At 42.6% G+C, this 288,358-nt stretch overlaps 4 protein-coding genes and 1 pseudogene across 7 annotated transcripts; all 5 read left to right on the forward strand.

Annotated features, from left to right (window-relative positions):
- Positions 1 to 49,148: 49,148 nt before the first annotated feature.
- On the forward strand, positions 49,149 to 171,737 carry MAP4K4 (mitogen-activated protein kinase kinase kinase kinase 4). 4 transcript variants are annotated; one of them, XM_069970972.1, is made up of 33 exons: positions 49,149 to 49,515; positions 50,714 to 50,779; positions 98,789 to 98,845; positions 121,822 to 121,947; positions 125,171 to 125,281; positions 128,948 to 129,038; positions 132,868 to 132,998; positions 134,598 to 134,652; positions 134,737 to 134,815; positions 139,473 to 139,648; positions 142,045 to 142,117; positions 142,847 to 143,057; positions 144,516 to 144,677; positions 145,983 to 146,069; positions 149,230 to 149,475; positions 149,881 to 150,042; positions 152,008 to 152,238; positions 152,827 to 152,933; positions 153,404 to 153,555; positions 154,298 to 154,389; positions 155,823 to 155,831; positions 157,191 to 157,366; positions 157,466 to 157,586; positions 158,364 to 158,546; positions 162,356 to 162,473; positions 163,515 to 163,685; positions 165,862 to 166,005; positions 166,887 to 167,021; positions 168,383 to 168,483; positions 168,986 to 169,135; positions 170,483 to 170,642; positions 170,810 to 170,949; positions 171,195 to 171,737. In XM_069970972.1, the coding sequence occupies exons 1-33, from the start codon at positions 49,459 to 49,461 to the stop codon at positions 171,276 to 171,278; spliced, it is 4,164 nt and encodes a 1,387-aa protein (XP_069827073.1). In that variant the 5' UTR covers positions 49,149 to 49,458; the 3' UTR covers positions 171,279 to 171,737. The 4 variants fall into 4 exon arrangements, with proteins under 4 accessions (XP_069827073.1, XP_069827074.1, XP_069827075.1 ...); XM_069970973.1 differs by lacking the exon at positions 158,364 to 158,546; XM_069970974.1 differs by lacking the exon at positions 152,008 to 152,238.
- On the forward strand, positions 54,265 to 54,431 carry LOC138794284 (U2 spliceosomal RNA; annotated as a pseudogene).
- Positions 171,738 to 183,182: 11,445 nt separating the features above from the next.
- Positions 183,183 to 204,185, forward strand: IL18R1 (interleukin 18 receptor 1). The gene is made up of 11 exons (XM_069972954.1): positions 183,183 to 183,231; positions 183,943 to 184,135; positions 188,021 to 188,189; positions 188,481 to 188,628; positions 189,293 to 189,352; positions 193,812 to 193,877; positions 197,112 to 197,271; positions 198,310 to 198,434; positions 199,891 to 200,052; positions 201,776 to 201,931; positions 203,665 to 204,185. The coding sequence occupies exons 1-11, from the start codon at positions 183,183 to 183,185 to the stop codon at positions 204,030 to 204,032; spliced, it is 1,656 nt and encodes a 551-aa protein (XP_069829055.1). The 3' UTR covers positions 204,033 to 204,185.
- A 10,892-nt stretch (positions 204,186 to 215,077) lies between these two features.
- On the forward strand, positions 215,078 to 230,893 carry IL18RAP (interleukin 18 receptor accessory protein). The gene is made up of 10 exons (XM_069972423.1): positions 215,078 to 215,218; positions 217,672 to 217,912; positions 218,732 to 218,897; positions 219,746 to 219,923; positions 221,294 to 221,362; positions 222,263 to 222,383; positions 223,449 to 223,606; positions 227,918 to 228,061; positions 229,164 to 229,352; positions 230,436 to 230,893. The coding sequence occupies exons 1-10, from the start codon at positions 215,140 to 215,142 to the stop codon at positions 230,771 to 230,773; spliced, it is 1,683 nt and encodes a 560-aa protein (XP_069828524.1). The 5' UTR covers positions 215,078 to 215,139; the 3' UTR covers positions 230,774 to 230,893.
- A 6,359-nt stretch (positions 230,894 to 237,252) lies between these two features.
- Positions 237,253 to 267,929, forward strand: SLC9A4 (solute carrier family 9 member A4). The gene is made up of 12 exons (XM_069970976.1): positions 237,253 to 237,805; positions 239,083 to 239,546; positions 253,142 to 253,401; positions 255,142 to 255,359; positions 257,628 to 257,830; positions 257,906 to 257,992; positions 260,495 to 260,565; positions 260,949 to 261,107; positions 261,342 to 261,441; positions 263,392 to 263,511; positions 264,281 to 264,365; positions 265,285 to 267,929. The coding sequence occupies exons 1-12, from the start codon at positions 237,607 to 237,609 to the stop codon at positions 265,563 to 265,565; spliced, it is 2,247 nt and encodes a 748-aa protein (XP_069827077.1). The 5' UTR covers positions 237,253 to 237,606; the 3' UTR covers positions 265,566 to 267,929.
- Positions 267,930 to 288,358: the final 20,429 nt, after the last annotated feature.

The following is a 288,358-nucleotide window of genomic DNA, read 5'->3' on the forward strand; positions in this document are numbered from 1 at the left end:
GTGCGGCCTCTATTTAATGAATAGTGTCCGCACAAAACTGACATGTCAGTTTTCGACCAATCGCAAGGAATCCGGGCCGGATTGTATACAGAGACCCCTTCATGGACTTGGTTATACATTATTAGGATGTTCCTCATCACTCATAGCACTTTTACTTTTTTATGATATATGAATTGTTTCACACTTTCATTGTGTCCTTACTTAAATAACTTATTTATTTATTCATCTATTTATCTATTTATTGTGTCCACCTGCAGCAGCCCCCTTGTGTATGTTTGTTGTTTTTAATATTCTATTCAGCCCTGTTTCATTGCTTATTGATTATCATAAACTACTACTATCATGTTGTATTTTTAACAATAAAATTTATATGTGTTGTAATATATTAGAGGTTCAGTTGTTTCTGTATCATTGCTATTTATCAAGACCGGTGTACTTAAATAAAGCCTCACCCCCACCAGTCCTAAATAATGCTTAAATAATCCCGTCTTGCAGAGCCCCCGCCTGCCAATAAGGTGAGTGGGGTGTACCCCACATGTTCTTGCATAAACCAGCAGGTTTTTCCATGGCGTGCACCAGGGGTGCAGTTGATAAATTTGCCCCATAGGCTCTGTGGTTGCCAAGATCACTCCTTTGCTAGTACATAAAACCAAAAATCTGCAAATTGGGTATTTTTGTAATAGTAATAAACGGAAGAATCAAGATAAAATGTAAGTTTAATGACACAATGAAATGTAATTGTAACAACTTGAGTCGTGGACCCATTGAACTGCTGCTAGGGATGGTGTAAGCCACACCAGGGAGCGGAGTCTAAACGGCCGCTGCTCCTAACCAGAGCCAACCACAGGGTAAGAATCGCCCAGGATCCCCCTGACTTGGCTTGCTAGCGGTGAAGGGTGAGGTCCAGCTGGTTACACATAGGCAGGACAGCAGGCAGAAACACAGAAGGAATCTCAGGCAGGACTCATGGACAGGAACCTGGAGACATTGGCAGGAGTCACAGACAGTAGTTACAGGCAGGAATCACGGGTAGGAAGCATTTATAAGTGAGGTGATGGTGCAAGGAGCCAATTAGGGATGTACTGCCCATTTAAGACCACAAAAGCCGGCGCATATGCGCCCTAGGAGGCAGGGACATGCGCGCCAGCCATGGTGAGCAGCCCCTGCATGTGGTCTCCTCTGTTCAGCAGGTATACGGCCCAGGGAGAGTGGGCTCGGCAGGGGCATGGGTCACCACTGGAGACGATAAAATAATGTAATAAAGAAGACCCCCCACACATTCTATTTCAATTTAACCTCACAAATAATTATTTTAGATTTGCAATATATTTTATATAAATTTATATTTTTATATAAATATAAATAGCTTCATTACAAAGTACAATTGCTTCAGCAAAAACAAACTAAATTTGAAAAATTAAAAAAATAAAAAATAAAACTGAAAAATTATAAAATGATTTTTTTTTTAAATTATAGCCATTAGAAAACGAAGAGGAAAAACCAAAGACCCCAAAGGGGTTAGTCAGATTTTTACCTTTGCTCAGTATTTTGGTCAGCAATTTTCAACGAAAACCAGGAATGGATTGAAAACACAGAAACTGAGCAAATCTTTCAATTATAATTTTGAAGACTTGAGATTTTTTAATAGAAGTAAATTGCAAATCTCTGGCACTTTCTGGCACCAGTTCATTTGAAAGAAAACATTTTTTTTGCTGAACTTCCCCTTTAAGGCAACTTTTCTTCCTGCATGCTATAAGCATATTCCTGTACCTACTGTGAAATCCATGTTATCCTTATAAAACTGGAGGCACACAGGGGTGTAGGCTATTAATTACAGTTTTTATGATCTCCAGGAAACACCATTGGCTTTAGCTTACAGAGTATAGAGGTCATTGCCATGATCATGTAGTTTTGTTTAGGGTCTAGCGTTTGCATTCCGGCATGTTATTCCTAACTGTTGTGAAGAACTTGAAAAATGCAGAGTGAGCAACTAAAAAAATGTAGGGTGCTAATGTTAAACAAAGAACAGATGGATAGACAGACAGAAAAGAACTATATTCAAGCTATTCTCTTTATTTTGGGCATATTCCCATGAACTTTTCACATTAATGAATGATGTCACATGCTCTCCTCGGATGCAGAAATCCCTTAGGTGCATTTACAATATATTAGGGGGTTTTAAATTAGAAACACATTTAATTCTGGTTAGCAAAGTTGAAACAAGGTGAAATCTTCTTTCATTGAATTAACCTTTACAAAATAGAAGACTATGCTGCATGTGCTCTATTGGTCTTTGCTTTATAGCTCGGTGGAGTCATTCATTTCTGGTTCCTACATATGTCTGTGTTTACCTTCAATATAGGGTGTTTGCAACATTCACCCCTTCCTGCAAAATGACATTATATACATTATTACTACTGACTGATTTGCACAAAAGAAGTTGACTCCCCTTTCCCCATGCTCATGAACCCTGGCATTAAGACCACTGGGGTTGACTGGCAGCCTTGGGCCTAACAAAGGTCCCAGGCCTGTGCAGTATTACTGCCTAGTTGGTCTGCCCTAAAATCTCTAAAAAACGCCAAAATGCCAGCGGGCAGATGTTAGCTGGAGGTCAACAGAAGTTATTTATCAAACTGGTGTAAAGTAGAATTGTCCTAGTTGCCCCTAGCAACCAATCAGATTCCGTCTTTCATTTTCCAAAGAATCTGTGAGGAATGAAAGGTGGAATCTGATTGGCTGCTAGAGGCAACTAAGACAGTTCTACTTTACACCAGTTTGAAATCTTCCCTGTGGTGTTTTTTTTTTTTTGTTTGGCATTTTTCTTTTCTCTTTGGTATTTTTGCGTCTCTGTGGCAGTTTTTCTAAAGTGTAGCATGCTGAGGGTATGTTTTTTTTAGTTTTGTTGCAAACTGTGGCATTTTTCTCCCATAGACTTCAATGGGAATGTGCTGGTTATATGGTGTTTTTTTCCTTTTGTTTTTCTTTGCTTTTTTGTCTACTTTTGGTCCAGCAATTATGTCATGTTGCTGGAGAAGAAGTAAGTTCAGCTATCTTTGCACACACAAAAACGACTAAGGCTGGGTTCACACTGCTTTTTGCAGTCTGTTTAACATATCCGTTTTTAAATGGTTACTTTTAATGTATACTTAATACTTTACTTACATTAAAGGGGTAGTGCGGCGGTAAAAAATTATTCACAGAATAACACACATTACAAAGTTATACAACTTTGTAATGTGTGTTATGTCTGTGAATGGCCCCCTTCCCCGTGTCCCACCACCCCCACTCGTGTACCCGGAAGTGTAGTGCATTATACATACCTGATCCGTGCCCAGTTATGCACAGTGCACAGTTATGCTCAGCCAATCGCAGCTGAGCAGCTGATGACGCGGCCGGCACTCTGGAAGATCGGAGGTGTTCGGGCCGGCCGAAGATGACGTTTGGCACAAGATGGCGGACGCGTGTCGGCACGGATCAGGTATGTACAAAACACTACACTTCCGGGTACACGGGTGGGGGTGGTGGGACATGGGGAAGGGGGCCATTCACAGACATAACATATATTACAAAGTTGTATAACTTTGTAATGTGTGTTATTCTGTGAATAATTTTTTACCGCCGCACTACCCCTTTAAGCTTCAGCTTAAGGGAATTCCGGCCGGAGTGCATACACATAGTATACGCTTCGACCAGGATCGCTAGTGGCTACGCAAAAAACAGTTTTCTGCAGCCGCTATTCATTAAATAGAGGCCACACAGACATGTCAGTTCACACAATGGAGTGTGCGGCTTCGGCCACACGATCCATTGTGTGCAGCTGGGAATTTGGTTCCGTCAGGCCAATCATAGCAATCAGGGAAGTGGCACCATGGTCACTTTTACACAAAACACTAACGGCGATTGGTGCTGTCTTGGACCGATGACCCAGTAAGCTGTATTCATCTGCAGTTGGCTGGTCTGAACTGATCAGCCAATTACAGCGATTGTCGGCACGGGTGTGTGTGTGTGTGTGTAAATCCCCCCCCCGTGGCGACGATCAGTGATGGCCTGCTATCACTTACGGCAGCCATCTTTACCTGATCGCATTTAGTGACATGCTTTACAGCAAGACTCATGGTCATAGACAGCAATGTCCCTCCTGAGCTCACTGAGTCCCCTGTCACTTAACGATCGGGACCCCCGCAGTGTGACTGCTGGGGCCCCGATCGTTAAAACGGACCATCGGAGGTCTCTCACCTGCCTCCGTGCGGTCCGATTGGCGATCAGCTCACTGAGCCTGCATAGGCAGGCTCAATGAGCAGATCGCCGATAACACTGATCAATGCTATGCCTATAGCATAGCAATGATCAGTGTGAATAATGAAAGTGATTTATGTACAAGTCCTCCAAAGGGACTTAAAATGTATTTTAAAAAAAATTTAATCACTAACACACTACCCCAAAACCCTTCCCCCAATAAAAGTTTAAATCACCCCCCTTTCCCATTATATAAATAAAACATATAAAAATAAATAAATAAATAAGCATATAATATACCGTAGCGTGCGTTATTGTCCAATCTATTAAAATATAACAATCGTCATTGCGAACGGCGTAGATGAAAAGAGGGAAAAAAGTGCGCAGATTAACAATTTTGTTACATTATATATATATATACAAAAAATTTATAAAAAGTGATCAAAACGTACGATCTTCACAAATATGGTACTAATAAAAACTGGAGATCATGGCGGAAAAAATGACGCCCCATACAGCCCCATAGGTGAAAAAATAAAACTGTTATAAGCGTCACAATAGGCCCATTTTATTAATAATTAATTGCCAAAAAAGAGGATTTAATTAAAAAATATATATATAACATTGGAGAATCTGTGTAAACCTGCATATGGTTTGGGGGGTAGGGAAAAACGAGAGCGCTAAGATCAAAATTTGCGCTGTCCACTGGGTTATTTTGGGCCTGGTCCTCAAAGGGTTAAAATTCAGTTAGATTTACCAACCAAATCTGCTGAAAGTTTGTTTCAGGTAGCACAGTAATTTCTACAAGATCTAGACATTATTTTGCATTCTCTTTATGGTTCTGTAAGACCTATTTTTTAGAGAACCATTTTGTGCAATGATGGCAACTTTCCAATCACAGAGTAGATCTCTCAATTTCTAGACCACTTCAGAGTATCCTTAGTAACAAGCTTTTTTGTGTGAAATGAACTTGGCAAAAACATTAGCTGCAGGGTTTTCACGTATGAGCTTTCAGGGCTTCTGTAATGTGGTCAAATCAGCTACTATTGAGTTTTCCCCTTTCACATGGAGTTAGATCTTGAAAGCATAAAGTTTTGATTTTAAGCCTTTTTTCTGTGTTTCCCTATTAAAATAACTACAGAGGGAGCCTGGCTACTGGGGATGCTGCCTACAGGGGTAGCCTGGCTACTGGGGATGCTGCCTACAGGGGTAGCCTGGCTACTGGGGATGCTGCCTACAGGGGTAGCCTGGCTACTGGGGATGCTGCCTACAGGGGTAGCCTGGCTACTGGGGATGCTGCCTACAGGGAGAGCCTGGCTACTGGGGATGCTGGCTACAGGGGATGTTGCCTACAGGGGTAGCCTGGCTACTGGGGATGCTGCCTACAGGGGGAGCCTGGCTACTGGGGATGCTGGCTACAGGGGGAGCCTGGCTACTGGGGATGCTGCCTACAGGGAGAGCCTGGCTACTGGGGATGCTGCCTACAGGGGGAGCCTGGCTACTGGGGATGCTGCCTACAGGGAGAGCCTGGCTACTGGGGATGCTGGCTACAGAGGATGTTGCCTACAGGGGTAGCCTGGCTACTGGGGATGCTGCCTACAGGGAGAGCCTGGCTACTGGGGATGCTGGCTACAGTGGTAGCCTGGCTACTGGGGATGCTGCCTACAGGGGGAGCCTGGCTACTGGGGATGCTGGCTACAGGGGGAGCCTGGCTACTGGGGATGCTGCCTACAGGGAGAGCCTGGCTACTGGGGATGCTGCCTACAGGGGGAGCCTGGCTACTGGGGATGCTGCCTACAGGGAGAGCCTGGCTACTGGGGATGCTGCCTACAGGGAGAGCCTGGCTACTGGGGATGCTGCCTACAGGGGGAGCCTGGCTACTGGGGATGCTGGCTACAGGGGGAGCCTGGATACTGGGGATGCTGCCTACAGGGGGAGCCTGGCTACTGGGGGTGCTGCCTACAGGGGTAGCCTGGCTACTGGGGATGCTGCCTACAGGGGGAGCCTGGCTACTGGGGATGCTGCCTACAGGGAGAGCCTGGCTACTGGGGATGCTGCCTACAGGGGGAGCCTCGCTACTGGGGATGCTGCCTACAGAGAGAGCCTGGCTACTGGGGATGCTGCCTACAGGGAGAGCCTCGCTACTGGGGATGCTGCCTACAGGGGGAGCCTGGCTACTGGGGATGCTGCCTACAGGGGGAGCCTGGCTACTGGGGATGCTGCCTACAGGGAGAGCCTGGCTACTGGGGATGCTGCCTACAGGGGGAGCCTGGCTACTGGGGATGCTGCCTACAGGGAGAGCCTGGCTACTGGGGATGCTACCTACAGGGAGAGCCTGGCTACTGGGGATGCTGACTACAGGGAGAGCCTCGCTACTGGGGATGCTGCCTACAGGGAGAGCCTGGCTACTGGGGATGCTGCCTACAGGGGGAGCCTGGCTACTGGGGATGCTGCCTACAGGGAGAGCCTGGCTACTGGGGATGCTGCCTACAAGGGGAGCCTGGCTACTGGGGATGCTGCCTACAGGGAGAGCCTGGCTACTGGGGATGCTGCCTACAGGGAGAGCCTGGCTACTGGGGATGCTGCCTACAGGGGGAGCCTGGCTACTGGGGATGCTGGCTATAGGGGGAGCCTGGCTACTGGGGATGCTGCCTACAGGGGGAGCCTGGCTATTGGGGATGCTGCCTACAGGGGGAGCCTGGCTACTGGGGATGCTGCCTACAGGGAAAGCTTGGCTACTGGGGATGCTGCCTACAATGGAAGCCTGGCTACTGGGGATGCTGCCTACAGGGAGAGCCTGGCTACTGGGGATGCTGCCTACAGGGGGAGCCTCGCTACTGGGAATGCTGCCTACAGGGAGAGCCTGGGTACTGGGGATGCTGCCTAAAGGGGGAGCCTGGCTACTGGGGATGCTGCCTACAGGCAGAGCCTGGCTACTGGGGATGCTGCCTACAGGGGGAGCCTGGCTACTGGGGATGCTGCCTACAGGGAGAGCCTGGCTACTAGGGATGCTGCCTACAGGGGGAGCCTCGCTACTGGGGATGCTGCCTACAGGGAGAGCCTGGCTACTGGGGATGCTGCCTACAGGGAGAGCCTCGCTACTGGGGATGCTGCCTACAGGGGGAGCCTGGCTACTGGGGATGCTGCCTACAGGGGGAGCCTGGCTACTGGGGATGCTGCCTACAGGGAGAGCCTGGCTACTGGGGATGCTGCCTACAGGGGGAGCCTGGCTACTGGGGATGCTGCCTACAGGGGGAGCCTCGCTACTGGGGATGCTGCCTACAGGGAGAGCCTGGCTACTGGGGATGCTGCCTACAGGGAGAGCCTCGCTACTGGGGATGCTGCCTACAGGGGGAGCCTGGCTACTGGGGATGCTGCCTACAGGGGGAGCCTGGCTACTGGGGATGCTGCCTACAGGGAGAGCCTGGCTACTGGGGATGCTGCCTACAGGGGGAGCCTGGCTACTGGGGATGCTGCCTACAGGGGGAGCCTGGCTACTGAGGATGCTGCCTACAGGGGGAGCCTGGCTACTGGGGATGCTGCCTACAGGGAGAGCCTGGCTACTGGGGATGCTGCCTACAGGGAGAGCCTGGCTACTGGGGATGCTGCCTACAGGGGGAGCCTGGCTACTGGGGATGCTGCCTACAGGGAGAGCCTGGCTACTGGGGATGCTGCCTACAGGGGCAGCCTGGCTACTGGGGATGCTGCCTACAGGGGGAGCCTGGCTACTGGGGATGCTGCCTACAGGGGGAGCCTGGCTACTGGGGATGCTGGCTACAGGGGGAGCCTGGCTACTGGGGATGCTGCCTACAGGGGGAGCCTGGCTATTGGGGATGCTGCCTACAGGGGGAGCCTGGCTACTGGGGATGCTGCCTACAGGGGGAGCCTGGCTATTGGGGATGCTGCCTACAGGGGGAGCCTGGCTACTGGGGATGCTGCCTACAGGGGAAGCTTGGCTACTGGGGATGCTGCCTACAGGGGAAGCCTGGCTACTGGGGATGCTGCCTACAGGGAGAGCCTGGCTACTGGGGATGCTGCCTACAGGGGGAGCCTGGCTACTGGGGATGCTGCCTACAGGGAGAGCCTGGCTACTGGGGATGCTGCCTACAGGGAGAGCCTGGCTACTGGGGATGCTGCCTACAGGGAGAGCCTCGCTACTGGGGATGCTGCCTACAGGGAGAGCCTGGCTACTGGGGATGCTGGCTACAGGGGGAGCCTGGCTACTGGGGATGCTGCCTACAGGGAGAGCCTGGCTACTGGGGATGCTGCCTACAGGGGGAGCCTGGCTACTGGGGATGCTGCCTACAGGGGGAGCCTGGCTACTGGGGATGCTGCCTACAGGGGGAGCCTGGCTACTGGGGATGCTGCCTACAGGGAGAGCCTGGCTACTGGGGATGCTGCCTACAGGGAGAGCCTGGCTACTGGGGATGCTGCCTACAGGGAGAGCCTGGCTACTGGGGATGCTGCCTACAGGGGGAGCCTGGCTACTGGGGATGCTGCCTACAGGGAGAGCCTGGCTACTGGGGAGGCTGCCTACAGGGGGAGCCTGGCTACTGGGGATGCTGCCTACAGAGGGAGCCTGGCTACTGGGGATGCTGCCTACAGGGAGAGCCTGGCTACTGGAGATGCTGCCTACAGGGGGAGCCTGGCTACTGGGGATGCTGCCTACAGGGGGAGCCTGGCTACTGGGGATGCTGCCTACAGGGAGAGCCTGGCTACTGGGGATGCTGCCTACAGGGGGAGCCTGGCTACTGGGGATGCTGCCTACAGGGAGAGCCTGGCTACTGGGGATGCTGCCTACAGGGGGAGCCTGGCTACTGGGGATGCTGCCTACAGGGGGAGCCTGGCTACTGGGGATGCTGCCTACAGGGGGAGCCTGGCTATTGGGGATGCTGCCTACAGGGGGAGCCTGGCTACTGGGGATGCTGCCTACAGGGGAAGCTTGGCTACTGGGGATGCTGCCTACAGGGGAAGCCTGGCTACTGGGGATGCTGCCTACAGGGAGAGCCTGGCTACTGGGGATGCTGCCTACAGGGGGAGCCTCGCTACTGGGGATGCTGCCTACAGGGAGAGCCTGGGTACTGGGGATGCTGCCTAAAGGGGGAGCCTGGCTACTGGGGATGCTGCCTACAGGCAGAGCCTGGCTACTGGGGATGCTGCCTACAGGGGTAGCCTGGCTACTGGGGGTGCTGCCTACAGGGGTAGCCTGGCTACTGGGGATGCTGCCTACAGGGGGAGCCTGGCTACTGGGGATGCTGCCTACAGGGGGAGCTTGGCTACTGGGGATGCTGCCTACAGGGGAAGCCTGGCTACTGGGGATGCTGCCTACAGGGAGAGCCTGGCTACTGGGGATGCTGCCTACAGGGGGAGCCTCGCTACTGGGGATGCTGCCTACAGGGAGAGCCTGGCTACTGGGGATGCTGCCTACAGGGAGAGCCTCGCTACTGGGGATGTTGCCTACAGGGGGAGCCTGGCTACTGGGGATGCTGCCTACAGGGAGAGCCTGGCTACTGGGGATGCTGCCTAAAGGGGGAGCCTGGCTACTGGGGATGCTGCCTACAGGGGTAGCCTGGCTACTGGGGATGCTGCCTACAGGGAGAGCCTGGCTACTGGGGATGCTGCCTACAGGGGAAGCCTGGCTACTGGGCATGCTGCCTACAGGGAGAGCCTGGCTACTGGGGATGCTGCCTACAGGGGGAGCCTCGCTACTGGGGATGCTGCCTACAGGGAGAGCCTGGCTACTGGGGATGCTGCCTAAAGGGGGAGCCTGGCTACTGGGGATGCTGCCTACAGGGGGAGCCTGGCTACTGGGGATGCTGCCTACAGGGGGAGCCTGGCTACTGGGGGTGCTGCCTACAGGGGTAGCCTGGCTACTGGGGATGCTGCCTACAGGGGGAGCCTGGCTACTGGGGATGCTGCCTACAGGGGGAGCTTGGCTACTGGGGATGCTGCCTACAGGGGAAGCCTGGCTACTGGGGATGCTGCCTACAGGGGAAGCCTGGCTACTAGGGATGCTGCCTACAGGGGGAGCCTGGCTACTGGGGATGCTGCCTACAGGGGGAGCCTGGCTACTGGGGATGCTGCTTATAGGGGGAGCCTGGCTACTGGAGATGCTGGCTACAGGGAGAGCCTGGCTACTGGGGATGCTGCCTACAGGGAGAGCCTGGCTACTGGGGATGCTGCCTACAGGGAGAGCCTCGCTACTGGGGATGCTGCCTACAGGGAGAGCCTGGCTACTGGGGATGCTGCCTACAGGGGGAGCCTGGCTACTGGGGATGCTGCCTACAGGGAGAGCCTGGCTACTGGGGATGCTGCCTACAGGGGGAGCCTGGCTACTGGGGATGCTGCCTACAGGGGGAGCCTGGCTACTGGGTATGCTGCCTACAGGGGGAGCCTGGCTACTGGGGATGCTGCCTACAGGGAGAGCCTGGCTACTGGGGATGCTGCCTACAGGGAGAGCCTGGCTACTGGGGATGCTGCCTACAGGGGGAGCCTGGCTACTGGGGATGCTGCCTACAGGGAGAGCCTGGCTACTGGGGATGCTGCCTACAGGGAGAGCCTGGCTACTGGGGATGCTGCCTACAGGGGGAGCCTGGCTACTGGGGATGCTGCCTACAGGGGGAGCCTGGCTACTGGGGATGCTGCCTACAGGGGGAGCCTGGCTATTGGGGATGCTGCCTACAGGGGGAGCCTGGCTACTGGGGATGCTGCCTACAGGGGAAGCTTGGCTACTGGGGATGCTGCCTACAGGGGAAGCCTGGCTACTGGGGATGCTGCCTACAGGGAGAGCCTGGCTACTGGGGATGCTGCCTACAGGGGGAGCCTCGCTACTGGGGATGCTGCCTACAGGGAGAGCCTGGGTACTGGGGATGCTGCCTAAAGGGGGAGCCTGGCTACTGGGGATGCTGCCTACAGGCAGAGCCTGGCTACTGGGGATGCTGCCTACAGGGGGAGCCTGGCTACTGGGGATGCTGCCTACAGGGGAAGCCTGGCTACTGGGGATGCTGGCTACAGGGGAAGCCTGGCTACTGGCAATGCTGCCTACGGTTTACTACCCACATGGGTTCCCGGTTACTAAACATACTACCTGCAGGGGGCACTTGGCCACTGGGGAAACTGCCTACAAGGGTAACCTGACTGTTGAATTGTAATAATGGTGTATTTCTTAAAACTGTACTGTGTTTGCCCTAGTACCCGCAGAAGTGCGTATAGTACAAGCCGTTTAGTTGTTATTTCATTTGTTTCACTATTCTGAAGACACCAGGAATTATGTTTCTGGATGCTATACTGCATAAGGTGCCATTATGGTGCCCTGTATCGCTAGTGAGATGCAGTTGCTACATACTGTAAGGAGCATTGTAAAGGCCCCAGCAAATTTAGCAACAGGACTCAATGTCAAAGTTCATTACAGACTCTTATAGAGAAAGAGTTCTGTGAGTGGAGGAAGACAATATCATCGTCTACAGTCGATGGTCACCTTTGGTAAAAAAAACAAACAAAAAAAAAAAAACATTAGCAACCAATAAGTCACCAGAGACAGGGAGTTTGAACACAAATTTATTGACAGATACTTTTGAACAGGTTAGCGTAACACTCTAAAGACCCTATTACACGGGCCAATTAACTGCCCAAGCATGCTGATATTTCCTCATGTAACAGGGCCAGCAATCAGCTGACAAACGCTCGCTCATTCACTTCTGACATGTTAAAAAATAATCTGCCCTAGCGTTATTCAGCCATTGGCCGAACACCTCTTATTATACTAGCGATTGTTTGTGCAGCCTTTGCCACCTTGAGCCATGTAATAGGCCCTGTAGAATCACCAATCTAGGAGATTAACAGCACGGCTCGACTTTAAACCAGTTGTGCGGGGACAAGAAGATACCTGAAACCCTCTGCTCCCCGGCAACCATTTTCTGTAATGTGGTGACATTGGGCAACCATTGAACATTGCATGTGGAAATGGTTTGGCCTGCATGCAATGACCTCTATGCGTCTCAGAAGGCCTACTTCAAGATGTGGAATCACAGGAAGTGGGTACCAGGAAGCTGATGGACTCAACTGTCTTTTGCCCCCCAGAAAAACCCTTTAAGGGTGCGTTCACACCTACAGGATCCGCAGCAGATCTGCAGCAGATCCGCAGCAGAAAATACGCTGCGGATCCGGTAAGTGTGAACGTACCCTAAAGCGGTATCACTGTTAATTATTGTGGGATTTAACTGTGCAAAGAGGGACCACACCCTAAGAGTACAGGAATTGTATGTATGCTGCTTGCAGAAGCCTACTCAAAGTAATTCTGGAAATGGGTAGTGACCTTGACAGTGACCCTCAATGACACTAATGGAGGCGCTGGGGCATTGTAACATACAATGCTGGTTTAATCACCAAGGCAGGGTATGCTGGGGCACCCTCCCTGAGACCCATAGCAACACAGAAGGTACAGATAAGAGTTCAAGTGTGGTTACCCACTAAATGTTAGAGGAACGGTCAAGGAACGGTCAAGCTTACTCTTATCTAACACTTAAAGTGATAGTATCTGCAGAGAGTGAGCTGCCTTACTGTGTGAACCAAGAATAAAGTGATTTGTTTGCACCAACAAGCATTGTTACTTTACAGTAGGATGTGACCCCTTCCATACACTGGCAAATCACATGGCAAACCCCTTTTTCAGTCTTTCTCTGTTTCATGACTATGTTTTAACACTGAGAAATTTCTGTAATGTTCATGATAGAGATGAAAATATGATACGCCATGCCATATTATGTTTGAATGCTTTTTCACAAATAATTTTCTGTCCTTATGAAGCATTACTGAAATGTGATACTAATCAGTCACCACTACTAATCGTCTGTTACCAGAAGAGGAGGAAAACTTACTTTCATGTGGTGCTCAGTAGCTGGAGAGATAATAATGAATGGCTGCCGTTTACATTGAGTTTATGTTAAATTTATGGCTCAACTTTTTCCAAGAATTGTTGAAAGTCTTGATAATTCATTAGAAGACGCATCACATCAATAACTGGTTTGTGTAAATTGGCTTTCAGCAAAACAGATGTGAAATCAAATTATTTTACTAAACAGGTTAGGCCCCTTATACACATCCATAATTTTCTGCCTACGCGTACTGTCTGCAATTGTGAATCTGCACATGCCCTTTCTGTCCACAGTTTTGTGTTGGAGAGGGCCATGCTTGGAAGAAGTGGAAAAAGTTAAAAAGTGAGAAGTTAAATGAGAGAATCAACTGCAAAGCCCAAAAGTGAAGATGAGCTGCAGAAAAAATACTCATACTTATACACACAGCAACTAATGTTAATCAAGGACATAATGGCTATTGAGCCCTAAAGAGGTGGTGTCATTAAGAAAACTGGGTCTAAACTGAGATATTATGTGAAATAAAACATATTTCAAATGTACAGGCATTTCTGAAACTGTACTATTTGAGAGATCTAGACTTACTAATCCTCCCTGTGCCTGGATTGTTTTCATTACCTATTGCCCTTGGTTACTGGATACATATTGTTCCAGTAGCCCAGAAAAAGGCACGTCATACATACTGTTCCAGAAGCCCAGAAAAAGGCACGTCATACATACTGTTCCAGAAGCACAGAAAAAGGCACGTCATACATACTGTTCCAGAAGCACAGAAAAAGGCACGTCATACATACTCCACAGGGCCAAGCATGTGCAGTATAGTGGCAATCTCCAGGAAGTACTGGTAGTTGGTCTCCACCAACTAAAGTGTTAAAAACACTATAGTACAAATCTTTTCCATTATAATTTCTCTCTGTCAGTTTCCCTTATTGCTTTGGCTAAAAATACTGACCAAAATACTCTGGCACAGATTTATCAAACTGTGTAAAACAGAAACTGGTGGAAAGAGCCCACAGCGACCAATCACAGCTCAGCATTTTGACAGAAGAGACAGCTGAGCTGTGACTGGTTGCCTTGGGCAGTTTTCCCAAGTTTTTATTTTACGGTTTGGTAAATTTTGGCCTATGTGTGAACATAGGCTTAGGGTAGCTGCACACGTATCAGATTGCAGCAGATTTCACACTGCGAGTTGCGCAGCGAAATCCGCTGCAATTCATTTTCTATGGCTTTACATACCATCTCAGCAGATTTTTCATTCCAGTGGTGGGTTTAGTCGGAAAGGACTTTAAATACTGGCAGTGGAATGAAAAATCTGCTGCGATGGTATGTAAAGCCAGAGAAAATTACAGTACCGGGAATTACAACGGATTTTGGTTCCACTTCTGGCTTTGGCTTAATATACTGGCCAAAATTAGCTCCAGGCTAAGGACCCAGTGTATGTTTTAGATCTTCACTAATTCTTTCTCATTACATTTTTGTAAACTTTACAAATTACTTCTACTTACTATACCTGTCAATTAGCCCTTTTTTTCCCAAACAGTGGCTTTCCTGTTGATCAGTGAGTTCCTGTACGACATTCATTGAGCATAAAATTTACCCAAACTGTCATTAAGTGGACAGCACTATGAATTAAATCCATCTCTTTGTGCTATTTGACAGACAACATGATAATTGTTCACCCAGTTCATACATGGCAATTTTCTAAAAGCAGAGTGGAACTTTTTTTTCCTAAACGTAGAACTGTATTTATGTAATTATATAGTTAAACAGCAAGTTAACCTTTAGCGAGTTTAATGGCCATTTAACAAAGGCGATGTAAACTTCCATTAGTGGTTGATAGGTTGCAGTTAAAATTCATTGATTTATATAGACACTTGGTTGAAAGGAATTCTTTAAGAAAAGAGAATCCTTTACATAATATTCTACTTTAAAAGAGAGTTACTGTATCTAACAAGGAATATCCGGATATTTACCCAAACTGTCTAATATTTTACAGTCTTTTATACAGTCCAGGGAAAATGCTCATTCATCAGCTGATCTGATTATGTATGTGGCATAAAAAACTTGTTGGTTAGCAGCACATCTCAGAGGCAAACTGAGGGATGAATGATTGCATAAATGATCATTCGTACCCAAAGCATCACCTTTATGAAGGGTCTTTTAACCACTTTCAACATATGGATCTGCTGGCACATCCATTTTAACACCCCCCGGTCCCGCATATGGACATGCTGTCACGTCTATGGATGAAATGGACACAGAAGCTGTACCCATGCCAAGTGCAGCGAGTCCCAGCTGTCAATCATAGCCAGTAATTGAGATCAGCCCGTGCAGCGGGGTGAACGCTTTTCTATCCTGGTCCCCTCTGCCTCTCTTCCACTGAACCTGATCAGTTACTACAGGGGGAGAGAGGCAGCAGGGACCGCACTGAGAAGCATGTACTTTTTATGCGAGCAAGCTGCCGGGGGTCATGGGGGGGTAGTACATAGCACTACAGGCTTCTGTCAGGGCAGGGGACGAGCTGGAAGGGCTGTTCACTACACTGCACAAGACTTCTAATGGGATCGGGTGGCCCGGGGTATTTGGGGGGCTGTGGGGGATGATTACACTACAGGCTTCTGTCATGGCAGGGGAGGAGGAGGGGGGCAAGCTGGGGGGGGGGGGGCAGGTAGCTGAATTTTGTGCAGAAAGCATAGGAATGGCCCTGTTATTTTTTACATGTAACGTCTACAAATATTGCTCCCCCTGCTGGACCCTACAGGTATAGACGGGGAGTCGTGACGTCACTTTTTTTTAGAGAAACTAACGCCTGCCTGATCTTATAAATTGAGGGAAATAGCACTATATGTGCATTTCCCATAATCAGTGTATACTAGGATTTTTTTTTAACTTTGCTTATGAAATAACCAAAAAAGAACAAATACTGATTTCACGTAGCAAAATAATCTTTATTAAATACACATTTAAAACAATTCATATATATTTATAAAAAAGAGAGATGACCAAACATTAAAAAAGAGAACGGCGGCTGTCCTGGAGGTGTTTCTATTATAACCACATCACATGTGCTGGGATCCCTTGACCTACAACTTGCATCACAAACCAGGGGGATAAATTCTGAAATCTCATACAGTAGGGTATTATGTTACTTGTATTACAAAATAAAGTGCTAGTGCATTTAATTCATAAACAGACCTACAGCTAGTTAGTTAGTCTCTTATGAAATAACATATTAAAAAAATTGATTTTGGTCCGAGTTGTCCTTTAATTGAGTGGCCAGGCCAAATAACCGATCACTGTGTCTTACATACCTTATTATTGGCCGCACATCTTCTGGTTAGACAGAGAAATGTGAGGCTGATAACAATAATTTTAACGACCACTAAAAAGATAAAATCAGTCGACAAATGGCATTTACTCGCTTGTGTAGGGGCCCATGTGAAAGGGCGCTCAGATTGTGTAGATTAAGGTTTCATTTACACAGAAAGATTATCTGACAGATTATCTGCCAAAGATTTGAAGCCAAAGCCAGGAATGGATTTGAAAAGAGGAAAAATCTCAGGCTTTTCTTTATGACCTGATCTCTGTTTATAGTCTGTTCCTGGCTTTGGCTTCAAATCTTTGGCAGATAATCTTTCTGTGTAAATGGACCCTAAGATCAGAGAATCTACGAATACACTACATTTATTAATGACTATTAATGCCCCATTAATACATTTTTGTGTGCTTATTAACACCGAGGGGGAGATTTATCAAACTGGTGTAAAGTAGAATTGTCTTAGTTGCCCCTAGCAACCAGTCAGAGTCCCCCTTTCATTTTTCAAAGAATCTGTAAGGGATGAAAAGTGGAATCTGATTGGTTGCTACGGGCAAATCTACTTTATTCCAGTTTGATAAATCTGCCCCTTAGCCTTTTAGCACTAAAATCTTTAAACAGGTCACAGAGGTTACAGAGCATGCTTTCAAATCAAGCATGCTTGTCCAAAAAATAGGGTCTGGAAATATTCATTATGTCTATGTCCATGGGGCTTGCCATAAGGCATGTCACTACATGCTATTAAAAGCAGCTCAGGCAAGATGGCTGCCCCCATAAAAAAAGTAAATAAAAAATACATAATCATAACATAGAAGCAGATTTAAAAAACTCTGTAGAAAGATTAGAAACATTCTGTATAGCTAGCCATTTGTCATATCAAAGTAAAATTGGCTGGTATTATATCTCAAACATTCTACTTAAAAAAAAGTTCTACTTGAAGATTATTCCTTTGATAAAAATACGGTTTGAAATGAATTCTTCTTGTTATGCACCTGTGGCCCTTACATAATAATTTTGTTCTTTTAGCCTGACATTATCAAAAATCCAATTTTAAAGAAAAGCTAAAAGAGTTGATGAAGCTGCCCCATTTATGTTTCTTTTTATGGCTGTACTGTTCATAAGAGGAGTAATACATGTAACGCCTGGAGTCGTGGATCCACTGAACTGTCACTAGCGATGGTGGTAACCGCACCAGGGAGCGGAGTCTAAGTGGCCGCTGGTTCTCACCAAGCCGGACTTGCTGCGGCAGGCGACCCCCAGGTCGCTACCCCTGGCTTGGTTGCTAGTGACAGCAGGCGAGGCGTGGCAGGAGCAGTAGGCAGATGGTAATGCAGGCAGAGGTCTGAAGGCGTAACCGCAGGTGGCAGGCAGCACTCAGGAACAATGGGTAAGCAGCGGACAGGGACTAGGGACCGGGACTGAGGACAGGGACTAGGAACAAGGACTGAGGTCAGGAACAACCGGGAGCTGGGCCAAACGCTATGGGAAGCATGTAGAGGCTCCAACACCTGGGAGGGGGCAGGGCTGGAACTTATAGGGGAGTGATTGACAGTAAAACCAATTAGGAGCGCACTGCCCCTTTAAATCTGAGACAGCCGGCGCGCGCGCGCCCTAGGGGGCGGGGACGCGTGCGCCGGCTGGCACAGTGACGGGCAGGAAAGAGGCAAGGTGAGGCGCCCCCCTGGGCCGAAGTAGCCGCAGCGCCGGGTCCCTGCATGTGGACACCGGCTACTGCGGAACTGGTTGAGGAGTCACGGCGGCAGTCCGGAGCACGGGACGCCGCCGTGGCCCTAACAATACATTTGCTTTCTCAGCTGTCAGCCAGTCAGCAATTTGTGAACCTGAGCCTTCTCGTCAATAGCTTGTTGTTTAGATGAATAAAAATTGAATAAAAATGGCCATTTTAATAGTAAAACCCCAATATTAGTGAAGTTTAAGTACTGATTGGCTGTCTAGTAACACCTCTCTACAGTACAGTGTGATACTACGTGTTCTGCACTGCTCTTAAAGGGAACCAATCAGCACAATTTGGCAGACATGGTTCCCAGAATCAGAGTGTACAGCTACTTTTTTCCATCTGCTTTTCCTTGTGTAGTGTAGTTTCCATGCGGCGGCCATTTCTGCGGTGACGTTGTGTCTTCAGGTGGTGTGGCTCATTGGGGCTGCTGGACAACTGGGCAGCTCCCTTCTGTCGTGCTGTTGTTGTTGCAGTTGTGGTCACCTATTTTTAGACAGATAGATAGACAGATAGATACTGTGTTAACGGTGCAAGGCAGAGACAGATCGAGCCAGTGGTGGGCAAGACAGAGGCGGGTTTCTGGCAGTTGGCTGTGAGGTGCAATGCATGCTGGAAGATGAAGTTTCCGGCTGGATGCCATGATGTTAAACGGGAATCATTTGTAAAAGTTTAAATCTGGGGCTAGGAGCAGACAATGTCAACAATTGGTGGGGGATCGTTAAGTGCACCTATATGCTCTTTGTGCTTTTTATTGGATTGTTGGAGTTCCCCTTTAAGGTGGGTTCAGCTGACAGTATAACAGGGGCGGGGAACCTTTTCCATGTCGAGGGCCGGTCGGGCCTTAATAAAATCATTCGAGGGCCGCACTCAATGTTATACCGTGCGCGGCAGTTAGTAGCGGGGGTTTGCAGCACCCGAACAAGGCAAAGTATTGTTCCCCTAATGCCCCTGCTATTGTAGTTAACCCTCTGTGATGCCCCTTGTACCTGATTTGAATCCTTAGTGATGCCCCTGGTAGCCTAGTTAACCCCCCAGCCATGTCCCTGGTGGCCTAGTTAACCCCCCCAGTCATGTCCCTGGTAGCCTAGTTAACTCCTCAGTCATGTCCCTGGTAGCCTAGTTAACTCCTCAGTCATGTCCCTGGTGGCCTAGTTAACCCCTCAGTCATGTCCCTGGTAGCCTAGTTAACTCCTCAGTCATGTCCCTGATAGCCTAGTTAACTCCTCAGTCATGTCCCTGGTAGCCTAGTTAACCCCTCAGTCATGTCCCTGGTAGCCTAGTTAACTCCTCAGTCATGTCCCTGGTGGCCTAGTTAACTCCTCAGTCATGTCCCTGGTGGCCTAGTTAACTCCTCAGTCATGTCCCTGGTAGCCTAGTTAACTCCTCAGTCATGTCCCTGGTGGCCTAGTTAACTCCTCAGTCATGTCCCTGGTAGCCTAGTTAACTCCTCAGTCATGTCCCTGGTGGCCTAGTTAACTCCTCAGTCATGTCCCTGGTGGCCTAGTTAACTCCTCAGTCATGTCCCTGGTGGCCTAGTTAACCCCCCAGTCATGTCCCTGGTGGCCTAGTTAACCTCCCAGTCATGTCCCTTGTGGCCTAGTTAACCCCCCAGTCATGTCCCTGGTAGCCTAGTTAACCCCCCCCCCAGTCATGTCCCTGGTAGCCTAGTTAACCCCCCCCCCCCAGTCATGTCCCTGGTGGCCTAGTTAACCCCCAGTGTCTGCCCCAAATGAAAAAAATAAACATCCCACTCACCTTTCCTCCGCTCCCACGCTGTCCAGGCCCTCTTCTCCCTCCTCTCTTCTGTGCCGGTCTTCCCCTGCAGGCGGTGCGCGATGAAATGACGTCATCTCGCGCGGCCCGCAGGAGTCAGAAGACGTGCGCCGCTCTGCGCCGCGCTGGTGAGGCAGGAGCCGGCATACAACACATCTTCCTGTGTCTGTGCCAGCTCCTGCCTCACCAGCGCGGCGCACATCACAGGAGGGCAGGAGTCAGAAGATGTGCACTGCTGTGAGGGGAAGGAGCCGGCACTCACAGCATCCTCCTGGCAGCTGTCACAGACACAGGAGGATGGCGTGTGTGTCGGCTCCTTCTCCTCCAGAGCGGCGCATGTCACAGGGGAGCCGCGGGCCACATCCGGAGGTGTCAGGGGCCGGATGCGGCCCGCGGGCCGGAGGTTCCCCACCCCTGCAGTATAAGAAGCATGGAGGACTCCTAACTGTCCACGTCAGATGATGTTGATAGAGAAAAGGGTCCGGTGTGAAGAATTTTCAATTCTATATTGTTCTATAAGCTGGTGCCAGAGCTCTTTCCCTCTTCCTCCCAATAAGGAATACATGAACGTCCCTCTGAGCTGAACATTCATCTGTATGGGGATGCAGGAGAGAAACAATCATTTGGCCAACAGTTATGGCAAGTGTGTGGGCACCTTTAGGGTACAAACACACACGGCTTATACGCTGCGTATTTACTGCTGTGATATCTGCTGTGTGTGTTTGTACCCTTAAGGCTGTTTGTACACAACTGATTATTGTTGGCTGGATCTGCTGACACTATAATATGTATAGGGACCTCCTGACTGTCCCTCATTTTGGCCAACAAGACTTGCATGTTGGATTTTAGCATGAGTATCCTATTTTCTGAATGAAATTCTTTCATTGGTGAAACGATGCAAATTTGCCTTAGCTGAGCATGCAGGCTTGTGGGGAGATCAGGAGAGACTGGCTAATCTGATGTTTGGTGTAAAGCTATTTTATGCACCCTAGGCATTGTAAATAGCTTCAATACTGTTACTGCTGTTATATAGATGTTAAGCAAGTTGGGGCCAATAGCTATAAAATATAATAATATATCTTTGTAATATGGTAATTGCATATGTTATAGTCATGTTTCACTGCTGGGTGTATTTGCAATAATTGGTGTGAATAATTTAATGGATTTAGTCTGTAGTCCTTAGTAGAAGCTATAGGTCAGATTTGCCCATGGCAACCAATCACAGCTCAGCTTCATTTTACCAGAGCAATTTAAAGCGAATGTACCATCAGGTACATTCGATTTAGGTATTGCCAATGTATAGAACTGCGCCAACCTGGGGAAAACAATGCCGCTGTCCTTTTTATTGAATTGCAGCCCAGTTCCCGTATACGGCACCATTCTATTTACGGACACCAGACAGGGGGTGAAGCCCTGGAGGCGTTCTAGCCTGCCTCCAGTGCTTTACCACCGGCCCGGTGCCTGTAAATAGAATGGCGACGTAGACGCTGTGAGCCCTGGCAATTGCCCGGGTAAACCCCATGCTGACGTCAACCTAGCCCACAATGATAAATATAATTATTGAGATCTATCTATATTATTGAGCCCATCTAACAAAAAAAATGATGGTGTCCTCTATACTCTATGCACTATTTGGGATAACCTGTGATGCATAGCTCCAGGTTTCATCTGTAATGGTACTCGTACCCACCTCTGTCTTCCATTTCCTTTTAAGTGTATAAGGAAGGTTTATAAGAAATGCCTTCAGGAAGGCAAAAGACTGTGCAAGTTTTAAGGGTATACCTTTAGTAAAGGTGTGAAAATTAAAAACATTTACTCAGGGACACTTTGAAAATTAATGAAGGGTTAAAAGGTGTTAACAAAATGCAACAGCTCACTGCAATGGCAAGATACAGACCCACTACAGACATGAAAATAAAAGCAGCCCCCCCCCCCCCCCAACTGCCAAAAACTTCCACAAAAATAATGAGGCTCTTGGTTACCATTTGAAAAATGTGTAAACTACCCCACCACATTACGGTGTCCTCATAAACAGGACAGTCCTACACTGTACTATGGCCTCTCCATGGCATGAATTATACCTATGCTCTGGGCATGCAAGATCTGTCTTATACCGGCACAAGTAATTACACCACCTGGGTGGGACAGGTGGAGTGCACGACCGAGTAGAGGCAGCCACTCCCCCATCTGGAACACAGAAAAAAAAAAGAACACCATTCACACTAGGCAGGAGCATGTTGCTATGGCTGAAGTTGCAAACACACAAAAAAATGCAACAGCTCATCGCAATGGCAAGATACAGGTGTTACCTGAGGTGTTACCTCATAGAAGTTGTAATATCTCCTGGATCACTTCAACCCCTTAAAGACTGGACCAATTTCGTTTTTTGCGCTTTCATTTTTTTCCTCCTTGTGCTTAAAAGGCCATAGCAGTTGCATTTTTCCACCTAGAAACCCACATGAACCCTTATTTTTGCGCCACTAATTGTACTTTGCAATGGCAGGCTGAATTTTTGCATAAAATACACTGCGAAACCCCCCAAAAATTTATTGTGTGGTGAAATTGAAAAACAAAAACCCCCCCCAAAAAACCCCACACATCTTATTTGATTGGGGGGGGGGGGGGGGGGGGTCGTTTTTATGCCGTTTGCCCTGGGTTACAACTTGTTATGCATGTTCCTCAAGTTGTTACGATTACAACGATATGTAACTCTCATAACTTATTTTATTTGATGGCTTTTAAATAATGAAAACCTTTTTAAAAAAATATACAGTATGTTCCTTAAAATCGCTCTATTCCTATGCTTATAGCGCTTTAATCCTTTGGTCTATGGGGCTGTGTAAGATGTCACTTTTTGCGCCATGATGTGTGGTTTCTATTGGTACCTTGATTGCGCATATGCGACTTTTGATCGCTTATTACAATTTTTCTGGATTTCATGCAACCAAAAATGCGCAATTTTGCACTTTGGAATTTTTTGGCACTTACACCGTTTACCGTGCAAGATCAGGAATTAAATAAATTAATACTTTGGGCGATTATGCACACGGCGATACCAAACACATTTATTTATTTCTACTTATTAAATGGGAAAAGGGGGGTGATTCTAACTTTTATTAGGGGAGGGGATTATTTATTAATAATAAAACATTTTCTTTTTTTTTTTACACTTATACTAGAAGCCCCCGTGGGGGACTTCTAGAATCACTACACTAATCTCTCATTGAGATCTATGCAGTATAGTTATAGTTAGTGAGATCAGTGATCTATTGCTTTCGGATGCTGCAGAGCCGAGTGCCGAGCCAGGATCAGCGCCATTACGGTGCAGACCCCAGCCCAGTTCAGATGCGGGGATTGCTCCTCCATGACCACGACACGGGGGGCGATCCCCCCCACTAGACCACCAGGTACCAGAGAAACAGCTTTTTAAATGCAGCTGTCAACTTTGACAGCTGCATTTAAAAAGCTAATTAGCGGGCACGGCGATTGGACCGTGCCCGCTAATAGCCGCGTTCCCAGGCTGCATATAGCACCCGGGATCGCGGTGGTTCAATGCGGGTCGCTGCGTGGCCCCCCCCCCCTCCGAACTCCCTTAACGACCTCATGGCGTATATTTACGTCCATGGTCGTTAGGGGTTAATATTCTATATTTTGAAGCCCTCAAGCTCACCAAAGCCCGCACTGGTTATCCCAAATAGGAGGACACAATGTAAATCCCATTAATTGCTTATTCTTAAGCCTACTGTTTAGGATAATACTCTATGGGGGACATGTATCCACGGGCGTACATTTTTTTTCTGGGCGGAAAGTGCCGATTTGCGCATGATTTTATTTGCAAATGCCCGATTTGCGAATAAAATATTCGCAAATCGGCACTTTCCGCCGGCTACGCCGGGGGGCGGGGAGGGGGTGTGAAGGGGGTGGAACGGAGGGCCGAGACTTTGAGTCTGCGCGATTCACCATTCATTCCGCCAAAAGATACTTCGAAAACCTACTCCAGTCCTCAGCTGGCGTAGGTTTTTGCCCGTGCGCACCGGAGCGCACGGAATTTATGTAGAGGCAGTCCGCCTCTACATAAATCCCTGTAGCGCCAGAGATGCGGGCACATTTTTAAGTCCGGCGTAAAAAACGTAGGACTTAATAAATGTCCCCCTAAGACTTTCCAGAGCTTCCCAAAGGTACAAAGACTGTAAGCTATACATAACTCACCCGCTCGCTGCTTCTGCGTGGAATAGCGGCGGCAGCGAGCGGGGCATGAGGAGCAAACGAGCGCTGACATATCTGGTTTGCTCCTCTTAGTTGGCCCGTGGAATAGGGCCTTAATTCTAGGGTTTTGTTACTACCAGATAAGGTCAAGGAATATACTATTAATTTTGTGGAATACGCAGAGAAGTAGCTATATAAGTGCATTATGAGAGATATGTCATACGTTTTGACAAATATGTCATAATTTTTTATGTAACATAAAAATAATTTTTATGCAACCTATTACTCCCAAAGGGTGGGTTCACACTCCGGAATTCTTGCGGATAATGTCCGCGGAATTCCGCAGTATGTCCGTGCGCCCGCGACATGTCACTTCTTTCGGCGGATAGCGGAATACGCCGGCCCATAGAATGGTGTCTATGGAGCAGGCGGAAAGGTGTGCGGCCGTGCGTGCGGACATACTGCGGAATTCCGCTGACATTATCCGCGAGAATTCCATAGTATGAACCCACTCAAAGGAAGCATACACAATGTGGTGGTCTTGGCATACATAGTTAATAATAAGGTTGAAAGAAGACAAGAGTCCATCAGGTTCCACCTAGAGAAACCCTACTTTGTAGATCCAGGGGAAGGCAAAAACCCCTATGAGACAGATGACAATTGCCCCATCACAGGGAGAAAATTCCCTCCAGACTCCAATGGCGAACAGAATAATCCCTGGATTCACGTATCACCAGAAATCTAATGCCCATAACTTGTAATCTTATATTTTTCAAGAAAAGCATCCAGGCCTCCCTTGAACTTATTTAAAGGGGTTATCCAGCGCTACAAAAGCATGGCCACTTTCCCCCTACTGTTGTCTCCAGATTGGGTGTGGTTTTCAAACTCAGTTCCATTGAAGTAAATGGAGCTTAATTGCAAACCGCACCTAAACTGGAGATAACAGCAGGTGGAAAAGTGGCCATGTTTTTGTAGTGCTGGATAACCCCTTAAATGAATTAGCCATGATAACAGCATGTGGCAGAGAGTTCAATAGTTTTACCGCTCGTACAGTAAAGAATCCACATCTGTGCTGACGTAGAGGATGCCCCATGTCATGGCTTGCATCAGACTAACAAGTGGTGACACATTAGGTGTCTCCAATTTACCCACCCTAGCACTAATATGAATACAGTAGTACCTTGGTTTAAGAGTAACTTGGTTTAAGAGCATTTTGGATTGAAAGCGTTGCTTTAGTTTAAGAGCTTCCTGTACTGGGTAGGAGCACGAGTGGGGGAGGGGAATGTTCAGCATAGCGGGGTCTACAGCACTGTACAGTGGCCCAGGAAGTCTCCCTCACCTTCCAAATCATGGCAGATCCACTTCAGGCAGGGGCTTGCATCGGGGGACAGGACTGTGGAGGTTATCTCTCCATAGCTGTAACCCATCTCTCCCCGGACAGAGAGTGCTGCTATACTGTGCCCACATCTGCTCTGCTCATTCCTTCCTGCTCCCTGCAGTCTTTGTTAGTCCTGATTGGTCCATGCTGAACACTGCCCCTTCCCCATAGCTGCCATGTGACCACACAGACCTCTGATAGCAGCCCTGCTTCTCTATTCTAGCCTATTGTACTACGCTACTGCATTATAGGGATCTGCAGATCCATTCTGTATTTACAAACTGCTGCTGTGTTATCAGGTCTATGCCCTTTATATACATTATACTTTACATGCTGATTGCTATACTGTACAATATCACATATTCAGCTGTTTCTTATTGTTTGTTTCATCTGTTCTACATGTTATTCAGAATAAAAAAAATCACAAACAAGGTGGCTCAAAGGGAACTTGGCTACTCCCCTTAAAACAACAAATGGGAAATCATGTTATCCTCTAGATATCCTAGCTAATAAATGTCCTGCCTTTTTCACCTTTTCGAAATATTTTTTATTTTTTTTAAAGGTTTGTGTTTTCAATAACTTCTTCGAGAGACATTGTTGAGTATTGGATAATCTGTACTTCCCAGACTCAGAAGGAGGAGGGGGGTATACGCCCCCCTCTGCTTCTCTAACATTGCCTGTAAGTGCTTTTGTAAGAGCACAGGAGGAATTTTTAACCCATGATATCCCTTAAATCTGCATCCCCCTCAGAAATGCCTTAATTGCATTTCAGGCTATTGCAGGGGATGTAGATCCTCTATTATTATCAAAATATTCCTGTACTAAGCTATGGGTCGGCTGGAGCTCTAAGAAGAGTTTTAGCCGATATGGATTAAAGGGGTAGTGCGGCGCTAATCATTTATTCACAAAATAACACACATTACAAAGTTATACAACTTTGTAATGTATGTTATATATGTGAATGGCCCCCTTCCCCGTGTTCCCCCCACCCACGCTAGACCCGGAAGTGTTGGTGCATTATACTTACCGCATTCGTGTCGACCCCCATCTGCCATCTTGGGACAATGACGTCGTCTTCGTGAGGCCGATCTTGGCTGAGCAGCTGGTGACGCGGCATAGGGGGGGCGGCATGAAGGATGGATGGAGCGGTTCGGCCGGCCTCCCGAAGACGACATCATTGTCCCAAGATGGCGGACGGGGGTCGACACGAATGCGGTAAGTATAATGCACCAACACTTACGGGTCTAGCGTGGGTGGGGGAACACGGGGAAGGGGGCCATTCACATACATAACATACATTACAAAGTTGTATAACTTTGTAATGTGTGTTATTTTGTGAATAAATGATTAGCGCCACACTACCCCTTTAAACGTATAGTCTGATGGGTCCCAGTGAACCAGTGAAGCTAGGAAGAACACAACCAGCGGGGGCGAATGACCAGACAAACAGGCAACGTCAGATTTCTCTCTGACCTATTCACACTTCATACTGTGCTGCCAGGGAGGCAACAACTGGCATCATGCCTTCTCCTGATTCCGCTTCTCTGGTGCTCTTGAGGTTGAACCTTCAGGTGTTGCTAACTGGCTCTGTGGTGTCCCAACACATGTGTTACTTGTATGTTACACCCCTTGCAAAAGTCTGTACTCCAAGTAACTGTGGCAGTGAAGTAGTACCTAAGTTTTGCCACAAGATGTCGCTATTGTATATAACTGTTATTGTTATAATCGGTTATTGTATGTTGTAATCTGTACACCATAAAGGACCTTCTCTTCTTCTCTACCTATCTCTAAGCTCCTTTCTTTCTGTGCTTTCTCTACCACTCACAGGGAACATGACACCTCCTATAGAAAGTTGTCACATGGGGAGAGGAGGCATACACCCAATTTTAGTCAGTCTTAGTCTGGCCGCAGTACAGAGAGGACGCAAGACAAGTTGGTCCCTGTTGTGGTCCAGCTGGGCCCTGGCTTTGCCAGGTCCCCACTCCAGAACTAGTTCCCAGTCTTATGGTGCGTTTACACAGACAGATTTATCTGACAGATCTTTGAAGCCAAAACCAGGAACAGATATAAACAGGGATCAGGTCTTAAAGGAAAAACTGGGATCTATCCTCTTTTCAAATCCATTCCTGGCTTTGGCTTCCAAAATCTGTCAGATAAATCTTTCTGTGTAAACGCACCCTTAGGGCCCTTTTACACGGAAAGATTATCTGACAGATTATCTGCCAAAGATTTGAAGCCAAAACCAGGACTGGATTTGAAAAGAGGAGAAATCTCAGGCTTTCCTTTATTACCTGATCTCTGTTTATAGTCCATTCCTGGCTTTGGCTTCAAATCTTTGGCAGATAATCTGTCAGATAATCTTTCTGTGTAAAAGGGCCCTTAGTCAGGTTCCTGTATAGAGCAGACACACATGGGAGACTCAGACACAAGTTCTTGAAAGCAGCACTTCCAAACACTATGCCGTGTTAAACTAATCCAGGGAGAGGACAAGTCAGAGAAAACCCGAACCCAAGCTGAGAACAAGTCAAAAGGTGCAGGACGGTATGCTATAGCAGAGGAACTGATCTGGATAGAGCAAAGTTGCTAGAAGCCTACGTACTCTATCTCGCAGCGCAGATGTAACCAGTTGAGATGAGCGAATATGATTGAATCGAGTAGGTATTCGATCGAATATTGCGGTATTCGAAAGATTCGAATACAATCGAGTAGTGTGTCGAATAAGCAAAACATAAGTGTGTGTCGAATAAGCAAACATTTGAAAGCCCTCCCATCGCACTTGGCGCTTTTTTTAATCAAATCACCATGCAGGGAGGCCGTGAGAGAACCCTGGGACTATGCACGCAGCGCGAAAACGGCATCTACCCTCATTGGCTGGCTGAACCACATAACCTCGAATATTTAAGACTTGACTTCCGCCTCTCGACCCCAGATGCGCTTTCAACCTAGTCAGGGAGAGTTGTTCGAGCAGGGAGAGATAGGTTTTAATAGCGTTTTGGTTAGGCAGGCTTACTACTGAACCCAAAAGTCCATTTCAGGGCTAAGATCCAGCAAAAAAGTAATCTCTGGAGTCTGCATCCAAAGCACTTCTCAGTGCTAAGAAATAGATGATATAACAGCAGCAGCAGCAGCAGCTGTATTCATTCCAGTACACTGTTTGTATAAGTGACTTATAGTGTCCCTGGTTTAGCCCACTAAGGGCACATTCACCTTATACCTATTGTGCCAGAACCCAGTAAAAAGCATGTGATACCTATTGTGCCAGTTGCCCTGTAAAAGGCAAGTGATACCTATTGTGCCAGTGGCCCAGTAAAAGGCAAGTGATACCTATTGTGCCAGTGGCCCAGTAAAAGGCAAGTGATACCTATTGTGCCAGTGGCCCAGTAAAAGGCAAGTGATACCTATTGTGTCAGTAGCCCAGTAAAAGGCACGTGATACATATTGTTCAAGTAGCCCACAAAAAGGCACGTCATACATACTGTTCCAGTAACGTTCGTACAGCATGATGCGTTATACGCACGAATAACATGACGCTCTACAGACGCGCATTGGAAGAATCATGTATGTAACGCTGCGCAAGAAATACGAACGAAATGTGTGAACAGTGCCGTAAAGCATTTGCAAATATTTTTCCTTCGCAACTGCGGAGAGTGGCATTATACTGCGATTTAGGGGTGTTGGGTGCACCCAGGCATGCTCCCCCTAATGTCCCAGTGTCATTCCGGTGGTGTTCACATCATTTAGGGAGGTTACATGGGGGATTTGGTGACCTCCAAGTGGTCGAATTTTGATTTCCAAGTGCAAAGAATTTTTTCCCCATAGACTATAATGGTATTGAATATTTGTTCGAATAGTCGAATCTCGGTGCCTATTTGAATCGAATTCTCAAAAGTCGAATATTTCACTAATCGCTCATCTCTAGTAACCAGGAAATCTTGGCCACTCTGCTCAACCCAGGTAAAGAAGTCTGGGGCTTGTGTCACCCTTAAAGGATGGGTTACCCGACACTGGTGGGCAAAAGGTGGTACACGACAGTTAAAGGGGTAGTGCGGCGCTAAGAAATTATTCACAAAATAACACACATTACAAAGTTATACAAGTTTGTAATGTATGTTATGTATGTGAATGGCCCCCTTCCCGTGTTCACCTCCGTGACACCTCCAAATCACTGGCTGAGATGGGACAATGCAGCGGCCAGTGATTGGATGAGTGGCCTGTCACTGCAGAGGTGGGTTTGGAAGTGTTGGAGGCGGAACAAAGCAGAAGTATATACGACGGAATACCCCATTAAAGCAAGGGCTAAACGGACATCACATGCTGCATGATCATTGAACTGTGTAATAGGATTAGTAAGTGAGCACCAATCTAGCAGTGAGTGATTGACATGGAAATAATAAAGTTTATACTTACCTATTCTCCCACGGTGTCCTGCAGCCTTTTGCCTGTGTTTCCTACTCATCGCTGTCACTTCCAACCCTGTCTCTTCAGTGACAGGCTGCTCAGCCAATCACTGGCTGAGACGGGATAGCCCTGCAGCCAGTGATTGGCTGAACAGTCTGTCATTGAAGAGACAGGGCCAGCAGTGAGCAGGAAACACAGGCAAAGGCTACAGGACCACAAGGAAGAATAGGTATGTATAATCTTTATTATTTTTACACTGTCATCAGTTGTCGGCTACGCACCACTACATGTAGCGTTGCACGGACGGTGGTCGATAATTTTTAAGCAGACTTAAATGACAACAATCAGTTTCCTCGGCTGATCTCTGTCTTTATTACATGGAGCGATAATCTGCTCAATCGGCCTGATTCGGCAGATTATCGCTCTAAGTAATAGTGCCCTTAAAGTAATTGCAAAGGCTCATTAAACAAGCAGAACAATATTTTTACGCTGTTTAGCTTTTTTACCCTTTTAACCCACATTGAAGCCTAGTAACGGGCTAGTGCGGGCTTTATATAATAAAAATAACTGAATGTGGGTGACATTAAAAAGAAAAAAGGGCTAAGTGTAGAAGTTAACATGCCCTCTTAAACAAGTCGAATGTTAACTTCCTATCTGCGTGTACCTAGAGTATAAATCTGAATCACAAAGAGATGAAGCAGCATGAACACTGGGATGATTCTAGGATGTGAAATTATACACTTCACCTCTAAGTGTCAATTAACATTTGCTCTCTTAAAAGCTTTGCATACCTACCAAATGGTTTATCTTCATTCTTTTCTTGACATCTGCAATTTGTTTTCCTGAAGGTAATTGTTAGGCTAGTTAAATTTTAGTTTTCATTGCAGTTGGAATAATTTTACACTACTGTCTTTCTCACTACTATCTTTTATTTAACTCTGTCCTTCCTTACTAACAGAATGCATTAGCTATTTCACTAAATTGTTCCAAAGTGAAGTACTAGACTACACTATTTTCCATCCTATTATTTTTTAGTTAATTTTTTAAAATCAATAGGTTGTCCTTACTACCAATAATATTTTTGGTTGTAAAGAACTGTATTTATTTAACTGAGCATTACATTAATAAAATACTTTAAATATAAATTTACATTAGATGTCAGGACAGGGAGGTAGGGACAAGACAGTGGGCCCCGATACTGAACCCACCCTCTGTCCCTACCTACTTGCCTTAAATGGCCCTAGGCAGCAGCGGACAACCACAAAAACGTTCCCTGTACTAGATACGTGCACACAGAACAAGACAGACAAACACAATAAAGGTAAGTCAGGGAGCCAAGTCAGAACCAAACAGGCAACGCAGTACAAAATCAGGAAACAATCGGATAGTCAAAGGTCAGGCGGGAGGTCAGATAACAAGTCGAGCAAGCAGAGGAATTAGGAACGGGGATCGCAGGAATAGACAGGGGGAGCTGGGGTCAGGGTATGAACCTTAATAGCCAGCAAAGAAGGACTGGCTCAGCTTTCTTTTATGAGGATCAAGAGCCCGGTCCAGATCCCCATTTAACCGTCACTCTGATCCTCAAGGTTCCGGACAGGCAGAGGAATATGTCAATCAAAAGACTTGCTCAGCTGTGACAATCAAGTCTAGCAGAGCTCAGTGTAACTCCTGCATTGCCAGGAACTGAGAAGCAAGTGGGTGTGTCACACAAAAGTAAAAACAGGCCCAGTTCACACCAGGCTACTGCACATTCCTGACATTAGATGTCTATCTGCATTTTGGAAACAGTAAAACAAGCAGGCCCGGACTGGTAATCTGGCAAACCGGGCAAATGCCCGCTGGGCTGGCCGGATTACCAGTCCGGGGGCCGCCCAGACTGCAAAGAAAAAAAAAAAAAGACATTATAAATAAACAGCCCCGCCGCGGCCCTCTGCCGCTGTGCTGCTTAATCAGTAGCAGAGGGCCGCTGCCAGGCTGAAGACTGCGTGGTGGGCCGGGAGGGGGGAAAAAAACAAACATCTCACCTGTCACCCGTTCCTGCCGCTCCTCCCCCGGCAGCGCGCGTCTTCTCGCTCATCTTCCGGCGCAGGCAGCATAGTACAGGAGACTCTGCCTGGGACGTCGCAGCCTCTATCAGACATCAGCGTGTGACGTCAGCGTGTGCGTCTTAAAGACACACGCACACGCTGACGTCTGATAGGGGCTGCGACGTCCGGCCCAGGCAGAGTCTCCTGTACTATGCTGCCTGCGCCGGAAGATGAGCGAGAAGATGCGCGCTGCCGGGGGAGGAGCGGCAGGAACGGGTGACAGGTAAGATGATGTTATTTTTTTTTCGGGGGTAGGGCACTATGGATGGGTCACTGCTGGTGGGGCACTGTGGGTGGTGGCAAAATACGGGGCACAGAGGAGGCATAGCATAACAAGGGGACACAGAGGACATAGAAAAGTATTTGGGACAAAGAAGGGGCATGGAAAAAGCTATATATGGGCACAGAGGGGATATTTAAAAACCATAAGGGGCATATAAAACTAAGGGCCACACAGAAGTACTTTATACATTGTAGGGGGCAAGAGGGGGCATAGAACACTATGGGGCACAAAGGGGGCATTTAAAAACTATATGGGGCATAGAGGGGGCATACGAACATGGGGGCACAGTGGGGATATATATACACTATATGGGGGCACAGTGGGGATATATATATATACTATATGGGGGCACAGTGGGGATATATATATATACTATATGGGGGCACAGTGGGGATATATATACACTATATGGGAGCACAGTGGGGATATATATATACTATATGGGGGCACAGTGGGGATATATATACACTATATGGGGGCACAGTGGGGATATATATATACACTATATGGGGGCACAGTGGGGATATATATATATACTATATGGGGGCACAGTGGGGATATATATATATACTATATGGGGGCACAGTGAGGATATATATATACTATATGGGGGCACAGTGGGGATATATATACTATATGGGGGCACAGTGGGGATATATATACACTATATGGGGGCACAGAGGGGATATATATATATACTATATGGGGGCACAGTGAGGATATATATATACTATATGGGGGCACAGTGGGGATATATATACTATATGGGGGCACAGTGGGGATATATATACACTATATGGGGGCACAGTGGGGATATATATATACACTATATGGGGGCACAGTGGGGATATATATATACACTATATGGGGGCACAGTGGGGATATATATATACTATATGGGGGCACAGTGGGGATATATATATATATATACTATATGGGGGCACAGTGGGGATATATATATATACACTATATGGGGGCACAGTGGGGAGATATATATATACACTATATGGGGGCACAGTGGGGAGATAGATATATATATATATATATATACTATATGGGGGCGCAGTGGGGATATATATACCCTATATGAGGTCACAAAGGGGGCTATGTATACTATATGGGGGTGCAGAGAGGGCTATTATATGGGCACAGAGTGGGCACTATTACAGTGTGTGGCAATTCATGGGGACTGTGTATAGAAGTGAGGATGGTGCTAATGCCAGGAGCCTAAATTCTTTGTCTGGCAGATTCTGTGGAGATGAATTGTGCTCGGGAGAATAGTCATGATGGCCGGGCCTGATGGGAAAGAAAAAAGAAAGTGAGCGACTCTGATCACAGAAGACGCCACCTGTGAGTCCAGTGTAATCACTTATGTAGGGGCAAGAGTGGGGGGATACTTAGGTTATGGGGGGCTCAGGCACATCCTTGCACAGGGATCCTCTGCTGTCTGTGTCCACCCCTGCTGACAGCTAATATTGCATCTTCTGAGGATAGTCCTGCTGCTCACACACTATATAATAGTACTAATAGTATGTGACATAGTAATAATAACAGCAAGTGTTTACTGTGCGAGGGATAATATATTTGGGAGTCTGATAGGGGAACAGCACAATGACAGGAGAGCGGACAGAGCCTCTGTAACTGTTCTGTATTCTACCTGTGACTGCGTTTGATAACTGCTGTATACTCTTCTATAGTCTGCAGGGTGTAATACTCTGCAACATCTGTGTACACCTGGTAGCTGATATCACTGCTATATTCTATTATGTAGTCTTGAGGGTGTAATACTCTGCTGCATCTGTGTACACCTGGTATGTAATATCACTGCTGTATTCTATTCTGTAGTCTTGAGGGTGTAATAGTCTGCTGCATCTGTGTACACCTTGTATCTGGTGACTATATGGTCAGTGTATGGCGGTATTATTAATTATATTGGTAGTGTACACTTATTTTTCTTCTGTGATAATTCTGGGCTTCACACATGTAAGAAAGTAATGTGACTAAGTAGAGCTAAAAATTCTTCTGTTGGAAATAGTTGGCAAAATGGGTGTGTGTGTGTGGGGGGGGGGCAACGATATATATGGGGGCTGGTGGGGGTTTTGTGCCCGGGCTGCTTTTCAGCCCCAGTCCGGCTCTGAAAACAAGCTTGCTATAGCATTTCAGCACTGACGCAAAAAAAATAAAATCTGTGCCAGCAAATCAGTTGCACTAAACACCACTGGTGCCCAAGGGGCCCCACTGACTTTAATGGGATGAATAAGGTTTCGATCGTGGTGTCTGGAGCTCTACTGGATAACAATTGATGTTATTTTGTCTGCTATATGTGAAGTAAGACCCTGATAAAGCCTTTCAACACAAGTGTGAACCTGGCCTTAGCCCACTTTGTACCTCCAAAGTAGCCACTGGGAGAGATAGAGGAGACCAGGGAGAAGGGAATTCTTGTTCCCGATGATGAGAACCTGTAAAAATCTTAACTTACAAAACAGTGAATATTTTTAAAAATTATCGCTATAGGCGGTTCACCTTCTGCTAAGACAATGACGCTAAGTGCACAGCATGTCAACACAAGAGTGGCTTTAGGACAACTCTGTCCTTTGCCCAACCAGAGCCCTGACTTGAATCCATTCGAATATCTTTGGAGAGACATGAGAATGTCTATCCACCAACTGTCCCCATCCAACTGGACAGAGCTTGAGAGGATCTGCAGAGATGCATAGAAAATCCCTAAATCTACAGGTGTCATCATACCCAAGAAGACTGGACCTCTCTGCCAATGGTGCTTTAACTAATATCAACTCTAACTAATGTCAATGCAATATTTTATTTCTAACATTCTATTCTCACCAGTGGCGGATTAAATGTACCTTGGGCCCCGGGCTGTCCACCCAACCTGGGCCCCCCCCCCCCCCCAGTCAATTCGCCCATATTATAATCTGCTACTGCGCCCCCCCCCCCCCACACTGTCCCCAATAAACACTGCCTGCCTCCCCTCCCTGCTGGCCCCAATAAACATAATGTTTGGTCCCTTGCTGCTACCCCCAGTAAGCATTGCCCACCCCACCTCCACTGCCCCCAATAAACATATTGCCACCTCACCTGGTCCCCTGATGTTGCCCCCCCCCCCCAAGGTCACAGCAGCACAGAGGATGTCAGGAGAGGAGGGTGCTGATCTTATAGGAGAGGTCACAGTAGCACAGAGGATGTCAGGAGAGGAGGGTGCTGATCTTATAGGAGAGGTCCGAGCAGCACAGAGGATGTCAGGAGAGGAGGGTGCTGATCTATAGGGGAGGTCCCAGCAGCACAGAGGATGTCAGGAGAGGAGGGTGCTAATCCTATAGGAGATAGTCCCCCTTTATAGATGGTCTCCCTCTTTCCCCCTTTATAGATGGTCCCCCTTTCTCCCCTTATAGATGGTCCTCCTTTCCCCCTTTATAGATGGTCCTCCTTTCCCCCTTTATACATGGTCCCCCTCTCCCCCCCTTATAGATGGTCCCCCTCTTTCCCCCCCTTATAGATGGTCCCCCTCTTTCCCCCTTTATAGATGGCCCCCCTCTTTCCCCCCCTTATAAATGGTCCCTCTCTCCCCCCCCCCTTTATAGATGGTCCCCCTTTCCCCCCTTATAGATGGTCCCTCTCTCCCCCCTCCCTTTATAGATGGTCCCCCTCTTTCCCCCCTTATAGATGGCCCCCCTCTTCCCTCTCCCCCTTATAGCTGGTCCTCCTTTCCCCCCTTATAGATGGTCCCCCTCTTTCCCCCCTTATAGCTGGTCCTCCTTTCCCCCCTTATAGCTGGTCCCCCTCTTTCCCCCCTTATAGCTGGTCCTCCTTTTCCCCCTTATAGCTGGTCCCCCTCTTTCCCCTCTTATAGATGGTCCCCCTCTTTCCCCCCTTATAGATGGTCCCTCTCTCCCCCCTCCCTTTATAGCTGGTCCCCCTCTTTCCACTCTTATAGATGGTCCCCCTCTTCCCCCCCCCCCCCTTATAGATGGTCCCCCTCTCCCCCCCCCCTTATAGCTGGTCCCCCTTTCCCCCCCCCCCTCCCTTATAGCTGGTCCCCCTTTCCCCCCCTTATAGCTGGTCACCCTCTTCTCCCCTTTATAGATGCCCCCCCAGTCAGTAAATAACACAAAAATAACAAAATACAACTCACCTACCCTGCGTTCCCCGGTCGATCCTCCCTCCGTCTGCAGCCTCTGGCTGAGCGCGGCTGCCGGGGGTGTCCGGTCCTCTCCCCGGCAGCGCGCGCATCACACAGCTCCTAGTGCCGCCTGGGCCCTGACTTCCGGTACGTGCGCTCCCAGTACCGGAAGTCAGGGCCCCAGGCGGCACTAGGAGCTGTGTGATGCGCGCGCTGCCGGGGAGAGGACCGGACACCCCCGGCAGCCGCGCATCAGCCGGAGGCAGCCGGAGACTCTTGTGACAGCAAGCGAAACAATGCTTGCGGTCACAAGAGCCTGCAGTGGCGGGGGTAAGGGGGCCTCCCAGGCGGCATTATAATGTGGGCGGCAAGGCATGGGCCCCCCCGGAGCCTCGGGCCCCGGGCGGCCGCCCAAACCGCCTACATTATAATCCGCCATTGATTCTCACATTCCCATTAGGGTTATTAAGTGCAGAATGATGGGGGGGGGGGGGGATATATTTATTTTTATCTGAGTATAAGACTGCAACATAACAAAATGTGAAAAAATTGAAAGGGACTGAAGACTTTCCAAATGCATAGTGTAAAATGTCATTTTTCGTCTGTAAAAATTCTAAAACTAGGAAATTCTTTAACTTGTAAAAGTGGTCATAGAATTGCTGATAATTCAGCCGCTTAGTCGTGACTGCTGCATAGCAATTAGAACAGCTGGCTGGTAATTTACCATATAGGTCAATGGAATGTTTGAAACGAAAGATTGTAAAGCTTTTCTTATGGAAAACAAGATCATGACACAATATTTTTAAATAAATTTTCCCATCTTATACCTTCATGGAATATTATAGCGTATGTCTACATAAATGATTGGTGTGGTTCCCGCTGGGAGAACAGAATGGCTATAGGGGATAAAAATACATTTGCATGCAGTAGATTGTTGCAGAAAATTCTTTCATACTGTTCACATTGTTTACTTAAAATTGGTTTTCCAGTCTAATAAAAGTCCAATCTTGGCACTCACCATAATGCTTCATAATTTTTATTGTCGAAAAAAGTCCATTACAAAATACAGCGGCAACAGGAATTTTCGGCTTTAAGCCTTCCTCAACTTTTTTCCAGTCTGAGGGTGGGTTCACACTGAGAAATTCTAGTGGATAAATTCTGTGGAATTCCGTCGCCTGTACGCGCGCACGGCCGCGTGCCTTTCCGCCGGCTACATAGACACCATTCTATTGGCTGGCTAATTCCGCATTCTGCCGAAAGAATTGAGGCCTTATTCCAATACCCATGGTGTGCAATGGAATGGATTATCCGAAATTCCAACATTGTGTATCATTTGTCAGTACAGTACAACAAAGATTTAACCTGTTTCGGAGTTCCCAGCATCAAAATGAAACCCAATGCCAGGAGTTTGAATAATCCATTCTGTTGCAAACTGTCCATATATACAGACTGTGCATGGAACGTGGGAACAGGGCCTACAAGTTCCCTTAGGCACAAATGTCAAATTGCATATCTTTGGGTTGAAAAACATCACACAAATGCGAAAAATTGCCAGCAGTTTGGGCTGCTTTTTAATGTTTTTTTTCTGGCAGTTTTTCTGATTTTAGTGTAAATTAGTATAGGCCTTTTATTCATTATGTGTGTTTTTTTTCATTATAATTAATGTGATTTTTTTGGGGGGAAAACACAAGTATGCATATAGACATGAAATTTTTCTATCCTTTTTATTCCTGTACATAACTTTATGGGGGCAAAAACATCATTATTTCTTGAACAAAATGTCAATTGCATAGCCTGCTGCAATTTTGCAAAAGTAGCAGAAAACCACCAAAATACAATGAAATAATGGCAAACACAGAAATGTCATGTCGGTATTGGATTTCAAATCCCCCCACTGACTCTTAGCTAACATCTGACCGCGTCGACTTTGAGACAAGAAATACTTTGATCCAAGAGCCAAGAACTTTTAATGTATTTTTAATAGAAAAATATCTGGAGTTCCCCTCAGTATATTGCAACCAAAACCAGGAGTGGAGTGCCATTTTTGGCCAAGGAGACGACACCTGTCGACATAAGTTACTTAATACTGTAGAGTTCAGATCTGCACTGAGAGTAGAAGGAGTGGTACAGTAGAGAGGAGAATGTCGAGAAAGTCCCAACCCAAGTAGTACTGTGCTCTGCCGGAACTTCGGAGGTGGAAATAAAAGAATACTCGAGAGAGAATAATTGTGCCTGTGTTTTGACTCTTTGCTCTTTGCACTACCTATTGCACAGCAGTGTCAGGTGACCCGTCCTAGAGGGTGACACAAGCCCCAGACCTTGTTACCTGGGATGAGCAGAATGCTGAGGGTTCCCTGCTTACACCTGTGCTGCGAGATAAGAGTTCCTAGCTTCTAGCAACTTTGCTCTATCCGGATGAGTTCCTTACTTCTTTGTGGATACTGTCCTGCACTGTGTGTATCCTTGTCCACGGCATGGTTTAGGATGATCCCTGACTTGTCTTCTCTAGTGGAAGCTTAACACTGCATTGTGTGGAGTGAGGTTACTTGAGAGAAAACTGTAGAGACCGTCTTACCTCTACCGAGTCTAAAGGCAAAAGACCCTACACTTCCTCTACCCATGTGACTTCCTTCCTACAGAGCATAGTGTGCTGTGAGTGGGTGAGGAGAGCATATGCAGAAGTAAACAGAGAGATGATAGGTGAAGAGAAGAAAGAACTCTCATTGGTGTGCAGATCCATGTGGTACACAAACAATAACCATTTGAGTACTACAGTCATACAGGTACACATACTTGTAATAATGACATCTTGTGGCAAAACTCTGGTACTACTACATTACCACTTACTCTGAAAAGTACAGGCGTGTAACCAATAGCAACACCTATGATGGGACACCACAATATTATCTAAAATCTTTGTAGCTCATTAAAGGGGAACTCCAGGTAGAGGTAAAATATATATATATAAACCTGCTGCAGAAGCATATAGCATTACTTACCTGTCTATCCCAGTTTTGAAACTACCAAAAATCCATTTGTTTTGGGGGTTTTTTGTTCTGTATTGTGTGGCTGTACCTCCTCGTTAAGCAGTTGTACACTGTACTACAGGTTCCAGAATGCACTGCTTTCTCTCAGCTGTTCATCACAGTCCTCCACCCTGCCCATTCCCCACCAAAAATTGTTGCAGAACATCTAGGCTGTGTTCACACATTGCTGTTTCATAGTGTTACTGAATTAATTGCAGTACTTTATCATTTCATCTCTACCTGTAACGCAGATATTGGAATAAAGAACTTTTTGAATTTAATTTATTTTTTTTTCTTTTCATCTCCACGCACATATTATGATCGAGCATCTTTTATCTTTGAAGTTGAGCCCCACAATAAGGACTTTATCTGATATTATCTTACATGGGATATACTGTGTATGTCTCATTTTTTGTCCAAGTGGGATTGGCAGTGTCGGCTCTGATCCTCTGTGCCGTTTAGCATCATTTATTTGTGTTACTGCATCATTTTTGTGAATACGCTGCAGTACTGCAATGACGCTCCAACATGTGTAAACATAGCCTTAATTTCACTGCAGACTTTTGCACAATCAGTGAAGACACCATCAGCTGCTTCTGGCCGGTCAGAGATGGTGAATCACTCAGGGGATCCAGGGGATTGGGGATCCAGCCAAGCCTCCTGTGACATCACGCCCTGCCCCCTGTCTGCATTATCAGCCTGTGTCTAGCAAACACACACAATGTGAGACAGAGGGAGCAGTAGACAATGTGGATGGGCATTTTTCTTTACTTCCTGGATGTCAATCAGCTACCAATGTAGCAGAACCATATAGATATTGTAATACATTGTATATAGACACATCCATATAACTTTTAATGTATTTTTAGTAAAAAAAATATCTGGAGTTCCCCTCAGTATATTGCAACCAAAACCAGGAGTGGATTGAAAACGCAGAAAGGCTATATTCACACACTTATTTATTGTATGGCCATCATTTAATGGCAAATAACGGTTGTTATTTCAAAACAACAGCTGTTGTTTTAAAATAACGGCAATAATTTCCTATTAAATGATGTCCATACACTAAATAAGTGTGTGAATATAGCCTTTCTGCGTTTTCAATCCACTTCTGGTTTTGTTCACACACAGTACAATAATACCAAAATTTTGCCATAATTTTGAGTGAAAATAAAACAACATGTGAGCAGGTGGAAATATCAGCAGCAGTTTTTTTTTCCGCAAAACCAGGTAGTAGATAATGACAGTTGTATTGAATTACTGATGTTATTCTGTACCAGTGTTTCTCAAGAATGTCATCGGTTACAAACATTGTGATTCAGCCATAGGGTTTGTTTACATAGACAGATTAATCTGACAGATATGTGACAGATTTTTGGAGGCAAATCCATAACCGGACTATAAACAGGGAACAGGTCACTGAGGAAAGACTGAGATTTCTCCTCTTTTAAATCAATTCCTGGCTTTGGATTCAAACATCTGTCAGATAAAGCTCTCTGTGTAAATACACCAATAGGCTCTCCATAAAGTCTCTGTCAAAGGTTGGTTCCCTGATCTGATCCCCCATAATAATTTGACTGACCTGTAGGTCCCAATAATAATGCTCAAGTAATGTCAACAAATAATGCCCACCTTTAGCTAGATATAATGCCCTCTGTAGCCTGAATTAGTTCCCCCTGTAATCAATAATAATGACCCAATAATAATAATAATAATAATAATAATAATAATGACTACAATAATAATACCTCCTTTCCAAGTAACAATGCCCCCTGTAGCCATTAATAATGCCCCCTTTGGCCAGTAATAATGCCCAGCCTGTAGCCAGGTACAACGTCCCCTGTAGCTAGATGCAATGCTTTGTTCAGCCAGATTTGCCTTCTTTAAACAGAACTACCATATGCAGCCAGGTATGCCCCCTTGTGGCAATATAAGCCCCTGTAGTCAGACATGTCTCCAGTAGTCCGATATAACCTCTGTAGCTAGGCATGCTCCCTGCAGCCAGACATGACACACACAACCTGGTATGCCCATTGCAACCAGATATGCCCCTTTGTAGCCATGTATGCCCATAAAAACAGTAGCAGTTTTGCTGTGACTATGTAAACCATGAAAAAAGCCCAAGCGCACAGCATCATACGTCCCTATTAGGGATGGTCCGAACCTACCGAGGTTCGGGTTCGTATGAAGCCGAACGCTCGGCAGCAGATTCCCGCTGTCTGCCCGCTCCATGGAGCGGGCGGATACAGCAGGAGGAACGCCTGGAAAACTGGGATACAGCCTATGGCTATGGCTGTATCCCAGTTTTCCAGGCGGTCCTCCCGCTGGATCCGCCCGCTCCACAGAGCGGGCAGACAGCGGGAATCATTACCGAGGGTTCGGGTTCGTACGAACCCGAACCGAACTCGGTTCGGACCATCCCTAGTCCCTATGATGTTGTCAGTTTGGGTTATTAGGCAGGGTTCACACCACATTTTTGCAATCCGTTGTTTGCAAAAAATGGTTGAAAAACGGATGAAAAAAAAAAACAGATTCATTTATGTGCATCAGTTTTGATCCGTTTTTCTATTGACTTCCATTATAAAAAAAAAATGTTTTTTTAACAGACACAAAAATAAGGGTTGACTACCTTTTTGTGTACATTGAAAAAAACGGGTCCATTTTCATCCCTTTTTTTTTTTTATAATCGAAGTCAATGGAAAAACTGATCAAAACGAATGCACACAAATGCAACTTGTTTTTTCATCTTTTCAGATTTCAAAAACGTAGAGTGAACCCAGCCTTAGGGACGATTATCGTTCGCATAATCGTGAACGCTAAACAATCCAAACGACCGCTATTGCGAAAGACCTGAAATTGTTCACCCATGTACATGGAACGATAATAGTTTCTTTATGATCGTTCTTGCGGTTGTCTTGTCATGGCTATTGCGTTCGTCACTACTGATAAGACCGAATGACATCTTATTCAATGCGAACAATTTGCGAACGCGCAACTATAAAAAAAGGTCCAGGTCTTATTAAACGATCAATGATTTCTCGTTCGGTGGTTAATCGTTAACTGCTACTCAATCGAATGATTATCGTTTAGATTTGAACAATTTAACGATAATCTGAACGATAATCGTCCCGTGGAATAGGGCGCTTAGACCTGTGGTTGGGCCAAGATCTGCAGTCGTCTTCCTCAGAAATGTGGCCATGTTACACTTATTTGAAACTAGCCATTTTTTGGGGCTTTTTTTTCACGGCTTATATAGTTGCAGCAAAACCGCTACTGTTCTGATGTGGTTTTACAATGTATTTACCAAGTCTAGAGTTAAGCCTATTTAAGCAAGATATTGCTGCAGATTTGACATTTCCCAGATAACTAAGGATTGAACAATATATATCAAGTGAAGGCAGAATAAAACTTACATTTTATTCATTAGAGAACTTCCTTCCCTAGCAGATTCCTGTGTTTAGGTATATATGTTACTCCAGGCATTTTATATCCAATATGGCTTCCTACCAGTGAGTTTTATAGATGATCCTTGAGATTGCACTCAGTCCTTGCTCAGAGGCACATGTTAGATATAGTGTGTATTGTAAATGCCTAGGCATATTACACAAGACAAGAATCAGCCTATTGTCTCGGGCCCCACCCCTGGTGATAATGAATATGAGCACATCCGTTTTGTCATTTCATTGACCAGTCATTGCTTGGAAGAAATTGCACAGTAGATTGCATACATGGGGGTTCTGTTTTCCAGAATCAGCAGGGAAGGAGAGAAGAGATTTGCCTATTTCACACACTTGTGCGTTGGAAATGACACATCCTTCTTCCCCTCCTCCCTGTCATTGTGTTACTCCCTTTTAGAGCTGGAGGGCTGCAAAGAGAACCAGTCTAGCAAGTGCGTGGAGAAACAATTTAAAGTGTACCACACCAAAGCTGGGTCATTGTTTTTGTGATCAGAGTTCTGTGGAACCTAAGGGCTTGTGTTGCCATACAGGCTCTGTCAGGTGCTGCACATACAGAGATATAGGGTAAAATAACTTTGCATATACAGGATCTCATGGAAGAGTCAGAATCTGTCAAGAGAAATCACTGTATGGCTTCACATGAAATTGGAGGCATATACAGGTATGGTAAGGATGCTGTATTGTATAGATCAGGGATGGAGAACCTTTGGCCCTCCAGCTGTTGCAAAACTACATTTCCCATCATGCCTGGACACACTGTCCAGCCATGATGGGAGTTGTAGTTTTGCAACAGTGGAGAGACGAGCGTTCCCTATCCCTGGTATAGAGCCATAATACAGCTTGTGCCAATAAAGGGTTAATGAAAAATTTATGGCAAATCTACTGGATATGGACTGTGGATATTAGAAAAAAAATGTTTAGCTACTGACAGTTCCACTTTAAATTGTTCAGCTTCAGTCAGATGCTTTGAATATCGGTCCACAAGCTTCTCACAATAAGTTGCTGGAATTTTCACCCGTCACATACTTTTTCTGTCACTCATAACATTGCTATAAAAGAATTTACATACAGTGTCCATATAATGGTGCACACTGTAGTTTATATAAGAGCTCTTCAGCCTATTATGTGAGTGAATACCGTTACATCCAGTGACTCATAAATGACATCTTCTTTGATTCGAGTTGTTCTCCCTCCCTTTTCTTCTCTATCTCATTCACACTGCTTTGATGACTTCCTACAACTGCAACTCTCTGTCTCTGGTGAAATTTATTGAAAAGTTCTCACTACTCACAGTTCCCCTATCCCTATTGAAGGGGTTATCCAGCTAAAAAATGAAATGCTAACTAGTCTTACCAAGTCCCCCTGAGTATTTTGAGCCGTCACATGTCTTTCTAGCTGCTGCCATTACTAAAAGTTGATCTATATCCAAGATGGTGCTGGCCAGGAAACTACATTTCCCATCATGCATCTCCTTGATTGGTCCATTTGAGTACTCGCCCCCTTAGCTTTCTTTCCTGCCCACTGTTATTACTATTGCACAATAAACACAGGACTGTTTTTTTTCACTGTTTTTGCATCACATCACCTTCAATATGTATTCCATAATACTGATGATGTAGTACAGCTGACACCTGACACACGCATGTTGTAGCAGAGGTGATGTGTGCATAGTGTAGCTATGTGATGCATAACGGGCATTTGTGTACTGGGGGGTGTAGTGTAGGTTTAGATCTCTGTTTGCTGACTGTAAATGAAAACATTCTAGTTCCATCCAGACTCAAAGAACATTTGTAACACTTACAATATACAGAGCTGTCACACAAAGACAGATACATATGCCTGCATTCACTGACAGCAAGCAGAGATACAACTATTACTTTTCATATTTCAAAAACCTAGGCTCAGGGACACATGTAAGTCTATGGAAGCAGCACAGGTGCATGGAGATGATGCTGACAAAGTCTCCAAGTCAATAGCTAGCCCAGTCCGCAGAGAGGAGATCACATGTCCTGTGTCTACAAAGGGAGGGAGGAAGAGGGAGCAGCGCCCCAATGTAATGCATCCATGCAGTAATAATACCCCTTGTGCCCCCCTGTGCTACCAAACAGAAATTGTCCCCTTTGTGCCCCAATACAGTAATAATACCCCTTGTGACTACCTATAGTAACAATGCTCCCTGTGTCCCCATATAACAATGCCCCCTGTGCTCCATATAACAATTGTCCTCATGTGCCCCCTATATTGTTCTAATGCTCTTATCTAGCAATAAATCCCCTTGTACCCTCAAATAGCAACAATGCCCCCTGTACCTTCCCATATAGTAATAATGTCCCAGAGTACCCTCATATGAAGACAATGCCCCTGTACTTATAATGCTCATTGTGGGCAAAAATATGGGTCTTTCGCTCCAGATGCCCAGTGCCAGCAAAGCCCTTGGACTACAGGCATGCACAGTGGGGCGTGGGCAGTGTAAAGCACTATGGGGGAGATTTATGAAACTGATGTAAAGTAGAATTGTCTTAGTTGCCCTTAGCAACCAATCAGATTCCACCTTTCATTCCTCACAGATACTTTGAAAAATGAAAAATAGAATCTGATTGGTTACTAGGGGCAACTAAGACAATTCTACTTTACACCAGTTTCATAAATCTCCCCCTTATATTTTACAGTGCATCCTCGCTATTGTATTTTCAATTGGTTACTTTTAACAGACAGAAAAACATAGTCAACACTACTTTTGTGTCCGTTAAAAAGAACGCATCCGTTTAGATCTGTTTCTTTTTTATGATGGAGTCAATGGAAAAACGGAACCAACCGGATGACACACAATTGCATCCGTTTTTGCATCCATTTTTTCTTTAAAACGTATACATTAAACAGCCTTATATCGGCACCACTGGGAATAAGAAGAAATGTATTACCTAAGTTTTACTGATTGGATACTGAAACGTGTTTTTTTTTTTAAATAAACTTGATTAAAACAATAGGCCATATTCTGATGACCTGTGGTGTAGTTACCATAAAGGCAGACCAAGCTACTGCTATGGGGTATGTACACTAAGGGGGCCCACAGGCCCTTTTAACTGTAAGCATTTGTGATGAACGCCCACAGTTAAATGCTGCGGCGCTCTAACTGACAAAGAAAGAAGCCATCGGCTTTCTGCCCTGCCAGTCTCTCTTGTGGCTGGAGGCAGCATTGCGCTTCCAGCCACAAGAGGGCCCCACCGCACATACTCATCTGACCCGGCACAGTCCCCCTGCAGTCACTCGTGCGCTGGGGAGCTGGGAGAATGAAGGAACACAGGGGGACTGTTCCAGGTGAGTATGTGTGTGTATGTTTGTGGAAAGGGGGTAGTTTTTTGCTATGAGGGGCCATGAATCCTAGCTACACCCCTGCTGATGAAACATTCCCTTCAAGGCAGGGTTCACATGTAATGTATCCACAGCGGATTTCACGCTGCAAGTTCACAGCTAAATCAGCTGCGGATACCTTCCCATTTACTTCAATGGAGTGACATACTCGCAGCGGGATTGTCATCCCGTTGCGAGTATCTCAAAGTCAGCGCCCTTATACCCTCCCTGGGTACATACTTTACCAGGTCCCCGCTCTGGCTTGCTTCGGGGGCTCCTGGCGTCCCCAAATGAGTATTTTAACTTAAAAGTTATTAAAAATCCTGGAAAACATGGCTGTATCCATATTTTCCTGACAGCCCTAAGGCGCCATCCAACTTCTGCAGCAGCAGGGAATCAAATGCTGAGCATTTGCGTTGCTGAACCCGAACATTTTGAGATTTGCCCAATGCTAGTTCCCAAGCATGTACCAGACTTGTGAAGGACCACCATGTCTTGGCTGATTTCTATTGATGTCCCTTAATGTCATGCATTATTTTATGGAATGTGGAACAAATAATATAATCTGCTTGTAAAGATTTATTGGTAAAAAGGTTTGTGTCATGTACACAACAGACTTCCTAACTACAGTTTACTGACCTGGAATCTGTGGAGAGAGGTAGTATGAGTTTTAATGACTTATGGAAACTGATTGTATAACTGTTAGACTAGAATCAGACACATAGGGTAGATTTATCAACCTGGTGTAAAGTAGAATTGTCTTAGTTGCCCCTATCAACCAGTCAGATTCCACTTTTCATTTTTCAAAGACCCTGCGAGGAATGAAAGGTGGAATCTGATTGGTTGTTAGGGGCAACTAAGACAATTCTACTTTACACCAGTTTGATAAATCTCCCCTTAGGATATGTGCACACTGAGGAATTCAGACAGAACCTCTGTCATGGAATTCCCAGCTTGCGCCTGCTCGCAGACTGCAGCGGGTGCGCGCGTCTCCGCCTGTGTCATAGACTCCATTCTATGCACGGCCGGATTCCTTCCTCCATCCAAAGAATGAACTTGATCAATGTTTGGACCGAGGAAGGAATCCGCCCGTGCATAGAATAGAGTCTATGACACGGGTGGAGACGTGCGCGCCCGCCGCTATCCGCGAGCGGGCTCAAGCGACGGATTACGCGACTGACTTTTTGTCTAAATTACTCAGTGTGCACATACCCTTAGTGTTTGTCTAAAAACACCAAAAAAGCTGTATTTGTCACTTTTTTTTGGCATAAACACTGCGCCAGATGTTATCTGTCAATAAGGAATTATGAAATACCATGCTGATATGGCGTTTTTTCCCGGCCTTTAGTGGTGTGTTTTTTGTTGGCTGCATTACTGTATTTTTGTGGCAGTTTTTTCTCCCATAAACCCTCATAGGTTGAAAAAAACATGGCAAAATATGCCAGTGTATTTCTGGTATGTTGGTGTTTTTCTAGTGTTTTCCGCCTCGCATTCTTCAATAGAAAGGAAAAAAAGAAGGGTGAAAAAACACAATAAATAAGGCCTCTGGTAATACACACTAGAGGCCTGGTCACAACTGATGACTAGAGATGAGCACAACTGCTGGAGTGGCTGTATCCATGTTTTCCCAGATTTCCTAGGGTTGCATCCAACTTCCTCAGCCACCAGTATTCAAATGCAGTACGATCAGACTGGAGCGTGCTGGAGTTGCGCTCATCTCTGCTGATGTCCTGAACGGACAGCTGTCAGGTTGGATCATTAGACCTGCAGATGCTTTCCTATTGGGCTAGCGTGAACTCATCCTAAACGTTTTGACCACAAGGTTAGTCTGATGTGTTGGGGTAGTGGGTCCTAGAGTATGGGGACATACTTAGGTGTTACTCCTGTGCATTCTGTTAGGGTATATGCACATGGAGAAACCATGCTTCCCTCTCCGCCGGCTCCATAATATGCTCGGGCGGATTCTGCCCCCCCCACCACCAAAGAATTGTCATGTCAATTCTTTGGGCGGACGACGGAATCCGCCAGAGCATATAATGGAGCCTATGGAGCCAGCGGATTCCGCACAGAGTTTTAAGCAAGAATTACTCTGTGTGCATATATCCTAAGGGTATGTGCACACTACAGAATCCGGGCGGATTATCCGTCACGGATTCCGCAGCTCGCCCCCACTCACGGCCACACGCATCTCCACCTGTGCCATTGTATTCTATGCACAGGCAGATTCCGCTGTCCACGTGAAGAATAAACCATTCCATTCTCCGGGGTCGATGGCGGAATCTGCCTGACCATAGAATGGAGTCTATGGCACAGGTAGAGATGTGCGTGGGCGTGAGTAGGGGTGAGCTGCGAAATCCGTGGCGGGTGATCCCCCAGATTTATAGTGTGCACATACCCTTACTTCCCCCTGAAAGTAAATAAAAATACAACTGGGACAGTTGCCTTTCACCTTGTCAGTACCATGTGGGTAGATATGTAAGCACTGCATGGTATCTCTAGGACTCCATTGCTCCAATGTACAGAGATCCTGGCAGATTTGGTGCAGCAGCCATTTCTGTCCTATCCATTTGATGGACAAGAGCTTCAGTTGCGGAAATTTCCGCACCAAATCTGCTGCAGTGTGAACTCAGCCCTAAGCAATGACAGCATCACTGACAGTAAGAGCTGAGATCGTGCCACCAATATGTCGCTATTGTGTACGGCCAGATGGTAGTGAAGTTATAGAAAGTGGCCTGGCAGAGTGAGGACGGTGTGGGCACCCCATGGCACCGGTGGGTGGGCAGAGAAGATGTCGGGGTGCCGGGATTGGCGCTGCCGGCTCCAGTAGCTGTGCTGGCTGAGGATTTGCTCTTCCCCACCCCCTCCCTCTGTCTCCTCTTTGCATGTCTGTGTGTCCGAGGGGAGGAAGAAAGGAAGAAAAGAGGGAGGGGAGGGAAGGAAGAGAGACGAGCCCGGATCACTGTGCTGGGAGCTGCCACCTCAACATGGTGTAAGCTCGCCATCCTGCAGCCGGGGCACAAGAGCGACGCTCGCAGAGAGGGGGCACGCCGGAGAGCAGGGGCCGCTGCACCCCAATGACGAGTCGGAGCCCTGCGAGGAGAACGTGAGGGAGGAGGATCTCGCCCTGCTGTGTCTGGATCCAGGGCGGGGAGGAGGGCGCAGGCTCTGCTGCCGGGGAGAGCGCTCAATAAGCGGCGACCATGGCCAACGATTCGCCTGCCAAGAGTCTGGTGGACATAGACCTGTCCTCCCTGCGGGTGAGTGTGCGCCGCGCTACACAATGGAAAGGCGTGGAGCGGCCTCCCCGGCCCCGGGCTCGCCGTACTGCTGCTGGGCGGACGGATGGCCGGAGCCCCGGCCGCTACTGCAGACCCCGAGGATGGCGGCAGGGTGGGCCCGCTCCTGAGCACAGGGCCGAGGGGGCGCCTGCCTCTCCCTGCAGTGCCCGGGCTGCTGGGGGCACAGGCACACTGGCTTCCTTTGTCTGCATGTATTGGCATGTGCCTCAAGTGGCGAGAGCAAGAAATTAGGGCGCAACAGCTGCAGCCAGACCCCCATATGACTGCTGCAGCCAGACCCCCATGTGATTGCTGCAGCCAGACCCCCATGTATTATCTGCAGCCAGATCCCCATACCACAGCTGCAGCCTGCCCCCCAATGTCAAAGCTGCAGCCTGCCCCCCCCCATGTAATGTAACCTGCCCCCCCATGTCACAGCTGCAGCCTGCCCCCCCATGTAATGTTACCTGCCCCCCCCATGTCACAGCTGCAGCCTGCCCCCCATGTATCATCTGCAACCAGACCCCCATGTATCATCTGCAACCAGACCCCCATGTATCATCTGCAGCCTGACCCCCATGTAACTGCTGCAACCAGCCTGCCCCTCATGTCACAGCTGCAGCCTACCCCCCATGTAATGTAACCTACCCCCCATGTATCATCTGCAGCCTGGCCCCCATGTATCATCTGCAGCCTGGCCCCCATGTATCATCTGCAGCCTGGCCCCCATGTATCATCTGCAGCCTGGCCCCCATGTATCATCTGCAGCCTGGCCCCCATGTATCATCTGCAGCCTGGCCCCCATGTATCATCTGCAGCCTGGCCCCCATGTATCATCTGCAGCCTGGCCCCCATGTATCATCTGCAGCCTGGCCCCCATGTATCATCTGCAGCCTGGCCCCCATGTATCATCTGCAGCCTGGCCCCCATGTATCATCTGCAGCCTGGCCCCCATGTATCATCTGCAGCCTGGCCCCCATGTAAATGCTGCAGCCTACCCCCCATGTAACAGCTGCACGCAGCCTACCCCCCATGTAACAGCTGCACGCAGCCTACCCCCCATGTAACAGCTGCACGCAGCCTACCCCCCATGTAACAGCTGCACCCAGCCTGCCCCTCATGTCACAGCTGCAGCCTGCCCCCCATGTAATGCGGCCTGTGCTCTGCTTTCTTACAGGATCCAGCTGGGATCTTTGAGCTGGTGGAAGTGGTTGGAAATGGCACCTATGGACAAGTATACAAGGTGTGTATGGGAGGATGATGGGGGTGGTGTAGCTGGACATGGCAGGATGATGGGGGTGCTGTATCTATCTCTACTAGAACTATAAATGTGTACCTAACATGCATGCAGTGTAACAATCTCAGGTAGCACACGAGGTAAACATCATACTAGGAAGTATATATATTCTATGTATAGTACAGCCAGTGTGACTGTACCCAGGGCTGGGGCCTGTGCAGTTATCTCTAGCATTTAGATGCATGGCTTATATACAGCGGACACACATAACATCAGACTTTCCTTTCTGAACAATGTGCTCGGGGTTGGACCTGGTCCAGAAATGACGCCATGCCTCTCTCCAGATCTCCATTTTTTGGGGGTACATGGCATTTTGCCTCATGGACCTCCTTGTGTACTGCATGGCCATATCTGGCATGAGATACATTGGGTCACATTTATAAACTACTCGCCACACCACTAAATTGTTGCAAATGATGACATGTGGGATGACACGTAGGCGCGGTCTGTATAGGTGACAATGTATAGGCCGCATTCATTATATGGAATTGGCCAAGTTTAGTACAGGTATCACTAAGGCTAGGTTTATTGCATGGAATCGGTGGAATTGGCTGGGTTTATTGCATGGAATCGGTGGAATTGGCCGGGTTTATTGCATGGAATCGGTGGAATTGGCCGGGTTTATTGCATGGAATCGGTGCAATTGGCTGGGTTTATTGCATGGAATCGGTGGAATTGGCCGGGTTTATTGCATGGAATTGGTGGAATTGGCTGGGTTTATTGCATGGAATCGGCCAGGTTTGGCACAGATTTCTTTTCCTGTCCAGTATGTGGCTTTGTCAATATGACAACTTCTGAGCCATTATTTTCACAGCACGGCATTGTGTCTGCTTTTCCAGTCACACATTGCTTGTATGTTAAAAACAGACATAAGATGCTGTACAGGTTTTCCTAGAAGGAGCCTCACAAGTAACCTTACCACCATGTTGTTTTATGATGTCTGGCGTGTTCAGGGTAGATGGTAATAGAGGAGTGTTGTCCTTGGATGCTGCCTTTTCTCATGTGACCTTTCTATCCCTGTGTAGAATAGGAAGTCGGCCTCCATCATGTGTTGCCTCATGCAGGCAGCTTCAGGGGAGGTAGTAGACTACGGCGTCATTACAGTAAATGGATGCAGCATCTCTTGGGGTTGCATGACTGTGCAGTGAGTGGTTTTACAGATGTGACTAATCGTGATTGGACTAGGATGATAAGAAGTGATCTCACTGGATGCAGAGGGATAAGCTGAATACAGGCCTATCAGACTGTGCTTGTTATGTGACTTGCCAACAGGCACTAGGCCCTGGGTGAAAAATACCCCTCTTAGATTTTTAAAACTTTACTTTTATTATGTACTCATTAAAATATAAGAGACACCAGCAAATGCTTAAAAGCACAATCTTTTACACTGTATCCATGTCACTGTCTCCTGCCTGATAGTTAAACTCACCAATCAATAAGAGTGTAAGATAGGTTGCTGATAAAATAGTGATGTAAGCCCCTTGTACGTTTTTCATCACACCCGTGATGCCATCAGGAAGATTAGCTATTCATGGAGGTCACTTGTCGAGTGGGCGAGTAAGTGTCCACTGGCCAAACACCACAATGAATAGTTGTCCCTTATCCTGTGGATAGGTTATAACTTAGGGCCCTATTACACTAACAGATTATCTGACAGATTTCTGAAGCCAAAGCCAGGAATGGATTATAAACAGAGAAAAGGAAATAAAGAATGGACTATAAACAGAGAACGGGTAATAAATGAAAGACTGAGATTTCCCCTCCTTTCGAATCCATTCCTGGCTTTGGCTTAAAAAAAATCTGTCAGATAATCTTTTGGCGTAATAGGGCCCTTAGTCTTTGGATAACTCTTTTCTTTAAAGGGCCCTTTGCCAGTTTTCACACAGTTTACCCAATAAGATAGCTGTATTAGACCTTATGTGACTTTAGACGGTACATTTTTAATGATGTATACTCTTTTTTTTTTTTTTTTTTTCTGGGAGGTGTTATATGTACTGAGAAAAAAAATCATTCAGTGAAAATGGCAAAGCTTTAGTATTTTGTAAGGTGTGACATGTGAACAGGCAAAATGGTTAAAAATATCCTGCTCCGGCATACATTATAGTTTACAGGTCATCCTATTTAGCGACTGGAGTCTGTAGCTAGAAACGTGCAGCAGTGTTTTACTGTGAATAATTCAATGTTTTTTTCTTGGTCATCTCATTTACAGAATAAGAGGATGATGTTGATAAGCAGTATTATATATAAATTGCTAGCCTTAACGAATAGGAAGATTCCAGTTGCCTTTCGTTTTTAAGAGTACAAACACACATGGCAAATACGCTGCGTATTTACTGCTGCGATACGCAGCAGATACGCAGCAGATTAGATCTAAATAACTGAACACAGTATCAAATCTGCTGCGTATCTGCCGTGTGTGTTTGTACCCTAAAAGGGAACTATCAGCAGGTTAGACGAATCTAACCTGCTGATAGCTCTCTATAGCAGTGTGGATGCTTAGGAGGAAGATATGTGTCTTGCCTTCCTTCTTGATACTGGTCCTGTGCGGTTTGTTGGGGTAAACTCCGCTTTAGAGCACCCTTAGTAGTCCCCTCCATTATCATTAGAAGGGGCAGACCAGATACCACGGCAGTGCTTCGAATGGAGCTCTGGAGCGGGGTTTACTACGACTGACAGCGTGGGACCAGTGCTGAGGAGGAAGGTAAGACACATACTTTTTTCCTTGGCGCTATAGGGGCTATCAGCAGGTTAGATTTGTCTGACCTGCCATTTATGAAATTTGTAGATTGTAAAATCTAGAAATTGAGAGAGACTGGACAAGCAAAGTGACCAGAAACTGTAGCATGTACAAAGTTGGCCATAAGTGTCAAAAATAGAGATGAGCGAACCTGGAGCATGCTCGAGTCGATCTGAACCCCCAACTTTCGGAATTTGATTAGCGGTGGCTGCTGAACTTGGATAAAGCCCTAAGGCTATGTGGAAAACATGGATATAGTCATTGGCTGTATCCATGTTTTCCAGACAACCTTAGAGCTTTATCCAACTTCAGCAGCCCCAGCTAATCAAATACCGAAAGTTCGGGTTCGGATCGAGCATGCTCGAGGTTCGCTCATCTCTATTGACCAATTGATCCTTCCTTCCATTACCATCTATGGCATTACATCATTTGATAATGCCACTTCTATCAGTCGGTTGGGATGAGTACTAATGTGAATGAGACTTTTAGATTTAAATTGCGTGCGATTAACATAAATATGTTTGCCGCTTTGTTGTCTACATATTGAATCATAACCATTTTTTTGGCATGGTACCGTACATGCCCCAGATTTAATATTACAAATGCGCCAGACACCTGTTTTGTTACTCTTGCCGCATGTATTGTACGTTTACGTTAGACCCTTTTAAAATGTGTCTTATAAAGGGCATGTCTTATCGCTTCTCGGCCTTTTGGCTAAGATCAAGTGTAGTATTTGTTCTTATCAGTTTAATATCTGATACTTCTTCTATCTGGGGACCATATATTAAATGGATTTTTAGAACAGGGAGATGGAAAAAGAGCTTGGTGACTATTAATAGTTAAAGCGACTCTGTACCCACAATCTGCCCCCCCCCCAAACCGCTTGTACCTTCGGATAGCTGCTTTTAATCCAAGATCTGTTCTGCGGGTGATGCAGTTATTGTCATAAAAATTACTTTGAGGGCACACACACACGCACCGTATACGCAGCAGATTTGATGCTGTGTTCAGTTATTTAGATCTAATCTGCTGCATATCTGCTGTGTATCGCAGCAGAAAATAGGCTGCGTATACGGTGTGTGTTTGTACCCTTAGGGTACAAACACACACGGCTTATACGCTGCGTATTTACTGCTGCGATACGCAGCAGATACGCAGCAGATTAGATCTAAATAACTGAACACAGTATCAAATCTGCTGCGTATCTGCTGTGTGTGTTTGTACCCTTAAAGTGACTGTACCACCAGGCCCTGACTGAAGCACTGGAGGCGGGCCGACCCACCCCCGGTGGGAAGAAACTCCAGCCCCTCCATGACGTGACTCCATTAGAATCAATGGAACCCTATCATAGAGGGGCTAGGGTTTCCTCCCACTAAGGGTGGGTCGGCCCGCCTCCAGTGCTTCAGCATGGGCCTGGTGGTACAGTCACTTTAAAATTGCAGGTGTATCTGTGCCCTAACTTTGCACCACCCCTCCGTCCCTCCTCCCCACCCTCCTCATCATTAGGAATGCTCTAGGCAGATGGCCTCCTATTCCTCACCTGTGTTACCACAGCACATGGGCTGGATCGTTAAGACACCTGTGCAATGTAAATGTTCCAGTGGCATTTCTAATGATAAAGTGGGTGGGGAGGAGGGACGGAGGGGGGCATGGGGCTGCAACTTTAAAAGTAATTTTTTAAAACAATAACTGCATCACCTGCCAAACGGACTGCAGGACAGATCTTGGATTAAAAGCAGCTGTCCGAAGGTACAAGTGGTTTGGGGGGTCAGAGTTGCTTTAATCACCGGCGTGCTAACACCTGGCACCTCCTTAAGCCAGGGGCAGGAAGCAGTTAGCACTGCACTCAGTGTAGTGGTGTAACCAGGATTTATGAGCACGGAGCTAGCTGCTTCTGGTCCTGCTCTTGGTGTAATGTGGACGCTGATGATTGGCGGGGGTGTTGGATGCTAGCACTCTTAGGGTGCGTTTACACAGAAAGATTTATCTGACAGATTTTGGAAGCCAAAGCCAGGAATGGATTTGAAAAGAGGAGAAATCTCAGCTTTTCCTTTATGACCTGCTCCCTGTTTATAGTCTGTTCCTGGCTTTGGCTTCAAAGATCTGTCAGATAAATCTGTGTAAACGCACCATTACTATCAAGTATCAATAGGATATCCACTGGATAAGCTGTCAGTAGTTTTTTTTTTTTTTTCCTGGAAAACCTTTTTAGGGTGCCTTCACACATATCGACTCGCAGCAGAAAACTCCCTGCGAGTTTCTCCTACGAGCCGAGGTCCTGGAAGTCCTCTATCACTACATAAAAGCAGTGGTCTGAAAGACCGCTGCGTGTATGTAATGCAGCCGCCCCTTAACCCCTTCGGCTCCTGCACCGCTGTCTCCATACATTACCTGGCTCTGGCTGCACGGGTCCTGCTCTGCCGCAGACCTCGGGACCCCGTGCAGCCAGAGCCAGGTAATCTATAGAGACAGCGGTGCGGGAGCCGAAGGTTAAGGGAGGTTAAGGGGGCGTCTGCATTACATACACGCAGCGGTCTTTCAGACCACTGCTTGTATGTAGTGATAGGGGCCTTCCAGGACCTTGGCTCGTAGCAGAAACTCGCACAGAATTTTCTGCTGCGAGTCGGTGTGTGTGAAGGCACCCTAAAACTAGGCAGTCTTCAGATATGTAGCCTGATGTAATGTAATTTGCAGATTTGTTTTTCACCAATCTGTTATTCTGTATGTAGGTGTCAAGAACCCCCCTCCTGATAGTGTGTAAGCTCATGCATGCGAGCAGGGACCTCACTCCTCATGTATGGATAATTACATGTTTCTCTCTGTAATGTCTATTTTTGTCTATGTATGTACCCCAGAATTGTAAAGTGCTGTGGAATCTGTTGGCGCTATATAAATAAAAATTATTATTATTATTATTATTATTACTGCATTCCAGGTTGTGCACGTTCGTATGTCTGTGTTTATTAGAACGGAGAGTTATCATCTGCTGCCGATTCCTTTTGGTTATACTTGTTTGATCTCATAAGTTATTGCATATAGTTATGATATTTTGTAAGGAAATGTTATCAGTTTCTTAGAACGTGGTTGTCTGGTTTGGTTATGTCCTACAAGTTTGCCATTGGAGTGTTTTTCGATTTTTCAAGCTGAATTCACACAAAATACTGCGGATTGTGGTTCAGATTTCCCTGCAGGTCCAACCCACTGCTTGTTGTTGAGGGAATGGGGTGGGGGTACTCGTTGGTGCTCTTATTGCAATCCTTTCCACTTACCCAACCAGTTGTTGACCTACGTAACCTTTGCTGCTTGTGATTGGCTGCATTGGTCATGTGTCATCCCTGGGTGTGGTGCACAGGCAGGAAGACCAAGGAAATGCGCTCACACCACTGGTCAATTTTTATACGGGAAAAGTTGAGCAGCATGTGGATGAGATTGGAGAAGATCCTATCCACATGGATGGTCCTGCAGAGTTCTAGTGCTCAGCATTTCCACTACGTGTGAATAGAAGCACCATGGTATCTGCAGCTCCAGTCAGGAGTGATAACATGAATCTGAAGCTATGGTCTTAGGAATCACCTGGGTTTCTCAGTTCAGACATGTCTGAACTTGTTCAGGAAGACGGCAACTTCCTCTTGAATGATATGTTAGCAAAAGAAAACAAAACCTGGAATAACCGTCAGTGTATCTGCCTCCTACACAGCTGTCTGCCTCCATGTCATCCCTTGTTCTCAGTGTATTGTCTCTGCTCTCGGTAGTCTTGCTTGTAGACCACACATTTCTTAGCAATGGGAGGCTTTTAATGTTGCACATAATGTTGCATAACCTGATGTACTTGTGCTCCATATATCGATATACATTGAGTAACATGTGGCTGCAGTTGTGACTGGTATAGTGTGACCTAGATCGCATTAAGAAGTACCAGGCCCAGTATCTTTTCATGAGCTAACATGGTAGTTGGGCTGTGTAGGCATTTACTGTTTGCATGCACAGTCTTATATATGTATAATTTTTTTTTTTTTTTTTAATTATGACTTCTGTTGTGCTGTGACTTAAAAGAGTACCTGTCATATTTCCAGGCTCCAGAACCTTTGTGTGCAGATGCAGCATCTGAGGGAAGTTCAGGTCGACATGGAATTGTCCTAAGCATCTGAGTTCTGTGCATGAGCCCTACTCATCTTAATATGGCTTATGCATGGAATTCGCAGACCTTTAGGATGATTCCACGGCAACCCAAACCTCTGTCTGCATCTGGGAGCCTGGACCATGACATATAGGCATGTTCATATAGGCTATATGTCTGGCAGCAGCTTGTCTCCTTTTCCTCAGTTAGTTAAACATGCACAGTAAGCAGAGTTTGCAAGTTTAAAGGGGTATGCTGCATTATGCTGAATGATGCCTCACATAGAGGAGCTGTCAGAGCTTAAATGCAGCAGGTGCTGCAGACTGATTGCAGAGCAATAGTCTGCTGAATAAAGAAACTGGGAACTGGCAGGAGTGCCAAAACCAAACCAGTGTTCAGCCAACCAACATATTGTGTAAGGTCAGCTTAAAATTGCTTTTAAGTAATATATGCGGCACTTTACAGAATCCCAGATTGTTCTGTCCTAGCTAATCACTTCTCTGACCGCCTGGTTGGGGTCACTGGGCCAATGTAAAGGAGATCAGGGCACATCTGTTGCTGTGGGGCTATGGTGGGGAGATGAGAAGTGCTTACTTGCATCCCTTTATGTGTATGCACAGTAAGTAGGTAAAATCCTATATAAGTCTACCGATGCATTATTCGCAGGATTATCAACTTTATACTCCACCAAGTTAGAGGACATGAGTTTGAAGTTCACTTTTGGGGTACGAGGTGTCTGTGATGTAAGGGTCTAGGTAAGGCCAGTTATAGCAAAGGATGATATGGAAATGTTTCTGCATCCATATTACAGGTACAAATCCTGACAGTTCAGTCCATTAGACCTGTGGTCAGGCCATCAAGTGCGGCTGTATTATGGATCCAGAGATGGCAAAGTAGATTGTGCAATACCAACCAGCATCTCCCTGGGAGTAAACAGATTGTTAAATCAATCTGTCCAATCTTTCATTTATTTATATTATTCTTAGGTGGTATACATCCACTTTTTTTTTTCTTTTCTAATGTAGAAACAGCATATATGCCCAGTTGGGTCAATTGGGTGAAAGTTGTCAATCAGCCCATTTCGGTGGGACCAGCTGTCCGGTCTGTAGATATTGTGGGGACTTGATGAGGGAAGATGGTCGTGTTACATTTTAGTATGTATGGCTGAACTGAGGGCATGTTGATGGGGAGACTTGAGGAAAAAAAACATTGCCCAACCAGCTATCCAAAGTGTTTGGCCAGCATCCCTTTTAAATCAGGGACGTCCAACTGGTGGCTCTCCGGCTGTTGCAGAACTACTATTCCCATTATGGCTTTCCAGGAATGATGGGACATCTAGAGGGCTGTAGGTTGGACACCCCTGCTGTAAATGAAATATGTAAGTGTCAATTTCAGGATATTCACATGACGCACAGATTTGCATGACTCTACACAATCCAATCACGTTATGCAGATTCAGTGCTTTAATAGTGCAAAACCCTCGCACAGTTCATTCCGTCCTGTGTTATAAACCATGGGGGAGATTTATCAAACATGGTGTAAAGTGAAACTGGCTCAGTTGCCCCTAGCAACCAATCAGATTCTACCTTTCATTTTCAAGAAAGTCTGTGAGGAATGAAAGGTGGAATCTGATTGGTTGCTAGGGGCAACTGAGCCAGTTTCACTTTACACCATGTTTGATAAATCTTCCCTTGTGTATTTGTTACCTATTGGTGAATTACAGCTAATTTGCTTTTCTGTAGTAATAAGTCGATCACATTGTGGCAGTTATCATGAACAGCAATATGTCTCTATTTTACAGTTCCAAAATAATCTGTCCTGCCATGGCATAGCTGTCAGGACTCTTCCAACATGCTGCTTTTCAAGTCACTAAGGAAGGCTCTGCAATTCATAGCAGGCCACAAGTCTTGTATGTACTGTATATTGGTTGTATGCACACCACACTTTTCTGTAGGCTAGGGTGTATAGTAACATAATTTTTTAAAAAATATTTAATTAAAAAAAATATATTGTTGTCAGTGGTTCTGGTGCACCTTCGCTTGCACCTTTATGTTGTACTGTTCTGCTGTTGGGCCTTCTGCACTTGTCCGGTGCCTTCTGCACTTGTCCGGGGATTAGGGAAACAAGTGCCTTAGATAATGTTTAGAAATGAGCGATCCGAACCCGAACTTTCAGCATTTGAGTAGTGGTGGCTGCTGAACTTGGATAAAGCTCGAAGGTTGTCTGGAAAACATGGATACAGCCAATGACTATATCCATGTTTTCCACATAGCCTTAGGGCTTTATCCAAGTTCAGCAGCCACCGCTAATCAAATGCCGAAAGTTCGGATCGACTCGAGCATGCTCGAGGTTCGCTCATCTCTAATAATTTTGTATCTAAACCCTATAAACCAGTTTTTATTTAGTATTTTTACTATGCAGTTTTGTGTTGGAATTTTTAGCAATTTATTGCAAGAGGGTGAATTTTCATACATTTGTAAAAGTACACTTATTTTTTTTTTTTTCAAGCATTTATCATGGGGATAAAGCAGCATTCTTTAAGAATCTGTACGTTCATCATTGATTTATATGTGGAAATCCTTAGCATGTGGACTACACATGTTGCTTAGAAAAAAATCTGTAAAATCATACAAGAAGTTATAATTGAGGCAATGTTGTTTTGTGATGTGCAAAGGTGTCGGCACTCCGTTATGCGTGATGCTCATACAGTCCAACAACAGTGTACACAAAGAAGTCCCAGCACTCGCCAATCTTGCAAAACGATAAAATTTATTCCTAGTGCAGTCTTTACAGAGGATGCGTTTTGGCTTTGGCCTCCTTGAGCTAGCCGGAACATAATAACCTTCACTCCATTTTGCAAGATTGAGGATTTCTCGGGATTCCTTTGTACTGTTTGTGTGGTGTCTTGATGCTAGGTTTGTATAACGACAAGCTTTACTAGACCATGGACACGTGAATCGATGGAAGGTCAAATTAAAATCTAAGAATAGGGTTGGTGGATTTTTTTGTCTTTTATTCTGACAGACTTATTGACAACTGTATTCAAAAAAACCTATGCAACACCCTCACAGTGGCCCCTGCTATTCCAGTGACTTCTGTTGTAAAATCACAATAGGATGTAATGTATACCTCTTTCCACTGTAACCAGACCACATGTTTCAGTGCCGCATAAAGTAAAAAAGCAATATGTCGGTGTTTAGCACTGTTTGCAGTACTCAATTCCTGGACTAGAATCTAGGGACCACATTGGTGTTGCAGTAGGTTCTCCTTCTCTAGTTTACCAGTATGGTGCTAAGGCCTATAAAATGTGTCACTTTTCCTACAATGGCTACTTAACAGTATACAGTTTATTATTATTTTTTTGTGAAATGTGGCATAAGGATAGTCCTATTTGGTTTTAAGTGAACCAGAGGATGGCATCTATGAGAGAACCCTTTTAACAGAGAATGAGGGGGTCACCTGAAGATGTCTGAGAGTCAGCATACACGTTAAACTGTTTTCACATCATGCACGGGTGGTATATCAAAGGTGATGTACTGCGGCGTACATGTACTAGTGACTATGTTCGGTCAATTACCCAAATGTATAATATGTGGGAGTTGAAAGTGGTCTGCTGTACTTGTTTCTCTTCTTGAATAAGCTTTTACATTTGGGAAATGGACGAAACCTAGTCAATCGTAGAATATATTGGGTCCATTAAAGGGACACTTTGCTGGCCTGTCCCTCTGAATGTGTGGTTTTCACATGGCAGGGATCATGGGGATGTATTTTTATTTTGAAAAGAGGACAGACTGGACTAAATACAGTACATAACAAAGTGTACTTACCCGCTGCTGTTCCTTTGTAATTGGCCACTTTGCCACCGTAGCAATGTGTGTTGTTATGGACAATGGACCTCCATTTTTGATTGTTATATTTAGTTTTGTTGTGGCAAAGTTTTTGTTTCAAGGCATAAGAGCATATGCTCTGCTTGAAACATCTAGTCTGTCTGCCCAAACCAGTTATTTGTTGAGAAATAGAACCAAGAACAGTCATGTCTTGGGGTGGTTACTGTCACCTTGGTCATGTTGGCGCTGGTCACAGACTCAAGTGTCTTAATAACCTGTTATGTTCATATGGACCCAAGATAGCACCAATATTCCATTGTTCCCACTGCTAATTACATAATAGGTGCAGTGTATGTTTCTTCTATTTCCTACCTGTTCACGAGAAGCAGATTTTGTTAAAATTCAAGAAATTCACCTTCAGTATAGCATAACATTTAGCAACTGCATACCGACCAACATGGAATGTCTAAATGAAAAACATGCCTGTCTGTCTTAAAGGCAGTCCGTCAACCTTCAAGGCAATTCCATACAGAGGATGGGGAGAGGAGCCTAGTGTAAGGTACCCTTGTAAAAGACAGCTGGTTGTAGATGCACCAGATTTTATCAAGAGGCACAAGTGTCGCGACACATTCCAAGTACCAGACTTGGATATCTATGTTAGCCTTGAGCTGAAATAGAATGCTGACATAAATTTTGCCAATTTCTTGCGTACGTTATGATAGCTCTAATGGGCTATCCCCTCTAGAGCCTGACACTTAAAGTTAAAAAGTTGTACATTTTGTTTACAAAAGATTTGGGACGTTTTGATGGCAGAAAACTGGCAAACCATGCTGATAAATCTCCCGCATAGTGTGTTTATATGTCTTTCAAACTGACACAAAGTTAACATTGTAAGATTGGTTTCACAAGCCAGGAGAGAAATTCTATTGGAAAGATTTCTACCTTTTTCCATTTTCTTTTCTTTTTTTTTTTTTTAAATCCACTCCTTGCTTTGGCTGAAAATACTGACCAGAATTAGGATCAAATACTGACTAAAATACCACCTTGTTTGAGAAAGGAGGGCCCACTTTATTGGATGCCGGTTAGCAGCTATACGTTTTATTTATTTATTTTTTTGCACATTCACACGTACCATATTGCAGCGGATTTCATACTGCAAGTTTCTCACAGTGAAATCTGCAGCGATATCGATTGCTCGCACGGAGCAATCGGTAAGAATTGTCTTTTTTTATTATTTTTTTTCTACCTCCTAGCAGCAGTTTTAAAAGTCTATGGCACTATATTTAATGAGGTGCCATAGACTCTAAAGGACAACTCCCATGAAAAACTTTTTCCCAGTAATTGAAGCACATTACAAAGTTATATAACCTGTAATATGCTTCAATCACCTATCTGCCCTCCTTCCCTGTCTTTTCCCCTTTCAACCCACCACCAGGAAGTGTAGGAAACTCACACATACCTAATGACTGTCGTCCCCAGGCTGCTCTCTCAGCTCCTTCTTGTGACGATGAGTCATCAGCAGGAGGGCTGCTCTAGCTCCTGTTACACCAGCCTCCCCCTCCCCTACCTTGTCAGGTGACTCTGCTTGCTCAGCTCCCATTGGCTGAGCAACTGCAAGCCGTCTGAGTCATGTCACTTGCTCATCTTCCCTCAGTGACAGAATCCCGGCAGATGAGCTGCACAGACCCCCGTCTTATCTCTCCCCTGGTGCCCTGACCTAATTAGGGACGGCCATCCTGCAAAGTGAAAGTATGTGTGTGCAGGGGCTGACAACCTGTGTGATTATATAGCAGCCTGACTGAAGAGAGAGAGGGGGTCATGTTTAGTGTATGATGGGAGTTGAAGTGAATGGAGGGGCAGGCACTTGTAATGTCACAGCAGCCCGTCAAGTGCATCATGGGAAGCTGAAACCAGGAAGTAAGGAAGAAATTAAGACCGAGAAATCAGGGGGTATGCAGACAGTGGGAAATTCAAACAGTAACAGCTCATGAGGAATGATAAGTATAAAAACTAAGTTTCTGATTGTGTTTTTTTTTTTCTTGGCACGAGAGTTGTCCTTTAATAGCAATCAGTATTGCAGCACATTTCAGATTTCTGCGAAGACTGCAAACATGGGCAAATATGCAGTCTCAATGAAGATATTGGTCAGAATTGAACTTGGTACTCAAGCACTACAATACAGCAGCACTGAGCCACTCTGCTGCCTTAAAGCAGGAAGGTGCTATTAACGAGCAGATTTCTTCTACTACAAGTAGAGCTGAGCGGACATCGAGCATGCTCGGGTCCATCCGAACCCGATCGTTCGGCATTTGATTAGCGGTGGCTGCTGAAGTTGGATAAAGCCTTAAGGCTATGTGGAAATCATGGATATAGTCATTGGCTGTATCCATGTTTTCCAGACAACCTTAGAGCTTTATCCAACTTCAGCAGCCACCGCTAATCAAATGCCAAACGATCGGGTTCGGATGGACTCGAGCATGCTCCGCAGCGGATTTCTTGCTGCGAATTTACAGCGAGATCCGCTGTGGATCCCTGCCCTGTAATGTCTATGACCTGTGGCAGGGCAGCACACTGATTGGCCTAGCGGGACGTCCAGCTGGAAACCTCTGAAGCAAATCTGATCGCAGAGCACGTGATGTATAAGCTCCATCTGGCCGAGGGTTAAGAGGGCGGTCTCCTTACATACTTGCAGCGGGATGTCAATCCTGCTGCAAGTATGTCTGCCCATCTGCTGCGGATCCATCGTGTTCAGTTTTTCTCTTTCGTCCATGGTTAACACATAAAGTCTGTCCTTTTTAAGTAGACATTCTGGTTGCTTTTTTTCCCTTTTTGTTTATGGTTTAAGGCTTGAGCTCGGTTGCTCTTATGTTTCACCCTTCTCTTTAGATCTCTAACCTCTTTGACCCTTACGGCTGTTCATGCCAGATATCAAATCTCTAAAGTGCCTTTGGGACAAATCTTGGTTTAGAATTGTCTTTCAGTAGTTTCTTAATTGCGTTTTCTTTGGTCCATGTAACGTGTGATACATACTCCAAGAATTAGCAGTACTTATATTTATCATATAAAAAACCTTATTCGCCCTCAGTTAAACTTTTTTCTATTTTGTGCCATATGTAGCAAGTTTATTGTTCCAGTCATATCCAAAGTATGTTCCCTTTTTCATATTTTTAACTTATTGAATAGTCCCCTGACTGTTTGCTTTCCCCTCGTTTTGGTACAATATGATGGGGGCTACCATCTTTTCTGGTCTATTGGTGTCACCTTTCACTGTAATGGTCGTTTTAGGCCTAGTGCTTTTTAGGATTATTTTGTTTTATAGATATTTAAAAAAAAGAAATGAGAAAAAAATCACCATTCTTTAAAATGTTTTAAGCATAAAAACTTGAATTAAACAATAGGTAATTTTCTCATTTATTTCTGAGAGCACTAGGTATTGAAGCGTAACCCCATTACTAGTGTTTACATACAGCATAGCATTAGGTTGTTAAGACCAAGCAGATGTGGAAGTGTAGTTAATTGAATTACCTTGACAAAAGCAATGAGATGTACATCGGGTTGGTTTTCACTAGTGCTAGGCAATTTTAGAAGTTCCCTGGTAATGGTGCAGATGTCCAGACTATATGGAATTAAGTTAGTCTTTAAAATTTCATTTACAATGATGACGGCAGAGAACAAAAAAAGTTGTTGAACACGTTCCTTGCTGAGAATAACAATGATTTTCTGCTGTTAACATCCCTTTGTAAGGTTGTACAGTTCACATTGGCAGAGGGAACACACGCAGTCATTGTTTGGCTTTGCACCCCGGGCTATTCACCTGTGCAGGCTCCTCTCATTTTGAAAGGCTTGACATGTTGTACAGTCAGTGTCTGGGCTCTGCTTGGTGAGGATAGTTAATGTTTAGTTTATGAAATGTTATGTAAAAGTCCCACTTAATGTAGAATAGTGCAAAAGCTATGCAGTGTCATTACTTGTAGGATATTGTGATATGGGTATGCTTTTGCTTTAGAGCTGTGTCCCAACTACCCTTAATTCTAGCTTTATATTAACATTTTGCGTAAATTCTTATTAGTGTGTGGATACTGCATCGCTATAGTTTATATATCTGTAAAAAAAAAATTTATGTCAATAATAGAAAAATTAACCTCCAGGAAGTCCACAAAAGTCCTTAGTGGGGTTACACAGAGCCTATACTTACCTCTCCGCGCTCCCCCAGAATTCTTCTCCAATGTCCCTGGCTGGTCACAGCCATTCATCCCAGACTAACCCGCTTTGGGAGTCAGTGCCCACTCAGCCACGTGCTGACTGAGATGAGAGAGCACTGCGGCCAGTGATTGGCTGAGGGAGCTGTCACTCCCGAGACTAGTTCTTCTCAGAAGTGGTGGCGGCATGTGACACCGGAGACCCTGCAGAAGAACAGTGGGAGAGAAGTAAGCGTAGGCTCTTTTGTTATTTTCCATAAGTCTGCATCACAGTATTAAGTTATAATTTTTTATTATATATGTACGATACAATTTATATTTAGATTGTACTATAAATAATAAAAAAAAATATCAAAAATGTTAGTGCCACCCTTAAAAGGTGTATTCCCGCCCTAGAAAAAAAAATTAGAAAGTGATCCAAATTCATATAAAAATGGAAATCTCCTGCTGCTTCCTTGTCCCTGTGATGCGACACTTCTACAGGAACTGTCCATTCAGCCAGTCACAGACCAGCAATACTGTAAAGAGTCAATCTCGGCACTCATCATAAATGCTTCATAGTTTTATTGTTGAGAATACATGTCCATCATAAATAAAACAGGACGTTTTGGCGTTGGCCTTTCTCAGCTGGCTAATGCCAAAATGTCCTGTTGTATTTATGATGGACATGGGTATTCTCTACAATAAAACTATAAAGCATTTATGGTAAGTGCCGAGATTGACTCTTCACAGTATTGCTGGGATTTTTTCCCTACTACGTGCACCACCCACAGACACAGAAGTGCCGTCTAAAGACTTTAGTCACAGACCAGTCAGTGGCTGCTACATTCTCGCAGCGCAATGAAAATCTGCTGCGAGAATGTAGAGCCATACAGTTTAATACTAAAGAGTATAGCCGCAGAACTTGCAGCGTGAAATCTGATGCGATATGGTATGTGTGAACCATAACTACAGAATAGTTTTACACTGTGTAAAAAGGGTTTAAAGGGAATCAATCATCAGTATTTTGCCTATAACCCTGTTAGTACCTCCTTTACCATACTTAATGTGCGCTCTTCGGTATCTTTTATATGCAGGAAACTGGTGTACTGCCGTGACAGAGGCAGGAACTAGTCATCTGGGTGGAGACTAACTAGTCACAGCTCTGCAGGGATGATTGACAGGCAAAGAGGCAAAATACAGATTGGTTCCCTTTAAAGCACCCTCACAGGCGTACCTTTTTAGAGTTGTGAATTTCTGCTTGAGAAATGTAATTTACATATGTAAATGAGCAGGTGCCTACTGGGCCATTCACTTCACCTACTCTGGATTTCCATCTCCTATCCCTGCTAGTCTCCTCCTCATGCATTTTATTGACTGCCTGTGCTGTAGGGGATGTAAAAGCTGAACACTTAAAGTACCTGACCCGCCCTCTGGGCACTTGCTGTATGTCTATGAAATGACTTTTAAAGCGACTCAGTACCCACAATCTGACACCCCCCCCCCCCCCCAAACCGCTTGTATCTTCGGATGGCTGCTTTTAATCCAAGATCTGTCCTGCGGTCCATTCGGCAGATGATGCAGTTATAGTCCTAAAAAAAATACTTTTAACCTCTTAGTACCCGTACGTCATATTCCGGAAGAGGTGTTCAGAGCGGGGCCGCGCGGCGACCCCGCTTTGATCCGCCGCGATCCCGGGTGCCGCGTGAAGCCTGGGACTGCGGCTATTAGCGGGCACAGTCTGATCGCCGTGCCCGCTAATTAAGTAATCGAAGGCAGCTGTCAAAGTTGACAGCTGCATCCGATTACCGTATGCAGCCGTTCCCTGGTGTCTAGTGGCGGAGATTGCTCCCTGTCTATTACCTGCCGGGGTCTCCGCCAAGATGGCGCTGACCCCGGCTCGGCACTTGTTGATTTCGGCTCAGCAGCCGAAAGCAATCAAGTGCCGATCTCATCGATCTATGCTGTATGGGTATATACAGCATAGATCAATGAGAGATCAGAGTGCATATACTAGAAGTCCCCCAGGGAAGCTTCTAGTATATGTGTAAAAAAAAAAGTGTTGTTGTTAGTAAAAAAGCCCCCTCCCCTCCTCCCCTAATAAAAGTTTGAATCACCCCCCTTTCCCCAGGTTACAAATAAATAATAAATAAATAAACGTTAGGTATCACCACGTGCGTAATTGCCCGAACTATTAATCACATTACTGATCTTGCACGGTAAACGGCGTAAGCGCCAAAAAAATCCTTAAGTGCAAAATTGCGCATTTTTGGTCGCATCAAACCCAGAAAAAAAATTTAATAAGTGATCAAAAAGTCGTATATGCACAATCAAGGTACCTATCGAAAGAACACATCATGGCGCAAAAAATGACACCTCACACAGCCCTATAGACCAAAGGATAACAATGGTTTGAATTTTTTACAAGCCATCAGATACAATAAAAGTTATGCATGTTATATATCGTTGTAATCGTAATGACTTGAGGAACATATATAACAAGTCAGTTTTACCCAAGGCCGAATGGCGTAATAACAAATACCCCCCAAATAAAAGAAATGCTCTTTTTTTGTTCAATTTCACCACACATTAAATTTTTTCCTGGTTTCGCAGTGTACTTTATGCAAAAATTCAGCCATTTATTGCAAAGTAAAATTAGTGACGCAAAAAATAAGGGCTCATGTGGGTTTCTAGGTGGAAAAATGCAAGTGCTATGGCCTTTTAAACACAAGAAGGAAAAAACGAAAATTGGCCCCGTCCTTAAGGGGTTAAACTTGCAGCCCTGTGCCAACAGGAGTATCTGTGCCCTAACTTTGCAGCATCCCTCCATCCCTTTTCCCCACCCTCCTCATCATTAGAAATGCTCCAGGCAGATTGCCTCCTATTCCCCACCTGTGTCAGAAGATATTCCAGGGGCATTCCTAATGCTGAAGAGGGTGGGGAGGAGGGACGGAGGGGTGGTGCAAAGTTAGGGAACAGATACTCCCTCTGGGTACAGGGCTGCAAGTTTAAAAGTAGTTTTTCAGGACAATAACTGCATCACCTGCCGAACGGACCCCAGGACAGATCTTGGATTAAAAGCAGCTATCCGAAGGTACAAGTGGTTTGGGGGTTCCGATTGTGGGTACATAGTGGCTTTAACCTCTACCTGGCGCTGTGATCAGTTTTACTGTGTGAAGTAATCTGAAAGATTTCATTTTCCCGGCTGCTAGACCAGATGCATCCATCACGTATAGGTAATTGTAGCATCCATTGAATGTACATGTCAATAGCTTTTGATATGTCCATACAACCGATATAATTTTATCTTTTGATAGCATATGTATAACCTGTGTCTCTAAGCAGTTCTACCTAAATGCTTACAATAAAATCACAGGAAGCTGGAAATATCTGAAAAACAGCATCAAAATTGGCGCCAAAACCGCACAGCAGACTCCATGGTGGTTTTTACCTGTTTTGAACACATACAGATGTACAATGTTCTCAGCTGCATGGTTTATCTTATGACTTTTGAAGCAAAAAAAAAAAGCAGAATGAAACATGCTGTGAATACTATACGTGTGAATGTACCCTTAGGGGCAGTTTACACTAACAGGATCTGCAGAACATGTAAAGTGTGTTAAAGGGGTATTCCGGGAAAAATTAACTTTTGCTCCTACCTAAACAGAACGTGCATATTATGCAACCACCCCAACCTGGCCCCCTGTCTTCCTCAATATCGATATGTAGAAGCTTGTTTGCCTAGAGATTAGGGATCCCTATTATGAGTATGCATTTGTGCTTTGTTTACTCCTAGCAAATAGGTTTTTGTGCATACAGAATTAGGACACCTATGCGTACATAACCTCATTCCCTGGTTGGAGAGTAAGTCACACCCTGTGTGTGAGTAAGCACATCTGAGATTATTATTCAGAGGACTGTGGGAAAGTTATTAGTATAAAGCATCGTTTGCCATGAATTTGCTATTTGTGTGAAGGGCCTGCTACCTCCGGGTTTCTATCCAAGATGGTCTCCAGGTGAAAAATGTGTTTCCCAATGTGCTTTCAAAACACAAGAACAAAAAAAGCTGTGAGAATTGAGCATTAAAGGGGTATTCAGATGTGGGAAACAAACTTATGCATGTACATTGTGTAAAATAATAAGAGAAATCATATTCATATTACTGGTCCAATGCTGCTCTGGTCTCCCCTGGTGCCTCTGTGTACTTACCCCCTGACGTGCTCTCCCTGCTCTGCTGATGACATTCCCGACACACTGCAGCCTCTCACTGAAGTCAATCTCTGGTCTTGGAAAATACAGTACTTCCTATGTTTAGACTCCTTTTTTCCTAAAGAGTTTAAACCCAGGAAGTCCTGTGTTTACCAGGTAATCTGCGTAGTTAGAGAAGGCAATCATGTGATTAATGGACACATTGAGCCATGACTCTCTATACTAGTCAGAACTTCATGTGTTAAGTCCTTCTTTCTTTTCTTTTTTTTTTTTTTTTTTCAACCAGCACAAGACTTAGGGCCCTATTCCACAGTAACGATGATCGGCCGGGTCGGGCTGATTTTATCGTTCAGTGAAATAGAGAGAACGATCAGCCGATCATCGGCTGATCGTTCATTTAGGGCCAGACCTAAAATCATCTAGCAGATCGACGCTCGTTTACATTGTTGATCGGGCCCTCCTCGTCCCGTGGAATAGGACCCTAAAAAGCTGTCTTCAGGATAAGTACAGCTTTCTTTTACAGCATGAAGACAATTAGAATTATGAATGTAAATTGGAAACTTGCTTTATATCACATCTACTGTTGATTTAGATTTTGAAAGTGACACTTTAAACAGCAGCTGTTCTCGGTCAGAGGTAATTTGATAAATTCTTATTTAATTGACACATGACTGCTTCACATCTTCCCCTAGGATGACCTCCTCAGCCTGTCCTGACCCTGACTGCATTATGAGAAATGATTCTGCAGACAAAGGGTTTCTTTTTACATTTACCAATGAAGCTAAAGAAATCTGGCTTGGAAAGCTGTTGTGGGTTGGAGTGAGCGTTGATGGTATCAGAGGAAGTCATTGTCATCGTCCAGGTCACACTTCTAGGCCGGAGCTGAAAAGTTCTCTTTAGTCCTTTTGATACTAGTCTCTTTTCATACTTTAACTCAGAGGTTCCCAACCTTATGTACTCTGTGAAGCATATTCTAAGGCCCTGTTCACACTACAGAATTGGCGCCAAGATTCTGTACAGAAACCCCCGCGCCAAATCCTACCTTCAATCTCCTTGAATGGGGGAGCTTGCGCATGTCAATTCTTTGAGTAGAGAGGTGCGAGCTCTCCCGTTCAAAGAGATAGTTTCCGCACAGAATCTTAAATTGTAACTTAAGAACAGCTGGAGGGTGTTCTAGAGCTCTTGGGCTGGGATATGGGATACAAAGAGTTTGTATGTTCTCTCCATGTTTGCGTTGGTTTCCTCCGGGTACTCCGGTTTCCTCCCACAACCAAAACATACAGATTATTACATACAGCCATGGGAAGTGTGTGGCAGTGCATTTGGCCTTACCCAGTAGATGTATAATGGAACAAACAAATAGTTCCATAGACAGCACTCAAGTGAAAAAAATTGTGATTCTTTATTCACATGCTACTACACAACGTTTTGGCGGTTCTTCAGCCTTTCTTAAGCGTCTCATACTTGAAAAAGGCAAAGGAAGGGCATTTAGATAGGAATAAAGAATCGCCACTTCACTTAAAGTGCTGTCTCTGGAACTATTTGTTGGGTCCCATCTGGTGAGGTGTGCACTCCTCTCTACATTGTCTATTATACCTACCGTTGCTGTTCTAGTCTATTGCTGTATGATGGAACCCAGTCAGAAACACGCACAGCCATGTGCTTCTCCCTGCTAAATTTGATGGTGCTTTTTTCAGCGGCCAATTATTGTTGGGCAGAAACTCACTGCCGAATATAGACACGTGAAAAAGAGAAGGGCAAAAAATCTATTATTCCTAGGCTGATCGCATCATTTGCGTGGCCATTTATTTCATTGTTATATTGGCTGCACATCGTCCCGTGTGAACGGTAATGGCTGGCCAACTATGATGACGTTAATTGATTAACCCTTGCCACGTTAGAAATCTCTCACTTTATGATGTCAGTTTGGGTCATTAGATCCACTATAAAGTATGGATTTACTGTCATAATATGGGTGCCAACATTTGCCTCTATTTATGCTTAATCTGTTAATCTGGCCTTATCATAGGCAGAATTACCACTGATAGGTGGTGCCTATATGTAGATGAGAGAGGATCTTGCCATTCACAATAGGCAATGATAACAACCTCCTCCACTCCCTTGCACAATAATCTGTTATTTATATTATAATATGTATTATAGCAGCCAGATCACTGCTTTTAGAGTGGTGGTCTGTAACCTGGACTTCAAGCTGTCAACATTGGGAGAAAAGGAGCAGCATATCAGGTGAAGGGGGCATGTTTGCTAAATGAATAACTTTGTGTCCTACAAGTTTAACTATGTTAGTTGAGATGGGAATCCTCTATTTAATTACAATTTGACATACCCAGAAATAGAATGTATAAGGGCGTGCATATATATATCTTTATTATTGAAGCATATTCACTTTTGCTGATACACAAGGTTTATGTTGGGATAGTGACAAAAAGTGTGCTTATGTATACCATGGCATACTGTCAGCGGGCCCATTGGGATGACATAGTCTAGTAGTGAATACCTTGTGTATTTTCTGAACACAATTTTGTAATTTATGGTGCTGGACTCAAAAGCACGGTAATCAGCCACATATATGTAGGCTGTATATTGTGGGCCGGCTCCACTATCCCTATGTACCAGTCTGCCATTTACTCTTATGTAACGTGTTTTGTTTTTGCAATGCTCTGTTTGTCACTCCAAATCCCTTGTATAGCGCTCTGTAATAAATGGTGCATTAAAAATAAATAAGTGCAATTCCATCAGCATGTGCTAATGGAAGCGTGAGAACACGGCCTTATACTTTTAAGGGTTTGTTTCTTGTCTGTGGGCAGTATCTGGTATTACTGTTTACTGGGCTGTTTTAATGTAAAGTCGACAATACATGTGGTAGCCAAAAAAGTTTATGAACCAATTCACTGACTTTGGTCCCTTTTCTTCATACAAATGGCAAAATTATTATTTTTTTCTCTTTGTAGAGCGCTTATGCAAACTGTGTAAGGAAATATTCTCTTTGTCATCTTCAAGAGAATATGCAAAGTTGACACACTGGTTCCAGCCTGTTGCAAAGTTGTTTCCAGTCAGATACAAATATTTTTATAACATTTATTACCTGCACTGGCCAAACACATTAGACAAAGATTGACTGACTGATTTGGTGATCTTTCTAATGTGTACAGGCTTTCCAGACTCTACTTGGTGAATATATATATATTATATATGTTGGATTCATTATGCCTGATCCTTTGTTCCCATGGAAGATAAGACATTCTCATTGGAAGAAATCACGCGTTCTCTGTAAAGTTAAAGTCCAGCGGGAATTTTTATTAAAGTATTTTATTGTCCCCCCAAAAGTTATACGAATCACCAATATACACTTAGGATACCTTCACACAGGGCGACTCCCAGCGGAAATCTCGCTGCGAGTTTTGCAGCGAAATCTGCTACGAGGTAAGGTCCTGGCAGGTCCCTGTGCATAAATACTCGCAAAACCGCTGCGAGTATGTAATTCAGCCGCCCCCTTAACCCCTTCATTGGCTCCCACTGTGTGTATACATTACCTTTCTCCGTGCTGCACGGGGTCCCTGCTCTCCTGCCCAGCCAATCAGTGTGTTGCCCAGCCACTAATTCTGCGGTAATGGTACAGGTAATGTATACACACAGTGGGAGCCGATGAAGGGGTTAAATATGTATGCACAGGGACCTGCCAGGACCTTACCTCTCAGCGGATTTCACTGCAAAATTTGCAGCGAGATTTCCGCTGCGAGTCGTCCTGTGTGAAGGTACCCTTGAAGGTTTCCGTACAGTTGCTACTGCATCAAGGCTTCACTTCCTGGATAACATGGTGATGTCACTTCCTGGATAACATGGTGATGTCACACCCCGACTCCTAGAGCTGTGCGGGCTGTGGCTGCTGGAGAGGATGATGGCAGAGGGATGCTCAGTGATCCTCCAGTGCCCTGTGTTCCTCAGTGTCCTCCTGTCATCATCCTCTCCAGCAGCCACAGCCTGCACAGCTCTGGTAGTCGGGGTGTGACATCACCATGTTATCCAGGAAGTGAAGCCTTGATGCAGTAGTACGTGCAGGGGGGGGGGGGGGGGCAAAAAAATACTTTAATAAAAATTTTTGCCTGACTTCTCCTTTTAAGCAGGATGCACTTTATGGTGGACTAGGCTTCTAGCTATTCCTTCTGATGGCAATTATCAATTTTAAATGGATGCATTTGACTAATTTAGGAAATAAAAAGCAAATGGGAGTTTGACAATAAACAGTCTACTTGAAGTTGTGCCTTTTTTGATTCCAGAGGCTCATCTTCTATAGTCTAATACAGTGCTTCTCAAACTGTGAGGCAGGCCTCGCCTCACCAGTGAGGCGCCCCCTAGTTGTTGGTGAGGCCCAGCTGAGGAGTCAGTATTCACAAAAGTGACTATAAGCTGTACAGTTCTTTACCTAAATGCAACAATCTCTGTTTAAGGGACATTATTGACTCATTTTGTGCTTATTTAATGTTATACAGAGGTTAGGAGACAAATGAAGGGTAGACTGAGCAATAGTTTTTATCTTTGCATGGCCCAGCATCTTCTTGGTCAGTCTGGTGAGGCCCAGGCACTATTTAGTCTATTAGGTGAGGCTCCAATAGAAAAAGTTTGAGAAGCACTGGTCTAATAGGTCACACAGTAGTCTTTATAGGGAATGGGTCAGCTCTTTATCATGCTCAGGACTCAAGAGTAAAGGAGGTATTGCTGAGCTGCAGCATGCAAGCCTTCTCCTCAGGGGCGTAGCTAGGATTCATGGGGCCCCATAGCAAAAAACTGTATGGGGCCCCATGAATCCTGTACGCCCCCCCCCCCCGCCAAACACAGACAATGGTGCACATATACACACACAGAGGCACCATTAACGTATATACAGGTACGCCATTGACATACACACATATATACGCTGTAATCTAGTGCTGATGTATACACCATGAATAGACTGTACACAGGAAAATCATCTGAGTGTAATAAGAAATACTCAACCAGAAATAAAAGAAAATGCAGCAGATATTAGTGGTGGGTTCTTTTATTAGAGCCCAACATTAATAGAAGCTGCTGCAGAACATCTTTGGGAGCAAACCTGTCAATCACTTGAGACACTACTGGCATACACAAACACACACATACACCAGTGCTACAGACATTGCTGACATACACACACATATAGCCACAGATACATACACATACTGACATATAAATATATACACAGATACATATGTACACACACTGACACACATACACAGCACTTACAGCTCCCAGGCTTCCCCCTCCTCCTCCTGTAGTCCGGGCTGATCTTCACATAGAAGTATTGAGGACCTTTGGGTCATGTGACCCAAAGGTCCTCCATCCCTCTCCTGTGCCGTCTGACAGGTCCTGCTCCTCTGTTCAGCCCGCTCACCCGGCACAACAGTAAGAGGGCTGAACAGTGCAGTGGGGGTCCCTCTTCCTCTGGACCCCTGGGGGAGCGGGGTACCTACCATGAAGGCAGGGCAGGCTTCCTTGGGCCCCCTTCCTGCAGGGGCCCCATAGCAGTCGCCTTCCCTGCCTTCATTGTAGCTACGCCACTGCTTCTCCCTACCCTCACTGATAGCTGTACAGGGCTCAGTGCTGGAAGCCAAGCCCTGTACATCAGTCTTTCAGGACAAGGAGGGCTGGGGGAGGGAGGATTCATGTATTCTGTGGGTCAGCAATTCCTCCTTGAGCTGACTGATTCCCTTTAAAGATATGGCCCCACAGGCAGCATTTTTAGTTGTAGGAAAGTGGTGTGTGTGTTTTTTTTTGTTTTTTTTTTGTGCATTTCATCCAAACTAAATCTGCACAAGCCTGACCTGCAGTGTGTATTTTACTCGCACATCATGACAATTTATGTTGTGGATTTATTGCACATTTGCAGCATTTGATATCCGTTTTGAAGTCAAAATTCGCAATAAATGAGATTTGTTGCAGTTTGTGCATGGAAAAGCTTGGTATCTGCAGACTAGTCCTCTGCTATACACAGAACGAATCCACCACATGTGCCTGTACGCTAGGCTTTTAACGTCATCGATATTTATATAGTAGGTGCACCGCTTGAGGTGCAGTTTGTTGGATTCGGACAGGACTTCATTACTTAATGTGAAAGGGGGTCACCTATTGTGTGTTTCTCTTTTTCTGTACTACTTAGAAACAGAATTAAAAGTATAGAAAAGTACAAAGAAAAAGTGCTTGTGTCGATAAAAATAACTCTGGAACATGCATGGGAGGTTGCTATGGAGATAGACGTCGAGAATTGGTGACCGGAATTGTCTCGGATATTCTAAACGTATGCGGATCACACGCTTTCCTCTTGCTGCGTAGTGGGAGGTTTTGTTTGTCCTATTAACTTGTAAACTATGTATTTATCATTTTGTATATTTATGTAGTATTGAGCATATTGGCCGATAAACTTTTGATGTGCCATGTTAAAAAAAAAAAAAAAAAAATTGTGGCAGGTACTGACAAGCTCAAAGAATGTGTTTATTATGTATTTTAAAGAAGTTTGAGAGTCTTGCAATGCTTTTTTTGTGGTGGTTTTGTTCTCTTTTTAATGCAGATTTTTAGGTCTGCGTCAGTTTTTCCAAAACATGGCATTGTGTAGATGTGTGTTTTGGTTTCTTACCCAGTTTGTGGCAGTGGTGTGGTGTGTTTTTTTTTTTTTGTGTGTGTGCTTTTTTTTTCCAGTCTTAAGTAGAAATTCTGGAACAAATGCATGAACATAGAATCACATGACTTGTAAAAGCCACTGGAAAGAAATATGCAACCAAAGAACACCTACGAGAACACATTATTTAAGGAAAGAGGGGTCATTGTTATAACTTTCAAATCTAAATCAACAAGGGATATGATATATAGGAAGTTTGCAGATGATCAGGCAAACCATTGTGTCTTCCATAACTAAAAAGAAAAAATGGATAAAAAAAAATAGCAAACTTGCTTTTATATCACATCTACTGTTGACTTGATTTTGAAAGTTATAATGACAGTGACACTTTTAAGCAAATGTACCAGCAGTACATTCGCTTTAAGATTTCCACATGGATAGAATGCGCCAAAGCATTTTTTTTTAACCGCGGTTCTTGCGTGCGGCGCCCTTCTATTCCCAGGCACCGGATGGGGGTGAAGCAGCCCACAGGGGGAGAAAACCCCCGCCCCTCTATAACGCTGCTTTATTAGAATAAATTTCCTATGCATCCTCAACTATTCAATGCTGTTTGAGACAGCAACTGTATTGCTTCCTGCTGTAATAGTGCACCCATGTAGTAGAAAGGGCCCCTTTGCACCCCATAAAGGCAGTTTTGCCATATATCTCCCACTCTGTGCTCCTAAATAGTATGAGGTTCTCTTTGTTCCTCCATCTAGGTAGCCCCAGCCTCTATGATAGGGTTCCATTGATTCTAATAGAGTCACGTCATGGAGGGGCTGGGTTTTCTTCCCACTAAGGGTGGGTTGGCCGCCTCTAATGCTTCTGCCTGGGCCTGGTGGTACAGTCACTTTAAATTCTGGGCGAATTAATCGAATTTGATAAATCGCCCAGCTATATTAGGTTTGACAGGATAAAATAAGACTGTCCTAGCTCTGAATTCTTCCTGTTGTCTGGCCACTCTTGGTCAGTTTTGTCTGTAATACACATACTGGGGAAAACAAAACAAAAAAAAAGACAAAGAATTGCGGATCAGGTTTGAAATGCACAATGCAACAACCACTGTGTGCATGAGAGCCGTACAAGAATGTGTGCATCTGTTAGTTGCTCCTGGTAAGCTGTCAGGCCAGATAGTTGCCTTGCAATTATTTACCTTTTAGTGCCAGTTGCCCCTAAATCGTGTGGCCTTTTGGTGCTTGCACATTAGTTCATATATAGTGTATACACTCTGTAATCGGCAAACTACGTCCTGCACCCCCCCTTTAGCCTGTGCAATGTTTGTCCCAGGTGTTGGCTGCTTGGTTCTGCACAATGTGTAATACCAGCACTACCACGGCCTGCTCTAGGTACAATTCTTAATACAATAGCTGTTGCAGGGAGAAGAGCTGGTCTCGGTCCCCACGCCCTTTTCCTGTTGACGTCATGGCACAGATAGCTTTTGTGCTGGAGGTGACTGACTCACTAGGAACTTGCTCTTCTGACTCAGGTTTATTCCCAGCTTCCTGTGCTTTAGTCAGTGTTTAGTGGTGAGAAATGCTTCGGCTGGACTTGAATGACAGATGCCGATAACTGTGGATGGAAGGAGGCGGCGTTATTTTTTCAGAAATAATTTTTTACAGCAAAAAAATCAAGTGATTGCATTTCTTAGTGATGCGCCATTAGGCTATGTTCACAACGTATATTTGCGTAAAAGTACGCCCGTTGTTACAGATTGCAACAACAGCTGTCCTTAATACAGAAATATACGTTACTTTTACTCCTATGGAATCCCGGCAGGAGTGTATACACCTACTATACGCTCTGCCAGGATCCCTAGCGGCGCTGTAGTTCATTAAATAGTGGCTGCAGAAAACCGTGTCAGTGCACACTATGGAGTGAGCGGCTCCGACCGCATCAGAACTCTTCGGCCCTAAAGATCATCCGACCGGTACTACAGTACCGGCCAGGATGATCTTTGCTGAGACCGACCGTTCTGTGACCCAGCTGAGTCACGGAACGGCCGGTCTCATGCCAGGTCTGAACATAGCCTTTGTTTGTAAGAAGGGAATGACCCTCTAGAATGAATCTGTCACACTCTTAGAACGTACCTTTTGTTGGCGGTGTATGTGTTTTTGGCTTCATTATAAAAATCCCTTTTATTCAGGCCATGAATAGTGTCAAGAAAGCAGGACCTGGGGTTCCCTAGGCACCACTATGCCTTTCTGTTCTGTATGCCTGCCCATGTATGTGAAGTGCATACAGTACCGTGCGGTGTAGTGGTGCCTAGGATTTTTTTATTCTTTAATGAAAAGGATTGTGTATGTACCCCCAGACTTTGTTGGCGCTATATAAATAAACATTATAATTATTGCCTTGAACCACCATGGTAAAACGCAGGATTACAAAGCTGCTTCACAGTGAGTTGGTGCCCAACCTTCATGTGACCTTGTATGACAGCAGCCGCCCCAGTTATCTGGCTTTGTTTTGAAGACAGTCACTGTTTATATTCACACTGTGAACACAAATAGGAGAAGGAAAGTTTCTGGTCGGCGCTCTTTGCACCATCAGCAAAGGAGAAAATCCCTGTTTGCTTTAAGCTTTAATGGCAGCTCCCACCTCCCTCTTCTTTTGGGAAGAAGATAAACTCTAGGTCAGATTCATGACGTTCTTTAACCAGTTGAGCAAATGAGCAAAGCCACAATCTCTTCAAGGAGACCATTCATTTAATGTCCTATAAAAATCAGCCTGGCTAAGCACTATTTATGGTGGACCGGCTTCATGCCCAGACCTTGTAGTATGAAGATCAGAGTAACCACAGGTATTAGTGAATACTTTAGAAAGCCATAGGCCAATAATATGTTATATCTGCACCTTCAGAGACCCTCTGAAAAAAAAACTTTCATGTGTCCCTATGACATACCACAAGATAGAACAGCACCGATAGATCCACTTTTCCATTCTTGTCACGTACTTCCGTGTCTCTGAGATGTCAGATGTTTGACTGTGACGCTTTTCTTAAAGTCTTAAAGGGGTATTCCAGGCAGTAACTTAAACCTAAAATTGTGCCCAGGCAGGTAGAAAAACCTTGTAAAAACCTACTTTTAGGAACCTATTCCAAATGCTTGCATCGATTACAGTGAAAGTATTCTACAATTATACACCCCCGCAGGCCCTTGGAGGGACCATCATTGTATGAGTGTTCGTGCTCCTAGAAAGAGACCACAGTGCTGCAGTTTATGTGAGATAATGGCTTTGACTGATACAGACTGAGCTAAGCATTGCAGTGTCTGGATGATGTCATACTACTTGGAGATCCAGGGATAAACATGTGATCTCCATTATAGAGCTGCTGTGTGTGCGGAGGGGGGTTTTCTGTATACAGCTACTAAAGGGAACCTCATTGTTCTGTAATCTTGCATCGTGGAGAAACATGCTTCCCGTATTGGTGGATTTCATAAAACAAGATAAAATTGCTTGCAGTAGTGTGAAAATCTATTGTAATGCATTCATATTACCAAGAATTTATGACTCAGACTATACTTTTGAGTGATTTGCAAAGTAAAGTGAGTCTGGGTTCTGTCTCGCATTGGTGCAGTAGCACCCTGAATACATATTTATTCTGCATCATATGAGAGCAGGTTTAGGTCAGTTTAGCGTGGCCATATTGTAGATCCATTTTCTTTCACCCCAGCCCAACTACAGTTTTAATAGCCCAAACTGACAGCAGCATAGATGCTTGTGAAGGTGACTTTTTGGGTCCTTTTGCACACAGATTTATCTGACAGATTTTTGGAGCCAAAGCCAGGAATGGATTTGAAAAGATGAGCAATCTCAGGCTTTCATGTTCTATTTATCTGTTCCTGGCTTTGGCTTCAAAAAATTGTCAGATATCTGTGTGTGTTAAAGGACCCCTAGATAGGGTTCACATTTATTTTACATTTTTTTTTGCCTAAATGAGAGTGTGTATAAAACACGGAAAGGGGCAAATCTTACCATTCTACCATTTTGTCTAAAATGCACAACAAAACGTTAGAGATGAGCACATCTCCATGATGAGTGCATTTTCCAGACTCCCCTGGGCTTCATCCAACCTCAGCCATTGGTATTTAAATTCCAAACGATTGGGCATGCTCGGGTTTCACTTATTTCTACTATACATGAACCCAGCCTTGGCTTCCTGTCCCATGTAATGTAGCAGTAGGGATGTCACGATACCAGAATTTTGAGTTCAATACCAATACCAGCTTTCTTATTTCGATACTCGATACTAATTCGATACTAAATAAAGTTTGGAAAAAAAATATGTAAAAATACAAATATAATATTTATTTTTTTTTTAAAAAGGGAACAGGGATTATTAGAACCTTTATTATGATTATTGTTTTTTTTAATTTAAACTTTTTTAAACACTTTTTAATTCCTCTCTACCCCGCAGCATACCTCCCTGTGCACAACTCCCAGTATACCTTCTTATGCACTACAACTCCCAGCATACCTTCTTGTGGTGATTTGTAGTGCACAAGTGGGTATGCTGGGAGTTGTGGTGCATAAGAAGGTATGCTGGGAGTTGTAGTATACAAGAAGGTATGCTGGGAGTTGTAGTACACAAAGAGGTATGCTGGGATGTTTTGTCGGGAGGCTGCTGCTGCACAACTACAACTCCCAGCATACCTCCTTGTGCACTACAAATCCCCAGAATTCCTCCTTGTGTGCAACTCCCCACAAGAAGGTGTGCTGGGAGTTGTAGTGCACAAGAAGGTATGCTGGGAGTTGTAGTACACAAGGAGGTATGCTGGGAGTTGCAGTTGTGCAGCAGCAACCTCCTGACACAACTTCCAGCAGCACAACTTCTTGTGCACTACAACCCCCAGCATACCTCATTGTGCACAGAGGTATGCTGGGGGTTGTAGTGCACAATGAGGTATGCTGGGGGTTGTAGTGCACAAGGAGGTATGATGCTGGGAGTTGTAGTGCATTAGCAGCCTCCTAACACAACAACTCCCAGCAGCATACCTCCTTGTACACTACAACTCCCAGCATACCTGCTTGTGCACTGCAACTCCCCACAAGAAGGTATGCTGGGAGTTGTAGTGGACACAGAGGTATGTTGGGAGTTGTTGTGTCAGGAGGCTGCTAATGCACCACAACTCCGAGCAGCATACCTCCTTGTGCAATACAACCCCCAGCATACCTTTGTGCCCAAGGAGGTATGCTGAGAGTTGTAGTGCACAAGAAGGTGTGCTGCTGGGAGTTGTAGTGCATTAGCAGCCTCCTGAAACAACAACTCCCAGCATACCTCCTTGTGCACAACAACTCCCCACAAGAAGGTATGCTGGGAGTTGCTGTGCCACTGTACCGGAGGACCCCGAGGGAAGGGGGGGGCAGGATTGTGGACACCGGAGGGTGCGAGGGACTGCATTGCATCGGCAGGTCCTGGGGGTGGTGCGGCGCGGGGGACCTGGCTGCAGCGGGAGCTGGTGGGTACGGGGGACCCGGCTGCAGCAGTTGGTCCTGAGTGGGGGGGAATAGTTAAATGACTGCCGCCCGCGAGGTCGCGGGCCGCGGTCATTAGCAGTGGGGGCCGCTCCATATGCAGCAGACTCCTGCTGCATATGGAGCGGCTCAGGAGGTGTTAATGCCGCTGTCAGGTGTGACCGCGGCATCTACCCTGTAAAATAGCCGGCACTAGCGATCGCTATAACACGTACCAGAATTGCAGCCAATCTCATGCTGCGAGTTCCACACCAAAATCTACTGCAATTTCCAGCACTGTCGGGGTTTTCATACTTACAGCATATTTTTCATTCTGCTGCGAGTATGTAAACCCAGTCCCCCTTGACCCACCACTGCCCAGTGAATACTTCACCCGTCAGCGCTCTAGCCTGTTTCTGTGGCTGCCTGATGGGTGAAGTATTGCCAAGGCAGAGGTGAGTCAAGGGGGACAGGGTTTACATACTCCTAGTGGAATGAAAATTCTGCTGCAAGTATTTAAACCCATACAAACTGAGCGTACCGGAACCACAGCAGATTTAGCTGCGGAACTCGCATGGTGCAGTCAAAGCTACCCATAAAGTCTACAGACAATCTGCAGGGAAACTCTTGCAAGACAGGTCTGTGCAAGATCATATGGATTGGATTGTCCTGTGTGTTAAAAAATGGTGGATCCACTGGTAATCTTAAAAATTTAAAATTCAAAAGAATACATTGCTTGCAGATTGTATTGAATATTTTGTTTTGCCATTGGATTAAGGCTATGTTCACACAGCCAAAATGACAGCTATTTTTACTGGAGAGCTGTCAAATAACGCCCATTATTTGCCGCTAAATGACGGCCATCCAGCTTCATTCTAGGAAGCTGGAGGGAGATAGCAGCATTTGGCTGCCTCCACAGCTCCATTGAGCATGACTCCACCAGTTCACTCAGTGGGGAGAGTTTGGTCCCTGTGCTAGCAGTCATAGGGCTGTCCCCGGGGGTATGCAACCCCCACACACGCTATAAAGCACTTTTCCCCTTTGAGTAAGGGAAACTTATTGCTGATTATATCCCTTTAATGGTACTTGTATAAGAGTCTAATAATGCTTTTTTGCATGAATTTGTAAGTGTAAAATCTGCAGCATATAACAGTACCAGTGCATGAGCTCTTAAGAAATGTCTCACATGTTGCATAAAGATTCAGCACACAATTTGTCATGCTGTGGATGTATAACCCACACAAAGGGTCCAATTCTTTTGTGAGTGTGCAGCACATTTTTTTTCATGGACTTTTAAAGGGAAAGTCTAAGGGAAGTAACAAAAAGGCAGCATGCACACTTTGGTGATATACGGTCCACAAGCTGACTGTATACCATAGACTGAACTCTCAACCTCTTATGGAACTCTCTGGATCATAATTTATTATGATGTCTGAACCCTCTGAACAGCGAAAGTTCTATGCTGCTGAACTGACCGACAGCTGACAGCTATGTTAATACAGGAACTTGGAGCTTTAACAGTTTTGGAGCTTCTGGCATCATAAATTATGAGAGAGTTTCATATAAGGTTAAGAGTGCAGTCTATGGTATACAGTGGGCTTGTGCACCGTATATAACGGACGTGTGCATGCCGCCTTAATCTGCATTTTAAGATTTTTACTGTGGAAATGCTGAAAATCCTTTGCGTATTTTAATGTTGTGTTGTGTGTATCAGTTTCAGAATAGTGTAAAGTTTTGTTCCCACATAGTATTAGGGGCCACTTTTTGAACAAACGGACCAAAAGCAAAAAAACAACAAACCCCAGGCTGGAAAAACAGTGTGGGAACCTAGCATTGTGCTGAAAATGCAGACAAAAAACTGAGTTGGCAAGAAGTCTAATGTGTACACAAGTCCTAGCCAGACCACACGTCTAATGACCTGAACTTAAAGGAACGTTGAGCCCTATGATGCTGTTAGTTTGCATCACAAAAATGCAATTTTATTATGGTTATCTGAAACCTCTGAGGTCTACAGACCTGATGTGAAGCTTTTGTCCTGTAACAACAATCTCTGGTGCATGTTTTAGAGGGAACCTGTCAAATTAAAAATGCAGCCCAATCTGCAGGCGGCATGTTGGGCTAGGTTCACACTTTGGAACAGAGCGAGGCAGTCTGCTTGAGTAGGGATGTTAACTGATGCAGATGGATACCCATGCGATCCCATTAATCTCAATTGGGTCTGTTACTGCAATCTGCAAAAATATGGATTAGCAAAATGTGACTAGATTATTATTAACCACAATTTTTTCATCTTTGCGGATCAGCAAAAAAAATATGGATGCAATATGGATAATAACTTGCGGATTGCTAATGAAGCATAGCGGAGTAAAAAATATACTGATATGTTAATAGGCTCTAACTTGTCATTTATTCATGTAAATCTTTGCTTTCAATTTGGAGGGTCCTACTCATTGTCTGACTGCTCTTATTACATGCACACATACACAGCAGTAATACCACCAAAAACATTTTTTATTTGTTTGTTTTTTACCTTTTTAACTTTTTTTTTTTTTTTTTACACTTTTTGGGGGGAGCATGGCTGTTTTAAAGTGTACTTGGCATCCTAAAAAACTCACACATAACTGATCTGCAGCGGATTTCACGTGGATCCCTGCCCTGTACACTATATGGGCAGACAAGCTCGCAGCAAGATGGACATCCTGCTGTAAGTATGTCAGCAGTCTGCCCTGTTAACCCTTTGGCTGTGTGACATGTCAAAATTTTTTATTTTTATTTTTTTAAATCACAGGTACGCTTTAATACTTTTAACTTTATTAGTAATTTAAAAAAATAATGCTGCGTTTACACGCAACGATTATCGTGTGAATTTGCACGATAACGATCGAATTCGAAAGATAATTGTACGCAGCGAACGATCAAATGACGGTCGAGAAATCGTTCATTTTGATCTTTGAACGTGTTCTCAAATCGTCGTTGGTCGTTCGCAATAAATTCGCAGATCGTTCCGCGTAAAAGTCGTTCACTGATTTAACCTATGTGCGGGATAGGCTTAAGCGATCGCAAAGCGATTTTTTTCCGTACGGTATATCGTCCCGTCTAAACGCTGATCGTTATAAAAACAAAACGTTACTTCGAAATCGTTAATCGTACGACCGGGCGAATTATTGCTCCGTGTCAACGCAGCATTAATGTGCACAATCCTGTGTACACACCTTCTTCTCAGTGATCCCGGAGAGCCATGCCAGGATCTGAGAGTGCAAGTAAAGAAAATCCATAGCATGCAAGTTTGGTTGTCTTGTGCTATAATGTGGATATCTGTAACTGTGCTACTGGTGATGAAGAGTGGAAGAAAGCATTGAGTGCATTAGGTGAGAAGAGATGAAGAGCTCTCCTTTTTATTGTAGAGGGGGGGGTATGGCCGGCAGCTGCACCTCTGACCATTATCTCTTGACAGCTGTGTTTATTTAAGACTTCAGAATGGCTGAGCCTGTGTTTTTCCACCTCAATTTATGGTTGGGCGACCATTGATCACTTTGAAGTAAAGCGTTGAATAGCTGCAGAGTTCTGGGTCACACTGGTTTTATGGAATATATGGCATATATCGGCTCTATGTTGTTTATCAGTACCAGCACACGAGGATACTCTGTTAGGCCGCTTTCGCCTGAGTATATTTTGCATTTGTGTTAGACTTTTATGTGGAGCTAATGTAAATTTAGGCTGCTACTCACATGGATCTATTAAATGATATTTTTATTATTTATTTAGAAAGCCCCCTTTATTCCAGAGCGTTATACAAGCGGTTGGGGTTAACAAACAGGAACATTACAAGATCAAAACATATCTGCCCATTTTAACCCCTTGGTAACATTGGTGCTTGGGAAGTACTGAGTGGGCTCAACAGCTGAACCCGCTTCAGTCACAGTGGTGCTGTCTGCTGTTAGGGTCTGTTTACACACACCGATTATCTGACAGACTTTTGCAGCAAAAGCCAGGAATGGACTATAAACAGGGAACAGGTCATAAAGGAAAGACTGAGATTTCTTTTTTTCAAATCCATTTCTGGTTTTGGCTGCAAAAATCTGGCAGATATCTGTCAGATAATCTCTGTGTGTTAACGGACCCTTTAGTAGCTGACGTTAACTGTCAGTGGGTGATATAACTGATCACTCTGATGGTTGGCATTAAACCCAATAATTGACGTCTGTCGCAAAAGTGGCGTCCAGAGCGACCTTTAGGTGGTTAACAGTTGGCTGCACTGTCAGGGTGTCACTTTGCACACTCAGTACATTTGTGGGGGGACAATCACTTGGCATGGCAGCCTAAGGTCATCTGAAGATCTCCATCGTGGTCCTGTGAAATCCGCTATTTCAGACAAGCTGAACTACTAGATCCCCAATCAGACAGTACAGTACCATAGTTTTGCAGTGTACTGTGTAAGAAATAGAAAGATTGCTTTTACACATTTAAGTCACATTATTTTAACCACCAGCGAATATCCAGAGTAACTGCTAGAAACTCTATCGGTTAGTAAGGCAGGTGGTCGCAGGTATCTGGAGCCATGCTGGCTGCAGTGCATCCCACAGCTGCTGGAGGGTGCATGGGGAGGATCCATAGAGCAAACAAAGGTAGATTGGGGTGGTCCCACAGGTGCCTAATTGGTTTCAAGTCTGAAGAATTATAGGGCCAGGGTAGTACTTGGAAGTCTTGGTCATGCTCCTCTAAGCAGTGGTGGAAAGACTGTTGGTATGCACAGTATGGTTGCATTACATGCCAACGTCCGTACTTAGGCTGGGTTCACACTACGTTTTTGCAATACCTTTCTTTCATCAGTTTTCTGCAAAAACGGATGCATGTGTGTGCATCAGTTTTGACCCGGTTTTCCATTGACTTGTAAAAAAAAAAAAACGATCTTTTTTTTTTTATTTATTTTTTTTAAATAATGGAAGTTGCATCCGTTTTTTTTTCATCAGTTTCTTTGCAAAAAAAAAAGGATTGTAAAAACGTAGTGTGAGCCCCTGAAAGACCGCTGCGAGTATGTAATGCAGCCGCCCCCTTAACCCCTTCGGCTGCCGCACTGCCTGTGTATACATTACCTCTTTCCTTGCCGCACAGGGTCCCGGCGTTCTGCCCTCCTATATGTATTGACAGGGGCCTGCCAGGACCTTGACTCGTAGCGGATCTCGCTGCAAAATTTGTAAGTACCCTTAGAAGGGAAGACGACCCTTTTACGATCAGTAGAGGTAATTTCTGACACTGATGTAAAAGTTGAAGGCTTTTCTGCCAATAAAACTTTGTTAGAAGTGCAGTAACCCTCAGTCTGCACACATGAAGTAGGGTTTGCTGAACTGTTGCTCCACAGTTTTTCATCATATGGGTCAGAATATGACAATGGAAAGCATGTCTCTCCCCCCCCCCCCCCCCTTTTTTTTTTTTTTTTTTTTTTTTTTTTTTTTTTAAATAATGGTATGCATAGTGAAAGGGGGAAATTCCCCCAAAATGTGCAAGTTTGTGTTTCTTTATCCTCCCAATTATAACCTATTTTGTGGTAACATGAAGGGTGTCATTATGTAGTACAATTGGTCTTGCAACAAACAAGCCCTCTGTTTATGGCAGGGTGGATTTGTTTTAAATCAAACTGATTTAAATCACGATTTAAATCACGATTTAAATCACTAGTCCGGAAGGCTTGATTTAAATCAGTGATTTAAATCAAAGTTTCTACCTAAACTAGTTCTTGCTACTTTAACATGCAAGTAGATGAAGATTTTTAGAATCACTTTTTATATTACTTTTTTCTCCCCAGTTTAATGGGTTAATCATTCATATTTGGACACCACTGTTCTGTTGTACTTAGGAAGGAGAAAAATAATCCTGAACTTAATAACACTTTAAATGGATTTATTCAACTGAAACAATAACAACATTACAGCATACGTTATTTGCTTAAACAAACATCCATGTTAACTAATTTGGCTAAACAAAAAAAAATAAAAAATAGTCCAAACAATCAGAAACATATTGTCTAACTTCTTGGACTTGGTACTGAAGGGGATGATTCTGTATTCATAGGTTTGTAGAACAATAGGATTAAGGTCTTTTTCTCAACTCTGTTCATGTTGTAACATTTGAGAACATATACAGCCTTTATTCTACTGAGTTAAACAACTCAGCTTTATCTCATGATGGAAGAACCTTTGGATGGTAAAATATTTTCCTCAAAAAGCAGTTTATTGAAAAAAATCCGATTTAAATCAAAAAAATCCGATTTAAATCAAAAAAATCCGATTTTTTTTGATTTTTTAAAAAAAAATCATTGATTTTTATCCACCCTGGTTTATGGAAAAATAAGAGTTACGGCCTTTTAAACGGCCTGAATGGTAAAACCATTTTGTCAGCATATTATTGTCTGTTTTGCATCTGTTTGTCAGAGTGAAATCCTGTTTTCTGACAGCCGCTCAGCATTTACTGTACAGACATATGAATGGCATTTCATCTGTAATGTGTTCATATTCTGAATGTGTTACAGATGTATACCCATACGCTCATGTGAAACAGGCCTCATACGGAGATGCTGCCTTTTGAGCCAAAGTCTATCCTTTTATATTTCCTATTCATTTTTTAGGACCAAAAACTGCCAAAGAGCTGCTGTAGGTGTCCTCTCCTGGCCTAGCTCTACCCATACACATGCTGCGTCATGAACACGTCAACCAATTATTTATGAAATTTTGGGAGACTGTATCATAAAAATCACAATATATTAATAAATGAATCAAACAAATGTATGCGCGGAAGGCGTCTGTAAAAGGGAACGTAACTACATACAGACGTACATATTACAATGAAATATAAGGTTTTAGGATAAAGGAGCAACCAGATATTAGGCACTGAAGTTTTCAATGTTGTACTTTAATTTAATGTATAGTATAGTAAAGGCGATGATGCATGGCTATAAATCTATCTCTTTATTTTCTGTCTATTGTCTTTGCAGTTTATAGCGGTATTAAATGGCCCACCTCTTTGAAGTTGATTTATCAGAGCCCCAAAGTCACCCTACAGCAACATACTTTTATGGAGACACCTTCTTAGCCCGTCTCTCATAAACACTTGCATTCTTTAGTTTAATACTGAGTGGCTGACAAAAGATTACTGCAGGGTATGCTATTTCTCTTTCCCGAGGCCTTGAGGGAAAACTAAGCGAGCTATAATAGAAGGCTACATGTGATGAGACCAGCCCCGGTGTGCCATCTGACTGCCGGATCTGCGTACGTATGTGTCCAAATGAAAAGTAGCTCCAATAATCTCATTCCACGGCATTATATTGTAAGGGATAGGGCTTAAAATGCATGCTGGTGTGTTCCTCTTATGTAATAATCTGCACAATTCATGATTCAGCTGCATTGTTCATTCATAACAAAGTACAGTTCCTGAAGATGTTAATAGACTTCACTTCTACATGGTGTGTCATTTTTTTTTCACGCTACAGGTGTGAACCACCCTTAAGCCTGGCCATAGGGGGAAAAAAAAGGCTGGTGACAAATATGTCATCAGATTTACACATAATTCAACCTTTTGTTTATTTCCACGTCAGATCGGAGGCTTGTGGTGGGGTACAGTAGAGCCCTGTATATTTCTGCCCTCAAAGTATCATTGCTTAGACTTGGGGCCCTATTACACCGGATGATTATCGTGTGGAAAATTATCATTGGAATCTAGACAATAATTGTCCTGTGTAATTGCAAGCAATGATCGAAAAATCGTTTGTGTGTCGTTGATCATTGATTTATGCTGCGTTTACACAGACAGATTTTTTTAAGCCAAACCAGGGAATGGATTAGAAAAGAGGAGAAATCTCAGTGTTTCCTTTAGGACCTGTTCTCTGTTTATAGTCTGTTCCTGGTTTTGGCTTCCCAGATCTGTCAGATAAATCTGTCTCTGTAAACGCACCATTAGATCTGACCCTAAAATCATTGCTAATCGTTTACTGTAATACCACATTCGTTTGCAGTAATTCAAAATTGTTCCCTTTCTTGCTGGGATCAGATGGAGTAAACTATCATAAATAATGACGATCATTCTGTGTAATATGGTGAATGATTTCAGGTTAACGATAAACAATCTTCTTTGCGATTGTTTGTTGTTAATCGGTTATCGTTAAAAATCGCTTTGTCTAATAGGACTTTAACCCCTTAGCGACCCATGACGTATCTAATACGTCATGGCGCCGCGGGGAGTGTTCAGAGCGGGATCCCGGCTGACACGTGCAGCCGGGCAGTGCCTCTGTTAGCCGGCGCGGGTCCCGTTGCCTCGCCGGCTAATTAAGCACTTCAATGCAGCTGTCAAACCTGACAGCTGCATTGAAGGGCTTCAGACATCACATCCCTGGTGTCTAGTGGGTCGGATCTCCCCCCCACGATGCGATCGCGGGGGGGAGATCCGTTCTTCTGGCCGTGCCGGGCCTCAGCGTCGGAATGACGCTGATCCCGGCTCGGCAATAGATTGCTATGGCCTGCAGCAGGCCATAGCAATCTATCACCGATCTCATGGATCTTTGCTGTGTATATACACAGCATTGATCTCTATGAGAGATCAGTGCTATGTATATACAAGCCCCCCAGGGGGGCTTCTAGTCCATGTAAAAAAAAAAGTAAAAAAGTGTTATTAATAAAAAATCCCCTCCCCTAATAAAAGTCCAAATCACCCCCCTTTTCCCATTTTATAAATTAATAAATAAATAAATAAACATATTTAGTATCGCCGCGCGCGTAATCGCCCGAACTATTAATCACATTCCTGATCTCGCACGGTAAACGGCGTCAGCGCAAAAAAATTCCAAAGTGCAAAATTGCGCATTTTTGGTCGCATCAAATCCAGAAAAAATGTAATAAAAAGCGATCAAAAAGTCGTATATGCGCAATCAAGGTACCGGTAGAAAGAACGCATCATGGCGCAAAAACTGACACCTCACACAGCCCCATAGACCAAAGGATAAAAGCACTATAAGCCTGGGAATGGAGAGATTTTAAGTGACATATATTTGTTAACAATGGTTTGAATTTTTTACAGGCCATCCGATACAATATAAGTTATACATGTTATATATCATAGTAATCGTAACGACTTGAGGAACATGCATAACAAGTCAGTTTTACCATAGGGCGAACGGCGTAAATGCAAATCTCCCCGAAATCAAAACAAATTCGTTTTTTTTTCAATTTGACAGCGCAAATGATTTTTTTCCGGTTTCACAACATATTTTATGGAAAAATTATGCCTGTAATTGCAAAGTACAATTGGTTTCGCAAAAAATAAGCACTCATATAAGTCTCTAGGTGAAAAAATGCAAGCGCTATGGACTTTTAAACATAAAATGGAAAAAGCAAAAGCGCAAAAACGAAAATTGGCTTGGACCTTAAGGGGTTAAAGGCTCTATTACACAAAGCGATTATTGGCCATATTCGGCCAATACCGAATGTTACAGCCGATAGTTGCTTTGTGTAATAATAGACAACGATCAGCCGACAAGCATGAAAGGCTGATTGTTGCCTTTCAACAGTCTGAAACGCTATCGATTTGCAACCCCCCCCCCCCCCCCGCGCCTTTTACCTGCTCCTCCTCGCTTGCTGTTGGCGTAATAGCGCTAGCAGTGGGTGGGGGGAACGAGGAGCAAGTGCTGACCTGACAGGTTGGCGCTCTCTTGCTCTCCACATCGCCCCGTGTAATAGCCTTTGTGTGATGCCAGTGCCCCAACACAAGTGTGACCCCAGCCTTAGGGTATGTGCACGCTACGGGCTTCAAGCGAATTCTGCTGGGCGGGCTCCACTAGAAGTTCTGCCCATTCCATAGACTCAATGATATTTGCTGGTAAATTCCGCTGTCCGCCCAAAGAATTGACATGTTTAGTCTTTGGGCGGACAGTGGAATTCTCCGGCAAATATCATTGAGTCTATGGGACGGGTGGAACTTCAATCGGAGGCCACCCGACAGAATCTGCTTAAAGTTTGTGGAAATTCCGTAGTGTGCACGTACCCATATTACATAGTAATGAAGATGTTTTTGAGTCTTTACTAAAAAATCTGCTGCAAAGTACATGGGTTAGGTGTACATGAGACGCAGGTGTTGTTTTTTCATGGATCTGGTAGTGTACATATAGCTTACAGCAGCAGAAGCACAGTGTTTGCTGCAGTTACCAAATTCCTAGAAGTAGTTTGTATATCTTCAGGAACAGGTACCAGCTTATACCATGCCTCCTTCTGACTGATCTTGTACAGGGCCACAGGGAAGTTTGCTTTTTGATCTAACTAATAATTTTTGTATTCTCTGGTTTTGGAGCAGATGTGCTTATGTGCTTCTGTTATATTAGATATTATGTTGCTGCTATATTAGTGTGTTGCTGTTCCATACCATTTCAATAAGTAGAAACAAAGAACATGTATTTCCATTGTTCTGTCCTGGACTGCGGCCTCTACACGATTCAGAAATTCCTCTGTAATGGTGGCTTAAAAAGAGGATCTGTTTCTTTTTTGCCTTGAACATTTGGCACAGATGTCTCCCAGGAGGATGGAAACCTCATCAGAACAACTCTGTGAGAAATGCTCTGCATTATTTGTCCGTGTAACCATTTTGGTTTTTGATAGACATTAGACTGGGGAAATTGGGAAGAACAGGTCGTCATGAGTATGAAGCATATACCTTGTTGGCTGATATCCATAAGGGCTTTGTGCATTAGTACACCTCAGATTAGGCCATGTTCTAGCCGTGAGTGTTGGAGAAGCTGTTTTTTATTTTGTTTTCCCATATGGTGCCAGCAGCAAATGCTTACCAATTTCTTAGCTGGCCTTTTATGGTGGTAGTTCTAGTAATGCCGAGCTCCTGTGCATTAAACTGAGCTCAGGAATTTCAATGATGTCATTAGAATTTACACAGTTATTCTCCCACATTGGGAGGTATTAACCCCTTTACTGTATCAATGCCTTGTAGTAGTAATGTGTTGTGGGAATTGGAAAAGCTACGTCCCCTTACTTACTTGTTTGAAAGCTTCATGGGAGCAAAAACTGTACCACTATAAGCACTAAACAAATATTTTCATACGACCTGGTCGTCGCCGCTGCCGCACAGATTCTGATGGTGTCATCCATTTTCAAAACTGCACCCGCTGCCCAAGATCTGGTCAGTTTTCTATGTATGCCAATGAAGTGGCGCACTGGAGTGGTGTCCGTTGTTATCCAGTGCACTTTATGGTAGAACTGACAGGTGATCTTTATTCTATAGGTCAGTCTGAATTCATGTTTACATAACTTTCCTTATATTTTACTCTTTTTTTTGTGCAGTAAAACTGCCCTGTTGTGACTTCTATAGCTTTTGTTTAAATGGCTGTTTGGGGGCTTATTTTTTGCGCAATGATCTATAGATTTTGTGGGTACCATATTGCTGTAGATGGAATTTTAAAAATTGCTTTTTTATATAATTTTTTTTCCAGTTTTTCCTGATATAAAGTGTTTTTTAAAAAAATAAATTACAAACTGCTCATGCTTTTAGGGCAAGGAGACATACGGTACTTTTCATATGTCTGAGTTTCACAGAGACTTTCCCAAGCCCTTGAAGTGCTAAGAGCTACAACTCCCTGGGGGAGGTTTATCAAAGGGTGTAAAATTTAGACTGCTGTAAACTGCCCACAGCAACCAATCACAGCCCAGCTTTCAGCTCTGGTAAAATGAAAGAGAGCTGTGATTGGGTATTGTGGGCAGTTTATACCGTGTGGAGTCCCCGCCTGACATGATGAATCGAAAGGATGTCTGGAGTGGGGAAAGTGTCTGTCTGAATATTCATGGTACTGTAATGAGACAGCCGCGCGGCTCTGACACTACAGTGCCCTGAAGATTCAAACACTTTCCCCACTCCCGACATCTCATTAATTCATCAGGCTGGGCGGGGAAGCACTCCACTACAGGGCCTCCCCGTCCGTAGCGTCCATAGATTACGGGATGTAGGAATAAGCCCTTATAGACGGTCAGGTGGAAGCTGGGACCTGGTTCCACGTTTCACACCTTCACACAATTTGTATGCACAGCACAGGAACGAGACATGCAAGCAGGCCTCAGCTTTCACCTGTCTGTCAAGCAGTGATTGGGGGGGGGGGGGTGTCTTGTTACAAGATTTTTATATTATGCTGGCCCGCTTAAGGGGGAGAACACTGTGACAGGGATCACCTTCCTTCTCTATCTGCCGCCGCTGCTACTAGTGGGGTTATCCAGCCCTCTCTAACACTCTATCTGAGCCTCTGATGCTAATGTTGTCATCTTTGACCAGGAGAATAGCGCAGCATGCAGCAGTGTCCTTTCTGTCAAAATGACAGACACTGAGACAGAACCCGATGGACCCAATTAGAAGTCAGCGAGGTCGGCCGAGTGCTGTCCATCTTGGTTGTGTGATGGATCAGTACTCCTCATTTTTTGGGGTTTTGTGATGGAAAAAGTAACCAGAAATCAGTGTGTACGTGAACTTAGCCTTACATTGCTGCTAATTTAAAAGGTATACATTTAAGGCTCTTTGAACAGGTAAAAGCGGAGATCTTCACATTTGTACACCACTGCTTCTTCAGTCTTCCCCCTAGCTTGGGCTGCATTCACATCACCCTCCTTTTTCCATTGTTCTGCTCTGTTATAAGAGCCTCCACTGCTACATGTGGAAACCTCTTGAGCTAAGTCAGCTCAGTTCTTAAAGGGACAGATCTTTTATTACTTAACATGACATTTTCAAATTCAGTATATTTATAGTTTTTTTTGTTAGGGCCCTATTACACGGGACGATTATCGTGCGAAAAATCGTTAAATCGTTTGAATTTAAACGGTAATCGTTCGTATGTCGGTGATTTAGACCTGAACCTAAAATTATCGTTAATTGTTCGCTATAATTCCACGTTCGTTTGCTTAAGTTCTGCATTTTTTTCGCTAATCGTTCAGTGTAATTGCTCATTGTTCATTGTTTATTCCTTCTGATCCCAGAAAAACAATCATCGTAACGATCGCAATAACGATCATAGTAACGATCGTAACTAACGTTTATCGTTCTGTGTAATATGGTGAACGATTTCAGGTTAACGATAAACAATCTTGTTTGCGATCGTTTGTAGTTAGTCATTAATTGTTAAAAATCGCTTAGGGCCCTTTTACACGGGAAGATTATCTGACAGATTATCTGCCAAAGATTTGAAGCCAAAGCCAGGAATGGACTATAAACAGAGATCAGGTAATAAAGGAAAGCCTGAGATTTCTCCTCTTTTCAAATCCACTCCTGGTTTTGGCTTCAAATCTTTGGCAGATAATCTGTCAGATAATCTTTCCGTGTAAAAGGGCCCTTAGGGTATAAACACACACACCATATACGCAGCAAATAACGCAGCAGATTAGATCTAAATAACTGAACACAGCATCAAATCTGCACCATCAAATCTGCTGCAGATCTGCTGTGTGTGTTTGTACCCTAGTGTAATAGGACCCTTAAGGTGCGTTTACACGTTACGATTAACGTATTTGAGCGTATTTGCGAATTTGAGCGATAACTATCGAATTCGAACGATAATCGTACGCGTTTAGCAGCGAACGATCAAACGGCGAGCGAGAAATCGTTCATTTTGATCTTTCAACATGTTATCAAATCGTTCTTCGTCGTTCGCTAAAAAATTTGCAGATCGTTCCGTGTGAACAGCCATTCGCCGATATAACCAATGTGTGAGATAGGCTTAAGCGATCACAAAACTATTTTCCGTACGATATATCATTCCGTCTAAATGCTGATCGTTATGAAAAAAAAAAATTGTTACTCCGACATCATTAATCGTACTATCGGGCCAATTATCGTTTCGTGTAAACGCACCTTTACTCTCCTAAGTCCCCTTTTTGGTTATGCTCACACACAATATTTGTTCAGTGTTTTCAGCCAAAAACAGGAGTAGAACTGACCGAGAAAAGCCATATAGGAAAGATTTGCATCTTTTCTGTATTTCTATCAGACGTGTCAAAAGTCATAGATCGCAGTGAGTGAAATTCTGATATAGTTGTTGTATATAGTATTTGTTAGGATTTTTTTTTTTTTTAAATACAAAGGTATACATTAGACATTTTGTCCTGATGTGGTGTGAACAGTCTCTAAGCAGTTTGCAGCAGTGTTGGCGAGGCTTTCTGATGAGCTGTGTAATTTGAAGCTTAGCATGTTGAGGATGTGTAGATGAAGTCATGGCATTACAGTGAGCATGTGTGCGGGAATGGCACAGCTGTGGTCCGCCCCTGCTCTTCCCTCTCCTAGATACTATGTCCCCACTGGATTACACTTGGCTTACACTGATCAGGGGGATAAATACTCCAGGAAAGGTCTCCCTCGTGGCACAGCCCTCGACTCTAAAGAGAACACACATGAATGGTTTAAAAAGCCTGAATTATTTCTCTATGGGGAAATGACTAATTCAGAGCATTGGACATACAAAGCCTTACACTGACATTATTTGGGAGGAAAACATGCAGGCTCAGAATGTGGACAGCATTGCACCACATTTCATTGTGCTTCACTCCTTTTAAGCAGGTTATATTACATTTATAGCAGATATACCTCCTGTTCTTTTAAGGCCTGAGCTCCATGTCTGTACGTGAAGCAGATATTGCACTGTGCATTTGTATTAGACTACTGGTGTTGTCCCGTGGGAAGCGCATGACGTAGCATGTCCACATGCATTTACATGCCCCTGTTATTTTATAGGGCAAAAGTCTGAAAATGTAGCTCCAGAAAGAAAATGCTTCCAATGATTACCTAATATAATACGTACAGGTCCACTGTGATTGCACTTTGTGTCTATTGTCACTCTGAAGCCTGGGTCTTGTCTTTTCCCTGTATTGTCATCACCGGTTAGAACGCTTTCTTCCACTCCATATCTCCAGAGTCTAGGTTCTCAAATGTGCATTCTGCTGTCCACTTGCTCAACAGAATGGAAGTGACGTCAGCTGTAAGCTTAACGCTCAGTCACATTGGGAGCAGAAAACTATCATTCCCAGATTCCCTACAGTCGGTGACGTTGATGAAGCAGAGTCAAACCGCGCTAGCAGCTCATGCAGATGGGAGGAGAAAGGGAAGTGCAGTAAAGAGTGGGGAGACAAGCTGGAGAGCAACCTTGTGTTCCTGGAAGTCAGGGACACCAGAGGAGACGGACCACCTGCTGGCTACAGCCGTCACTGAGCTCACTAGAGGTCACAGTACAATGAAGTGTTGTAACAGCTAGAAATAGAAGTTGGGAAAGGAGCAACACAAGAACTTTTTACATTACATCAACATTAATTTAATATAATGAGTGCAATTGGTCAATGGTCACAAAAATACTTGACGTCCATGGTTTTCATATGAATCCTTTAGTATCAGGAGTTTTTTTAGTTTAAAAACAAGACTAAAAAGTAAAGCAATTTTTAACACTAAAGCAGTTATGTAAGATACAATGAAACCCCACATGGCTTTCTTCATGTGGCACAGCACCCTTATTTCTAGACACTGGTATTCCAGCGTAGTCTTTATTTAGTTGAATAATGGTGCGTTTACACAGACAGATTTATCTGGCAGATTTTTGAAGCCAAAGCCAGGAATGGATTAGAAAAGGGGAGAAATCTTGGTGTTTTCTTTATGACCTGTTCTTTGTTTATAGTTTGTTTGTGGTTTGGGCTTCAAAAATCTGTCATATAAATCTGTCTGTGTAAACGCACCATAAGGCTGGGTAACAAACGTGGCAGTATTTTTGAAGAAGAAATACATTTTTTTTCCTACAGTGTCCTAAATTTTATAACATCACCTGCCCCATGGCAAAATAAGTGTTTGACTGGTGGAGGTCATGTCACAGATCATGAGGGTACCTTGGCGGCCAGTTGAGTGAAGTGACAGTCAGGCATGCAAGCTGCTGCTCCATTCATTCACTATAAGGGTATAAACACACACTCCGTATAAGCAGCGTATTTACTGCTGCGATACGCAGCAAATACGCAACAATTACGCAGCAGATTAGATCTAAATAACTGGACACAGCATCAAATCTGCACCTTCAAATCTGCTGCAGATCTGCTGCGTATTTGCTGCATATCTGCTGCGTATATGGGGTGTTTGTACCCTTAGGTACGCAAATACGCAGCAGATGTGATGGTGAAGATTTGATGCTGTGTTCAGTTATTTAGATCTAATCTGCTGCGTATTTGCTGCGTTTCGCAGTAGTAAATACGCTGCATATACTGTGTGTGTGTACAGTGCACTTAGGCTATCTTTGGCAGCATGACAGGAGCTCGCATACTCTAAAGTTGTTCCACTGTCTTGGGGGACAAGGATCCAAGTGGTTTGACTCCCATTATTCTGATACAGGTAAAGTGTCATCAGAAGGACTTTTTCAGGTTTCCATGTCACAATCTGTATTAAAATAAATGAAAATCCTGAAATCATGCAGTTTCATAATAGGTTGATAGTTTTTTGTTCTGTAAAGTTAACTTACAGCTCCACCATTCGCAGTAGGTGATGGTCACCGCTCCCCTCCTACCCCTTTTCTGTACAGGTCATTACAAAAGTCTCCATAAATTTCAATGAGCCTTTTCCAGACTAGAGGTTTCTATGGCTGCTGTGAAGCATATCTCATATTCTGTAAACTACCTGCATCAAATACATGCATCTTCAGTTATTCTGGTTTATCTGTTTATAATTAAAAACATTTCCTAATTTTTTATATTTTTCAGGGCCGTCATGTCAAAACTGGCCAGCTCGCAGCTATTAAAGTCATGGATGTTACAGAGGTAAGTGATCCTATCGCTTTATTCTACTTTTTGTCTAAAAGTGCTCATATACCTTAAATGAAAGTTGATACGAGTGGATCATTTTAACCAAAACAATCACTTATCAGCTAAAATTTATCAACAAATCTCTTTTGCCAAATGATAACAGATTTATTTTCGGAAAAGAAGTCGGCTGCGTTGGGTATTTTCAGATAAGATTGTTTGCTCAAGAAGAAAATTTCATCAATTAACCATCTTTTGGGAAAGAATGTTCTCAGAACCTGCCTAGAATTTTCTCACAATATTCCCAGAAAGATCATTTTTCCTTTGCCCGATATATAATTGATCATGTATGACCAGTTCACACTACGTTAATGGTCAATATGTAGTAAAATGTGTAATGCTGTGTCTATGAAAAGAATGATCGTTCAGCCAGCAACCTTAAAGTGTACCTGTCATTTGAAAAAACTTTTGACATGCCGGTCCTTTCCCGGCTTGTTTGAAATGAGTCTGAACACTCAGACCTGGACCGATCTAAGCTTTTGGCACGTCTGACATGTCAAAAGTTTTTCCAAACGACAGTGACACTTTAAATCCACCCTATTGTGACACTTTAAAGGGCCTTTATCAAATAAGTGTACTTACTGCTCTCTAAAGATAGTCATACACATGAGATATTTAGCCAACAACTGTGATGCCACACTACATTTGGTGAATTTTTATGTGTGGACTGCAAAGAGGAGAGAGAAAAACTGGTGCCTAACTGTTCTAGCTGTGCGTGCAAACATCAAGCATGACTGGACAACTGTACACACCTTTTTCTGATTATCTTAACATGCCTTTTGGGTGAGCAGTCTTTAACCTCTACCCTCACCACAACATACCATTGAGTTTTGGTGCCGGTAATACAGTATAGAGGGGGCTCACAACGAGAGCTCTCTTTATAACTTGTGACTCCTAGAGACTATCAGCAGGTGAGGACCGTGGCTAATAGCCAACTCGGAGCATTCAATATCGCCAGCTATGTTAACTGTTTAAATGCCGTTTTGAATTTTGACAGCAGCATTTTAACTGTAGAAATACGTGTCACTGGTGGTCCAGCGGCCACATAGGATCCCCACAGTGCAATCAATGGATGCTGATCCATTGTAAAGGCAGCCCTAAACCTCTGCTAGGCCTTAAAGGGAACCTGTCACCCCCCGTACCGGGGTGACAGGTTCCCGACCCCCCGTTAGAGACCCCTATACTTACCTCATCCCGCCGGGTCCCGCTTCTGGATCCGGTCGGGTCCCGGAGATCTCAGCCGCTGCAGCCCGGCGCGCGCGCTGAGAGATGAGTCCAACACCCATAGAGAATGACAGGAGAGTCCAGCGCTCCGTCATTCTCTATGAGCGTTGGACTCATCTGTCAGCGCGCGCGCCGGGCTGCAGCGGCTGAGATCTCCGGGACCCGACCGAATCCAGAAGCGGGACCCGGCGGGATGAGGTAAGTATAGGGGTCTCTAACGGGGGGTCGGGAGCCTGTCATCCCGGCACGGGGGGTGACAGGTTCCCTTTAAATGCCGTGGATTGATAAATGCAGTACATAGGTACTACATTGATCCTTTGGGGAACTACAAATGAACATAAATGCATCCTATAATAAAAGTTTAAATCGTCCCTTTATCCAATAAAAAAAACATGTTGGTATCACCATGTGTGAAAACTATTAAATGATCACATTTATGATCTTGCAAAGTGCAAAAATATGCCAAAGTGAAAAGTTTATGATTTTAGGTCACATTACCAGAAAAAAATGATGTACATGTGTATTACTCATCACACAGTCTGCCACTAAGTGACGCTGACATATGTTTCCTTGACATTGAAAAGGAAAACTGGCCCTGCTTATTTACTTGTTTTTAGCCCCACTGCTGTATTTCCTTGACATGGTTTTCCTGACTATCTCATTCATCAGTGTTTACACACAGGAAAGGAGGCAGAGCTTGGCTCATGTTGTCAGGGGTTTATGTATGTAGAGGAGTCCCTGAAATTATTGTCTACAGTTCCTGTGTCCTGAAGACGACTAAAGACTATTTGGCACCAAAATATTCCACAGCACTCCACAATATAAAGGGTTCATGTACAGATAAAATGAAATGTTAGGGTATGTTCACATCTCATTTTTCTCCACACGTTGGGCTACATGTCAGGAATCATAGAAAAAAGGATGCGGACGTGCGGCTGACGGCCACATGACTGCCACATTGACTTTAATGAGCAGGACGGAGTCATTATGTGACTGTGTTCTGCTCATTTGCGGGACGTACACTGCTTTTGTGCAGGACTCAAAAGCGTAGTCGACCACATAATGACTCCGTCCTGCTCGTTAAAGTCAATGTGGCTGTTGGCCGCACGTCTGGCTGCACGTCCGCATCCTTTTTTCACTGATTCCTGACGTGTAGCCCGACGTGTGGAGAAAAACGAGACGTGAACATACCCTTAACTAGTAACAGCTAATGAACAGCTCAAACAATGAGACTAATAACTTAGGCCTCATTAATACCACTGTAGTTCTGTCTGCAGTCCCAGGCCTAATGTAGGACCAACGTTTTTCACTAGCTGTGTTCACATGTCTTTACATGTGTAGGGGTCCGCGATCTGTGCTGCCAAAAAAAAGCACATGTTGTAGTGCGGACCAGGATTTGCGTCACAGATCGCTATCTCAGTGTAGTTCCAATGTAGTGCTCTGTGAAGCATGGAGCACTACTGATGCACTGATACTGATTCTTGTGGTGGCTGGCTGCACTACGGGTGTGTGAATGTGGCCAATAATCCTATAAGGAAATAGAAGGGCACAAAGGTAAAAACCACTTGTACTGTACAGGGGTCTAAATGCCTATTTAAAAAAAAACAAAAACAAAAACAAAGGTGGCTGAGCCAGTAATCAAATACATATTTAGAATATTCATTAAGGTAGAAAATCCGTATTTTGGGAATTTAATCTGATTACACAGGGTATGGCATTCCAGAGAGCTGGGGTAGCCTGCGAGAAGTCTTGGAGACAGTAGCGGGAAGCTTAGGTTGTGGAGGAAGTTAGTATTTGTTGGCAAAACGAACAGCAGAATAAGGGCCTATTACACGAAACAATTATCGCTTGTACTTGGCCGATATTACTGACCGCTCTGGCCGATAATCGCTTGGTGCAGCATTTTTGAGAGCTTTGTAGGTTAATCAGTAATAAATTGGGTTCTTTTACACTGGTAATTTTGGGGGGGCAAACGACTGTGTGGCACATTGCTTATACTGCTGACAGACATTTTTTGCTGTCGCTTAAACAACCAAGTAATGAGCATTTGTTGGCTGATCACAGGGTGTTTAACACAGGGCAATGATCTGAAACAAATGTTTGTTCAGGCCGATAATCGCCCCATGTAAAAGGCCTTCATAGAACATGAGATGAGAATGCATTGGAGCAACTTTTAAAGGTTTTGGCTGTTTTTAGTAAGAAAAGGTAGTTTCTGGAAATACTTCTGAGATGCAGGTGATAGGAGCATGGGACTTAATATGGGGAGTAAAGAAGAAAGCTCAGTCTGACATGACCCCAAGCAGGCGTCCTGGTAGTATCACACACTACTATAGGCAGATGCTTTTAACAGACCTGCAGCCTAACATTGATGTGGGATTTGGTGTCCATAATGCAAAGGATTAAAGCGCATTTACCATCAGTTATATTCGCTTTAACATGACCCACGGATAGATCGGCGCAGAAAGGCCGATGCCGCGGTCCAATTTTTTAACTGCGGGTACCGGGACAGAATCAATGGAGCCTCGTCATAGAGGGGTGGGGGATTCCTCCCACTGGGGGTGGCCCTGCCCGCCTCCAGTGCTTCAGCCCCGGCCCGGTAGCCGTGGATAGAACGGCGCCGTACACGGGTACTGGGCCACGGTTTAAAAAATGGACCGCAACACCGGCTTCCCTGCGCTGGCGCCGATCTATCAGTGGGTCATTTGATGGGTCAGTGATGGTACATTCGCTTTAAACAGGTCCCACATTGATGGCACAAACCCACATTAGTTCATTACTGTTATATTTGTGACGCAAATGATCATGTCCAGAAGACATTTCTCTGGAATACAATTCACTGGTCCCTCCTTTTAATACTTGTTGTGCCCAGATGATAGCCATGACTAATGGTGCCTTTACACAGAGATATTTTTTCTGACAGATTTTGCAAGCCAAAGCCAGGAATTGATTTAAGAAGAGGAGAAATCTCTGTCTTTCTGTTTATGATCTGTTCCTTGTTTATAGTCTCTTCCTCACTTTGGCTTAAAAAAACTGTCAGATAAATCTCTCTGTGTAGAGGCACCATAAGGTTCTGAAAGGAATAAAACACACTGACATCAATTGTCCTGTGTGGGACATTCTGAACAGTTTTTTGACTTCTGAAATCTGATTTCTGAATCTGAAAATAACAACCCAGAAATATCAATAAACTGAGAGTTGGTTGGAGGGAGGAATCATCCTAAATTACTCAATAATATGTAGCTACATAAAACATTTAGGGGGAGATTTTATGAAAGGGTGTAAATATACACCTGGTGTAAGCTGCCCACAGCAACCAATCACAGCTCCTCTCATATTTTACCAGAGCTGAAAGCTGAGCTGTGATTGGTTGCTGTGGGCAGTTTACACCAGGTGTATTTTTACACCCTTTCATAAATCTCCCCCTTAGAGTTTATCTTCCCTTTCTCCCTTCACTGTGGGTGTTTACAAAATGTGTTTTTTTTTTTTAAATCATTCTTTATATATGAATTACAACAGTAACAACCCTTTTAATTACGGTAGTACAAAGCCAACCACCATGATGATCTATATTTACACCTCCTCCCTCCCCTCTCGTTCTTAACTAACCCAGGTTACATCTACTTCCCCCTCATCGGCATCTAGTCGTGGTCCCCTGGGCGTTTCTTCATGTCAATCAAGTCAAGGTACCAAAGGGTATCTGGGGTATGGGAAATGGCACAGGGTCAATAAGAGAATTTCAGTCTTTATTCTCTAATAGACCTCTTAAATTCATTAATTGGGGAAAATAATACTATGGTTCTTGTAAAGATGTACACCTTCACTATCTGAATCTTAAAACGTGTGTGAGATGCACATGCTCCATTTCACTTGAATAACTTTAGCAGCCTACAGCCCAGTTCTTATTAGGTGATGATAATTCAGCTTGACATTGTGTGTGAAGTCATCGATCAGACTGACCTTTCAACTAAGGGGGCTCCAGCCTGTGATCATAGGAGAGAAAACGCCTTCATTTAATGTAGATCTTTTGTAAATCCTCTGAAATATTTCCTATTTCCATCTAACACTGGGGATTCCGATATTCTGATTATATTTTAAAACTGAAGACTGAATTTAATACACTACATCTTTTCAGCATTTTAATTCTTAAGTATGACAGAGTATTTGTGTCTGGCTCTGCAATTGTTGCCCTATGCCATTATGTCTGGGTGCTTGCCATCCATTATTTCAGATTGCATCAAAGCTTTGGAATATATCCTAACAAAATAAATCTATAGTCAAAGTGGTAACTGCTGAATGGGCAACAGTGTCACGGTGGTACCCAAAGCTCTTTTAGGTTGGTTTGCCTTGTCTGATACTACAGAAAAGCTACTGGAGGACAACCACTGGGAAAGTTTAATGCTTGCCCTGGGAAGGGTTCTGCTAGGCATGTAACTCGTGTGGATGTCACTTTGACAGGTACAAACTACCTAAACGTTCTGCATGCCAAGTACATTGCTTCGTGGCTTTGGTATTTCCTGATGGCAGTGGTCTCATTCAGCAGAATAACGTACCCAGACGCACAGCAAATATAATAATTGTAAAGTGCCAACAGATTCCCCCCCCCCCCCCCCCTGTTGTCCTACTCACTGCTGACCAGTTCTGGCCCCATCTCTTCAGTGTCAGGCCGCTCAGAAAATCACTGGCCACGGCGCTGTCCCATCTTACCCAGTGATTGGCTGAGTGGCCTGTCACTGAAGAGACTGGGCCAGAAGCGTCAGCCGTGAGCAGGGAACATGGGCAAAAGACTGTAGGACATCGGGGGAATAGGTAAGTATAAACTTTATTATTAGAGATGAGCGAACCGGCTTCGGGTTTGAGTCCATCCGAACCCGAACGTTCGGTATTTGATTAGCTGGGGCTGCTGAACTTGGATAAAGCTCTAAGGTTGTCTGGAAAACATGGATACAGCCAATGAATATATCCATGTTTTCCACATAGCCTTAGGGCTTTATCCAACTTCAGCAGCCACCACTAATCAAATGCCGAACGATCGGGTTCGGATGGACTCGAACCCGAACCTGGTTCGCTCATCTCTATTATTTTTCAGGTAAAAAGCAAGTGCTTTACGGACATTGCTGACGATATATACAGTCCTTGTTGCACAATAATTTAGCCGTGTATAGCCTTGGTAAGCGAGCACCGATCAAGCAGATCGTCACTTGCTTACTGTGAGGGATTGGGCTGTGTAATACAGTCCTTAGAACGTTTGCTGCTGTCTTGAGGGCAGATACCACAGGACACCTTCAGAGGTCTTGTGAAGTCTTTGCCTCAAGGAGTTAAAGCTGTTTTGTTGGCACGAGGCGGTTAGACAAGTGGTTTTAATATTATGACTGGACAGAGACTCTGGCATCAGAGACTGTTGTAAGGATCCATTCACATTTATGCTGCAGATTTTATGCTGTGTTCAGTGATTTGGTTACATTGATATCTGCAGCACATCCTGTAGATGTGAGTGGACCCTAAGCATCTATTTGATGTGAGAGTGTTACATGGTCCTGTGTAGGGCCTACAATGTCTGCAGCCATCTAGTCACAGACGACTTGTAAGTTTAGTATGTTTCTGGCTGGATTTTTCTTGTGTCCCTAAATAGCCTTGATAAAGTCGTATTTTCCTTTAGATAAGTGCAATGCTAGGCAGTGTACAATGGCCTTCAGTAGATTTACTTGTCAGATATGCAGGATAGTGTGGGGCTCCTGAAGAAATATGGCTGGTAATAAGTAAACCATGTGGACATGGGAATTGAACAGTGGAAGGCATACATACAAGTCTGTCTGCCTTCTACAAGATTAATGAACAAAGCCCTGATGAAGTCACATGGTCTGGGGATGGTTTTCTGCTTGACAACATGATCCTATCAGCCAAACAACACAGGAGCTCCTCCTGACATCACTTTCCTGAAATAAACCCTCAGGAAGGAATAACTTCTAGCAGTAGGCTCTGATTTACAAGGTGTCGTGGAATGTGTACAATAACTCCGTGCTGGAAGTGTAAAAGGATCATCGGATTTCATTAGCAGTTTCGGAGTAGCTTATGTTTTTTTTTCCACCAATGTATTATCTTTTTCACTATTGGTAAAGCTCGACTTCAAGAAGAGAGTAAAACTGGATCTGCTTAGGAGACACTGTTCATCATTAACTTGTTCTATGTAAGTGGCACCTGACGCTCTAGCTCTGAGGAGGGGGGCATCGCAACTAGTTGGTTACGTGGCTTCTCGTGAAAGGAATAGAGAATCATGTCTGCCTTCCATAGTTGGGGATCAGAACTTAGTAAATATACACTTGTTTAATGCAGCAGAATATGTTGGTGCATTAGTAGTAAGATGACTATACCCTGGTTATACATGGGCACAGAACTGGTGAAAGAATCTGCGTATAGGGGCCTATTAGACAAAGCGATTTTTCGTTTTCTCTGATTAACGATAAATAGTTGCAAATGTGCATTTTTCGAACAACCTGAAATCCTTCATCATAATACATGGAACGGTGGTAGTTAAAATTGCTTGTACACTCTAGAGCGATTATAATAATGAACAAACATAATAACATCCAAACAATGTGCACATACACAGAAATATATGAGAAAATTAACAGTGATTTTATGGTCAACTCAAAAGATGTGATCAATGACGTATGATCAAATTTTCGTTAGCCATTCGATAATTTCCTAGGAAGATGTTCCCCAGGCTACAAGAGGCCAGCTCGGTGAGGCCCATCCATCCCTAAACACGACTCTTTTTTTTTTTTTTTAAGCTTTTTTAACTACTCACCCTTTGTGCAATACTTCCTTATACAAAGTGAGGTGGAAGTGGAAGTGGAAGAGATACGAAAAGCACAAATGAATTTTGGATCCTAGTGGCTATCATCAGTAGTGGATTATAATAGGGGCATTTTGGGCGGCAGCCAGGGGCCCTGAGCTCCTGGGGGGCCCATGACTACCCAAAAAGACTTGTACTTTCAGTGGTGTACTGTCTCCTTGCTACACTTCCGCCATGATTTACAAAAAAAAAATTACTTTTTTAATGGCAATTTTGCACAAATCAGGACATCATGACATTATCTGTCCTGTACTATGAACGCCAGGCTAGTGCTGCCATAGTTACAGTGGGGTGGGGGGGGGCCCAGGCTTGGTAAACAGCCCGAGGCCTAAGGTAAAGTTAATCCGCCCCTGGCTATCATACCATACTACAATGTATGTGCCATGGTGCTAATAGTCTCTTTTAACCCTTTCAGGACCAAGCTCAAAATGACCCAGTGGACCGTGCCAATTTTCATTTTTGTGCTTTCGTTTTTCCTCCTCCCCTTCTAAGAGCTCTAGCACTTTCAGTTTTCTATCTACAGGGCCATGTAAGGGCTTATTTTTTTTTTTTTAGGGAAAGGTGTACTTTGTAATGGTGGCTTTCATTATACCATAACATGTATGATGGAACCCCAAAATATAATTTATGAACATATAAACTAGTGAAATTGGAAAAAAGAATGCAATATGGTAACTTTTGGGGGGTTCCTGTGTCTACGTAATGCACGATAGTAAAGTGACATGATACCATTATTCTATAGGTCAGTCTGAACACAACCACATGCAGGTTTACACAGATTTTCTAGTGTGGGTGTGTGTGTGTGTTTTTTTTTTTTTTTTTTTTTTTTTTATGAAATCCTTTTGTTTTTGCAATTATTAATAAAACGGCCCTATTGTGACGCTTATAATGGTTTTAGTTTTTCATCCACGAGGCTGTATGGGGTGTAGTTTTTTGCACCATGATCTCTAGTTTTTATTAATACCATATTTTTCTTACCTACTTTTTGTTTACGCCGTTCACCGGGATGGCAATTGTTATATTTTAATAGATCGGACAATTACGCACACTACAGTATATAATATATTTAATTTTCTATATTTTCTTTATGTAATGTGAAAGGGGGGTGATTTTAATCTTTTGAGGGAGGGGCTTTGGGGTATTGTGTAAAAAAAAATATATATATATATATTTATATTTATTTACAACACTTTTTTTTTTCTTACACATTTTAAGTCCCCTTGGGCGACTTTTACATGCAATCTTTAGATTGCATACACTGATCATTCTTTTGCCAAAGCATTGATCAGTGTAATAGGTGCTTTGCGCTTTGAGCCTGCCTGTGGCAGACTCAATGAGCAGATCGCTGATCGGACTGCACAGAAGGTAAGAGACCTCTGGCGGTCCAATACAGCGATTGGGACCCCCGCAGTCACACTGTGGGGGTCCCGATCAGTAAGTGACAGGAGCTGCCCCTGTCACTTGCGTTTGCTGCAGCCTGCCATTATTGGTGAGGGTCTGGCTGCTGATTGCAGCCAGCCCCCACCTGCTATGAAGCCGCTTCATAACACATGATGTACGTGAATGCCCAGGGTCGTCTGGGGACAGGCATCCAAGGCGTACAGATACATCTAGGGGTTAAACAACTCATTTGTGGCCATATACCTTAAGATAATTTAATAAAATGATTTAACACCGGTTGTGCCATTTTTGAAATTTTTCGCTTGGAGGGGGTGTGTGTTAGGGGCATGGTATGGCCATTTTTTTTAAGCCAGAAAATAATTGTGCAATGTTTATCAAGGCCTGTGTTCCGAATGATTTTTGCACTAATAAAAAAATAAAAATTTGCTTTAGTGATCCATACCCCCCCCCCCTTCCTTTAAAGCCTCTTTTATGCTCTCTGGAGTACTGCCTACCTGTGCCTCTTGAGCCCTCTGGTCATCATTTATAGCACTAGGGCAAACACTACAGTGCAGGACAGGAACACAATGTAGGTTTTTCCTAACAGTTTATTTATTTATTTCCCCCCCCCCCTCTCTTAGCATACCGGGAGCTTTTTGAACATTGCCCCGACAAACATAACCAAACAAGTGATCTTTGTGTTGCACATAATGTTAGAGAATTATTGTTGCATTTCAACATAGTGAGAATATAATTACTAAAATCCATATTTGTCTTGGACTAAATGGCACAATATCTTCGATTGGATTTTTAATTGCAAGTTGCGTGCACCCCTACCACCATTGATTTAAAGGGACCCTGTCACCAAGACAATGCTATCTAATTTATCACCATGATGATATAGAGCAGGAAGAACTGAGCAGATTGATATATATCTTTGGGGGAAAAGATTCAGTATAACTTATAACTTGTTAATATAAAATCCCTGCCCCTCCATCAACCCCTGGGTAACGCCCCCCTCTGGAGTCATCTAATTGGGACGAGCTAGAGGCGTACGCTGTAGGTAGGGATATGAGGCATGCTGGTAGTGAAACCCCGCCCCTATGGCACTGTCCACTAACTATAACATCAATTTTTGAGCTCAGGGACACTAAGAAATCCTTTATACGGTAAGATATGAAGTGTCCAGAATATAAGGTTAAGAATGGTGCCGTGAACTCTTTATATGGAAAAGGGGGTGACAATATCACTTTAAGGACAACTCCCACGAAAATTTTTTTTAGCTTATTTAACACACATTACAAAGTTGTATAACTTTGTAATGTGGTTAAATACCCGGTCTGGCCCCCTTCCCCCACTTTCGGACCCCCGACCCCCCCGCCCGGAAAGAATATATACATTACCTATTACGGTCGTCACGGTCCTCTTCTCTGGTGTCGGGTGATGTCAGAGCTGGGGGCGGTCCGGGTCTTCTTCCTCCTCGGCGTCTTCATAGAGAGTGAATGGGACGGAAAAGGCTGCTGGTGCACATGCGCACCAGCAGCCTTTTCATTGGCTGGAGCGCATCACATGGCTTCCAGCTTCGTCAGCCCTGATTGGCTGAGGTTGCTGGAAGCCATGTGATGCGCTCCAGCCAATGAAAAGGCTGCCGGTGCGCAAGCGCACTGGCAGCCTTTTCCATCCCCAGGACCCGGAAATCAGAGACATCGCTGGACGGCGGTGACGGTGAGGCGGACGGCGGGCGAATGGAGTGGCGATCGTCACCGGAGGGATGGTGAGTATGGTGTCTGTGTGTGTCTGTGTTTATTTTTTTTTTTGGGGGGTGGGGTCCCGCGGGAGTTGTCCTTTAAGTGGAAGTAGCATGTGACAGCAACTTGTTACTTTTTTGCAATTTGGCTATTTTATTTAATTGCCAAATCAGAGCTGTAGTAAAGTTGCATGTGACTTTGACATGATTTTCTGTTGCACTACATGTGTTGTCACATAGTCCTTGTGGAACCAACCTGAGAAAATCCATAATAACAGTAAAACTAATCCCTGCATAAGCAATAGGAAAAATAGATGGAAATTACCATGGCATGAAACTGGTATTGTCAGAAAGTCACAAGTTTTTACGCAAGTTTAATTTTGCTTAAAGGTGTGCAACTTTTGAAACAACACTGCTGACATCTCTTTTGTAATGTATGTGAAGGACAAACCACCTTAGGCTAGAGCCACGCTGCATTTTTGCTGTCTAACAAACCGGTTTTATGGAGAAAAAAAATGGATGGTAAAAACGATGCAGTTGTATGCAATCCGTTAGGATCCATTTTCCATTGACTTACATTATATAAAAAAAAAAAAGACATCCGTTAAACTGAAAGCGAAAACTCAGTGTGAACCTAGCCTTAGCAGCTGAAGAAAAACTTATGAATTGCTACAACTTTATAATTAATTTAGTTGAAAAATGTTGTCTAGACTCCAGTTTTGAGCAAGTGTGACTGCCTCCAGAAATCGGATTGGGAAGATTTGCTTCATTTATCAAAGTCTGTACGGCAGTTTAATAAGTTGGGTACACAACCTGAAAATCCACTTGGGAGCTTTACAGCTAGGCCAAATGATAAACTGTACCCTTAGGGCCAGTTCACACTGCAGAATCAGCACTGAATTTCAGTGCCAACTCCTTACTGAAAATTTTGAGTTCCATGGAATTTGCGCTCTGCAGTTCACACAGCAGAATTTTCCACGACGGATCCACTTTCCGCCAGAAGAATTGACATGTCAATTCTTCCGGCAGATTCCACTGGCAGAATCCCTTTGAAATTGAGCAGTGAGTTTCTGCTCTGAAATTTTATCGGCGCGGAATGCTTGCGAAGATTCAGCGTGGAATTGTGGATAAAAAGAATTTTGATTTAAATTAAATATTAATTTGCATGGAATTCCGACAGAGGTGATCCTGGGCGGAACACTTTCCTTGTGGGTTCTGCTAGAATTCCGCACAGAATTTCATGAGAACACTTTCTGCCCGGAACAGTTTCCTCGCTGATTCCTCAGTGTGAACTAGCCCTAAATGTGCAAAAATACTGGCAGGTCCTCCGAACAGAACAAACTCCCCCCTTTTGTCGACATCCAGGTGTGTGCAGCCAACATAGAAGGGCGACTAATCCTGTACCATCCGTTAGTGTTTTCTGTATAGTATATGAGGCTTTACTAGCCCCAGGTTATCCCTAATACAGTAAGCAGAAAATTGTGACACTAGCCTTCACCTTATGGTAGAAAGACATTGAGAGAGTTCTCCTGTTACGTCTTTCTTAAAGGGGGGGGAGGCCAGAATATGGGATTTTGTGGATAAAGGAGTTTGGTATGTTTTAGAATATAAATCTGCCAAATGAATCTGGCTGCTGATCTTGATTTTCCGGTTGCCAGGCAGACTATTAGTGCATTTGTTCCCTATACTGCTCTTCTGCTAGAAGTCTATTGAGTCTGCTGTGCTATTGGATCTACAGGAAGCTGATGTGCAGTGATTTGCTGTATCCTAGATGAACGCTGTTTTATCCAGTCATATTCTCAGTATACACCATATATGCTTCATCATTGGCTGCGCTCCAAGTTATAAATAACACCTGACCTCACAAGCGAGAGCAGGGACAGCCGCAGCACCGAGCTCAAACTTGTCGCTCACTTATTATTCATGCACTTGCATGCTTTATAGAAATCAATGGCCATTGGAATATTTGCTTTATCCAAAGGAATCAGAATCGAGTTTTAGTTTATAATAAAAAATGGGTATTTATGGTGTAATTTTATTACTGAAAGGAAAGAGACTTCTGTGACTATTACATATTTATCAGCTATTTCATTGTGTTTTCACTTATAATATAGCAATGGGGATGGAAATGCCCTCTTCCTTAGCTGTAAATAGTAAAACATGCCTGTGAAATCCTAAGATATTAATGTCTTGTTTTCTCGCTGCTTGTGCACAGGTCACTGCACATGTCATGGTTCTAGCGGGGGTGGGACTGCTCTCCAGCTTCCTACTGTCAGGTACAGATCAGGCTGGGAACAAAAGTAAGGAAAGGCTGGCGTCAGATGGGTACGGATCGAAGGGACCTTTTACACGTATAGTGGCACTTATTAGTGATGGGTAGTTAGATAAGAAGATAAATCGCTACAAAATTCACTAATATGCTTTTGTGTATATATACTGTGAATGATTGTAATTGTGTTTGTATCTATATACTGTGATCGGTGAGCATCTACACTGAAAGACTCAAAAGATGTAATCAATGACATACAAACAAACTTTGGTTTGTTTGATCGTTGCCTCGTTTACACCAGAAGATTTAAATTCGACCATTTTAACAATTTTTTTTGCACGATAATCGGCCAGTGTAAAAGGCTCTTAACACGACCCGGCTTGGTTTCCCCCAATGGCAGATACAGTGCTAACTTGTGTCTATGAATAGTGTTAGGGTCCTTTTACACGAGCCGATTATCATCCAGGGGCATTGCTAGAGATGATCCTAAAGCCGATAATCTGCTTGTGTAAAAGGGGCAGCAAGTAGACAAAGACTTGGCAAAACGACTGGTTATTGGCTGCTGACTGCATCTTTTGTGCCTGCTCAAAGATGTATCTTTTGTGCCTGCTCAAAGATGTATCTTATCGGTTGGCGGGCCATGAGGACTGGAATTGAGAAGCATCTAAGCTTTATAGCGGCCTTCTAGATCAGCGCTTCTCAAACTTTTTTTCTACTGGAGCCTCACCCAAGAGACCAAGGCAATGCCTGGGCCTCACCAGACTGACCAAGAGGATGCCTGGGCCTCACCATCTGTGGTGAAAGTCCATTTAATAGCTGAAAATAATGCTAGGGCTGCCTTTCACCCATCTCCCAAGCCCTATACACTAATAAAGCAAGTACAAAATAAATTAATAATGTTGCTAAAATTCAGATTTATGCGAACTGCAATAGGACTGTGCAGATCATAGTTACTTTGTAAAAGCTGGCTCCCCAACTGGGCCTCACCAACAACTAGGGGGCGCCTCAGTTTGAGAAGCACTGCTCTAGATTGTCCCTTGACAGTGCATATGTGATTGTGTTAAATATGCAAGTTTTATTCATAAACATCAACTTCTGTGGTGTATGTTTAACTTTTTTGTTGTATACTATAGTGGAGTAGTATACATGTGTGCAATATAAAAAAAAAAAAAAAAAAATATATATATATATATATATATATATATATATATATATATATATATATATATATATTAATATATATATTAGTGTGTGTGTGTGTATGTATGTATAGAGAGACACACACATATGTATACGCATATACACTGCACAGAACCACGACCACAGAGGCTCACATTATCCTCATGCAAGTACATCTTGATTCTTTGCACCTTTAATCCATAGAGTGTGTGTATATATATATATATATATATATATATATATATATATATATATATATATATATATATATATATATATACACAAAACAACATGATGTATGTTGAAGCAGAACTGTATTCACCAAACCACGATAATTTTCCTGCCAATCGGTGCTAACTATCAGCCTGCTACCCATTTGCTGCTGTCGGTCCGTGGAATAGGAGCAGCAGCAGACCACTGCTATCTTCTATGGGCTGCCTGGACAATCTAGTGATCACCTGGGCGGGCCCCCCCCTGCTCTTACCCGCTCGCTGCCGATGCGTGTAATAGTACCAGCAGCAATCGGGGAATGTGGAGCAAGCGAGCGCTGACCTGACAGGTCGGCGCTCCCTTGCTCCCTCTCGTTTCCCCATGTAATAGGGGCTTAAGTCCTTCACGATCGTGTCCTTTTTAAATGCCCAGGGTGTTTCTAATGATAAGGAGGATGGCGGAGAGGAAGAAAGGAGATGCATCATTGACTCTCTAGGCCACATTGACTCCGCTGCTGCAGATTAACAGGTCTCTTTTTACCCTAAACAAGGCACTGAGCGTATTTTTTAAAAAGACGTGAACAGGAAGGACTTACTGATATTGCTTTAAACATAAACATTGTGAAGCCAGCACTATGAGAGCTGTTTGATAGTAGCTTATACCCTCTTTCTATTGGCCGAGACCAGTGTGCATGTGTATGGGGCAGTCAAGTAAAATAGCTAGTGGCCATCTAATGTGTATTGCCAGCTCTACCTTTTGTGACACCCATATTTTCTCATAGATTATAAGTGCTTGTAAGCAGAGCCTTGGGTCAAATGAACTGCTGCCAGAGATTTGTAATTCACTCATATTAAAAATGTAAAGTCTTTCAGTATTTATCATCTGCTGTATATCCTGCAGGAAGTGGTATATTCTTTCCAGTCTAAAGAATGGGGATTTGCTTCTGCTCTGGACAGTTCCCGACATAGACAGAGGTTGCAGCAGAGAGCATTGTGTCAGGCTGGAGACAATACACAACTTCCTGTAGGACATACAGCAGCTGCTAAGTACTGTAAAACTGGAGATTTTTTAATACAAGTAAATTACAAGCCTCTGGCACCAGTTTATTTTAACCCCTTTTAATAATGTCCCATGTCAATGTATTCCTGCTTTTAATAGAAAATACTCTATGGATTAAAGGATCAAGATGTACTTGCATGAGGATAATGTGAGCCTCTGTGGTCGTGGTTCTGTGCAGTGTATATGCGTTGCTGTTGGTTGTATTTATGGAATTGATGTGTTACTTCTGTTTCTTTTAGTAACCTTGGCTGTTGTGAGAGGCAAATTGCTAGTAATTACATCTCTTGGCCCTCCGAGGGCCCCGCTGCCCCTTACTGAGCTGCACAATCATTTTGGCTTTTAGATGCAGATAATAATTATCTCTATACAACTGAATGGAATGACTGCGCACCAGCTTGTTTCATGGCTTTCAGCTATTTTTGTTGATCTACTTATTTATTTTTTTTCCTACTGCAAATTATTATTTTTTTTTTAACTTCTTACCAAGCTGACATGTTGATAATGTCTGTCAATTCATAAAAGAAGGGAGGATTAAGCTGTCTCTTCTGCCAGATAGTGTCACATTGATTTAGAGTTCTTTAATCCTGTTTAGTTTTTCCAGTACTTGTGAGTTAGCATAGAATCAATCCATTGGAACAGATTGAATCTACGTATGGTCCTTCATGTTTTTGACTGGATATGTAAATGGAGAAGCTTTAGGTCAAGTTTTGCTATTGTTTTAAAAGTTGTGCTTTATTTTTATTTCTAAATCACCCTGACTCGCTTTTAAAAAGAAATGTTGGCAATGGAATACCCATTTAAATTGATACTGTCCCTTTAAAAACCTTGCTCATGTCATTCAGACCCTGGGTAAAACAAGCTGTGCAGAGGAGTGCATGTTATGTATGTTCTTTTCCCAGCTCAGTTCTAAATACCCACACCCCAACCACATCAAAACTTCTGACATCTATTAAAAGTGATACCTTAACTTTTTATATAAAGAGAATATATTTTGCTGCATGCACCTGCAAGTTTCATTTGGCAAAAAGCAAAACCATACTATATAAATAAAAATTTATATACCGTATATTTCACTGTATAAGACTACCTACAAATATAGTTTGGGATATACTCGCCGTATAAGACTACCCCTCTTCAACGCACACAAAGTAAAAACATCAGACAGCAGCGAGATCTGAGAAGCCGAGAAGGAGGTCCAAGAATACTGGTAGGATACAAAAGCGGCCAGACGGGTGAAAGGTGTTTATTTGGGCACAGCACCACTCTGTTTTTTTTTTACATACCCCGGACGCCTGTAGCTTGCTCTGCCCTTCATACGGTCACTGCATACGGCGGGGATGCGGTTGTTTTTAATCTCCCCCACTCTATGCGCTAACCGCATATTCTCCAGTCCATTTGTGAAGTTTTTCAGCCCCTACCATATAAGTCGACCCCTTGACTCTTTTAGAAGATTTTCCAGGGTAAAAAAAAGTCTTATACGCAGGAAAAGACCGTAATCTTCTATTTGGGGCGTGCACTAAAGAGACTTTTATCAAACATAGGGTGTACTGATTAGTGTTACACAGTCTTGTACTGATCCATAAACTGGCCAAAGACATAAAAATCTGTCTGTAAAACACAACGCATTCCCATGGGAAAGAAAGTGTACTCAAAAAGATATTTTCTGTAATGATGACAATAAAAAATCTCCTAAATTGACTGAAAAACAGTCTACAGGCAAAGTGCTGCGAGCCGGGGTGTGTGGAAGAGAGTGAGGGGAATGAGGAGAGGATGATCATGGTGGTAGTAATTTTTGGCTTGTTGGTGGTTATTCCTCTCCTGAGTGTAGCGCTGAGCTCCTGAGTGAGGGGATGTACTGGCTGGCTGGATGCACTGGAGGGCTGCGGAGTGAGAGGATGCTGTACCTGCAAGATGGCTGAGTCTTGTGGCGCACTGCAGCCTTAGGCACTGACTTTTACGGTCTCAGGTGGGTATAAGGGCTTCCACAGGTACAGGGGACTCTTTGGAGCTTCCCTGTACTCTCCTTCTCTTCTGTGGGCTGCTGCAGAGGTTTTTGTAGGGGGCTGCACCCCCCCCCCCTCCGGGGCCAACCCCAAATACTGCTGTCCGGTGATATGGCCCATGATGTTGGTGTGGTGCAGGTAGACCAGGACAACAGGGAGTCAAGGAGGGAGGCAGTATTACAATAACTCCTTTTACTGATGGACTTGCAGGTGTGGTTACAGTCCTGTGGCATACAGCTGTTACTACTGGCGGCCTTGACTGGGTTACTGTGCCTGTAGATAGTCTGGTGGTGTGTGGAGAGATGATCTGCCTCAGACCTTGGTTTGTCAGTACGAGTGGGACGCTGGTGGGCACTGCGATCCTGTGGACCTCTCCCCTAATGGTGCTTGAGTCTGTTTCCCTCCCTGTCAACTAGGAAACTTTCTGCTTTAAGTTACTGGGCCGGGCCGTAAGCCACAACTTTCGGGTGCTAGAGGTATTCCCCCCCCCCCCCGAATTCAGAAAGATGGGTGCAGAGACCTAAGTTAACTCTGCTCCCATAACATCCAAGTCCATCCACTTGGGTTCCTGATCTGAGGATTCCCACTGACTGTATATGTGCTGGCCCCTTCCTGAGGGTGCACCTGACAAACTTTCTTTCAAAGTCTCTCTCTTTTGATCTCGCCTCCATCTGATCATTTGCTGCTCTGCTTGTAATGACCTTTTTCCTTGTTCCCCTCAGCAGTTTTCCTCTGTGGTAATCTCATTTCCTGTGGTGATCTTGTTCCCTCAACAGCTACTCACATCTCAGCTACACACTGCATCTGCAAACCTTTTATGGGGGAGCCCATTAGCATACTTTGCCCACTTACTAGCAAGTTCTAGGGCTTACAACACTAGCTAGAGCAGTTCCCACTAAGGACAGTAGGTGTCACTGATTTGTGTGGTGTGCAGTGTAAAGCATGAAACTAGAGGTGAGCGGTTCGGGTTCGAGTCCATCCAAACCCGAACAATCGGCATTTGATTAGCCGGGCTGCTGAACTTGGATAAAGCTCTAAGGTTGTCTGGAAAACATGGATACAGCCAATGACTATATCCATGTTTCCCACATATCCTTAGGGCTTTATCCAACTTCAGCAGCCACCGCTAATCAAATGCCGAAAGTTTGGGTTCGGATGGACTCGAGCATGCTCAAGGTTCGCTCATCTCTAAATGAGACCCATTCTCTGCCTGCCAGTTACACTGGTACAAAGCAATACATATTACAGTTTAACAAGAGACATGTTACCTCATAGAATATATAATAAACCACTTGTGGACAGGTGCCATCCTCAGCCCAGCCGCAGGAATTGCGCTCTGATATACTACAAAAGCAATTCTAATGGTTAAGGTGATCATCTACTGTACAGTGCAAAACCAAGGCCCCATGCACAGGTCTGTGAAATTTATGTAGATTTCTGATCAGGAGATCCAGATACATTTCTGAACCCATAGCCCTCTATTAGGCACAGACACCCTTATTATAATTATTTTTTCCTAAAGGCTTTCCGTTCTTATAAATAGCATGTCATACTTTTTTTTTTTTTTTGTAATTCTGGCACAGATGACCCCATAGTCTATGGGGGCATCCAGAAACTGGACAGTTTTCCAAAGCAATTGATAGGCACCCGATAATCATTTCATGTAATAGGGCCCTAAAGGAGAAGTCCAGCAAAAATTTTTATCAAATTATTGTTTTGCCCCCCCAAAAGTTATACAAATCACCAATATACACTTATAATGGGAAATGCTTATAAAGTGCTCTTTTCCCTGCACTTTCTACTGCATCAAGGCTTCACTTCCTGGATGAAATGGTGATGTCACGACCCGACTCCCAGAGCTGTGCAGGCTGTGGCTGCTGGAGAGAATGATGGCAGGGGGACTTGGAGGGACACTGAGCATCCCTCTGCCATCATCCTCTCCAGCAGCCACAGCCCGCACAGCTCTGGGAGTCTGGTCGTGACATCACCATTTTATCCAGGAAGAGAAGCCTTGATGCCGTAGTAAGTGCTGGGAAAAATGGACTTTATAAGCATTTCCCGTAATACGTGTATATTGGTGATTTGTATAACTTTTAGGGGGCAATACAATACTTTAATAAAAATTTTGCTGGACTTCTCCTTTAAGGCATGTCGGTGTATATCGTGCTGTCCTGGCAGAGTTGAAGTAACAGTGTGATAGCATTGACTTGGACGAAAGAAAAAAAAGGAATGATTGCCAGTAGTTGGCTGAATCCTGCCAACTGCTACAGTGAAGCCTGAAATAATTTTGGTCTGGCACTTTTAGCAAGGAAAGACATTAACTGTAGTTGTGTTGTGTGTCTGCTGATTTTTATCCCAGCATGACCTCGGCCAGGATGCTATCATCTAAATGCACTGTGTTGATGTAGTCAGTAGGTCAATCCTCATAGTAATCTTCTCACACCTGGGATGGCGGCATATTCTTCAAGCACTGTTGAAGAGGCAGCTCTTCTGTAGCCTCCTGGAGGGGTGGAGGATTAAAACGGGGGCTCCCAGGTGACTGTGGATTTTCTGTGCCATTTGGCACTCTGCTTTCCTTGTAGGCTGAAGTTCTGATCATACAAATATTTAACCGTTCGTGTAGGTTTGTTTTGTTGTCATGAAATATTCTGATGAATACTGCACTATACCTGTGGTACAGGTGTGTGTGTATATATGTGTGTGTGTGTGTGTGTGTGTGTGTGTGTGTATATATATATATTTATATTATTTATTTATTTATATTTTACAGGCTCAGGCAGGCTTAAGAATAAAAAAAAGGTTCCTGCCTGATCCCCAGATGCTGCTGTCCTTCTAGTCTCCCTGATCAACACTTCCTACTATTGACTCAATGTGCAGAAGATGTCCACTTAGTCATTGGCTAAACAGACATTTCCTGCAGATCAAGGTAGAAGTAGGAAGTCCTGATCAGCAGAACCAGGCACAATCAGGGTGTCAGCAGTGGGGGCTGGGAGGTATAACTACTTTTTTTTTTTTTTTAACAAAATTTAAATCATATGTTTACATCACTTATGAAGATAATGTTTCTACAACAGCTGTCATAGAATCCCCACATTTTTCCCTTATTGCAGATGGCAAGGAAATTTGTCACAGAACAGCTGGGAATACTGCATTTATATATACATATACGGCATACTAGAGTTAGGTATACGGCGTACCAGAGTTATCACATACAGTAATGTACAGTATATGGACAGTCCTCTGGATTGTTGAGCTCAGAGGCTTCAGTGACATGAGCACAAATAGGTGTATAAAATCAAGCACACAGCCATGCTTGTAATGCAGTATATAGATTAGTAAAAAAATCTATGGATGGTTTTTTGTCCAGGAAATCGAGTGTGTCGCTCTAGCACCATTTTACCTTTAGAAAATATGCCAAGTGCTAACAGGAGGCGACAATAAAGGGAGGATTTGACATGAGTGTCATATTTCAGGAGCGTTTAGACTTTGAAAAATATGAGCATATGGTGTTTATAATCCTTCTTGTGACACCAGCCGTTTTGTCTCTCCCTTACAATCAGGTGGAATTGGTTTTCCCAAGTAACCGTGCTTTCTTATACCCCTGCCGGGCTGGTGTGTCAGTGATGTAGAAGGGAATATCTGTGCCTTTATATTCCCATGGATTGGGAATATATATCACTTATCACTGCTATTGTAATGGGGTTGACTATAAGACTTAAAGCGTAACTGTCATGTTTTTTTTGTTTTTTTTAATTGCAGAAATCAGTAGTATAAGCGATTTTAAGAAACTCTGTAATAGGCTTTATCAGCCAAAAAAGCCTCCTTCTGTACTCAAGAAGCAATCTCCCAGCCTCCCCCCCTGACTTCTTATCTGTGCATTATCAGGCAAACATGTCTTTATTACAGAGAAGCCAGTGAAGACTGGTTCTCTCCTCTCCATTGTAAGCCTATGAAGGGGGGAGGAGCTGAGGGAGATGAGGGAGCAGGAAGAGGTGACATGAAGGTTAGCTGTTTGTAGACTCTCTTGGCACCTAAACCGCAGGATTCTGGGGTCAGAAAGGTCAGTGCTTATCTATGAACTTAGTGAGAGAAGATTGCAGGGTGTTGTGCTGTGCAGGACTGCTCCGTGCTCAGTCACTCCTAACAGCCCCTCCCCTCTCCATAGCTACATAATGGACACATAAATCCTGCTTCATCTGATGTGAGGGGGGAGGCTGGGAGATTGCTTTTTTTAGTACAGAAGGAAACTCTTTTAGTACATAAAACCTATTACAGAGTTTCTTAAAATCGCTTGTACTGTTGATATTTAATGTTTTCAGAAAAATTACCCTGAAATGACAGTTACGCTTTAAGGTAACAATATTGCAATACAGTGCTGTGACTGAACCCCATTGAACGGGTTTGTGGTAACTTTTTTATCAATCCAAAAGCCTTAATTTACATTAAAATGAGAAAATTCCATAAAAAGTAGGTAGCAAGTGCTGCTTGCATTTTTTGGGGTGTTTGTTTTTTTTGCTGTGCTGTGCAGAAATCGGATTCAAGAGAAGCCTAGGGTAGTTTTAGTTTGTTTTTTTTTAATTAGAAGCTTTAAGTGTGATTTCCACTCGGTGAACTAGCCTGGCACCCTTTTTGTATTCTTTTTATTGCCTTACGAATTGGAGCTGTTTGTGTCAAGACCTCTTTTTAAGCCAGGTAGTCCATACGACTGGCTGCTGGCTTCTTGTGATGCTTTTGACTGCAATGTTATTAGTTAGACCATGTGTCTCCAAAGTGCGGCCCTCCAGCTGTTGCAATACTACAATTCCCATCATGCCTAGACAGACAAATTTAAAGCTTTAGCTGTCCGGGTATGATGGGAATTGTGGTGGTTTTGCAACAGCTGGAGGGCCGCAGTTAGGAGACCCATGAGTTAGACTGACCACTATAGGTTACCTAAAGCATGAAATTATGTGACTTTTTATAGATTCTCTTCATTTGTTTTTTTTTTTTGTTTTTTTTCTCCCAAAAAAGGATGAAGAGGAAGAAATCAAACTGGAAATCAATATGCTGAAGAAATATTCTCATCACAGAAATATTGCCACTTATTATGGTGCTTTTATCAAGAAGAGCCCCCCGGGGCATGATGATCAACTGTGGGTAAGCTGAATATCAATGCATGTTACACGTGCTGCTTTCTTCCCAATTAAAGGGAACCTATCAGGCCAATTTGGTTGATATAACCAGCAGCACATAAACAGTTGTAAGATTATATTCCTCCCATCACAGACTAAGTGCATAAATTATGTTTAAAAGTAGCGCATACTGTGTGAAAATTACCTGTAACTAGTCATGTGGGTGGGCACTGCTGTGTCCTGGGCTCCCATAATGCTTATTGAGGCGATTGACAGTGCAGCCATCTACTCATATGCTGAGATCTTGTGCGCTGTACCTGGAAACATCACATCTGGCTTGCTGTTGTTCAGTGGAAGAATGCAGCTGCCACATGTAATGCAGAAACACCAGCAAGCAAGACATGGTGACTAGCTCTCGCAAACGCCCATCTATATGCGTAGTTGCAGGTAATTTTACATTCAGCAAGCATTGCTTATCAACATTTTTTTTTTCCTCGCCTCAGTTTTTATGGATTGAACTGCATTTGGAGGATCAGATTATATTTCATACCATATAACTGTTTGTGTTGGAAGTTACATGAGTGAAATTGGGCTGATAGGTTTACACTTAAGGGGTTTTCCATGCATTTTATTTTTAAACTTTGAAAAGAAGTCTGCATACTCACTTCTGAAGTTACAAAGACTGCACTGTGACGGGTGCATTTAAACTTTTGACTTGTTAAGTTATTATAAATGACCGTGAAAATAATTCTTTTTCCCTTATATTTCTTAAAAAGTAGAACCTTTTTAATGCCAACTTTGGCTGGTATTATTCAAATATACATAGACACAATGGGACAGATTTACCATCTGTGTTCCTGGCGCATGCCACGAACTACTCAATTTGCACAAAAATCTGTGACTTTTATGTGGCATATCCCACATACTTGATAGGCGGGGAGAGGGACGCGTCTGATTTTATCATGGGTAACGCCTCTTAACAGGAGTAAATGATGGTAGAAATATACACCGGCTCCAGAGCAGGTGTTAGTTTCTGTGCCCACTGTGCGGCAGGCGCAGGTCTTGCTGGATTTAGGAGGAAGCATGCTCCTCTACATTTGAATGGGGGCTTTATTTAAGACCAGCGTACAAGAACGCTGGTTTTGATATGTCCTCCAGTGTCTAAAATAAAAAATCTTTTTTTTTTTTTTTTTTTTTAAACCCCTTAAGGACAGAGCCTGAAATGGCCTTAAGGACAGGGCCAATTGTCACTTTTGCGTTTTCGTTTTTTCCTCCTCGCCTTCTAAGACCCATAACGCTTTCATTTTTCTACCTACAGGGCCATGTGAGGGCTTTTTTTTTTTTCAGGAACAGCTGTACTTTGTAATGGCATCTTTCAATCTGCCATAAAATGAATGACGGAACCCCAAAATATCATTTATGGGGTGAATTGGGTCAAAGAATGCGATTCCGCAAATTTTGAAGGGGGGGGGTTCCATGTTTACGTAATGCACTTTACGGTAAAACTGGCATTTTTCCTTTATTCTGTAGGTCGGTCTGAACACGGCGGTATGCAGGTTTACTAGGTTTTCTAACGTTTTACTATTTTTATTAGCAGTAAAAAAAATTTTTTGGGGAAAATAGGCATATTTAAAATGGTCCTATTGTAACTGCCATAGCGCACTTATTTTTTCACCTACAGGGTCGTATGGGGTGTCATTTTCTGCGTCATGATCTCTAGTTTTTATTAACATTTTTTTCTAGACGTATTTGAAACGTATTTTTCAAACTTATTGATCACTTTTTATTAACTTTTTTTTATACACAAAAGGTCATTAAAAAAAAGCAATCTCTGCGTTTTTTTTACCGCTTTTTGTTCATGACGTTCACCGTGTGGGAAAAGTATTGTTTTATTTTAATAGATCGGACGATTAAGCATGCTACGGTATATAATATGTTAATTAACTTTTTTTATTACTTTTTATGTGTTTTATGTATGAAATGGGAAGGGGGTTGATTTTCACTTTTATTTGGGGAGGGGCTTTGGGGCTTTTTGTAAAACTTTTATTTATTAATTTATTTTCACTTTTATAGTTCCCTTAGGGAACTATCCCTTACATATATTGGATTACATACACTGATCCCTACTATGCCATAGCATAGCAGGGATCAGTGTTATCTGTGATCTTCTAAATCAGACTGCCTGTCAACACCGAGCAGAAAACTGCACGGAGTTAAGGAGAGGACCTCCGGCAGTCAGGAAATGCGATCGGGACCCCCGCAGACATGCTCCGGTCACCTATACTTAAAACGCTGTGGCGTTTAAGGGGTTAATGGCGGATGGCCAGCGCAATCGCGGCGGCCCACCATTGAGGGTGAGGGCCTGATAGCAGCTGGTCCTCACCCCGCTCCACCCACCTCAGCTCAGGAGCCCGCTCCATAGCCTGGGACCGTGCCAGGGTGTACACTTACGTCCTCCTGTGTTAAGTCCCAGGCAGTGAGGGTGTAAATGTACGCCCGCGGTCGTTAATGGGTTAAATTGATTAACCAATGTGTTGCCAGTATTGCACAACACATAATGGTGTAGGTACTCTGTGTGTAATATGCACACAGAGAAAATGTGGCGAATAACTCTGTGGTGATTCCGACGCTGGTCTCCGCACGCTCCCGCTTGTTTCTACGCCTGTCCCATAGGCTCCATTCTATGGTCAGGCGCATTCCACTGTCCACCCAAAGAATTGACATATCAATCATTTGGACAGATCACGGAATCCGCCTGAGCATAGAATGGAGTCTGAGATTGGGGGTGGGTGTTGGGGAGTGACTGAATCCCTGCAGAGATATCCGCCACGTTTACTTTGTGTGCATATATCCATATAATGCAATTTTTATGCATGATTGTCTCCATATCCTGCCAACACCACTATGTCAATTGTAGTCAATTGCACTTGTAGGAGAGACTGTGTAAATTGTCATGTATCCTCATACAGGAGGCATGTTTCTCAAATGCTGAGTTAATGGTGTTCCTCCAGTTGTGGTGGCAGTTAGTGCACTACAGTCATTTTTGTAATATACATAAATTTAGAATTTTTGATAATTATTGAAGGTACACTTTTGAAGGGCCAATTGATTCCTTGGCTTTTGTGGATAGTGTGGTAGAATACAGGCCCCAAAACCTCCACAATAGATGTTGTTGTTCTGCAAACGTCTTGTTTTGGATTTTAGTTTGGATACACATGTACTGTGCTAATGCTTTTTTTGTTTCTCAGCTTGTAATGGAGTTTTGTGGTGCTGGCTCAATCACTGACCTGGTGAAGAATACTAAGGGGAACAGTTTGAAAGAAGATTGGATTGCTTATATATCTCGTGAAATCCTGAGGGTGAGGATAAATTGCTGTCTTTTCTTTTATGTACAACACACACATTTTTTTCCCACCTCTGAAATCTTGTTGTTAATGGCTCTACTACCTCTTAATCCATAACTATATGTGAGAAAGCTTTAGTATGTAAAACCATTTGTTCTGTTTCATGATATGTTTATCCATTCAAGCCTTTTATTGAGGAATAACAAGAGATACAGGTTATAAAAGGGAAGAGGCATAAGGGGCACTGAGCTGCAACAGTGGATGACTGAAAACAGGAAACAAAGAAAATCTTGAAAGAAAACAAAAATATAAACATAAATGCAATTTGGCAAATAAAAGTTTAAGTAATCTACCCAATAGACCTAATACACAGTTTAAGGCCATGTTCACACGCTGTAATAACAACAGCCTTGTTTGAGATGGCCAAGTCAAACAACAGGCGATGTTGTACATGTTTACCCATCCGATACTGCAGTATCAGGATACTACAAACAGAAAAAAAGACAGCGCTCCATAGCATAATTCTTACAGGTAACAAAGGTGAGTCAATAATGGAGGTTTTCACCTAGTGGAGTTGTGCTAACTACAAGGCACAACTCTTGAGTAAGCATGCAGTCAGGACCGCTGCCACTCCCATATGATCCTCAAAGGAACAAACATACGACAATGCACCACCTCTCCAAGTATGGGTCAGCTGGGCGCAGGTCCAATGGAAATAAAAAAAAATGTTTACCATAAGGTAAAAATAAATAACCACATTTATTAATCAGACACAACGCGTTTCGAGACTGGTCTGGTCTCTTTTATCAAGTGTCATATCGACCAGGTGAACATCATTTTTATTTTAATTGAAATGCGGGCACATTCGGGTGCTATAGATTACAAGCTGTACTTTAGCACAGGCTATCTTGCACGACAGCTGTTCACTGAATAGCGGCTGCGCAAAATAGACCTGTCAATTATTTTGTGCGACCGCAAGAGAACCACAGCCGTAGTGTATACAGGGTGCATACACTGCCGCCGTTGTTCCATAGATTGCTATTCAATGAAGCGGTGCTATTAAACAATGGCCGCTGTTGCACTCTGCAACAGCGGCTGTGCAAGATAGCCTGTGCTCACAGTGTAAAGAACAGCTTGTGATCTATGGAACCCGAATGTGCCCGCTTTTCAATTAAAATAAAGTGATGTTCACCCAGCCGATACTGCAATACACTGTTTGGTAATAGAAGTGGCAAGTAGTTATAGCTACAAAACAGCTGTGGAAACCTGCATACCATAGAAGGCCACCCTTAGTTCCTCCATACGTTGAAGCTGTAAAACTTCTGCGAGCCAGTTATCGTAGGTGGAGCGAAAAATCTACTTCCTAGGGATAACTTTTTGGGTATGCTCACCAAATGTGTGTCATGCTGCTCCGAGACTAAAACCATCTCCAACAATCCCCTGGCACTGTAGGATTCAATAAATGGAGTAGAACAGGGATCATCAATACCATCTTTATAGTTGGTGTCCTCGGCTGTACATCAGACCAATGACTTATGGCAGAGATAAAATTTATAGAAACATAGAAGATTGTCGTCAGATTAAGACCACTGGGTCCATTTAGTCTGCCCTTTTAGTATTTCCATTCCTATTATCTTGGGATAGATATGTTTATCCCAGGCGTGTTTACCTATTACATCTGGTGGAAGTTTGTTCCAAGCATCTACTACTTTTTCAGTAAAGTAATATTTTCTCACGTTACTTCTGATCTTTCCCCCAACTAACTTCTCACTGTGTCCTCTTTTTCTTCAGTTCAGTTTCAAAAAAACAAACAAACTTCCTTTCTGAACCTTTCTGAACATAAAGCTTTCAATCGTGTCCCCCGTTCTCTTCTTTTCTTCAGACTATACACATTCAAATCCTTAATCTTTCCTGATATGTTTTATGCCTGACACCCTCCACCATTTTTGTAGCCCGTCTTTGGACCCATTCTATTCTATCAATATCTTTCTGTAGGTGAGGTCTCCAGAACTGGACACAGTGTTCCAGATGTGTCTCACTAGAGCTGTATACAGCAGGATCACAATCTCCCTCTTCCTACTGGGTATACCTCTAGCTATACACCCCAGCATACCATTTGCTTTCCCCACTGCCTGGTTGCACTGGTGACTCCTTTTAAGGCTAAAATCACTACCCCTAAGTCCTTCTCCTCTGCAGTCTTTGCCAACACATTAAAATCTGCTTCAGCATTTGTATCACTTTTAGCAACATTTTCTCTGTTGTTGACTAACACCTATGCCATCCACCATTGTTTGCTAACATTTTATGCCATTCACCATTGTTGGTTATTCCTGGATGCAATTATGAATATATTGTATAGTGAGTGATTAGCAGGGTTTTTCGGGCAAAGCAGACTGGTGTGCTCTCTAAAGGATAGGTCATTGGTCTTTGATCGGCAGAGTGCTGACACTCAGAAGCCCCACTGATTAGCTGTACAGTGCCCAGGCTACACAGTAATTAGGGCTGGAAGCATTCGGCTCCATTCACTGTGTAGTGGCCACATTAGGGTACTGCAGTTCGGCTGCCGTAGACACGAGGCCAACTGCTTCCGGCCCTGTGCACTGTGTAGTCTGAGCACTGAACAACTGAGCGGCAGGTGGGCCGGGTGTTGGCACCCTGCTAATCAGTGACTCGATACTCATCCTGGGGATAGCTTATTAGTCTGTTTTGCTCGGAAAACTCCTTAAAGTGACACTGTCACCTCCTTTTTGCATTCTGACATCTCTACACAGGTGTAAAGGGTAAATTTAGCATTTTTCATACCTTATTTCATATCATACGTCATGGTGTTTGTTCAAGTAAAAAGTGTCCTTTTATCAACTGCAGATTGTATTAAGTGGGTGTGACCTCGCGTCATTAGCGCCACTTAGCCCCGCCCACAACACCACCATTGGCCCCGCCCCTTTGGCATCCATTGGTTGGCTGACGTAAAGGGGGTGGGGTCTAGACCTTTCGGCCAGCCTGTTCCAATGGCCGGCGAGGGGGCGGGGCCAATGGTGCCATTGTGGGCGGGGCTAAGTGGCACTAATGACTACAGGCCACGCCCACTTAATACAATCTGCAGTTGATAAAAGAACACTTTTTACTTAAACAAGCACCATGGCGTATAATATAAAATAAGGTATGAAAACCGCTAAATTTACCCATTACACCTGTGTAGAGATGTCAGAATGCACAACGGGGGTGACAGTGTCACTTTAAGTTGCAAGCAGTAGATAGACCCACATCTTCCCTTATTACATGGATGTATGAGCTGTGATGATAAATTCTTAGCAAGTTATCAGGTTTGTGCTTAATAAATGCACTTAGTTTCCATTTTGTACACTGACACCTGCTTATAACCTATAATCTGCAGTTAAAATTCATTCATCATTCGTTGGAACCTTAAAGATACCTGACCCTTCATTGTCTCAACTTGTTTATGCAATGTGGTTTTAATCTTGTTGTTCATCACATTTATTGCCAAAAGCATCCGGTTATAAATAAACTAGGATCAAGTTCCATTTATTTAAGACAAAGGACTGTGAGTCACTGCCTCAGTCTTAATTTTAGCCAACGGCTTTATTATAACGCCTCAGCGATGTATCTTTTCATGAAGTTAGCTTAAAACTCTTACGGGTCTAACTCATTTGTTCTCTTAAGGGCTTGGCTCATCTCCACGCTCATCACGTGATTCACAGAGATATCAAAGGACAGAATGTACTGCTGACGGAGAATGCGGAGGTGAAGCTGGGTATGTTACACAAAACCGTTACTTCCTAAACATTAACACCATACAGAGATTTAAAGGGTATTCCCATCCAGGAATGCTGGAGCTGGTGAGGAAGCCGAAAATAGCCAAATGGACAGTTTTAAGCAATTTGCACAACTCACTGAAAATAGTTGTGTAAATGGTGCAGCCAAAAAACAAAAGGTGCAACCGCAACCCACAGGTGTAAGGGCCTACCGTATATACTCCTCCCAGCGTACACACGGCAATCACCTACTCTGTAGAGATTAAAAATTTAAATATTATATATATATATATATATATATATATATATATATATATATATTTTTTTTTTTTTTTTGACAAGTGAGGATCTTAGCAAACTATTTGATCAAACAGAGTGTACCATGTCGCCAACGTTAAGACGTCCTCGAGACATGGACCCTACTCTAGCATTTTCACACTAGCAATAGCCTCTCCTGGGCTGAATAAGCCTACAACTGGGCAGATAGGAGCCAAATGATCTCTTTTATAGCAGCCTTGAGACATGGGTGGAGTGCAAGCCAACAGGAGGTAGCCACACCCCCCACATTCAACAGAAAAAAAGGGAAATTTTGGCAGCACATCTATGACTTTGTTCACACTGCAGGTTGCACGCTGCTTGTGGCTTAAGTACAGACAAAAACCAAAAGGTGCAACAGCAACCCACAGGTGTAAGGGCCTACCGTATATACTCCTCCCAGCGCACACACGGCAAACACCTACTCTGTAGATATTAAAATATAATTTTATTTTATTTATTTATTTTTTTTAGAAAAGTGAGGATCTTAGCAAACTATTTGATCAGAGTGTACCATGTCGCCAATGTTAAGGCGTCCTCGAGACATGGACCCTACTCTAGCATTTTCACACTAGATTAGGGTCCATGTCTTGAGGACGCCTTAACGTTGGCGACATGGTACACTCTGTTTGATCAAACAGTTTGCTAAGATCCTCACTTTTCTAAAAAAAAAAAAAAAAAAAAAAAAATTAATTTTTAATATCTACAGAGTAGGTGTTTGCCGTGTGTACGCTGGGAGGAGTTTATACGGTAGGCCCTTACACCTGTGGGTTGCTGTTTTGTTTTTTTTTGTCTGTACTTAAGCCACAAGCAGCGTGCAACCTGCAGTGTGAACAGAGTCATAGATGTGCTGCCAAAATTTTTTTTTCTCTCTTCTGGTAAATGGTGCAGCACCACAAGCAAGGCTGTTTCTATAACTCCTGGAGTTCTGTAAATTACGGATCACGGTGCTACGCTTTTCATGTAGCCCCCTTATTAGAATACCCTTTTTTTTCCTGTACATATGTGTCTGGTTTATGTTGTTTCACAAGAGCACATGATGTGCCTTTTTGTGTCTGTATAACAGATGCAAGTCCTGGCCTGGTTGCCTGTCTGATGTCCTGAAATGACAGCTGTCAGTAGTCAGGCTTGGTCAGGCATGTAATATGCTCATGTGAAGCTGGCCATACTATGGTAAATGATACTTTTCTTCAGCAAAGACTTAAAGCGACTCTGTACCCACAATCTGACTCCCCCAAACCACTTGTACCTTCAGAAAGCTGCTTTTAATCCAAGATCTGTCCTGGAGTCCGTTCGGCAGGGGATGCAGTTATTGTCATAAAAACAATTTTTTATCTGGCAGCGCTGTGTCTAACGGCCAGGGCTTACATTTGTATATGCATTAGGCTTGCACACCCTCTCTGTCCTTCCTCCCCACCCTCCTCATCATTAGGAATGCTCCAGGCAGATTGCTTCCTATTCCCCAGCTGTGTATATAATGTACATGGGCTGGATCGTTAATACACCTGTGCAAAGCTCAAACAGCAGTTAATGTTCCTGGAGCATTCCTTATGATGATGAGGGTGGGGAGGAAGGACGGAGAGGTGTGCCAGCCTAATGCATATACAAATGTAAGCCCCGTCTGTTAGACACAGCGCTGGAGGATTAAAAGTTGTTTTTAGGACAATAACTGCATCCCCTGCTGAACAGACCCCAGGACAGATCTTGGATTAAAAGCAGCTATCTGAAGTTACAAGTGGTTTGGGGGGGTCAGATTGTGGGTACGGAGTCGCTTTAAAGGCTACCTGTAAGAATGAAGAACCATGCAGAACAGAGTCCAGCTGCAACTGAGGCTAGAAAACTGCATCTCCCTGGACATGTCCCATGCTGGTTTAGTTGCGTTCACGAGCCCTATTAATTAGAATACAGCTTGTGTACAGTACTCTGTTAGCATGGGGCACATCGAGACAAACCTGAACTTCCAGCATCAGCTTGTGACTCTGTCCTTCGCTGCTCTTCATCATGACAGGTACCCTCTAAAATAATTTCTTAGGAGTTGACTTAAGGCAGCATTTGTATATGGTCACTACAGAGGTGCTAAAGCTGGCCTCATACATACAATTGTCAGGTTTGATCAACTTCAATCTTAACAGGACAGGTCAACCACCTAATGTGTATGGCAGGGATTCCCCCCACCTTATTCAAAATACAGTTTTGGTTGGAAAGACATCTGAAATCTGAAGTGTATGGTCAGCTTTAGTGATCAGTTGTCTTCACATATGTGGATAAGCCAGTAAAGAATGCATCATGTGAGCAGGTCATCTCTTGAAATCTCCTGTTTACTGGAACTAGGAGTTTCCTTATAAGATCAGTCACAGTTTATGCAACCTAATGTATGTGATTATTTTAAGCTTAAACCCCATGTTTAGATCATGTGACACCATTTTGTTGTGTTTTTTCTTTTCTTCTTTTATTGTCGAGAGACCGCATGAAAGAAACCCATATTTGTATAGCATTCCACAGAGATTCATCTGACTTGATTATAAATAGATGTAGCCCGCAGACAGACGTAGGCCCCACTATGTCTTCTCAAATATTTAGAGGAGCACTGTTGAATTAAAATAGCATGCGAGCTATCTAGGAAACTAAACAATTTAGTGATGGCACAGATTAGGCTTTTTATTATTTGCCATAAATACTGTTTTTCCCCGAAAATAAGACTGTCTTATAGTAATTTTGGCTCCTAAAGATGCGCTATGTCTTATTTTTCCATGAAAAAGAATTCACACTTATTGTTGAACAAGAGAAAAATTAACATTTATTATATATAGTTATATATAGTAATTGTCATCACAAAGCAGCATAACCAGACAACCTACCACCTCCCTCTCCTTAGTGGCATGGTGGCGGCGGGGGTCTTGCGTTCGGGGATGCCTTATTTTCATAGGGATGCCTTATTTTAAGCTATCCTGTAAATTCTCCACTATGCCTAATTTTCTGAGGATATCTTATTTTCAGGGAAACAGGGTATGTGCAGTTGTTGGCTGTATGGTGTACTCTGAACAGTGCCTTACAAACGTGCTGTCATTCTTTCAAACCATTGTAGAAGAATGTATTGCATAGTTGTGGTTGGAATGGTCAAGCGCACTGAAACGCTATGTATCTGATTTTAGCAACTTTGTTTCATGGGATGACCCCTTTCAATTAGTAATTATATGTAACCATTAAAATATACAACCCACCCTCCAAAAAAAAGACTAAACAAAACATCATAAAGCTTTATCGTTATTAAAGTAAAAAATTACAACTTGAATGCAGTGATGCAAAGATGGTAAGTGACAAAACAGGCGTGGTCCTGAAGGGGTTAACATACTAATGCATTGGTGCAAAATGCTATTGATTTCATGTCATCCTATGAATTCCTAATGAGAGTGTTTGGAGCACTTTACAGCCTATAGATCAGCTGACTGTGCAGACTTTAATTAGATATGGTTTTCAAGACATCAATGTCTCCTGCTCCTGTGTCTCCCGCAGTGGATTTTGGTGTCAGTGCACAGCTGGACAGGACGGTAGGCCGGAGGAATACATTTATTGGTACACCGTATTGGATGGCCCCAGAAGTTATAGCCTGTGATGAGAACCCAGATGCTACCTATGATTACAGAGTAAGTGCAGGGTGAGATGATGCCGGGACTAGTGCATTTTTATTTGTCTATTTTTGGCTTGCTTTGCCATTTGCTTTAGTTAGGTCAAATCAGATTGAGGATCTTTGTGGCAAGTAATCAATGTGGTTTGTAGGAGATATATCAGTACTATATACATGACATATTGTTGTGCAATATTGTTACTGTAACTTCATTCTTGTAGAATATCTACTCTAACCTGAAACTTCAGAATGCAAAGTCACCATCTCCCAGCAAGAAGTGGGCTTGATCTCTGTTGCCACCTGTTGGAAGTAGCATCCCTGCAAGTCAGTGCTCAGTACAGAGATCAAGTTCTCCTCCCTCTTGATAAGGAGTGCTTTGCATTTTTTCAAGTGGATCATTGCATGGACTGTAAGAACCCACTCTCTCCTTGAGGAGAAACTTAACCCCTTTAGTCCCATAAAACTTCATAATGCACAGAAAGATTATTTCTGTAAATAAAATGGTTAAAACTTTCCATTAAAGGGGTATTCTGATCTGGTAGATATAATAGAGGTTTGTCAGCTTACCTATTGAATGCAGCTCCGGAGCAAACCTTGCTAAGGGGGTGCACGGATCCTGGGTTGCCAGCCTATGTTCCAAATAGGAATTGAAGAAAAAGAAGTATGGGTCCGGCACTCTGATGGATGATCAATAAAACCTTGTGACGTTATTCCATTTCAAAAGTTGGAAGTTTCACACAGGAGCAAACAAGATGATGCCCTTTGCATCATGGTGTGATTAAATGCGCATGCAGAAAATGCGTCATCTTGTTTGTTCCCATGTGGAACTTTGGCTTTTGAAATGGAATAAAGTTAAAAGGTGTTATTGATCATCCATTAGCATGCTGGACCTGCACTTCTTTTTCTTCAATTCCTGTTCTAATTTTGGCACAGATAGGGGATAACAAGCTGATCACTGGGGGTGATTACCCGGACCCAACTAATCCTAAGTGGTGGTGTAGTTGTTGTGAAAGGAGCACTCTGTGCACTTGTGTGGCCACCATGCTGGTACTCCATTCTCTATGGAACCGCCCAATGCTTCCGGACTTGGAAGCATTTGGTGACTTCATAGAGAATGAATAAAATAGTAGTGTAGTTGGGCAGGTGCACTGAGCACAGGGTTGATTGGATTGGATAGGGGATAACATACCCAGATGAGAATACCCCTTTAGGCTGGGTTCACACTATGTATATTTGAGGCTGTATTTGTGAGGCTGTATAGCAACCAAAACAAGGAGTGGATTGAAAACACAGAAAGGCTCTGTTCACATAATGTTGTAATTGAGTGGATGGCCGTCATTTAATGGCAAATATTTGCTGTTATTTTAAAAAACGGCTGTTATATTGAAATAATGGCAGTTATTTACCGTTATATGACGGCCATCCACTCAATTTCAACATTGTGTGAACAGATCCTTTCTGTGTTTTCAATCCACTCCTGGTTTTGGTTGCTATGAGGACCTGACATGAGGACCAAATACTGCCTGAAATATACGTAGTGTGAACCGAGCCTTAAGGTGTAATGATACCCATTTTCTGGGATTAATATATATGTATATATTTTTTCTTTTTTGCTCAGAGTGACCTTTGGTCTTGTGGTATCACAGCTATTGAGATGGCAGAAGGGGCACCCCGTAAGTTACTCTCTTAATCAGTTCTGTACTTTTTATATATATTTTATATTGTGCATTTAAATTAGCTTGTTTGTTTTCCCAAAGCTCTTTGTGATATGCACCCAATGAGAGCGCTGTTCCTTATTCCAAGAAATCCTCCACCACGGCTAAAATCAAAGAAATGGTGAGTTCAACTTTCTGCTGATGCTGTATGCAAACTGATCTCTCCTACCACTATAAAGGATGCTGCTCTAGTTCATCTATTAGATTGTGTATAAACCTACTTGGGACTAGACTTGAGGTTACCAACCACTGCTTCGCTCTAAAAGCAGTGGTCTTGCTGATAGCATATGTGTCCTGTATAAAATATATTATGACTAATATATCTAAATATTTCTGATACAATTAAGAATGCAGGTAAATGGCCACATAATGTTACAGCAGACTGCTTGATTGATTAATTATGCCATGTAAAGGCACTGTAACCAGTGCCGATGTCTGTGATGACCACAAATCAGGCCGTGTAAAAGGACACTTGGGGTCCATTCACATGTACAGTATCTGCAGAAGATTTGATGCTGCAGATATCAATTTAGCATATGGTCTGTTTACATGGCCCCATGTGCGGCTGCAAACTAGCAGCCAGGAATGGGGAACCTATGGCCCCAAAATTGTTGCAAAACTATAGTTCCCATCGCTCTGTCCAGGCATGATGAGAATTGTAATTTTGCAACAGTTGGCGGGGCAAAGTTTCCCCATACACGGGCGACCCGAATGATCGCTGTATCATTCGTTTGGCAACTTAAGTCATGAGGACAGCACTGAGGATGAAGGTAAGAATTAACCTTTTTTTCTCTCCGTCCCATGCCGACGTGCGGACATTTAAAATTAATTTAAAAACTGTGTAAACATATGTTGAGATTACGTATGGCCATGCTTTAGAGAGTCCACAGCAGGAATCTGAAGTTAAAACGGATTCCTGCACTGTACTGCTCAGCAGATCCACACATAGATTAGCCCCTCTATTATTTGGTGACGTTAAAGGGGTACTCTGGATAAAAAAAATAGTTCCCCTTTAATTTGAAAACTTTAGCAGGTTAGATGAATCTAACCTGCTGATAGATTTGTATTGCACACAGGGCCCTGAGGATTAATGGTATGTGTCTTACATTTATTCTCTTCGCAGTTCCAGTGCAGATTTATTGTAATCCCGCTCCACTGATAATCATTAGAAGGAGCGGACAGGGGAGGGGCAGTGCTCCAAACAGCCTTACCAGAAACACATAATTACATTAAAACTGCACGGGAACGGCACAGAGGATAAAGGTAAGAGACCAACCTTCATTCTGCGCGCCCTGTGCGCAATAGGGAGATTTCAGCAGGTTAGACTTGTCTAACTGCTGCTAGTTCCCCTTTAAATGGTACCAGACGGTTGTACAGATTTGAGCCAGTAGAGCAGGGAGCTGGATCACAAGCAGCCCAGAAGGTAGGTATGCCCTGCTTGTGATCTGGAAACTAACAGCACGGTGTGTTATTCCATGGAAAGTCACTGCAAACAAGCTGGGATCTCGCTGATATGTGCTTGTTTGTGTCCTTGCATGGCCCCATATCGTGCCTTGTAAAAGGACCCTTTGAGTAGCCATACCAGAGCCCTGACTTGAACCCAATCAAACATATTTGGAGGGACTTAAAAATGGCTCCAGAGACTGCCCCAATCTTACCTGCTTGAGAAGATCTACAGAGAAGAAGAGCTTAAACCCCCCCAAATCTAGGTGTGTACACCTTGTGGCATCATACCCAAGACTGAAAGGGCTGATCACTGCCAGAGATGCTTCAAAGTGCTAAGTAAAGGTTCTGAATACGTACTGTGTATCAATGCAAAGATTTCTTACATTTTGTTTTCACTTTGTACATGGAATAATGATTCTGAACAACATTCAGCATTCATGTTTCCATTGTACAACAACTTTGATGCTAAAGTGTGTAAAAAAAAAAAAAGAAGACATCAGCTGTCAAAGGGTAAGCAAATCCCTAGGAAGTGTGTTTAATATGTGCAGTGATGTACACATTAGTGTGATTGAGTGCATAACTTTTCAGCTTTTACTGCAATTCTTTCCCACTTTATTAAACTGTTCAAGCTCTGTTACAATGCATTGGAGCTGTAAGTAAACAGCTGTTTTCAAGCCCTGCCAAAGCCCTCAGTTGGATTGAGGCCTGGAATCTGATTTAGCAACTCCAGGAATTTAACGCTGTTGTTCTAGTGAAGCATTGACTTTATTTTTAGGGTACTTTTTCCTTGAATTCCCCCCCCCCTGCATCATACTTCTCTTGCAGACTAAGGCTATGTTCACACTACGTAAAAGTACGATGGCAACAACGGCCGTACTTTTGGCCCGGTGGAACAATGCCTTACTTTCAATGGGATCCCAGCCGGAGCGTATACACATTGTGTGCGCTCCGGCCGGGATCCCGTACGGGGCCGCAAATAACTGACATGTCAGTTTTCTGCGGCCGCAATTCAATGAATTGCGGCCTTAGGACACCCTGTCATTTCACACTATGAAGCAAGCGGCTCCGGCCGCTCGCTCCATAGTGTGCAGGGGGAAGCTCTGATGAGGGTGGGCGCTAATGCGCCCACATCAGAGCTCTGCAGCCAGAAAGATCATCCGGCCGGCACTTAAGTACCGGCCAGGATGATCCGGCCAGAGACAGGCCGGGTCACGGAACGGCCGGTCTCAGACGACGTGTGAACATAGCCTAAGGCTTCATGCATATTGTGTCCTGATATATTCCTGATGTATTTTTGGACCCATAGACTAAACCCTTCAGTTTTTTTTTCCTGAAGGGTGTCTGTTATGAAAACTAGGTCCCGATATTATAGCACCAGTCCTATTCCCCCCCTCCCCAGAATTCCAATGTAGATGCCTATAGGAGCATCCTGAATCCTTGACATCTATGGATGTGCATCCGGAAACTGTTCGGAATTCCAGATTTGACAGGCCTCTGATTTCATAGGCTTCTGAACTGTCTTTTTGATCTGGATTCCAGATTTGACAAATGTTAGGCACCCCACACCGGCTTTGTACTGCGCCTGGCCCTTTAAATGCAGCACTTTGACAGGATGAGAAACCATTGGCTCCCCACCCTGTCAACCACTCTTGTGACCAGAGACAGCATTATACCTCCGGCCACAAGAGGCCGCTACCTCCCTATCGCTTCGGCACACGAACCGAAGAAGGGAGCAGAAAAGAGAATCTGGAGAGCACCGCTGCAGCTGTGCAGCAGGTGAGGATGTCTTTTTATTAATTTTTGCTGTTTAGTTTTACAGTGAGGAATTCTGATGTCATAGAAACGAGAAAAAGACTAGATACTCACAAGGTCATCGCTTTCCCAGAAATATGCCCAGAATGACAAAGTAAATTAATAAAAATTTTTTATTCTATAAGGCACAAGGGTAGAATAAATTATTTTTATTTATACTTTTGTCATTTTGGGCAAATTTTTGGGACAGCGCTGACCTTGTAAGTACCTAGTCTTTTTCTTGTTTCTAGGACATTGCACATTTGGGCCCCTGTTGGAAGCAACCAGTCTTTAGGGTAGCATCAGCAGGTGTTCTTTGGTCATCTCATATCGTGACCGTTTCCTTTTGGTCACTGGCTACTTCAGACCTTGGCATTCTATGTACCCCTACAAAGGGAGCAGAATTGCATCTCTATTCTTTTTTCATTCACCTAAAGTATCACACAAACTGTCTGGCCCTTTTTTTTTTTTTTCTGTAGGAAATACTGATGGCTTCCTGAAGCCTCCTGAAAGATTTTTTCATCAGAGGCGTGCAAGCCATCCCATAGAGACACTGTGTGACACTGAGGCAAGCGGGATTCCGCCGAGAAATTCCGCCTGTTTTGCTTATTGTGAACGGGCCCTTTAAAGGGGTAGTGCAGCGCTAAAAAATTATTCACAGAATAACACACATTACAAAGTTATACAACTTTGTAATGTATGTTATGTCTGTGAATCGCCCCCTTCCCCGTGTCCCACCACCCCCTCCCGTGTACCCGGAAGTGTGTGGTGCATTATACATTACCTGATCCGTGTCGAGCCCGTCCGCCATCTTGTGCCAAACGTCATCTTCGGACGTACGGCCGAATCGCTGCAGCCGTCCCCCTTCCGCCGTGTCATCAGCCACTCAGTGGCGATTGGCTGAGCATAGCTGTGCGGCTGAGCACAGTTATGACGCGGCGGAGGGGGGATCAGGTAATGTATAATGCACCACACACTTCTGGGTACACGGGCAGGGGTGGTGGGACACGGGAAGGGGGCGATTCACAGACATAACATGCATTACAAAGTTGCATAACTTTGTAATGTGTGTTATTCTGTGAATAAATTTTTTTGCGCCGCACTACCCCTTTAAGCATCTTTTTGCTCCTGTATTCTGCATCCCCCCCTTTTGCAGCCCTTTATACAGGTGTCTTGATGTACTTAAATTTTAACAGTTTGTAGTACAAAATCCGCATGTAACTTGCCGATGGCCCAGGCAAAAAGTTTTCTAAATTTTCATGGAAACATGGTCCTAGTATTTTTCTCATATGTAGCAACATTGGAAAGCCCCTTGCATATTAGCAATAGAATAGAAGCACAACATATCCAATATTTTTATTTTTATGATTGCCATCTTGGAAGTAACATATTTGTGCTTGTGTTTAATAATACAAAATATTTGTATTGAACATATTAAATATATATATATATATATATATATATATATATATATATATATATATATAAATATATATATATATATAAATCTACATGCATATACTTTTTTTTTTCTTTTAAAGGTCAAAGAAGTTTTTTAGTTTTATAGAAGGCTGTCTTGTGAAAAATTACATGCAGCGTCCCCCTACAGAACAGCTTCTAAAGCATCCATTTATAAGAGACCAGCCAAATGAAAGGCAAGTCCGGATCCAGCTTAAAGATCACATAGACAGGACCAGGAAGAAGAGAGGAGAGAAAGGTTAGTGGTGAATATTATTTTCCAGACAACCCTCAGGTAAAACATAGCCCATCCTGGAATATATTTTGAAAGAGTTGACATATTATATGGCTATGTTTTATTGTTTTCTCTTCTCTATCAATTTTGCTTTCAGAAAGACCTGAAAACGTAAATATAACAGTGCGAATGCCCGCTATCTTGTGCTACAATAGTCTATCTGTCTTAATATCACATTTTTAAATATAGGAATTATTTCCAATTAAAGCGGATGTGTCAGTTCCTCTGTTCTTCTTGTCAGTGCATGACTACATTGACAACTGGGTGTTACTATTGGGTCACATCAGTAAACAGTCTCGCCCTGCCCATTCACAATGGAGCACACCTATTTATGTTACTATTTCTTTTGCAGCTATTTACTGCAACTTTCACCTTTTTCAACATAGATGGGTGAAATCCACGATTTCTATAGCAAAACGTATTGTTTGCATGCAGGTTTGCTTTTGAAAGACGTACTGGTTTAAGCAGTGAGGTCATATGTGTACTGCTCATAGCCAGCTGTAGAATCCACATGCAAATGCATCACATTAGGGCCAAAGCAATGTATTGAAGTGAGCAAAGGTAATGTATGCCAGAGTGAGGAATGGCATATTTGCCTGTGGTGTGGATTGGCCTACTTGTCCACTAAATTTACAAAAGTGCAATACGGAGTGAAGTCCAAGCTTTGTTGCATATTGGCTTAAAAGGGAACCTCTGTCAGAGCAGCAGCAAATCCCTATAGAAAACCAGTTCCTGTCACGGAAAGAGGTGGCAGCAGAAAGCGCTGTGTCAGACTAAAATACAGTGGTTCCTCGGTTCTCGAACTTAATTGGTTCAGGAAGGCAGTCTGAAAAGTTAGCAGTGTTTTCTCATAGGAAATTATGTAAATGTATTTAATTGGTTCCAGCACCACCAATAATTACCTACAGTACCCCTATATTACATTGTATAGTGTCCAGTATAATCTCTACAGTACAGCACTATACAGTACAGGACATTATGCACAAGAAATGTTCAACAAAACCAGCAATTATAGTACAGTAGTCACTAACTGCTCACTCATCCTTTACTGTATAGAGCCCCCATCCCAGCAATGTAACAGATGGGAGATGGTGGTGCACTGACTGTACTACTATTGTACTGTATATGCACTCCAGCAGTATTATACAGTACTGTACAGGATGGAAGATGGTGGTGCAATGACTGTACTACTACTGTACTGTATATGCACTCCAGCAGGTACAACCCACAATCCATGCTCGCAAAAGCATTCAGATACCGAGCAGATTTGAATTCTGAACGTTAACTTCCAGGTAAATTTTCGTTCAAATACATCGGTATTACTGTACTTCAAGACTGGGGGCCCGATAAGTGTGTGAGAGCCGAGCAAGAGTTTGAGAACCAAAGCAAACTTTCCTTGAAAATACTGTTCGAGTTCCGAGCAGTTTGAGAACCGAGGTACCACTGTTATACTCTCCTTCCTGCAGGACAATTTTTGCTGGTACCCCATTAAACATAATAAACTACCTTTTATTAAGGAATTTATTAATTTTAATAAATTATTATGTATTAATAAATTCCTTTAGTGGACAAAATCGATATTTTTTAACCTGTGTAAAATGGTCACATCCTTCAGGGAATTCATTTCTCTCCAGTATCTCTTTATGGCTTTACTCTTCTGGCAGAGATGTAACAGAGGATAGGTTATTACCTAAGCAGCTGCCAAAAAATAAATGATTGAGCCGTGAAGACCCCTCTCATTGTAGATTGCTATGGTTTTCTGCTCTTAACAGTTGCTGTACTATAAATATTTGAGTGCCTTATAGCTCTGCTTATAAAATTATCACACACTTTGTTCTCTTTCCCAGGAAGTACTATAGTTCTACCATGTCAACTAAGTTAAAGTTGATTCCTTTAGCACTAGGGCTACGTTGCAACTTTTTGAATATTCACTGATTGATCATAATGATTGAGTGATGGTTGAATCTCACAATATGGTATACAACTCTGTATACTACTTTGGACTGCAGGTGCCACTCAGTAGTTAAAATCAGTTAGCAACTATACAAAAATTTGTGTATCCCTAGCCTTAAAGGAGTGTGTGTATATATTGACACACACACAGTTATAAACAGAATAAACCCTTTATTCAGTGATTACTAGATTTGTTTTCCTGTACTTCAGGGATTTTGGACCTCTCACCCTCCAAATATTGTGAAACTAATTCTATTTCCATCATGCCTGGACAGCCAATTCTTTTCGCTGTCCAGGTATGAAGGGAATTGTAGTTTGTATGATTTACAAAATGGCCTGTTTTTTAAGGTAAAGCTTCAAACATGCTACAGGTTATTTTTTTTCTTTTCTTTTTTTCCCCCCATAAGATGAAACAGAGTATGAATACAGTGGTAGTGAAGAGGAGGAAGAGGAAGTGCCTGAGCAGGAAGGAGAACCAAGGTATTTCACATTATACTTTTCTAGTATTTGGTGTTGGTTGAGCATTAGTGAAATATATTTTGACCAAGGGATCATCTAGCCCCAGCAAAAAAGTAAAGTCATACCTGCTGTGATTCCCTGCAGCTGCATTTCTGATGCTCCTGTTCCCTGCGCTCACCACTAGTTCCTGTGACTCCTTAATCCTGCAGAAATGGTCCTCTGAGCCAATCACTGGCTACAGCGATGGCCCTTCTCAGACCGCTGCTATATTCTATGGGCTGCCCGGACAATCTAGCGATCACCTGGACAGCGCTCGTTTGCTCCTTTGCATCGCCCTGTGTAATAGGGGCTTTAGTTGTAGACCTAGTGGTGGGTTTGAAAACTGCAAGATTTCAGGATTATTAATGTAGATAGTAAAAATTGTTGAAAGTTGAAAACATCAGTTATAATTCTTCAAAAATAATTTTACATAAAAACTTAAACACAAGGTCATTTACTGAGGACGCATCCTTTTGGCATGTATTAACAAAATGCAAATAATAGGATGCAGTTTAATTAAACCCAATTACCTTTAAGACAAAGTATAACCTTTTTGAATACAGAGACTGCTTGGCTTGCATATTAAGACACTCTGGTCTGTTGTGGGTCTCTGAAGGTATAAATTGAAATACAGTGAAATTTTCTGAGCACAGTGGTCAGCTATTGTCTATTTAACATGTATGTCCAAATGTGTCAATATTATTCCTTCAGCTCGATTGTTAACGTGCCTGGGGAATCCACCCTTCGACGTGATTTTCTGAGACTGCAGCAGGAGAACAAGGAGCGTTCTGAGGCCTTACGAAGGCAGCAGCTGCTACAGGAGCAGCAACTCCGAGAACAGGAGGAGTACAAGAGACAGCTATTGGCAGAGAGACAGAAGCGCATAGAACAGCAAAAAGAGCAAAGAAGGAGACTTGAAGAGGTACAAAATCATCCAATAGTTTATTGGAACACAGCTGTCGATTGTGTGCGGAAGAATCCTTGAACAATGCTTCAGTTGTATTCCCAGTTAAAATGGAGAACAGAGTCTTTACTGAAGTTTGTTCTGTGTCATCTAAACAAGATGCTCATTAAAATCGATGTATTATTTAAATATATATCAATGGATTTTGTGAAAAAAAGAACTTTTTAAGCAAATTGCAACTTTCTCACTTTGGAGAACCGATATGTGAGGTAGTACGAGTCCTAGGTCTCTAGGTTGAGCTCCCACTGAAGATTTCCCCAGGTGGATGAGTGTATGTCAGTAAGGTGCCTCTGTTCTTAGAAACTTTGCCTTACTGGGGTTTCGCCCCTCTGCCTTTCCTTAGAGGGTAACTGTCCTGACTGTAGAATCCACAGTGTAGGCAAGGTTTGGTGCTAGTCTTCTGGTTACCCCACTTCTGGAACTTAGCACTGCATACTGGCTGTCAGTCTAGCCTAAACTAAACACTCCTCTCCCTTCTCTGGCTAGAAGACAACTCCCCTCACTACAGGAACTAATGGTAAGAGAGTGCAAAACAAGGTAGAGTGGAGGCACCTGTGATTGGTCAAACATAGCTACACCTTGTAGGACTGCCACTGTGCACAGGGGAGAGTGAGACACCTAGTGGCTGGAGTGGAAAACATTACATTACGTTACATTCTGACAGGTGGTAAAAAGCTTAGTGACCCCTGTACTGGGACACTATAATACCTTTTGCAGGTTTACAGGTTGGTTCAACATTTGTGTGTAATATATGAACCATGCTTGTAAATCTTTCTGGTATACACTGCCTCATCTGGTAGTGAGCCTTATTTGGGGCGGCATAACATAGCGACAGACAGGCTGATTTTCAGCACTCTGTCACCTATTAGGATTCACACAGTATTTGAAAACTCACCTGTATAATAGGTAGCATTGCAGCATAAAGAGTCCTGAATATTCATGAGCGGCGGCTAACACTCTGCTGACCAGAGTGGCCAGTGTGCGTTGTCCAAGGTCAATTTTTTCTTCTTACCAAGCTCCAAATTTTCTTCCTAGACACAGTTAAAGGATGGAATTCTGGCTGGCTGCGTCTTCCACTAAGGGGAGCTGCATACTGTTTTTAGTTTCAAAGTGTAAATGTGTATTGTGTGCACAATGTATAAATCTATGTAGATATGTTGGCCCAGATTGAATTACAGGAACAAAATTCTGTTGAAGGGTGGACATTCACTTTAGGGGAATAAGCAATTATAAAGCTGTCCCTTTCTACACAGATAATACCAACTTTACACAGATATATAGGGCACTGGGCACCGAGTTAGTCTCTCATTGACTCTAGAGTGTTCCTATTGGTCGCAGTATATGATTGGTACAGTATTTGAATGCTTATGCTAGGTAATGCCTGGTCACTTATATATTTTTTTTTCTTTTGAGTAGCAACAGAGAAGAGAACGTGAAGCTCGGCGGCAGCAAGAAAGGGAGCAAAGAAGAAGAGAGCAGGAAGAGAAGAAGAGAATGGAAGAAATGGAGCGGAGACGCAAGGAAGAAGAGGAACGTAGAAGAGCTGAAGAAGAGAAAAGACGAGTGGAGCGGGAACAGGTAAACCTAAGCCAAATTACCAAAAAGCTGAGTCCTCTTTTTTGGAGAAGAATCAAATTGATTTAATAGGACAATAATGGTTTTATGTGTATACATATATAACTCATTATCTACTACAACTCGGCTTATCTATAGACTGGTCATGTATATGAGTTAAGCCAAGTAAATTTAATGGGATAGTAAACTTAGATTATATTCAACTGCAGAGAATGCGTTGAGAAAGATAAACTACCATTTTCAGTTATCAGCCATTTTAGGCAGTCTAGCAAAAATCAATTACCCCATAGATCACTTTTTTTAGATGTTGAAAATCTCTAGAAACATGTACATGTGTGCGTTATGTAGCAGCTTATTGTTATATTTAACAGTCCTTTTAAAGGAAACTCTAATTGATTACCAGTACATATTTCTGCAACAAAGAGTATCATCATCTGTATTCCACTAGTAGTAAAGGCAAGTCTTTTCGGAGTTCTATGTAGTCTGAACTACAGGCTTCCTTTTTTTACCAAAAGAACCGGTGCACCAGGGAAGTGTCTGGTAGCAGTTTCTTGGCTTCTTCCATCTTAGCTCAGCTTGATCGGCAGGTCTGTCTTTCTTTGTTGACTAGCGTTTTTTTTACCTCTTTATTGCCCTGTGCAGGTAAAAGGCCATTTATTTAGTTATATACTAACGTCAATGACCCCTTTTGCTACAATCAGCTGACAGGTTTAATAAGTTGAGCTACTGTAGTTTTTCATTGAGCATCTTGGATACTGGAGTTAGAACACCACTTAGTGCCCTTTTTGCCTTTTTAGTTTTCTTTCGATTTTTCCAATCTATTGACATTCAACAGTAACATTTTTATAATCTAGCATTGCTGGGATATGGTACATAGTATATGAAAAATGTATAAAACTGCTCTGCAAAAGGTAAAGAACCTCCAGGTTGTGACCCACAAGGTGGAGAAATTATACATGGATGTCTCTGCCCATTCTTGTGTGGTTTTATTTAGCAGTTGTGTTGGGGTCAAAAGAGCTGAATGCTGGATTAAAGGAATCTTTATTCTTTCCACTTATTTTTGTGTTAATAATTTAGTAGCAACCCAAACCATGAGAGCTCTCTCTATATTGTGATGCATACAAGGTGTCCATTGATTTCTCAGTGTGAGCATTTTCTTTATATATTATATATATATTTCTTTTTTTACATGTGCCTTATGTCTTTTACATTGTGGTCATTGGTATTTGGCAATGCCATCAGTGTATGTGCGTTTTTACACACTGCTCAGGTTAACAACCTGAACCCTCCAAAATGTTTGTGTGACAGGAGTATATCAGACGACAGCTGGAGGAGGAGCAGAGGCACTTGGAAATCCTTCAACAACAGCTGCTTCAAGAGCAGGCCATGTTACTGGTGAGAGTTTACTGGTGATCTGACGCCGTAGCTGTAATGGGTTGTGGGGGTCAACTTTGTCTCGGCACAGCTGCACAAGCTGTACAAACAATTAGCTGGTGTGGGAAGTGCGCTCCCTGCACCCTAGATTGACAAGCACAGCTTCATGTTGTCTCCCTGGGCAGACACTGCTTTCTAAAGTTGCATTACTCCCAGTGGATATAATTGGGCTGTTCCCAATTTTTTATTAGTGTTTTTATTATGCCATCACCTTGGCACCAATTATTTGGTGCATTGTTGGTAAGATACTTAAAACTTACCCCCATTGACGTCACCTCTGTTCACAAATATTGATTGTGGCGGTATAAAGATCCATAAGTAGTTCAGATAGTCATGGCAGCATTTGGATGAAGTCCCACATGACAGATTTGTTGCAGACATTCTTAATCTGAAAAATCATATCTTGTCATCTGAATAGGGTTGTTTTGGTGACAAGCACATTCACCTTCCATTTATGCAAAAGTAACGTGGGAATTTTACAAGATGTCAGTGTAAAGAGCTACTACTCCAAAAAAAACAAACTCCATTTTCATTCATTTAGTAATTTAGTACTCTCTTTAGATCATGTTTTTTTTCTTTTTTATGACTGGAATAAAATGCACAGGTGCATTTCCCACATAAGGGCACATTTACACTACGGAATCTGCACAAAAAACTTATTTAAAGAATTGACAAGTCAATTCTTTTTTGGGTGGAATCTGCCTGAGCATAGAATAAAGCCTATGGGACGGGCAGATGTTCAAGCGGGAGCGCTCACAGAATCTGCTGGAGGTTATGCGTGCAGATTACGTAGTGTAAATGCGCCCTAAGAAATCACAAGCCAGTTGCAGCATTGTAAAGTTAGTAACTTTGTTAAAGTGCTGAACTTGGCAATGCAGAGTGCATACAAGTACATACATTGCACCGTTCAATCTAAGGGTAATTTCTTTTTTTTTTTTACTGTTTTTAGAATGGGACCCTCACGATCAGCTAGGATAGGAGGCCAACTTTTTTTTTTTTTAAGATGGAAATACCCATTGTAAGATCTGTAAATATTCATTGCTTGTACATTTCCCAGGAGATATTTGTGGGTTATTTACAAATGTTTTTTCTTTTACCAAATTTCTACTTAATATCGTACTTTTTAATGTTTTTTTTTTTTCTGTTCAAAGTTTCTTCTTTTTTTATTTTTTATCTTGAAACTTTAGAGCTTTATCTAAATAAAAGTTTACATTTAAAATCGGGTACGTTTAACTAAAGTTAGGGGTAATGCATATAATGTGTGATGAGACGCATCAGAAGCTGACTTGCCCTTTCTCTTTGTGACATTTCTTTAAAATGACACATCCATGGTTTGTTGCATGAATCTTGTGATGTGAGACCTTATTGGGGGAGATTTATTAAACCTTGGGCACAACCATGGTGTCGCCTATCAGATTGCCATATTCATTTTAGAAGGGCTTTTAAAAAATGAAAAGCTCCCCCATTGTGTTTTTTTCTGTAAATGTATGTTAGGTTGTTGTGTTTAATGATTAATGATTAATGGATCATGATTGGTATTAGTTACAATACGCAAGGCTAGGTTCACACTGCCTTTCTGTTATTTTTAACGTATACATTAAAAAAGAAAAAAATGAATGCAATAACAGAAAGTAAGATAAGACAACTGTACTGCAGAATCTGTTCCCCATTGACTTGCATGATAATATAAATACAAGAATTAAAAGGCATCAGTTTTTTTTTTGTTTGTTTGTTTTTTTACATACACACACACAAATGTGGTTGACTGTGTTTTTCTGTATGTAACGTTAAAACTTGCTTAAACAACTGAAATAGTGTGACAGACAGAAAAGTGCAGTGTGACCCCAGCCTTAATCTTGTGGCATGAAATTCTTTGGTGAACTTCATAGTAGGACATTGCATGCTTATATTCTTTTCTTTGTAATACATATGAAAGCTCTAAAAGTGTGCATTGTCCCAACACTATATTTTCCGCCGAATGATACAAAATAATTTTTTTCATCTGTAAACAGCTAGTGATTCCAAATGAAAAATGTTTTGGCCTGCTTATAAATTGTGAAACAACCCCTTTAAAGTGACTGTACCACCAGGCCCAGGCTGAAGCACTGGAGGCGGGCCGACCCACCCTTAGGGGGAGGAAACCCTAGCCCCTCCATGATAGGGCTCCATTGATTCTAATCAGGGTGGATAAAAATCAATGATTTTTTTAAAAAAATCAAAAAAATCGGATTTTTTTGATTTAAATCGGATTTTTTTGATTTAAATCGGATTTTTTTCAATAAACTGCTTTTTGAGGAAAATATTTTACCATCCAAAGGTTCTTCCATCATGAGATAAAGCTGAGTTGTTTAACTCAGTAGAATAAAGGCTGTATATGTTCTCAAATGTTACAACATGAACAGAGTTGAGAAAAAGACCTTAATCCTATTGTTCTACAAACCTATGAATACAGAATCATCCCCTTCAGTACCAAGTCCAAGAAGTTAGACAATGTTTCTGATTGTTTGGACTATTTTTTTTTTTTTTTGTTTAGCCAAATTAGTTAACATGGATGTTTGTTTAAGCAAATAACGTATGCTGTAATGTTGTTATTGTTTCAGTTGAATAAATCCATTTAAATTGTTATTAAGTTCAGGATTATTTTTCTCCTTCCTAAGTACAACAGAACAGTGGTGTCCAAATATGAATGATTAACCCATTAAACTGGGGAGAAAAAAGTAATATAAAAAGTGATTCTAAAAATCTTCATCTACTTGCATGTTAAAGTAGCAAGAACTAGTTTAGGTAGAAACTTTGATTTAAATCACTGATTTAAATCAAGCCTTCCGGACTAGTGATTTAAATCGTGATTTAAATCGTGATTTAAATCAGTTTGATTTAAAACAAATCCACCCTGATTCTAATGGATTCACGTCATGGAGGGGCTGGGGTTTCTCCCTACTAAGGGTGGGTCGGCCCGCCTCCATTGCTTCAGCCTGGGCCTGGTGATACAGTCACTTTAAGTTTGGAGACCACCTAGCATATCCTCAAAACAATAGATTTTATATCTGGAGGAGAAATGAAACCTGATCATTGTTGCTTGTCTGTGCAATAGTTTATATTGTAAGATCTTTTATTTTAGGAATACCGATGGCGGGAAATGGAGGAACACAGGCAGGCAGAGAGACTGCAACGTCAACTGCAGCAAGAACAAGCATATCTTATGTCCTTACAACATGATCACAGGCAGCAACCGTCGCAGCCACAACAACCCCCGCAGCAGCCGCAGCCTCAACAGCCCCCAATGCAACCACAAGAAAGAAGCAAGCAAAGTTACCACACCCCAGAACCCAAACCCCACTTTGATCAGGCTGAACGTGTGCGAGAGGTAAAGCAGACAAATCAAAAGTTACTGATCATGGTGGGTCTCACTCCTGATACCCACTATGATCCCAGGATAAAGCTAAGGAGTGCAAGGCAGTGCGCTCCACTTCCCAGCCGGCCAAACATCTGACTCTCATAGACTATGATAAAGAGGGTTGGATTGGATTTGACTGCTGCACACTCCCCCCACACCCCAATCTGTATCTATTTAGAGGGTTGCAGCAGTGTTTGATGATCCTGTAGATAAAAAAATTTTGTTGCTTAGAAGAAGAAGAGGAGGAGCTATAAAGTAAAAGCAAAATTTGGAATCTCCAGGGTTGTTAAAGGGTTGGGAATGTTATATATTATATTTTCTTATTTGGAAAGTAGTTGCCCTATGTGATGTGTGTATGTCTTGCTTCTGTTACAGGCAGAAGAGCGCCTTAGGAAAACTAACCAAGGCTCTCCTGAAGCACAGTCAAAGCAAACAGGGAGAGTGTTGGAGCCACCAGTGCCTTCAAGATCCGAGTCATTTTCCAATGGGAATTCTGAGCCTGCTCAGCCTGCCATGCATAGGCCAGTGGAGCCTCAGGTATAAGAATATTCGGTGGTCTGTAAAGATTTTCCTATTTAAAAGTGAATTGTTAAAATAATTAAAGATGCCACGATACTACCTCTGCTGCCGGTGTAGGTACACATTGTTATGCTAGGCTTTTAGTCAATGATGCAACAAATAAGCCACCTTTTATAGGGCTCGAACCGTACTTATATTTGTAGTAAGAAAGTTTTGCAGCTCAAAATTCCTTGATACAGCAGTTGGGTGTGAAGCAGCTTGTAACAGTGTCTGGGAAAACTTGTACATTTATTGGTGTTTTATATGTAAAATGTAACAAGTTCCCTTAAAGAGGAACTGACAGCACAGATATTCATATATTAGTACTTGCCTGTTTCCTCTTAAGCGACCATTCTTAGGTACCTTTTATGTTGGTTGTCTAATGAAAGTGAAAAAAAGCAAATTCTTTATTGTAAACACATGGACTCCTCACAATAGGCTAAAAACACTTAAAAATTACCACTGGTATACATACAACACAGTGAACCCCTCCTCACCCCCCATAAGGTACACACAAGAGCAAAGTGCAGACTTTTCTGATCAGAGCCACCATAGCAGAGTTTATACCTTAAACAGCAGGATATTGGTGTCTGATCAGCAGTGACCTAACTACAGTACTTGAGTAGCTGCAACCTGCAAGGGCAGCAATGATCGGTATACACTTGACATGGGAATAGACACTTCTGTCCTGTGTTTTTAAATAGTGTATGTATATTTTTCCTTTTAAGAATGAAATAGTAAAACTTATATTTTAATTCAATATTGGTAGTTGAGAAATATAAGGCATTCTTATGAGCCACTTTGGTGACTATGCTAATGGTTGTGCTAATATTGTGCCCTCTAACTGCCTGGCCACGATCTTGTTGATTCAGTCTGCTAGATTAGCACTCACTTACAGAGCCTATGAGACGGCTCAATAATAGTGTGGTTAGGGCTGCATGAACATTGTTAGCAGTGTTTGTAGAGCCCTTTTCTTTAGCCCGCCTTCAGCAGCACATCTCTTATTACATGGAGAGATGTGCGGCCGATGACAGATACTCTTTCAATAAGTCAGCAATCAGCCAATGAGTGAGCTTTTGCTTTCTCGAATGCTGATTGACCCGCGCCCAGTGCACATTAGTATCAATATTAGCGTGCCTTCACACGTACCGGATCCGTAGCGGATTTGACCCTGCGAGTTTGCATGAATTTTCATTCCGCTGCGGATGTGACCAGGGCCCCTTTAACCGCCCCCAGCCCTGCCCTGGTGTATACATTACCTGCTCGGTGCCGCGGCTGTGTGAAGCTCCCGGCTCCCTTCGCTCCTCAACACCTAATTAGTGCAACACTGATTGGCTGATGAGGAGCAAGGGTAGCCGGAAGCTTCACACAGCCGTGGCGCCGAGCAGGTAATGTACTGTATGCTCCGGGTTGTGGGCAGCGAGCAGCCGGGGGTTAAAAGGGGCCGGGTCACATATCTGCAGCAGAATGAAAATTCCGCTGCGGGTATGTGACCCCATAGAACTTCACTATACCAGGATCCGCAGCGTGAAATCCACTTGAGGATCCGGTACGTGTGAAGCTACCCTTAAACTGGAAACAGTCCCCGAGGATGAAGGCTAGAAACTTAACTTCATCCTCGGCTCCTGTGTGCTATAGGGACATATCAGCAGGTTAGGTTTGATTTCTTGTTTCCCTTTAAGTGTATAGCATTCTAGGTAAGTATTATGTATTCTCCCTCAGGTTGTGCATGAATCTTTTGCTTTATAACACATTAACAGTAATTCATCATGTCGCCATTCATCCATTATTTTTCCCTTACAGCTGTGTCAGTTTGCCTGCTTTTGTCTTGTTTTTTTTTTTTTGTGGTGGTCTGGCTTTTCTAAATTCTTTTCCATTAGAATTTTAAAAAGTCAGTGATGCCAGTGCACCATGTAAATGTTTTATGTCTTGTTTTCTTGTAAGGTACAATGGTCTCATCTGGCATCCCTCAAGAACAATGTTTCCCCTGTCTCGCGATCCCATTCCTTCAGTGACCCTTCTCCCAAATTTGCACCTCACCATCTTCGTTCTCAGGATTCACACCCACCCCCACGCAATGAAGTTCTAAGTCAAAATTCTGACTCTAAATCTGACTTACCTGAGCCCAACCAAAGGGTTTGGGCTAGATCAGACAGTGAAGAGGTGCCACCAAGGGTAAGATGTAGTATTTAGTAAGATGAGCAGTTCATATGTATGTAGAGCCAGGCTATAGTGTGTCAGTATAAAACCCACCTTTTGGTGCAATAACAGTGACCACACAATTACCTAGAGGTACCTAGAAAACGTGGCCTTTTGTCTGTATTATTTATTGATGGTATCTGTATGGATCATAATAAAATGGTTCAGTCACTATTAAGATATACTTGGCAGCTTTCTGGAAGAAAGCAATATGTTTGTGTGTGTATGTATATATGTGTGTTTCTTTATGGCACCTGTTTGTGCCATTTGTTTATACAGCTTTGCTACATACTACTCAGCTTTGCAGCTTCTATTCACGTAACTTCATTATGTTGCTTCGCTTCTTACGTGTTAACGTGTCATTACCTGTCTTCTGAGAAACTGAAGCAACAGTGCAGAGTAAATGTTCATTGTGTGCAGTCTGAATTAAGCTTCATTCTGTAGTAAGGATCCTTATATTAAAAAAAAAATCTGTTTTCCATAAAATAATTTTCTATTAGGACTGGCGTTAAAATTGTTACTGGCTCCTATTATAAATTTTCTATGTTTCCATTTGATATAAAGGTGCCTGTAAGGACAACATCAAGATCCCCGGTGTTGTCACGAAGAGATTCTCCTCTCCAGGGCAGTGTACAGCAGAACAGCCAAACTGGACAGAGGAATTCCACAAGGTATTGCTATTGAGTTGTACCCAGTAGAGTATGGCGGCTCAAACCCAGAACCAGCAAACAAATACAACTGTGTAGCACCCATATTACCACTGTGCAGTACAACACACCTCCCCAGCAGTGCCAGATTAACATTGCAGTGCAGCACAAAATACCTTCCCAGTAGCACAACAATGCAGCACAAAGTAATTTTCTGGAAGTGCTAAATTCGGCAGCACAAAATTGTATCTGCTCAAAGTCTAGCATAGGGGGGATTTTGAGGAGGCTGACTGGATTCTCACGGCTTAGCTTAGGAGAAGTGTCTAAGGCAAGGTAACTCACTGTGGCATGTATACCTGTGCCATCAACCTATACTGCGTAAGAAGAGTGAAGGCGGAGAGAACCCACCACACTACCAACATTGCAGTAGAACACATTATACCTAAAAATTATACTACCTTGTGTTAAGCAGTTTGTTTTCTTTGTCTTTGCAGCAATATTGAGCCCAGACTGCTTTGGGAAAGGGTAGAAAAACTTGTACCCAGACCAGGCAGTGGCAGCTCCTCTGGATCCAGTAATTCCGGTTCCCAAGCAGGTTCTCATCCAGGATCTCAGAGTGGTTCTGGAGAACGCTTCCGCATGAGATGTGAGTAGGTTGCTGTTTGCCAGGCAGATGAGTAGATATAGATTCTAGTTATGTTTAAGTCCCCATATGCGCAGCAACAGTCTGCTGCTCGGCACTCCACGTAGGAGGGTCAGCAGACAGATATTGAATTCAATCGGCCGCCCCAGTGATCTGAGGATCCTTTGGGTGGCCCCTCATGCTGCTTCCCACTCACTGTCTGTGCATATAATAGCAGAAGCAGCGAGCAGGGAACGAGGGGGAAACAAGCATTCAGCTGACGGGTTGGTGCTTGCTTCCCCCGGAACATCAGGTTCTGTAATACAGCCTTAAAGGGCAAGTCCAGTGAAATGTAAAAAGGGGATGAAGGCAGATGGGTGCGAGAAAATAATAACGTAAACTCACCCCTCTGTAGCATCGCTCTCTTGTCATGCTGTCGGATGTCCTTTTCAGCTGGAATCCACGTACATCACTTACCCAGCTCTTCCAGCTACAACTCTACAGGTCGGCTGAGTGATTGCCTGCTCCGCCACCTAGTTACTGGGGTGGTGTTCCGCCCCAGTCACTGGCTGAGTAGGCTATCGATCACCTGGGTACAGTGACATTGTCGCTGTAAGAGCTCCAGGTGGTCATCAGCTGTCAACGGCACCCTTGAGTGGTGCTATGGGAACAGCTAAGAATACTTTATTTTCCCTCACCCCCCATCCCTCCTTATGTTTTTTAATTTCATCATACTTTAAATCATCTATACATGTTTCTTTCCTAGCATCCTCAAAATCAGAAGGGTCTCCCTCTCAACATCCTGATAATACAGCCAAAAAATCTGACGAGAAGAAAGATAGACCAACAAAGCCTGCTGTAAGAACACAATCTATTTTTTTCCATTTTATGCCATTGGTAATTTCATGTTTCTTCGATATGTCTAGGTTAATTGTAGACAAATGTTCCAGGAAGAAATGACTGTCTGCAGTTTGTCAATTGAAGGGTCATATTCCAAACATTTCATTGTAAATGTTGTACAAGTTGTACAAGTCTGGGCTTGAAATTATTTAGAAATTTGGATAGCTGAGTAATCTGCGATTGGAATACATTGTTTGGAGAAGAGATGTCCCTTCTCAGATTTTAATATACTCTTCGGGGGAGATTTATCAAACATGGTGTAAAGTGAAACTGGCTCAGTTGCCCCTAGTAACCAATTAGATTCCACCTTTCATTCCTCACAGACTCTTTGGAAAATGAAAGGTGGAATCTGATTGGTTGCTAGTGGCAACTGAGCCAGTTTCACTTTACACTATGTTTGGTAAATCTCCCCCATTGTTTGGAAATTGGCATGTGAACGAATTAGTATGTCTGTGAAGTATATATGTATGTCTGTGTGTGTGTATATATATAATATTATGTGTGTGTATGTATGTATTTTTTTTTTTTGCATGCACAAAGATGTTTTGGTTGATCTTGTTTACCTGTATGTTAAAGTAACCATTTAACCCTTTCCTGCACAAGGACGTAACTTTACGTCCTCACGCGGGTGCAAGCGTTCAGAGCTCTGAACCGCGGCGGTCCCGGGTGCCGCTTGTAGCCCGGGACCGCCGGTATTATCGTGCACGGTCCGATCGCCGTGCCCGCTAATACAGTAATCAGATGCAGCTGTCCCCCCAAATAAAAGAAATGCGTTTTTTTTTTTTCAATTTCACCACACTTTGAAATTTTTTCTGGTTTTGCAGTATACTTTATGCAAAAATTCAGCCTGTCATTGCAAAGTACAATTAGTGACACAAAAAATAAGGGCTCATGTGGGTTTCTAGGTGGAAAAATGCAAGTGCTATGGCCTTTTAAGCACAAGGAGGAAAAAACGAAAACGCAAAAACGAAAATTAGCCTGGTCCCGAAGGGGTTAAAAAAATGATCTCTTAAACTGGCTGCAAAAACACAGTTTCTTCCCAGCCATAGAAATGTATTAAATGGATTCACACCTTTCTGAATAAATGGACCCATATACGTTGTTTGCTGTGAAGATTGCTCTTCATATTTCTTTAAGTAGAAGTGGCTGTGCTTGTGTGCGAACCTGCATATTAAAGTCTATGGGAAATATTGATAAGGCAAAGTAAATTATGATAGACTTCAGTGGAGAGGGTCATGAACAGCCACCTCAGAGAGTATGTCAGCCGCAAAATGTGGATGCTTGTTTAATACTTTAGTTCAAAAATATGTTTGTAATTATCACTAACATTTTGTCCCCTATTTGTCTGTCTTTATCTTTTATTGCATTCTAATTGGAATGGGCTTATCCAGGGAGAAGTGGTAAGTAGAATCTAATACCTGGAAAAAAGTAAACCATCACATTTTTATTAAATATATTAATATCTATCTATCTGCTATTAAACTCTCTGGAAAACTTTCTCTGAAAGCTTTACTTAAAAAGGGCTATCTTAAAATTAAAGCTTATTTCCTATGCAAGTAATGGTGGATAAGTAGCTGGATCGGGGGGTGGGGGTCTGACTGTTGGAATTCCCACTGTTCATGACAATGGGGGTAAATTTCCCCCTGAGTGAAGAGCGTAAAAGCACATATTCTTGGCCCCTACTTAACTTCCTTTCAAATGCTTTTATTACATTTTCCAAAACTTTTTTTTACATTTCAAGCAAAAAAATTGCATTAGTACTTAGTTGTACCAAACGGTAAAAAGTACAATGTTGAAACATATGACAATGTTTACAGGTGTCTCTCCAGACAAAAAAGGCATTAGAAAAAATAGTCCTATACAGATGTACAGAGCAGTGTGATAGGCCCTAAAACAAAACTGAGATGCAGGGTGGCTTTACATCATACCATTTACTTGGTGGAGACCTTAAGATGTCTCAAAGGATATGTAAAGGGAACCATTAAAGCAGTAACTTACTGGTCTGTCAGGAACCTTTACACAACCCCAATTCTGGTGCCCTAGATTATTTGGTTCTCTCCCATTATTACATATCCACATATAAGTAATGTTATGTTTGAAGAACCTCCGTCATTAAAGGAAGGGCTGGCTATAGCCACTTCTGTAACATGCACAAGAAGGAAAGCATGAAGTGCCAGGGGACCTTTAGGGTGCAGCATGGAAGATTGAAAGCTGTGGGAAAAGTGGAATCTAAATTTTCCCCTCAGTATGGACTTAGTTCAGCAACTGAGACCAAAAAACTTACAGAGCTGGACATTACCAGATCCCATGAGTTACATCTGTAGAAGGTTGGTGGCACTTTGGACATGCCAGCAGTCTATCTGAAGCTAGACGATGAGGCAGGATATTAAACCCATTTATAGCCCTATGTACCAACTGAAAGTGTGTTTCCCTCAATCTCTTGCTTCCATTCCCTTTCTATGGAATTAAAGACATAGCTGAGTGCAGTGTTTGTGAGTCCCATAGAGAGCAAATTGATTCTTGTGAGCGACCAGCTAGTTATACTCTATTATGCTAGTTATCTCCTGTTTGTATTCTGGATGTGTCATTTGTGTGGTTAACTGTGTTGCAGATAGCTTTGCTGCAGGCCACTATTTAGTATGTAGCAGGGAGTTAGAAGAAATGAATACTTCTCAAGTAAAGCTGCCTTTATCATTCAGATTTTTGTGTTTCAAACTTTTAGAATTGGTATATTTTTTTTCTTGTGTTCTCCTGAATAGGACCTGACTGCTTTGGCAAAGGAACTCCGTGCGGTGGAAGATGTGAGACCTTTGCATAAAGTAACAGACTATTCTTCATCCAGTGAAGAATCTGGTACCACGGATGAGGAGGATGATGACATGGAACAAGAAGGAGCCGATGAATCAACCTCCGGCCCTGAGGATGCCAGAGCCATGTACGACTTTTAACAAGCCTTCATATTGTTTCTGAGCCGTCTTGTCAACGTGGTTTTGAGAACTTTTCTGTGTGTTTATTCTCCATTTTTATTGCATAGGTCCTTGGTAAATCTAAGTAATGGAGAAACAGAGTCTGTAAAAACGATGATTGTCCATGATGATGTTGAGAGTGAGCCTGCCATGACTCCTTCCAAAGAAGGCACTTTAATCGTCCGACAGGTATGAGTGACCCAGTATGCACAACATAACCAACTCATCCATTCATGCTGTTCATTTTCCTGCATCTCATTTGTGTTGTATCAGTTAGCATCCATTCCTTATGGCAGATAATTTTCATTTCTTTGCATGTGCAATAAGTAGATGAAGCCCCATTAATTTGCTGCTTCCTGCATGTTCTGCCACAAACACTCTATACTAATCTTCTAATAAACCAATGGTTTTCTGAACCAGAAGACTGTGCAGACCCTTGTTAAGGCCATTGGCACAGATAAGACCCTGTGATTCCCCCCCTTTAATATTTAAGGCAAACAATAGAATGATTTCTTTATAACACTAACATTTTAATTGGTACATAAAATGTATGACACCATTTTTAGCTTTTGCTTCAGAAAATACAACGTTTATAAATTGAATACATGGCTTCATACTTGGTGCTCCAACAGTTTGGTCAAGGGTAGCTTTGTAGATCTTCTGAATGTCAGCCATGACAATTGCATTAAAATATATATATATATATATATATATATATATATATTTATTTATTTTTTTCTAACTATGACCATTGTTGCCAAAGTATACAGGGCCAAAAGGGCTATGGCATATAGAAATGGAAAAAAACCCTTCACCCTTACTGTGGCCTCAAGACATGAAGTTACTTGGCAGCTATAACTGCCTCCCCCACAATCAGTTATTGTAGTCCAACGTTTAGAATTTTCCAGGGATAGTATGTACTTAAGCAGCACTTGAACAAGACAAGTGTGCCTGTTTTTTCTACAGAGTACAGTTGACAAAAAGCGTGCCAATCAGCTTGAGAGCAATGGCTTTGCCGGGCGTATTCACCTCTTGCCAGATCTCTTACAGCAAAGCCATTCCTCCTCCACCACCTCTTCCCCATCCTCAAGTCAGCCGACACCCACCATGTCCCCACAGACACCCCAGGACAAGTTAACTGCTAATGAGGTATGTCTGACACTAGCTGCCTGCTTTTATCAGGAAGCAGAATTCCCATAGTGGATGGTAACCTAAAATCTGGTCATGTGCTTCTGAATAACGCCACTCTAGATTGTAAGTCCACACAACTTAACATCACCACTCTCTGTTCACGGGTTGCATCAACATTTGCATGTCTTATTGTTCATTAAATATACATTACTGCACTAAAGGATCATTGGGAATGACACAACAGTTAAGGTGTTAACCTTGTTCTGTCATCCACTTCTTTCCCTCACATGTACTTGTGTGTTCAGTTGTTGTGTGTATTTATGTCCTTCATATCTGACTCTTACACTACACGATTACGGGAATGTGGTTTTCTTGGCTTTGGGAATGTTCCTAACTAATTGGACATTCTGCTCTCTAGACGAAGTTCAGTTGTCAAGTCTCTATAGAACAGACTCAGACTGTTTACAGAGCAGGCCAACAAATGCACAATTCTAAGTATTCCAAAATATGATAATTCTTATGGTTGAGTCTGGTAAGTCGTCTTGCAGTTAATGTGAATGTCAGCCGCAATTCACATTCCAAACTGCTGATGCTATTAGGTCAAGGAGACATTAAATAATACTACAAGCTGTAACACCACCTAGCTCCTTTCCCTGACCCTCCTTGGAGCTCAGCTTGCAGCAGTTAAACAATCAGGGATGGAAGGGGGGGCGAGGATGCTTTCCAGCTTGCAGCAGATCAGAAGCAAAAAGAATCTGACGCTTTGCACTGGAAAATAATAAGTGTTTTTCTACATTCAGGAAGCAAAGCTGGAAATATGAAAGCTATTGTGGCCCCATGGCAGAGTTACTAAAAAGGAGCATGCCTGTTTGTAAATACAGCGAATCTGAGGCTGACGCACAGCATGCACAGGAATCTATGCAAGCTCTGCCTGATTTACGCCTGATAGCAGTGTGTCTCCTTGACCTAACAGTTGTCTAATTTTTAGCAGTTTGTAACATGAATTGCTGATGACAGATTTACCTTAATAGTGGCAGTCACATCACACATACAAAATCTGTATGTGGGAGAAAATGGTAAAAAATACAGTATACAGCAGGTGAGTATTAAATAAGTTCTTATTTTTCTTTTTATTCTATTGGGGAAAATCAGATGGCCAATCCCGCCATCTAATGTGTATGGGGGTCTCCTGTTTCCCCCTGGCAGTAGCTGTCAGGGGAATGTAGCTTTAGGCATGTACTATTTCTGCATGCCTTATCTCACAGGATATAAGCTTCTGTCAGAGATGTGTGACCGCGTCTCGTTTTATTCTGCGTGTTGTAAAAACACATGTGCTTGGTTGAGGTGAGAATGTATTTGTATTGAGGAGCTAGAAGGATTAGGGCCCTTGCACACTAAGAAAATCACACAGATAATTTGCCATGCATTCCATTGCTCATGCTCCCTCTTGATGTTCTGTCGGTCCCATAGGCTCTATGCTCCGGCGGATACCGTTCTTTCACAGTTCCTAAAGACCTTGTAATGAATGAACACTAAATACTGACTTTGTAGAGAAAGTATAAGGAGCGCCCCAAGGATGGCTTGGAATCCATCTGTGAATTGTCCATGCGGGTATCAATCCTTGATAAGCATTATGCTTGATGGAATTGTGGCAGAGTTGTTGCATTAGGAGGCATATTATGGTGACAGTAGTAGAAAGAGTTTTCTTTACTTAATGAAATAACCCTATATTATGAAAGATATTTGCTAGGTAGCTTCTTTACTGTCTGAGTTAAAGGGGTTATCCAGTGCTACAAAAACATGGCGACTTTCTTTCAGAGACAACACAACTCTTGTCTTCAGTTCAGGTGCGATTTGCAATTAAGCTCCATTCACTTCAGTGGAACTGAGCAGCAAAACCCCGCCCAAGCTGGAGACAAGAGTGCGTCTCTGGAAGAAAGTGGCCATGTTTTGTAGTGCTGGATAACCCCTTTAATAGTAGGATTATGTTTTTATAGAAGGATAAGAAAATCAGCCGTTGTAGAGAATGTTCTGTAATTTATATTCTGCGTCCTTGCATTCTTTTGTTTGATGAGAGATTCCCAGCTAAGGTTTCTTGCAGCAAGAAGCGTCATGTGACAATTCTGCTGACTGAGCTATTTTGGCTGCTACTGACAGCCCCATCAATTTGACTTTTTTGGGCTATCTGATTGGCAGGTTATAGAAGGGAAAAGGATGCACAAGACAGTGTGGTCATTTAGAATGGGATTTTCTTAAAGTATACCTATCATTTAAACAAACTTCTGACAGCATGAGGCAGACACACTCAACAGCATGCACACTGCCCCTTCATCTCCACTCTAATGCTAATGTAGCAGTGCGCGGAATTATACCGGAGTCTGTAAATGGCGTCTAATGGACGTTCTCTAGGCTCCATTATAATTCCATCTACTGCTAGTGTAGCAGTGAGAGCAGAGATGTAGGGAAAAGCACATACCGCTGAGTGCGCCCTCCCCTTCTTTCTGGCGATCGGCGGGGTGTCGGCACCTGGACCACCACCGACACAAACCTCTGACATGTCAAACGTTTGTTTAAATGATAGGAGCACTTTAAAGTAGATACCCTTGTTGTAGGGGACTTGGTCAAGTGAAATATCCTTGTATTATTAGGCAGAACTAGATCAGACATTACCCATCTTTTCTGTCAGAATGTGCACATTCTTTCTCCAGTCACGCTGTCTTTTCTTTCCTGTATATGTGTGTGTTTGGGAGTAGATGTAGCATTTCTCTTCTGTATATGTGTATATTTTGTATGGAGCTATTTTGACTTGTATGTGCTAATATCTAGTAGGTTTTCAGTAGTTTTTTTTTTTTTTTTTTTTTACCATTTTTGCTTCATTGTTTTCCTTTTTAGCTTTCCATCTGCATTATGCTATTTCTGTTTTTTTCCATATATGTAAGGTAATAAAAAGTATGTTGCCCAATCAATATGGTAGCCATGTTAATGCCATATGTAATCTAAAAGGGTCTTTTATACAGGACGATTATCGGCCAGAAGCATTGCAAGAAACATTCCTGTGGCTGATAATATAGGCCCGTGTAAAAGTGACAGTGATCAGCTAAGGACAGGGAAAACGCCTATCCTCTGCTGATGGCGTCTTTAAAACTTGCTTAAAAATGTATCTCTTGGCCGTGTGTAAACAGGAGAATTGCAGCCGACAAAGTGAAACTGACAGCACAGATATGCGTATATCCATGCTGTCAGTTTTCCAATCACACAGCACTCATTTACAGCTGACAAATCTGTACATGTAAAAGGACCTTAAGCCTATAAAAATGTTCGTTTCTGGAAGATATGTGTGTGGTTGTTTTCTCTAGGCACATATTTTTACTTTTTATTACATTCGTTTAATTAATAATTGAAGATGAGCGAACCGGGTTCGGGTACGAGTCCATCCGAACCCGAACGTTCGGTATTTGATTAGCTGGGGCTGCTGAACTTTGATAAAGCTCTAAGGTTGTCTGGAAAACATGGATGCAGCCAATGACTATATCCATGTTTTCCACTTAGCCTTAGGGCTTTATCCAACTTCAGCAGCCACCGCTAATCAAATGCCGAACGATCGGGTTTGGATGGACTCTGGTTCGGATGGACTCTCTATTAATAATTAATAATCAAAACTATGCAGACCACACTTAAAGTAGGTATGTTTGGCTCGCTGCTGGATTTTTACCTCACAACTTTGTGTTGTGTAGCCAATGTGCCGCCTTCAGTGTTCTCCGTGAGTGACTTCGGATGTGTGTGTGCAGATTTATTTATTGTTTGACTCATTCTATTCTTCCTTGCAGACCCAGTCCGCAAGTAACACTCTTCAGAAACATAAATCTTCCTCCTCATTTACACCTTTTATCGACCCTCGATTACTTCAGATTTCTCCGTCCAGTGGAACAACTGTTACATCAGTGGGTAGGTAAACTCTTGGCAGTCGTAAAGGTGATATTAGTACTTCCTGAGTCTATATTTTATGCAAGGGAGAAATTGAACATTTAAGCACATTTTGTTTTCTTATTTGTCTTCAATCATACTCTTCCTTCTGACTCAGCGAAGTCTATAACAACCTAGAACACAGTGCTCTATATGACATTTATTAATTTTGCTATGCTCCCATTTTGTGAGCTTTGGCATGTGGTACTGTAAAGAGTATATGTTTTTGTGCTCCAGGCTAACAGCATCCCTGCTTCTAACGACTAAACAATGCTTATGAATTGACCAAACTTAGACAGGAGTGAAGTAGGGTAGGCTGCCTGCTGAAAACCAACCCACATCAACTCGACATTACCAGCAGGGCAGCGCTGTGGTTAGCTCGGCGTCCATTGGCAGCATCCATCACCGAAGGAACATTTTATTTTACATATTTTGCAGTGTTCCATTTGTTGACTTCTGGAAGGTCATTGTTCAGTGACCAAAAACGTATTTCATTTGTGCTTTTGACTATGGTATGATAAACCTGATCTAACCTCCATTTCTACATCCTGTGCATTGCTGGCCACTTTTTCAATAAAGGTTTGATACTTCACTGCATGCAGAGCTTAGTCTCTTTTTTTTTTTTTTCTTTTTTTTTTTTTTCCTTTTTTCTTTTTTTAATTAATTTTATATTTATTTATCCCAAACATACAAATAGGATGTCCAGCATGCCGAACATGTGGGTCATATGTATCTGTGGCTTACAGTCGTAGTCACAGATTATATACCCACCCCTGTTATCTGAACTCCCTCATGTAAGCCTTCCGGGTTGTCTGTGTTCAGAGTATAAATATACATAGGGCCTTGTGTTTTCCCCTATATGTTGTAGTGTCGTCTGCCTCTCCACCCAGCTTGCTGTGTGCAGTGTGATAACGACAAATGAAATGATGAGGTTTTGTCATTGAACATGTCATTGCTTATATCTTTCAGGTACATACATGCGCACACTGGAAGCTAACCTTAAAAATACTAATTTTATTTTAGTGGGATTTTCCAGTGAAGCGCTGAGGCCAGATGCTATGAGGCAGGATCCCACAAGGAAAGGATCAGTTGTTAATGTTAATCCCACAAACACAAGGCCACAGAGTGATACACCTGAGATTCGCAAATACAAGAAGAGATTTAATTCGGAAATATTGTGTGCTGCGCTATGGGGTGAGTTACCATGTAAAATATATTTAGGCAGATTCTAGAGGAGCTTTTCACTAAAAATACTTTTTTTCCCTAGGTATTTGCTTGTCCATTTTAGAATACAATAAATGTATTTTGTGCTGTGGAAGGACTATAGGGGGAAATTTATCAAGGGTTTTGCACCTAATTTTCAGTGACTAATTGCATTTTTCACCCATTTTCGGTCTAAGTTCTATTTATGAACCAGTATTCGACAGATGCGCCTTTTTTTTTTATTCTACCTATTTAAGTATTCACCCAAAAGTTTGCATAATCTGGGATTAGCTCCCCATTTATCATTTGCGACTTTTTAAAAAGTGGCATAAACAGGCGCAGGCTTATGTCTGGTCAGTACCAAGTGAACAAAACTCTGCATTTTTTTCATATTTGCGCCTTTTTAATTAGATACATTTACTATGGCAGTGCTACATTTTAATGAACCAGTCACAAGCTATTGGAACAAAATACACCCCAATCTCCATTAGAATAGTTGCACACATTAGACACCTTAGTAAATGTCCCCCCATAGTCTTTAAATGACTTATTCTTCTAAATTTTATCCTTCTGTCTTAAGCAAAATGGCTATTCATGACTGTTCATCCATCTAAGGGCCGGTTCACACTGAGTAAACTCTGCGCAATTCCGCGGCGGAGCTCTCCGCCGCTGAATCCCGCCGTGCTCAGTGTCCTGCTGTTAAGTGAATTGAGAGGGCGCGCGCTCGTCCATTGCCGCCACTCTCTTCATGTTCATTCTTTGAGCGGAGAGGAGAGGGAGCGGACAGGCGCGATCTCTCCTATTCGCTCAAAGCAGCACACTGAGCATGGCGGGATTACTCTTAGAATACATATCTAGCGTCTCTCTATGTATATTGAAAGCCAGATGCCCAGCTGCTCAGGTGACCTTAACCCCTTAACTTGTTGACACAGAAACGTTGAAGATTGAAGCAGGAAAAACCCATCTAGTCCACCATTTCTTTTTATCTTAGGATAGATATGTTTATCTCAGGCATGATTACAATCAGTTACTGTACATTTTGGAGCATACTCGTCCTGGTGGTGTCAGCAGTGGCAAGAGCTAATAGGATATCTCCATGCTGCCTGCTTAAACGCTGCTGTATAAAAAGAGTAGTAGTTTTATTGGTACTGTATTTCAATTTCCAATTGTTAGTTCAGGTTGATACCGTCATGGCAATATTAAATATTTTTTTTATTTATTGTGTGTTTATTAAAAAAATATGTATTTTATTTTGGACTTCTTTCACACATTACAATTTTTGTGCATTACTAAATTATTTCATTGCAGTACTGCATCACATTTGTGAAGAAGCTGCAGTACTGCAATGAAACTGTTGTGTGTGAACATAGCCTAAGAAAGAATGCTCTTACCTGGTGCTGTTTTATATCCAAAACCAGGTGTGAATTATAATGAATTAGATTAAATAAAGAGCAGATGCTATTTCTACTCTACTCTTGTTGTCGTCACGCGGCTTTTATTTCTAACTTCCCGCCCTATGTTTCCTCGCTTTCTCTTTCCTCAAATTTAGGCTGCATTCATACACTGTAAAAAAAAGTATCAAAGTACAGTTGTAATTTTGAATGTAAATAAAGCAATGTGTGAGCAGGGGACAAAAGGGTGTAAGCAGGTCATAGATAGTGAGCACATTCATTGTTTGGACAGTTTTAATTACAGCCGTAATTACATGGTGAATGTACTGCTGGCCAATTTCTCATTGACTGCAATGGAGGACATTACAAAGCCCTATTTTTACCTTAGTATTATTGCCGTATTTTACCTTTTTATTATACAGTATATGAACATAGCGTTAAAGGGAACTTCTTATCATTTTCATTCTGCCCAAACCACAAGTCCCTGGCGGATTCTCCCACCCGTCTTGATTAGTGTATATTTCCCTGTTTGGATATACTTTAGTGAGAGATCTGTAACTGGTGGGGCAGGAACATGAAACCAGTAAACACCCTGACAATTTAGGGTTCAGGCAGCATGAAAGGAATGATAGGTTACCTTTTAAGCATGTTGAATTCACAAAAGTAATGTGATGACCACATAAAATAATTGTGTCCCTGTACACATAAATTAGAGACCAACAACTATTACAGGTTCAAATGCTTACAGCGGTCTTGTTTTTTGTTCCTTTTCTCAGGTGTGAATTTGCTGGTGGGCACTGAAAGTGGATTAATGCTGTTAGACAGAAGTGGTCAGGGAAAGGTCTACCCTCTCATCAACAGAAGGCGATTTCAGCAAATGGATGTCCTTGAGGGTTTAAATGTGTTGGTAACAATATCAGGTAAATATTAGTATTATAAACCTCTGAAGTCTACATCTAATAGTTTTGTATGTTATATAACTCTTAGGCTCCATTCACATGGAGTAAAAATGGCGAAATTCTGCGGCAGAATTCTCTGCAGCGGAATCCCACCAGCCTCCCATAGACAGCCAGTATGATTCCTTGTGTAAAGGAACAGTCCAAAGTCATGATTCCTTGTTTTAAAGATATGGGTTACACAATAAGAAAAGACCTAAAGCGTAACTGTCATGTTTTTTTTATTTTTTTTATTGCAGAAATCTGTAGTTTTAAGAAGCTCTGTAATAGGTTTTATTAGCCAAAAAAGCCTCTTTCTGTACTTCTTATCTGTGCATTATCGGGCAAACACATCTTGACTACAGAGAAGACGGTGAAGACAGTTCTGCTCTCTCCATTATCTCCTATGAAGGGGGGAGGGGGCCGAGGGAGATGAGGGAGCAGGAAGAGGTGACATGAAGGTCAGCTGTTTGTAGACTGTCTGGGCACCTAAAATGCTGGATTCAGAGGTCAGAAAGGTCAGTGCTTATCTATGAACTTACAGAGAGAAGATTGCAGGGTGTTGTGCTGTGCAGAAATCCTCTGTGCTCTTTCACTCCTCTCAGCCCCTCACCTCTGCATAGCCACATAATGGACCCAGAAATCCTGCTTCTTCTGAAGTGACGGGGGGCTAGAAAAATGGCTTTTTCAGTACACAAGGAAACTCTTTTGGTTAATAAAACCTATTACAGAGTTTCTTAAAATCGCTTGTACTATTGATATTTATTGTTTTCAGAAAAATGACCCTGAAATGACAGTTACGCTTCAATGTCTTAATGTATTCTACTTGATCAGTCATAACATGCTTTGTGTTTGTGTCTATATAGGAAAGAAGAACAAGTTGCGAGTATATTACTTGTCCTGGCTGAGAAACAAAATTCTCCACAATGACCCAGAGGTTGAGAAGAAACAAGGGTGGACAACTGTTGGTGATTTGGAAGGTTGTGTGCACTATAAAGTTGGTAGGTGATTCCATACAGATGTTTCTTTATGATCTGAAACTATTTTTCACCCATGGATTTGCATAGCAAGGATGAACATGAATGAATCCCTCTAAGGCTGGGTTCACACATAGCATTTTGTACAGCATTTTTTTGTCAAAACTTGGAGTGGGTCCAAAACACACAAATATGTTGTGGTTCCACTCCTGGTTTTGACTAAAAATACATACCAACAAGACTCGGTCTTGAGTATGGTTTTGTTCAGATTTTATCCTTTTGTATGTACTGTGCCACACAGACCATTGGTCTAGCTGCAGCTTCTATAAGTGTAATGGCCCCTCTCCATAGGTTGATTATTGTACAAATGAGTTTTCATAGAAATGTCTGTTCCTAAAAATTGGCCCATGTAAAATGTCCCATGATCAACCAACTAAAAGAAAACACTGATTTGTAAGCTGAGGAGATCTTGTATTCAGCCATTAAAATCATCTGTATTGGTCACACATTTTTGCAAATACTGTACATACATTCAGCAAACTTGTCTTCTCCTGATATGTCCACTGGTCTCTTCCCATTGTTTACAGCTAGTTGTCTAGGTTACTGACCACCACAATGCTCTAAAAGCAGTGGTTGAACTGCGAGAGAGATAGATGTGTAATTATATTTATAAAATAATATGTACCAAGGCAAAGTACTGTCCAGGATGGGAGGGAAAGAGCGCGTGAAGCATGAATTAATGAATGTACTGTATTTGCAAAAATGACGTGTCCTACAAACTAACTATGTTAGTATAGATTGCAGTGCCCCTTTTATAGGGTTTTTCCGATGACTTGCCACTCCCACCAGAAATGGCCGCTCAGCATACTCTACAGGCCATTTACTATGAGAACAGGACATTTAGCAGATTCAGCAGTTTTCAAAACGCCAACACCAGATAAACCGCCAGTTGCGAGGGAGCAGGACAGGTAAGTATACATTACTGTCTTGTCCCCCACAACCCCGGTAGCATGGCTAATTATGCATTTTTCCCAGACAACCCCTTGAAGGCAGCAGCTTTCCCCCCCTGAAGCAGTGTCCATGGGAATTGTCCATGGGATGTGTCTGATTGTGCAGTTCAGTTCTTTTTACCTAGATGATAAGAAGCTGTAATACCAGACACACGCTATGTACATGGCTGTGTTCCTGAGGTAAAAAGCTGTTTTGTTCTTTTTCTGGAATGTCTTTGTAGGAATGTACATACTGTACATGTGGAAATTTTCTTATACACCATTTGTAGGCTAGTAAGTACTATAAGTAAATTTTATATAAAGTACTTTCGTTAGAGTGTTGTAATGGCCATGGGGTTTCTTGTGTAACATTCCTATTTATTTATTTTACTTTAGTAAAATATGAACGAATCAAGTTTTTGGTAATTGCGTTAAAGAGTTCAGTGGAAGTCTATGCCTGGGCGCCAAAGCCATATCACAAGTTCATGGCCTTTAAGGTACGTAGACTCTCAGAAATATATCATACATTTTACCAGCAATTATCATACCTTAAAGGGGTATTTTGAGTTTTACTATTTATGTAAAATGTGCTCACCCTGGCAGAAAATATTATATATATATATATATATATATATATATATATATATATATATATATATATATATATATATATATAAATAATAAATAAAATATATTGTCCAGGAACCAGTTCTGTTGCTCAGCACTACTTTCGTTTGGAGGATGTGAATGGTATTGCCTGCTTAGCCAATCAGCATCCTACTGCGGTTGCTGATTGGCTGAGCAGGCAATATCATGCGTGGACTCCACAAAGAGCGATGAAGGGAAGTATGTGGGTTTTTTGTTTGTTTTTCAAGTTTTCTGTCAGGCAGATGTTTATATAATAAGTACACCTCTGAATACCCCTTTAGGTTTTTGTGTGTAAAAAAATAAATAAATTATAAATGTAACTTGTTCCATGTCGTGATCTTTTTCTTGCAGTCATTTGGAGAGTTGGTACATAGGCCACTGTTAGTTGACCTGACGGTTGAAGAAGGACAACGACTAAAAGTGATTTATGGTTCCTGTGCTGGTTTTCATGCTGTTGATGTGGACTCAGGAGCGGTCTATGATATTTATCTTCCAACACATGTAAGTATGATGAATATTAGATTGCACTGTGGGCTCAGGGTGGGATATTTTTCCGGTATATTCACATTTAGGGTGCGTTCACACCTACAGGATCTGCAGCAGATTTGATGCTGTGTTCAGTTATTTAAATGAAATCTGCTGCAGAAAATCAGCTGCAGATCCTGTAGGGGTGAACGCACCATTAAAGGGTATTCCTGCCTCACCTTGTTATACCCTATCCGTAGCCACAAGCTGATTGTCGGTGGGGCTCTAACCTCTGGGACCCCGACATGTCACAAGAATATAGACACAATAATTCCTGCAATGAATGGAGGGCTGACCTTGCCTGAGCTCTATTCTTTCGCTAAGGGGCTGCCAAACTTTTCAGATCATGAACATTTAGCATTCTATTTACTGGGGGGCAACTGTTTGGTGAGAGTCCCTGCAGTTTGACCCACCAGCAATTGCCATATCTCCTATCCTATGGATAAAGAAAACTTGCTTAGATGGGAATACCCTTTTAAATTATTGGAAGTTAGGGAAAGCTAAATCCAACCCTAATAAAAACGTTCTGGCCCAGATCATCAATCTGTAAAACTAAAAGTTGTGTAAGGGCTGTATTACACATCAGCGCTCGCATACAGAGCCTATAACACAATGGCTCTTGCTTTAAATGGGTACTCAGGCTTCGTTTTATAGAAAATATTAAAGATTATTCTTACCTCTCCGCTCCCCTGGTGTCCTCCTGCCATATCTGTGCATGCGTCAAACACCCATCTCCCCCACCATACCCCACATAACCCTCACTGCAGCAGCTGACACTTTGGCAGGCAAACCCATCTTTGCAGTGACAGCCCGCTTAGCCAAACGCTGGCAGTGATTGGCTAAGCGGGCAGTCAGTTCAGAGATTGGTTTATCTGCAGTAGTGTTGGTGGCAGCTGCGGTCAGCAAGGGGCACAGACATGGCAGGAGGACACCAGGGGAGTGTGAAGAGGTCAGCATAATCTTTATTATTTTCTATATACTGATTCCTGATTACTACTTTATATCAGCCGCGCATCACCTATTACACAGAGCGATGTGTGGCAGGCAGCTCATGATTTTTTAACTTGTTGAAAGACAACAGTCAACGAGCAAACGCTTGCTCTCTCCTTGGCTGATCAATGTCTTTATTACACGGAGCGATATCTGCCTGAATTACCAGATAATCGCTCCATGTAATAGGGCCTTACTTTGCCAACAGCCACCAATCAGTTTGACTTTTATGTCTTAATTTCTGTTTCAATGTGTTCCCACTGTTAGCTGTTTTTTATGACTCTTGACTGGGTATAAGACACTTAACAATGTCCTATTGTACTACTTTTACAGATCCAGAGCAGTATCCAGCCACATGCAATCATTATTCTCCCAAATACGGATGGCATGGAGTTGTTGGTTTGTTATGAAGATGAAGGAGTTTATGTTAATACTTATGGCAGGATCACCAAAGATGTGGTTCTACAATGGGGAGAAATGCCGACATCCGTTGGTATGTTTTACGTGGCCATAGAGTTTCAGTGCTCACTTTTTTTTTTTGTTTTTTTGTTAAATATTCGATAACATTTTTTATATTTTAGTTATAATAAAACAATTTCTTATACATTGATGGTGATATAACATGGCTTCCTTCTGAATGCATTTTTTTTTATTTTCCAGCATACATCCGATCTAACCAGATAATGGGGTGGGGTGAAAAAGCCATTGAAATTCGATCTGTTGAGACTGGCCACCTAGATGGAGTTTTTATGCACAAAAGGGCGCAAAGACTAAAGTTCTTGTGTGAACGAAATGATAAGGTAAAAACTTGGCAGTCATTGTTACTTTATACATGGAATGTGCTAGCAGCTATCATTTCAGTAGTAGTGATAAAAGTATAGGTAGTACCAAGCCAATATATAACAAAGTCACTAGGAGGAGCTACTGTATTACATCACTGCAAACCTAAATATTATTCAGTGCAAATTAAATTGTATTATAAAACACACTGTTTTTATTAAATTTGTAATAAATATTGCTGATCCTAATTTTCAACTTTTTACAGGTTTTCTTTGCTTCTGTGAGGTCTGGTGGAAGCAGTCAAGTATATTTCATGACCCTGGGCAGGAGTTCTCTTTTGAGCTGGTAACAAGTGGAACTGCTGACATCTCCCCTACAGTCTTCGTAATCTCCGTAACTTGAAATCATTTGCAACTGGAGTACAACCACACTCATTTAGTGGATTTTGTGTTTCTAACATAGGGGAGAAGATTACAGAACCTTGATGCAGCTTGCAAGGCAGCTGGGGCTGTAATGCCTTTGTTGGGTGCTACAAACATCTGAGGGTTCTACTAACTTAGACACTTCCTCTTACTATAAGTTGTAAGTAAGATGTGAAAGAATAAGTCACACTAAGCACCCCTTCACCAAGAAAGAACATGGAATTTAACCCAGTCCAAGAGAACTTATCAAGCCTTTCTGATGATGCACAGCCAGGCTTACTAATATTTCACTTATTTAATTTAGTGTTTTTTTTCTGTTTTGTTTTCTTATGTTGGTTATGACAAAGGAAAGTTCATATAATAAACTGTATTTATAAAATGTGAAAGGCAGCAGCTAACGTTTGTTAATGTTTTATTTTTTTTTTATTTTTTTTGCTACACACAGTTTTGGGCCAATGTTGTGAATTGTTGAATTTTGCCTCTATACTTTTACTTTACTTTTACCTCTATACTATTTTTTTTTTTTTTTTTTTTTTTTTTTTAATTCCGCATCCCTACACAATGTGTCACAGTATTAGCGCTGCCTCATCCATAGCTTTTTATTGAGTTTCTCCTAGAAATTTACAGTAAGCGTGCACGCAGTCAAGTTGGCCTAAATCTGTACTGTAGAAAGGGAACAAAACAGGGTTGTGGAGTTGGACATTGCAGGCAAATTCCAATCAACTTATTTTTTCTCCTACCTCATTCAGAGTGATGCACAAAACCCTTTTGTGCCATGGGACCTGCGTGATATTTGCAGACATCTTGGCTACTCGAGGGCTTGATGGAGAGGTTTACTCTACTCATTGTGCTTAAATATCATATAGTAAACACATGAATGTGTAATTTTAATACCACATTTATGCCAGGTTTATCTTGTTAACCACACTGGCAGAAGTTGTCATTAATAACTGCACATGATAGCAATGCAGTGGTGACAAAACACTTAGGGTTCATTGGCTTTCACTTTTCAGTTTTCTTTGTACTATTTTCACACAAACCAATAGGGATTTCTCTTCTGTGTATGGCAGATGTAGCATCAAGGAGGATCTGTTGTAGACTAGTTCTCTGAATTCTAAAGTGTAGGTCACTAGGTGGGGAATTTGAGGGTTGACTTATTCATTAATGGGGTGTATTTTTTTTTTCTTTTATTATATTTTTTTTTAAGAATGCAATGCACTAAAACAATTCTAAGAATGTAGTTAATAATACTTATTCTTAACAGACATACTGTACTTGTGTTTAGACGTATGATTCCCTGTTCTGATTTTTATAATAAGAATATAAGATAGTCCGCTTTATTTTCTGAAAGTTTTGACATTTGTAATAAATGTCTGGACAGGGAATATCCCGCTTAATGACTTCCCCATTTATGACGTTTGGTTCCTGGAGTGTACAGTTGTGGTTGATGTAGCAATGCACAGTGTCATTCAACCCTTTTTGACGGACTCTTTTTCTTTCTGGTGTGAAGTACATTGTTGACAGCTGCCTTAAGCTGTTCATTTGTGAACAGTTTCTCTTTTTAATATAGAAATAGACTACTCTTCCTTTGTTTCTGCCATTGTAGTCAAGCGTTTTTATTTTGTTTGCCATTGACCTCCATGTAATATCCCGTGATGGCATGGAGTTGGCTGTGGTCATGCAGGTTTGTCTAGGGGTAGGGGGAACAGTCAGCAAAATTCAATAGGGTTTCAATAAAAGCTTGGTAACTGGCATGTTCCACCAGTCCTTGAAATGTGCACACTTCTCTGCAGTCACCCCCGCATATACACATTCATGCACATGGTATGAAAGCCCTATTTTTAAATGGCAGAAACATAATTTTGGATTTTTTTAAAAAATAAAAAGCACTGATAAGTAATGTTACGTATACATTTTGTTCCTTTCCTCTTGTGAAGGGCAGTATGCATATTAAAGAGCAGGGTTCCTAAGCTTTCTGAAAATTAACATAAGTTCCAATCCTAAATTCTTTCTCCCATGATCCCAATGCAATACGAATTATCACTGGAACAAATTTTAGGATATGTTGGTGGTTTTGTTACTTAGTTTATAAGTTTAAACCTACTAAAAAGATGAAGTTAATTGAAGATGAAACTTTGAAAATTTCCAAGATATGGCAGGTATCGGTTGAACTGTCTGACCTTTTACCAGCTTTTAGTGGGATCCATTTATAATCAAAGAATTCCAAAAACGTTCAAACCAGTATTAACAGCAAAAACCACTATATGTCAGAAAGCAGAATGCATTTGCTCTTTGATTTAGTTACTGAAACTGAATGACTGCAGTGTTGCTTATTTCTTTTTTCTGTTTTATGCACATGTGACATTGGAGAAAATGTTTACATTTTTGTTAAACTAATGTGCATCACATATTTATGTTTTTTAAGTGAATTTTTTGCATAATTTTAGTAATACACAATTTGTGACCTATAACCTCATTTTTTCATTAATAATAGTGCGAAAAGGCAACAGTGACAAACTGCATAAAATTACTAATTGTGTAACTGCAAAGCAGACTTGTGTCAAGTAAACATTCTCAGACTTTTTGCAGTGCTATCTAACTTATGTCTACTGTGTTTCATGGAAGTTCCTATTTTCCCCATTTTTTTCCCCTTAAATAAAGTAAAATTGACACCTACACATGTGGACTGCATTCATTTCATAGATTGCAGTGGCAGAATACTATATTGCAGGAAAGTAATAGCCCTGTGTTAATCATTGAATCTGATTGACCATCTGCATGAACAATGTAGGTAGAAGATGCAGGAGTTATATGGAAACTAGGCAAATGCCACTGTACCATAACATCAGTGAAAATCCAAAATGTTAGCTTTTATTTCATTTAAACAAAGGTAACCTTTTCAAACAGCTACCAGAAGATTTCATTCAACCCAAGTCTAATGAAAAATCATCCTATTATGTGTTACTACAATTGGAAAAAAACATGTCCATCAAGTTCAGTCAAGGTTAGGGAGAAGATTTGGATGAAGACTACACACCAATATGGGAAGAGAAGCTAGGTGAGAGGTACCTTTTTACATAAAAGCAGACCCAGTATTGGACCTTGGGTTATACGATAGTTGATAATGGTTACCAGACAACGGTCAGAATAAAGGTGTCTTGGTAAGCGGGTCAATCCTGACTTTACTGTGGATGATCTTGCCCCAACTGCTGGTCTGATGATCTAAGGAGCCATCACATACCGTATATCAGTCGGTCACCTCCAGTAGTAATACAAGGGACACAAATAGCTCCGTGATATGTGCAGGACATCCTCTAGCCACATATGTTGCCTCACACAGCAGGGGGACTTACAGCTTGCAATAAACATAATTTCACGCCAATATTGTAATCACTTACATATATCATCATTGCATTCAAGAAGTTTTATTTGAGTCCAACAAATCCTTATTGGTGCCTTGCCCTCCCATGCAGTTTCCCTTTGATCATAAAAGCAAATGTGAGGCTTCTATGGCCTTATTATACAGTGATACACCATTGCCTTAAAGGAGTACTCTAGCAGTGAATGGAAAAAAAACCCTGGAAACACTGTAGTTGAGTCATACCTTATTAATCTAGTGCTGTATGTGCCAATAACCAATTTCAACTCCATTCCCTACCACCTGCTGATACAGAGTGTAAACTGCTCGACTTCAGGCTCGGTTAAGCAGTAGGGCAAGCTCTGCCTTCTACTAATCCCATCTTTTCTTGCGCCTCATCGGCCCTCTGCCTCCTTGTTCTTCAAGCCAATCCCCTCCTGTTACTCTCCTTGTAACTGCCGGATGTTCCTACATGCCCAAGCAGGGAGGGTGCTGGCCAGAAGCAAACATTGATGAAGGCCAGGGCCCTGTGCAGGACCAGATCTACTGATGTACTTATCTCAAAATGGTGGCAGCCAGTGGGGTTGACAGACCACAGGTATAAAAGTCTACAACTTCCGGCTGGAGTTTCCTTTTACATATTCAATTAAAATCAAGAGCAACAAAAACTACTTGTTAATTTATTATTGTACCCAGGCAAATATGTAAATGAAGGTAAATCAAGGGTCTACTGAATGATTGCCTCACAGAAAACACCTGGTACTCTTCCTTGCATTTTTTTACTTTCTATTTTACTTAAAGTTTCATCACAACAAACACAATGCAGTAAACTAAAGAAAATGAAAGAACTTTTCTTTACCTTACCTTTTTGCATTCTGACTTCTCTACACAGGTGTGAGGGGTAAATCTTGCAGTTTTCATACCTTATTTTATCTCATTCCTCATGGTGCTTGTTCCTGTAAAAAGCGATCTTTTATCTGTGGATTGAACTTCGCGACTGCAGTGCCACTTAGCCCTGCCCCCTTTGTGACGTCTGTGTGGGCCAACTTAGTTGGGGTGGGGCCTAAACCGTTCCAATGGCTGCTGAGGGGGTTGGACCTATGCGTCATGAAGTGGCAGAGGGGCAGGCTACAGTGGCGCTGAGGCCACGAAGCCCCGCCCAGTTAGCACGATCTGTACATGATAAAAGATCACTTTTTACTGGAACAAGCATCATGAGGTATAATATATGCTACAAAAATAGGCAGCCACAGGGACACCGGTTTTTCTTTTGTTAACTGTGCATCTATGTAGCATTACTAATATATGCAGTGTTTGACCTGTTTCCTCTACATAAGATTATTTTGAAGTATATTGCATAAATATTCTGGTAATTTACCCAATAGAAGGTGTCACTTGAACCATAAGCCTGCCATGTTTTAAATGGCAACGTGTAAAGGTCACATTTAGAGGGTAAAGTGGACCTTTTCAGTGTATGTTTCCCAAGCCATACAGTATTCAGTCATTGCTAACAGTATCAGTCTAGAGACTAATAACACCCAGGTGTCAATCAGGCCTGGGCTTCTGCTGCAGTCCACAAGATTACATACAATTTAATGCATTCTTTTGTAGTGCAGCTGTAGCTTCATACATAAAATGAATTATTTGAATCACCAACTCATGTGTAGGCCAGATCATACATTTCCAGCAGGAATAGCATAGGCACAGAGTTCTGTGTAAAGATGCTCCAGAATTATCTTATAAATTCATTGATTCTAGGGTTTATGTTTTCTTTGATTGTAGGTGATCTTTCCTCTTTCTTCTCCCTCTATCTTCATCATTTCAGAAATCTATACAGATTGCTGCATAATGTCTGCCAATAAAAAAAAAAGTTAAAGGGGAAGTCCGGGCAAATTTTAAGTTATGTTATTGCCCAACAAAAGTTATGAAAATTTACTAATAGACACTTATTATGGGAGATGCACCTATAGTGCATTTTCCCTGCACTTACTACAGCATGGTGTGTTCAGGTCTCTGTAAAGTTGGTGATGTCACGTCACATAAACTGACGTCCCACCGCTGCAGCAGGTGTCGGCAGTTTATGTGACGTGACATCACCAACTTTACACAGATTTGAACACGCCATGCTGTAGTAAGTGCAGATAAAATGCACTATAGGTGAGTTTCCCATAATAAGTGTCTATTAGTAATTTTCATAACTTTTGTTCGGCAATAACATCTTAAAATTATTTTGCCCGGACTTCCCCTTTAATTAATGGCAGGCTGTGTAGAAGGCTTAAAATTTATGCCACCTGCTCAGCTGGTTGGGCTACATCTTTATAGCAACAGGATGCTCAGGAACAGGAGACTTCTACTTTTGAGCAGAAAACCCTGTTTGTGGCCTGATTTAATAAAGTAATCTGTCGGGCTCTATGCAATGCCGAGAAAAGTAAGTGCTGCTTATGCTATGCATCGCCACTTATCTCCTTAAGCGCGCTCGACCTATAGAGTTTAAAACCCTCAGGTTTGCTGCAGGTTTTGCCACTCAATGGGTAGCAAATCTGTTGCAGATTAAAGGCAGCATCCACTGTGTGTTATCCGCTGTGATAAAGTAAGTGTGACTGTACCCATAAGCAGCATACTGACAAACCTACAAGAACAAATACTCTGGTAAAACAGTAGGTACTAATACCATTTACCATGATAACCTTAGCTGTCAATCAAATTACTGCATGTTATTTATATATTAGGAATATGTGTGAAGAAATATAGAAAAAAAATTTCAGCCATTACATTGTAGGCTTAAAGTGACTCTGTACCCACAATCTGTCCCCCCCAAACCGCTTGTACCTTCGGATAGCTGCTTTTAATCCACGATCTGTCCTGGGGTCCGTTCGGCAGGTGATGCAGTTATTGTCCTGAAAAACAACTTTTAAACTGGCAGCCCCGTACCCAACGGCCGGGGCTTAGATTGTGTATGCATTAGGCTGGCACAACCTCTGTCCCCTCCTCATCATTAGGAAGGCTCCAGGCAGATTGTCTCCTATTCATCAGCTGTGTGAATACTGAACATGGGCTGGATCGTTAAGGCATCTGTGCAATGTTCAGACAGGAGAAAATGTTCCAGTGTCATTCCTAATGGTGGGGAGGAGGGATGGAGGGGTGGTGCAAAGTTAGGGCACAGATACTCTAAGCCCCGGCCGTTGGGCACAGGGCTGCAAGTTTAAAAGTCGTTTTTTAGGACAATAATTGCATCACCTACCAAACGGATCCCAGGACAGATCTTGTATTAAAAGCCTCTAGGTACAAGCGGTTTAGGGGGGTCAGATTGTGGTTACAGAGTCGCTTTAAAGGGGTTGTTCACACACACAAAAAAAAAAAATTTCAAATCAACTGGTGCCAGAGGTTTCTAATTTCACTTCTATTTAAAAAATCTCAAGTCCGTTACTTCCATCAGCTGCTGTATGTCCTGCAGGAAATTGTATATTCTCTCTAGTCTGACACAGTGCTCTCTGCTGCCCCCTCTGTCCATGTCAGGAGCTGTAGTAAATCCCCATAGAAAACATATCCTGCTCGCCAGACTGCAAATAATACACCACTTCCTGCAGGACATACAGCAGCTGAGAAATACTGGGAATGTTTTTTTAATGTAAGTAAATTAGAAAACATTTTTGGCACCAATTGATTGAAAGAATTTTTTGGGTGAACTTACCCATTTATGGTATGTTCCTATGCAGTATTTTTGTTCAGTATTTTGCAACCAAAACCAGGAGTGGAGTTGAAAACACAGACTATGGCTATGTCCACATACTGTTGAATTCGAGTGGATGGCCACCATCTAATGACAAATAATTACCATTACTTTAAAACAGTGGTCATTGATTTGAAATAATGGACGTTATTTGCTGTTAAAGGACGACCATCCATTTAATTTTCAACAGTGTGTGCCTTTCTGTGTTTTCAACTCCACTCCTGGTTTTGGTTACAAAATTCTGAGCAAAAATACTGTGTGTGAACAAAACCTTTTAGGGATTCAGCGAGATCAGCTGTGGATCCAGTACCCTTGATGCCTATGTTAGCACATACTTGCAGCGGGATTGACATCCCGCTGTGAGTATGTGCTTTAACCCCCTGACGCCCACAGCCCCACCGCTCGCATCAGCCCCGCCACCGGCATCCTCTATCCCCGCCGCCCGCATCCTTCATCCTCCCCGATGCCCGCATCCTCCATCATCCCTGCCGCCCGCATCCTCCATCCTTACCACCCGCATCCTGCAGCCCGCCGCTGAGAGCATACATTACCTGCTTGGCGTGCGGCTTCAGTGAGGCTCCCGGCTCCGGTCCCACTCAGCCGATCAGCGCACGGCAACACTGATCGGATAAGCGGGACGGGGAGCCTCACTGCAGCCGCGCCACCAAGCAGGTAATGTATGCTCTCGGTGGCGGGCTGCAGGATGCGGGGATGGAGGATGCCTGGGACGGGGCTGCGGGCACTAGGGAGTTAAAGCACATACAGCGGGATGTCAATCCCGCTGTGAGTATGTGGTATCGTAGGGGTGAATGTTAGTGGATCCGCAGCTGATCTCGCTGCAAATCTGCAGAAGTGAGATCCGCTGCGGATCCGGTAGGTGTGAAGGCACCCTAAATCTGTTTATCCTTTATGGTGCGTTTACACACAGATTTATCTGACAGATTTTTGAAGTCAAAGCCAGGAACAGACTATGAACAGACAACGGGTTATAAAGGAAAGATTAAGATTTCTCCTCTTTTAAAATCCATTCCTGGCTTTGGCTTCCATAATCTGTTAAATAAATCTGTGTAAACGCACCATTACTCACTAAAGCATGTTGCAGAGGCTGCATCGAAGGCAATCTATTGAATTACGCAGCCTTCCCAGTTGTATTTGTATGCACTAAATCTCTTTATTCTGTAGATGTCACTGTTGTACCCTAAAGATAGTTAAAAAAAAAAAACTTAGAAACAAATCCTCCTAAGGCTTCAGTTTACTGCTAAATGCTATTTACACTGCTGCTTAATGGAGACCTGAGATTTTAAAGCTGAGGAGGTGTTTATTTAATATTTTCTACTAAAAGAAGTAGTCACAAAAAGTTTTTTCTTAAACTAAAAAACCTAAAAGCCTTTTTATTGTCTAGTAGAAATTAGACAATTACAAACTTTATTTCTTGCTATGGTTTGGGACAAGTTTGTAACTTTGAAACAGAATAAATAATAAAATCACTAGGTACAACTGTATTAGTAATACCACATGGGAAAATACAAATGAATCACGGCTTAGTGTATACCGACGCTGTTTCATCCTCACTAGTTTAAAAAGTTTAAAAAAAATGTTGCTCCACAAGTGTGAGAAGCAGTGGTTACGTAATTACTTCCTTACATGTCTCTGCAGAACCTATACCTTGAGGTTGAACCGGAAGCCAGCACACCAGAGGAGACTAAATGCCATAGAATGACAGATCAGTAGCGTGACTGATCACTGCCAGGAACACTGACCCTGTTAGCATAACATAATGTGTAGAGAAAGAGTGCGCCGCGTCTTTTATGTAGTTACCTGTTTGATCAAATTAGGTAAGTCATATTTATCTTTCTATTCACATAGGGGTACTGGGAATTATTTAAAAAAAAAAAGGTTTAATATGTCATAGTGACGTGTCAAATGTTTTGATTGGCAGGGGTCCAGGTGCTAAGACCCCTACTAATACTTAAAAAGAAGGGGCAGAAGCTCTCAGCTGAGTGTAGTGTTTCTCAGTTGTGACTTGGCTGGTCATGGAGCACTAAGGATGCAATGGAAGGATCAGAGAGCCTCTTACAAACAAAGGGCACTTTGCTTAGCTATATGCTTCTGCCCCTTCAATTTAGTAAGAGGTTGGGTCTCTGCAATCACATCCGTATGATTCAAATGTTTATCGGTTATTAACATTTGTTAAACCATTATATATATATATATATATATATATATATATATATATATACACACATATATATTATATATATATACATATATATATATAAAACAAAACATCAGAAACAAACAAAGCATAATGTATGGTAATCTGAAAATTTTCAATGGAAAATGTGGTCAAGACAAACCTGTGAAAGTTACAAAAAATTATAAAAGACCTGGCATTGGCAGGTAAGTACACACACGTATCCACATACATGCATCCGTATTTAAATACATTTATATGTTTCCAATCCAGCCAGACCAGACTTTATCAAACAGTGGGAACAATGGTGCATAATGTATTATAGAATATATGAATTAACTAATTTAGCCCACTGCCCAGATGGTCGGGTGGGACCCTCAGGTGTCTTCCAAGACATTTCCCACAGACCCGTATGAGGGCTTTCTTTGTGGGACCAATTGTACTTTGTAACAACACTTCATTTTAGGCTCCCAAAAAGAGGGGGGGGGGGGGGGAAGCTGTGTGCTATAGGAATAAACATCCACACAATAATACTGATCCTGAAGAATTTGCTTTATTAACCAAGTATTAATGAAAAATTCCCAGACAGGGTCGAATGGACACAAAGTATATACACTGTGAGACATACAGATTAAATACAAAAAAAAGGACTATAGGTGCTGTCCAGGACCAGAGCTCCACTCACCGGGTGGATGACCTGCAGATCCACGCATGCACTTCATCTGGAGTTCCCCCCCCCCACCTGCAGGGACCTATAGATCCACATTGCCCTTGTACCGTCACTTTGTACTTCTATATTATTGGTATTTACCATATTTCAGACTATAGGTACTTGGGGATCAGCAGGTCATTCGTCTGGTGAGTGGGACAATAGTCTGTGACACTGGGCAGCGCCTATAGTCCTTTATCTGCTATTTTTTGTGTCTCACAGTGTATATATTTTGTGGCCATGTGACCCTGTTTGGGAAAAAATCATTAATACTTGGTAAATAAAGCTATTATTCTGGATCACTTTTATTGTGTGGAAGTACATTCCTATTGTACACAGTTTTTTGGGGGGGATTTATTTGGATCTATTTGGATTTATTGGCGGAGCCAGCTTGTCCTTGTATTTTTCTAGTTACGTCATTTTACTGTAAAATGTGCAGCCAAACTTGTGTGATGAAATAAAAAGAAAACATAAATTTTTTTCTACTTTTGTTCTTACATAGTATACATAAAGGTAAAAAGGTTACATGTTATCTGTATTCTGTGGGTCAGTACAATTACAACAATATCCAATTTATAAGACTTGTGTTTCATTTTCTTTTACAAAATCTAACTTTGCTGTAAAGTGCTCTATTCTGACTCCTATAACTTTGTCATTTTTCTGTTAATGGAGCTGTAGGATTTGTTCCTTGCTCACCAATATATGTAGTTTACATCAGTACCATTTTACTTAAGATGGGACTTTTTGATCTCTTTAAAAAAAAAAAAAAAATCTGATATCTGATGTGACTATTTTGCCATTTGGATTTTTTTTTTTCATTTACACCTTTTACGGGATTAAAAGAGAAGACCTCTTTTTCACAAGTGTCAGGAAGGATAAAAGAAATTATATGTTCTCACCTCCCCGACTCCCAAGCGCAGGTGGCTGCATACTGCTGCTCTGGTGGGCCTGACATGTCAGTACCCAGGTCCCCACTCTCACCAGGAGACCAGATCGGTGGTATGCAGACACCAGCTCTGGAGCCAGGGAGGTGAGAGCATGTTATTTCTTATTTACTTTTATTTGTGGGAAACACCTAATGGATTAACAAACTTTCTAAATGGTCTTTTGCAGTGTGACAATTTATTCAGTGGGGGACGGAGGGAGGGGGGGGGGGCAGTGACACATAAAGCCACTTTAGAATTAGATTAGTGGTTTGAAAATTCCAAAATTCCAAAAACTGCAGCTCTACTTATAATGTACAGCTGCAGGGCATTGAGGAAGCAGTCATTACAGCATCTATGGCACCTAAGCTTGAGTGCAAAAACTGGCTAAAACACAGGTGTAATCTCCCTATCAGTTATCTGCCCATGTCTGAGGAACAGGACATGATATAGAGCTGACATAATCCCTCTAATTCATTTACATTTTGTATGTCTGCCATCCTGGTATGTTGTACATGCTAATGGTCCCCCAGTAACTTGAGTTGACACCTCAGCCTGTTCAATATTCACCCACTTGTTCCTGAGAAACTGCCAAATACATCTCCACATGCCATGTTCATTCTAACTTAGGATCCACAGATTGTAGGTAGAATCTTGTGTGTGCGTAATAGATATGTTAGTGAATGTAACCTTAAAAATGGCTTAACAGTGGAATACTGGCCAATTGACTGACTGGTGGAGGGGGTTGGGGGTATATACTTGTGTTTGTGTTTGAACCGTGAATACTCAAAAGAAGTTCTAGGTAATCTGGCCCTTGAGGTCATTTATTATTTCCCATATATTGAGAGACCGAATTCGCTCAGAGGGATCCTGGAGCAATTACATTGCAGGTGACATTATGTGACCCATAATCGGAAATGGTAAGAGACAATTTTGGAAACGCAGATAAAACACAAATTATTGATGGTAACATCAATAGAAGATAGATCTGGTCTTGGAAAACCCCTATGCAGCTGAGGTAAATCTTTTTCTGACTGTTTTAAAATTACCTTCGTAAAGAAATGTGTGGTTGAATGAAGTGTGTGCAGATGGAAAAATTTAGTCTGAAAGTCTTTAACCTAAGTGTATGTAAACATGGGGCCTTAACCATATAACCACCTACCCACCCAACCACCCACACACACATATTGCACCTCAAACAGATTGCTGATGGGCAGCTTTAAAAGAATGTATCACCTAGATTTGTTATCACTGATTAAAACCAAACATTTTTAAAAATAGAAATTTTTACAAATTGACAAAAATTAAACAAATGTAAACAATCAGTCATTTTACGACCTTACATTCCCTATAAGAATACGTGTACATTTTGAGCCTTAGTTTTTTGTCAGTATTTTTACCAAAACCAGAACTGCAGTCAAATATTATACGTTTTTTTTCTTCTTTTTTTTATGGCTATTGAAAAAATACAAAATTGAAACAAAAAATAATACTCAAAATACTGTGCATGCACATTGCCTAATAGTATTTACCGCTTTATATTTTAAGAAGGCCAAGTTCTGTAAACTGGCTGAATCCTGTTTCTGAAAGTCCAATCCAGTAATATATTTATGAATGCAATCTGATATTATTGTCTCCATTTAATTTAATTTAATTTGTGTCTGTGATTTATTTTAGTGTCAATGCATGCAGAGGAGGACGACTGCATTTTTAATTGTTCTGCGAAACAAAGCACAAATGTGGATATGTCATTTCTAAAAGATCAAGTAAATATTTCTGATGGCATAAAGGAGATAGTTAGGAAGAGAGATCTGACTGAACTGTGGCCATTGTCATCAAATGATTCTGGGCATCATTTCTGTACAAGACAGTAAGTGAACAATTTGTTATCCTGATAGCAACAGCAGACTGACCATTGTATAATAGTTTTGTATATTCATGTCTGTTCTTGGCAATAGGGGTGACAAGCCAAAACAAACATAGGGCACTGTAGCTACTGTTGAATTTCTTTTCCTGGTTAAAAAGGATTTCTAAAAACAATATACTGAAAAACCAGAAAAAAATTACACGTGCAGGGAAATCTGAAAAAAAGGTGCAATTCCTTTTATTTTGAGGGGTTTTGTATTTACACTGTTTGCCCTATGGTAAAACTGACATGTTATCTATGTTCCTCAAGTCAGTATGTAACTTGTATAACTTTCATATTATTTGATGGCTTTTAAAAAATTCAAACCTTTTAAAGAAAACTAAATGTGTTTAAAATTGCTCTTTTCCCATCCTTATAATGCTTTTATTGTTTGATCTATGGGGCTGTGTGAGGTGTCATTTTTTACGCCACAATCTGTTCTTTCTTTTGGTACCTTGTTTGCGTATATGCGACTTTTTGATCACTTTTTATAAAAGTTTTTTTCTAGATTTAATGTAAACAAAAATGCACAATTTTGAACTTTACCGTTTACCGTGTGAGATCAGTGATTCAAACTTTTATTAGGGGAGGGGATTTTTTTTTATTAATAAAAACACTTTTTTCCCCCACATACAGTAATATGAAGCCCCCTGGGCGATCCCATTGAGATGCTATGTATATAATAGAGCAATGACCCATCAAATCGGTGCTCTATTATAATGGTCTGCTGCAGACCATCTAAATGGATTGCCGAGCCGGGATCAGTGTCAACCGACGCTGAGCCCGGCCGGCTCATTACAACGGATCTCCCCTCCGCTATCGCATCAAAGGGAGGAGATCACCCACTAGACACCAGGGACAGGGGGCACAGTTACTATGCAAAAACAGCTGTCAGCTTTGACAGCTGCATTTGAATAGTTAATCAGCTAGCCGCGGCGATCGGCTATACAAATAAAAGCATTATTATTATTTTTATTATTATTATTATTATTATGTACTTTAGGTTTCTGCTGTACCATGATGGACTTTTAACCCCTTAACGACGCATGACAGGTATACCCGTCATGCGGCCGTTAAGGGGGTTCAGAGAGGGCTCCCGGCGTAAGCCCTCTCTGCAGCCCGCAGTCCCCGGTTGCTATGTGTAGCCAGGGACCGCGGGCTGCAGAGAGGGCGTACTCCGGGAGCCCTCTCTGATCCCCCTTAATGGCCACATGACGGGTATACCCGTCATACGTCGTTAAGGGGTTAAAAGTCCATCATGGTACAGAAAAAACCTAAAGTACATAATAAAAATAATAATAATAATACTTTTATTTGTATAGCGCACACAGATTCCACAGCACTTCATATCCCTGTCCCCAATAGGGCTCACAATCTAAATTACCTATCTGTAATGTACACGTTTCTGGTGACCACATACAGTACCCTTACTCATGTTTCTTAGAAACAACAAATTCATATTGTTTCTAAGCATACAGTAGTTCTGGTACTATGTTTTTTAACTGAGCTTGGTTCTGGTACTGTAAATTGGACAAAGCTTGGTTCTGGCACCATATTTATATAATGACTCAGGCTCAGGCTTAATAAATTTTAATTGAGGTTAGGTCCCTTTCTACCTTCTCTTTCTAGATGTAGACTATCTTCACCCCTTGTCTTTCATACTTCCTAGCTTTATGGGTCTGTAGTCTCAGGGTTCTCTTATATCTTAAGTCCCCACACACACCTGCAAGCCCCTCTTCTTCCAAACCCCACATTTCCTCTGGGCTTAACACCTTAAGTGTTAGATTGGAGACTTAAAAGATAGATGAAGAGCTAAACAGCGACAAACAGCACACTTTATCAGCAGCTACAAAATAATAATAATGATAATACTTGCATATCCTGCTTTCAGTGCTTATGTATCTGTTCTAAAGGTTGCAGTGGTTTCATTCAATGGGAGATCATGGTGTTCTCCAATGTCTACTTGGCAGACAGAGGGAAGCCCTTTGAACTCTCTGAAGAGCCTAAGGTGACACTATTGAAAGCTTTCTATCAATGTCTCTCTACTTGAAGCAGGTTGAAAAGTACTGCTCCGATGAAATTCTGTTACCACTGGACTTGTAAGGATTTTTCCCTCTATCCCACCACTTGTTTTCAGTTCTATTTGAATTGGTTAGGAATAAGCTCACCTGGATTATGCCTAATTGATTAATTTAACATATGTGGGATTCCTCCGTGTTCTTTCTCCCTTACCTCCCGCCCTTTCTTCCCATGTCTCTTGCTTGCCCTTCCCTCCTTTCCTCTCCCTAAACTTTTTCCTTGGGTTTTGTCCTGTAATGTCTTTGTAATGATTTTCTTAGGTGGGACTTACTCAAAATGGTATCTTTAGAAAAAATATTAGCGAATAGATGAATAACAAGTCCACACATACAACTTTACTATATTGTTAGTTAAGTTTGTTACATTTGCTTTTAGAGAAATGGCAATTTGTGCTGGACTGTTTGTATTCACTATAAAACTTTAATAAAAAAAAAAAAGAAATTAAATGATTTACACATCTAACACTGTCAGAAGATTGGAGAGGTCAAATCTATCCTGACATACTCCTTATAAACCAATTTCCATAACAGGTGAACCTAAAACTTGTAATTTTTTGCTGTCTGTGAATATCCTCAACCCTGCACACTTATCCTGTGCTTAGGTGTTCTGTTGCAGCAGCGGAAAGGGTCGGTGAACCCATGCTTAATTCTTTCCTGGTCGTGAAAGGGTTAATAAAACACTTGCATATATTTTAGAAATGATGGTTTGGTGTTTGGTGCTTCGTAGTCCATTGTTTAATATGCCTTATCAGTGCCAGGGCTTCATGGTTTTTTCTACAGAGCAAATTTTTACTAAGTCTTTAAAGTGTTGTCAAATAAACTTTTGATATTTCATCGCACATATGAAAACTTGAAGGAGAGGTCAGGCCAAATTCAGGGGGTGGGAGTAACATAATAAACAAACTATACTTACTGTAGCCCACGCCTTTGCAGCAACGCATCATGGAACTCCCAGACCCCGCCTGATGTCATCTTCTCTCCTTTTCTTACAACATGGCAGGAAAGGGTGGGAGATAGCCCACTGAGCTGGGTCATAGCGTGGCAGGAGGGAGATATGGAGAATCCTGATGAGGGGTCCAGGAGCGGAAAGCGGTGCTGCAAAGGCACAGGGAACAATTAGTATAGGTTGTTTACTATGTTCCCCCACCATTCTGACTTTTTAAAAAATCTTCTTTAAAGTGATACTGTCACCCCCTTACTCTATGTGCAGCTCTCTGTACCATCCACAAGCTTGTCTGTGTCTTCTTTCTGCTCTAAAATAGCTTCTTTTTATCATTGGACCTACGTGGGGCTTAACAGCAGTTGGGCTATCTCTCCTATATGGACAGTGGCAGGCTCTACCTCCCGTGTGTCCACTTTTAAAATGAAGCAATTTTAGAGCGGAAAGAAGACACAGACAAGTGTTATACAGGTATATATTAAATGTGCAGCATCTAAGCCTGTAGATGGTGCGGAGAACTGCACATAGAGTAAGGGGGTGACAGTATCACTTTAAGGATTGCATCAACTCTTAAAATCTGCTGCAATCATGGGATGTAGCTGGGTGAAGCATGTGACTGCGCCCTTCACACCCGACTGAATTTGTCCATAGATTTTAATGGAGTGAATCAGTTGTATTTCATTATCAGCAAGGGAGCGAAGCCCACTCGACTTTATCTTGCAATAGTAACACCTTAACCCCATACTGTGAAAGCAAGTGCAAAGCCTTGTACAATGTGTGGGTAAGATGGACATGCCTACACTATGTGATGCCTAATGCTGTATTTTTTAGACAGAACAGCACATATGATGCAAATAATTTGACAATGGAAGAGAAGATGGGCTTCTATTGTAATGATTCCTCTTTAAAAGAATCATTGACAAAAACGTTGGGAGAACCTATAACAATCACCATACCCGATGTGTATAAAACCCCTAACTACTCAACCAGTTGGTATAAGGTATGTAAACTATTATTTTCGTAATTGTTATGAGATGTACATATTCCATAGTCTTTTATCTGCAGATTGTTAATACTCACCTCAGTCCATGTTCACAATCTATATCTTTCCATATGCCCCCTGCATGAGCCAAATCTCAGGGGACCACTGTAAGATGTACAGGAGCTTTAGCTCTCTCTTTATTCCGTGAAAAATGGCAGAAGACTATACACTATAAATGAAAGGTTATACAGTATGTTTATGATATATGATAATAACCATTGTAATTAAAGAAGGTCCTTTGTTTTTTAGGATTGTAAAGAGTATGTGAAGAATACAAGTGAAATATCATTTACCTCTGTACAGCAAGCAGATTCTGCTGTATACACATACATTGTTACTCGTATGTACAATGGAGACAACTATAATGTGTGTGGGATAAAAGAGCTTATTGTGAAAGGTAATCAAACCATGGTACTATACTATAACTTTCAAGAGTTTGCCCCTCCCGTCATCCTGACTGATGCTGCAATTAGCTTCAGCCAGGTTTACTTTCAGATGGTCCAAGCAGCTGCTAGCAAGCCCCTACCCTGATCGAAGAGCATTACATAAACTGCAGGGGGCCACTTTGATGATGGGGGCCCCAGGGAAATTGCCCTGTTTGTCCCCCTCTAATGCCAGCCCAGGCTGCAGGAGGGGCTAAGGTGGTCGGTGCTGCAGGAGGAATTGAGGGGGTCAGTGCTGCAGGAGGGGCTGAGAAGGTCAGTACTTAAAAAATAGATAAAGCAGCTTAGTGGTGCAAGAGGTGCTGAGAGTAAGTGATTCAATAGGGGTTCAGGGTTCAGTGTTGCTAGAGGGGCTAAGGGATAGGTGGTGTAAGAGGAACTGAGGGGAGGAACTGCGTTTAAAAAAAGATATTATGTGCACTGGTAGAAAAGGTTTGAGATAATCTGCAATAGAAATCACCTACACTTTTGCACATCTGCATTAGTATACATCATATAGAGTTTATTTAATAGCGGCAGAAATCCATGGGCTTGCTAACAAAAAGATCTCGTTCAGAAGAACAGAATTACATTTCAGTGGCAAAAAAATCTATTTGTTTTTCTCTTTCATATTTAAAGCACAAAAAGAGGAGATTATTACAACCAAGAAAATTTTCATTTTAAGAAGACCAAATCTAGGTAAGGTACCTTAATGATGATATGATGATACGAAATCTTGAACAGCCTGTGGCTAGAAAGTTATGTGTAAATAAGGTGATAAAACCGTTTTGGGAAAACAATCCAGAAAACTGTCCTGTTCCAATGTCTCTGTATATTGCTGATTTGGCAAAACCAACATCAGCGATAGTGTGCAGCTATTAGATGGGGAATGCACCCACCCCCTATATGTAGAATTGCTAGAAGTCAGCGGCAGGGATCAGAAGGGCTTCTGCTCCCTGGGCAACCCCTGTAAATATTTGGTGAACAGAGAATAATTACAAGCAGGATACCAGTCCTTAAGTCTAAAAATGTACTTCCTTTCTGTGTCATATTCCATAAAACTATGTACTATCGCAGAAAGTTGAGACATTGATTTAAAAGAAAAAATAAAAACCCAGACTTAGATACATAATATTATTATATTTTTTTGTATAGCGGCAACAGATTTCGCAGCAGTTTTTTTTTATATACATACAGTACAGAGGTTACATAATACACAGTTAAATAATTAGAATAAATAAAAATAAAATAAAAACACAGTGTAAATGAGACCTGCTCCTTGAAGCTTACAGACTACAACTGAGGTCGACACCAGGCACAAGTGCTTTGTTTGTCCATGGTCCGGCCATTGTGCATAGTTGGAAAGAACAGGATGAGCCAGTAACAACGCCAATATCTGATTGCAAGTAAAACGCATAAAGTGCATGGAACCGTCAGAGATATCGAGCGGGGGAACAAGTTTAGGGAATGTTATAAGCGAGCCTGAAGAGATGAGTCTTCAGGGCACACTTGAAACTGTAAATATTGGGATGAGTCTGAGGTCTTCAAGAAAAGCACATCACAAATCATGGAGGCGTGTCAACAATTTAAAAACACATATGTGTATAACATTCTAGAGCAGGGGTTCTCAACTGGCGGACCACGGTCCGAACCCAGACCCTGGAGGCCAGCTGTCCGGACCCCTGCTGCTAGCTGCGCTCTGCACAGTAATTATGAGTGCTCGTAACCCTCTCTATCAGTCACCCCTCACTGGCCGTCGCAGCGGTCACTAGAGGCTGCACTCTGCCCCTGGTGTCAGCACTCGAGTGACATCACTACCCCGGCGCCAGGACCAGGGGAAAGCGGCCCCTTGTGACCACTGCAGTGCGGCCACAAGAGTTAAAAGAAGAGGAGACGCCGGACCCAGGTGATTATGTGTTTTTTTTTTTAATGTGATATGGGAAGGGGAGAGAGCACAAGGGCTATTATACTACAGGGGGAGAGCGCACGGGGGGGGGGGGGGCTATATACTACAGGGGGAGAGTGCACAGGGGAGCTATATACTACAGGGGAAAAGCACAGGGGGGCTATATACTACAGGGGGAGAGAGCACAGGGGGGGCTATATACTACAGGGGGAGATAGCACATTGGGGCTATATACTACAAGGGGAGAGCGAACAGGGGGGCTATATACTAAAGGGGGAACGCGCACAGGGGGCTATATACTACTGGGGAGAGTGCACAGGGGGCTATATACTACAGGGGGAGAGCGCACAGGAGGGCTATATACTACAGGGGGGGCTATATACTACAGGGGGAGAGCACAGAGGGGGGCTATATACTACTGAGGGAGTGCACGGGGGGCTATATACCACAGGGGGAGAGTGCACAGGGGGGTTTATACTACTGGGGGAGAGAGCAAAGGGGGGCTATATACTACAGGGGGAGAGAGCACAGGGGGGCTATAAACTACAGAGGGAGAGAGCACAGGGGGGCTACATACTAATGGGGGAGAGAGCACAGGGGGGCTATATACTACAGGGGGAGAGCGCACAGGGGGGCTATATACTACTGGGGAGAGCGCATAGAGGGGCTATAAACTACTGGGGGAGAGCACACAGGAGGGCTATATACTACTGAGGAAGAGCGCACAGGGGGGCTATATACTACTGGGTCAGAGCGCACAGGGTGGCTATTTATTACTGGGGGAGAGCGCACAGGGGGGCTATATACTACAGGGGGAGCGTGCACAGGGGGGCTATATACTACTGGGGGAGAGTGCACAGGGGGGCTATATACTACTGGGGGAGAGCGCACAGGAGGGCTATATACTACAAGCGGAGAGCACACGGGGGCTATATACTACAGGGGGAGAGCGCACAGGGGGGCTATATACTACTGAGGGAGTGCACGGGGGGCTATATACCACAGGGGAGAGTGCACAGGGGAGCTCTATACTACAGGGGAAAAGCACAGGGGGGCTATATACTACAGGGGGAGAGAGCACAGGGGGGCTATATACTACAGGGGGAGATAGCACATTGGGGCTATATACTACAAGGGGAGAGCGAACAGGGGGGCTATATACTAAAGGGGGAACGCGCACAGGGGGCTATATACTACTGGGGGAGAGTGCACAGGGGGGCTATATACTACAGGGGGAGAGCGCACAGGAGGGCTATATACTACGGGGGGGCTATATACTACAGGGGGAGAGCACACAGGGGGGCTATATACTACTGAGGGAGTGCACGGGGGGCTATATACAACAGGGGGAGAGTGCACAGGGGGGTTTATACTACTGGGGGAGAGAGCAAAGGGGGCTATATACTACAGGGAGAGAGAGCACAGGGGGGCTATAAACTACAGAGGGAGAGAGTACAGGGGGGCTACATACTAAAGGGGGAGAGAGCACAGGGGGGCTATATACTACAGGGGGAGAGCGCACAGGGGGGCTATATACTACTGGGGAGAGCGCATAGAGGGGCTATAAACTACTGGGGGAGAGCACACAGGAGGGCTATATACTACTGGGTCAGAGCGCACAGGGTGGCTATTTATTACTGGGGGAGAGCGCACAGGGGGGCTATATACTACAGGGGGAGCGTGCACAGGGGGGCTATATACTACTGGGGGAGAGTGCACAGGGGGGCTATATACTACTGAGGGAGAGCGCACAGGAGGGCTTTATACTACAAGCGGAGCGCACAGGAGGGCTATATAGTACAGGGGGAGAGGGCACAGGGGGGCTATATACTACTGAGGGAGTGCACGGGGGGCTATATACCACAGGGGGAGAGCACACTGGGGGGTTTATACTACTGGGGGAGAGAGCAAAGGGGGATATATACTAAAGGGGGAGAGAGCACAGGGGGGCTATATACTACAGGGGGAGAGCGCACAGGGGGGCTATAAACTACTGGGGAGAGCGCACAGGATGGCTATATACTACTGGGGAGAGCGCACAGGGGGGCTATATATTACTGGGGGAGAGCGCGCAGGGGGGCTATATATTACTGGGGGAGAGCGTGCAGGGGGCTATATACTACTGGCGGAGAGCGCACAGGGGGGGCTATATACTACTGGGGGAGAGCACACAGGGGCATCAATTCTATATGTAAATAGTTCAACAACCTTTGTAAAAAGTTAACAAAACACATTTCCTACTGATGGTTAGCTCGGACCTTCACCTGACAATAGACCCCGGTAAGTGGACCTTCACTAAAAGTCGTTGAGTACCCCTGTTCTAGAGGTTAGATTGTGCTTGTGTCTGTTCTGTAAAAAACATCATTGTCCGTTGTGTAACACACTGCTCAAAACCACATTATTAAAGGACAACTCCTGCGGGACCCCACAAAAAAAAAACAAAAAAACACTGACACACACAGACACCATACTCACCATCCCTCCGGTGACGATCGCCACTCGATTTGCCCACCGTCCGCCTCTCCATTGCCGCCGTCCGCCGTCCAGCGATGTCTCTGACTTCCGGGTCCGGGGGATGGAAAAGGCTGCCAGTGCACTTGCGCACCGGCAGCCTTTTCATTGGCTGGAGCGCATCACATGGCTTCCAGCAACCTCAGCCAATCAGGGCTGAGCAAGCATGTGCACCAGCAGCCTTTTCTGTCCCATTCACTTTCTATGAAGACGCAGAGGGGGAAGAAGACCAGGACCACCCCCCGCCTCTGACGTCGTCGTCACCAGATGCCGCCCGGGAGAAGAGAACCGTGACGATCGTAATAGGTAATGTATACATTCTTTAACTTCTTTAACTTGTTTGCTCTTCTCAGTCCATGCGTGGCCCGAGGATCTATCTGACTCCTGGGGCAGGTATTCAAGAAAAAAACATTTTATTCAGGGCATCCGTGCCCTAGGTCTGCAGAACATGAAGATCTGTCCCAGGGAAGGAAAGAGGCGCTGCAGACCTAGGGCATGGATGTTCTAGGTCCTGCCTCTTTGACAGGACACAGCGCCACCTGAAAAGTCAACTGACTTTTAATTAAAATATATATATATATTATTTATCCTTTAATAACAGCTCCATTAGCTTACATTACAAAGTGTAGTAGTAGAAATCAGTAACACAATGTAAACGTTTACCTGTGAATAACTAGTAAGGTGTTTGTATAATATGAATACAATATACAGTTAACTGTATTCTGTTTTTATTGTTCATAGGTCGCAGAGAAAATATAAGGCCGAAAATCAAAGGTGTTGGGAATGAAATAACAGAAGTAGAAATTGGTATGTATCACCTCTTTTGCTGCGAAAATAGAAACATAAAAGATTGACGGCAGAAAAAGACCACTGGGTCCATCTAGTCTGCCCTTTTAGTATTTCCCTTCTTATTCTCTTAGGATGTTTATACCAGGCAGGTTTACATTCAATTATTGTAGATTTACCAACCACATCTGCTGGAAGTTTGTTCCAAGCATCTACTCCAAGCCTCTGTGTCCTCTTGTTCTTGAGTCCAGTTTTTTTCGAAAACACTTCCCTCCTAAACCTTATTTAGTCCTTTAACATATATAAAGGTTTCATCGTGTCCCCCTTTCCATTCTTTCCTCCAGACTATACAGATATGCCTGACACCCTCCACCATTTTTGTAGCCATCTTTGGACCTGTTCTATTTGATCAATATCCTTTTTTAAGTGAGGTCTCTAGAACTGGACACAGTATTCCAGATGTGGTTTCAGTAGAACTCTATACAGTGGGATCACAAATGTATTGGAGCATGATGATCCTAAGGGACCATTACATGGAGGGATTATCTGCCCAATCAGGTGATATGGGCAGATATCGCCCCATGTAATAAAGACAATCATCTGAGGAGGAGCCAATCATTGTTTTTCAGCATACTGTAAAATAATCGGCTGACGTCTGTGTATCACTGTGTAACAGGTGGTGTGCATTCGGCAGCCGATGAAAGTATATAGTAAATAATAAACATGTATACTTACCTGTTCACACTCCCTGCTGTCCTGCCTCTACCTAGCTGACCAGAGGCACTGCTAAAGGTTCTACACCCGTCTCTGAAGTGAAGGACCACGCAGCCAATCACTACCTGCAGCACTGTCCTGTCTCAGTCGGTGATCTGGCCAACTGGAAAGAAGCAGGAGAATGCCGGGGAGTGTGGGCAGGTGTGGGCTTTTCTGTTTGAGCATGACTTATCTTAGCCATTTATTTATAGAACACATATCAGCATATTCCTGAATTTGTAGTAGTAGTCTTGGAACAGGAGTGACAGCTTGTTAGCATTTCTAGGAACACAGATTGTACTGTATGCGTTTCTAGGAACATAAAGAACTAAAAATAACTCAGGCAGTTGTCCAGGAAGAGACAGGATTGTACAAACCTAATAAAACTGGTAGGGTGCCCAATGGTAGTACCAGAAAGTAACCTTTTCACAATGCAATGGACTGACATGCAGTGAAAAACAGGTAGGGTACCGAAATGTACAAGGCCTTCTTGAATGGTAAGATCATCCACAGACATTAAATGACGATGATTATGTTGTCGGTTTAAGAGTAGATAGGAGATCTGCAAATTTAGGATCAAATCGTAGCATTAAAGAGTACTCATCATAAGGAAGGTTTTCCTTATCAGCGTACAGTTGCATCTGCTGTCAGAAGATGGAGTAACCATGGATAGCTCAATGCGAAGTGAGATCCATGCACAAGCCTTATTCTTTCTTCTTTTTCTTAAATTGAAAAAAAAAAATTCAGATCACAAAAAGCGTACAATAAATTCCATATACAACTTCTTATAAATAGGACCAGACCGGTACTGGAACCATCTCTGGGTTCAGTATAAAGAACTAGTCATAATAATCTCCTGAGTCCAGCTTGGCTACTCCTGCAGCCCTCCCCCCCCCCCCCCCCCACGAGTCGGCTCTGCTACATATGCCACACCAGACAGCTGAGAGGCTGTAGGCACTGTATCTAAGCTTCTGCTGTGCGATACTGCTGAGATTGTGTATTCAATCCTATCATGCATACTATCAGCCCTGTATCTACTTCTATGTGATACTGTATCTAAACTTAATGTGTGAGCTGGGTCATGGTATGGCTGAGCCATATCTGCTGTGCCATAGTATCTAAAGTAGGAAGGTTTAGCCAGTTGTACACTCACACACTAGACACTTCCTGAAGTTAGGGAGTTGGAGCCTGGCCCTGGACCAGTAAGGAGGTCTTCTAGCTTAGCTCTAGGCCAGTCAGGTGTGTTCCTGTTTCTTAGTGCTAGAGACTATGGCAGTCATGCACTGCTGAACTTAGTAGTGGGGAACCGGAGATAAAGGAGCAACCCCCTTGCCTACGATGTGGATTTGTTTGTCAGGACAGTCACCCCTAGAGAAGGAGAGGAAAGAAAGGCTGATCTGCACTAAAGCACAGTGCAAGTTAGCCACTCTGTACTGAACTTCGCTTGACTAAGTAGGAAGGAAACTACTAGTTAGAAACCCCCACCTATACTACCTATCACGGTGGTCACAGAGACTGAGAGGCAGAAGCGGTCAAATAAGATAACTAGGACTTATCTATATGTGAATACGAGGAGTTCTTCAAGATATTTCACACACTTCACCTACATCTTGGCAGAATACTAAATTAGACAAGGGCCCTCCGTCCGCTATCTCCTGTTGCAACTTCAAGCTACTATTGTTACACTTACGTACAGTTAGGTTTAGATGCGTGAAGGGGTTAACCTCTTTTGTTCCTTCATGCTGTAAAAATACTTCCTTTTTGCCCTGTTCTGTGTGCATGCCTGCGGGTAGCAGTACCATTAGGTTATGGGGGCCCAAGCACATTTTTTTGCACCAAGTGTAAGTTGGACGGCGCCACTGGATAGATATCAATGAAAGCATTCAAAACATACCTTTATTGCCTGTGTCTGTGTTTTTATTCTTCTAAAAAAACCTTAATTTTTCATTGAAAAGTGTCAAGGAGGTGGAGCCTATTGTTCCCTGGGCCCTAGCACTGTTATGCTTCACTGAGTTGTATGCAGAGTGTATGTTGCTTATTATGCATGGGGTGGGCATACAGCACACTGAAGTGCAGCAGTGCTAGGCCCCAGGGAATTCTAGGCCTCGCCTCTTTGACTCACAGCCCGAATTAAGATTTTTTTTAATGAAAATAAAAACACATACACAAGCAAAAAATGTATGTTCTGAAAGCTTTTACTGATATCTATCCAACGGTGTTGTCAGCTCAAAAGGTGGTCAAGGGGTGACAGATTCACTGATTTAATGATGTTGTAAAGGTAATGTCATCCAGGAGCGCGCACAGTGGTTAAGCATAGGAGTAAGGGTCAGTAGGGTCATTGGTGCCCTTAAAGTGTACTGGCTCTGCTATAGCTGTCTGGCCAGGTGCTCTATGTCAGACAGCTTTGGGGTTCTCAACATATTTGTGAATTGCAGTGCAGTGTTTTAGTCCATTGGTTATGGTATCTATGCCGAACATTATGTATTTATCCCCACCCCCCAGGAAAAAATCATAGCTTAAAATGTGAGGCCTATGTATATACAAGCATGCATGTAGATCTTTACTGGATAAGAACAAACAAGAGCGAGATTGAAGATCCTAATGACATACTGGATGACTGCAACGAAACCATAAGCAGAACTTGCATTCAGAGACAGCCAGGGTAAGTGTTCACAATTTAATCCTTATCATGCATTTATGTTAATGTTAATTGATTGTATTTGTCTATGTATGTGCATAACAATACATATTGAGTGTAAACAATCAGTTTCCCATTGTCAGTATTGTACTCCTTATACTCACAGGAACATTGACATTATGAGATATCTTTTAAAGGATCCACAATTGATATGATAGATCTGTTTTGCTCCATTTTTGAACAAATCCTACTGGATCCAACTGGCTCATGGTTTATGGGTTCTGCAGTTCTGGATCCTCTGCTCTCGTCTACCGGTGCTGAACAGTTCTATCGCTTTGTGAACAGGGCCCTTTCTCCTCTTGTTTCATAAAAATTTGTGTGTAATTCTGTAATGTTTTTCTGTTTATGTACCTTAAGAATTGTAAACTACTACAGAATTTGCCATATGTAAATAACCCTATTGAGTACTGATGCAGAACAGTATAGCACATCACTATCTATTGTAGAGCTGCAGGAACTCCGGTTAAAGTGTCTGAATACTCACTGATCCCCGCATCAGTGGTTTTATTTCTGATGTCTAGTGTCTAACGGCCACTAAAGCGCTGTAAAGGAAAACCATGAGGCATTGTCATTGTAAGATGTAGGGGAGTATTTTTAGGACATGGCATACGGAAAAAAAAAAGATATTTGAATGTGTCTTTTTTAATAGGTTAGAATTAGTGATGAGTGAGATATTCGATATTCGTACGAATATCCCGCGAATATTCGATCGAATATTCGATCCCATTAAAGTCTATGGGAACAAGTATTCGATTATTGAAAAACATCTATTCGACCACTTGGAGGTACAAACTGGGAGCTGGGGGATTTGAACGCTTATCGAATATTCGCGGGATATTCGTACGAATATTGAATATTCGAATATCTCACTATTCGATCGAACAATATTCACTCATCACTAGTTAGAATAAATCCATTTCAGCCCAACACTAATAATGACATTTAGGAAACCCAAAATGGTAGCATCACAATTTACATTTTGTTAATGTTTTGATTTTTAAGGGTCAACAATCAAGTTGAACTTCAATTAATAAATATAAGTGAGGATGATATCAAGTATCCATATAAATGCAAACTCGACAGCCCTTATGGGACAGACATCAGGATATTTGAACTAAAGTTAAAAGGTAAAACATTACATTTTAGTGCATATCTCTTAGCAGAAGTGTAAGTTTTAGCATCTTTGCCCCAGACGTAACTGCAACTACGATGTGCTATAATCACTGGTGCCTTCTTACTTGGCAAAGAGGCCTCTGGGCCTCCTCAGAGCCTAAGGACCTTAAAGCAAATGTATCACTAATACATCGCTTTGCAGGGACAGGGATGCTGGTGCCATGGTCCTGTTTTTGAACTGCGGCCTAGTTCCTGCGTATGGCGCTGGTTTATTCCCAAGCACCGACCCACCCCAGAGCACCGGGGGCAGGCCAACCAACCCCCAGTGTGACAAAACCCCCTCCTCTCTATGTCCGAAATATTTATACTGTTTTTTAATGTCTGCCTTCAGCTTTTTATAATTTAGGCTGTTGTAATTGCATTGTTCCAGGTATTACTGTGAGCAGTAAAAGGTAAACCTACACACAGCTATGAACCTTCCAGAGGAAAGGCAGGGGCTTGTACTGGTCCATCCTCTCTACTCAAGGGGTCAGTCTAGAGATAAAGGCAGCCTACTGGTTAGCCTCTCCATGACAGACGGAGAGGAGTGTGTCAGAGTAATATAACTGTGGGATGTGAAGTCTACAGATTTGCAACCCATTAATGCAAGAAAGTTTAGCGGATAAAAAAGTTGATTTCAGTTGTGTCCTGTGACCTCTACCAGAATCCAGTTGCCACCTGCTTCAGGGAGGAAGCTAAGAAGGACTAACAATGTCATGCAGCGTAAAGTGGACCAACTGCAGGTTCCCTAGTACACTTTGTGGGTTACCCTTCTCTGCTAAATATGCAATAATAGTAAAAATGTATTCACTTGCTAAGCCTAAAAATGTGTATTTCAATGGTAAATAAATCATGGTGGTCTGTGACAGCATAAAGCGATAATGTATCCACCAACCCAAACCGCTGATACCGCTCTTTGATGACAGTAAGTCCTTCCCGTTTGTGTCTCTTAAAATGTTCCTGGTATCTTGGTTAGGGTAAAAAAAAATATTTTAATCTGCAACAGCCAAGGCAATAAGGCATGGCGTGCACACTGTTTAAACAAGCGATGAATAGGAGAAATACTGCCCAGGGGCGTTCCTAATGATGAAGAGGGCAGGAAGGAAGAAAGGAGAGGCGTCACAGGCCTAGGACACAGACGCTCTAGGCCACACCTCATTGACTCAGCTGCTGCAGGTTAAAAGACATTTTTTTTTTTTACCCTAACCAAGGCACCAAGAGCATTTTAAAAGACACAACCAGGAAGGGTTTACTGTCATCAAATGGAGGGTACCAGTGGTTTGGGGAGGTAACAAGGTTTAAAAAAGACAAGAGTCCACCAAGTTCACTCCACAGAAACCCTACTGTGTCGATCCAGAGGAAAGTGGGTAGGTAGCTATAGTATCGCTTTAAAAACCAATGTAATCTCAAATCTCCTTTTTTCCCCATCAGATAAGAGCCAAGATATTTCTGAGAAAGTCTTCACAACATCCCTTGTTGCATCTATCACTTGCTCTGTCTCCATTGTATTTTTGATTGGCTTATGCATACTGTTTAGGATACCGCTTGTTCTCTTCTACCGCAATATAACTGGAGTAGATGAAACCATTGGAGGTAAGTGTCACTCCTTTCTTATTCAACAGTTGTAAACAGCAATATTATACTACCTGAAGACCTGTGGCGTAGCTACCATAGAGGCGGGGAAGGCAGTTGCAATGGGGCCTGTGGGGGCAGTGGGGCCTGGGGATGCACAGGGAAGATAAGAGCCTCCTGTGTCCTTCTGCTTAACCCCTTATGTACTGCAGTGTGTAATTGACACAGTGTTCTCTAACATGCTGCAACACAAAAAAGGGTTAATAAGCTAAAGACAATTAGCTTTCTGCTTCATTGCTCTGATAACCTCTGACATCTGTTCTCTGAGCTCCTGCAGAGGTCAGGGGTTATCAGAAGCAGAGAGCTAATTGTCTTCTGCCTATTAACCCACAGATGTGTAAGGCAGTTCTTCAGAATGAGGGACTCAACAAAACTCCTCATATCACAATTTCATTGTAAGTACCGAGGGAAAACAGATATCGGGCTTACTTATATTTGAGATTTCCCTGAATTTATGGAAAATTCCATGTGGATGTTTACAACATACTAGCATTGCTGTTTGGTTAAGTTATAGTTTGTGCAGTGCAATCTGTAATATTTGCTGAGGGTCCTCACTTTACCGATTCAGTAAATGTAGCTCAAATATCATTGATGTCGCTGGGTCTGTGCAGTAAAAAGAGTAAAGTCCTTATTTTAAGCACAAAGCAGCAATATATAATCATGGTCAAAGGATCTCTCCAGATCCAGTTTGAGAAAGATCATATATAGGTTGAAATGTTGCACATGGATTAGTGAAAAAAGTTCCACCTTTATTACGTCGACTTGAGTGTCGTGGCTTCTATTCCTTTTTTTAGGTTTGGCCAATAGGAGCATCAGGGTAGGGTGTAATGCTGGCAGGTAGCTATACCAGTGTCACTCAATAGTGCTGGTCTCTATCTCCTCTTCCTGCTTTATTCTGCCATTGGGTGGTTCCCAGCAGCGTGCTGCCATTTCTTCTGCTCACAGCTCTGTGCCATGCTCTCCCAACCACCATCATACTTTCTTGCATGGCACTTTCACTTATTTAAATGGCCAGCAAGTACATGCCTACTACTTCTCCCACCAATCCTAGTTCGGAAATGTTCGGAAAAGCTATGTATGAATGTTCCACCCAACATCCTGTTCCTAAGCGTTGTTGGTTCCTTGTGTCCATTGTGAAAGTGCGCTATCCTCTTCTTCCTACTCTGTGTTTCTTGCCCCTAGCCTGTCTCCTGGACTAAGATTCTGCCCCACCATTTCTGTTCCATACTTGCTCTCCTGTTGCTGACCCCAATTGCTAATCTGCACCTATATTGAACTACACCTCTGGTACTGTGACTCTCCACTGTATGACACAGCCTACTGACTACATTTAAATGCCTGACGCACATGGTGCCACACACCAATACCACATGATCCACTGACCAGCTGCTAACCATACTAGGATGACTTTTGTGGGATGACCTGATACCACCTACAGGTTCAGCTTCTGTATAATGGGGCAGGATGAAGGAGGGAAAACCTAGAGGGTACTCCAGGGTGTGGCACAAAACTGGTTCACTATTACAGAGGGTCCCCACCTGTTGCCTGAGGCTTGTATCGGAAATATTTTCTGGGTGGCACATGTTCTTATGCCTAATTTTCAACATCTACAAGTCACTGCTATAGCTTTTAAAAAATAGGCTGTTCTGTGCAGATATATTGTATACTTTTTTTCTTCACTTAGATGGGAAAGAATATGATGCCTACCTGTCCTTTGAAAATTTTTCAACGTGTGAATCAGATGAAAGACATTTCACATTCCAGACTCTTGCTCCAATATTGGAAAATAGTTTTGGTTATAAACTGTGCATTTTTGACAGAGATGTAGTTCCAGGAGGGGGTAAGAATTGTTTATTTCCTGTTAAGTCATTTATAGAAAAAGTTTCTAACATTATATATCAAAAGAAAATTCAACTTAAAATCTAAACACTTGGCCTTAAAGGGGTATTCCAGGCAAAATAACTTTAGGGGAAAAGTAGGACATCGCGGGGGTTCTACCCCTGAACCCCCCAGCGATCTCCGTATCGGTCCCTGGCCGGCTCTGTTATGAATAGAGCCCATTTATTCCTATGGAGTTTCGGAAAGAGCCGAGTACACCAGAAGAGCGATGCACTTGGCTCTTTCTGTCGTGGATAGAGTCGTGGGTTGTGTGCTGACCCGAGGCTCTATTCATAACAGAGCCAGACGGGGTCAGATATGGAGATCGCCAGGGAGGGAGTAGTCAATCTCCCTCCTTCTTTCTGCAGCTTCGAATTCTCTTTTAAGTAAAATCATACATTAAAGTGTAAGATAATTATAATAATAAAAAATAGTGCAATAAATGATAACGATCATTTATTTAACAATTACACTTTAAGTATCTCAACTAAATAATGCCTTACATTAGCTTGGTTGTGAAAGTATTAATTCGAGAATCACTACTATTTAACAATCTGGCCATCAGAATTAAAATAAAAAGGGCACTTTTTTCAATGATGCCTACTTTTTTTTTTAGCAATAAGCATTTTTAAATGAAGTTTATAAGTCGATCCCACATCAAAGCCCAATAGTCTAATAAGCTACTGTAATACCTCAGTTCCTGAACCCTTGATGTTCGAATGTTTCGGTATTTAATCAAAATTTCCCCAGAAGTCTGAAGGCTGACAGTTATTGAGGAGTTTGGGAACACCAAGGTTACAGGAGTGTTGAGCCCCGTCATTATGATGGGAATCCCCACTCTAAACAGGTGTTCCTCACAGCGGAGGCTATTCGAACTTGCTGCGCCGCCCTTGCTTCTTCCCCGCTGCAGGGAACATCTCTTACAACCTGCACCTGACTCATGGAGTATAAAAAAAAAAACAATAAAAGACATTTACATTGTTCCCTATTGGAACACACAGCTCGGTTCTGGAACTGCTTGGTTCTTGAACAGCCTTCCAAAAAAACTACAGGCAAGAAATTTAACTAAATAAGAAAATGTATGATGAACTGCTAGATCTTTAGCATCATCAGTCAATGGTTCCACGATGTTAGGATATTTTTATGAAACACTTATAAGGGTTATCCAATGTTAGAAAATCATGGCCACCTCTTCCAGAGACAGCACAACTCTTGTCTCCAGTTCAAGTGTGGTTTGCATTTAAGCTCCATTCACTTCAATGGAACCGAGTTGCAAAACCCCACCCAAACTGGAGACAAGAGAGGTGCAGTCTCTGGAAGAAAGTGGCCATGATTTTCTAAAAGCCCTATTATATGGAGTGATTATCTGCCCAATCAGACCGATTCGGCAGATTATTGCTATCAACTGAAGAAACAATCATCGGCTAATCGTTGGCTTGCAGCATGCTGAAAAGTTAAGGGCGCTAACAGCGCAAAATAGTGATGCGCGGTTGACGGCTGATGTCTGTGTAAAGAATAGTAAAGTACCCACTCCCTGCAGCTGTCATAGGAAGTTCAGAGACGGTCTCTGAAGTTCCAGTAGATTTTTCTTTTCTTAAACAGCAACGACTTTCATGTGAAAAAATGTTCTTTATCACCATACGTAATCAGCAGAGTAATCTTATGCTAACCTGCTAACTTTTTCCTGTGTTGCAGCATTGGCCGATGATGTGAACTCATTTCTCGAAAAGAGCAGAAGATTAATCATCGTTTTAAGCAAAGACTTCACTTCTTGCAAAGCCATGTATGAACTTGAGAGTGGCTTGCACAAAGCCATGGTGGAGAGGAAAATTAAAGTCATTTTGATTGAATTCGCACTTTTCAGTGAGCAAAGCTTTCAACTAGAATCTCTTCAACTTCTTAAGATGAAAAATAGAGTCAAATGGAAAGGAGATAAGTCTCGTCCTCTCAATTCACAATTTTGGAAAACAATCCAGTACTTAATGCCAGCAAAACCTATAAGGCCTAGTAGTAGTTTTGCAGTACTAAGAAAAATGCAGACGGATGATCATGGAAAAACTTAATTTTAAATCGCTGAATGAACCTGACTCACCATGAAATAGGCATTCAATTTAACTCAAGGGCCGAACAAATTTTAGTTTTTGCATTTTTGTTTTTCCCTCCTTGTGTTTAAAAGGCTGCACCACTTTCATCTTTATCACCTACAGACCCATATCATGTCTTCTTTTTTGCGACTTGTATTGCAATAATACACTTAATTTTTCCCTAAAATATGCTGCAAAACAGAAAAAAAAATATATTTTGTTCGTGAAGTTGAGAAAGAACTATTTTTCAAGTTTCGCTACTTAAATTTTTTTTTTACTTTTTAAAAATAAATGTGTTTAAAATTGCTCTATTAAAAGCCTTATAAAGTTTTTCATATTTAGTCTATGAGGCTGTGTGAGGGCTATTTTTTTGAGCCAGGATCTGTAGTTTTTACCGATATCACACTTTTGTATATATGACTTTTTGATTACTTTTTATTCATTTTTCTTCTAGATGTGATATGACCAAAAATCTGCAATTTTTCATGTACGTCATTTAACGTGCGAGATCAGGAATGTAATATTTTAATAGTTTGGACGATTTCACACATGACAATATCAAATATGTTTATTTATTTTTTTATTAAAAAGCTAGAAAAATTTTTACTGAAAAACTTAAATAGGAAAACTTAAAAAAAAAAAACACCTTATTTTTGTAGTTGCCCTAGGGGACTTCTATTAGCAATACCATGATTGCTCATGGAGTCAATGCAGTAGCTATGTAGTGCATTGATCCATCATCTTTGCATTTGATTGCTACAGGCTGTTGAAGGGAGCCTGAAGCAATTGCCGAACATAGGCAGCCCGAAAGACCTTATGAAGGCGTCCACCTGTGCTGAGAATGGATCATCTCCCTGCGATCTCACTGCGGGAGCTGACCACCAATGAAGGTAATTCAGGCCATTTACATCCCGCTGTCAGTTTTCACATTGGCGTCTAAGTAGTTAAACGGCCGGCACAGAGGATCACTCCATGCTTGCTATCAGCAGCACCATGTATAGAGTGGGCTTGAGTTGTGAGCCCTCTCTATACATAGTTGAAGGCACCAGGACAAGCATCCTTGTCTTGTGTCTTCAACTGGTAAGTCACTTGAGGACACAGTTTAAATTTTTTTCCTCCTCGCCTACTCATAACCCATGACTTTTTTCATTTACAGATAAAAAAATAAAATGCAAATTGTATGTAATACATCTTAAGCTATACTTAATTTATATAGTTTTTGTTTTACTTAAAGGACAACTCCCGCGGGACCCCCAAAAAAAAAAAAACACAGACACACACAGACACCATACTCACCATCTCTCCGGTGACGATCGCCACTCGATTCGCCCGCCGTCCGCCTCTCCGTCGCCGCCATCCGCCATCCAGCGATGTCTCCGACTTCCCGGTCCAGGGGATGGAAAAGGCTGCCAGTGCGCTTGCGCACCGGCAGCCTTTTCATTGGCTGGAGCGCATCACATGGCTTCCAGCAAGCTCAGCCAATCAGGGCTGAGCAAGCTGGAAGCCATGTGATGCGCTCCAGCCAATGAAAAGGCTGCTGGTGCGCATGTGCACCAGCAGCCTTTTCATCCCCATTCACTTTGCATGAAGACGCCGAGGAGGAAGAAGACCCGGACCGCCCCACAGCTCTGACGTCGTCGTCACCAGATGCCGCCCCGGAGAAGAGGACCGTGACGATCGTAATAGGTAATGTATACATTCCTTAACTTCCCGGGGTGGGTGGTCGGGGGTCCGAAAGTGGGGGAAGGGGGCCAGGCCGGGTATTTAACCACATTACAAAGTTATATAACTTTGTAATGTGTGTTAAATGAGCAAAAAAAATTTTTTGTGGGAGTTGTCCTTTAACTACTTAAAAAAAATATCCCTCCCTCCCTCCCTCGCTTATTGGGACCCTTATAACTTTACTTTTCTGTATATATTGCCATGTGAAGGCTCATTTTTAGCACTGTAATATGTAGCATTTATCAGTAACATCTTTAAGTAGAGTAGACTTTTTAATAGTTTTTTTTTTTAAATATATTTCGCACAACCAAATGTTTATTATATGTTTATTTTTTGTTTAAATTTTTTGTTAATTGAACAAAAGTAAAAAAAAAAAAAAAAAGGGGGGGAGGGTGTCACTGTGTAATCACTGATGTTAGTCACTGACACTGAGTTTCAGCTAATGATAGCAGCTGAGCACTGAGCTCTCATCATGCAACCCAGCATGCATTCGCTGTACATTGTTCAGGAAAGGTACAGTCCCAAGTGTAATCAGGATAGGGCAACCTAATCTGTCTATGTTCGTGATGCTCAAAACTTCACAAGTACTGGTACAGTAGGCAGTTGCCTTTCATCCCAAGCAGCTTTATCATACTGACAGCTGTTTGCATTTTAGGGGATACAAGTAGATATTGTAATATTTGAAAGACATGCACCCAAAATCTTGTACCGTTCAGAAGTTCTTCTCAATCCATGCCTGGTCTCGGGCTTCCCTTGTCTCATCATACCCGGTATTCAAGTAAAAACTTCTTTTATTCCAGCAGCGCTGTGTCAAACAGGAGGGGTCTAGAGTAGGGATGGTCCGAACCCGCCGAGGTTCGGGTTCGGCTGAACCCGAACGCTCGGCATCGGATTACCGCTGTCTGCCTGCTCCGTGCAGCGGGCGGATACAGCCGGAGGACAGCCTAGAAAACTGGGATACAGCCTATGGCCATGGTTGTAATCCCAGTTTTCCAGGCGTTCCTCTTGCTGGATCCGCCCGCTGCACGGAGCGGGCAGACAGCGGTAATCATTGCGGATGGTTCGGGTTCGTACGAACTCCCTACGAACTCGGTTCGGACCATCCCTAGTCTAGAGCATCAGTGCCCTAGGTCTGTAGCATCTCTCTCCCCACTTTTCTTCTTTGTCGGCACGCCCCTGAGCTGGATCTTCATCTTCGGCAGGCCTAGGACACATATGCTCTAAGTCCCGCCTGTTTCACACTGTGCTGTCAGAATAAAAGACTTTTTAGCGAATACCGACACCAGGAGACAGGGGAAGCCCAGGCATGGATTGAGAGGAACTTCTAAAGGGCACAAGAGATTTGGGGTCAGTGTAGGGTGATAGAGATTCGCTTTAATGTGTCCCAGAATTGCCTTTCTCTTATTAGATGTCTTGAAGATTTCAAACACTGGAGGAATGAAAAAATATATTGTGGAGAATACGTTGAAGCAGTTGATTTGAAACATAGGCAAAATGAACAGTTTATCTATGTATGATATGTATTAAAACTACCTTTGCTCACATCCAGCAAATATGTGTTAACAGATAATATTTTACCCTTTTTTTGGTTACTATAAAGTGCATATGTAACTATATTGACTGTTGTGAAGGTAAAACATGTTTGTAATTTTGTCTATGCAAATAAAAAGATTTATAGTACTGTGCAAAAGTTTTCTGAGCAAAATGGACTGATGAGCTCTCCACAGAATGGCCATAGATCTGTAGGGTTCCCACGCCCAGCACCTGTGCTGATCAGCTACTCGCCACCTGCAAAGTGTTTTGCCCAAGGTTTGCTGCAAACTAATGGTGCGTTTACACAGACAGATTTATCAAGCCAAAGCCAGGAACAGACTATAAACAGGGAACGGGTCATAAAGAAAAGACTGAGATTTCTCTTCTTTTCAAATCCATTCCTGGCTTTGGCTTCCAAAATCTGTCAGATAAATCTGCCTGTGTAAACGCATCATCAGATGCCTCTCAGAGGGGTGTCTGGCCCCAGATATTTATTCTGCAACAGGACCATGATCTTAAATGTACATCTAATATCAATATGCAGTATCTTCAGCATAAAGTGATGATATTGCCTCTACTGGAACTTGATCCCTGCTGAGTTTCTGCTAAGCAGAATTGAGGCTGTTTTGAAGGCTAAGGCTGCCTTTACACAGAGAGATTTATCTGACAGATTTTTAAAGCCAAAGGCTATCTTCACACAGCGTATCTTTCCGTAAAAGTACAGCCGTTGTTGCAGTCAGCAACAACGGCCGTACTTTTTATAAAAAGATAAGTTGCCTTGTACTTTATGGAAACCTGGCCGGAGCGTATACAAATAGTATACGCTGCGGCCAAGATCTCTCGCAGCGCCTTAGAAAAGTGAGATGTCAGTTTTCTGTGGCCGCTATTCAGTGAATAGCGGCCCCAGAAACCCCGGTCAATGCACACTATGGAGCGAGCGGCTCCAGACGTACGCTCCATTGTGTGCAGTGGGGAGTTCTGATGCGGGTGCATGCGGATGCACCCGCAACAGAACTCTGCGGCTGCAAAGATCATCCGATGATCTTTTCAGAGACCGGCTGTTCCTTGATCATCATGGAATGGCCGGTCTCTTACTAAGTGTGAACATAGCCAAAGCCTGGAACAGATTTGAAGAAATCTCAGTTTGTTTGTTTTTTATAACCTGTTCCCTGTTTATGGTCTGTTCCTGGCTTTGGCTTCAAAAATCTGTCTGTGTAAAGGCACCCTAAGGGCGGTCCCACTAAATATTGATTGGGTTAAGATTTCTGCTCATTCACTTTGCAATTTGTTGATAAAAATAAGTTGTTGACATGTCTATTTTTAATATTTCAGCCCCCCCCCCCACACCTGTTAAAAACGTTTGCACAGTACTGTATACAGACGAATACAAAGAGTACAATATACAATTAGAGAGCACATATGCAGTGACAATGCATTTCATTGTTGATTAGATGTTTTTTTTGTTGATACAATGTTTTTTGTAGAAGTTTTTATACCTTAATAAATATTAAAAATTTTAATAATTTGTTTACTAAGCTTTTCTTTTATTCTACTGTTTTGCACACCAATTTGTGGATTCAATGTCAAAGCTTATTGCCCCCTTCATTTCATAACTTGGGAGATCTACAGACACCACATTACTGTCTAGTGTACCTTTGGTTACAGCGTATTTCTAGGGAAAACAAAAGGATCAGGCCTAAAAACCTACCCAATGTGTCTTTTCCCCAACATCAGCTAGAGGAGAGTCAGGAGGCACCAATACACATAAGCCAGTTGGCTGGTCTTGGTGAAATTAGACAACTTTTCTGTAATATGTATGGCAAACAGTATGAGTTAGTCCGATGGAGTCTGGCTGGCCTTGACTGACACCTGCAGGCAGTGTCGGACTCGGCCACCGGAGGACCGGAGGATCCTCCGGTGGGCCCCTCCGCCCGCACACTGGCTGTCTGACAGCTGGGCCCCTGACAGTAATACAGTGCTGCTGTCATCACCTGACTAGGCCCCAGCCTCAGACGCAGCAGCACTGTATTACTCTCTGGGGGCCCTGCCCAACATTGTGTTTGTGGGGGACCACGGCCGCCGGATCCACTTGCGGACGCTCTGCCCCATTAAATCACCCTCCCATAGAAGCAGACGTGCCGCGCGCAGGCACGTCTGCTAGAGTGTCCTCCTCCCAGTGACGTCACTTCCTGGACGCACACCGGCGCGGAGGAACAAGGAGGGGAGGCCAGGAGGCCTGAAGAGGAAAGAAGCCCAGGACGCTGCATGGGACCGGAGCTCCAGGAGGGAGAGAGACTGCTGGGGATCGCTGTGAGATATGAGTAGGCTTTTATTATTTTGTTTTTAATTCTACATGAGGGAGGCTGCACAGAGGGGGCTATGTATTGGGGGGATGCTGCACAGAGCGGGGCTATGTATTGGGGGGTGCTCCACAGAGGGGGGCTATGTATTGTGGGGGGATGCTGCATAGAGGGGCTATGTATTGTGGGGGGATGCTGCACAGAGGGGGGCTATGTATTATGGGGGGATGCTGCACAGAGGGGCTATGTATTGGGGGGAATGCTGCACAGAGGGGGCTATGTATTGGGGGATGCTGCACAGAGGGGGCTATGTATTGTGGGGGATGTTGCACAGAGGGGGGCTATGTATTGGGGGGATGCTGCACAGAGGGGCTATGAATTGTGGGGGGGATGCTGCAGAGAGGGGGCTGTGTATTAGGGGAAAGCTGCACAGAGGGGGGCTATGTATTGTGGGGGGATGCTGCACAGAGGGGCTATGTATATGGGGGGATGCTGCACAGAGGGGGGCTATGTATTGTGGGGGGATGCTGCACAGAGGGGCTATGTATTGTGGGGGGGTATGCTGCACAGAGGGGCTATGTATTGTGGGGGAATGCTGCACAGAGGGGGCTATGTATTGTGGGGGAATGCTGCACAGAGGGGCTATGTATTGTGGGGGGGGGGGGGGTATGCTGCACAGAGGGGGCTATGTATTGTGGGGAATGCTGCACAGAGGGGCTATGTATTGGGGGATGCTGCACAGAGGGGGCTATGTATTGGGGGATGCTGCACAGAGGGGGCTATGTATTGTGGGGAATGCTGCACAGAGGGGCTATGTATTGGGGGGATGCTGCACAGAGGGGCTATGTATTGGGGGGATGCTGCACAGAGGGGCTATGTATTGGGGGGGATGCTGCACAGAGGGGCTATGTATTGGGGGGGATGCTGCACAGAGGGGCTATGTATTGGGGGATGCTGCACAGAGGGGCTATGTATTGGGGGGATGCTGCACAGAGGGGGCTATGCATTCTGATCTTCCATACAGCATCCAGTGTACAATACACCTAGGATCCTCCAACTATAACAGCTGCAGACACTACAACTCCCAGCATTTACTGACAGTCTACAGCTCTTAGAATATGTTGGGATTTGTAGTACAGTGAATAGACAATCCTCTGATAACAACTGGCGCTGTAGAGATTTATTGTTGGACCTTCAGGATCCTCTACATAGCAATCATTTTTAAAGGGTCATCCTCTCAGAAACTACAACTCTCATTATTCCCTGAGAGATTTAGTGTAGGGTATTCTGAGAGTTCTAGTTCGACTGAAAACATGTTATTCATTAGGAAGTTGTCACAGATACTGATGAATCAAGGAAAGGGTCGGGTCAGCATGTCCTGTCTCACTGGTTCTTTATTGGTGGGCCCCAAGGATCATTTCCTCTGGTGGGCCCCAGGTACCCCAGTCCGACACTGCCTGCAGGCTCTCTTCTCTCATATAAGGCTGTGCACCATGCTAAGGGCTGCAGCGCTGATGTAGTAAGAAGTCTCCTTGGGCACTGTGTAGGGGAGGGGGTCCTGCTTACTAATATGGGCAGGGAGTTGGAGGGGGTCCTGCTTACTTATATGGGCAGGGAGTTGGAGGGGGGCCTGCTTAATACTGTGTGCAGAGTGGAAAGTAGGGTAACCTGTTTACTACTATGTGGGGATAGGTGCTTGCTTACCACTTTGTGGGGAAGGGGCTGTAGGAGGGGTCCTGCTTACTATTAAGGTATGTTCACACTGAGTAAATGTGGGGGAATTTCAAATTCCGCTGTGGAATCCCACCTGTCTCAGTGTGCCATAGCCTGTCTATGAGAGGGCTTGAACGCCTCTGCTCCCCACGCTAAGAATTGACATGAATTCCGCCACATTTACTCAGTGTGAACATACCCTTATGTGGAGAGGGTGGCCCGCTTACTATTGTGTGGAAAGAGCCTGGGGGTTTCTGCTTACCACAGAATAGAAGGTCTTAGTTTTACACATAGTGGTGAGAATGAAAACTGCAAGATTTCAGGACTATTGCATAATATAGACCATAAAGTAGAAAATTAGAATTACCATACCTTACCATAACCATAGCTGCCTAAGTACTCCCAGCTACAAATTGACTCTTTGTTTCTTGGGTTCACATTTATTTTTGACAGATTAATCCAGTGAGGTACAAGTTTTGCACTCCAATATCTTTGTGAATACCCAATTCATTGCATGTTTCCATGTCTAGTACAACTATAGATTGCTACCCTTTAATTCAAGTTCCAGAGAAAACAGTTGTCAAATTACACATTTCAGAGACAACAAATGTACTTTATAGACTGTGCTCAAAAGGTCCATAACATTTTTTTTTGTCTGAGAAGGCTTCACCGCAGTATACAAACACATTGTATTACTCCAAATAAAATTTAGTGGACGCATACATTTACTATGAAGAAGACAACCTTTCCAGTAATTTACTACTATATGTTTATGCAGTATGTAGGTCATAGCTTGTTTTCTAGGTCAGATACTTGCCACTTGCAACCACAGAGTGCAGGTGAGACATGGGTTGATTCCTTTTGAAATATTAGAACCTAACAAAGTATATCTTGGTGATATTTTCCTGCCATTCTACTTGCTGCATTTTCATTGAAAATCTATATGACCCACAAAATGGTGCAGTTACAGCATGCTCTCATATGACTATGGTGACGGGGAGATTAAAAAGTTACAGCTCTTGGCAACAAAGATAAATAAAATTGGTAATTTAGGTTGGTCAAAATAGGTTGGTTACTAAAAGGTTAATAATAGAGATGAGCGAACCGGGTTCGGGTTCGAGTCGATCCGAACCCGAGCGTTCGGTATTTGATTAGCGGGGGCTGCTGAACTTGGATAAAGCTCTAAGGTTGTCTGGAAAACATGGATTCAGCCAATGACTATATCCATGTTTTCCACATAGCCTTAAGGCTTTATCCAACTTCAGCAGCCACCGCTAATCAAATGCCGAAAGTTTGGGTTCGGATCGACTCGAGCATGCTCGAGGTTCGCTCATCTCTAGTTAATAACCAAATGCACAAAAATACAGACATATGACTACTGTATCCTGAGGTGTTTCCACTTTTTTTTTTTTAGAGGAACACATCCGGTCACCACTATTATTATTAAAATTAAGAACATTGTTTTTTGTTTTTTTTTTTAACTTTGGGTATTGCATTCTCTCCACTTTTTATGACAGGTCTGACCATATTTCATGCAGAATATTCACTACACTAACAATAACTTAGTAATCACTGTGAATATTAAACTTTGGCAAAATAGGGCCGTCACTGCCAGGGTGCCAGTCTTTATCAAATTCAACTAAAAAACTTGGTGCATTATTAGTGAGTGATTACCACTCACATTATTACCACATGGTATATACTAATGGGGCAGAGAGAGTCGCAGTTGGAAGAAATCATCATGATTGTCTAAGCGAGAGGAAGAAAAAAAACAGAGAGAGAACAACTCTGATTAAATATCCAGCTGCCAGTACGTCACTGGATGTAGCTGTAATTACTTACAGTAGCCAGGTGCCACCCCCTTTAGGTAGGTGCCCCCTGTGGGTAGCTGGTGCCCTCAGTAAGTATATCCTTTGTGTGATGAATATGGACGGCCCTGTCCCTATTCATGAGTGTGTAGTTATATTATATGTGGTTATGAAAGTGAAACACTATAGACTGTTATGTGTATTCCACTCACTATACTTTAGCTTGTCCAAACATCATAAACTCTGAGCAGTTTATTGAGGGTCTCTGGTCAGGAAACACTAGGCCTGGTTTATTGAGGGTCTCAGGAAACCTGGAGTTCTTATCTACTTCAAAGAATGGATAGACCCACTGAAGCACAACACCCCCCAACCATAGGACAATGGTTCAATTAAAGGACATATGCAATGAGGTGTCCCTGGTCCTTCCCCATTATCACCTAATCAGCCAATTAGGGACAACTCATTATCTTAATCACCTGTTGGGTGGCTCGGAAATCTGAGCTGAGTTTTGACTGTATAAAATATGGTGCCAACAGCTAAACTTGGTGGCAGTGGAGGGGGTCAGTCTGACTGAGCTGCGATCCATGATTTCCCCTACCCCCTGGGAAGGCAACAACTATTGTAAGTGTTAGATAGTTTCTGCTTATTTCTCCCTTTTATTTTATACTGTTATTGCATGTATGTGTGTCATCTTATTTACCTTATTTTTGTAAGCACTGTACCTTTTTGTCTATTAAAGCTTAAAACTTTAATAAGTTTGTTCCTTGTATGCTCTAAGAATCCATAGCCTTTGGATGTTGTGTTTTAACCCTGTGAGAGCCAGTGAGTGGTGTTGTGGGCTGACAGTGTCCTTTCACACTTAATTTGAAAGGTGGTGGCAGCGTGTGTGTTGGGGTGTGATTTATGCTCAATATGCTACCTGAGTGGAAGGTGAGTGCAAGATTGAGTGAGTGGAAATAGATTAACCCCTTGCAGTGGCATCCCCGTCACGTGCTAGTAAGTGTGTACGTGACACTTTGCTTTAGGTAGTTGCCCACCTGCAGGTCATGTGATAATCGTCCCATGGAATAGGAGGCAACAATCAGACGACATTGTTCATGTCGGCTGATGGTTGAAGTCGTGGTTGAAGACATGTTGAAAGACAAATGACTTATATAGCAGCGATCTGCTGCCATCTCTCCGTGGAATAGAAGTAGCGGCAGACCGCCGCTATCCTCTATGGGCTGCCTGGACGATCAGCGATCACCCGGGCAGCCCCCTGCATCTCCCTTAGGCCCTCGCCGGACTCACCCGCTCGCTGCTTCCGCGTGGAATAGTAGTGTCAGCCAGCGGGGAACAAGGAGCGTTCACAGTGCTAGTTTGCTCCTCACTGTCGGCCCGTGGAATCTTACTTGTGGAAGATATCACAACAAAATTGCAATGTACGATAACTGCTAAGGCAGCCAATGCGACTATTGGCTGGAGCGTTGCCTGAGGCAAGAACTTCAGTCTGCCTAATGGACACAGCCCTGAGAAGGTCATCACCCCCCCCCCCCCCATAGCCTGACAGATTTATTTTGACAGACAGTACTATAAAGTATAGCTAAACTCTACATCAGCTCATTGCTTGTGTATATTCGAGTTCTTAGGCACAAAGGCAGCCAAAGATATACCACATATAGTGTTCTTTTTAGTCCTTTGGTGTGTGAAATCCTATCTTTAGTACATTTCTATCTTTTATCTTTAGTATATTTCCCACACTGTGTTTCACCAGAGCATTTATAGTATTCTATTGCATAACATCCATTGCGCATTGTGAAAACTAGAACGTAAACTCCATACATTTCCTATAAAATACAGTGAAATGAATCATCATGTGTCATGTTGTAATGACGACAGATTTTCTTTGTCAGATCCTCCTTCTGGGCGTCTGCTCTAAGGAGAAGGAAGTGCTTCTAGACATCTGTGTCTCTTCTTCTCTCATGCAACAGATAGCTGCAATCTCTTTTACTATATAGTAGAATGTAAAACATGTTTAGCAAACTCTGGCTACTCCTGACTTTTATCTACAGTATAAAGCACTCAGCTTTAGGACAGGCTGGCGTATCAGGTAAGCGCAATGCTTTACAGAGATTATATAGCGCAGCAGATGTTCACAACATGACTGCTCTTACCTGCATTTTACTTTGCTTAGTTTAGATGCTAGTTAGATTCCAATGTAGAAGAGACCAATGTTGTTAAAGTTTTTTGTACAGAAAAAGGAAAAACAACAATTTGATTTTCATTGTATATAAATATAAACATGTCCATATTATCATATATGTTTGCATGCTTACATTTGGTGGTGTAACTATGCCATGCAAGTGGCAGGGCTGGTATAGCAATGGGGCATTTGAGCACCTTAGAAATTAGAGGCCAGTTTTGACCTCAACCTCTGTTTCTTCTATAGTCATGCTATTCTTTACTTTATAAGTAGTATTCATTAGTATTAGTATAAATTGTAATGTTGATGATGACATTTGTGAAAGAATTTTTTTTTTTTATACAGTAGTTTTACTATTTGAATCCATAATACATGTATGTATTAAATATAAGCTACTATACATTGTAAAGAAGACCATACTGAATCTGGTTAGTTAGGAAAACAGAATACAGCATGAGAGAAGGTATAAGACGTGTGTTTTTGCTGATATTCTCCTATGAGATGAGACGTATGCTATGTAGAAACAATGAGACAAAATAGAGTTGGCACATAGGATGTAAATACCTGCTTACCAAATACAGGAAATCCAGGTCTCCTCTATTAGCTTTACTTGTTCAAAACAGTTGCTATCGTTCCTGAGTAGGTGATCACTGTCACTGCAAAGAGAAACATGGTCAAAATACATTGCTTTCTTTTATATGAAACCTTTTCTGGGCATAGTACTGTAAACTGGAAGGAATACTCTCTCTCTGTATAATTATATATATATATATATATATATATATATATATATAATGAAGGAGTAGAACGGCACTGTGCAGACTTCCAGTCAGTGAGCTTCCAGCTCGTGGGTGCACGACTCCAGGTAACCGACCCCCAGTACCAATAAATATATATTTATATTTACATTACCAGCTGGCAGGTACCCTTTAAAATTTTAACAAGGAAATCCCCTACATGGCTCAGTTTGGCATTATCAAAGATGAGTGTTGTGTACCTTTATTATTGCGGGCAGAAATGCTGATTGACAATGGGGCTGATCACAACATGGATCTGCTGGATTTGAGAGGCAAATAAGACATACTTAAATACACATGGGATTTTGCTGGCATTTCCTGCAGGGTTGTCACATAAGAATAAGGGAAGGTTCACACTGCATCTTTACAGTCCAATTAACAGATCCGTTTTTAAATTGTTACTTTTAAAGTACAGAAAAACGTGGCTAGCTAAAAAATTTGTGCTAACCCCCCCCCCCCCCCCCCCCAAATTGGATCCATTTCAATCATTTTTTTTAATAATGAGAAGTAACGAAGAAAAGAATGAAAAACTGCACTCACCGGCATAGATGACAACTTCTTTGTTCCTTATGCATGTGCGGACATTGTGGAGCAGACGGGGTCCGTTGAAGCGCAGTTGTGCGAAACAAGTCTGTTACCCGCACCCAGCTGGCGTCTGCTCCACAATGTCCGCACATACATAAGGAATAAAGACATTGTCCTCTATGCCGGGGAGTGCAGTTTTTCCATTCTTTTCTTCGTTACCTCTCAGCATAAGGACTGTCTTTCTACTAGCACCGCCGAGCATATCCCCAATTATTACCTGTTTGCAGTAGGGAGCGGCTCCAGACTGTAGTGCCAACCACTCTTTGCTTTGTTGTTCTATGGATTTTTTTTATAATGTAAGTCAATGGAAAACAAATCCAAACGGATACACACTATTGCATCTGTTTTTCCCCCCATAAAAAAAATATGTTAAACGGACTGCAAAAATGCAGTGTGAACCTGCCCTTAGTGGGGAGCAACAGGGTCCAAGTAGCCTTGGACCTTGGATATGACATAAATTATAGCTAAGGCTCAAACTACTTGAGATCAGCTACCTCATCAGGCAGTATGGTCATTAGGATCCACATTCCTCAAATAATTGTGTCTTCCAGAGGGCGGGATATTACATACAGTAAATTGCAATAACCCTTTAGGCTGTGTTCCCACTATGATCATTATTAGTGGCAGTCAATATTAGGAGATGGCCATCTTTCTTGTTATGTTCCCAAAGTGGGAACATAGCCTTAATCCTGTGGCCTGTTTTAGTTATTCAGTATGGCTGATGAACACTGCTTTACCTGTGAACTTAAGGCATTATGTTCATTGCATCTGGGGCATGTGTCTGTACTCTAGGCTGACCATGAAGTTTGGTTAAGTTGTCCAGAAATAATTAAAGGAATAGATCAAAATGATCAATCCTCATAATAGATCCAGTTGTTAGTGTGATAATTGTCCCTTATCATTTTCGGATGTATAACTTTCAATCTGCACCATCACTCATTACAAGGATTTTTATTCTCTTTTGTGATATTTTTTTAGACTGCTTAGACAAAGAACCACATTATCGATATCTAGTATATGCTGAAGAAATTGTATACTTCCAGTGTTCACCATCCTATAATCTACTAAAAACGGAAAAGAACACAGTTAAGTGGTTCATACAAAGTCCTGACAAAGGTCTTGAAGAAGTGAAAAGCAGAAATGACATGAATGTGAACGAGAATGGAACTCTTCAGATATCCACATTGGAAAGGAGTCACTCTGGCACATACATATGCCAGTAAGTAAACTGACAGAGTAAGAAATGCACACGCACAACATTCAAGGGGGTTTCTCATCTGGGCATGTTATAACAAATTGATCACTCGGGGCATGAACCTATAAGGGTCATGTGACCAATGTTCCCTCTTAGCTTGGAACCCTGGAAAGGATATGCCATAACTAAGGGATTGTGTTGGGACTGACCACTGACCCCTGCGATCTCAAGTATGGGGATGCCGAAATTCCCACTAAATGGAGCATGCATGCTGCTTCATTTATCCACTACAGGGCTTCCAAAGAGACACAAATGCAGTTTTCATTTTCTTTGGCTGCTCTGTAGAGAATGAATGAAACAGTAGTGCCCATGTGTGACCAGCAGCTCCATTTAAGCAGGGATTTCAGGGGTCCCCACACCTGCCATCTCTTAATTATGTCCTATACCTTGGATAGGGCATAACTACTCCAGATGGGAATACTCCTTTAGGCTATGTTCACACACAGTATTTTTGCTCAGTATTTTGGTGGTTGTTTTGAAATAACGGCCATTAATTGCAGTTAAATGACAGCCATTCACTCAATTTCAATAGTGTGGGAACATAACCTTTCTGTGTTTTCAATCCACTCCTGGTTTTAGTTGAAAATGATAACCAAAATACTGACCAAAAACACTGTGTGTGAACATAGCCTTAACTTGAAATTCTAGATCAGACCAGATAAACAGGGTTAAATCATGTTTGGGTAGTATAATAGATCACTCAAAATTTCTTTTGTCTTATGTCATTACTTCCTTATATTATCTTGTATGTCAGTTACCATTTTTTCTACCCTGTTAATACAGAATGAGAAATCTCTGCATGAAAATATTAGTACGTGTCGAAGGAAAGGAAAACTGTTTAAAATATGGCTCTAGAAATTTTTATTTTACAACCGCTGAAAAGCCATCTATCTCATGTCCTTCACTAAATTGTAAAGGGACCATTTTTACAAACGTCACATGGTACAAGGTGAGTTTTATTAAATTAGTTGTAGTAAGTTGTATTCCCTAATCTGGCATAAATGTAGGCATAAAGGAATAGTCATGATTAAAAAAAAAAAGTACTGTATACACTGTGGACAATATATTACATATCAGAAGAATTCATTGCGGAAAAATTTACAACACCACCCAGGGATCTAGGGGTACTAGTGATAAAATGTATTCTTATTGACAAGAAAGTATATTTTACTGTAGAAAACTTTTAAATTAATTGGTGATCTCTGAATGGATTTTTTTATTTTATTATTGCATTGTACTTAAGTCTGGTCGTTAATTATCTCGCTCAGGGAAAGAGATAAAAGTAGGAAACTAAGGGCCCTATTACATGAAGTGATGTAAGGAGGAAGAGAGTACCGACCTGTCAGATCTGTTCTGGCTTCCTCCTCGTTCTCTGCTATTACACGCACAGACATCATGCGTGGAGGAGCGGGTTATGGGGTCAGGGTGGGAGCTGTGGGAGGAGATCAGCCTTTTCTATATGTGAAAACATGCAGGCTGCAGAAAAGAAACTGAGCTAAATTTTTTAAAAAGATGGAATTTTTTTTAACCATAATAAGTACATTTCGTTAATAAATTTTTTTTTTATTCAAAGGTGTCCATAGCCTTTAAGTCAATATTGTGCATGGGCTTTTTAATTTCAAGAACTATATTGCCTGCAAATAATGGAGAGCCAAACTTTACTTTAAAAAAAAAAAAGGAATATGTTAAGAAATTACAGTAATTACAAAACTAAGAGATGCTGACTACTTATTTTTGTAGGATTGCTTGTTTATAAATATAATATTGACTGACCAAGGCTCCTAATTTTTATTTCAGAGTGTGAATTTTGAATCTGTGACATCTCCAACCCGCTTTTCTTTAAACATAAATAATAATGATATCAACTTCTCTTCAATATATCCAGAAGATTCTGGAATTTACACTTGTGATTATAATTTAGATGATAATGGTAATGAATGGATAATGAGAGCAACTCTTCAGGTTTTAGTTGGTGGTAAGTGCTTTCTGCTAAATCTGTAATATTTTATTACTGGTGGACACATGCAATAAAAATGATCTTCAGACCTGCAATACCCAGGACAGTACTTGCCATTATGTACCTGAGAGCCTGTGCCTAGAGCAGAAGTGTTATGGGGATAGCACTTAAAGGAGAACTCCGGGAACAATCAATTTTAAGATATGTTATTGCCCAATAAATGTTATGAAAATGACTAATAGACACTTATTTTGGAAAATGAACCTATGGTAGTTTTTTCCTGCACTTATTACAGCATGGCCTGTTCATTTCTCTGCAAAGTTGGTGACATCACGTTACATCAATTGCAGTCTGCTGCTGCTCCAGCGCTGGCATACAGACAGGTAGAGAGAGGCGCAGAGAGCTGGGGGAGGATGGAGGGGGTGATCCCCGCTGAGGGGAGAACTGTCAGGGATAGCGGGGAGCAGCGGGAGCCAGTGGCTGCTGGACTAGTGGTGCCGAGGGCCGCCGGCATACAGACAGGTGCAGGGAGCTGGGGGAGGATGGAAGGGCTGATCCCTTTAGTGGGACAGACTGGAGCAGCAGGAGCTGGCAATTTATGTGACGTGACATCACCAACTTTACAGAGACCTGAACACGCCATGCCGTAGTAAGTGCAGGGAAAATGCACTATAGGTGCGTTTCCCATAATAAGTGTCTATTAGTAATTTTCATGACATTTGTTGGGCAATAACATATCTTAATATTGATTTTTCTAGATACTAGAATATATAGAACTGCTGTGAAATTTGCCTGTAAATTTGCAGCTGCACAGGGCCAGACTTGCAGGCCTGGCACATAAACCCCAAGACGCAAACGCACAGAAAATTGCCAAATTGCTTGACAATACGCAACACAACAAGAAAAGCATTTAGTCCAGCCTTAAAAGGTCAGATCTGATAGAAACGTATAGTAATCAACTAGATTCAATATATAAGATCAGTCAAATAATAAATATAGTGAGGACTCATTAAGGGCATTGGCTGGGCTCCTAAATAAGCTAGGAAGTAGTCCAGATTTATTAGCCTTCAGGTTTAATGCCATATTTTAGAAGTGGTTGTACCTGGACACTCTATGGGGTTCTAGAAATGTTTGAAAGTGGTGTAATATTTTAAATGGAAACATAATTTCAATTCACCATAACCTATAATTAAGTTCTTAGAAAGCACTTCTGCCAATAGGGAGCATGACATCACTAGTTTTACTACCGTATATGCAGCTGTCAGATATGCGGGAATGTGAACACGCCCAAAAAGAACATCCTTACGAGAACTAAACTTTAATGCAAATGAATTGGACACATAAAATAAACAAAGTCTTTGTGCAATATATTTATATTTTTCTTGCAGTCCCAGATACACAAGAGCCCCCCAGAATAATAGGTCCAACCAATGGGACAGAAATCAAAGCAGAAATTGGTAAGATGCTAGTGATTTTACTGCTTTTTGCTAGACTGGTGCTTGGCCATGTAGCCAAGAGTAGCCATTACAAAGCTAAATGGTATCTATGGCCTCAATTGCATACTTGCATACACTATTGTACATTGCTTAAAATGTTTTTTCTCTGCATTGTAGACCTCACTTCTGGGATATTTCAGGAGAATGGAAGGCACCAATGATTGCTTAGACTATCCTCCCTCCCCCCCCCCCCCAACAAAAATAAATTAATAAAAAAATCGCACAATTTTTGCCCAAACACCCATGTTGCAAAAAGTGTGCAAATGTTTGCCACCTCTGCTACTCTCGCTAGCAAGGTGGAAAGAGGGCGGGGCAGTGGCCATGATTGTACGCAGAGAGGGTGTGGCCTTTTTATGCTCAAAATATATCAGAATTTACGCTGGCACACTGGTGTAAGTTGTTAGTAAATTTCAGATATCACAGACCACCCTATACCACACACCAAAATACACAGAGATTGTGATTTAAAGGTATCCTTTACTGATAAATGAAGAGGTATTAAACATTCTATACCTTAGAAGAGTAAACTGCTAAAACACAGACAATCTTGGTTCATGTCCCTATTTGTGTGTGAAAATGAAATGATGTATCCTTCATAATTATTTGTGTAAGATAGTCGATCCCTTTCAGTGCTTGCTGACAATAAATAGAAACAATCATTGTTTAAATGCCGACTGAAAACTCTTCTGTGTATGTTTAACTTCCACAAGTGCACAGTTTGTTAAATGGTACCTCTCACCATGGTGTCCTGAATAATGCTGGAGCTTTTGATACTACCTTGCTCGGACAGTGCCATCTTGCATTGTGCATTTAATAAACTTTTAATATAATATATTATAAATATTTTTTTTTCCTGATCAGGAAAACCCATCACATTAAGTTGTCAGATTCAGTTTGGCTTTGAAAGAAATTTTGATCCAATAATCAAATGGAGAGTACTGCATCTGGTCGAAGAGGAACATTCTGGAGGCCGTAAACTATGGTAAAATAAAATCTGACCATAAACTTGTAGCGTTGTTCAGTTGCTAGATTCTATTTTAAAGTGACTCTGTACCAACAATCTGACCCCCCCCCCCCAAACCACTTGTACCTTTAGATAGCTGCTTTTAATCCAAGATCTGTCCTTGGGTCAGTTTGGCAGGTGATGCAGTTATTGTCATAAAAACAACTTTTAATCCGGCAGCCCTGTGCCCAACGGCCAGGGCTTAGAGTATCTGTGCCCTAACTTTGCACCGTCCCTCCTCCCCACCCTCTTTATCATTAGGAATGCCACTGGAACATTTTCTCCATGCTGAACATTGCACAGGTGCCTTAATGATCCAGCCCATGTGCCGTGCTCACACAGCTGAGGAATAGGAGACAATCTGCCTGGAGCATTCCTAATGATGAGGAGGGCGGGGAGGAGGGATGGAGAGGTTGTGCCAGCCTAATGCATACACAATTTAAGCCCAGGCCATTGCGCACAGGGCTGCCAGTTTAAAAGTTGTTTTTTAGGACAATAACTGCATCAACTGCTGAACGGATCCCAGGACAGATCTTGGATTAAAAGCAGCTATCTGAAGGTACAAGCGGTTTGGTGGGGTCAGATTGTGGGTACAGAGTCGCTTTAACAGTTACATCATTTCCAGGCCACACCCCTTTTCCATAAGAAAAAGTGCTCAGCGAGAGTTTGATCAACACAGAGCAAAGCATGAGCATCATTCTTTTCAATCTAAATTTCTCTTTTTAATGCACTTTCATATGTACCCTAGCTCACAGGCTGCTTGTGCAAACACTTAGCATATTTATTATATGACTTTACCCTAACAAATGACACCTGCCAAAACACACAAAGTCAGCTATGTTTTTGTGTATGTTAAAAAATACGGATGCGTTTTGATCCATTTTTTATAATAAAAGTCAGTGGAAAAATGGATAAAAGGGCTGCATACAAATACATCCCTTTTTCCATTCTTTTTTAATCTTTTTTTTTTTTTTCTTTTGCAAAGACTGATGAAAAAAACGTAGTGTGAAACCAGCCTTATATAATTTTTCATTTTATTTTTAGTTTAAACAACACCAACCATCTGAAAGGATATGACTGTTTCTTCAATATGACGTTGGATAGAGTAACATCGAATGATCTACATACAATATTTCAGTGCTATGCTCAAAATTCAGTGGGCAATGTTACAACTACATTCAAGTTGTCCAAAAAAGAAACAGGTAATTGAAAACTTTGAGGAACATTGATGGAAATTTGCCTGTCAGGTTATATGGTGTACAGCAAGTCTATGGAGAGAGTGAAGGGTCGAGTAGGCAGAGGAAGACAGAGACACATACAGAGTCTACTCAAGAGCTTACTGTGCATGTTAGATTTTAATCTGGGGCTTATTTCACAGCTTATACTTCTCAGTACTGTTTTATAATGCCCACCTTGCTGCTCCTAATCTTTTAATTTGTGCTATAGAGATATAGGGAAGAAGGGTGTGTGTGGGAGACACCATGTGTGTGGGAGTCACCATTTTGTTGGCACCAGCATTCTGTTCTCTGGCTCTCTCATCCAGTCGCGTATCTGCATTCTGCTGAAGGAGGCAGCAGACTGAAGATTCAGTGGCTGGACCGGAGAGCAAGAGAACAGGATTCCAGTGTAGCAGGCTGGATTAACCCCCGTCCAGTTATACCCCGGGATATAAAATAGCCAAGGCCAAACTATACCCCTCCAGGCCTGAATATACCCCGGGGTATAAAAAACCTAGGCCAAACTATACCCAATGGGTAAAATAGCCTAGACCAAACTATACCCCTGGGTGTAACATAGCCCAAGGCCAGTAGACCCTAGGGAATAAACTCTATATTTGGGGGTGTAAACAGTCTAGGCCAGACTATATCCCTCCAAGTTATGTCACTGGTTTTATCACTTCTGGCCCAGGCCACAGTATACCCCAGGGGATATATATTTTATACCAGGGGGTGTAAAACAGCTTGGGCCAGAATATATCCCTCTAGGTCATAATGTGATCACTTCACCGGTTTTCTCACTTTATCTCTAACTTGTTGAAAATTGTGCAGATTTTTTTTTTTTTAATCATACTCACACAGCTGCTTCCTCTTGTTGGGAAATATTGTACAGAGCTTACATTGAGCTGACAGTAGATGGCGCTGTCCCGTCAGTGCATCATCTGCAGTAATTTTTTTTGAGCAGGAGGAGGTTTTTATGGGCTGCACAAAATTTTACAGTTGTTGCACAAAAATCTTCACTAGACGCCCTGATACATCTTGCACAATTTATTGCACAATTTTTGTCTAAGTCTGGGTTCACATCGCATTTTTTGCAGTCCGTTTTTTCATCCTTTTTTTTGCAAACAGAAAAACGGATCAAACCGAATCTTTTTTTAGTGTACACAAAAACGCGATCAACCATGTTTTTTGTGTACGCTTAAAAAAACGCATTCATTTTTATCATTTTTTTTTAACCGTTTCTTATTATGGAAGTTAATGGAAAAACTGATCAAAACGGAGGCACACAAACGCTTCCTTTTTTTCATCCATTTTGCAAAAAAACAGAGGGAAGGTGTGTGTGTGTGTGTGTGTGTGTGTGTGGGGGGGGGGGGGCAGTGTGAACCCAGCCTTAAACAGCTTGGCTACAAAGCTATGCTAGGGTAGGATTTTGCGCAAAAAAAATTAAATTTGTACATGATAAATCTAATGAAAACTAGTTAATAGAACAACCCCCGCAAAACCCATTATACGTCTAGCATAGATATTTATGAAGTGCACAAAATCTCCTTATTAGCTGAAAATAATAGTGCAAAATGATAAATGTCTCCTATGGGGGAGATTTTTCAAACATGGTGTAAAGTGAAACTTCCCCTAGCAACCAATCAGATTCCACTTTTCATTTCTCACAGACTCTTTGGAAAATAAAAGGTCAACTGAGACAGTTTTACTTTACACCAGGTTTGATAATATCCCCCTATGTGTTTAGATTTTTAACATAAAAACATAGAAGATTGTTGGCAGAAAAAGACCACTGGGTCAATCTAGTCTACCCTTTTAGTATTTCCCTTCCTATTATCTTAGGATTAGAGATGAGCGAGTAGTGAAATATTCGACTTTCGAGAATTTGAATCGAATAGGCACCGAGATTCGACTATTCGAACGAATATTCAATCCCATTATAGTGTATGGGAAAAAAATTCTCGCCATTCGGAAATCAAAATTCGACCACTTGGAGGTCACCAAGTCTCCCATGAAACCTCCCTAAACGATGCAAACACCTCTGGAATGACACTAGGACATTAGGGGGAGCATGCCTGGGTGCACCCAACACCCCAAAATCGCAGTATAATGCCACTTTCGGCAGTTGCGAAGGAAAAATATTTACGAACGGTTTACGGCAATGTTCACACATTTCATTCGCATTTCTTGCGCAGCGTTACATACAGGATTCCAATGTGCGTCTGTAGAGTGTCATGTTATTCGTGCGTATCACGCATCAGGCTGTACGAACGTTACTGGAACAGTATGTATGACGTGCCTTTTTGGGGGCTACTAGAACAATATGTATCACGTGCCTTTTACTGGGCATCAAGCACAATAGGTATCACTTGCCTTTTACTGGGAAACTGGCACAATAGATATTACTTGCCTTTTACTGGGCAACTGGCACAATAGGTATCACGTGCCTTTTACTGGGCAACTGGCACAATAGGTATATGGTTAACGTGCCCTTAGTGGGCTAAACCAGGGACACTATAAGCCACTTGTACACACAGGGTACTGGAATGAATACAGCTGCTGCTGAATTGCTTTGGATGCAGACTCCACAGATGACTTTTTTGATGGACATTAGCCCTGAAAAGGACTTTTGGGTTCTGTAGTAAGCCTTGCTAACCAAAATGCTATTAAAACCTCTCTCTCCCTGCTCGAACAACTCTCCCTGACTAGGTTGAAAGCACATCTGCAGTCGAGAGGCGGAAATCAAGTCTTAAATATTCAAGGTCATGTGGTTTAGCCATCCAATGAGGGTAGATGCCGTTTTCGCGCTGCGTGCGTTCTCCCAGGGTCCCTCAAGGCCTCTCTGCATGGTGATTGGATTAAAAAAAGCGTCAAGTGCAATGGGAGGGCTTCGAATGTTTGCCGCGTATTCAACACACTACTCGATTGTATTCGAATCTTTCGAATACCACAATATTTGATCGAATACCTACTCGATCGAATCGTATTCGCTCATCTCTACTTAGGATAGATATATGTTTATCCCAGGCATGTTTGAATTCTGTTATTGTAGATTTGCCAACCACATCTGCTGGACGTTTGTTCCAAGTGTCTGCTACTCTTTCAGTAAAGTAATATTTTCTCAAGTTGCATGTGATCTTTCCCCCAACTAACCTCTCACTGTGTCCTCTTGTTCTTGAAGTTTTTTTTTTTTTTACTAAAAACACTTCCTTCAGAACCTTTTTTAGTCCTTTAACATACTTAAAGGTTTCAATCATGTCCCCTCTGTTCCCTTCTTTCCTCCAGACTATACAGATTCAAATCCTTAACAGTCTAAGATTTACATCAGAAGCTTGTCACTTATCTCAGTAGACAAATGCCGAACCCCCAATAAAATGTTGAAAAATTAAGTAATTCTTGTGTCTATCACTCAATGCTACTGATTTCATGGGGGTATAAATTGGCCTGAGGTGGTATGAATTGGCCTAGGCCAAAATATACCCCGGAGTATAATCTAGCCTAGGCCATTTTAACCCCGGGTATAGTCTAGTCTGGGGGTATACTTTGGCCTGTTACACTGGATCACAGCAGCAGCAGCAGGTAAGTATGCACTGCTGTGTGATCTGGTAACTGACAGAATGGATATAGGTATTTTTGTGCTGTCAGTTTGCCTTTGTTGTCATCGGCCTCACATCCCCTGTTTACACAGGAAGATGTGCAGCAGATAATGAACAATTTTGAAGCCTTCTCTAAAGACACAATCAGCCAAGAATCGGGCATTTTTCTGGTTCTCAGCTGATCGCTGTCACTTTTACTAAGAGATCCTAATTTTCATGTCGTAAATAGAGATGAGCAAACCTGGAGCATGCTCGAGTCCATCCGAACCCGAACTTTCGGCATTTGATTAGCGGTGGCTGCTGAAGTTGGATAAAGCCCTAAGGCTATGTGGTAAACATGGATATAGTCATTGGCTGTATCCATGTTTTCCAGACAACCTTAGAGCTTTATCCAACTTCAGCAGCCACCGCTAATCAAATGCCGAAATTCCCGGTTCGCTCATCTCTAGTTGTAAACCTTGCAGGAAGGTATGGACTTTTCTGTAGAAAAATAAGCAGTTCCCAGTAGAGTCATTAGCTGGCATCTGGACAAGGCAGCACAACTTGACACAGCACCACATTAACTTGAATTACTATAGTAATAGGCACGGTTTAACAAACAGGATTTTTTCCCCTGCAGTGCTGCATTATACTCAACATTTTTGTATCAATTATATAATTTTGTATCAATTATATCAACATTTTTTTTTACTGCCAACAGATGCAGTGTTCCTGATATATATATTGTGTGCATCTGTAGCATTATTGCTGATCATGCTCATTTGTGCCGGAACAGTGTATGTATACTGGGTTGAAATAGTGTTGCTTTATCGCCATTATCTGTCAAAGGATGAAACAATTGGAGGTAAGATCTTTATCCTCTACCCTTGAAATAAATACATAACTGTGAGTAAAACATTATACTAAATTTTCTAAAAGGCATCATCAAAATTTAAGTTCTTATTTTACTGATAAAGTAATTATGAAATGGATGAATTGATTTAATAGCATAATTCAAGGACCTAAATACTCAAAAACCAATAAAAACCACTGCCCCAACCCCTTGCACACCTACAGCGTTATTCACGAAATATACAAACTGGGGGGGGGGGATTTATCAATGTTGCACCCCTGGCATACGCCAGGGAGAAGGTGCAGTTTCTTGCCCTTCTTGGCTTATGCCATCTGTAACTTCTGCTTGCTTAAAGGGCGAGCAGGGATGGTGCGGGGAGGACCTCCTGCACCAGATTTATGATGATTTACAACTGCTCGCAGGCAGAAATCATGATACAACTGTACACCTGCTTCTGAGATGTGTAGAAGAAGAAGTGTAGATTTGTGCCGCAATGTGTACGCCTCTTAGTAAACCCGTCCAGGGCTTTATTTAAGACTGGTGTATGAGTATGCCAGTTTTGATAAATGTCCCCCTATGAGTCAAACATGGTGAAGTGAAGCAATTGGTGCCTAAGGCTGGGTTAACACTATGTATATTTGAGGCTGTATTTGTGAGGCTGTATAGCAACCAAAACCAGGAGTGGATTGAAAACACAGAAAGGCTATGTTCACATAATGTTGTAATTGAGTGCATGGCCGTCATTTAATGGCAAATTTTTGCTGTTATTTTAAAACAACGGCTGTTATATTGAAATAATGGCAGTTATTTACCGTTATATGACGGCCATCCACTCAATTTCAACATTGTGTGAACAGAGCCTTTCTGTGTTTTCAATCCACTCCTGGTTTTGGTTGCTATGAGGACCTGACTTGAGGACCAAATACTGCCTGAAGTATACAGTGTGTGAACCCAGCTTTATAATAGTGTAATGAAAGTGTGTGTCTGTGTCTATGTATTTGTATGGGTTGGGGGTGTTTGTAGGGTTAAACCAATGTTTTCTGCATGTGACTGAGTATATATTTTTTCTGTCTAAATCCAATTGGTAAGTGATAACATAGCTATTTTTTTTTAGATAACAAAGACTTTGATGCCTTTATTTCATATGCAACCCAAACTTTTGAGTTTGGTGAAGAAATTACAGAAAACTTTTGTGACAACTATGAGGATGAGCAATTTGCAACACAGTTGTTACCAAGTGTACTAGAGGACAACTATAACTACAAACTCTGTATCTTGGAAAGGGATATTTTGCCAGGAGGAGGTAAGACAAGTCTACAGAATTATATCTTGGGTTATTAAAGGTACTTGAAAAAGAGGGGATAATACTGTTTCTTAATACTTGCGCATTTCTGCCACTTCTTTATCTTAATCAGTACGTTATAAAACTGCTGTACTATAAATATTACATGGCAATATTATACTCAATTACATTCTACAGGTAAAGTTTTGTCTGTCCAGGCATGATGGGAATTGTATTTTTGCCACAGCTGGAGGGCCGAAGGTTCCCCATCCCTGCCTTAGAACATTGAACACTGTCTGAATTTAGCTGTTCATTACTATTTCCACAACTTAAAAATCCAGTTTACCTCCAGGGAATATTAACACAATACTAGGCTGGTATTTTAAGTATGTTAGTCTAATCCCAGCTAGCAGGCTGCTTACATGCATGTACATGTATGAATCCATATAGCGTGTTGTGCAGGCAACTGGAAATACATCATTTAACCCTGTGTCAGAAAAAGGAAGCAGTACTGTAAAGAACAAACAGATCTTTTTCCGTGTTTTTATAAATAAGAGTTATATACCACCCTAGATGTGGGAGATATGTGTTTCCCTTATCGCAGAGACCAGGAAATGAGATAACTTAAAGGCGCAATGTCTTTTTACTTTGTCAACCCTGTGTGATATATTGGTTCTTTGAGAAAAATCACCCCAAAAATCCACTGTTTCTAGCTCGCATTGACTTCAATTCAGAATGTTTTTAAAAAGTTTGTTGTCTTTGAAAAACAATGCTGAAAAATCAGTGCTGAGAAAAGAAGTCACTCCGATCAGAAGCTCCCTTTGAAATCAATGGGAGCTTGACAAAAATGCCTGAAAAAACACATAAAAAACTACAGTACGTCAAACTCAACGCCAAAAACTGCAAAGTCTGGGCAGATTTATTTATTTATTTTTTTTCAGAGCCTGAGTTTTTGCCTGTGTGAACAAACTCTAAAAAACCCTAAAAACATTAACAAGTGGGACCTTCTATTGGGTGCTGGTGTAGAATCATGACATGTGTGCCATTTTTTCAGTGCTATGTGTTTATCCCATATTTACAGATTCTCATTTTAATTTTTTGCAGCCTATGTTGAAGATATTGCGAAGATCATTAAGAGAAGCCGGCGAGCTATTTTCGTACTGTCGCAGAGATACATCACAGGCCCACGCCTATTCGAGCTCCAGGCAGCTATTACATGCTCTCTGGAGGAACAGGAAAGCCTCAAACTGATTCTGATTAAGTTAAAGCCCTTTAAAGAACCAGAGACTTTACCTCACATAGTAAAAAAGGCTTTAAGAGCTCTTCCTACCCTCTCCTGGAAAGGGGACCTGAATAGTAAATCTGCTAATACTTCAAAATTTTGGAAAACAATCAGGTATTATATGCCAGTGAAAAAACACAAGGAAAGTGTAAGAATATGATTTCTTTTGTATAATTTTTAAATAGAAAATACATAAGTTATTAAGACAATGCATTTGTGTTTCATACTAAGTAAATAAAGTGCACAAAATCTAGATCACCTCTCCTTAAAGGGGTTGTCCGGCGATAAAAAATTATTCACAGAATAACACACATTACAAAGTTATACAACTTTGTAATGTATGTTATGTCTGTGAATGGCCCCCTTCCCCGTGTTTCCCCCCACCCACGCTAGACCCGGAAGTGTGGTGCATTATACTCACCGCATCTCGTGTCGTCCACGGTCTCCAATCCTCAGCAGTGACGTCTTCTTCGGGAGGCCGGCGGATCTTCCCGAGTGCCGGCCGCCCTCTGCAGCGTCATCCGAAGCTCAGCCGCGATTGGCTGAGCATAACTGTGCTCAGCCAATCGCGGCTGAGCAGCTGATGACGTGGCCGCGTCATCAGCCGCTCAGCCGCGATTGGCACAGTACACTTCCGGGTACACGGGTGGGGGTGGTGGGACACGGGGAAGGGGGCCATTCACAGACATAACATACATAACAAATTTGTATAACTTTGTAATGTGTGTTATTCTGTGAATAATTTTTTATCGTTGGACAACCCCTTTAAGGTGCTCAGATCCACATGTGGCTCAATCTGACTCCAAGTCACAGTGACTTTCTTCATTCTGTTCATTAAAATCTGCAACATACCTTCCACAGAACTTCAAGTTTGATATGAAGATGTGTTTTGAGCACATGCACTCTTTGTCATAGATCCATATGTTTCATGCAAGAGGCTAGCACCCCACTAAGGACAAAAGGAACTACTACTTGGACCTCATACTAAGTTTTCTGCAACCTCTACATAAAATTAACACAATGAAAAGACATAGACTATAATCCATGCAATTTGGAGGGTCTGACCCTGGTATTTGGTCTTAAATGGTAACAGACAGCTATAAAAGTCCCAATATGCCTACATGTCTACAAAGCTAGCCTGTTTCTCCGATAATAAGACAGTGTCTTATATACATTTTTGCTAACAAAGATGCAGTATGTCTTATTTTCAGGGGATGTCTTATTTTTCCCCTCCCCTTCCCCCACCCAGCCCCCTTTCCCCTCTCAAGAATACTCAGCAAAGTCCTGGGCCCTCGGTGTACTTGCTGCATACAGGAGCAATGCTGAGTGACATCACCCAGCAGCAGGACCTCTGGTGTGCGTCAGGACGTGACCTCTGGTGTGCATCAGGACGTGAACTTGGGCGTGCGTCAGGACGTGGTGGCCATTGACCAGCAGTATGCCTGTGGCACCGACGGTGAAGGACCACATGGGGCTGGTGGTGTACGTTGGCGGGGGGTCTTATTTTTCGGGGGTGCCTTATTTTAAGCTATCGTGTAAATCCTCCACTATGCCTTATTTACAGAGGATGTCTTAATTTCAGGGAAACACGGTATGCAAGTGCAGTGAGACTATTCATACCTTTATTGTAATTATCGATGGGTGCAATCACCCGAAAATGCTTTTTATTGCTGTTGTACAGTTTCAAACAGGTGTGGCCTGGGCAGTTTAATGCATTTCAGTGCCCTGCCCATGCCTTGATGAAAAATATTTTTTTTTAGTTGATTGCAGCCTTGGTCAACTACAATAAAGGTATGGCTAGTCTTTCTGCTTACATAACTATGTAGTTTTCTAGCTGTTTTTAAGATAAAAAAATCTTCCTAAGCCCGTATTTGCACATGCAGGTTTTTTTTCAGTATTCATATCACTTTTCATGCAGTCTTTTGTGCCAAAGACAAATGTGAATACAAAGAAGAGAGAGATGTCTTTTCCTCATTTTTATGTATGTATGTATGTATGTATGTATGAATGAATGAATGAATGAATGTATGAATGTACATTTATAAATCCAGCCTCCAATGTAGCATCTTGTGCATAAAGCGGTGAAAAGCTTCTAGCAATATTGTGGATTGTAAATAAATTAAGTGTCTTTGAAATAAACAAAAAGTGTAAAAAATATATGCATGCTCATCCTATGTGTTTTCTGATGTGGATCAAATAACCTGTATAACAGAGAAGTATTTCAAGAGGTTTCCCAACCTGTAAATTGGTTTTAAAAGGTTGCTCAGGCAGGTAAGGAGAGGAGCTGGGAAGCCATACTTACCTCCCTCCCCCATGTGTCTGTAATGAAGCCCTGCTCCCCACACTTTATGGTTAGCAGTAAGCGTGAGGCATGCCTGTCAGACAATCAGCAGGTGAAGCAGGAAGCAGGGGTCTATTACAGATGTGTGGCAGGCAGAAAGGGAGATTAGTATTGCTTCCCCACTCTCCTTCTTACTTGCCTTATCACCATTTTAAAACTAACTTACGGGCTAGAAAACCCCTTTAACAGAAACATCATAGTGAGAAGGCTAGGTGCTGCAATACAGGAACTGTTACATTTGTTTGCCTACTACCAGATGTTATTCTTTACATTAGAACATATGCAGTAACTTTTGACATGACCTAAACATGTCAGGAGTTACTGATTGCACTGGGTCTCACTCCTTAGACCCGTTGTGATTCTGAAATTCAAAGCCTATGAGAGGACAGCATTGTAAAATAGTAAAAAAAATCTGCTCCTGTTCAAAACAGGAGAGCCACAAGCAGATTTAAAATCTGCTTAAGATACTGTATCTCTTGTGACCTTATAGATTGCAAGTGTGGTGTCCCACCACAAGTGTTTCATGTTTCTATCTTACACCTGTCGCTAAAGCTTCTTACTCTAGGTTCAGTGGTGATGAAGGTAGTATTCTAGAGTTTCACCACTAGATGTCAGTATTTTGTATGAATGTTCTTATGTATTTCACAGCTGAAGCTAACAAAGGGTTACTGTTTTATGTGTGCCATGTGCTTTTGCTGACCTATAGGAGATGTTTTTTCCTTCTAATCTATCACTCTTCTCCTTTTTCTTGCACACATTCCTTTCCACCATTCACAGGCCCCTTACATAGTCCTGAAGGAAGTTACTTGGTGGGAGGAGGTGTAGTGTCAGCTCTACCCAGATTCTCGAGGGAGAGGGACACACAGAACAGACGTCCCTGTTGCAGCCAAGCCAGGGTCTGGCTCTGCCAGGACCCTTGTCCGGGACAAGTCAGTTCAGTTCAGACAGGCTGTTTAGTGAGTTGAGTCTAAGACATGTGTGTGTGCAGATGTGACTAGAGACACTCCGTTCTTTCAGTATTGCTACTATATCTACTATGCAATGCTAGACACTACAGAGGGAGAAGAGTCTGGGAATATCCTAGCCCATGCCGTGAACCAGTCTAAAAGGTGCAGGGCAGTATCCTGATACACAAGAAGAACTAGCCTGAATAGGACAAAGCTACCAGAGGGTCTACATATCCAATCTTGCCTCAGAATCTTAGTTTCACCCAGATAACCACATCTGGGGTTTGTATCACCCTAGTGCTTGTAAGTGCTTGTAAGCACCACTACTCTACTCTACTTCTGCAAGCATCTCCTCAGCACAAACGAGTTCAAGCACTACAGTCTGTGTAAAGATTTATCCATTTGCTGCCAAAGTGTATTGTACTATTAAGAGATTGCACAGTAAAGCTGTTATATTTTTACATCACTGGGACTCAGTCATCCTTTCCTCAGCGCCAGCACCTATACACACTAGCCGCACAACTTTCTGTGGGTGATGGTACCGATAGTCCGGGTGGACTACCGTGACAAGAGCCCAAGAGACCCATCATAGCTTTGCAGGTCACCAACCATTTCTGTGGGTATGCAGTCAGCCACTTTACAAAGCAGGTACTAACATCACACCTGTGTGCTGGACTAGCACTGACGTCATGACAATATCATCGCTGGCTAAACTGTATCATACCATTGATAACATCCACCAACCAGTGGCATCCATCTCACTCCTGTACACGACACAAGACCCATGGAAAGTAAGACAAAGAAACTACCCCAAAGGCAATGTAATAAATAACGATTTAAAGTTATCAAACTGTGTAAAGGCCATATTAGACAGCCTCTTTTGCTGAAAAAGGGTATGCGCACACTGAGGAATTGTAGCGGATAACTTGCCGCGGATTCCGCCGCTCGCTCCCACTTGACTCTCCATCCATGCCATAGACTCCACCGTTGATTTAAAAACAATCTTTTTCTCTAAAGTACCCATTTAAAGGTTGTGATGAGTTGGGGTCTTTATGCTGAGATCCCACACATCAATTGTTTGGTATAGCTAGTTTATATAGCCCTTCTGCTGCAGGGAGACATATTCAATGCAAGCCTGGAAGTGAAGCACACAGCTGTGCACTTCTCCCAGATATATTTAGAGATCGATAAGGGTCTCATGTCTGTGTGATTTGTCGGCAGTAACACTTTAAACACCTTCAATGAAAAAGGAAAGTCTACACTTCAATTACATAATGATAATTTTGAAATATTTAGTGGTGCCTTTGATTACGAGCATAATTTGTTCCAGGACCATGCTTGTAATCCAAATCCACTCTTAAACCAAAGCAAATTTTCCTATAAGAAGTCACTAAAATGCAGACAATTGGTTCCACACCCCAAAAATAAATTATTTTTTATTCTGAATAACATGTAGAACAGATGAAAGAAACAATGAGAAACAGCTAAATATGTCATAATATAAGTACTGTGCAGTATAGCAACCAGCATGTGGTGTATAAATGTATAGTAAGTGCATAAACCTGAAAAAACAGCAGCAGTTTGAATATACAGGATGGAACTGCAGATCCCAATAATGCAGTAGGGTAGTACAACAGGCTAGATTAGAGATGCAGGGCTGCTCTCAGAGGTCTGTGTTGTCCCATGACAGCAAGGAATAAGTGGTGTGTTCAGCATGGACCAATCAGGAAGTGAGAATCACAGAGCTGGACAGGGGGACAGTGACATAAACTCTTCTATACAGCAGTGTCAATGGCGGAGTGTAAGTGCAATCACGTTATAGCAGCTGCAGTGTGTATAGCTGAGTGTAAGTGCCAGCACATTACAGCAACGGTGTTTATAGCTGAGTGTACGTGCAAGCACATTATAGCAGCAGTGTATAGCTGAGTGTGAGGGCAGGCACATTATAGTAGGAATGGAAAGGATGGGAGACACACGGGCTGACAGAGATTGCAGGGAGCATGAAGGAATGAGCAGGGTAGATGTGGGCACAGTATAGCAGCACTCCCTTTTCGGGGAGAGATCCTGTCCCCTCATGCAAGCCACAGCCTTAAAGGGGTGCTCCAGCGTGGGGGCACTTTTATTTTTGGGGACCGGGGAGGAGGTGGCTGAAATAAAAGACGTCCACTTACCTCCCTGGTTCCAGCGGTGGGTCCCACATCACGGCGCTCCGGTCCCCGGTTCCCGGCTGCTTCTGGGTGTCTGACGCGGGCCCGAGACGTGACGTCTCAGGTCCGCTCAGCCACTCAGTGAAGGAGGCGGGATCTGAGCGGACTTAAAACGGATCCCGCCTCCTTCACTGAGTGGCTGAGCGGACCTGAGACGTCACGTCTCGGGCCCGCGTCAGACACCCGGAAGTGGCCGGGAACCGGGCACCGGAGCGCCGTGATGCGGGACCCGCCGCTGGAACCGGGGAGGTAAGTGGACGTCTTTTCTTTCAGCCACCTCTTCCCCGGTCCCCCCAAAAAAGTGCCCCCACGTCGGAGCACCCCTTTAAGTGGATCTGCCATTATTTAGAAGGTGAGGAAGACTTCCTGGGTCAGAGTTCAGGGCTGTAGACTACCCTGTGCAGGATATGCCCCTCACCTACTCCCCGTCCCATCCAGTACAGGGAGCTCTTAAACCAAAGCAATGCTCTCAATCCAAGTTACAATTTTGAAAAACTGTGAGCTCTTCTTGCAAAACACTCTCAATTCAAGTTACTCTCAAACCAAGGTACCATTGTATCCATTGTTGTGGTCTCTCAAAAAAACGCATCAAAACCATAGGGATGTATTTCCCAAAAGTGTGCAATGCTCGTCCCTGTGCCGGCAACAGACTAAAGCCCACTCTGTACACATGGCCTCCTGGCTAACAATAGTGGTAAATAAAAGAAAACACTAAATGATAAACAATAAAATAGCATGAAGCGTTTTTATGGTAACGATAAAAACTACTTCTCATGGTCCCAAAAAAATTAGCTCCCAAACAGCTCTTTAGAAGGGTCAGTATATAATATTGTAATCATCTTGACCTGAAGAATACTCTTAACATTTCAATTACTCCATATGGTGGATAACGGAAAAACAAATCTGCCCCCCTAAGTTTGATAATTTGCAGGGTTTTCTATTTCCAATTTTACATCACAGATAATTGTGATGTTAAAAATAAATCTACAAAATGTTTGTATCTAGAAGTAGTTGGCCTGAATGTTCACAAGGTGGCAACCTTGTTATCTGTAAACAAAGAGTGGCAGAAGTTTTGTGTGCATTAACCACACCTGTGTACACCACGCTACTGCTGAGGTCACTCTTCCCTCTGTATCAGGTTTCACAATGGCACCGAGTCAGTAGGCAAAGTGTGGGTGGATTTGGAGAGATTGCCGGACAATATTATAGCTTTACATTTTTAAGGGAACATGAATGAAACATGACTGCTATCTTAGGTACACACACTGGCCAGGTGACATTCTCCTGAGAGGAGGGATCGATCTTTCTCAGAGTTGTATTAGACTATTAGAACTGCTTCCTACTATTTATTTTCTGCAGAATTTTAGATACATGTTTTTTATATTTCTCACAATAATGCTTTATGGTTGACACATTAAACACCTATTTGCTGGCTGGAAAACAATGTTTTGGTGAAGTTTCTCTTTTATGGTTGCTAAGTTTTATTAGCATGTAAAAGATGGACCCAAGAATTCTTCTCACAATCCTGATAATCTTCAAGACCACAAGTGGAAGCTCAGAAGTCACTGCTGCGACCCCAGTATCGGAGGGTTCAGAAACAAATCCAGGAGTTCATGCCTTCACTGTGGATTACAACTTGGTCCAAATCCCCTATGAAATCACACTATGGATTATTCTTGCTTCCTATGCCAAAATTGGTAAGTAGCTTACTATATCAATATAATGTTCCCTGCTATCTTTTAGAATTAAATGCAGGTCTTTTATACTTTTTTTTAACAAAATCCTAATTTCCCCACAAGAAATTAAGTGCAATTCACAATACTTCTATAAACAGTAAATTCAAATGCCATAATAGTTTGCAAGTTATAAACACCTTAGAGATTAAAGACCTTCAAGGGTATTTTCACACTTATCACACTTTTTTTTTGTACAACCTTCTGTTTTCTCATCTGGTTCGTATAAATATTCATGCACACCGAGATTATTTTAATATGTGGTATTATTACATATAGGTTAAAGCCGTTCATCTTCCTTATTATGAGATATCATTGTGATAAATGTGTTTCCTATGTGGTACATACATTTGTCGGACCGTTTTAAATATTTATAGATGGGGATTTTTTATTAGAATTAGAATTAAAATAAACATTTTGGGGGAGATTTATCAAAGGGTGTAAAATTTAGACTGGTGCAAACTGCCCACAGCAGCCAATCACAGCTCCTCTTTTCTTTCAGCACTGCCTAAAGCTGAGCTGTGATTGGTTGTTGTGGGCAGTTTGCACCAGTCTAAATTTTACACCCTTTGATAAATCTCCCCCTTTATATTAAATTATATTTTATTAATATTTCCTGCTTTTAATAATGCATATTGACTGTGTAATTCAGATGCTTAACCACTTCCTGACATTTAACTTACTATTACGCTATAATGCCAGGAAACCAGTATAGAGTGCAGTTAGTAGCTTAGCCAGTGAGTTTGAGCTGTGACATAACTCCAAAAATTCCAGTCTAACCCCCTTGATGCCATGGTCAATAGTAACTGTGGCATCTAGACTGTTATAAAGCAGCTGGATGTCCCCTCTAGTCTTTAAAGAGGATGTACCACCAGGTACATCCTCTTTAACCTGAACCCACAGATCGAACAGCGCCGTCACGGGGAAGCCGGTGTCACGGTCCGTTTTTCGGACTGCGGCCCTGTTCCCGTGTATGGCGCCGTTCTATGCACCGGAACCGGCTAGTGCTCAAGCACTGGAGGTAGTCCGGGCCGCCCCCAGTGGGAAAGAATTCCCATTCATTCTAATGGAGCCGCCTCATATGTCCCAGGCAAAGAAATGCAATCAATATTAAATCCGGAAACCCCCTTTAAATATCAGTCTATATACTGTTACATAAAGCTGTAATAAATTGGATTAATTATCCATCCTGATAATTTGTGACAGTGTTATAACAGTTATATTATTCTTTTATTTTTCAGGTTTTCATCTCTATCACAAATTGCCATCAATAATGCCAGAAAGTTGCATCCTGATCGCCATTGGTGTCTTACTTGGTGGAATTATTTTTGGGACAGATCACAAATCTCCACCTGCTATGCGGACTGATATCTATTTCCTTTATCTCTTGCCCCCAATCATACTTGAAGGAGGGTATTTTTTACCTACCCGTCCTTTTTTTGAGAACATTGGAACCATTATCTGGTGGTCAGTGATGGGGACTTTAATGAACTCTTTTGGCATTGGCCTTTGTCTTTATGGTATATGCCAGATTGAAGCCTTTGCATTAGGTGATATATCTCTGCTACAGAACTTGTTATATGGAAGCCTTATTTCAGCAGTGGATCCAGTGGCTGTCCTTGCTGTCTTTGAGGAAATTTCTGTCAATGAACAATTATACATGGTGATATTTGGAGAATCGTTGCTGAATGATGGCATTACTGTGGTAAGTAGCTATAAGCTGCAAAATATAATTTAAGGGGTACTCTGGAGGCTTTTTTTTTGCTAATATATTACTTTGTAATGTAACTTAATAAAATAAATGTATAGTTTTATATTTACATATGCACTTCAGTTGACTGGCAGCAGTAAAGTGGTAACATGGGTCCCGCTGCTGCTACCAGCATTTGAGTTGGGAACTACACATTACTGTGATAAATAGCTACAAGCGGCAATTGATAAAAATATTTTTTAAAGGGGTAATCCTGAGAATAAACAAAATAAAAAATATATACAGGGTGGTCCAAAAGTAGGTGGAGATTTATTAAACATGATGTAGAGTGAAACCGGTTCAGTTGTCCCTAGCAACCAATCAGATTCCACTTTTTATTTTCCAAAGTGTGTGTTAAGAATGAATAATGGAATATGATTGGTTGCTAGGGGCAACTGAGCCAGTTTCACTTTACACCATGTTTGATAAATCTCCCCCATAGTGTCCACCTTCTTTTGGACTACCCTGTGTAATAATAAAAACCACACATATATATATATATATATATATATATATATATATATATATATATATTTATTTATTAATAATTATATATGTGGTGTCCTACCACGGGTGTTTCTTATGTCACACCTGTCACACAAAAGTTTCTTCTCCAGGTTAAGTGGTGATAAAGGTAGCATTCTGTAGTTTTCCCACTTCATGTCAGTGTTTTTTGAGTAAACTCTTATGTATTGCACAGTTGCAAATACAAATACAAAGTAAGAAAAGGGTTACTGGTTCTTATGTATTATGTACTTTTATTGTCCAATGGAGATACTCTTCTTTTCCTTGCACACATTTCTTTCCACCACTCACAGGGTCCTTTACACATCCCTGTAGGAAGTAGTCACTTGGTGGTATGAAGTGTGGCATCAGTCTTATCTGGTTTCTCTTGGGAGAAGGACACACAGAGCAGACGTCCCTGCTGTAGCCAAGCCAGGGCCTGGCTCTGCCAGGACCCTTGTCTGGGACGAGAACAGTGTGTATGAAGCAGCCAGAGACACTCAGTTTCTTCAGTCTATCTCGTACATCTACTGTGCAGTGCTAGCCACAACAAGAGGGAGAAAGTCGGGGATAAACCCAGCCCACGCAGAGAACCACTCTACAAAGTGCAGGGCAGTATCCTGAGGAGCAGAGAAACTAGCCTGGATAGAAGAAAGATACCAGAAGGTCTACGTATTTTATCTCGCAGCACAGGTGAAACCGGGACACCCTCGGACACTTAGCTTCACCCAGATAACCACAGCTGGGGCTTGTATCACCCTATTAGGATGGGAAGCTCGACACTGTAGGGCAAAAGGTGGTCAGACTATAGTCTAAACATGGGTACAAGTATCTCTCACTCTCAAGTCTCAAGTATTTCTCTAAAGTTCCAGCAGAGCATAGTACTACTTTGGGTTAGGATTCCCTTGACAAACTCCTCTACACTGTTCCACTCTACTCCAAATCCTCCAAGCACCGCTACAAGATTATCTATCAAAGTGTTCTGTATTATTCGGAGACTGCACAGTAAAACTGTTCTATTTATACACTGGGAGTCATCTCTTACTTTGCACCACCACCTATACATATCCGCCACACACCCTGGGTCATTTTCCCCTTTTTTGTAGGTGGCTGTACAGATAGTCCGGGTGGGTTAATTGCAACTCCGGACTACCGTGACAGGAGCCCAAGTGACCCATCGCAACCTGGCAGGTCACTGACCATTTCAGGGAGATACAGCCAGCCACACACACACACACACACCACCCGTGTGCTGGACTAGCACTGGCGTCATGACATTACCACCTTTGGCTGAGCTGTATCATACCACTGATAACATCACTCCTAGTGGTCACTATATATATATTTCATAAAGTTACATTACTTTGTAATATAATTTTATTAAAATAAATGCATTTTTTTTATTTACATATGCACTTCTGTTGACTGTCAGCTGTAAGGGGCAACACAGTCCTTTACCGCCACCAGTGTTTTTGTTGGGAACTGCATGGCTGTCTAAGCACAGTAGTATACAGGGTCAATGTAGTGTATCTTCTTATTCAGTACTTGGGTGGAAGGCTGCCCAAAACAATTACTGTGTGCGGCAGCCTCTGCACAGTCAGCGAAGATTGGTAACACCACTCGATCTGCTAGTGGTTGTAGAAAATTGAGCGCTGATAGCAATCACTGCTTCCTGTAGAGAGGCTTCTGCACACAAAAATCTAACCTGCTGTTATCTCCCTATTGCGCATGGAGCACAGAGGAAGATAGTAAGTTTCCGTCTGGGCCATTTTTGTGCTATTAGCAGCTTAATCCTTATGCTAATTAGACATTTTGGTGCTCTGGGGGTGTGCCTACCACCCCCAGTGTACCGAAATGCCAGATGCGGTAAGCCAGATTGGTTCACTGGGGGTTAATAATAAATCGGTAAACCCCTTTAAGGGCAGTTTTGTAACAAGTAATTGATTGGGAAGAACACCCTATGTTATTTGTGAGTTGAAAATGAAATGACCATAAGAAGAGCTAAGCCATAGTAGAGAAAAAGGCTTTGGCTATCAAGTGGGCTCTTGACGCAGTAGAGGACTTAATAAAGAAGACCAAGGTTTCCCAGAAGAATGCCCAGAAATCTATTTCTCCTGTTGTGAGTAGCAAGGCCCTCTATACTCAGTGGAGAGCAGGGTCAAAATCTAATAACTGTCACCAGAGGTCAGAAAAGACTGATTTAGAAAGATCTATATATATTAAATGCTTCTTCTGTAGGGGACCAGGACATATGTGTGCCAGTTGTCCTCTGACCCAATGCAATGTGATATATGTGTCTTACAAAATCGTAAGTCTCTGTGAACGCTTCTACTGTGTGTAATGAAAGTGTTGCTAGACATGTATATCCAGTATCTGTAAAAGGGGAAGACAATACAGGCTCTACTTCATTCTGTCAGTCTGATAACACTGGCTAAAGCCTGTTTTGCAAACCCTGACAGACTACAGTTCCATGCTATAGGATTAATTTGTCTTAATGTGGAAAATTGTAAGTATAACACTGCAATAGTTGCTATAGGTACCTGTGATAATGTGGTAACCAGCCAGGTTGCAGTTGTTTCCACTCTCCTGCATGATGTAATAGTAGTTGGGCATTTTCCTTTTTCTGGAAATTATGGGAAGAAAAGGATTAAAGAGCCCCAAGAAGGAAGGGAACCAGAGATATTAGATATCAGAACCTTTTCCTAAGGATGTGTCACAGAAAGCTTCTCCTTTCTCGTCAAGTGATTAAGTGTATAAGTGATTACAGAGCAGTTGTATCCAGTGACACATAAGGGGTTCTTTGATATTGGAGTCATTCATATTTACTTTCCTTCTCTATCTGGCCAGATCAGAATAAATACTTCTAGCACCCCCAGTATACCAATTTCCGGATTGAAGTACTGGGGGTGGCCCCCTTCCCCGTGTTTCCCCCCCCCCCCCCACGCTAGACCTGGAAGAGTGGTGCATTATACTCACAGCATCTCGTGTCGATCCCTGTCCGCCATCTTGGGACAATAACGTAGTCTTCGGGAGGCCGACCGAACCGCTCCATTCGTCCCTCATGCCGGCCCCCTATGCCACGTCATCAGCTGCTCTGCCATGATTGGCTGAGCATAACTGTGCTCAGCCAATCGCGGCTGAGCACAGTTATGATGCGGCAGAGCGGGGACGGCATAATCATTGTCCCAAGATGGCGGATGGGGGTCGACAAGAGATGCGGTGAGTATAATGCACCAACACTTCCGGGTCTAGCGTGGGTGGGGGGAAACATGGGAAAGGGGGCCATTCACATACATTACAAAGTTGTATAACTTTGTAATGTGTATTATTTTGTGAATAATTGTTTAGCGCCGCACTACCCCTTTAAGCATTATGCCTCTGGCCGCAAGAGGCTGCGTTTAAGCTTGCACAGCAGAAAGGGGGGAACAGATGCTGGAGGACTGCAGTGCTACAGTTGTGCTTCTGATGAGCACCGGGGATACCTACACGGGGGTAGGAGGATGTGCTAACTAGCAGAGGAGGAGATGCCTAAGATGCTATCTATTTGGGGGATGGGGGCTTGCTAACAGGGGGATTACCTACATGGGGATACTAACTAATGGGGTAAAATTACCTACAAGGGAAATGTGTATCTACCAGTGAGACCTAATGGAGGGATATGGCTACATGAGGGATACTACCTAATGGGGAGGAAGTTGCCTGCAGAGAGGCCTAAATTCTATATAAATGCACAGGGGGGGGGGATGACACTAATTACTATATGAGGATGGGGGGGGGGGGGAGCTCCTATAAAATATGGATGCACAGAGAGGCCTAAATACTACATCTGAGCATAGTGTGGCCTTATATTGTAGGAGACAGACAGAGATCTAAATTTCTAATTTTTCTATGGGATTCCTTTTCTTCTGTATGTGACACTGACCACACAGTTGTGTAACTGATACTATACTTGCGGACAGCACAAATATCTACATATGATACAAACAAAGATTAAAAGTTGGTTCTGGACTAGGACTAAAGTTTATCTCTGCCATTTAAAAGCATACAGACCAGCTTGTTGTGTGGTAATTATGAAATATGTTTGCGTAGTTGTAAGGTTATGAGTAAGAGAAGCTTTTTAAAGAGGACCTGTCACCCCCCGTGCCGGGGTGACAGGCTCCTGACCCCCTGCTAGATCCCCCTATACTCACCTAATCGCGCCGGGTCCCGCTTCCTGATGCGGTCGGGTCATGGAGATTTCAACTCCCGAAGCCCGGCGCGCGCGCACACAGCAGAGTCCGACGCTCATAGAGAATGAATGGGGAGTCCGATGCTCCGTCATTCTCTATGGGCATTGGACTCTCCTGTCAGCGCGCGCGCGCCAGGCTTCGGGAGCTGAAATCTCCGTGACCCGACCGCATCAGGAAGCGGGACCCGGCGCGATTAGGTAAGTATAGGGCGCTCTAACGGGAGGTCCCCGTCACGGGGGGTGACAGGTATCCTTTAAAGGGGTGTTCTGGTATGAGAAAAATTCAATAAAACTATCAGCTACGATGACGGAGTGACCCTCTGCAGGCGCTGACCACCAGCAGACACCTGCCCATCTAACATGTGTCGCTATATTAGGAGCAGAGAAATAGTAGAATTAGGATCAAGCACTTTGTAAAACTCTTTTGCCCCTATAATTGCACTATACTTGCATATTTGTACAGTTCACTAACAACAGTCTTTTTAATTGAATATAGCACAAATCACAGACCTGCAGTTCAGCTTAGCATCTGCATATAATGTACAGCCATTGTGTTGTCAGATGAAAGGCTCATGTACTATGAGGAATGTCCTTTAAGTAAATATTGGTGCTGAAACCAACAGCGACTAGAAGACATTTCGTTAATGTTTTTTTCATGATTTATACATGAGTACTACAGTGATGTGTTACAATAGATGAAAGCAGAAATCTCATTTACACAACCTAGAACATTAACACTCGGAGTGACATATGATGGTTGCAGAGATGGTTGCTCAGCATGACAATATACACTACACAGTAGGCTAACCATACGAATCTGATGAAGAGGCTGTGCCTTAAAACGCATAATTCTTGTAATATAACTTTGATTTTACATCAAGTACTACTACTCCCATCATTGAAGGAGTGATGTCCATCTGATGCCGTCAGCGCCACTAGAAGTCCCGGATCTCCTTGCACAGTTGTACCTCCAGCTGGCATAACCTTCTTTTGACACAGTAGGCTATTGTGTAGTAGCTGCTGACAGTGCTATTAGCTACTCACCGCATAGGCAGCAGAAAGGTAACAATGGTGGGCCATGGGGTCACCATTGCCTAGGAGGAAGGGCAGGTTTAGAATTCCTTATCCTCTAGCCTTGTTCCTTGTCCTTTTACACTGGATGGTTCACTGTCTGGCCTCATACCTTCTTTCAATATTATGGCTGCTCCTCCAGCTCTGCTTCTGTATTGCATTTTTATGTGAGGGGAAATATCCCTGCAACAAAAGAAAAACCTACAGAGCAGCAAGGGATCTGGCACTACAGTAATAAGTGAGGGCCTTAAGCCCCCCCTGACTTCAGGGCCCTGTTGCTATTGCGACCCCTATACCTACACCACCAGTCACACCTGTGGTAGTGAGTAGGTTATTGCTTTGGGTTGTCCAAATCTCTTAACTAAATTATACAAAAATCTTTTTTTTTTAAATCTTATATTTTATTAGCTATACATTAAAAGAATGTATAAAAGAATGATATAAAAAATAAGTCACAACAAAGATGTATTGTGAACAGGGTAGATGGGGGGAAAGAACAACTCAGTCCTTACCACAACTCCCTAAGATGGTCACAACAACAATCAAAACATCATCATATCGAAGTTGTGTTAGGGGCAGACAGTGGAACAGACCCAATAAAGCATATAACATTGGCTGCCCTCCTTTATTTCCTCTCTCTATCCATCACAGGGCAGGTATAAGGGAAAAAAGTTGATGGTAATTCTCACCTTTTTATTCTCACCCTGTTATACATATCATAACCCTGCTTAAAAGTAGAGGAACCGTCCTGAAAAGCACAGCCCCACTTCAACTGCTATTAAACTGCCCCTATGCAGTGGCCACCTCCGCTGTCAATTATCGCCATACTTAGAACATTATCTCACTATAGAGAACTACCACAGCCAGACAACGCAATATAAAGATAGCTATATTGCATGATAACAAACATACCAGACACTATAATAAACGGAAACAGAGCATCCTGATTCTACATCGATTCACATGATCGGTCATTTGGTTCAGCAAAGTTGTCCAAAGCTCTTGCATTTCGACAACTAAGAGTTATGTTTTACTCTAAATTCTGCGTCGAATGACAAATCAGTCTTTGTCCAGCAATTTGCAGATTGTATTGATGAATTATTTTATTTCTGAATTGTCTTCCCACTATCTTATAGGAAAATCGTTTTCTCAGTGTTATTAGATGCTTATGGGAGTAATTACAGGGTTCCCAATTTAGCTAATAGCTATACAAAGCAATTACAATGTGAATATGGTTTCCAAAACATTTATAGAACAAAATGGCAAAGTAACCACCTCTTTTAAGTATTGATTCACTAATGTATTCATAAAGACTGTCTGGGGCCTTATTGCTCCTGCCATAACAACAATCTTAAAATGTGTGGTCCTGTAATGTTAATCTACAGCAAAGTAGAAATAGAGAAGAGTTTGCTTCCTTTTATGTTGCTATTTAATTCTTAATACATTAAAGTAATCAGCAGTATTAGATATATACAGCACACTGGTGAAACACTTCATACTTGGGTTCCCGGCAAGAAATCAACTGGGTAAATATTGTGTTCTGACCAGAACCATATGTTTGCATGCAGGCCATATTAGTTTGTAAGGTGCTGTACATGTTGTTGCATGGTTTAGGCGACTGTTAGCTGCCCTAAGTCTAGACTATAGATAATTTTTTGGCTTAAAGCGACTCTGTACCCATCTGTCCTGGGGTCCGTTCTGCAGGGGATGCAGTTATTGTCCTAAAAAAACAACTTTTAAACTGGCAGCTGGCACAACCTCTCTGTCCCCTCCTCATCATTAGGAATGCTCCAGGCAGATTGTCTCCTATTCATCACCTCTGTGAATACTGAACATGGGCTGGATCTTTAAGGCACCTGTGCAATGTTCAGACAGGAGAAAATGTTACAGTGGCATTCCTAATGATGAAGAGGGTGGGGAGGAGGGACGGAGGCGTGGTGCAAAGTTAAGGCACAGATACTCCCATTGGGCACGGGGCTGCAAATTTAAAAGTAGTTTTTTAGGACAATAACTGCTTCACCTGCTGAATGGACCCCAGGACAGATCTTGGATTAAAAGCAGCTATCCGAAGGTACAAGTGGTTTGGGGGGTCAGATTGTGGGTACAGAGTCGCTTTAATTCTCTTTGCTGTTGTCAGTATTTTGCAACCAAAACCAGGTGTGTATTGAAAACACATAAACACTGTTGAAATTGTGTGGATGGCTGTCATTTAATGGCAAATATTTACCGTTATTTTAAAACAACGACCGTTATTTGCCATTAAATGGCAGCCATCAACTCTTTTTCAACAGTAAAACATACATAGAAACTGGAGAGAAAGGAACGGCTGCACATCCCATCTATGGCTGATACTAATGCCGCTTGGCCAATATTAAAAATCAACACCAGAGTGTCTGTATATGATTTGATCAAGCCATAATAGCCCTGTGTACCAACGTGCAGGTCCTCTGGTTCACACGGGTCCCTACGCTAACTCCACACCGTGTCAGTCAGTGACCGCCACCCCCGCAAAGCGTGCACATGCAGGGAAGGGGGGCCATGGAATGGCCCTGCAACCCCCATGTCACAGGATCAGACCCAAAAAGCCCCACCAGAACCCGGCCAGCACCACCGGCGGGGGAGGCTGCCCCCAAACGACACAAGTATGGATATGGTATTACACTTACCACTGCTGCTCTCACAGAGTGGGGACGACATAAGGTACCGACATTTTGGTCATGTGGGTCTTATAAAGGAGTGCAAGCTGTTCAGAGAGGGAGAACTGTGAAACACCAACTGGAGAGAATGGAACGGCTGCACATCCCATCTATGGCTGATACTAATGCCACTTGGCCTATATAAAAAATCAACACCAGAGTGTCTGTATATGATTTGATCAAGCCATAATAGCCCCGTGTACCAACGTGCAGGTCCTCTGGTTCACACGGGTCCCTACGCTAACTCCACACCGTGTTGGTCAGTGACCGCCACCCCCGCAAAGCGTGCATGTGCAGGGAAGGGGGGCCATGGAATTGCCCTGCAACCCCCATGTCATAGACCCACATGACCAAAATCAGCAGGATATGCCTGTGCTCACATGCCAGTACCTTATGTCTTCCCCACTCTGTGAGTGCAGCAGTGGTAAGTGTAATACCATATCCATACTTGTGTCGTTTGGGGGCAGCCTCCCCTGCCGGTGGTGCTGGTCAGGTTCTGGTGGGGCTCTTTGGGTCTGGTCCTGTGACATGGGGGTTGCAGGGCCGTTCCATGGCCCCCCTTCGCTGCACGTGCACGCTTTGCGGGGGTGGAGTTAGCGTAGGGACCCATGTGAACCAGAGGACCTGCACGTTGGTACATGGGGCTATTATGGCTTGATCAAATCATATACAGACTCTCTGGAGTTGATTTTTAATATAAGCAAGCAGCATTAGTAACAGCCATAGATGGGATGTGCAGCAGTTCCTTTCCCTCCAGTTTCCGTCTATTTCAACAGTGTATGAAGATAGCCTTTCTGTGTTTTCTTTTTTTTTTGTGACAAATATTTTATTTAGAGATTACAAAAATATGAACAGAAGGCCAAAAATCATCCAGCCAAACAACAGTAACCAAAACAAGGTCCTATATTATGCATTAACATCATATAGGTTACAGAAATGAGGGGTAAGGTAGATAGTTGGCATCATGTGTAATCGGTAGTTATTATGTACAGTCCTCTATACAGAACCATAATTCACACAGACTTATAGCACTCACTCCATTTCAGCTCTATTGATCCCATCCTGTCCATCCTCATAGCGATGGACTTTTCCGTCAAGTAGTTAATGTTAACTGTAGCCCTAATTTCTTGTATGGTAGGGACCGCCACCAATTTCCACCTTTTAGCAATGGCATTCCTAGTGGCCATCAGGACGTGAAACAAGATTCTTAGGTCAGAAAAGTGAATGCCATCTGTGTCCATAGACAGTAATGCTAAGCTGGGACCCCACATAATAGGGCATCACTACACACGTTACAAAAATTTACGCGCGGCTTGCCAGAATGGAGTTATTACTGGGCACTCCCACCAAATATGCATTAAATTACCCACTTTTGCCTTGCAGCGCCAGCATTCCGAGGAGACCCCAGGATATATTTTTGATAAGCGATATGGCGTGAGATAGCACCTGTAAAGTAGTTTCCTTGAGGATTCTAAGTGTCCTATAGGGTTTGACACTTTTGAGATTACAGTAAACATATGGAACCAATTTTCTTCCCCAAACGTCCTGCCTAGTTCCTGTTCCCACCTAACTATAAAGGGTAGTGATGTAAGTTTTATCTGCAGAGATTTATATTTTATAGCTAGCCCTCTACGGAGTGGTCTATGTGAGGCAAAGTAAGTTTCGTATGGCTTGCTTGGAAGGATTTTTCATATTTATACTTTTCAAACAGTGCCGCACTTGCAGGTATTAGCCTGTGTTTTCAATCCACTCCTGGTTTTGGTTGCAAAAATACTGACCAAAATACTGAGCAACAAAAATTACTGTGTGGGAACATAGCCTTAGGCTATGTTCACACCACGTAAAAAACACGATCGTATTTCATAACAACGACCGTAGTTGCGCAAATAGCGGCTGTTGTTATGAAATACGGCCGTGTTTTTTACGTAGTGTGAACCCTGCCTTATAAAGTGTACTACAGGCGCAGTCGACCTTAGAGGGGAGATCCATTGTTACACCTTTGAGGAGTTTTAAGATTTAAACTTTGCTTTTAGGAAACAAATGTAGAAGGCAGGGAATGTGTTGAAGTGTCTCCATACCCTACTTTCATATGAGTAAGTAGAAGAATAACATTAATTGTGAAATGTGTATGTCTTCCATGTGAGTAGACATTTGTGTAACTTTTTATTATCTTGTACATCCCAGAACAGGATTGTCCAGAATGTCTTCGGATGGAAACTAAATGCAGATTAGTGTGTATGGAATATTTTAAGACTGGCAGAACATGTTTGAATAATATATATGTGTTTATAATTAGAATCTTTATTATACAGCTGAGAGCAGTATAAATATAGATATCACATTATCCTAAAATAGTCAGATCAGTCGACAGATCATTTTATATTGTGTAAAGAGAAATTCAGTTATAGGCTATGTTCACACACAGTAAAATAAAAGCAAAATACGGCTGTCATTTGAAGTGAAAAAAATGGCTGTGTTTTCAAAGTAATAATCTGCTCTATTTAAGTCTACAGGGATCATAGTGTGACCATCAGTGGATACACAGTAGAGAAATAGAGCTGAAACTGAGTGCAGGCTTTAAAGGGGAACTATCAGCAGGTTAGATGAGTTACCTTCCTCTTCGGCGCCAGTGCCGTGGTTAGTCGGCACGATCTTTGACTGGGAGCACTGTTATGAGCACTGTCCCACCCCCACAGTGTGATTATCAATGAGGCAGGCCGGATAACGCTGTGGGGAGGCAGTGCTCCTAACAGTGCTCCCAGACGACAATAATGCCCACTAACACACATACCTTCCTCCTCAGCATCCCGGGCTCTATAAGTGGCAATCAGCATGTTAGATAGGATTTATGTTTTGCACCACACTGAGAGCATTCTCTTCAAATCTAGTCAGCAGTTAGTTTTAATACTAACTGTAATGCCTGTACTCCACTAATGTTGGCATACTGTAATTCTCAGTGGGCACCGCCACCAGGTTACCTTCATTGCTTGTGCTCCAGGCTGTTCTCTCTATCTTTTCTGCCCATTAAAGACCCAGTGTGTGAACTAAAATCCTTCTAAACTCAAAAACGCTATCTCAGCACTACCCACTAGGGCATAATCAGGGCTCTGCTACGCTTGATGGGTAACAGCAGTTCAGACAGGCTAGTCCACCGTAGCTGGGCTCTTGTTCACCTTCAGGTGATGCTCAATATATCAAGTGTATCATATAGTCCAATTTGAGAGTAAAGTTTTGTCACTCACCACTTGAGAAAAGCACATATCTTTATTCCATACAAAATGTCATGGGATGGAGAAGAGCAAATGAGCAGCTCGTCTCCATCCCACGACCAGTTCTATGAAGTAAAGGTCTGTGTTTTTACCGCAAGAGGTGAGTGACGCATCTTTACTCTCATATTGGACTAAAGTCCTTCTTCCATCAATCATTTTCTATCAGCTAGTATGTCAGGCAGCTCCCCCTCTAATGCTGCGTTTACACGGAACGATTATCGTGCGAAATTGCACGATAACGATCGAATTCGAACGATAATCGTACGTGTAAACGCATCGAATGATCAAGCGACGAGGGAGAAATTGCTCATTTTGATCTTACATGTTCTAAAATCGTCATTCGCTAAAAATTCGCAGATCGTTCCGTGTAAACAGTCGTTCACCGATTTTTCCCATGTGCGAGATAGGCTTAAGCGATCGCAAAACAATCGCAAAACGAATTTTCCGCACGATATATCATTCCGTCTAAACGCTTCGCTTTCGTTATGGAAAGAAAAAACTTTACTTCGAAATCGTTAATCGTACGATCGGGCAAATTATCGTTCCGTGTAAACGCAGCATTAGGTGGCTCAGTGGGTCACACCTGTGAAGTATTATACTATTATTCTTTTTCATTTGGGAAAAATATATCAGAAGTCAATACTGTAGGCATATTCAGATAGCAGGATTGAGACATTTCACACAATTCATTTTAGTATTATGATGTGTTATTTTGCACTGTAAGGCAGATGAAACAGCATTATTTCAAAGTGTTACTTCCATTTGTAGTAATCTTTTGACATGCCATCAGGTAAAAGAACGTCTGTGTAACGGCCAAAAAAAAGATTTCGTGTGAACATGAATATATTATTGGACAAATAAAAAACTAAAATGAAAAATTGGGTGTTCTGATGTTAACCTGAGTTTGGCTAGGTGGCGGGAGTAAACATAAAAATGTTCACCCTTAGTCATTGGTTTGCCTAGACTAGGCCCCAGTGTTAATCTGTATAAGTGTATCCCCGTCCTCAGTCTATTCACGTACACATACTGTTATTGTATACACTATGTGCTCTCTGATATCTGGATAGGTACCATATTGATATCTGAATTAGCAATATGCTTTTCCTGAAGGACAAATACCTGTCTATTTAAGTGCGCTGTTTTGCATAGCACATTCAGTTTAGTTTTTGTTCTTCGCAAATACTGAAGAAAAGTATTGATTGCTTTAAAATATATGACTGCTCTATGTGGATCTTTGGGAAAAATGACTTGTAATTGCTTAGAAACAAAGATTTGCACAGATAAATAAATAAATAGATGGGATTGATCAATTTCTTTGGTGAACAGAAATAATATTTTAAATATACATTTTTCAAATGGATTGTAAGTCCTGGGCTGTATGGCTAAATGTGTGGTTTAACTTTTTACATTATTTATTGTATTTTGTGAATACTTTCCTAAGCTTTTATAGGATTTACTAGAATAAAATTTTAGTATGCTATGAAATAGCTTATTGGTGCTGCTATTGGTGGTTTGAGTCCTTTTTTGTATTTTTAAGTCCAGATACGTGACATATGTCCCAGAAACCCAAAAGAACACATTCCATAATATTACATACATGGATGATCTGACATAACCTGCAGCCATACAATACAATAAATGCCTTATATCTTATATCATGTGGGATCAATCACATTGTTTTACAGTATTTGGAACTCTACTGTATATACATGTCGATAAAACCCTTGTTTTCTGTAAAGGTCTTTCAATTTACAAACAATCTATCTTATCTTTTTCCTTTAGGTTCTATATAACATTTTTATATCATTTACACAAATGCACACCTTTGAACAAATTGAAGCAGTGGACATCTTTGCTGGCATAGGACGTTTTTTTATGGTTGGCATTGGAGGCGTGTTTTTCGGGATCATCTTTGGATTCCTATCAGTGTTCATCACTCGTTTCACCAGGAACATCACTTCTATTGAGCCTCTTCTTGTTTTCATGTTCAGCTACCTATCCTATTTATCAGCAGAAGCATTCTACCTCTCTGGAATCCTGGCGTGAGTATTACAGCATTTTTTTTGTAGCAAATGCTTATTCACTATTTGATAAGAAGCCCTGCATAACACATTCATATATCTTATAAGATAGTAATATATTATATCAAGACTATGGGGGAGATTTATCAAACTGGTGTAAAGTAGAACTGGCTCAGTTGCCCCTAGCAACCAGATTCCACCTTTCATTTTCCAAAAAGTCTGTGAGGAATAAAAAGTGGAATCTGATTGGTTGCTAGGGGCAACTGTGCGAGTTCTACTTTACACCATGTTTGATAAATCTCCGCCTATGTTCATACCAAGTTTTTTTTAATGGTGTTTAGTTTATACTTAGAAAAAAGGTCATTATTTGTAATTATACCAGCAGTAAAAATAAATGCTTGGCATCTGTTTTCAAGTGACTCATGAAACCGTCTGTTTTTCGTAATTTTTGTTCATGTAAAAGCTTCATAGGACCAGAAAGTTGCAAGCAAAGACCTTACAAGATTTGAGGCTACATATACAGTTAGTATTTTTTTTTTTACATTACAGTGTAGGAAACATTTTGTCTAATCCCCGCCCCCCCTTCTTTTTTAACCAGCAACATTAGCTGTGGTAAACAGATCACAATCAGAGCCGTCTTTCCCATTGGAAAGGGTAGGCGGCAGCCAGGGGGGCTCATGACTAATAGGGAACCCTCTGCCCTGCCCAATGGGAAAGAAGGCTTTTCATATGGCTGCTAATCAGCTGCCGGACACTCACAGTGACTAAACCACATGTTGACACGCGGGCCCCCTTAGTCTGGTGGAGGCCCCAGCACACTAAACTAGTAGCATGACGCCAGGAGACTACGGCACTGCCTACTACTTTTAAATGACTGTCAGTGACATGATCTATGACAGCAAGTTCTGGCAGCTTACGGCATCCCTGTTTATCAGCTTTGCTGAGAGTTGCTGTTGGTGCCAAGGAGTCCCCAGCCACTGCCTCAGAACTTGCTTTTATAGATCATGTCACTGACAGTTATTTAGGAGTTACAGGTAGCACCATGGCCTCCCACCGCCATGCTGCTAATTTGCTTTGCTGGGGGCCTACACTGGACTGAGAGGGCCGCGTGTCAATGTGACAATCAAAGAGAGTAAATTATGTGGTGGTGGTCTATGTATGGGGCAGGTTGTGGGGCCCAGTTCACAGCTCTGCCTAGGGGCCCAAAATACTGCTAAGACAGCCCTGATCACAATGGTGTTACAGCGGAACTGAGTTTCCTTTTGCATTGCCTTTATCTTTCATAACAGACCACAAATTATTTCCTTCTTTTCAGAATATTCCATATTTCAACTGGTGAAGTAATTGCCTCCTACATTATTTAAAGTAGAAACAGTATTTTTTTCCATCAAGAAGAAACATCATCAATATACTGTACATTAACACCTAGTACATTGTCACCATTTCTAAGTATTAAAGGGGTATTTCAAGTTGGAACACTTATATCTTAATTGTACAGGATAGGGCATAATGGTCCAATGGTTAGACCCCCTGCGATATGAATGGATTGGTGAGTGGTGCATGCATGCTGCCGTTCCATGTATGATCTATGGAGCAGTGAACATTGAACACTCCCATAGAAACATTTGACAAATCTGTGATTAAGTTTAGTCCATTTCACAAAATGCATACAGTTAAGAAATCAATATACCAATATTTTGACGCAGGTTTTATAAATTTTCCATAGATAACATGGATTTATTAGCTTTTTATGCTCAACAGTATGACAGCCTGTGCAATGACCATGAAAAAATATATTGAAGAAAACATCTCAAAGAATTCAAGCGTAACCATAAAATACTTTATGAAGATGATGAGCAGCGTGAGCGAGACTCTGATATTTATATTCATGGGTGTCTCTACAGTAGGAAAAAACCATGAATGGAATTGGGCTTTTGTCAGCTTTACATTACTCTTCTGTCTCATTTGGCGAGCATTAAGTAAGATATTTTTTGTCTTGGTCTCTTTGTTTTGGCATCTATTAACACCCTACAACTGAATTAACTAATGTTCACTTTAAACCTAGATAAAAAGTTTTAAACATTTTGTTCAGCATTTTGTGTAAATTTTGTGCTAGCTTTCTATGTTGTACTTTTGTACTGTTATAAATCTGTCTCTTTAAAACGTAACTGTCATTTAAATGTCATTTTTTAGAAATAAAAAATATAAAATAGTACCTGCTATTTTAAGAAATTCTGTAATGGGTTTTATTAAGCAAAAGAGTTTCTTTCTGTACTCAAAAAGCTGTTTTGCAGTCTCCCTCCTCACAGAAGAAGAAGGATTTCTGTGTCCATTATGCTCTATGGAGAGAGGAGGATTGAGGGGGGGGTGAGTGAGCACAGAGAGGAGAAAAGGCAGCCCAGCAGAGCACATCATCCTGCAATCTTCTCACCAAGCTCCCAGATAAGCACTGACCTTTCTGACCTCTGAATCCAGTGTTTTATGTGTCCAGACAGTCTCCAAACTGCTGGGATGCTTCTCTGCTCTCCCTGCTCACTCACCCCCCTAAACCTCTCCCCCTCCATAGGTTATAATGGACTCAGCAAACCCACCTTCACTTTGCTCCTCTGTAATGAAGATGGCCTTGCCAGATAATAAGCAGATAAGAGGAAGAGGTGGAAAAAATGGATTGTGAGTACAGAGAGAGGCTTTTTTACCTAATAAAACCTGTTATAGAGTTTCTTAAAATCACTTATACTTTTTTTCTGCAAAAAAAGAATAATTAAATAACAGTTACACTTTAAAAAAACTTCTGACCTCTCCTAGCGACTGGCTATCAGCTTTAATCCCTTGAAGAATCTGACAGCAAGTGTTTGATGTTCCTGAAAAACCACTGTAGGATAATTTAAAAGAAATATTCTATAAAATGAAGCTATGCCCTATAAATACCCTCAGGATAGGGGATAACTTACTGATTACAGAGGGTCTGAATGCTGGAACCCTGTGGAAGCTTGAAAATGGGGACCTGATTCTACCTTGGGAATGGAGCAAAGGTTAGTTTTCTCCTATCCTCAGACTAATGAATAACCCTGAATTCATAGGACAGCCCCATTAAGCTTTACATACCTCCTATTAAAACAAATGGGGCAGATTCTCCAGATCCACAAATACACTTTGCTGCTCGGTTTTGTAACTGACATAAACAAGAAAAATTAGCCATAACACAGATGGCCAGCAGGATATGACCACTAGAGATGAGCGAACCTGCCGAGGTTCGGGTTCGTACGAACCTGAACTCTCGGCTTCTGACTGCCGCTGTCTGCCCGCTCCGTGGAGAGGCTGGATACAGCCGGAGGACTGCCTGGAAAACTGGGATACAGCCTATGACTATGGCTGTATCCCAGCTTTCCAGGCGTCCTCCGGCTGTATCCACCCTCTCCACGGAGCGGGCAGACAGCGGCAGTCAGAAGCCAAGAGTTCAGGTTCATTTGAACCCGAACCTCGGCAGATTTGCTCATCTCTAATGACAACTGGCAGCCACCTCAACAGGCATATTTGAAATCAGGGGTCTCACTTTATCCTAAATAGTGGGAGTCCTAGAAGTGGCATTGCTGGCTATCATACATTAATGGTATAGCCCGTGGTTATGCACTAAATGTCTCTAGAGGTAAAAACTGTGTGAAATACAATTTTCAATTATTTTTTGTGAATGCAATCAGGTGTCCATGAATCTAAAAAGTTTGAAACTCTACTTTTCTACTTCCTACTAGTGTGCAAGTTGTAAATAGCTTTTGAATAGAGATACATGAAGCGGCTTCGTTAGAGTTCATATAAAGCCTTGAATCCTTGAAAGCCTTTGAATCCCGCTGTCTGTCTGCTCCTTGAAGAAGGTGGATGCAGCCCGTGGATTGCCTTGAAAGCATAAATATAACCATATGCCATAAGCTGTATCCATGTTTCCAGCAGTCCTTGAGCTGTATCCTCCTTTTCAGCAGAGCAGACAGACAGCGGGATTCAAACACTGATTGTTCGGCTTGGTGCGAACCTTAAAAAAGCCTGCTTTGCCCATCTTTACTTTTGAAACATTAGGGCTATGTTCACACACTGTTAAAATGACGTCTGAATTCATTGGACGACTATCATTTAAAGTTCGTCCAAGGAGGTCTAATGAAAACAGCCGTCATTTTGATGGTGTGTGAACATAACCTAAAAGTATGTGTCAATATGTTTAAACACTATGTTGATCTTAGTTTTTCTCTCTTCTGTAGGTGTTTTACTTTTGTTCTCGGTCATAAATCGTTACCGGACATATCCATTCAGTTTTAAAGATCAGTTCATCATTGCCTACAGTGGCTTACGTGGTGCTAGTAGCTTTTCACTTGTGTTTTTGCTGCCAGTACTATTATTTCCAAGGAAAAACATGTTTATCACTTCTACTATTGTGGTTATATACTTTACAGTGTTTGTCATGGTAAGACAATTTATCCATATATCCATCACTAGATAAAACATGCAATGTGTAATATATCTTTTTATTTAAATACAGGGAATTACAATCGGACCATTAGTAAGATTTCTAAATGTGAGAAGAACATCTCGTGAAGAAACAATTAACCAAGAGATTCATTCACGAGTAAGTATAAAATACGAGAAGTCACCAAGTTCGGGGTCATGTAAAACACAAGGCTATAGAGTACATTTACAAAGGTCATGGGATGCTAAGGTTATTTCTAATGTGCAAACTACTTGTTTTACCTTTGGTTCTAATCCCCCATTAATTTTCTTTTAAATTAGTTTTTTTTTGCTTTTCATTTTTCTTCTGACAGTTTTCTATGTGAAATGTAATTTAAACAATGGTAACAAATTATTAACCCCTTCAAAAATACGTAGATATACGTTCCTACTGCTCATACTCCAAGCAGTAGGAACGTATATATACGTTTCTGAGGTGAGAGGGGTTTGATGTGTGCGGGACCGCTGCAGTGAGAGTGGCTATGCACACATCAGTGTTCCGGGAGCCGTGGATAATGATTAGAGATGAGCGAACCTCAAGCATGCTCGAGTCCATCCGAACCCGATCATTCAGCATTTGATCATTCAGCATTAGAAGTGGCTGCTGAAGTTGAATAAAGCTCTAATGTTGTCTAGAAAACTTGTATACAGCCAATGACTATATCCATGTTTTCCACATAGCCTTAGGGATTTATCCAACTTCAGCAGCCCTCGCTAATCAAATGCTGAACGATCTGGTTCGGATGGACTCGAGCATACTCGAGGTTCGCTCATCTCTAATAATAATCGATCCCGCAGCCGCAATGTATAGGGATTGAGGCATTTAAGGTACTCAGTGACAGGACAAGCTCCAGGACATGGCTGAGGGGGGTCCCGATCGCTTGTACCAACGGACGGGGTAATCCACTTACCTCCATCCTGTTGGATCGGCGTTCCATGTATAGAGTCTGCTGTCAGGCAGGCTCTATGCACAGATCACCGATAACACTGATCTTTGCTATGCTGTGGCAATGCATAGATCAGTTTATGCAATCTAGTGATTGCATGATTTACAGTGAAAACAAGTGTTAAAAAATTTGTAATAAAAAAGGTTTTAAAAAGTATTTAAAAAACCCTTATAAACCCCCTCCCAATAAAGGTTTAATATACCTCCTTGCCCATTATAAAAATAAAAATATGTAAAATAAATAAATAAACATTAAATAACATCTGCCTTATGGCTTATATATCGTAGCATGAGGTATTGTTCGACCTATTAAAATATAACATTAATGTTCCCGCACATTGAACCTCGTAAAGGAAAAATAAACACACACCAGGATTACAGATTTTTTTTAAATTTGAAAAAAAATTATTAAAAAGTGATCAAAATTTTTCAGTTACACCAATATGATATTAATAAAAACTAGAGATCATGGTGCAAAAAATGACACCCCAACCTGCCCTGTAGGTGGAAAAATAAAAGCGCTATGGCTCTTAGAAGGCGGGGAAGAACATTGCCTTAATTTGACCCAGACATGTGTGCATCAATGGGCTCTGTCTTGAAGGGGTTAAAGATGCTTAAAATGTTGTAGACTTATGCTACGTTTACACGGAGCGATAATTCGACCAATCGATCTTTTAACGATTTTCAGCATTTAGATGAATAAATTGTTAGAAAAATCGTTTAAAAAATTCGTAAGAAAAATCGTTATTGCGGTAGTTTTTAAGATTGCTTAAGCCCATCTTTTACATAGGGTAAATCGGTGAAAGACTGTTTACACGAAACAATCTGCAAATTTTTAGTGAACGACGAACAACGATTTAGGAACATGTTGAAAGATCAAAATCTCTCGCTGTCTCTCGCTCGTCGCTTGATCGTTTGCTATGTTTACACGGTACGATTATCGCTCAAATGCGATCGTTATTGAGAAAATTTGAATGTTAATCGTTCAGTGTAAACGCAGCATTACTTAGCTATGTGTTTTATCTTCTTTTATCTACAATTACTGTTTTATATTAAATACTGAGAACATACTCCTTCTGATGTCTTATAAGGGCAAGTCCACACTGAGCAAATTCGTCAGAGAGTTCTGCCGCGGAATCCCGCCTGCCTCAGTGTCAAACAGCATGTCTATGTGAGGGCTTGCACGCCTCGGTTCTCTGCTCAAAGAGTTGACATGTCAATTCATTGAGTGGAGGCGCGTGAGTCCTCCCACAGAGTTGCCCTTTGACACTGAGGCAGGCGGGTTTCTGCAACTGAACTCTCTGCCGAATTTGCTCAGTGTGGACTGGCCCTTAATTAGTATGTGAACCCCATGATGACCAAATGCAACCAGTGGATGGTACAGGATAGGGAACATCGTATAAAAATAATCTGCAGCAGTCCAAGTATGTAAGAAGAGATATGTTGAATCTACTGTACGTAGCTTAACCTGTCTCTCCTGTCCGCTAAATGTAGAAATCTTATTTTCAGCTGTGTCAATAGAAAATGTATTCTGATAGTTATCATAAAATCTCTTTTGGAACACACAACACCTGTTGATAAAATGATCACAGGGCATCTTACTACTGGCATCCCATTTTAGAAGAACGCCATCTTAATGTATTTCTTTAACATTTCTCATTACTTGTTACTTGTTAGCTAATGGATCATCTGAAAACAGGAATTGCGGATATATGTGGCCATTGGGGACACTATCAAGTGAAGGAGAAGTAAGTAAAAAAAATGTTTGCAATCAACGCACGGTGGGCTGGGGGCGGCGGCAGCCCGGGTTTGCCTCAGGCGGCAGAAAGCCTGGGAACGGCCCTGAGAACTGGTGTGTTCTTATGTAGAAGAGGTACTTTTGTGGCCTTACAGGCTTCAGGACTGTGGCTGTCTCTTTTGTACCCCTTATTGTTACTGCTCTTTACATTGATTTTGGGCAGGACTATTAATTTATGTTATAACATTTATTTTGCTCTTAACTTATAATTATTATTCTGTGTAACCATTTCAAATGTGTCAGTCTTCATGTAGCATGGTGCAGGCAGATTATTAACTTGTTGTATAATTTTTGGTAATAGCTACAGATATTACATATAAATTTGTGTTTCAGGTTTAAAAAAGTTGATCACAAGTTTTTAAGAAAAGCTCTTATTCGTGAAAGTCAGCCTAAATCAAGTATAGTTAATCTTCACAAAAAACTTAAAATTAAACAAGCCATCGAGATGACGAAGTTTGGCATTAAGAGAGATTTGTCGGAGACATCATTACAGTAAGTGGTATTTGTAGTTGTTGGATGAATCTACCACAGCAGTGTCGTACTATTAGACATAGCACAAAAAATACTCAAGTCGTAGACTGGCCCTCGAAAACCATTTCAATTTGTCATGTGGTCCCATGGGAAAATTAATTGCCCACCCCTGGCCTAGAGTCTTGTTAAAGCTACCCAATTTGGCAAGCCTGAACAGATACTGTAATAATACTTGTATCCTTTAATACTTTCTAGAACCTATAGAAAACAAAAACTGGCAAGAACATTTTCATCAGAAGAAATTGTACAGATGAAAGGCATATTAACAAATAGTCTATATCGTGTGCGTCAAAGGGTAAGATACAACTCATTCTATAAGCCTGTTCATAAATTAGGTATACTTATAAAGTAATATACAAATCTAAACATGTTAGCAAACAGTCCTAAAGTAAGCCATAAAAGTCACACTTTCTAGGTTTTAACATGCACTAGGAACATTAGAAGAAGAATGCGATCTGCTGCAGATTCAAATCTGCGCCATCAAATCTGCTGCAGATCCTGTACATGTGAACGCACCCTAAAGAGGACCTGTGATCAGTCTAAAAAATGAAACCAGGGGGGAAATTTATCAAACATGGTGTAAAGTGAAACTGGCTCAATTGCCCCTAGCAACCAATCAGATTCCACCTCATTCCTCACAGACTCTTTGGAAAATGAAAGGTAGAATCCGATTGGTTGCTAGGGGCAACTGAGCCAGTTTCAATTTACACCAGGTTTATTAATATGTGTATGTGAATTTGCTCACACATACAGGCAATGACTGAAATGATTGGAAAACAATGTGCAGCCCAATCTTGCGTTGCAGCCCAAGTAGAATGTCAATTAATGGAAAGGGCACCTGGGCCTTGTGGTGCCACAGCCTATCATGCTCAAGGGCTTGGCAGGTCCTTGCAGGTTACCCACATTTCCATTTGTTGGAGCAGGGCAGCAGAAAAATTGAGAGTTGTTGTAGTGTAGTGTACTGCGGAATAAACAGAAGGACGCCAATGTTGACAGGTTCTCCTCCTTCTATCTCTCTATGGTCACTCCTCCACCCTTCCTCTACACTATTATTATTATTTATTTATAAAGCACCCTTAAAGGGAATCTGTCAGCACCTTTTCTTGTTCTGAGGTGCTGACAGTGTGAGGAAGGTCAGTGTGTTGTAGTGGGGTCTCATACCTTTATTTTTCCAATCGGCCCTCTTCTTTCGGTAATTTATCTTCATAACTGTCAAAGAGGGGGAGTGGTGATGGCTTCGTGCCGCACTTTGGCCCGCCTCACCACTCCCCCTCCCAGCTTGTATTGCATATTCATGGAGCCGGTCCCCCGGCCTCCTGGTGGCGACATCAGTATCTTCCTTGTTCTGTGAAGTGTGCGCATGCTCCCGCGGCAATTTGCGCATGTGCCGTAGCGCATCTACTCCGACGCACTACGGCGCATGCACGAATCGCCGCGGGAGCGTGCACGCACTTCACAGAACAAGGAAGATACTGATGACGCCGCCAGGAGGCCGGGGGACCGGCTCCATGAATATGCAATACAAGTTGGGAGGGGGAGTGGTGAGGCCGGCCAAAGTGCGGCACAAAGCCATCACCACTCCCCCTCTTTGACAGTTATGAAGATAAATTACCGAAGGTACAGGACCGATTGGAAAAATAAAGGTATGAGACGCCACTACAACACACTGACCTTCCTCACATTGTCAGCACCTCAGAACAAGAAAAGGTGCTGACAGATTCCCTTGAATTACAGAGCACTATACAAGCAATGGGGGTAACAAACAGGAACATTACAAGATCAAAAACACATTACATGAAGGCAAATGGCAGACTGTTACATGGGGAAGAGGACCCTTCCCGCGAGTGCTTACCACTAACTCCTCCTTCCCCTTACAGGAAACCCTCCCTTAGCTATGGAGGGTATTGGAGACTGAGCAGAGACAACTCACCTTCTAGGGCCATCCATTCCAGTGTGAGTGTCTGACTAATGCATGAATCAGTTGTTTTGACCATAACACAAAGTAGCCACTAAATGACGCCAATATCCACAGTGCACAAATCATACATGAAAAATGTAAATCAGAGACAGACTTTACCAGTACATCAAAGGAGTGACTTATCTCACAACCATAATGCAGCTGCACAGCATGTGGTGGGACACTGCACATGCTACACTAAAAAATTGCAAGGTCAGTTACAAATTTAGGTTCAATATATGCACAGAAATGACTCTGATTCTCTATTCTTTCTTCCCTTGGTTCTAGACATCTTCATATGTCAAGTACAATTTACCAAAAGAGGACAGCGAAAGGCAAAACAAAGAAATACTGGTTCGCCGTTTCTCAAACATTAAAAAAGGCAGCAGCCTCCCATGGGAAAGACAGGTAAATGATATAGATGGGTAATGGTGAGGCCTACTGAGGGCCCCCACACTGGAATAAAGATCTAAAGACTAAACTGCATCATTCAGGTTTTATGTCCCCAAAAAAAGGCAAGCTGACAACGTATCAAAATCAATCTTTTTTTTCTTAGACAATTGGTGTTGGGAGGGAATGGTGATTTTTATTTTTTTATTTACCAACACATTTAGAAGTTTTGAACACACTTAGAAGTTGGGGTTCAGGGAAGCTTTGGACTTGAATGTTATCACATCTAAATGCATTGTGAAATAATGATAACAGATTCCCCAGAGAATAGAGGTAATTTCCATATTCTAACAGCCCATGTGTGAACTATCTCCCATTGTGCACTGGGCACTTATGATACTGCAAACACAAATGTGTGTGGTACAATGATTGACAGCTGGCTTATCGTTGGCTACAATAAAATCTAGCACAGCTGAAGATGAGACGACGATCAATCTCTTTGGAGGAGGCAGAGGCGGCATAATGATGGAGCCGTGGTCCGAGAGTAGGGTGGGAGCAAACACTGTCACAGACCCCCCGCGGTGACACGGTCACCTTGAAATAAACATTTTATTTAACGAACATGCCAGATCAGACAACCAAGATAAAAAGGTACCTGAGAAAAACTTGAAGCACTGATATGCGCATATTGTATTCGTGCTGTCAGTGTCCTTTTAAGAAGAACAGCAAATTTTCTTTAAAAAGAAAAGGTGGTTGAATTAAATAGAACGTATACCTCTCTTTATAGACAGATGCTCAGAATGTCCGCTATTTATCACTCCCCCATGACTGCTATAAACCAGGGGAATACTTTGAGCAAGAATCCTTTCCAGGTAAGATATATTTGAGTATACTGCTACTAACAACTGTGGAAAAAAAATCATTTAAGAAAACTGGAAAAAAGAGAACGTTGCAAAAAAACAAACAAAAAAACTTCGAAGTGTTAAAGGAAAACAACTGCAAATCAGGTTCTAAACTGCGCACAGTGTTAGGGCAAGGAGACACGTGGAACCTTTACATATCCATCTGTGCTTCCAGAGTGTAAAAAATGCTTTTATTCTTCAGTACAAAGAGCCAAAGAGGCTTTCCCAGGCTTCTGAAGTGCAAATGCTGAAGGCCGTAACATGGCCTCACTCCCCCTCCCATCCCTATCCCTTCTTGATTGTTAGTCAACTGGAAGCTAAGCCTTGACTGACAGTCACAGTCACAGCCTGCTGCAGATCAGAAGTCTCTGACTCTTTGCACTGAAGAATAAAAGTGTTTTTCTATGTTCTAATACAGGGACGAATATATAAAAGGTGCCAGGTGTCTACTTGACCTAACAGCTATCTAACAGTTTCAGCAGTTTGGAATGTGAATTACAATATAGCACTATACAAATTACTAACAATATATATGTCCATTTTTGAAAGGGGAACTATCAGCAGGAAGAAACCTACTGATAGTTCCCGGTAGACGCCAAAGTCTTCTTACCAATGGCAGCCTTCTCAGCATCTCAAGTGCCACAGTTTTCCGGATAATTAATGCAATACAAATTGCTGATTAACTGGTTAGGACCCTTGGAGGCATTTCTGTATTGCAATAATTATCCGGAAAACGGCAGCACTTGACATGGTGAGAGGACTAGCGTCGGTAAGAAGACTTCGGTGGTTATCGGGAACTATCAGTAGGTTCCTGCTCACAAACCTGCTGATAGTTCCCCTTTAGGAGTGGTTGATTCTCCATTCTAACTTTTTATTGGTTTTCATTCAGGTCATGACACTGATGACACTGATGACAATGACTCTGTATTTGAGGAGCAAACAGAGATCTTACTTAGTCCTTTAGCAAAGACACCATTACATAAAACTAAGGAGCAGGGAGTTCAAGGCGGAAGGACCAGGGCCAGAGGGCTGAATTGGCCAAAGAAGCCCAGTAAACAGATGACAGCAAGGTCAATATATCAACCGGAAAAAGCAATACCATATTTTGACACAGTAGAAGAAGAAGAAAATGATGATTGTAATGTAGACAGTAACAATGACATACTGTAGCAATAAAACAGTGTAAAATGCTGAGTGACTACAACGCAAATTAATCAATGTAGTAATTGTAATGAAAGAAAATAGGACAAACACTGCAAGTCTCTCCATAATATTAGTAAATATCTATTCAGAGCCATTAAGATGGAACAACATTAGTTATGTAAAAATAGTTTAATGTTGTAAGTACTTGCGATGTAGGCATCACTGGTCTGTACGGTGGACTGTACAAGACTACATAGACCTGTGGGCATAAAGACTGAACCATACACCCATGAAGTAATACAACTGGAAAGGCAATATTACGTTCAGTATATTACAAAGAGCCCATGCACACTATTGCATAATGGACCTGCACAACCTCCAAGCTGTACAGAGCAGTAATCGGGAATCGGTACAGTTCTATAGAGCCTTATTGTAATGGATTATGAGTGCCTAGAGTTCCAGAGTATGAGGGGGAACCTTGGTGTGTAATAGCGTTAAAGCCTGAGCAATATTTACTATCACGGTCCTGACTGCAGCCAGTCTGTGAATCATAATAGGTTACCGTATAGACAGTTACACTGATATTGTACTTTGGCTGTGACACCTATCATTACTGTGTCTTTCGTTGCTCCTAACTCTCACAATTTTAAATGGCTGTCCAGTTTTACAGTATATAATAAAGGTTTTATTTTATACTATGTAAGGTGTATTGGGAAATTTAGAATTCCATTGTATGGACTCCTTATGGAGTTCCTTAGTACAGTGTTAGTGCACAAGGTTTTGCAATGTCCATGAAACCTAAAGTATATAATTCAATTTTCATGCCGTTTTAAGGGAGACTAACAGCAGGCTAGAGGACTTTAAAGGGGTAGTCTGGGAAAAATTTACTTTACTAGGAGATCGCGGGGGGTCTGACCCCTGAACCCCCCGGCGATCTCTGTATTGGACCCGGTTGGCTCTGTTGTGAGTAGAGCCCCGGGTCGGCACGTGACCCGCGGCTCTATTTATTCCTATGGAGCAACGGAGAGAGCCAAGTACACTGGAAGAGCAATGTACTAGTCCTGTGGATAGGGGAAAAGTAAATTTTTCCTGAAATACCCCTTTAACCTGCTGATATGATCCCATAATACAAGGAATACCGAGGATTAAGGTAATTTTTCAATGCCGTTTTTGCTAAATCTTGTACGCAAATTAGGCAGCTTGGTGCATAAGGGACAGGACTATCTCCTAAAGTGCCCGATCCGCCCTGCTGGCCTCCCTTCTCATGAATATAGAGGCAATGTAATGCCGCGACATCACTCCGGCGCTCATCACTGCATAGGAGAAGTATTAAGGAGGCAGGCTGGATTTGTGCATTGAGTGTAACATCCCCAGTGTAACAAACTGCATAATCTGCATATTGAATAAAGTGAAGATTTACTAACAACAAAACTAAGGATAATTGTAAAAAAAATACCTTCACACCTAACATTCTGTGAGTTATAGGAACATAACAGAAGGTTAGAGTCTTAGTTTCCCTTTAAAGAGATGCAGATGAACCACTTGATAAAACAATTATCATAAGCTATATCTGTCTAGAAAAAGGATGTTTACACGATGTTAAAATTATCTGAAATCTTGTTTGCGTTACTATGCGTTACTTGTTATTTTGTGATACTATGTTCTTTTGTAATAATGTAAATGTTAATTTATCAGATTTTTATGGCACCAAACTGGAAATGTACAGATGGAACTATGGGTCCCCAAATTAAAAGTTAGTGTCTAAATTGCCACTTTCAATAAAACTAAAAAATAAAGTTCTAAGGCCATAATACTTGCACTCTCCTTGGCTGTTAAAAGAAACCGTTGCACCTTCCCCACCCCTAGTTTACTAGAATTCCAGCAAAGTTCTTGTACATGGGATTTTATTACTTTGTATGTTGTCTCCTTAAAGGGGTTATCCAGGATTAAAAAAAATTACAGTCTGCATTAGTGCATGTAAGAACAGATCACCGCCAAATCATGGATCTGTAAAATTACAGTTGTGTAAATAGAGCCATAGAACCCTATGGGATTGTACTTTTTCTGTAATTGGGGATCTGCTGCACTGCCCTATCTTGGCTGAATGGGCTGTCACTCCCGAGACAAATTCTTCTAGGAGGTGGAGGCTCTGCAGTCACCTGGGGACACCTGTGACACCGCAACAGGACGCTAGGGGAGAGAGGACGGGTAAGTATAGGCTCTGTTATTTTCTATATGACAGCATTAATATATTTAAAGTTGTATTATATATTAACGCCAGATAACCCCTTTAATGAATTCTACCTCATTGTGTGTTGTGGCTGATTACATTACTGTCCTGCTAATTAAATGACATGTAATAAAATTCTATTGATGACACACTGTCTAAAAGGATTGTATCAGTCATTGGATTTTTTGCAGAGTAGGCAAAATCTTTAAGAGAAGGTAAGTAATTGTGTTCAAACATGGCGTTTATTTTGCATTAATGATCTGTTATTGCCGCTATTTTATAGTGTTTGCGCATGTTGCACTAAAACAGCATCAAAATTGCTGCAAAAGTCCATCATTAACACAAAATAAGCATCGGCGTAGAAATTTATCAAACATGGTGTAAAGTGAAACTAGCTCAGTTGCCCCTAGCAACCAATCAGATTACACCTTTCATTCCTCACAGACTCTTTGGAAAATGAAAGGAGGAATCTGATTTGTTGCTAGGGGCAACTAAGACAATTCTTCTTTACACCATGTTTGATAAATCCCCCTCCATGTGTGAACACAGCCTAAGGGCTTTTTTTTTAATCAGTGTGGAAAATTGGGCCCTGTTGAAACAGAGTTTTTCTTTTGCTTTATATACAACAATTGGTTCCATACAAATGAAACAGAGTAATTCACCTGCTAAGTGAAAGCAAATAACTTTAAGACATGAAATGAAATATTTCTGCTAGTTTCAGGGTCTAATAGTATGAGAATGAGTAGAAAGGCTACTGTTTGGTTAACAAATCTACTAAGATAAGTGTGATGCAAGTACAGCAAATAAGTGCCTAAGAACTTTGATATAAAATACTTTAATGATAACTTGGTCTATCTATCTAGAAAGCCATTGCTCATTAACTGAAACTCAAACAGGTTTTTCTTGATATCTCACAACACTGGAATATTTTAGTTTCTCAAGCTTAGGAAATGTCTGCCATCATCAATACAGGACTGTCATAAACACCATATGATTTTAAAGTGGAACGATCAGCGCGTTAGATGAATCTAACCTACTGATAGCCCCCAATTGTGTACAGGGCACCAAAAAGGGAGGTATGTGTTTTACCATCCTCTTCGGCACTGTTCCCGTGCTGTTAGTAGTTGAATCCTCGGCCCTGAGAATCCTTATGGTGCCCTGGGCTGAGGGTTTAACTACTAACAGCACAGATTCAACTGCTAACAGATTTCCCTAGCCTTTAAAATCATATATTTATGAGAGTCCTGAAATAAATATCCAGCATGAAGTGGGTTCATATTCCGCCGCAATATACACCAAGGGGGACATTTATGAAGACCAGCATACTCATGCCAGTCTTAAATTAGGCTCAGTCTCCAATTGCCGGCAGGTACATTGCTTTAAGATTTTAAAAAAAAGGCCGCAGCACCCGTCTATTGATGTTAAAATCCTAAAGTGGTGTACCTGCTGGTACATTCCCTATAAATATAATGATGTTTAAGTTATGATGTTTCATTGGTGTTCGACGTACAATGACCAGCTGAAACTTTATAAAATTAATTATGCTATACTATTAAATAATTTATCCCAGGATAAATTATCCCCGCGGCTGCCGGGAACGGGTAACAGGTGCGTTAACTGTTTGTTTTTTTAAAGTGGTCACCCTATGCGGTGGGGATGTGGATTTTTTAGCTCCCCCACCGTATGGGGCGGCCATACCCGGCGTTTAAGACAACCCCCGAAGACTTTTCGGGGTTAAAAAGTCGTTTTATACGCTGGAAAAAATGGTACATTAAAAATATTGCTAATAATAATTGATTATAATGCGGGCCATTGAAGTCAATGGGAAATTGGCCAGCAGTTCACTGACAGTATAGAATAGCCATAATTGATTATAATCCTCCAAATAATATACATGCTCATTATTTACTACCTCCTTTTACAAAACATGGAGTTTTTTTTTTTTTTTTACCTGTTCGCACATTGTTTTTATTACCACTCAAAAGAGGGCTGCATTTTGGTTTTGTTTTTCTGTGTGCAAACCCAGCCTAAATGTTATCCCCCTATCAACCACTACTGTAATATTTCTACAAAAGTTTTGATACTTCTGAACATTGTTGACCCTCAACAATGTTCGGAAGTTTGAATTCCATTCACGGGATGGCCACTGATCAGCTATTTATCTTGTTTTGTGGATAGGGGATACCATTCAATATACAGTATACTCCTTTAAAGCAAATTCACTTATGATAGGGAACAAGCAAAAAAACATTTATTGAGCTATTATTTTCTGTGGTGGCATTTCACTTTCCTTGCAAATAAGATAGGATGTTGCTGCCATCTGGTGCTGACTACAGAGAAGGCAGGTCTACATGATTTATGTTTACTATGTTTTCAGTTCATAAGGCTATCCAAGTTGTAAAACAATGCAGGCTAGGCAATCTTAGTAGGTAGAGGTTTCATATAAAATCCCATGGTTTCATATAAATAATTCTTTTTATAACTTAACATCAACTGTGTGGAACCATTATTACCTGCCTCAAGCCAAGTTTTATTCAAGCAGAAGAGTGTGTGCCTGTGTCTAGAGGGAGGCTAAAATTCTAAAATGCAGATCCTTTCCTAATGGTGCGTTTACACAGATAGATTTATCTGAAGGATTTTTGAAGCCAAAACCAGTAATAGATGTAAAAATAGGAGAACTCTCAATGTTTCCTTTATGACCTGTTCTCTGTTTATAGCCTGTTCCTGGCTTTGGCTTCAAAAATCTGTCAGATAAATCTCTCTGTGTAAACGCACCATTAGCCTCCTGTATTTTATATGTCAAAACAGCTGTGATAGGATATTGGTGCAATAGCAATAAAAAAACAAAAACCTGACAATCTGATGGCTACATGCGTATCTCTGTAATTGTAAAGTGCTGTGCAATAGAAAACCAATAGGACAGTGGTGCCAACAGACTAATATTCTGGAACCAGGCTGCAGAGCAGCTTCTCCTTTAATGATATAATTACATAAGGGATTACATTATGGCTCTTCTCCATTTATAGACTAGTGCCGATGTCTCTGTTAGTGGCACCATGGGAGAGGCAGTCATGGGAAATCTGTATTCCCTGCAGCTTCCCTCTAATGCAGATGAGAGAAATTCTCCTAATACAGTTCTCTAAGATACACATTTAGGTTTTACAAAGGTGAGACCATGGGTAATTGTGAGGTTTAAGTATTGTTCCTAGTTAAACCATGAATATTGTTATTGTTCCTCTTCCAGAAAAAATAAATGAAGACATGGGAATAAAGAATAACATATCTGCTGGTATATTATAATTGGAATGATAATGAAAGAACAATGGTGAATTAAAGCATGTGTTTTACTTATAGGTTTGCAGCTTAAAATATCAGCAGGTTAGACGAATCTAACCTGCGGATATGTCCCTACTGCATAGGAAACGCTGAGAAGGAAGGTATGTCTCGTACCTTCCTCCCTGGCACAGTTTAGATACAGTTAGTAGTTTGCTCCACGGTCCGGTAAGACCATAAGGAGCACTGGGGCACCCGTAAAGAGCACTGCCGGCTCCCATAGCACCAATCTGCCCCCAGACGGACAGCCCCTTTATAAATATAATCAATAGAGCGGGCCGGCCAGATTAGCACTATGGGGGCGGGCAGCGCTCCTAACGGTCTTACCGTACCGTGGAACAAACTACTAACTGCACCCGAGGAGGAAGGTAACAGACATAATTTCCTCCTCAGCGTCTGCTGTGCAGTAGTGACATATCAACAGGTTAGATTTGTCTAATCTGCTGATAGTTCCCCTTTAACAAAATAATTGTTAATTGGGGTGGGGGAGTCTGGGGGGCACACATTTAGTTACCACCTGTGTCTGTGGCCAGCCATTTTATTCAGGAAATATGACAGTAGTTATTCTATACATCTCATTATTCTAAGCATCAGTATGATTTGCATTGATAGAAGAAATTACAGGCATTATTTTTGTTTATTTTTTTGTATGTGTAATAAACTAACAAATTCCTAGGCCTCATTCACACACACTTTTTTTTTGTTGCTTTTTTGGTTTAAATAAGCTAAAAACAAGTTTTTTTCCCCCTGGTGCTTTATGGGTTTTTTATGCCGTTTTTGCAGTGTCTTTGCAAAATAATGTTTTTGTGGGTTTTTTCCCTGCATTCCACTTGAGAATACACAACAGGCTTCTTCTATAGTGCACTTGTCAGCTTTTGCAATGGTTTACTTCGTGCCTATCTTTATACAGTATGTTGTAATTTAAAAAAAAAAGACAATTAAAAAAAGGAAAAAGTATTTTTTATAACAAGCAAAAAGAAATTCTACCAATGAAATCAGGACATCCATGTAGGAAATGACTGGCACATTGATAGTAAGGCCTTAGCACCTGTGTGCTATTATTATCTCCTTACTCATATGCTAGTTTTATCATCTACTAGGTAAAGTGATCTCTAAATGTCATCATATTTCAAGTAAAGTAAAATTAAAACTGGCCTTTCACCCTCTCAGAGGCCAAATAGGAAGTTACTGTGTCCTGTATGATGCTAGTCATAGTTCACAAAAGAAACAACTCATTTAGGCGCTGTTCAGATTTGTTGTACAAATCACTGATGCCTGACAGACCCCACTGACCCATCTTTAGGTCAAGATTTTCATTGTTTTGATAGGAAGAATAGAACTACAGTTTATGTAAAGCCTCTTACGCCAGCTTTATTGGCAAATAAACTGAAAGAGTGGATGATGCTTGGAAAAAACTTCCAGAAAATGTGGTAGGTAAATCTACAATAACAGAATTTAAACCTGCTTAGGAAAAACATATATTTACCCTAAGATAATAAGAAGGGAAATGCTAAAAGGACAGACTAGATCAGGGGTGGGGAACCTTTTCCATGTCGAGGGCCGGTCGGGCATTAATAAAATCATTCGAGGGCCGCGTACCGTGTGCGGCAGTTAGTAGCGTGGGTTTGCAGCACCCGGGGCAAGGCAAAGTATTGTTCCCCTAGTGCCCCTGCTATTGTAGTTAACCCCCAGTGATGCCCCTGCTATTGTAGTTAACCCCCCCAGTGATGCCCCTTGTAGTCTAGTTAACCCCCAAGTCATGTCCCTGGTAGCCTAGTAAACCCCCCCAGTGATGCCTCTGGTAGGCCTAGTTAACCCCCATCAGTCATGTCCCTGGTAGCCTAGTTATCCCCCATCAGTCATGTCCCAGGTGGCCTAGTTAACCCCCATCAGGCATGTCCCTGGTGGCCTAGTTAACCCCCATCAGGCATGTCCCTGGTGGCCTAGTTAACCCCCATCAGGCATGTCCCTGGTGGCCTACTTAACCCCCATCAGGCATGTCCCAGGTGGCCTAGTTAACCCCCATCAGGCATGTCCCTGGTGGCCTAGTTAACCCCCATCAGGCATGTCCCTGGTGGCCTAGTAAACCCCCATCAGGCATGTCCCTGGTGGCCTAGTTAACCCCCATCAGACATGTCCCTGGTGGCCTAGTAAACCCCCATCAGGCATGTCCCTGGTGGCCTAGTTAACCCCCAAATAAAAAAATAAACATCCCACTCACCTTACCTCTGCTCCCACGCTGTCCAGGTCCTCTTCTGTCCCAGGTCCTCTGTGCCGATCTTTCTCCTGCAGGCGGCGCGCGATGAAATGACGTCATCGCGCGGCCCGCAGGAGACTGAAGACACGCGCCGCTCTGCTGGGGAAGAAGCCGGCATAGACAGCATCCTCCTGTGTCCGGCAGCTGTCACAGACACCGGAGGATGCTGTGTATGCCGGCTCCTTCCTCCTCCAGAGCGGCGCGCATCACAGGGGAGCTGCGGGCCGCGGGCCGCATCGGGAGGTCTCAGGGGCCGGATGCGGCCCGCGGGCCGGAGGTTCCCCACCCCTGGACTAGATGGACCCAGTGGTCTTGTTCTGCAGACAATCTTCTATGTTTCTATGTAAGAAAAAAAAAAGAAAAAACTGTTTAGCAGAGGTTGCTGACTGCTTTGTTCTATGTTTTTATGTACTATGTGTTGGTACAGCATTTGTTCCATGTTTTTATGTACTATGTGTTGGTACAGTATTTGTTCTATGTTTTTATGTACTATGTGTTGGTACAGTATTTATCTTCTAAGAAATATAAACATGCAGATATTGATGGTAACCAGAATACACAAGCTGCTCACATAAACTTCACTCAGTCTGCCGCCCAGTAAAACCTGTTGCTTGTGTTGTTAATACAAGGTAATTCATTACTAGTGGGAGAACTTCAAAGCTTTTTAGCCTTAGTTGGGTAATGTATAGTATCTATTTACATAAGCTAGCCCTAGTTTTATCTTCTTTAGAACTCATGCACACATAATGCATGGACTGTACACAGTGGCCATTAGGACCTTATTAGTGACTTGTAATAACTTTGTGTGCCACAATGAATTGTATCCATGAAAGCATTATCTACACATTATAACACAGAATGCAATAGAACGGGCAACTTTTTCTCACTTATTTACAAGAAAACCATGAAAATAACATGGCCACTTTCTTTCAGAGACAACACGACTCTTGTCTCCAGTTCAGGTGTGGTTTGCAATTAAGCTCCATTTACTTCAATGGAACAGAGCAGCAAAACCCCACACAAAAGTGGGGCTATCTCTGGTAGAAAGTGGCAATGTTTTTGTAGCGCTAGATAACCCCTTTAAGTATGACTGGTAATTAAATCAGAGGCAGATTGATGCAAAGTATGGTTCCATAAAATTCTAGAGAATTATTTCAATCAATAGTAAATGAATCAATAATATAGCGAAACTAATGAAATGACTGGATAGGTAAAAAAAAAAAAGGAGTGATTCCAAATCTGTACTCATGCCATAGTGTGCTACATGCTAATGAAGCTGATAAAAGCCCTGCTGAAATATTTTCGGAGCTTTAAGAAGCAGTCGACAAAATATTTTTTATTTGTACCGTCGCTGAGTGCTGGCACATATACCAGCAATGATCGGTGTCCCGCGGCACAGCTTCGCTGCGTTTCTGTGGCGCTGTTCAAATCCCAAGTGAGGTCACCGCTCCTTTAACACCTCTTTATGCCTCCATATCAATCGAAGGCTGGAAGTGACGCTCTTCTAAGCCTCTCTATGAGAGCACTCTCATAGCTGAGCATTCATGTGTGGTGTCCTACAACGGGTGTTTCCACTTGGAACACCCCTCGCAAAAGCCTTGTACCTCAAAAGTAAAGTGGTGTGAAGTCATGTATAAGTTTTGTCCCTAGATGTCAGTATTATGTATATTTATGTATGTATATTGCACAGCTGTAGTCATGTAGGGGTTATTGTGTTGTATCTTGTGATTCTGTAGACCAATGAGAGAAACTCTTTCCTTCTGCCTATATCTATCCTCCTTTCTCCACCACTCACAGGAGCTGTTGCATACATGTAGGAAGTAGTCACATGTAGGAGGTAGTCACATGGGGAGAGGAAGTGTAGTTCAATTTCTCTTTGTTTCCCTGAAGAGTAGCACACACAGATGAGGCATCCCTGCTGAGCTTAGCCAGGAGCCTGGCTCTGCTAGGTTCCTTGTCCGGGACAGACCAGCTCTAGTGTACAGACACGTATGGAGAATATAGAGACTTTCTTTCTTGAAGCAACCTTTCTATTACCAATGCAGTGCTAAACACCTACAGAGAGGACAAGTTAGGGATCTCCCCAATCCACGCCGTGAACATCTCAACACAGTGCAAGACAGTATCCTAGAGCAGAGGAACTGACCTGGATAGAGCAAAGCAGCCAAGAGCCTACTTACTCTATCTCGCAGCGCAGGTGACACCGGGACACCCTCGGACACTTAGCTCAACTCAGGTAACCAAGACATATAGGATGAGTACCCGACACTACAGGGCAAAAGGTGGCATAGCGACAAAGGTAAAAACACAGGCACAATTATTCTTCTTCTTTCAAGTATTATTCTCAAGTATTCTTCTTCTTCTAAAGTTCTAGCAGAGCACAGTAGTACTACATTGGGTTGGGGACTCTCAAGACAAACTCCTCTCCACTTTTCTGAACTCTCTACTCTTCTCAGCACATAACCAAGTCAGCACTACTATCTTACTATCTACCTCTCTTAGTACAGATCTAGTGAGAGGAAGTCTGTATCAGCCAAGTATAATTAACCTGTATTACCAGAGACTTGCCAGTGAAACTGTTTTATTTATTCTACTGGGACTCAGTGATCATTGCACCAGCACCTACACACGAGCTACACTGTACTTGGGCAATTTCCCCATTCTGTGGGGGGCAGTACTGACAGCCCCGGTGGGTCATATCTCCACCATCGGGGATCAATATAGCCAGCCACAAAAAAATTTAAAGCAGGTATACCATAACACCTGTGTGCTGAGTTAGCACTGGCCTCACAACGACCTCCTAACCGGCTGAGCTACACTCAATCGATCATCCACCTTAAGGCTAGGTTCACACTATGTATCTGTGCGGCTGTATTGCGGGCGGTAAATCATCGGCCGTATTTTTCCGGTTCATGCGTACGCTGGAAAGTATACGATATACGGCTGCACAGTGCATACCATGTATGAGCCTACGGCCCGATCGTAAACGGACCCGTAAAAAATGAACAAGACCATTGTTTGCGGCTGGAACTGTGCAAATTCACGGCCGTGGATTGACAAGCGGTCCGTACGGAGTACTTCAAAAATAGCCGGCAATAATGCCGAATGCCGATGCCTCTAATAGTTAATATATTAAATTAATAAAACACATTTTCTTTGTAATAAAGTCCCTTTCGTTGTTAAATAATTTAATTCTAACGAATCCATCATTGTGCAATTAAATATACTGTTAAAATAAATATATATAAATAAATGTATATTTATATATATATTTATTTTTTGACAGTATATTTAATTGCACAATGATGGATTCGTTAGAATTAAATTATTAAACAACGAAACTGATTTTATTACAACGAAAATGTGTTTTATTAATTAAATATTAATTAGTACAGGAAGCTCCATTAAGCCGTTAATTCATATTCCCGGTAATAGAGCATTTTGTACTAATCAACACTTTACTTTAATGAAAACATCAAATAGTTCTTCTAATTATGTTATCACAATAGCATTATTAGAAGAAACATTTTGAATTATATGTGCGCTCAGCTGATTAGCTGATCGGCTGAGCGCACATATAAAGAGTCGGTCCGCAGTACAGTGACTTCATTGTGCTGCGGACCAGCGAAGAGGCAACATCAGGGTGAGTATACAGCTCTCCCCACCCTCTCCCCAGCACTGCACCCATCCCAGTAAGGAAGGGGGGTCACTTAACCCCTTCCTTGCTGGGATGGGTGCAGTCTGACATCAGTCTGGCCCCCAAGGGGTTAAGGGGGATGCAATACATCCTCCCTTAACCCCTTGGGGGCCAGACTGTAAGCAGCGATCTGTAAAGATGCTGCATACTGTAAGGTGCAAAACACCGCTCACAATGATGGGTGTTGTGCTCCTGTTTGTGTGTTTCTCCCTTTTTGTTTTTCAGATATCGGTATCCTGTGGATTACGTCGGATTCGGTGGACTACGTTGATGAACAGCAGTTTTTTTTTTATAAAATGGTCAATGACGGGTGTGGGGGTGTTTTTATTTGAATAAATTTTTTTTTTCACTTTTGTCTTGTCTTTATTTCTTTACTTTATAGACTTAGTAGTGGAAGCCGTCTAATAGACGGAATCCATTACTAAGTCGGGGCCTAGTGTTAGCCGGTATAAAATGGCTAACACTAACCCCCATTATTACCCCAGTACCCAATACCACCAGGGTACTGGAAAGAGCCGGGTGCCAGTGGTCCCGGAGCGTCAAAATTGGCGCTCCTGGACTGGGCGGCAGCAGGCTGGTAAAATTTAGGCTGGGGAGGTCCTAAATCAATGGCTCTTCCCACCCTGGTGTTACCAGGCTGCTGTCGCTTGGTTTTTAACCCGGCTGGTTGTAAAAATAGGGGGGACCCTATGCGTTTTTTCATTTTCAATTATTTATTCATTTAAAAAAAAAAAAACGCATAGGGTCCCCCCTATTTTCATAACCAGCCGGGTTAAAAACCAAGCGACAGCAGCCTGGTAACACCAGGGTGGGAAGAGTCATTCGTTTAGGCCCTCCCCAGCCTAAATCTTACCAGCCTGCTGCCGCCCCAGTCCAGGAGCGCCAATTTTGACGCTCCGGGAGCACTGGCACCCGGCTCTTCCCAGTACCCCTGGTGGCATTGGGTACTGGGGTAATAATGGGGGGTTAGTGTTAGCCATTTTATACCGGCTAATGCTAGGCCCCGACTTAGTAATGGATTCCGTCTATTAGATGGCTTCCACTACTAAGTCTATAAAGTAAAGAAATAAAGACAACACACAAGTGAAAAATTTTTTTTATTCAAATAAAAACACCCCCACACCCCTCATCGACCATTTTATAAAAAAAACAACCAAACAACCGCTGGTCATCGACATAGTCCACCGAATCCGACGTAATCCACAGGATACCGATATCTGAAAAACAAAAAGGGAGAAACACACAAAAAACACACAAACAGGAGCACAACACCCATCATTGTGAGCGGTGTTGTGCACCTTACAGTATGCAGCATCTTTACAGATCGCTGCTTACAGTCTGGCCCGCAAGGGGTTAAGGGAGGATGTATTGCATCCCCCTTAACCCCTTGGGGGCCAGACTGATGTCAGACTGCACCCATCCCAGCAAGGAAGGGGTTAAGTGACCCCCCTTCCTTACTGGGATGGGTGCAGTGCTGGGGAGGGGGTGGGGAGAGCTTCATACTCACCCCGATGTTGCCTCTTCGCTGGTCCTCAGCATAATGAAGTGACTGTACTGCGGACCGGCTCTTTATATGTGCGCTCAGCCGATCAGCCAATCAGCTGAGCGCACATATAATTCAAAATGTTTCTTCTAATAATGCTATTGTGATAACATAATTAGAAGAAACATTTGATGTTTTAATTAAAGTAAAGTGTTGATTAGTACAGAATGCTCTATTTACCGGGAATATGAATTAACGGCTTAATGGAGCTTCCTGTACTAAATAATATTTAATTAATAAAACACATTTTCGTTGTAATAAAATTAGTTTCGTTGTTCAATAATTTAATTTAAACAAATCCATCATTGTGCAATTAAATATACTGTCAAAAAATATATATATATATATAAATATACATTTATTTATATATATATTTATTTTAACAGTATATTTAATTGCAAAATGATGGATTCGTTTAAATTTAATTATTGAACAACGAAAGGGACTTTATTACAATGAAAATGTGTTTTATTAATTAAATATATTAACCATGAGAGGCATCGGCATCACTGCAGAGGATCGCAAACCCCGGTTTGCATCACTTTCTAAAGATTTTATTTGTTATTTTAAGTTGAACCAGATTTCCAAGTAAATGACCGTATGTTTTCAGCCGCATGTCTATTTTTTCCCACGGCCGTAGTTTCAGACGCACATTTCCAGCCGCATAAAAAATACAGCCGCACAGATACATAGTGTGAACATAGCCTAAAAGTGGTGTCACACTTAACCACCTAGCAAGTAACTGGTCATAACTGCAGCAGCAGTTTTTTTTTTTAATTATTATTTTTTTTTTACCCCCTGCCCCACTTCCCTCTCCCAAAGACCCAATTCAGTTTTGAGTAGAGAAAAAAAACTTATTGCTATGGTGTTTTTTTTCCTTTACTTTTTTGGGCATCTTTCGTTTATATACTTTGTGGTCATGTGACCACGTTGTGTATTCCCACAGGGCAGTGGTTCTCATTTTTGGGACAAAATGTTTTTTTAAAAAGTACTTGTTATAAAAGTGGCCTAAGATTATGGGTAGAAAAGAGCATTGCTTCATCCACCGGCATCATGAAGGAACCAACTGTGACAGAGCTTATAAAAACACTTGGAGACTGCCGTAACATGGAGCCTTTTGGCATTAGATTAGTCCTCTAGTAAAAATGAATAGGATCTGGTGACTGATAGATCAAATTCAGGATATCTTAGCTGTTAACCCACTTTCTACAGCAAATCTGGCCTGTGTGAACCCACCCTTAAAGGGGTACTCCAACATGAGGTAGAAAAATTACTATTCTGCAGAATCACGTAGCATTGTCTGACCCAGTTCAGAAACTACTTCCTGATTGAGCAGTTGCTCAGGTAACACCTGATGAAGGCTGTATGAGATAACACTGAGTTGAAACGCTTTTTTTTTTGTTGTTTAATACATTTTATGCCACACATTTTTATGTCCTATTCACATTCAGTGGCATACGTGCGTTTTTTTATTTTAGTTTTTTGGCTGGTTGCGCTTTCATCTTATGAGGAAGACCTCTTTTATATGCCTAGTCCGGGTCAATGTCCCTACCTGCAACACAATACACCACGCTGTATTCTCTACCTATAACACCACACAGCACACTGTATTCTCTACCTGTAACACCACACAGCACGCTGTATTCTCTACCTGTAACACCACACAGCACACTGTATTCTTTACCTGTGACACCACACAGCACTGTATTCTCTACCTGTAACACCACACAGCACACTGTATTCTTTACCTGTAACACCACACAGCACTGTATTCTCTACATGTAACACCACACAGCACACTGTATTCTCTACCTGTAACACCAAACAGCACACTGTATTCTCTACCTGTAACACCACACAGAGTGCTGTAGTCTCTCCCAGTAACACCACACAGCACTGTATTCTCTCCGAGTAACACAATACACCACGCTGTATTCTCTACCTGCAACACAATACACCACGCTGTACTCTGTACCTGTAACACCACACAGCACGCTATATTCTCTACCTGTAAAACCACACAGCACGCTGTATTCTCTACCTGTAACACCACATAGCACACTATATTCTCTACCTGTAACACCACACAGCACACTATATTCTCTATCTGTAACACCACACAGCACACTGTATTCTTTACCTGTAACACCACACAGCACACTGTATTCTCTACCTGTAACACCACACAGCACACTGTATTCTTTACCTGTAACATCACACAGCACTCTGTATTCTCTACCTGTAACACCACACAGCACACTGTATTCTCTACCTTTAACACCAAACAGCACGCTGTATTCTCTACCTGTAACACCACACAGAGTGCTGTAGTCTCTCCCAGTAACACCACACAGCACTGTATTCTCTTCGAGTAACACAATACATAACGCTTTATTCTCTACCTGCAACACAATACACCCCGCTGTACTCTGTAACTGTAACACCACACAGCACGCTATATTCTCTACCTGTAAAACCACACAGCACACTGTATTATCTACCTGTAACACCACACAGCACACTGTATTCTCTACCTGTAGCACCACACAGCACGCTGTATTCTCTACCTGTAACACCATACAGCACGCTGTATTCTCTACCCGTAAAACCACACAGCACGCTGTTTTCTCTACCTGTAACACCACACAGCATGCTGTATTCTCTACCTGTAACACCACACAGCACTCTGTATTCTCTACCTGTAACACCACACAGCACTCTGTATTCTCTACCTGTAACACCACACAGCATGCAGTATTCTCTACCTGTAACACCACACAGCACGCTGTATTCTCTACCTGTAACACCACACAGCATGCTGTATTCTCTACCTGTAACACCACACAGCACTCTGTATTCTCTACCTGTAACACCACACAGCACTCTGTATTCTCTACCTGTAACACCACACAGCACACTGTATTCTCTACCTGTAACACCACACAGCACATTGTATTATCTACCTGTAACACCACACAGCACACTGTATTCTCTACCTGTAACACCACACAGCACGTTGTATTCTCTACCTGTAACACCACACAGCACGCTGTATTCTCTATCTGTAACACCACACAGCACACTGTATTCTCTACCTGTAACACCACACAGCACACTATATTTTCTACCAGTAACACCACACTGTATTCTCTACCTGTAACACCACACAGCACACTGTATTCTCTACCTGTAACACCACACAGCATGCGGTATTCTCTACCTGTAACACCACACAGCACGCTGTATTCTCTACCTGTAACACCACACAGCACGCTGTATTCTCTACCTGTAACACCACACAGCATGCGGTATTCTCTACCTGTAACACCACACACCACACAGCACACAGAGGTCACAATCTGGGGGTTACTCATTCGCTGGGATCGCCATCTCCTGGGTCTGAGACAGTTGGCACATCACAAATTGCAGTCCAGTCACTGCTGTATGCTTTATACTGACCACAGTCAGCTTTATTTGTCCATTCAAGGAAAAACAAAAGGTATAAGCAACACTGCAAATAAAATAAAACCTCGGCCATCTAGCCACTGACTAACACAACACAGCTTCCCTAGCTGACTTTCTGAGCCTACTGCTCAACATCATCAGTTCTACCTATTGGTTTCACCAGGCCCTTTTGGCTGCAGCTCCTACAGGCCTAGCACTGCCTGTATTCTCCCATCCTGAGAGTCTTCACCTGGGAAGCTCTGAAGTTTCTAAAGTTTCTGAAGTTGCTACGTTTACACGGGCCGATAATTCGCTCAATCGATCATTTAACAATTTTGCAGCAACGATTTTGGTTTTATAAAGACCAGCGTTTACATGGGACGATAACTCGTCTTTAAAATCGTTTTTGCGATCGTTTTAAGATAGCTAAAGCCGGATGAAAGCCCGCCCGCACGCCCTACCCCCTGCCCGCAGCCCGGCCCCCACTCACGCCCTACCCCCTGCCCGCAGCCCGGCCCCCACTCCTCCGCAGCACGGCCCCGAATCCTACAGCCCCCCCCACCAGCTGATCAGCACCCCCGCTGCCCTGGCTCCCCTCTTCAGCCAATCAATGCACTGAAAAGGGGAGCCGGAAATTTCGGACACCCGCTACGCTCAGCAGGTAAGGTATGCTCGGGGCCGGGGCGGCGGGGGTGGCGATCGGCAGCGATGGGGGTGCTGATCGGGCCGGCAGGGGGGCGTGCGACCCGGCGGGGGGGGGTGTCTATCGAGCCGGCACAGGGGGCTGTAGGATGCGTGGCCAATGTGACGACCGTTTACATGAAGCGATCAGCAAAATTTTAGCGAACGACCAACGATGATTTGTGAACATGTTCACAAATCAAAGTGAACGATTTTTTACTCATCGTTTGATCGTTTGCAGTGTTTACACGAAACGATTATCGCTTAAATGCGATCGTTTTGCGAAAATTCGAACGATAATCGTGCCGTGTAAATGCAGCATAATAGAGCTCCACCAGGTGGTTTCAGAGCCTCATTAGCTCTTAGGTTGGAGTGGACTATATAAACCAGGAGTTCCACCTGAACCCCTATTCCCACTCCAGAGGCACAGAACTGCCTCTTATAGCCACACCATGCCAAAGTACATATTTCACAAATAGAAACCATTCACAGCTCAGCTTACATTTCTCAAAATGGGCTGTGATTGGTTACCATCTGTCTTAGACAAAAACATGTCTGATTTTTGTCCCAGATAGAATGACAAATCAGCCATAGTGTATCCCTTTGCGTGTGAGGGAGTTTTCATAACGCTCTTACAAACATCCCTCACAGCCAAAGCAAGGATTAGTACTGAGATGTTCTTAGTGTCAGACTGATCAGTGTCATGTGCACTGTCTATATTACCAGAGGTAAATACTGGGGAAGATGCAATACGATTATATACTGTATGTGACGTTGTGTAATACAGCAGTAATCAGCATTCAAAGTTATTACAATAGGTAGTTAATAGAATCCTCTTTCAGGATAAAATTCATGATACCACAGAATTTTCTAATTGAAGGGATTTTTTGACGTTTAGCACCTATGGGTTACAATTTTGGCACACAATAAATAAATCGCTTTATATCCATCTACTTAAAGTACACACCTGGCTCATTGTTAAAATGCAGTTATGCATCAACCTGTAATGTTCTGTAAACAATGCATTAAATGATGTGGCTAAAAGTCTGATTTAACAGTGTTCATATGTGTCAATTATACCCATGTCTACAGTCACACACTAATAAGTGTATAAACAGAGCCGGACTGGGACTTGAAATCAGCCCTGGCACTCAAACCCCAGCAGCCCACATCACATATCCTCCCCAATATACTGTATCATGGATTGTAGTGTACTCCCTTACACCCTTAAATATGTGACCCACACCATGAACACATAAAAATAAAGATACAACATAATCTGCTGCTGATTTTATGTTTTAATTATGTATTCTAGCAGCATCAAATCTGCAATTTATTTGGTATGAATGTGCCCTTAAAGGGAATCTGTGAGGTCCAAACCAGGTACAGAGCTATGGATCCCAGCAGACTAGTATAGGTGGGTGACTGGCCCTTTTGTCCAGTGAGAACTTCTCCTTCTTTTTATTAGTAGCTGAAGTGTCACAGAGGCGGAGTCGAGCCACAGCAGCACCTCCTGGTTTGACTGATCGACGTACAGCGCAGCACTGCAGCTGTCATCATGATACTTCAGCTGGTAGATAAAAGGATACATTTAAAAGTTTACACTGCACTAAAGATGCTGTCACGTATAACGTCCCACCTATCACATATCTTGCACCTGTTTGCAGGACCTATAACTCCATACCTGGTACAGACCTCATAGATTCCCTTTAAATGGAGAAAAACAAGGTTGCTTTCTTCCAGAAACAGCGCCACTCTCTCTCATTTGTGTGTGGTATTGCGGCTCAATTCAATTGAAGTTAATGAAGCCAAGTTGTTACACCACACCCCACACCCCAGTTGTGTTGTCATGTTGGGATTGTACATGTATGTGCAATCCAAGATATCAAAAAGCTGCTAGATATCTGTTTCATACTGGATCTATCTACCTACCTACCTACCTACCTCATCTATCTTTCCACCTGTCACATAACTATCTATCTCCAATCTCTCTCTCATCTATCTATCTATCTATCTATCTATCTATCTATCCATCCATGCGGCTACAGCAGTGATCAGAGGCATAAATAGGGCCCCAGTGCAAATTTTAGGATACACAAAAAACACATATATAATGCTAACATAGGTAAGACAAATTTCTCTGCATGATAACACTGTATAGTTCAAACTAACAGTCAAAGCTATCAAATACTACCAGTATACAGGAAGCAAACATTAAACTACATGTTACCGACCAAGTCCAGTACACAGAGAATAATACTACCAATAATACCAGTATACAAGGAGGAAGTATATTACTATACATGTTACTTCCACACTGTTACTAAGCATAACCAGTAAACAAAGACCAATACTACCAATAATACCAATATAAAAGTAACAAATAATACCTCCACACCATTACTATTACATAATGACTAATGCTACCATACGGACACTGAATAAAATCCACTACATAAGACAGATTACAAATAATACCAGTTTATACAGGATAACTAATACAGCATAATCACTATGCCCACCAGACAGTGACTGCATAATACCACTGTACTGTTACTGGATAAAATCTATATAAGACCAATATTCTTCCCAAGCAGTGACCATATAATAGTAGATCCAGCTGTACAAAGGTTATGCAGACCATGTAAGTGATTATAGTGCAGTTACATCCTGTCACTCACACAAGTGTCTTCTCTGCATGTGAGGTTTTTTTCTGAAGTTGTTCACTTTTCCTTTTCTTCTCCATCTGGCCCGGCTACCATGACGTTTTCTGTGGCCATGACTTGTCTCCACAGGATCTGCCAGACAAACATTTTAGGTTCCTCATTCCAGCATCATCCACATTTATATAAAAATTCCCCAATTGTATTGCTTCATATAGTAACCGTGCTCCATCTACACCACAAAATGAGCAGTTAGGCTCAGTTTGTGCCTCCAAATAGTAGTCTGGCCCATATAGTAATAGGTCATTCTTATATGCTCCCTAATAGTTGTTGGGCCCCTCTGTGCTTCCCTATAGTAGTTTAGGACCCCTCAGTGCCCTAAATGCCACTTCTGTGCTCCCATATATTGAGGGTTTCCTCGCTATCCCTACATAGTATTAGACCTCCCTCTTTGCCTGCATAAAGCATAGGGCCCCACTGTGCCCCCATACAATATATAGGACCTGAGTCTTTATATAGTAAAGATCGTTTGTATAGAATGTGCCCCTGTGTACTATGTGCCCCTGTATAGTATGTGCCTCCAGTGCAACAGAACCACATAGAGAAGGGCCCCTGTACTCTGTACTGCCCTACATAATATACCTGTGCTCACATGTCAGTACCTTATGTCTTTCCCATTCTGTCAGCAGCAGCAGTGGTCAGTGCAATACCATATTCATACGTGTGTTGTTTGGGGGCAGCCTTCCCCGCCGGCTAGGTTTTGGTGGGGCATTTTTATGTTTGGTCCTGTGACATTGGGGTTGCGGGGCCATTCCATGGCCTCCCTTCCCTGCATGTGCACGCTTTGTGGGGTTGCGTAGGGACCCGTGTGAACCAGGAGACCTGCACGTGGTACACGGGGTAATATGGTTTCATCAAATTATATACCAACATCCTGGCGTTTGTTTTTAAAATAGGCCTAGCGGCATTAGTATTAGCCATAGGTGGGATGTGCTGCCGCTCCTTTCTCTCCATGTCGTATACTACATAATATTGGCCTCTCTGTACTGCAGTCCCCTACATAAAATAGGGGTCCCTGCATAATATAGCCTACCTGTGTCACAAACAAAATAGGTCTTTGTTTGTACCATCCCAATATAACATAGGCAGCCCCATGTGGAAAAAAAAGTAAACTTCCCTCTTCCTCCGGTCTCTAGCTGAGTCTTCTTTCTTCTATCTCTGGTACCCAGTTGCGTCTTCATCCTCCCGGCTCCGGTCCCCGGCTGCATCCTCTTACTCCTGGCTCTAGTCCCCAGCTATGTCTCTTACTCCTGGCTCCGGTCCCCAGCAGCTAGACTCTGCTGGAGTACGTCATCTGCGTCTTCCACGTTCTCCATGATCCTCTGCGGCGCGTCTGGCAGGTGAGGTCAGCCGTCAGGGGTAGGGTGCAGCAGACAAGGGGCAGAGCAGCCTTTAAGCAGCAGATCGGCCCTAAAGTGGCAGAGGGGCGGCCACAGCCCTTAGGTGTTCTTGGGTTGGAGGGATTGGGGGTGAGGGGAACCGGACAATATGCCGGCCCAACCCGACTCTGGCAGAGGCTGAATGAATAGCGCGGCGCTTTGCCACGCTGTTCTTTCAACCACTGCAGAGGGCTGCCGCAAATGTATGGAGGGACAGGCGGCCCGCTGATCGACAATCTGGATGGCCCAGCGGACATTTGCCCGATCGGACAGATTACCAATCCGGGCCTTCGTATAAGTGTGGGAGAAAAAAAAAGTCTCTTTTCTCTTGGCAGCTCCGTGATGGAGGAAGCTCCCATTGAACCCTGAAAATGAGATTGCTGGTGCAAGCACATATGTGGCCTTAATCTGTTGCCCTGTGTAAGGCCTTATTCACAATCCTTAAATTTGTCCATAATTGTGGATCTGCAATTACAGACAAATTTAGGGCTCCTTGATTGCTATTGGGCTATTTACACTATATGTAGTTTTACTGATTTGCAATCTGTTCCACCAAAAATTGGACATGTCCTAGTGTGGACCGTTATTGGGAAACAATTAGTCAATAGAAGTCTAAGGAATCTGCGTTTTTTGCAGACATTAGAAATGTTACATCTGTAACATCCGTAAAAATATAGATTACCTTAATTTAACTATCATCTTCCCATTTTTTAAGTATTTAGAAAAAAAAATATGGATTGCAGATGCACTACGGACACATTTTTTTGTGTATTGCGGATATAATATACGGTCCTGACAAATGTGAATGAGGCCTAATAATGATACCGTTTTGGTGTACTCAGTATTCCAAACAATTATATGATGTGATCAGCAGACAGCAGATCCTTAGAAGAACTAAAAGAAAAAAAGTTCACAGTAAATATTAAAAATAAAGCGTTTTTTCTCCATATAAAAAGTGTTTTTATTTCATAATAATTTAAAACAGACACAGGAAGGTTAGTAGCAATAATAACTATAACTCATCAAAATAAAAATTTCAAAAGCTAAAAAGGGCTAGGGATTATTTTTAAGGTAGGGCATAGTAGTTGTTTCTCCTATACTGTATGCATCCCCAGCTGTAGTTAGTCCCCCTATACCGTATACCTCCTTTCACCCCTCTCTAACTAGGCCCCTCATGCTGTATAAAACATCCCTCTTGTGCAGTTAGTCCTCCTTACTTTATATCTCCCTCACATCTCTGTAATTGGCCCACGTGCTGTATGCCCTCTTACCGTTACTACATGGTACCAGCAGTGGGCTAGCAAAGGTTTTACTTGGGTGGTCAGGAGTGGTGATGCCCACCCCTGGGTACACTAACACTAGGCTTTGAAAGGGTAGCACTGGGTGTGTGTGGCTGTAGGCGCAAAATAAGAGTCCAGCACTTAACAAGGTAAAATGCAAAAGATAATAACAAAAATAGTGGACAATGTCCTTTCTCCTGATGGACAACACAGCAGGATTGGATTGGGTGCTTGTAGTGTAGATAAAGAAGTG

The sequence above is a fragment of the Dendropsophus ebraccatus genome, chromosome 5, assembly GCF_027789765.1.
Source record: "Dendropsophus ebraccatus isolate aDenEbr1 chromosome 5, aDenEbr1.pat, whole genome shotgun sequence".
In the NCBI taxonomy this organism is placed as follows: Eukaryota; Metazoa; Chordata; class Amphibia; order Anura; family Hylidae; genus Dendropsophus; species Dendropsophus ebraccatus.

Excerpts from the sequence above, each read along its gene's own strand:
- MAP4K4 (XM_069970972.1), top strand. The coding sequence starts at position 49,459 with ATGGCCAACGATTCGCCTGCCAAGAGTCTGGTGGACATAGACCTGTCC. Across the intron at positions 98,846-121,821 it reads AAGTCATGGATGTTACAGAG|GATGAAGAGGAAGAAATCAA; the intron begins GTAAGTGATCCT and ends CTCCCAAAAAAG. Across the intron at positions 150,043-152,007 it reads ATAGGCCAGTGGAGCCTCAG|GTACAATGGTCTCATCTGGC; the intron begins GTATAAGAATAT and ends TTTTCTTGTAAG.
- IL18R1 (XM_069972954.1), top strand. The coding sequence starts at position 183,183 with ATGGTAAGAGACAATTTTGGAAACGCAGATAAAACACAAATTATTGAT. Across the intron at positions 188,629-189,292 it reads AAAAGAGCTTATTGTGAAAG|CACAAAAAGAGGAGATTATT; the intron begins GTAATCAAACCA and ends TCATATTTAAAG. Across the intron at positions 193,878-197,111 it reads AATAACAGAAGTAGAAATTG|GAAAAAATCATAGCTTAAAA; the intron begins GTATGTATCACC and ends CCCACCCCCCAG.
- IL18RAP (XM_069972423.1), top strand. The coding sequence starts at position 215,140 with ATGTTTAGCAAACTCTGGCTACTCCTGACTTTTATCTACAGTATAAAG. Across the intron at positions 223,607-227,917 it reads GTTGTCCAAAAAAGAAACAG|ATGCAGTGTTCCTGATATAT; the intron begins GTAATTGAAAAC and ends TACTGCCAACAG. Across the intron at positions 229,353-230,435 it reads GGATATTTTGCCAGGAGGAG|CCTATGTTGAAGATATTGCG; the intron begins GTAAGACAAGTC and ends AATTTTTTGCAG.
- SLC9A4 (XM_069970976.1), top strand. The coding sequence starts at position 237,607 with ATGGACCCAAGAATTCTTCTCACAATCCTGATAATCTTCAAGACCACA. Across the intron at positions 261,108-261,341 it reads TTGTCGGAGACATCATTACA|AACCTATAGAAAACAAAAAC; the intron begins GTAAGTGGTATT and ends AATACTTTCTAG. Across the intron at positions 261,442-263,391 it reads TATATCGTGTGCGTCAAAGG|ACATCTTCATATGTCAAGTA; the intron begins GTAAGATACAAC and ends CCTTGGTTCTAG.